Source organism: Somniosus microcephalus, unplaced genomic scaffold (assembly GCF_052327205.1).
Source record: "Somniosus microcephalus isolate GS21.2 unplaced genomic scaffold, FLI_Smic_1.0 unresolved_chr6, whole genome shotgun sequence".
Lineage (NCBI taxonomy): Eukaryota > Metazoa > Chordata > Chondrichthyes > Squaliformes > Somniosidae > Somniosus > Somniosus microcephalus.
The window spans coordinates 50,169,077-50,457,434 of record NW_028225184.1 but is presented as its reverse complement, the minus strand read 5'-3'; the positions used below and the strand labels follow the sequence as shown (position 1 = coordinate 50,457,434).

General features: G+C 47.8%; 1 long non-coding RNA gene across 1 annotated transcript; it reads left to right on the top strand.

Moving 5' to 3' along the window:
* The first annotated feature begins 188,622 nt into the window (after positions 1-188,622).
* LOC147087288 (uncharacterized) lies at positions 188,623-192,246 on the top strand. Its single transcript, XR_015075608.1, has 2 exons — positions 188,623-189,860; positions 189,907-192,246. It is a non-coding gene; the product is annotated as an uncharacterized LOC147087288 (long non-coding RNA).
* The last annotated feature ends 96,112 nt before the right edge of the window (positions 192,247-288,358 follow it).

Here is a 288,358-nt window from a genome sequence, read left to right as displayed (position 1 = left end):
TTAGTGTAGCTTTGGTGATTTAGCGGGCCCCATACTTCACTACCGTACAGTGCAATGGGCAGGATTATGCTGTCAAAAATTTTGAGCCAGATTTTGATTGGGATTTGGATGTTGTAGAATTTTCTTTTTATTGCATATAGGGCTCTTCGGGCTTTTTCTTTTAGTGCATTCACTGCTATGCTGAAGCTCCCTGATGCTGTAATAGTTAGACCAAGGTAGGTGTAGCTCATAGTGTGTCCTATAGTGGTATCACTGAGGGTAAACTGGTATTTGTTTTCCTGACATCTGGGTCTTTTCTGTCTCTGTCTGACAATCCGACAGCATCTTTTCTCTCCCTGTCTGCCAATCCGACAGCATCTTTTCTCACTCTGTCTGACATTCCGACAGCATCTTTTCTCTCTGTCTGCCAATCCGACAGCATCTTTTCTCACTCTGTCTGCCAATCCGACAGCAACTTTTCTCTGTCTGCCAATCTGACAGCGTATTTTCTCTCACTGTCTGCCAATCCGACAGCATCTTTTCTCACTCTGTCTGCCAATCCGACAGCATCTATTCTCTCTGTCTGCCAATCCGACAGCATCTTTTCTCTCTGTCTGCCAATCCGACAGCATCTTTTCTCACTCTGTCTGCCAATCCGACAGCAGCTTTACTCTCTCTGTCTGCCAATCCGACAGCATCTTTTCTCTCACTCTCTTCCAATCCGACAGCATCTTTTCTCAATCTGTCTGCCAATCCGACAGCATCCTTAGTCTCTCTGACTGCCAATCCGACAGCATTTTTTCTCTCTCTGTCTGCCAATCCGACAGCATCTTTTCTCACTCTGTCTGCCAATCCGACAGTATATTTTCTCTGTCTGCCAATCCGACAGCATCTTTTCTCTCTCTGTCTGCCAATCCGACAGCATCTTATCTCTCTCTGTCTGCCAAACCGACAGCAATTTTTTCTCTCTCTGTCTGACAATCCGACAGCATCTTTTCTCTCTCTACTGCCAATCCGACAGCATCTTTTCTCTCTCTGTCTGCCAATCCGACAGCATCTTTTCTCTCTCAGTCTGCCAATCCGACAGCGTCTTTTCTCTCACCGTCTGCCAATCCGACAGCATCTTTTCTCTCTCTGTCTGCAAATCCGACAGCATCTTTTCTCACACTGTCTGCCAAACCGACAGCATCTTTTCTCTCTCTGTCTGACAATCCGACAGTACCTTTTCTCTCTCTGTCTGCCAATCCGACAGCATCTTTTATCTCTCTGTCTGCCAATCCGACAGCATCTTTTCTCACCTTGTCTGCCAATCCGACAGCATCTTTTCTCTCTCTCTCTGCCAATCCGACAGCATCATTTCTCTCTCTACCTGCCAATCCGACAGCATCATTTCTATCTCTGTCTGCCAATCCGACAGCATCTTTTCTCTCTCTGTCTGCCAATCCGACAGCGTATTTTCTCTCACTGTCTGCCAATCCGACAGCATCTTTTCTCACTCTGTCTGCCAATCGGACAGCATCTTTTCTCTCCCTGTCTGCCAATCCGACAGCATCTTTTCTCTCTGTAAGCCAATGCGACAGCATCATTTCTCTCTCTATCTGCCAATCCGACAGCATCTTTTCTCTGTCTGCCAATCCGACAGCATCTTTTCTATCTCTGTCTGCCTATCCGACAGCATCTTTTCTCTCTCTGTCTGCCAATCCGACAGCACATTTTCTCACTGTCTGCCAATCCGACAGCAACTTTTCTCTCTCTGTCTGCCTATCCGACAGCATCTTTTCTCTCTCTTTCTGACTATCCGACAGCATCTTTTCTCTCCCTGTCTGCCAATCTGACAGCATCTTTTCTCTCTCTGTCTGACAATCCGACAGCATTTTTTCTCTCTCTGTCTGCCAATCCGACAGCATCTTTTCTCTGTCTGCCAATCCGAGAGTATCTTTTCTCTCTCTGTCTACCAATCCGACAGCATCTTTTCCCTCCCTGTCTGCCAATCCAACAGCATCTTTTCTCTCTGTCTGCCAATCCGACAGTACCTTTTCTCTCTCTGTCTGACATTCCGACAGCATCGTTTCTCTCTCTGTCTGCCAATCCGACAGCATCATTTCTCTCTCTATCTGCCTATCCGACAGCATCTTTTCTATCTCTGTCTGCCAATCCGGCAGCATCTTTTATTTTACTTTCTGCCAATCCGACAGCATCTTATCTCTCCCTGTCTGCCAATTCGACAGCATCTTTTCTCTCTGTCTGCCAACCCGGCAGCATTTTTCTCTCTCTGTCTGCCAATCCGACAGCATCTTTTCTACCTCTGCCTGCCAATCCGACAGCATCTTTTCTCTCTGTCTGCCAATCCGACAGCATCTTTTCTCTCACTCTCTGCCAATCCGGCAGCATCTTTTCTCCCTCTGTCTGACAATCCGACAGCATCTTTGCGCTCTCTACTGCCAATCCGACAGCATCTTTTCTCTGTCTGCCAATCCGACAGCATCTTTTCTCTCTGTCTGCAAATCCGACAGCATCTTTTCTCTCTGTCTGCCAATCCGACAGCATCTTTTCTCTGTCTGCCAATCCGAGAGTATCTTTTCTCTCTCTGTCTACCAATCCGACAGCATCTTTTCCCTCCCTGTCTGCCAATCCAACAGCATCTTTTCTCTCTGTCTGCCAATCCGACAGTACCTTTTCTCTCTCTGTCTGACATTCCGACAGCATCGTTTCTCTCTCTGTCTGCCAACCCGACAGCATTTTTCTCTCTCAGTCTGCCAATCCGACAGCATCTTTTCTCTCTCTGTCTGCCAATCCGACAGCATCATTTCTCTCTCTATCTGCCTATCCGACAGCATCTTTTCTATCTCTGTCTGCCAATCCGGCAGCATCTTTTATTTTACTTTCTGCCAATCCGACAGCATCTTATCTCTCCCTGTCTGCCAATTCGACAGCATCTTTTCTCTCTGTCTGCCAACCCGGCAGCATTTTTCTCTCTCTGTCTGCCAATCCGACAGCATCTTTTCTACCTCTGTCTGACAATCCGACAGCATCTTTTCTCTCTGTCTGCCAATCCGACAGCATCTTTTCTCTCACTCTCTGCCAATCCGGCAGCATCTTTTCTCCCTCTGTCTGACAATCCGACAGCATCTTTGCTCTCTCTACTGCCAATCCGACAGCATCTTTTCTCTTTCTGCCAATCCGACAGCATCTTTTCTCTCTGTCTGCCAATCCGACAGCATCTTTTCTCTCTGTCTGCCAATCCGACAGCATCTTTTCTCTCTCTGTCTGCCAATCCGACAGCATCTTTTCTCTCTGTCTGCCAATCCAACAGTATCTTTTCTCTCTCTGTCTGCCAATCCGAAAGCTTCATTTCTCTCCCTGTCTGCTAAACCGACAGCATCTTTTCTCTCTCTGTCTGCCAATCCGACAGCATTTTTCTCTCTGTCTGACAATCCGACAGCATCTTTTCTCTCTGTCTGCCAATCCGACAGCATCTTTTCTCTCACTCTCTGCCAATCCGGCAGCATCTTTTCTCCCTCTGTCTGACAATCCGACAGCATCTTTGCTCTCTCTACTGCCAAACCGACAGCATCTTTTCTCTGTCTGTCAATCCGACAGCATCTTTTATTTTCCTTTCTGCCAATCCGACAGCATCTTTTCCCTCCCTGTCTGCCAATCCGACAGCATCTTTTTTCTCTCTGTCTGCCAATCCGACAGCATCTTTTCTCTCTGTCTGCCAATCTGACAGCATCTTTTCTCTCCCTGTCTGCCAATACGACAGCACCTTTTCTCTCTCTGTCTGCCAATTCGACAGCATCTTTTCTCTCTCTGTCTGCCAATCCGACAGCATTTTTCTCGCCCTGTCTGCCAATCCAACAGCATCTTTTCTCTGTCTGCCAATCCGACAGCATTTTTCTCTCTCTGTCTGCCAATCCGACTGCATCTTTTCTCTCTGTCTGCCAATCCGACAGCATCGTTTCTCTCTCTATCTGCCAATCCGACAGCATCTTTTCTATCTCTGTCTGCTAATCCGACAGCATCTTTTCTCTGTGTGCCAATCCAACATCATCTTTTCCCTCTGTCTGCCAATCCGACAGCATCTTTTCTCTCTCCGCCTGCCAATCCGACAGCATCTTTTCTCTCTCTGTCTGCCAATCCGACAGCATCTTTTCTCTGTCTGCCAATTCGACAGCATCTTTTCTCACTCTGTCTGCCAATCCGACAGCAACTTTTCTCTCTCTGTCAGACAATCCGACAGCATCTTTTCTCTGTCTGTCTGCCATACCGACAGCATCTTTTCTCTCTCTGTCTGCCAATCCACAGCATCTTTTCTCTCTCTGTCTGCAAATCCGACAGCATCTTTTCTCTCTCTGTCTGCCAATAGGACAGCATCTTTTCTCACTCTGTCTGCCAATCCGACAGCATCTTTTCTCTCTCTGTCTGCCAATCCGACAGCATCTTTTTTCTCTCTGTCTTCCAATCCGACATCATCTTTTCTCTCTCTGTCTGCCAATCCGACAGCATTTTTCTCTGTCTGCCAATCCGACAGCATCTTTTCTCTCTGTCTGCCAATCCGACAGCTTCTTCTCTCTCTCTGTCTGCCAATCCGACATCATCTTTTCTCTCTCTGACTGCTTATCAGACAGCATCTTTTCTCTCTTTGTCTGCCAATCCGACAGCAACTTTTCTCTCTCTCTGCCAATCCGACAGCATCTTTTCTCTCTCTGTCTGCCAATCCGACAGCATCTTCTCTCTCTGTCTGCAAATCCGACAGCATCTTTTCTCTCTCTGTCTACCAATCCGACTGCATCTTTTCTCTCTCTGTCTACCAATTCGACAGCATCTTCTCTCTCTCTGTCTGCCAATCCGACATCATCTTTTCTCTCTCTGACTGCCTATCCGACAGCGTCTTGTCTCTCTCTGTCTGCCAATCCGACAGCAACTTTTCTCTCTGTCTGCCAATCCGATAGCATCTTTTCTCTCTCTGTCTGCCAATCCGACAGCATCTTCTCTCTCTGTCTGCAAATCCGACCGCATCTTTTCTCTCTCTGTCTACCAATCCGACTGCATCTTTTCTCTCTCTGTATGCCAATCCGACAGCATCATTTCTCTCTCTATCTGCCAATCCGACAGCATCTTTTCTACCTCTGTCTGCCAATCCGACCGCATCTTTTCTCTCTCTGTCTGACAATCCGACAGCATCTTTTCTCTCCCTGTCTGCCAATCCGACAGCATCTTTTCTCTCTGTCTGCCAATCCGACAGCATCTTCCCTCTCTGTCTGCCAATCCGACAGCAACTTTATTCTCTCTGTCTGCCAATCCGACAGCATCTTTTCTCTCTCTGTCTGCCTATCCGACAGCATCTTTTCTCTCTCTGTCGGCCAATCCGAAAGCATCTTTTCTCTCTCTGTCTGCCAATCCGACAGCATCTTTTCTCTCTCTGTCTGCCAATCCGACAGCATCTTTTCTCTCTCTGTCTGCCTATCCGACAGCATCTTTTCTCTCTCTGTCTTCCAATCCGACATCATCTTTTCTCTCACTGTCTGCCAATCCGACAGTATCTTTTCTCCCCCTGTCTGCCAATCCGACAGCATTTTTTCTCACTCTGTCTGCCAATCCGACAGCATCTTTTCTCTCTCTGTCTGCCAATCCGACAGCCTCATTTCTCTCTGTCTGCCAATCCGACAGCATCTTTTCTCTCTCTGTCTGTCAATCCGACAGCATCTTTTCTCTCTCTCTCTGACAATCCGACAGCATCTTTTCTCTCTCTACTGCCAATCCGAAAGCATCATTTCTCTCTGTCTGCCAATCCGACAGCATCTTTTCTCTCTCTGTCTGCAAATCCGACAGCATCTTTTCTGACTCTGTCTGCCAATCCGACAGCATCTTTTCTCTCTCTGTCTGCCAATCCGACAGCATCATTTCTCTCTCCCTCTGACAATCCGACAGCATCTTTTCTCTCTCTACTGCCAATCCGAAAGCATCATTTCTCTCTGTCTGCCAATCCGACAGCATCTTTTCTCTCTCTGTCTGCAAATCCGACAGCATCTTTTCTGACTCTGTCTGCCAATCCGACAGCATCTTTTCTCTCTCTGTCTGCCAATCCGACAGCATCATTTCTCTCTCCCTCTGACAATCCGACAGCATCTTTTCTCTCTCTACTGCCAATCCGACATCATCTTTTCTCTCTCTGTCTGCCAATCCGACAGCATCTTTTCTCTCTGTCTGCCAATCCGACAGCATCTTTTCTCTCTCTGTCTGCCAATCCGACAGCATCTTTTCTCTCTCTGTCTGCCAATCCGACAGCATCTTTTCTCTCTGTCTGCCAATCCGACAGCATCTTTTCTCTCACTCTCTGCCAATCCGACAGCATCTTTTCTCACTCTGTCTGCCAATCCGACAGCATCTTTAATCTCTGACTACCAATCCGACAGCATTTTTTCTCTCTCTGTCTGACAATCCGATAGTACCTTATCTCTCTCTGTCCGCCAATTCGACAGCATCTTTTCTCTGTCTGCCAATCCGACAGCATTTTTCTCGCCCTGTCTGCCAATCCAACAGCATCTTTTCTCTGTCTGCCAATCCGACAGCATTTTTCTCTCTCTGTCTGCCAATCCGACTGCATCTTTTCTCTCTGTCTGCCAATCCGACAGCATCGTTTCTCTCTCTATCTGCCAATCCGACAGCATCTTTTCTATCTCTGTCTGCCAATCCGACAGCATCTTTTCTCTGTGTGCCAATCCAACATCATCTTTTCCCTCTGTCTGCCAATCCGACAGCATCTTTTCTCTCTCCGCCTGCCAATCCGACAGCATCTTTTCTCTCTCTGTCTGCCAATCCGACAGCATCTTTTCTCTGTCTGCCAATTCGACAGCATCTTTTCTCACTCTGTCTGCCAATCCGACAGCAACTTTTCTCTCTCTGTCTGACAATCCGACAGCATCTTTTCTCTCTGTGTCTGCCATACCGACAGCATCTTTTCTCTCTCTGTCTGCCAATCCACAGCATCTTTTCTCTCTCTGTCTGCAAATCCGACAGGATCTTTTCTCTCTCTGTCTGCCAATCGGACAGCATCTTTTCTCACTCTGTCTGCCAATCCGACAGCATCTTTTCTCTCTCTGTCTGCCAATCCAACAGCATCTTTTCTCTCTCTGTCTGCCAATCCGACATCATCTTTTCTCTCTCTGTCTGCCAATCCGACAGCATTTTTCTCTGTCTGCCAATCCGACAGCATCTTTTCTCTCTGTCTGCCAATCCGACAGCATCTTCTCTCTCTCTGTCTGCCAATCCGACATCATCTTTTCTCTCTCTGACTGCTTATCAGACAGCATCTTTTCTCTCTTTGTCTGCCAATCCGACAGCAACTTTTCTCTCTCTCTGCCAATCCGACAGCATCTTTTCTCTCTCTGTCTGCCTATCCGACAGCATCTTCTCTCTCTGTCTGCAAATCCGACAGCATCTTTTCTCTCTCTGTCTACCAATCCGACTGCATCTTTTCTCTCTCTGTCTACCAATTCGACAGCATCTTCTCTCTCTCTGTCTGCCAATCCGACATCATCTTTTCTCTCTCTGACTGCCTATCCGACAGCGTCTTGTCTCTCTCTGTCTGCCAATCCGACAGCAACTTTTCTCTCTCTCTGCCAATCCGATAGCATCTTTTCTCTCTCTGTCTGCCAATCCGACAGCATCTTCTCTCTCTGTCTGCAAATCCGACCGCATCTTTTCTCTCTCTGTCTACCAATCCGACTGCATCTTTTCTCTCTCTGTATGCCAATCCGACAGCATCATTTCTCTCTCTATCTGCCAATCCGACAGCATCTTTTCTCCCTCTGTCTGCCAATCCGACCGCATCTTTTCTCTCTCTGTCTGACAATCCGACAGCATCTTTTCTCTCCCTGTCTGCCAATCCGACAGCATCTTTTCTCTCTGTCTGCCAATCCGACAGCATCTTCCCTCTCTGTCTGCCAATCCGACAGCAACTTTACTCTCTCTGTCTGCCAATCCGACAGTATCTTTTCTCCCCCTGTCTGCCAATCCGACAGCATTTTTTCTCACTCTGTCTGCCAATCCGACAGCATCTTTTCTCTCTCTGTCTGCCAATCCGACAGCCTCATTTCTCTCTGTCTGCCAATCCGACAGCATCTTTTCTCTCTCTGTCTGTCAATCCGACAGCATCTTTTCTCTCTCTCTCTGACAATCCGACAGCATCTTTTCTCTCTCTACTGCCAATCCGAAAGCATCATTTCTCTCTGTCTGCCAATCCGACAGCATCTTTTCTCTCTCTGTCTGCAAATCCGACAGCATCTTTTCTGACTCTGTCTGCCAATCCGACAGCATCTTTTCTCTCTCTGTCTGCCAATCCGACAGCATCATTTCTCTCTCCCTCTGACAATCCGACAGCATCTTTTCTCTCTCTACTGCCAATCCGACATCATCTTTTCTCTCTCTGTCTGCCAATCCGACAGCATCTTTTCTCTCTGTCTGCCAATCCGACAGCATATTTTCTCACTCTGTCTGCCAATCCGACAGCGTCTTTTCCCTCTCTGTCTGTGAATCCGACAGCATCTTTTCTCTCTCTGTCTGCCAATCCGACAGCATCTTTTGTCTCTCTGTCTGCCAATCCGACAGCATCTTTTCTCTCTGTCTGCCAATCCGACAGCATCTTTTCTCTCACTCTCTGCCAATCCGACAGCATCTTTTCTCACTCTGTCTGCCAATCCGACAGCATCTTTAATCTCTGACTACCAATCCGACAGCATTTTTTCTCTCTCTGTCTGACAATCCGATAGTACCTTATCTCTCTCTGTCTGCCAATTCGACAGCATATTTTCTCTGTCTGCCAATCCGACAGCATTTTTCTCGCCCTGTCTGCCAATCCGACAGCATCTTTTCTCTGTCTGCCAATCCGACAGCATTTTTCTCTCTCTGTCTGCCAATCCGACTGCATCTTTTCTCTCTGTCTGCCAATCCGACAGCATCATTTCTCTCTCTATCTGCCAATCCGACAGCATCTTTTCTATCTCTGTCTGCCAATCCGACAGCATCTTTTCTCTGTCTGCCAATCCAACATCATCTTTTCCCTCTGTCTGCCAATCCGACAGCATCTTTTCTCTCTCCGCCTGCCAATCCGACAGCATCTTTTCTCTCTCTGTCTGCCAATCCGACAGCATCTTTTCTTTGTCTGCCAATTCGACAGCATCTTTTCTCACTGTGTCTGCCAATCCGACAGCAAATTTTCTCTCTCTGTCTGACAATCCGACAGCATCTTTTCTCTCTCTGTCTGCCATACCGACAGCATCTTTTCTCTCTCTGTCTGCCAATCCACAGCATCTTTTCTCTCTCTGTCTGCAAATCCGACAGCATCTTTTCACTCTCTGTCTGCCAATCCGACATCATCTTTTCTCTCTCTGTCAGCCAATCCGACAGCATTTTTCTCTGTCTGCCAATCCGACAGCATCTTTTCTATCTGTCTGCCAATCCGACAGCATCTTCTCTCTCTCTGTCTGCCAATACGACATCATCTTTTCTCTCTCTGACTGCCTATCCGACAGCATCTTTTCTCTCTCTGTCTGCCAATCCGACAGCAACTTTTCTCTCTGTCTGCCAATCCGACAGCATCTTCTCTCTCTGTCTGCAAATCCGACAGCATCTTTTCTCTCTCTGTCTACCAATCCGACAGTATCTTTTCTCTGTCTGCCAATCCAACAGTATCTTTTCTCTCTTTGTCTGCCAATCCGAAAGCATCTTTTCCCTCTCTGTCTGTCAATCCGACAGCATCTTTTATTTTCCTTTCTGCCAATCCGAAAGCATCTTTTCTCTCCCTGTCCGCCAATCAGACAGCATCTTTTCTCTCCGTCTGCCAAACCGAGAGCATCTTTTCTCTCTCTCTCTGCCAATCCGACAGCATCTTTTCTCACCCTGTCTGCCAATCCGACAGCATCTTTTCCCTCCCTGTCTGCCAATCCGACAGCATCTTTTCTCTCTGTCTGCCAATCCGACAGCATCTTTTCTCTCTCTGTCTGCCAATTCGACAGCATCTTTTCTCTCTGTCTGCCAATCCGACAGCATTTTTCTCACCCTGTCTGCCAATCCGACAGCATCTTTTCTCTCTCTGTCTGCCAATCTGACAGCATTTTTCTCCCTCTGTCTGCCAATCCGACTGCATCTTTTCTCTCTCTGTATGCCAATCCGACAGCATCATTTCTCTCTCTATCTGCCAATCCGACAGCATCTTTTCTCCCTCTGTCTGCCAATCCGACAGCATCTTTTCTCTCTCTGTCTGCCAATCTGACAGCATTTTTTCTCTCTCTGTCTGCCAATCCGACAGCATCTTTTCTCTCTCTGTCTGCCAATCCGACAGCATCTTATCTCTCTGTCTGCCAATCCGACAGTATCTTTTCTCTGTCTGCCAATCCAACAGTATCTTTTCTCTCTTTGTCTGCCAATCCGAAAGCATCTTTTCCCTCCCTGTCTTCCAATCCGACAGCATCTTTTCTCTCTGTCTGCCAATCCGACAGCGTCTTTTCCCTCTCTGTCTGTCAATCCGACAGCATCTTTTATTTTCCTTTCTGCCAATCCGAAAGCATCTTTTCTCTCCCTGTCCGCCAATCAGACAGCATCTTTTCTCTCCGTCTGCCAAACCGAGAGCATCTTTTCTCTCTCTGTCTGCCAATCCGACAGCATCTTTTCTCACCCTGTCTGCCAATCCGACAGCATCTTTTCCCTCCCTGTCTGCCAATCCGACAGCATCTTTTCTCTCTGTCTGCCAATCCGACAGCATCTTTTCTCTCTCTGTCTGCCAATTCGACAGCATCTTTTCTCTCTGTCTGCCAATCCGACAGCATTTTTCTCACCCTGTCTGCCAATCCGACAGCATCTTTTCTCTCTCTGTCTGCCAATCTGACAGCATTTTTCTCCCTCTGTCTGCCAATCCGACTGCATCTTTTCTCTCTCTGTATGCCAATCCGACAGCATCATTTCTCTCTCTATCTGCCAATCCGACAGCATCTTTTCTACCTCTGTCTGCCAATCCGACCGCATCTTTTCTCTCTCTGTCTGACAATCCGACAGCATCTTTTCTCTCCCTGTCTGCCAATCCGACAGCATCTTTTCTCTCTGTCTGCCAATCCGACAGCATCTTCTCTCTCTGTCTGCCAATCCGACAGCAGCTTTAATCTCTGACTACCAATCCGACAGCATTTTTTCTCTCTCTGTCTGACAATCCGATAGTACCTTATCTCTCTCTGTCTGCCAATTCGACAGCATCTTTTCTCTGTCTGCCAATCCGACAGCATTTTTCTCGCCCTGTCTGCCAATCCGACAGCATCTTTTCTCTGTCTGCCAATCCGACAGCATTTTTCTCTCTCTGTCTGCCAATCCGACTGCATCTTTTCTCTCTGTCTGCCAATCCGACAGCATCATTTCTCTCTCTATCTGCCAATCCGACAGCATCTTTTCTATCTCTGTCTGCCAATCCGACAGCATCTTTTCTCTGTCTGCCAATCCAACATCATCTTTTCCCTCTGTCTGCCAATCCGACAGCATCTTTTCTCTCTCCGCCTGCCAATCCGACAGCATCTTTTCTCTCTCTGTCTGCCAATCCGACAGCATCTTTTCTCTGTCTGCCAATTCGACAGCATCTTTTCTCACTGTGTCTGCCAATCCGACAGCAAATTTTCTCTCTCTGTCTGACAATCCGACAGCATCTTTTCTCTCTCTGTCTGCCATAACGACAGCATCTTTTCTCTCTCTGTCTGCCAATCCACAGCATCTTTTCTCTCTCTGTCTGCAAATCCGACATCATCTTTTCTCTCTCTGTCTGCCAATCCGACATCATCTTTTCTCTCTCTGACTGCCTATCCGACAGCATCTTTTCTCTCTCTGTCTGCCAATCCGACAGCAACTTTTCTCTCTGTCTGCCAATCCGACAGCATCTTTTCTCTCTCTGTCTGCCAATCCGACAGCATCTTCTCTCTCTGTCTGCAAATCCGACAGCATCTTTTCTCTCTCTGTCTACCAATCCGACTGCATCTTTTCTCTCTCTGTCTACCAATTCGACAGCATCTTTTCTCACCCTGTCTGCCAATCCGACAGCATCTTTTCTCCCTCTGTCTGCCAATCCGACAGCATCTTTTCTCTCTCTGTCTGCCAATCCGACAGCATTTTTCTCTCTCTGTCTGCCAATCCGACAGCATCTTTTCTCTCTCTGTCTGCCAATCCGACAGCATCTTATCTCTCTTTCTTCCAATCCGACAGTATCTTTTCTCTGTCTGCCAATCCAACAGTATCTTTTCTCTCTTTGTCTGCCAATCCGAAAGCATCTTTTCCCTCTCTGTCTGTCAATCCGACAGCATCTTTTATTTTCCTTTCTGCCAATCCGAAAGCATCTTTTCTCTCCCTGTCCGCCAATCAGACAGCATCTTTTCTCTCCGTCTGCCAAACCGAGAGCATCTTTTCTCTCTCTGTCTGCCAATCCGACAGCATCTTTTCTCACCCTGTCTGCCAATCCGACAGCATCTTTTCCCTCCCTGTCTGCCAATCCGACAGCATCTTTTCTCTCTGTCTGCCAATCCGACAGCATTTTTCTCACCCTGTCTGCCAATCCGACAGCATCTTTTCCCTCCCTGTCTGCCAATTCGACAGCATCTTTTCTCTCTGTCTGCCAATCCGACAGCATTTTTCTCACCCTGTCTGCCAATTCGACAGCATCTTTTCTCTCTGTCTGCCAATCCGACAGCATTATTCTCACCCTGTCTGCCAATCCGACAGCATCTTTTCTCTCTCTGTCTGCCAATCTGACAGCATTTTTCTCCCTCTGTCTGCCAATCCGACTGCATCTTTTCTCTCTCTGTATGCCAATCCGACAGCATCATTTCTCTCTCTATCTGCCAATCCGACAGCATCTTTTCTACCTCTGTCTGCCAATCCGACCGCATCTTTTCTCTCTCTGTCTGACAATCCGACAGCATCTTTTCTCTCCCTGTCTGCCAATCCGACAGCATCTTTTCTCTCTGTCTGCCAATCCGACAGCATCTTCTCTCTCTGTCTGCCAATCCGACAGCATCATTTCTCTCTCCCTCTGACAATCCGACAGCATCTTTTCTCTCTCTACTGCCAATCCGACATCATCTTTTCTCTCTCTGTCTGCCAATCCGACAGCATCTTTTCTCTCTGTCTGCCAATCCGACAGCATCTTTTCTCTCTCTGTCTGCCAATCCGACAGCATCTTTTGTCTCTCTGTCTGCCAATCCGACAGCATCTTTTCTCTCTGTCTGCCAATCCGACAGCATCTTTTCTCTCACTCTCTGCCAATCCGACAGCATCTTTTCTCACTCTGTCTGCCAATCCGACAGCATCTTTAATCTCTGACTACCAATCCGACAGCATTTTTTCTCTCTCTGTCTGACAATCCGATAGTACCTTATCTCTCTCTGTCTGCCAATTCGACAGCATCTTTTCTCTGTCTGCCAATCCGACAGCATTTTTCTCGCCCTGTCTGCCAATCCGACAGCATCTTTTCTCTGTCTGCCAATCCGACAGCATTTTTCTCTCTCTGTCTGCCAATCCGACTGCATCTTTTCCTCCCTGTCTGCCAATTCGACAGCATCTTTTCTCTCTGTCTGCCAATCCGACAGCATTTTTCTCACCCTGTCTGCCAATTCGACAGCATCTTTTCTCTCTGTCTGCCAATCCGACAGCATTTTTCTCACCCTGTCTGCCAATCCGACAGCATCTTTTCTCTCTCTGTCTGCCAATCTGACAGCATTTTTCTCCCTCTGTCTGCCAATCCGACTGCATCTTTTCTCTCTCTGTATGCCAATCCGACAGCATCATTTCTCTCTCTATCTGCCAATCCGACAGCATCTTTTCTACCTCTGTCTGCCAATCCGACCGCATCTTTTCTCTCTCTGTCTGACAATCCGACAGCATCTTTTCTCTCCCTGTCTGCCAATCCGACAGCATCTTTTCTCTCTGTCTGCCAATCCGACAGCATCTTCTCTCTCTGTCTGCCAATCCGACAGCATCATTTCTCTCTCCCTCTGACAATCCGACAGCATCTTTTCTCTCTCTACTGCCAATCCGACATCATCTTTTCTCTCTCTGTCTGCCAATCCGACAGCATCTTTTCTCTCTGTCTGCCAATCCGACAGCATATTTTCTCACTCTGTCTGCCAATCCGACAGCGTCTTTTCCCTCTCTGTCTGTGAATCCGACAGCATCTTTTCTCTCTCTGTCTGCCAATCCGACAGCATCTTTTGTCTCTCTGTCTGCCAATCCGACAGCATCTTTTCTCTCTGTCTGCCAATCCGACAGCATCTTTTCTCTCACTCTCTGCCAATCCGACAGCATCTTTTCTCACTCTGTCTGCCAATCCGACAGCATCTTTAATCTCTGACTACCAATCCGACAGCATTTTTTCTCTCTCTGTCTGACAATCCGATAGTACCTTATCTCTCTCTGTCTGCCAATTCGACAGCATCTTTTCTCTGTCTGCCAATCCGACAGCATTTTTCTCGCCCTGTCTGCCAATCCGACAGCATCTTTTCTCTGTCTGCCAATCCGACAGCATTTTTCTCTCTCTGTCTGCCAATCCGACTGCATCTTTTCTCTCTGTCTGCCAATCCGACAGCATCATTTCTCTCTCTATCTGCCAATCCGATAGCATCTTTTCTATCTCTGTCTGCCAATCCGACAGCATCTTTTCTCTGTCTGCCAATCCAACAGCATCTTTTCCCTCTGTCTGCCAATCCGACAGCATCTTTTCTCTCTCCGCCTGCCAATCCGACAGCATCTTTGCTCTCTCTCTCTGCCAATCCGACAGCATCTTTTCTCTGTCTGCCAATTCGACAGCATCTTTTCTCACTGTGTCTGCCAATCCGACAGCAAATTTTCTCTCTCTGTCTGACAATCCGACAGCATCTTTTCTCTCTCTGTCTGCCAATCCACAGCATCTTTTCTCTCTCTGTCTGCCAATCCACAGCATCTTTTCTCTCTCTGTCTGCAAATCCGACAGCATCTTTTCTCTCTCTGTCTGCCAATCCGACATCATCTTTTATCTCTCTGTCAGCCAATCCGACAGCATTTTTCTCTGTCTGCCAATCCGACAGCATCTTTTCTATCTGTCTGCCAATCCGACAGCATCTTCTCTCTCTCTGTCTGCCAATCCGACATCATCTTTTCTCTCTCTGACTGCCTATCCGACAGCATCTTTTGTCTCTCTGTCTGCCAATCCGATAGCAACTTTTCTCTCTGTCTGCCAATCCGACAGCATCTTTTCTCTCTCTGTCTGCCAATCCGACAGCATCTTCTCTCTCTGTCTGCAAATCCGACAGCATCTTTTCTCTCTCTGTCTACCAATCCGACTGCATCTTTTCTCTCTCTGTCTACCAATTCGACAGCATCTTTTCTCACCCTGTCTGCCAATCCGACAGCATCTTTTCTCCCTCTGTCTGCCAATCCGACAGCATCTTTTCTCTCTCTGTCTGCCAATCTGACAGCATTTTTTCTCTCTCTGTCTGCCAATCCGACAGCATCTTTTCTCTCTCTGTCTGCCAATCCGACAGCATCTTATCTCTGTCTGCCAATCCAACAGTATCTTTTCTCTCTTTGTCTGCCAATACGAAAGCATCTTTTCCCTCTCTGTCTGTCAATCCGACAGCATCTTTTATTTTCCTTTCTGCCAATCCGAAAGCATCTTTTCTCTCCCTGTCCGCCAATCAGACAGCATCTTTTCTCTCCGTCTGCCAAACCGAGAGCATCTTTTCTCTCTCTGTCTGCCAATCCGACAGCATCTTTTCTCACCCTGTCTGCCAATCCGACAGCATCTTTTCCCTCCCTGTCTGCCAATCCGACAGCATCTTTTCTCTCTGTCAGCCAATCCGACAGCATCTTTTCTCTCTCTGTCTGCCAATTCGACAGCATCTTTTCTCTCTGTCTGCCAATCCGACAGCATTTTTCTCACCCTGTCTGCCAATCCGACAGCATCTTTTCTCTCTCTGTCTGCCAATCTGACAGCATTTTTCTCCCTCTGTCTGCCAATCCGACTGCATCTTTTCTCTCTCTGTATGCCAATCCGACAGCATCATTTCTCTCTCTATCTGCCAATCCGACAGCATCTTTTCTACCTCTGTCTGCCAATCCGACCGCATCTTTTCTCTCTCTCTCTGACAATCCGACAGCATCTTTTCTCTCCCTGTCTGCCAATCCGACAGCATCTTTTCTCTCTGTCTGCCAATCCGACAGCATCTTCTCTCTCTGTCTGCCAATCCGACAGCAGCTTTACTCTCTCTGTCTGCCAATCCGACAGCATCTTTTCTCTCTCTGTCTGCCTATCCGACAGCATCTTTTCTCTCTCTGTCGGCCAATCCGAAAGCATCTTTTCTCTCTCTGTCTGCCAATCCGACAGCATCTTTTCTCTCTCTGTCTGCCAATCCGACAGCATCTTTTCTCTCTCTGTCTGCCTATCCGACAGCATCTTTTCTCTCTCTGTCTGCCAATCCGACATCATCTTTTCTCTCACTGTCTGCCAATCCGACAGTATCTTTTCTCCCCCTGTCTGCCAATCCGACAGCATCTTTTCTCTCTCTGTCTGCCAATCCGACATCATCTTTTCTCTCACTGTCTGCCAATCCGACAGTATCTTTTCTCCCCCTGTCTGCCAATCCGACAGCATTTTTTCTCACTCTGTCTGCCAATCCGACAGTATTTTTTCTCTCTCTGTCTGCCAATCCGACAGCCTCATTTCTCTCTGTCTGCCAATCCGACAGCATCTTTTCTCTCTCTGTCTGTCAATCCGACAGCATCTTTTCTCTCTCTCTCTGACAATCCGACAGCATCTTTTCTCTCTCTACTGCCAATCCGAAAGCATCATTTCTCTCTGTCTGCCAATCCGACAGCATCTTTTCTCTCTCTGTCTGCAAATCCGACAGCATCTTTTCTGACTCTGTCTGCCAATCCGACAGCATCTTTTCTCTCTCTGTCTGCCAATCCGACAGCATCATTTCTCTCTCCCTCTGACAATCCGACAGCATCTTTTCTCTCTCTACTGCCAATCCGACATCATCTTTTCTCTCTCTGTCTGCCAATCCGACAGCATCTTTTCTCTCTGTCTGCCAATCCGACAGCATATTTTCTCACTCTTTCTGCCAATCCGACAGCGTCTTTTCCCTCTCTGTCTGTGAATCCGACAGCATCTTTTCTCTCTCTGTCTGCCAATCCGACAGCATCTTTTCTCTCTCTGTCTGCCAATCCGACAGCATCTTTTCTCTCTGTCTGCCAATCCGACAGCTTCTTTTCTCTCACTCTCTGCCAATCCGACAGCATCTTTTCTCACTCTGTCTGCCAATCCGACAGCATCTTTAATCTCTGACTACCAATCCGACAGCATTTTTTCTCTCTCTGTCTGACAATCCGATAGTACCTTATCTCTCTCTGTCTGCCAATCCGACAGCATTTTTCTCGCCCTGTCTGCCAATCCGACAGCATCTTTTCTCTGTCTGCCAATCCGACAGCATTTTTCTCTCTCTGTCTGCCAATCCGACTGCATCTTTTCTCTCTGTCTGCCAATCCGACAGCATCATTTCTCTCTCTATCTGCCAATCCGACAGCATCTTTTCTATCTCTGTCTGCCAATCCGACAACATCTTTTCTCTCTCTGTCTGCCAATCCGACAGCATCTTTTCTCTGTCTGCCAATTCGACAGCATCTTTTCTCACTCTGTCTGCCAATCCGACAGCAACTTTTCTCTCTCTGTCTGACAATCCGACAGCATCTTTTCTCTCTCTGTCTGCCATACCGACAGCATCTTTTCTCTCTCTGTCTGCCAATCCACAGCATCTTTTCTCTCTCTGTCTGCAAATCCGACAGCTTCTTTTCTCTCTCTGTCTGCCAATCCGACATCATCTTTTCTCTCTCTGTCAGCCAATCCGACAGCATTTTTCTCTGTCTGCCAATCCGACAGCATCTTTTCTATCTGTCTGCCAATCCGACAGCATCTTCTCTCTCTCTGTCTGCCAATCCGACATCATCTTTTCTCTCTCTGACTGCCTATCCGACAGCATCTTTTCTCTCTCTGTCTGCCAATCCGACAGCAACTTTTCTCTCTGTCGGCCAATCCGACAGCATCTTTTCTCTCTCTGTCTGCCAATCCGACAGCATCTTCTCTCTCTGTCTGCAAATCCGACAGCATCTTTTCTCTCTCTTTCTACCAATCCGACTGCATCTTTTCTCTCTCTGTCTACCAATTCGACAGCACCTTTTCTCACCCTGTCTGCCAATCCGACAGCATCTTTTCTCCCTCTGTCTGCCAATCCGACAGCACCTTTTCTCTCTCTGTCTGCCAATCTGACAGCATTTTTTCTCTCTCTGTCGGCAAATCCGACAGCATCTTTTCTCTCTCTGTCTGCCAATCCGACAGCATCTTATCTCTCTGTCTTCCAATCCGACAGTATATTTTCTCTGTCTGCCAATCCAACAGTATCTTTTCTCTCTTTGTCTGCCAATCCGAAAGCATCTTTTCCCTCCCTGTCTTCCAATCCGACAGCATCTTTTCTCTCTGTCTGCCAATCCGACAGCATCTTTACCCTCTCTGTCTGTCAATCCGACAGCATCTTTTATTTTCCTTTCTGCCAATCCGAAAGCATCTTTTCTCTCCCTGTCCGCCAATCAGACAGCATCTTTTCTCTCCGTCTGCCAAACCGAGAGCATCTTTTCTCTCTCTGTCTGCCAATCCGACAGGATCTTTTCTCACCCTGTCTGCCAATCCGACAGCATCTTTTCCCTCCCTGTCTGCCAATCCGACAGCATCTTTTCTCTCTGTCTGCCAATCCGACAGCATCTTTTCTCTCTCTGTCTGCCAATTCGACAGCATCTTTTCTCTCTGTCTGCCAATCCGACAGCATTTTTCTCACCCTGTCTGCCAATCCGACAGCATCTTTTCTCTCTCTGTCTGCCAATCTGACAGCATTTTTCTCCCTCTGTCTGCCAATCCGACTGCATCTTTTCTCTCTCTGTATGCCAATCCGACAGCATCATTTCTCTCTCTATCTGCCAATCCGACAGCATCTTTTCTACCTCTGTCTGCCAATCCGACCGCATCTTTTCTCTCTCTGTCTGACAATCCGACAGCATCTTTTCTCTCCCTGTCTGCCAATCCGACAGCATCTTTTCTCTCTGTCTGCCAATCCGACAGCATCTTCTCTCTCTGTCTGCCAATCCGACAGCAGCTTTACTCTCTCTGTCTGCCAATCCGACAGCATCTTTTCTCTCTCTGTCTGCCTATCCGACAGCATCTTTTCTCTCTCTGTCGGCCAATCCGAAAGCATCTTTTCTCTCTCTGTCTGCCAATCCGACAGCATCTTTTCTCTCTCTGTCTGCCAATCCGACAGCATCTTTTCTCTCTCTGTCTGCCTATCCGACAGCATCTTTTCTCTCTCTGTCTGCCAATCCGACATCATCTTTTCTCTCACTGTCTGCCAATCCGACAGTATCTTTTCTCCCCCTGTCTGCCAAACCGACAGCATCTTTTCTCTCGCTGTCTGCCAATCCGACAGCATCTTTTCTCACTCTGTCTCCCAATCCGACAGCATCTTTTCTCTCTCTGTCTGCCAATCCGACAGCCTCATTTCTCTCTGTCTGCCAATCCGACAGCATCTTTTCTCTCTCTGTCTGTCAATCCGACAGCATCTTTTCTCTCTCTCTCTGACAATCCGACAGCATCTTTTCTCTCTCTACTGCCAATCCGAAAGCATCATTTCTCTCTGTCTGCCAATCCGACAGCATCTTTTCTCTCTCTGTCTGCCATTCCGACAGCATCTTTTCTCACTCTGTCTGCCAATCCGACAGCATCTTTTCTCTCTCTGTCTGCCAATCCGACAGCATCATTTCTCTCTCCCTCTGACAATCCGACAGCATCTTTTCTCTCTCTACTGCCAATCCGACATCATCTTTTCTCTCTCTGTCTGCCAATCCGACAGCATCTTTTCTCTCTGTCTGCCAATCCGACAGCATATTTTCTCACTCTGTCTGCCAATCCGACAGCGTCTTTTCCCTCTCTGTCTGTGAATCCGACAGCATCTTTTCTCTCTCTGTCTGCCAATCCGACAGCATCTTTTCTCTCTCTGTCTGCCAATCCGACAGCATCTTTTCTCTCTGTCTGCCAATCCGACAGCATCTTTTCTCTCACTCTCTGCCAATCTGACAGCATCTTTCTCACTCTGTCTGCCAATCCGACAGCATCTTTAATCTCTGACTACCAATCCGACAGCATTTTTTCTCTCTCTGTCTGACAATCCGATAGTACCTTATCTCTCTCTGTCTGCCAATTCGACAGCATCTTTTCTCTGTCTGCCAATCCGACAGCATATTTCTCGCCCTGTCTGCCAATCCGACAGCATCTTTTCTCTGTCTGCCAATCCGACAGCATTTTTCTCTCTCTGTCTGCCAATCCGACTGCATCTTTTCTCTCTGTCTGCCAATCCGACAGCATCATTTCTCTCTCTATCTGCCAATCCGACAGCATCTTTTCTACCTCTGTCTGCCAATCCGACCGCATCTTTTCTCTCTCTGTCTGACAATCCGACAGCATCTTTTCTCTCCCTGTCTGCCAATCCGACAGCGTCTTTTCTCTCTGTCTGCCAATCCGACAGCATCTTCTCTCTCTGTCTGCCAATCCGACAGCAGCTTTACTCTCTCTGTCTGCCAATCCGACAGCATCTTTTCTCTCTCTGTCTGCCTATCCGACAGCATCTTTTCTCTCTCTGTCGGCCAATCCGAAAGCATCTTTTCTCTCTCTGTCTGCCAATCCGACAGCATCTTTTCTCTCTCTGTCTGCCAATCCGACAGCATCTTTTCTCTCTCTGTCTGCCTATCCGACAGCATCTTTTCTCTCTCTGTCTGCCAATCCGACATCATCTTTTCTCTCACTGTCTGCCAATCCGACAGTATTTTTTCTCCCCCTGTCTGCCAATCCGACAGCATCTTTTCTCTCTCTGTCTGCCAATCCGACATCATCTTTTCTCTCACTGTCTGCCAATCCGACAGTATCTTTTCTCCCCCTGTCTGCCAATCCGACAGCATTTTTTCTCACTCTGTCTGCCAATCCGACAGCATCTTTTCTCTCTCTGTCTGCCAATCCGACAGCCTCATTTCTCTCTGTCTGCCAATCCGACAACATCTTTTCTCTCTCTGTCTGTCAATCCGACAGCATCTTTTATCTCTCTCTCTGACAATCCGACAGCATCTTTTCTCTCTCTACTGCCAATCCGAAAGCATTATTTCTCTCTGTCTGCCAATCCGACAGCATCTTTTCTCTCTCTGTCTGCAAATCCGACAGCATCTTTTCTGACTCTGTCTGCCAATCCGACAGCATCTTTTCTCTCTCTGTCTGCCAATCCGACAGCATCATTTCTCTCTCCCTCTGACAGTCCGACAGCATCTTTTCTCTCTCTACTGCCAATCCGACATCATCTTTTCTCTCTCTGTCTGCCAATCCGACAGCATCTTTTCCCTCTGTCTGCCAATCCGACAGCATATTTTCTCACTCTGTCTGCCAATCCGACAGCGTCTTTTCCCTCTCTGTCTGTGAATCCGACAGCATCTTTTCTCTCTCTGTCTGCCAATCCGACAGCATCTTTTCTCTCTCTGTCTGCCAATCCGACAGCATCTTTTCTCTCTGTCTGCCAATCCGACAGCATCTTTACTCTCACTCTCTGCCAATCCGACAGCATCTTTTCTCACTCTGTCTGCCAATCCGACAGCATCTTTAATCTCTGACTACCAATCCGACAGCATTTTTTCTCTCTCTGTCTGACAATCCGATAGTACCTTATCTCTCTCTGTCTGCCAATTCGACAGCATCTTTTCTCTGTCTGCCAATCCGACAGCATTTTTCTCGCCCTGTCTGCCAATCCGACAGCATCTTTTCTCTGTCTGCCAATCCAACAGCATTTTTCTCTCTCTGTCTGCCAATCCGACTGCATCTTTTCTCTCTGTCTGCCAATCCGACAGCATCATTTCTCTCTCTATCTGCCAATCCGACAGCATCTTTTCTATCTCTGTCTGCCAATCCGACAGCATCTTTTCTCTCTCCCTCTGACAATCCGACAGCATCTTTTCTCTCTCTACTGCCAATCCGACATCATCTTTTCTCTCTCTGTCTGCCAATCCGACAGCATCTTTTCTCTCTGTCTGCCAATCCGACAGCATATTTTCTCACTCTGTCTGCCAATCCGACAGCGTCTTTTCCCTCTCTGTCTGTGAATCCGACAGCATCTTTTCTCTCTCTGTCTGCCAATCCGACAGCATCTTTTCTCTCTCTGTCTGCCAATCCGACAGCATCTTTTCTCTCTGTCTGCCAATCCGACAGCATCTTTTCTCTCACTCTCTGCCAATCTGACAGCATCTTTCTCACTCTGTCTGCCAATCCGACAGCATCTTTAATCTCTGACTACCAATCCGACAGCATTTTTTCTCTCTCTGTCTGACAATCCGATAGTACCTTATCTCTCTCTGTCTGCCAATTCGACAGCATCTTTTCTCTGTCTGCCAATCCGACAGCATTTTTCTCGCCCTGTCTTCCAATCCGACAGCATCTTTTCTCTGTCTGCCAATCCGACAGCATTTTTCTCTCTCTGTCTGCCAATCCGACTGCATCTTTTCTCTCTGTCTGCCAATCCGACAGCATCATTTCTCTCTCTATCTGCCAATCCGACAGCATCTTTTCTACCTCTGTCTGCCAATCCGACCGCATCTTTTCTCTCTCTGTCTGACAATCCGACAGCATCTTTTCTCTCCCTGTCTGCCAATCCGACAGCATCTTTTCTCTCTGTCTGCCAATCCGACAGCATCTTCTCTCTCTGTCTGCCAATCCGACAGCAGCTTTACTCTCTCTGTCTGCCAATCCGACAGCATCTTTTCTCTCTCTGTCTGCCAATCCGACCGCATCTTTTCTCTCTCTGTCTGACAATCCGACAGCATCTTTTCTCTCCCTGTCTGCCAATCCGACAGCATCTTTTCTCTCTGTCTGCCAATCCGACAGCATCTTCTCTCTCTGTCTGCCAATCCGACAGCAGCTTTACTCTCTCTGTCTGCCAATCCGACAGCATCTTTTCTCTCTCTGTCTGCCTATCCGACAGCATCTTTTCTCTCTCTGTCGGCCAATCCGAAAGCATCTTTTCTCTCTCTGTCTGCCAATCCGACAGCATCTTTTCTCTCTCTGTCTGCCAATCCGACAGCATCTTTTCTCTCTCTGTCTGCCTATCCGACAGCATCTTTTCTCTCTCTGTCTGCCATTCCGACATCATCTTTTCTCTCACTGTCTGCCAATCCGACAGTATCTTTTCTCCCCCTGTCTGCCAATCCGACAGCATCTTTTCTCTCTCTGTCTGCCAATCCGACATCATCTTTTCTCTCACTGTCTGCCAATCCGACAGTATCTTTTCTCCCCCTGTCTGCCAATCCGACAGCATTTTTTCTCACTCTGTCTGCCAATCCGACAGCATCTTTTCTCTCTCTGTCTGCCAATCCGACAGCCTCATTTCTCTCTGTCTGCCAATCCGACAGCATCTTTTCTCTCTCTGTCTGTCAATCCGACAGCATCTTTTCTCCCTCTCTCTGACAATCCGACAGCATCTTTTCTCTCTCTACTGCCAATCCGAAAGCATCATTTCTCTCTGTCTGCCAATCCGACAGCATCTTTTCTCTCTCTGTCTGCAAATCCGACAGCATCTTTTCTGACTCTGTCTGCCAATCCGACAGCATCTTTTCTCTCTCTGTCTGCCAATCCGACAGCATCATTTCTCTCTCCCTCTGACAGTCCGACAGCATCTTTTCTCTCTCTACTGCCAATCCGACATCATCTTTTCTCTCTCTGTCTGCCAATCCGACAGCATCTTTTCCCTCTGTCTGCCAATCCGACAGCATATTTTCTCACTCTGTCTGCCAATCCGACAGCGTCTTTTCCCTCTCTGTCTGTGAATCCGACAGCATCTTTTCTCTCTCTGTCTGCCAATCCGACAGCATCTTTTCTCTCTCTGTCTGCCAATCCGACAGCATCTTTTCTCTCTGTCTGCCAATCCGACAGCATCTTTACTCTCACTCTCTGCCAATCCGACAGCATCTTTTCTCACTCTGTCTGCCAATCCGACAGCATCTTTAATCTCTGACTACCAATCCGACAGCATTTTTTCTCTCTCTGTCTGACAATCCGATACTACCTTATCTCTCTCTGTCTGCCAATTCGACAGCATCTTTTCTCTGTCTGCCAATCCGACAGCATTTTTCTCACCCTGTCTGCCAATCCGACAGCATCTTTTCTCTGTCTGCCAATCCGACAGCATTTTTCTCTCTCTGTCTGCCAATCCGACTGCATCTTTTCTCTCTGTCTGCCAATCCGACAGCATCATTTCTCTCTCTATCTGCCAATCCGACAGCATCTTTTCTATCTCTGTCTGCCAATCCGACAGCATCTTTTCTCTCTCCCTCTGACAATCCGACAGCATCTTTTCTCTCTCTACTGCCAATGCGACATCATCTTTTCTCTCTCTGTCTGCCAATCCGACAGCATCTTTTCTCTCTGTCTGCCAATCCGACAGCATATTTTCTCACTCTGTCTGCCAATCCGACAGCGTCTTTTCCCTCTCTGTCTGTGAATCCGACAGCATCTTTTCTCTCTCTGTCTGCCAATCCGACAGCATCTTTTCTCTCTCTGTCTGCCAATCCGACAGCATCTTTTCTCTCTGTCTGCCAATCCGACAGCATCTTTTCTCTCACTCTCTGCCAATCTGACAGCATCTTTCTCACTCTGTCTGCCAATCCGACAGCATCTTTAATCTCTGACTACCAATCCGACAGCATTTTTTCTCTCTCTGTCTGTCAATCCGATAGTACCTTATCTCTCTCTGTCTGCCAATTCGACAGCATCTTTTCTCTGTCTGCCAATCCGACAGCATTTTTCTCTCCCTGTCTGCCAATCCGACAGCATCTTTTCTCTGTCTGCCAATCCGACAGCATTTTTCTCTCTCTGTCTGCCAATCCGACTGCATCTTTTCTCTCTGTCTGCCAATCCGACAGCATCATTTCTCTCTCTATCTGCCAATCCGACAGCATCTTTTCTCTCTCCCTCTGACAGTCCGACAGCATCTTTTCTCTCTCTACTGCCAATCCGACATCATCTTTTCTCTCTCTGTCTGCCAATCCGACAGCATCTTTTCCCTCTGTCTGCCAATCCGACAGCATATTTTCTCACTCTGTCTGCCAATCCGACAGCGTCTTTTCCCTCTCTGTCTGTGAATCCGACAGCATCTTTTCTCTCTCTGTCTGCCAATCCGACAGCATCTTTTCTCTCTCTGTCTGCCAATCCGACAGCATCTTTTCTCTCTGTCTGCCAATCCGACAGCATCTTTACTCTCACTCTCTGCCAATCCGACAGCATCTTTTCTCACTCTGTCTGCCAATCCGACAGCATCTTTAATCTCTGACTACCAATCCGACAGCATTTTTTCTCTCTCTGTCTGACAATCCGATACTACCTTATCTCTCTCTGTCTGCCAATTCGACAGCATCTTTTCTCTGTCTGCCAATCCGACAGCATTTTTCTCGCCCTGTCTGCCAATCCGACAGCATCTTTTCTCTGTCTGCCAATCCGACAGCATTTTTCTCTCTCTGTCTGCCAATCCGACTGCATCTTTTCTCTCTGTCTGCCAATCCGACAGCATCATTTCTCTCTCTATCTGCCAATCCGACAGCATCTTTTCTATCTCTGTCTGCCAATCCGACAGCATCTTTTCTCTCTCCCTCTGACAATCCGACAGCATCTTTTCTCTCTCTACTGCCAATGCGACATCATCTTTTCTCTCTCTGTCTGCCAATCCGACAGCATCTTTTCTCTCTGTCTGCCAATCCGACAGCATATTTTCTCACTCTGTCTGCCAATCCGACAGCGTCTTTTCCCTCTCTGTCTGTGAATCCGACAGCATCTTTTCTCTCTCTGTCTGCCAATCCGACAGCATCTTTTCTCTCTCTGTCTGCCAATCCGACAGCATCTTTTCTCTCTGTCTGCCAATCCGACAGCATCTTTTCTCTCACTCTCTGCCAATCTGACAGCATCTTTCTCACTCTGTCTGCCAATCCGACAGCATCTTTAATCTCTGACTACCAATCCGACAGCATTTTTTCTCTCTCTGTCTGACAATCCGATAGTACCTTATCTCTCTCTGTCTGCCAATTCGACAGCATCTTTTCTCTGTCTGCCAATCCGACAGCATTTTTCTCGCCCTGTCTGCCAATCCGACAGCATCTTTTCTCTGTCTGCCAATCCGACAGCATTTTTCTCTCTCTGTCTGCCAATCCGACTGCATCTTTTCTCTCTGTCTGCCAATCCGACAGCATCATTTCTCTCTCTATCTGCCAATCCGACAGCATCTTTTCTACCTCTGTCTGCCAATCCGACCGCATCTTTTCTCTCTCTGTCTGACAATCCGACAGCATCTTTTCTCTCCCTGTCTGCCAATCCGACAGCATCTTTTCTCTCTGTCTGCCAATCCGACAGCATCTTCTCTCTCTGTCTGCCAATCCGATAGCAGCTTTACTCTCTCTGTCTGCCAATCCGACAGCATCTTTTCTCTCTCTGTCTGCCTATCCGACAGCATCTTTTCTCTCTCTGTCGGCCAATCCGAAAGCATCTTTTCTCTCTCTGTCTGCCAATCCGACAGCATCTTTTCTCTCTCTGTCTGCCAATCCGACAGCATCTTTTCTCTCTCTGTCTGCCTATCCGACAGCATCTTTTCTCTCTCTGTCTGCCAATCCAACATCATCTTTTCTCTCACTGTCTGCCAATCCGACAGTATCTTTTCTCCCCCTGTCTGCCAATCCGACAGCATCTTTTCTCTCTCTGTCTGCCAATCCGACATCATCTTTTCTCTCACTGTCTGCCAATCCGACAGTATCTTTTCTCCCCCTGTCTGCCAATCCGACAGCATTTTTTCTCACTCTGTCTGCCAATCCGACAGCATCTTTTCTCTCTCTGTCTGCCAATCCGACAGCCTCATTTCTCTCTGTCTGCCAATCCGACAGCATCTTTTCTCTCTCTGTCTGTCAATCCGACAGCATCTTTTCTCTCTCTCTCTGACAATCCGACAGCATCTTTTCTCTCTCTACTGCCAATCCGAAAGCATCATTTCTCTCTGTCTGCCAATCCGACAGCATCTTTTCTCTCTCTGTCTGCAAATCCGACAGCATCTTTTCTGACTCTGTCTGCCAATCCGACAGCATCTTTTCTCTCTCTGTCTGCCAATCCGACAGCATCATTTCTCTCTCCCTCTGACAGTCCGACAGCATCTTTTCTCTCTCTACTGCCAATCCGACATCATCTTTTCTCTCTCTGTCTGCCAATCCGACAGCATCTTTTCTCTCTGTCTGCCAATCCGACAGCATATTTTCTCACTCTGTCTGCCAATCCGACAGCGTCTTTTCCCTCTCTGTCTGTGAATCCGACAGCATCTTTTCTCTCTCTGTCTGCCAATCCGACAGCATCTTTTCTCTCTCTGTCTGCCAATCCGACAGCATCTTTTCTCTCTGTCTGCCAATCCGACAGCATCTTTACTCTCACTCTCTGCCAATCCGACAGCATCCTTTCTCACTCTGTCTGCCAATCCGACAGCATCATTAATCTCTGACTACCAATCCGACAGCATTTTTTCTCTCTCTGTCTGACAATCCGATAGTACCTTATCTCTCTCTGTCTGCCAATTCGACAGCATCTTTTCTCTGTCTGCCAATCCGACAGCATTTTTCTCGCCCTGTCTGCCAATCCGACAGCATCTTTTCTCTGTCTGCCAATCCGACAGCATTTTTCTCTCTCTGTCTGCCAATCCGACAGCATCTTTTCTATCTCTGTCTGCCAATCCGACAGCATCTTTTCTCTGTCTGCCAATCCAACATCATCTTTTCCCTCTGTCTGCCAATCCGACAGCATCTTTTCTCTCTCCGCCTGCCAATCCGACAGCATCTTTTCTCTCTCTGTCTGCCAATCCGACAGCATCTTTTCTCTGTCTGCCAATTCGACAGCATCTTTTCTCACTCTGTCTGCCAATCCGACAGCAACTTTTCTCTCTCTGTCTGACAATCCGACAGCATCTTTTCTCTCTCTGTCTGCCATACCGACAGCATCTTTTCTCTCTCTGTCTGCCAATCCACAGCATCTTTTCTCTCTCTGTCTGCAAATCCGACAGCATCTTTTCTCTCTCTGTCTGCCAATCCGACATCATCTTTTCTCTCTCTGTCAGCCAATCCGACAGCATTTTTCTCTGTCTGCCAATCCGACAGCATCTTTTCTATCTGTCTGCCAATCCGACAGCATCTTCTCTCTCTCTGTCTGCCAATCCGACATCATCTTTTCTTTCTCTGACTGCCTATCCGACAGCATCTTTTCTCTCTCTGTCTGCCAATCCGACAGCAACTTTTCTCTCTGTCTGCCAATCCGACAGCATCTTTTCTCTCTCTGTCTGCCAATCCGACAGCATCTTCTCTCTCTGTCTGCAAATCCGACAGCATCTTTTCTCTCTCTGTCTAACAATCCGACTGCATCTTTTCTCTCTCTGTCTACCAATTCGACAGCATCTTTTCTCACCCTGTCTGCCAATCCGACAGCTTCTTTTCTCCCTCTGTCTGCCAATCCGACAGCATCTTTTCTCTCTCTGTCTGCCAATCTGACAGCATTTTTTCTCTCTCTGTCTGCCAATCCGACAGCATCTTTTCTCTCTCTGTCTGCCAATTCGACAGCATCTTATCTCTCTGTCTTCCAATCCGACAGCATCTTTTCTCTGTCTGCCAATCCAACAGTATCTTTTCTCTCTTTGTCTGCCAATCCGAAAGCATCTTTTCCCTCCCTGTCTTCCAATCCGACAGCATCTTTTCTCTGTCTGCCAATCCAACATCATCTTTTCCCTCTGTCTGCCAATCCGACAGCATCTTTTCTCTCTCCGCCTGCCAATCCGACATCATCTTTTCTCTCTCTGACTGCCTATCCGACAGCATCTTTTCTCTCTCTTTCTGCCAATCCGACAGCAACTTTTCTCTCTGTCTGCCAATCCGACAGCATCTTTTCTCTCTCTGTCTCCCAATCCGACAGCATCTTCTCTCTCTGTCTGCAAATCCGACAGCATCTTTTCTCTCTCTGTCTACCAATCCGACTGCATCTTTTCTCTCTCTGTCTGCCAATCCGACAGCAACTTTTCTCTCTGTCTGCCAATCCGACAGCATCTTTTCTCTCTCTGTCTCCCAATCCGACAGCATCTTCTCTCTCTGTCTGCAAATCCGACAGCATCTTTTCTCTCTCTGTCTACCAATCCGACAGCATCTTTTCTCACCCTGTCTGCCAATCCGACAGCATCTTTTCTCCCTCTGTCTGCCAATCCGACAGCATCTTTTCTCTCTCTGTCTGCCAATCTGACAGCATTTTTTCTCTCTCTGTCTGGCAATCCGACAGCATCTTTTCTCTCTCTGTCTGCCAATCCGACAGCATCTTATCTCTCTGTCTTCCAATCCGACAGTATCTTTTCTCTGTCTGCCAATCCAACAGTATCTTTTCTCTCTTTGTCTGCCAATCCGAAAGCATCTTTTCCCTCCCTGTCTTCCAATCCGACAGCATCTTTTCTCTCTGTCTGCCAATCCGACAGTATCTTTTCCCTCTCTGTCTGTCAATCCGACAGCATCTTTTATTTTCCTTTCTGCCAATCCGAAAGCATCTTTTCTCTCCCTGTCCGCCAATCAGACAGCATCTTTTCTCTCCGTCTGCCAAACCGAGAGCATCTTTTCTCTCTCTGTCTGCCAATCCGACAGCATCTTTTCTCACCCTGTCTGCCAATCCGACAGCATCTTTTCCCTCCCTGTCTGCCAATCCGACAGCATCTTTTCTCTCTGTCTGCCAATCCGACAGCATCTTTTCTCTCTCTGTCTGCCAATTCGACAGCATCTTTTCTCTCTGTCTGCCAATCCGACAGCATCTTTTCTCTCTCTGTCTGCCAATCCGACAGCCTCATTTCTCTCTGTCTGCCAATCCGACAGCATCTTTTCTCTCTCTGTCTGTCAATCCGACAGCATCTTTTCTCTCTCTCTCTGACAATCCGACAGCATCTTTTCTCTCTCTACTGCCAATCCGAAAGCATAATTTCTCTCTGTCTGCCAATCCGACAGCATCTTTTCTCTCTCTGTCTGCCATTCCGACAGCATCTTTTCTCACTCTGTCTGCCAATCCGACAGCATCTTTTCTCTATCTGTCTGCCAATCCGACAGCATCATTTCTCTCTCCCTCTGACAATCCGACAGCATCTTTTCTCTCTGTCTGCCAATCCGACAGCATATTTTCTCACTCTGTCTGCCAATCCGACAGCGTCTTTTCCCTCTCTGTCTGTGAATCCGACAGCATCTTTTCTCTCTCTGTCTGCCAATCCGACAGCATCTTTTCTCTCTCTGTCTGCCAATCCGACAGCATCTTTTCTCTCTGTCTGCCAATCCGACAGCATCTTTTCTCTCACTCTCTGCCAATCTGACAGCATCTTTCTCACTCTGTCTGCCAATCCGACAGCATCTTTAATCTTTGACTACCAATCCGACAGCATTTTTTCTCTCTCTGTCTGACAATCCGATAGTACCTTATCTCTCTCTGTCTGCCAATTCGACAGCATCTTTTCTCTGTCTGCCAATCCGACAGCATATTTCTCGCCCTGTCTGCCAATCCGACAGCATCTTTTCTCTGTCTGCCAATCCGACAGCATTTTTCTCTCTCTGTCTGCCAATCCGACTGCATCTTTTCTCTCTGTCTGCCAATCCGACAGCATCATTTCTCTCTCTATCTGCCAATCCGACAGCATCTTTTCTACCTCTGTCTGCCAATCCGACCGCATCTTTTCTCTCTGTCTGCCAATCCGACAGCATCTTCTCTCTCTGTCTGCCAATCCGACAGCAGCTTTACTCTCTCTGTCTGCCAATCCGACAGCATCTTTTCTCTCTCTGTCTGCCTATCCGACAGCATCTTTTCTCTCTCTGTCGGCCAATCCGAAAGCATCTTTTCTCTCTCTGTCTGCCAATCCGACAGCATCTTTTCTCTCTCTGTCTGCCAATCCGACAGCATCTTTTCTCTCTCTGTCTGCCTATCCGACAGCATCTTTTCTCTCTCTGTCTGCCAATCCGACATCATCTTTTCTCTCACTGTCTGCCAATCCGACAGTATCTTTTCTCCCCCTGTCTGCCAATCCGACAGCATCTTTTCTCTCTCTGTCTGCCAATCCGACATCATCTTTTCTCTCACTGTCTGCCAATCCGACAGTATCTTTTCTCCCCCTGTCTGCCAATCCGACAGCATTTTTTCTCACTCTGTCTGCCAATCCGACAGCATCTTTTCTCTCTCTGTCTGCCAATCCGACAGCCTCATTTCTCTCTGTCTGCCAATCCGACAGCATCTTTTCTCTCTCTGTCTGTCAATCCGACAGCATCTTTTCTCTCTCTCTCTGACAATCCGACAGCATCTTTTCTCTCTCTACTGCCAATCCGAAAGCATCATTTCTCTCTGTCTGCCAATCCGACAGCATCTTTTCTCTCTCTGTCTGTCAATCCGACAGCATCTTTTCTCTCTCTCTCTGACAATCCGACAGCATCTTTTCTCTCTCTACTGCCAATCCGAAAGCATCATTTCTCTCTGTCTGCCAATCCGACAGCATCTTTTCTCTCTCTGTCTGCAAATCCGACAGCATCTTTTCTGACTCTGTCTGCCAATCCGACAGCATCTTTTCTCTCTCTGTCTGCCAATCCGACAGCATCATTTCTCTCTCCCTCTGACAGTCCGACAGCATCTTTTCTCTCTCTACTGCCAATCCGACATCATCTTTTCTCTCTCTGTCTGCCAATCCGACAGCATCTTTTCCCTCTGTCTGCCAATCCGACAGCATATTTTCTCACTCTGTCTGCCAATCCGACAGCGTCTTTTCCCTCTCTGTCTGTGAATCCGACAGCATCTTTTCTCTCTCTGTCTGCCAATCCGACAGCATCTTTTCTCTCTCTGTCTGCCAATCCGACAGCATCTTTTCTCTCTGTCTGCCAATCCGACAGCATCTTTACTCTCACTCTCTGCCAATCCGACAGCATCTTTTCTCACTCTGTCTGCCAATCCGACAGCATCTTTAATCTCTGACTACCAATCCGACAGCATTTTTTCTCTCTCTGTCTGACAATCCGATAGTACCTTATCTCTCTCTGTCTGCCAATTCGACAGCATCTTTTCTCTGTCTGCCAATCCGACAGCATTTTTCTCGCCCTGTCTGCCAATCCGACAGCATCTTTTCTCTGTCTGCCAATCCGACAGCATCTTTTCTCTCTCCCTCTGACAATCCGACAGCATCTTTTCTCTCTCTACTGCCAATCCGACATCATCTTTTCTCTCTCTGTCTGCCAATCCGACAGCATCTTTTCTCTCTGTCTGCCAATCCGACAGCATATTTTCCCACTCTGTCTGCCAATCCGACAGCGTCTTTTCCCTCTCTGTCTGTGAATCCGACAGCATCTTTTCTCTCTCTGTCTGCCAATCCGACAGCATCTTTTCTCTCTCTGTCTGCCAATCCGACAGCATCTTTTCTCTCTGTCTGCCAATCCGACAGCATCTTTTCTCTCACTCTCTGCCAATCTGACAGCATCTTTCTCACTCTGTCTGCCAATTCGACAGCATCTTTTCTCTGTCTGCCAATCCGACAGCATTTTTCTCGCCCTGTCTGCCAATCCGACAGCATCTTTTCTCTGTCTGCCAATCCGACAGCATTTTTCTCTCTCTGTCTGCCAATCCGACTGCATCTTTTCTCTCTGTCTGCCAATCCGACAGCATCATTTCTCTCTCTATCTGCCAATCCGACAGCATCTTTTCTACCTCTGTCTGCCAATCCGACCGCATCTTTTCTCTCTCTGTCTGACAATCCGACAGCATCTTTTCTCTCCCTGTCTGCCAATCCGACAGCATCTTTTCTCTCTCTCTGCCAATCCGACAGCATCTTCTCTCTCTGTCTGCCAATCCGACAGCAGCTTTACTCTCTCTGTCTGCCAATCCGACAGCATCTTTTCTCTCTCTGTCTGCCTATCCGACAGCATCTTTTCTCTCTCTGTCGGCCAATCCGAAAGCATCTTTTCTCTCTCTGTCTGCCAATCCGACAGCATCTTTTCTCTCTCTGTCTGCCAATCCGACAGCATCTTTTCTCTCTCTGTCTGCCTATCCGACAGCATCTTTTCTCTCTCTGTCTGCCAATCCAACATCATCTTTTCTCTCACTGTCTGCCAATCCGACAGTATCTTTTCTCCCCCTGTCTGCCAATCCGACAGCATCTTTTCTCTCTCTGTCTGCCAATCCGACATCATCTTTTCTCTCACTGTCTGCCAATCCGACAGTATCTTTTCTACCCCTGTCTGCCAATCCGACAGCATTTTTTCTCACTCTGTCTGCCAATCCGACAGCATCTTTTCTCTCTCTGTCTGCCAATCCGACAGCCTCATTTCTCTCTGTCTGCCAATCCGACAGCATCTTTTCTCTCTCTGTCTGTCAATCCGACAGCATCTTTTCTCTCTCTCTCTGACAATCCGACAGCATCTTTTCTCTCTCTACTGCCAATCCGAAAGCATCATTTCTCTCTGTCTGCCAATCCGACAGCATCTTTTCTCTCTCTGTCTGCAAATCCGACAGCATCTTTTCTGACTCTGTCTGCCAATCCGACAGCATCTTTTCTCTCTCTGTCTGCCAATCCGACAGCATCATTTCTCTCTCCCTCTGACAGTCCGACAGCATCTTTTCTCTCTCTACTGCCAATCCGACATCATCTTTTCTCTCTCTGTCTGCCAATCCGACAGCATCTTTTCTCTCTGTCTGCCAATCCGACAGCATATTTTCTCACTCTGTCTGCCAATCCGACAGCGTCTTTTCCCTCTCTGTCTGTGAATCCGACAGCATCTTTTCTCTCTCTGTCTGCCAATCCGACAGCATCTTTTCTCTCTCTGTCTGCCAATCCGACAGCATCTTTTCTCTCTGTCTGCCAATCCGACAGCATCTTTACTCTCACTCTCTGCCAATCCGACAGCATCTTTTCTCACTCTGTCTGCCAATCCGACAGCATCTTTAATCTCTGACTACCAATCCGACAGCATTTTTTCTCTCTCTGTCTGACAATCCGATAGTACCTTATCTCTCTCTGTCTGCCAATTCGACAGCATCTTTTCTCTGTCTGCCAATCCGACAGCATTTTTCTCGCCCTGTCTGCCAATCCGACAGCATCTTTTCTCTGTCTGCCAATCCGACAGCATTTTTCTCTCTCTGTCTGCCAATCCGACTGCATCTTTTCTCTCTGTCTGCCAATCCGACAGCATCATTTCTCTCTCTATCTGCCAATCCGACAGCATCTTTTCTATCTCTGTCTGCCAATCCGACAGCATCTTTTCTCTGTCTGCCAATCCAACATCATCCTTTCCCTCTGTCTGCCAATCCGACAGCATCTTTTCTCTCTCCGCCTGCCAATCCGACAGCATCTTTTCTCTCTCTGTCTGCCAATCCGACAGCATCTTTTCTCTGTCTGCCAATTCGACAGCATCTTTTCTCACTCTGTCTGCCAATCCGACAGCAACTTTTCTCTCTCTGTCTGACAATCCGACAGCATCTTTTCTCTCTCTGTCTGCCATACCGACAGCATCTTTTCTCTCTCTGTCTGCCAATCCACAGCATCTTTTCTCTCTCTGTCTGCAAATCCGACAGCATCTTTTCTCTCTCTGTCTGCCAATCCGACATCATCTTTTCTCTCTCTGTCAGCCAATCCGACAGCATTTTTCTCTGTCTGCCAATCCGACAGCATCTTTTCTATCTGTCTGCCAATCCGACAGCATCTTCTCTCTCTCTGTCTGCCAATCCGAAATCATCTTTTCTTTCTCTGACTGCCTATCCGACAGCATCTTTTCTCTCTCTGTCTGCCAATCCGACAGCAACTTTTCTCTCTGTCTGCCAATCCGGCAGCATCTTTTCTCTCTCTGTCTGCCAATCCGACAGCATCTTCTCTCTCTGTCTGCAAATCCGACAGCATCTTTTCTCTCTCTGTCTACCAATCCGACTGCATCTTTTCTCTCTCTGTCTACCAATTCGACAGCATCTTTTCTCACCCTGTCTGCCAATCCGACAGCTTCTTTTCTCCCTCTGTCTGCCAATCCGACAGCATCTTTTCTCTCTCTGTCTGCCAATCTGACAGCATTTTTTCTCTCTCTGTCTGCCAATCCGACAGCATCTTTTCTCTCTCTGTCTGCCAATCCGACAGCATCTTATCTCTCTGTCTTCCAATCCGACAGTATCTTTTCTCTGTCTGCCTATCCAACAGTATCTTTTCTCTCTTTGTCTGCCAATCCGAAAGCATCTTTTCCCTCCCTGTCTTCCAATCCGACAGCATCTTTTCTCTGTCTGCCAATCCAACATCATCTTTTCCCTCTGTCTGCCAATCCGACAGCATCTTTTCTCTCTCCGCCTGCCAATCCGACAGCATCTTTTCTCTCTCTCTCTGCCAATCCGACAGCATCTTTTCTCTGTCTGCCAATTCGACAGCATCTTTTCTCACTCTGTCTGCCAATCCGACAGCAACTTTTCTCTCTCTGTCTGACAATCCGACAGCATCTTTTCTCTCTCTGTCTGCCATACCGACAGCATCTTTTCTCTCTCTGTCTGCCAATCCACAGCATCTTTTCTCTCTCTGTCTGCAAATCCGACAGCATCTTTTCTCTCTCTGTCTGCCAATCCGACATCATCTTTTCTCTCTCTGTCAGCCAATCCGACAGCATTTTTCTCTGTCTGCCAATCCGACAGCATCTTTTCTATCTGTCTGCCAATCCGACAGCATCTTCTCTCTCTCTGTCTGCCAATCCGACATCATCTTTTCTGTCTCTGACTGCCTATCCGACAGCATCTTTTCTCTCTCTTTCTGCCAATCCGACAGCAACTTTTCTCTCTGTCTGCCAATCCGACAGCATCTTTTCTCTCTCTGTCTGCCAATCCGACAGCATCTTCTCTCTCTGTCTGCAAATCCGACAGCATCTTTTCTCTCTCTGTCTACCAATCCGACTGCATCTTTTCTCTCTCTGTCTACCAATTCGACAGCATCTTTTCTCCCCCTGTCTGCCAATCCGACAGCATCTTTTCTCCCTCTGTCTGCCAATCCGACAGCATCTTTTCTCTCTCTGTCTGCCAATCTGACAGCATTTTTTCTCTCTCTGTCTGCCAATCCGACAGCATCTTTTCTCTCTCTGTCTGCCAATCCGACAGCATCTTATCTCTCTGTCTTCCAATCCGACAGTATCTTTTCTCTGTCTGCCAATCCAACAGTATCTTTTCTCTCTTTGTCTGCCAATCCGAAAGCATCTTTTCCCTCCCTGTCTTCCAATCCGACAGCATCTTTTCTCTCTGTCTGCCAATCCGACAGCATCTTTTCCCTCTCTGTCTGTCAATCCGACAGCATCTTTTATTTTCCTTTCTGCCAATCCGAAAGCATCTTTTCTCTCCCTGTCCGCCAATCAGACAGCATCTTTTCTCTCCGTCTGCCAAACCGAGAGCATCTTTTCTCTCTCTGTCTGCCAATCCGACAGCATCTTTTCTCACCCTGTCTGCCAATCCGACAGCATCTTTTCCCTCCCTGTCTGCCAATCCGACAGCATCTTTTCTCTCTGTCTGCCAATCCGACAGCATCTTTTCTCTCTCTGTCTGCCAATTCGACAGCATCTTTTCTCTCTGTCTGCCAATCCGACAGCATTTTTCTCACCCTGTCTGCCAATCCGACAGCATCTTTTCTCTCTCTGTCTGCCAATCTGACAGCATTTTTCTCCCTCTGTCTGCCAATCCGACTGCATCTTTTCTCTCTCTGTATGCCAATCCGACAGCATCATTTCTCTCTCTATCTGCCAATCCGACAGCATCTTTTCTACCTCTGTCTGCCAATCCGACCGCATCTTTTCTCTCTCTGTCTGACAATCCGACAGCATCTTTTCTCTCCCTGTCTGCCAATCCGACAGCAGCTTTACTCTCTCTGTCTGCCAATCCGACAGCATCTTTTCTCTCTCTGTCTGCCTATCCGACAGCATCTTTTCTCTCTCTGTCGGCCAATCCGAAAGCATGTTTTCTCTCTCTGTCTGCCAATCCGACAGCTTCTTTTCTCTCTCTGTCTGCCAGTCCGACAGCATCTTTTCTCTCTCTGTCTGCCTATCCGACAGCATCTTTTCTCTCTCTGTCTGCCAATCCGACATCATCTTTTCTCTCACTGTCTGCCAATCCGACAGTATCTTTTCTCCCCCTGTCTGCCAATCCGACAGCATCTTTTCTCTCGCTGTCTGCCAATCCGACAGCATCTTTTCTCACTCTGTCTGCCAATCCGACAGCATCTTTTCTCTCTCTGTCTGCCAATCCGACAGCCTCATTTCTCTCTGTCTGCCAATCCGACAGCATCTTTTCTCTCTCAGTCTGTCAATCCGACAGCATCTTTTCTCTCTCTCTCTGACAATCCGACAGCATCTTTTCTCTCTCGACTGCCAATCCGAAAGCATCATTTCTCTCTGTCTGCCAATCCGACAGCATCTTTTCTCTCTCTGTCTGCCATTCCGACAGCATCTTTTCTCACTCTGTCTGCCAATCCGACAGCATCTTTTCTCTCTCTGTCTGCCAATCCGACAGCATCATTTCTCTCTCCCTCTGACAATCCGACAGCATCTTTTCTCTCTCTACTGCCAATCCGACATTATCTTTTCTCTCTCTGTCTGCCAATCCGACAGCATCTTTTCTCTCTGTCTGCCAATCCGACAGCATATTTTCTCACTCTGTCTGCCAATCCGACAGCGTCTTTTCCCTCTCTGTCTGTGAATCCGACAGTATCTTTTCTCTCTCTGTCTGCCAATCCGACAGCATCTTTTCTCTCTCTGTCTGCCAATCCGACAGCATCTTTTCTCTCTGTCTGCCAATCCGACAGCATCTTTTCTCTCACTCTCTGCCAATCCGACAGCATCTTTTCTCACTCTGTCTGCCAATCCGACAGCATCTTTAATCTCTGAGTACCAATCCGACAGCATTTTTTCTCTCTCTGTCTGACAATCCGATAGTACCTTATCTCTCTCTGTCTGCCAATTCGACAGCATCTTTTCTCTGTCTGCCAATCCGACAGCATTTTTCTCGCCCTGTCTGCCAATCCGACAGCATCTTTTCTCTGTCTGCCAATCCGACAGCATTTTTCTCTCTCTGTCTGCCAATCCGACTGCATCATTTCTCTCTCTATCTGCCAATCCGACAGCATCTTTTCTACCTCTGTCTGCCAATCCGACCGCATCTTTTCTCTGTCTGTCTGACAATCCGACAGCATCTTTTCGCTCCCTGTCTGCCAATCCGACAGCATCTTTTCTCTCTCTCTGCCAATCCGACAGCATCTTCTCTCTCTGTCTGCCAATCCGACAGCAGCTTTACTCTCTCTGTCTGCCAATCCGACAGCATCTTTTCTCTCTCTGTCTGCCTATCCGATAGCATCTTTTCTCTCTCTGTCGGCCAATCCGAAAGCATCTTTTCTCTCTCTGTCTGCCAATCCGACAGCATCTTTTCTCTCTCCGTCTGCCAATCCGACAGCATCTTTTCTCTCTCTGTCTGCCTATCCGACAGCATCTTTTCTCTCTCTGTCTGCCAATCCGACATCATCTTTTCTCTCACTGTCTGCCAATCCGACAGTATCTTTTCTCCCCCTGTCTGCCAATCCGACAGCATTTTTTCTCACTCTGTCTGCCAATCCGACAGCATCTTTTCTCTCTCTGTCTGCCAATCCGACAGCCTCATTTCTCTCTGTCTGCCAATCCGACAGCATCTTTTCTCTCTCTGTCTGTCAATCCGACAGCATCTTTTCTCTCTCTCTCTGACAATCCGACAGCATCTTTTCTCTCTCTACTGCCAATCCGAAAGCATCATTTCTCTCTGTCTGCCAATCCGACAGCATCTTTTCTCTCTCTGTCTGCTAATCCGACAGCATCTTTTCTGACTCTGTCTGCCAATCCGACAGCATCTTTTCTCTCTCTGTCTGCCAATCCGACAGCATCATTTCTCTCTCCCTCTGACAATCCGACAGCATCTTTTCTCTCTCTACTGCCAATCCGACATCATCTTTTCTCTCTCTGTCTGCCAATCCGACAGCATCTTTTCTCTCTGTCTGCCAATCCGACAGCGTCTTTTCCCTCTCTGTCTGTGAATCCGACAGCATCTTTTCTCTCTCTGTCTGCCAATCCGACAGCATCTTTTCTCTCTCTGTCTGCCAATCCGACAGCATCTTTTCTCTCTGTCTGCCAATCCGACAGCATCTTTACTCTCACTCTCTGCCAATCCGACAGCATCTTTTCTCACTCTGTCTGCCAATCCGACAGCATCTTTAATCTCTGACTACCAATCCGACAGCATTTTTTCTCTCTCTGTCTGACAATCCGATAGTACCTTATCTCTCTCTGTCTGCCAATTCGACAGCATCTTTTCTCTGTCTGCCAATCCGACAGCATTTTTCTCGCCCTGGCTGCCAATCCGACAGCATCTTTTCTCTGTCTGCCAATCCGACAGCATTTTTCTCTCTCTGTCTGCCAATCCGACTGCATCTTTTCTCTCTGTCTGCCAATCCGACAGCATCATTTCTCTCTCTATCTGCCAATCCGACAGCATCTTTTCTATCTCTGTCTGCCAATCCGACAGCATCTTTTCTCTGTCTGCCAATCCAACATCATCTTTTCCCTCTGTCTGCCAATCCGACAGCGTCTTTTCTCTCTCCGCCTGCCAATCCGACAGCATCTTTTCTCTCTCTGTCTGCCAATCCGACAGCATCTTTTCTCTGTCTGCCAATTCGACAGCATCTTTTCTCACTCTTTCTGCCAATCCGACAGCAACTTTTCTCTCTCTGTCTGACAATCCGACAGCATCTTTTCTCTCTCTGTCTGCCATACCGACAGCATCTTTTCTCTCTCTGTCTGCCAATCCACAGAATCTTTTCTCTCTCTGTCTGCAAATCCGACAGCATCTTTTCTCTCTCTGTCTGCCAATCCGACATCATCTTTTCTCTCTCTGTCAGCCAATCCGACAGCATTTTTCTCTGTCTGCCAATCCGACAGCATCTTTTCTATCTGTCTGCCAATCCGACAGCATCTTCTCTCTCTCTGTCTGCCAATCCGACATCATCTTTTCTTTCTCTGACTGCCTATCCGACAGCATCTTTTCTCTCTCTGTCTGCCAATCCGACAGCAACTTTTCTCTCTGTCTGCCAATCCGACAGCATCTTTTCTCTCTCTGTCTGCCAATCCGACAGCATCTTCTCTCTCTGTCTGCAAATCCGACAGCATCTTTTCTCTCTCTGTCTACCAATCCGACTGCATCTTTTCTCTCTCTGTCTACCAATTCGACAGCATCTTTTCTCACCCTGTCTGCCAATCCGACAGCATCTTTTCTCCCTCTGTCTGCCAATCCGACAGCATCTTTTCTCTCTCTGTCTGCCAATCTGACAGCATTTTTTCTCTCTCTGTCTGCCAATCCGACAGCATCTTTTCTCTCTCTGTCTGCCAATCCGACAGCATCTTATCTCTCTGTCTTCCAATCCGACAGTATCTTTTCTCTGTCTGCCAATCCAACAGTATCTTTTCTCTCTTTGTCTGCCAATCCGAAAGCATCTTTTCCCTCCCTGTCTTCCAATCCGACAGCATCTTTTCTCTCTGTCTGCCAATCCGACAGCATCTTTTCCCTCTCTGTCTGTCAATCCGACAGCATCTTTTATTTTCCTTTCTGCCAATCTGAAAGCATCTTTTCTCTCCCTGTCCGCCAATCAGACAGCATCTTTTCTCTCCGTCTGCCAAACCGAGAGCATATTTTCTCTCTCTGTCTGCCAATCCGACAGCATCTTTTCTCACCCTGTCTGCCAATCCGACAGCATCTTTTCCCTCCCTGTCTGCCAATCCGACAGCATCTTTTCTCTCTGTCTGCCAATCCGACAGCATCTTTTCTCTCTCTGTCTGCCAATTCGACAGCATCTTTTCTCTCTGTCTGCCAATCCGACAGCATTTTTCTCACCCTGTCTGCCAATCCGACAGCATCTTTTCTCTCTCTGTCTGCCAATCTGACAGCATTTTTCTCCCTCTGTCTGCCAATCCGACTGCATCTTTTCTCTCTCTGTATGCCAATCCGACAGCATCATTTTCTCTCTCTATCTGCCAATCCGACAGCATCTTTTCTACCTCTGTCTGCCAATCCGACCGCATCTTTTCTCTCTCTGTCTGACAATCCGACAGCATCTTTTCTCTCCCTGTCTGCCAATCCGACAGCATCTTTTCTCTCTGTCTGCCAATCCGACAGCATCTTCTCTCTCTGTCTGCCAATCCGACAGCAGCTTTACTCTCTCTGTCTGCCAATCCGACAGCATCTTTTCTCTCTCTGTCTGCCTATCCGACAGCATCTTTTCTCACCCTGTCTGCCAATCCGACAGCATCTTTTCTCCCTCTGTCTGCCAATCCGACAGCATCTTTTCTCTCTCTGTCTGCCAATCTGACAGCATTTATTCTCTCTCTGTCTGCCAATCCGACAGCATCTTTTCTCTCTCTGTCTGCCAATCCGACATCATCTTTTCTCTCACTGTCTGCCAATTCGACAGTATCTTTTCTCCCCCTGTCTGCCAATCCGACAGCATCTTTTCTCTCGCTGTCTGCCAATCCGACAGCATCTTTTCTCACTCTGTCTGCCAATCCGACAGCATCTTTTCTCTCTCTGTCTGCCAATCCGACAGCCTCATTTCTCTCTGTCTGCCAATCCGACAGCATCTTTTCTCTCTCTGTCTGTCAATCCGACAGCATCTTTTCTCTCTCTCTCTGACAATCCGACAGCATCTTTTCTCTCTCTACTGCCAATCCGAAAGCATCATTTCTCTCTGTCTGCCAATCCGACAGCATCTTTTCTCTCTCTGTCTGCCATTCCGACAGCATCTTTTCTCACTCTGTCTGCCAATCCGACAGCATCTTTTCTCTCTCTGTCTGCCAATCCGACAGCATCATTTCTCTCTCCCTCTGACAATCCGACAGCATCTTTTCTCTCTCTACTGCCAATCCGACATCATCTTTTCTCTCTCTGTCTGCCAATCCGACAGCATCTTTTCTCTCTGTCTGCCAATCCGACAGCATATTTTCTCACTCTGTCTGCCAATCCGACAGCGTCTTTTCCCTCTCTGTCTGTGAATCCGACAGCATCTTTTCTCTCTCTGTCTGCCAATCCGACGGCATCTTTTCTCTCTCTGTCTGCCAATCCGACAGCATCTTTTCTCTCTGTCTGCCAATCCGACAGCATCTTTTCTCTCACTCTCTGCCAATCCGACAGCATCTTTTCTCACTCTGTCTGCCAATCCGACAGCATCTTTAATCTCTGACTACCAATCCGACAGCATCTTTTCTCTCTCTGTCTGACAATCCGACTGCATCTTTTCTCTCTCTGTCTACCAATTCGACAGCATCTTTTCTCACCCTGTCTGCCAATCCGACAGCATCTTTTCTCCCTCTGTCTGCCAATCCGACAGCATCTTATCTCTCTGTCTTCCAATCCGACAGTATCTTTTCTCTGTCTGCCAATCCAACAGTATCTTTTCTCTCTTTGTCTGCCAATCCGAAAGCATTTTTTCCCTCCCTGTCTTCCAATCCGACAGCATCTTTTCTCTCTGTCTGCCAATCCGACAGCATCTTTTCCCTCTCTGTCTGTCAATCCGACAGCATCTTTTATTTTCCTTTCTGCCAATCCGAAAGCATCTTTTCTCTCCCTGTCCGCCAATCAGACAGCATCTTTTCTCTCCGTCTGCCAAACCGAGAGCATATTTTCTCTCTCTGTCTGCCAATCCGACAGCATCTTTTCTCACCCTGTCTGCCAAACCGACAGCATCTTTTCCCTCCCTGTCTGCCAATCCGACAGCATCTTTTCTCTCTGTCTGCCAATCCGACAGCATCTTTTCTCTCTCTGTCTGCCAATTCGACAGCATCTTTTCTCTCTGTCTGCCAATCCGACAGCATTTTTCTCACCCTGTCTGCCAATCCGACACCATCTTTTCTCTCTCTGTCTGCCAATCTGACAGAATTTTTCTCCCTCTGTCTGCCAATCCGACTGCATCTTTTCTCTCTCTGTATGCCAATCCGACAGCATCATTTCTCTCTCTATCTGCCAATCCGACAGCATCTTTTCTACCTCTGTCTGCCAATCCGACCGCATCTTTTCTCTCTCTGTCTGACAATCCGACAGCATCTTTTCTCTCCCTGTCTGCCAATCCGACAGCATCTTTTCTCTCTGTCTGCCAATCCGACAGCATCTTCTCTCTCTGTCTGCCAATCCGACAGCAGCTTTACTCTCTCTGTCTGCCAATCCGACAGCATCTTTTCTCTCTCTGTCTGCCTATCCGACAGCATCTTTTCTCTCTCTGTAGGCCAATCCGAAAGCATCTTTTCTCTCTCTGTCTGCCAATCCGACAGCATCTTTTCTCTCTCTGTCTGCCTATCCGACAGCATCTTTTCCCTCTCTGTCTGCCAATCCGACATCATCTTTTCTCTCACTGTCTGCCAATCCGACAGCATCTTTTCTCTCGCTGTCTGCCAATCCGACAGCATCTTTTCTCACTCTGTCTGCCAATCCGACAGCATCTTTTCTCTCTCTGTCTGCCAATCCGACAGCCTCATTTCTCTCTGTCTGCCAATCCGACAGCATCTTTTCTCTCTCTGTCTGTCAATCCGACAGCATCTTTTCTCTCTCTCTCTGACAATCCGACAGCATCTTTTCTCTCTCTACTGCCAATCCGAAAGCATCATTTCTCTCTGTCTGCCAATCCGACAGCATCTTTTCTCTCTCTGTCTGCCATTCCGACAGCATCTTTTCTCACTCTGTCTGCCAATCCGACAGCATCTTTTCTCTCTCTGTCTGCCAATCCGACAGCATCATTTCTCTCTCCCTCTGACAATCCGACAGCATCTTTTCTCTCTCTACTGCCAATCCGACATCATCTTTTCTCTCTCTGTCTGCCAATCCGACAGCATCTTTTCTCTCTGTCTGCCAATCCGACAGCATATTTTCTCACTCTGTCTGCCAATCCGACAGCGTCTTTTCCCTCTCTGTCTGTGAATCTGACAGCATCTTTTCTCTCTCTGTCTGCCAATCCGACGGCATCTTTTCTCTCTCTGTCTGCCAATCCGACAGCATCTTTTCTCTCTGTCTGCCAATCCGACAGCATCTTTTCTCTCACTCTCTGCCAATCCGACAGCATCTTTTCTCACTCTGTCTGCCAATCCGACAGCATCTTTAATCTATGACTACCAATACGACAGCATTTTTTCTCTCTCTGTCTGACAATCCGATAGTACCTTATCTCTCTCTGTCTGCCAATTCGACAGCATCTTTTCTCTGTCTGCCAATCCGACAGCATTTTTCTCGCCCTGTCTGCCAATCCGACAGCATCTTTTCTCTGTCTGCCAATCCGACAGCATTTTTCTCTCTCTTTCTGCCAATCCGACTGCATCTTTTCTCTCTGTCTGCCAATCCGACAGCATCATTTCTCTCTCTATCTGCCAATCCGACAGCATCTTTTCCCTCTCTGTCTGTCAATCCGACAGCATCTTTTATTTTCCTTTCAGCCAATCCGGCAGCATCTTATCTCTCCCTGTCTGCCAATCCGACAGCATCTTTTCTGTCTCTGTCTGCCAATCCGACAGCATCTTTTCTCTCTCAGTCTGCCAATCCGACAGCATGTTTTCTCTCTCTGTCTGCCAATCCGACAGCATCATTTCTCTCTCTATCTGCCAATCCGACAGCATCTTTTCCCTCTCTGTCTGTCAATCCGACAGCATCTTTTATTTTCCTTTCAGCCAAACCGGCAGCATCTTATCTCTCCCTGTCTGCCAATCCGACAGCATCTTTTCTCTCTCTGTCTGCCAATCCGACAGCATCTTTACTCTCTCAGTCTGCCAATCCGACAGCATCTTTTCTCTCACTGTCTGCCAATCCGACAGCATCTTTTCTCTCTCTGTCTGCAAATCCGACAGCATCTTTTCTCACACTGTCTGCCAAACCGACAGCATCTTTTCTCTCTCTGTCTGACAATCCGAGAGTACCTTTTCTCTCTCTGTCTGCCAATCCGACAGCATCTTTTATCTCTCTGTCTGTCAATCCGACAGCATCTTTTCTCACCTTGTCTGCCAATCCGACAGCATCTTTTCTCTCTCTCTCTGCCAATCCGACAGCATCATTTCTCTCTCTACCTGCCAATCCGACAGCATCATTTCTATCTCTGTCTGCCAATCCGACAGCATCTTTTCTCTCTCTGTCTGCCAATCCGACAGCGTATTTTCTCTCACTGTCTGCCAATCCGACAGCATCTTTTCTCACTCTGTCTGCCAATCGGACAGCATATTTTCTCTCCCTGTCTGCCAATCCGACAGCATCTTTTCTCTCTCTCTGCCAATGCGACAGCATCATTTCTCTCTCTGTCTGCCAATCCGACAGCATCTTTTCTATCTCTGTCTGCCAATCCGACAGCATCTTTTCTCTGTCTGCCAATCCGACAGCATCTTTTCTATCTCTGTCTGCCTGTCCGACAGCATCTTTTCTCTCTCTGTCTGCCAATCCGACAGCACATTTTCTCACTGTCTGCCAATCTGACAGCAACTTTTCTCTCTCTGTCTGCCTATCCGACAGCATCTTTTCTCTCTCTTTCTGACTATCCGACAGCATCTTTTCTCTCCCTGTCTGCCAATCTGACAGCAACTTTTCTCTCTCTGTCTGACAATCCGACAGCATTTTTTTTCTCTCTGTCTGCCAATCCGACAGCATCTTTTCTCTGTCTGCCAATCCGAGAGTATCTTTTCTCTCTCTGTCTACCAATCCGACAGCATCTTTTCCCTCCATGTCTGCCAATCCGTCAGCATCTTTTCTCACTCTGTCTGCCAATCCGACAGCATCTTTTCTCTCTCTGTCTGCCAATCCGACAGCATTTTTTCCCTCCGTGTCTGCCAATCCAACAGCATCTTTTCTCTCTGTCTGCCAATCCGACAGTACCTTTTCTCTCTCTGTCTGACATTCCGACAGCATCGTTTCTCTCTCTGTCTGCCAACCCGACAGCATTTTTCTCTCTCGGTCTGCCAATCCGACAGCATCTTTTCTCTCTCTGTCTGCCAATCCGACAGCATCATTTCTCTCTCTATCTGCCCAACCGACAGCATTTTTCTCTCTCTGTCTGCCAATCCGACAGCATCTTTTCTACCTCTGTCTGACAATCCGACAGCATCTTTTCTCTCTGTCTGCCAATCCGACAGCATCTTTTCTCTCACTCTCTGCCAATCCGGCAGCATCTTTTCTCCCTCTGTCTGACAATCCGACAGCATCTTTGCTCTCTCTACTGCCAATCCGACAGCATCTTTTCTCTGTCTGCCAATCCGACAGCATCTTTTCTCTCTGTCTGCCAATCCGACAGCATCTTTTGTCTCTGTCTGCCAATCCGACAGCATCTTTTCTCTCTCTGTCTGCCAATCCGACAGCATCTTTTCTCTCTGTCTGCCAATCCAACAGTATCTTTTCTCTCTCTGTCTGCCAATCCGAAAGCTTCATTTCCCTCCCTGTCTGCGAAACCGACAGCATCTTTTCCCTCTGTCTGTCAATCCGACAGCATCTTTTATTTTCCTTTCTGCCAATCCGACAGCATCTTTTCCCTCCCTGTCTGCCAATCCGACAGCATCTTTTCTCTCTCTGTCTGCCAATCCGACAGCATCTTTTCTCTCTGTCTGCCAATCCGACAGCATCTTTTCTCTCCCTGTCTGCCAATACGACAGCACCTTTTCTCTCTCTGTCTGCCAATTCGACAGCATCTTTTCTCTCTCTGTCTGCCAATCCGACAGCATTTTTCTCGCCCCGTCTGCCAATCCAACAGCATCTTTTCTCTGTCTGCCAATCCGACAGCATTTTTCTCTCTCTGTCTGCCAATCCGACTGCATCTTTTCTCTCTGTCTGCCAATCCGACAGCATCGTTTCTCTCTCTATCTGCCAATCCGACAGCATCTTTTCTATCTCTGTCTGCCAATCCGACAGCATCTTTTCTCTGTGTGCCAATCCAACATCATATTTTCCCTCTGTCTGCCAATCCGACAGCATCTTTTCTCTCTCCGCCTGCCAATCCGACAGCATCTTTTCTCTCTCTGTCTGGCAATCCGACAGCATCTTTTCTCTGTCTGCCAATTCGACAGCATCTTTTCTCACTCTGTCTGCCAATCCGACAGCAACTTTTCTCTCTCTGTCTGACAATCCGACAGCATCTTTTCTCTCTCTGTCTGCCATACCGACAGCATCTTTTCTCACTCTGTCTACCAATCCGACAGCATCTTTTCTCTCTCTGTCTGCCAATCCGACAGCATCTTTTCTCTCTCTGTCTGCCAATCCGACAGCATTTTTCTCTGTCTGCCAATCCGACAGCATCTTTTCTCTCTGTCTGCCAATCCGACAGCATCTTCTCTCTCTCTGTCTGCTAATCCGACATCATCTTTTCTCTCTCTGACTGCTTATCAGACAGCATCTTTTCTCTCTTTGTCTGCCAATCCGACAGCAACTTTTCTCTCTGTCTGCCAATCCGACAGCATCTTTTCTCTCTCTGTCTGCCAATCCGACAGCATCTTCTCTCTCTGTCTGCAAATCCGACAACATCTTTTCTCTCTCTGTCTCCCAATCCGACTGCATCTTTTCTCTCTCTGCCTACCAATTCGACAGCATCTTCTCTCTCTCTGTCTGCCAATCCGACATCATCTTTTCTCTCTCTGACTGCCTATCCGACAGCGTCTTGTCTCTCTCTGTCTGCCAATCCGACAGCAACTTTTCTCTCTCTCTGCCAATCCGATAGCATCTTTTCTCTCTCTGTCTGCCAATCCGACAGCATCTTCTCTCTCTGTCTGCAAATCCGACAGCATCTTTTCTCTCTCTGTCTCCCAATCCGACTGCATCTTTTCTCTCTCTGTATGCCAATCCGACAGCATCATTTCTCTCTCTATCTGCCAATCCGACAGCATCTTTTCTACCTCTGTCTGCCAATCCGACCGCATCTTTTCTCTCTCTGTCTGACAATCCGACAGCATCTTTTCTCTCCCTGTCTGCCAATCCGACAGCATCTTTTCTCTCTGTCTGCCAATCCGACAGCATCTTACCTCTCTGTCTGCCAATCCGACAGCAACTTTACTCTCTCTGTCTGCCAATCCGACAGCATCTTTTCTCTCTCTGTCTGCCTATCCGACAGCATCTTTTCTCTCTCTGTCGGCCAATCCGAAAGCATCTTTTCTCTCTCTGTCTGCCAATCCGACAGCATCTTTTCTCTCTCTGTCTGCCAATCCGACAGCATCTTTTCTCTCTCTGTCTGCCTATCTGACAGCATCTTTTCTCTCTCTGTCTGCCAATCCGACATCATCTTTTCTCTCACTGTCTGCCAATCCGACAGTATCTTTTCTCCCCCTGTCTGCCAATCCGACAGCATTTTTTCTCACTCTGTCTGCCAATCCGACAGCATCTTTTCTCTCTCTGTCTGCCAATCCGACAGCCTCATTTCTCTCTGTCTGCCAATCCGACAGCATCTTTTCTCTCTCTGTCTGTCAATCCGACAGCAACTTTTCTCTCTCTCTCTGACAATCCGACAGCATCTTTTCTCTCTCCACTGCCAATCCGAAAGCATCATTTCTCTCTGTCTGCCAATCCGACAGCATCTTTTCTCTCTCTGTCTGCAAATCCGACAGCATCTTTTCTGACTCTGTCTGCCAATCCGACAGCATCTTTTCTCTCTCTGTCTGCCAATCCGACAGCATCATTTCTCTCTCCCTCTGACAATCCGACAGCATCTTTTCTCTCTCTACTGCCAATCCGACATCATCTTTTCTCTCTCTGTCTGCCAATCCGACAGCATCTTTTCTCTCTGTCTGCCAATCCGACAGCATATTTTCTCACTCTGTCTGCCAATCCGACAGCGTCTTTTCCCTCTCTGTCTGTGAATCCGACAGCATCTTTTCTCTCTCTGTCTGCCAATCCGACAGCATCTTTTCTCTCTCTGTCTGCCAATCCGACAGCATCATTTCTCTCTCCCTCTGACAATCCGACAGCATCTTTTCTCTCTCTGTCTGCCAATCCGACAGCATCTTTTCTCTCTGTCTGCCAATCCGACAGCATATTTTCTCACTCTGTCTGCCAATCCGACAGCGTCTTTTCCCTCTCTGTCTGTGAATCCGACAGCATCTTTTCTCTCTCTGTCTGCCAATCCGACAGCATCTTTTCTCTGTCTGCCAATCCGACAGCATCTTTTGTCTCTGTCTGCCAATCCGACAGCATCTTTTCTCTCTCTGTCTGCCAATCCGACAGCATCTTTTCTCTCTGTCTGCCAATCCAACAGTATCTTTTCTCTCTCTGTCTGCCAATCCGAAAGCTTCATTTCCCTCCCTGTCTGCGAAACCGACAGCATCTTTTCCCTCTGTCTGTCAATCCGACAGCATCTTTTATTTTCCTTTCTGCCAATCCGACAGCATCTTTTCCCTCCCTGTCTGCCAATCCGACAGCATCTTTTCTCTCTCTGTCTGCCAATCCGACAGCATCTTTTCTCTCTGTCTGGCAATCCGACAGCATCTTTTCTCTCCCTGTCTGCCAATACGACAGCACCTTTTCTCTCTCTGTCTGCCAATTCGACAGCATCTTTTCTCTCTCTGTCTGCCAATCCGACAGCATTTTTCTCGCCCCATCTGCCAATCCAACAGCATCTTTTCTCTGTCTGCCAATCCGACAGCATTTTTCTCTCTCTGTCTGCCAATCCGACTGCATCTTTTCTCTCTGTCTGCCAATCCGACAGCATCGTTTCTCTCTCTATCTGCCAATCCGACAGCATCTTTTCTATCTCTGTCTGCCAATCCGACAGCATCTTTTCTCTGTGTGCCAATCCAACATCATCTTTTCCCTCTGTCTGCCAATCCGACAGCATCTTTTCTCTCTCCGCCTGCCAATCCGACAGCATCTTTTCTCTCTCTGTCTGGCAATCCGACAGCATCTTTTCTCTGTCTGCCAATTCGACAGCATCTTTTCTCACTCTGTCTGCCAATCCGACAGCAACTTTTCTCTCTCTGTCTGACAATCCGACAGCATCTTTTCTCTCTCTGTCTGCCATACCGACAGCATCTTTTCTCACTCTGTCTGCCAATCCGACAGCATCTTTTCTCTCTCTGTCTGCCAATCCGACAGCATCTTTTCTCTCTCTGTCTGCCAATCCGACAGCATTTTTCTCTGTCTGCCAATCCGACAGCATCTTCTCTCTCTCTGTCTGCCAATCCGACATCATCTTTTCTCTCTCTGACTGCTTATCAGACAGCATCTTTTCTCTCTTTGTCTGCCAATCCGACAGCAACTTTTCTCTCTGTCTGCCAATCCGACAGCATCTTTTCTCTCTCTGTCTGCCAATCCGACAGCATCTTCTCTCTCTGTCTGCAAATCCGACAGCATCTTTTCTCTCTCTGTCTACCAATCCGACTGCATCTTTTCTCTCTCTGTCTACCAATTCGACAGCATCTTCTCTCTCTCTGTCTGCCAATCCGACATCATCTTTTCTCTCTCTGACTGCCTATCCGACAGCGTCTTGTCTCTCTCTGTCTGCCAATCCGACAGCAACTTTTCTCTCTGTCTGCCAATCCGATAGCATCTTTTCTCTCTCTGTCTGCCAATCCGACAGCATCTTCTCTCTCTGTCTGCAAATCCGACAGCATCTTTTCTCTCTCTGTCTACCAATCCGACTGCATCTTTTCTCTCTCTGTATGCCAATCCGACAGCATCATTTCTCTCTCTATCTGCCAATCCGACAGCATCTTTTCTACCTCTGTCTGCCAATCCGACCGCATCTTTTCTCTCTCTGTCTGACAATCCGACAGCATCTTTTCTCTCCCTGTCTGCCAATCCGACAGCATCTTTTCTCTCTGTCTGCCAATCCGACAGCATCTTCCCTCTCTGTCTGCCAATCCGACAGCAACTTTACTCTCTCTGTCTGCCAATCCGACAGCATCTTTTCTCTCTCTGTCTGCCTATCCGACAGCATCTTTTCTCTCTCTGTCGGCCAATCCGAAAGCATCTTTTCTCTCTCTGTCTGCCAATCCGACAGCATCTTTTCTCTCTCTGTCTGCCAATCCGACAGCATCTTTTCTCTCTCTGTCTGCCTATCCGACAGCATCTTTTCTCTCTCTGTCTGCCAATCCGACATCATCTTTTCTCTCACTGTCTGCCAATCCGACAGTATCTTTTCTCCCCCTGTCTGCCAATCCGACAGCATTTTTTCTCACTCTGTCTGCCAATCCGACAGCATCTTTTCTCTCTCTGTCTGCCAATCCGACAGCCTCATTTCTCTCTGTCTGCCAATCCGACAGCATCTTTTCTCTCTCTGTCTGTCAATCCAACAGCAACTTTTCTCTCTCTCTCTGAAAATCCGTCATCATCTTTTCTCTCTCCACTGCCAATCCGAAAGCATCATTTCTCTCTGTCTGCCAATCCGACAGCATCTTTTCTCTCTCTGTCTGCAAATCCGACAGCATCTTTTCTGACTCTGTCTGCCAATCCGACAGCATCTTTTCTCTCTCTGTCTGCCAATCCGACAGCATCATTTCTCTCTCCCTCTGACAATCCGACAGCATCTTTTCTCTCTCTACTGCCAATCCGACATCATCTTTTCTCTCTCTGTCTGCCAATCCGACAGCATCTTTTCTCTCTGTCTGCCAATCCGACAGCATATTTTCTCACTCTATCTGCCAATCCGACAGCGTCTTTTCCCTCTCTGTCTGTGAATCCGACAGCATCTTTTCTCTCTCTGTCTGCCAATCCGACAGCATCATTTCTCTCTCCCTCTGACAATCCGACAGCATCTTTTCTCTCTCTGTCTGCCAATCCGACAGCATCTTTTCTCTCTGTCTGCCAATCCGACAGCATATTTTCTCACTCTGTCTGCCAATCCGACAGCGTCTTTTCCCTCTCTGTCTGTGAATCCGACAGCATCTTTTCTCTCTCTGTCTGCCAATCCGACAGCATCTTTTCTCTCTCTGTCTGCCAATCCGACAGCATCTTTTCTCTCTGTCTGCCAATCCGACAGCATCTTTACTCTCACTCTCTGCCAATCCGACAGCATCTTTTCTCACTCTGTCTGCCAATCCGACAGCATCTTTAATCTCTGACTACCAATCCGACAGCATTTTTTCTCTCTCTGTCTGACAATCCGATAGTACCTTATCTCTCTCTGTCTGCCAATTCGACAGCATCTTTTCTCTGTCTGCCAATCCGACAGCATTTTTCTCGCCCTGTCTGCCAAACCGACAGCATCTTTTCTCTGTCTGCCAATCCGACAGCATTTTTCTCTCTCTGTCTGCCAATCCGACTGCATCTTTTCTCTCTGTCTGCCAATCCGACAGCATCATTTCTCTCTCTATCTGCTAATCCGACAGCATCTTTTCTATCTCTGTCTGCCAATCCGACAGCATCTTTTCTCTGTCTGCCAATCCAACATCATCTTTTCCCTCTGTCTGCCAATCCGACAGCATCTTTTCTCTCTCCGCCTGATAATCCGACAGCACCTTTTCTCTCTCTGTCTGCCAATCCGACAGCATCTTTTCTCTGTCTGCCAATTCGACAGCATCTTTTCTCACTCTTTCTGCCAATCCGACAGCAACCTTTCTCTCTCTGTCTGACAATCCGACAGCATCTTTTCTCTCTCTGTCTGCCATACCGACAGCATCTTTTCTCTCTCTGTCTGCCAATCCACAGCATCTTTTCTCTCTCTGTCTGCAAATCCGACAGCATCTTTTCTCTCTCTGTCTGCCAATCCGACATCATCTTTTCTCTCTCTGTCAGCCAATCCGACAGCATTTTTCTCTGTCTGCCAATCCGACAGCATCTTTTCTATCTGTCTGCCAATCCGACATCATCTTTTCTTTCTCTGACTGCCTATCCGACAGCATCTTTTCTCTCTCTGTCTGCCAATCCGACAGCAACTTTTCCCTCTGTCTGCCAATCCGACAGCATCTTTTCTCTCTCTGTCTGCCAATCCGACAGCATCTTCTCTCTCTGTCTGCAAATCCGACAGCATCTTTTCTCTCTCTGTCTACCAATCCGACTGCATCTTTTCTCTCTCTGTCTACCAATTCGACAGCATCTTTTCTCACCCTGTCTGCCAATCCGACAGCATCTTTTCTCCCTCTGTCTGCCAATCCGACAGCATCTTTTCTCTCTCTGTCTGCCAATCTGACAGCATTTTTTCTCTCTCTGTCTGCCAATCCGACAGCATCTTTTCTCTCTCTGTCTGCCAATCCGACAGCATCTTATCTCTCTGTCTTCCAATCCGACAGTATCTTTTCTCTGTCTGCCAATCCAACAGTATCTTTTCTCTCTTTGTCTGCCAATCCGAAAGCATCTTTTCCCTCCCTGTCTTCCAATCCGACAGCATCTTTTCTCTCTGTCTGCCAATCCGACAGCATCTTTTCCCTCTCTGTCTGTCAATCCGACAGCATCTTTTATTTTCCTTTCTGCCAATCCGAAAGCATCTTTTCTCTCCCTGTCCGCCAATCAGACAGCATCTTTTCTCTCCGTCTGCCAAACCGAGAGCATATTTTCTCTCTCTGTCTGCCAATCCGACAGCATCTTTTCTCACCCTGTCTGCCAATCCGACAGCATCTTTTCCCTCCCTGTCTGCCAATCCGACAGCATCTTTTCTCTCTGTCTGCCAATCCGACAGCATCTTTTCTCTCTCTGTCTGCCAATTCGACAGCATCTTTTCTCTCTGTCTGCCAATCCGACAGCATTTTTCTCACCCTGTCTGCCAATCCGACAGCATCTTTTCTCTCTCTGTCTGCCAATTTGACAGCATTTTTCTCCCTCTGTCTGCCAATCCGACTGCATCTTTTCCCTCTCTGTATGCCAATCCGACAGCATCATTTCTCTCTCTATCTGCCAATCCGACAGCATCTTTTCTACCTCTGTCTGCCAATCCGACCGCATCTTTTCTCTCTCTGTCTGACAATCCGACAGCATCTTTTCTCTCCCTGTCTGCCAATCCGACAGCATCTTTTCTCTCTGTCTGCCAATCCGACAGCATCTTCTCTCTCTGTCTGCCAATCCGACAGCAGCTTTACTCTCTCTGTCTGCCAATCCGACAGCATCTTTTCTCTCTCTGTCTGCCTATCCGACAGCATCTTTTCTCACTCTGTCGGCCAATCCGAAAGCATCTTTTCTCTCTCTGTCTGCCAATCCGACAGCATCTTTTCTCTCTCTGTCTGCCAATCCGACAGCATCTTTTCTCTCTCTGTCTGCCTATCCGACAGCATCTTTTCTCTCTCTGTCTGCCAATCCGACATCATCTTTTCTCTCACTGTCTGCCAATCCGACAGTAGCTTTTCTCCTCCTGTCTGCCAATCCGACAGCATCTTTTCTCTCGCTGTCTGCCAATCCGACAGCATCTTTTCTCACTCTGTCTGCCAATCCGACAGCAACTTTTCTCTCTCTGTCTGCCAATCCGACAGCCTCATTTCTCTCTGTCTGCCAATCCGACAGCATCTTTTCTCTCTCTGTCTGTCAATCCGACAGCATCTTTTCTCTCTCTCTCTGACAATCCGACAGCATCTTTTCTCCCTCTACTGCCAATCCGAAAGCATCATTTCTCTCTGTCTGCCAATCCGACAGCATCTTTTCTCTCTCTGTCTGCCATTCCGACAGCATCTTTTCTCACTCTGTCTGCCAATCCGACAGCATCTTTTCTCTCTCTGTCTGCCAATCCGACAGCATCATTTCTCTCTCCCTCTGACAATCCGACAGCAGCTTTACTCTCTCTGTCTGCCAATCCGACAGCATCTTTTCTCTCTCTGTCTGCCAATCCGACAGCATGTTTTCTCACTCTGTCTGCCAATCCGACAGCGTCTTTTCCCTCTCTGTCTGTGAATCCGACAGCATCTTTTCTCTCTCTGTCTGCCAATCCGACGGCATCTTTTCTCTCTCTGTCTGCCAATCCGACAGCATCTTTTCTCTCTGTCTGCCAATCCGACAGCATCTTTTCTCTCACTCTCTGCCAATCCGACAGCATCTTTTCTCACTCTGTCTGCCAATCCGACAGCATCTTTAATCTCTGACTACCAATCCGACAGCATTTTTTCTCTCTCTGTCTGACAATCCGATCGTACCTTATCTCTCTCCGTCTGCCAATTCGACAGCATCTTTTCTCTGTCTGCCAATCCGACAGCATTTTTCTCGCCCTGTCTGCCAATCCGACAGCATCTTTTCTCTGTCTGCCAATCCGACAGCATTTTTCTCTCTCTGTCTGCCAATCCGACTGCATCTTTTCTCTCTGTCTGCCAATCCGACAGCATCATTTCTCTCTCTATCTGCCAATCCGACAGCAACTTTTCCCTCTCTGTCTGTCAATCCGACAGCATCTTTTATTTTCCTTTCAGCCAATCCGGCAGCATCTTATCTCTCCCTGTCTGCCAATCCGACAGCATCTTTTCTCTCTCTGTCTGCCAATCCGACAGCATCTTTTCTCTCTCAGTCTGCCAATCCGACTGCATCTTTTCTCTCTGTCTGCCAATCCGACAGCATCATTTCTCTCTCTATCTGCCAATCCGACAGCATCTTTTCCCTCTCTGTCTGCTAAACCGACAGCATCTTTTCCCTCTGTCTGTCAATCCGAAAGCATCTTTTATTTTCCTTTCTGCCAATCCGACAGCATCTTTTCCCTCCCTGTCTGCCAATCCGACAGCATCTTTTCTCTCTCTTTCTGCCAATCCGACAGCATCTTTTCTCTCTGTCTGCCAATCCGACAGCATCTTTTCTCTCCCTGTCTGCCAATACGACAGCACCTTTTCTCTCTCTGTCTGCCAATTCGACAGCATCTTTTCTCTCTCTGTCTGCCAATCCGACAGCATTTTTCTCGCCCCGTCTGCCAATCCAACAGCATCTTTTCTCTGTCTGCAATCCGACAGCATCTTTTCTCTCTCTGTCGGCCAATCCGAAAGCATCTTTTCTCTCTCTGTCTGCCAATCCGACAGCATCTTTTCTCTCTCTGTCTGCCAATCCGACAGCATCTTTTCTCTCTCTGTCTGCCTATCCGACAGCATCTTTTCTCTCTCTGTCTGCCAATCCGACATCATCTTTTCTCTCACAGTCTGCCAATCCGACAGTATCTTTTCTCCCCCTGTCTGCCAATCCGACAGCATTTTTTCTCACTCTGTCTGCCAATCCGACAGCATCTTTTCTCTCTCTGTCTGCCAATCCGACAGCCTCATTTCTCTCTGTCTGCCAATCCGACAGCATCTTTTCTCTCTCTGTCTGTCAATCCGACAGCAACTTTTCTCTCTCTCTCTGACAATCCGACAGCATCTTTTCTCTCTCCACTGCCAATCCGAAAGCATCATTTCTCTCTGTCTGCCAATCCAACAGCATCTTTTCTCTCTCTGTCTGCCAATCCGACAGCATCTTTTCTCTCTGTCTGCCAATCCGACAGCATATTTTCTCACTCTGTCTGCCAATCCGACAGCGTCTTTTCCCTCTCTGTCTGTGAATCCGACAGCATCTTTTCTCTCTCTGTCTGCCAATCCGACAGCATCATTTCTCTCTCCCTCTGACAATCCGACAGCATCTTTTCTCTCTCTGTCTGCCAATCCGACAGCATCTTTTCTCTCTGTCTGCCAATCCGACAGCATATTTTCTCACTATGTCTGCCAATCCGACATCATCTTTTCTCTCTCTGTTAACCAATCCGACAGCATTTTTCTCTGTCTGCCAATCCGACAGCATCTTTTCTATCTGTCTGCCAATCCGACAGCATCGTCTCTCTCTCTGTCTGCCAATCCGACATCATCTTTTCTTTCTCTGACTGCCTATCCGACAGCATCTTTTCTCTCTCTGTCTGCCAATCCGACAGCAACTTTTCTCTCTGTCTGCCAATCCGACAGCTTCTTTTCTCTCTCTGTCTGCCAATCCGACAGCATCTTCTCTCTCTGTCTGCAAATCCGACAGCATCTTTTCTCTCTCTGTCTACCAATCCGACTGCATCTTTTCTCTCTCTGTCTACCAATTCGACAGCATATTTTCTCACCCTGTCTGCCAATCCGACAGCATCTTTTCTCCCTCTGTCTGCCAATCCGACAGCATCTTTTCTCTCTCTGTCTGCCAATCCGACAGCATTTTTCTCTCTCTGTCTGCCAATCCGACTGCATCTTTTCTCTCTGTCTGCCAATCCGACAGCATCATTTCTCTCTCTATCTGCCAATCCGACAGCAACTTTTCCCTCTCTGTCTGTCAATCCGACAGCATCTTTTATTTTCCTTTCAGCCAATCCGGCAGCATCTTATCTCTCCCTGTCTGCCAATCCGACAGCATCTTTTCTCTCTCTGTCTGCCAATCCGACAGCATCTTTTCTCTCTCAGTCTGCCAATCCGACTGCATCTTTTCTCTCTGTCTGCCAATCCGACAGTATCATTTCTCTCTCTATCTGCCAATCCGACAGCATCTTTTCCCTCTCTGTCTGCTAAACCGACAGCATCTTTTCCCTCTGTCTGTCAATCCGAAAGCATCTTTTCTCTCTCTTTCTGCCAATCCGACAGCATCTTTTCTCTCTGTCTGCCAATCCGACAGCATCTTTTCTCTCCCTGTCTGCCAATACGACAGCACCTTTTCTCTCTCTGTCTGCCAATTCGACAGCATCTTTTCTCTCTCTGTCTGCCAATCCGACAGCATTTTTCTCGCCCCGTCTGCCAATCCAACAGCATCTTTTCTCTGTCTGCAATCCGACAGCATCTTTTCTCTCTCTGTCGGCCAATCCGAAAGCATCTTTTCTCTCTCTGTCTGCCAATCCGACAGCATCTTTTCTCTCTCTGTCTGCCAATCCGACAGCATCTTTTCTCTCTCTGTCTGCCTATCCGACAGCATCTTTTCTCTCTCTGTCTGCCAATCCGACATCATCTTTTCTCTCACAGTCTGCCAATCCGACAGTATCTTTTCTCCCCCTGTCTGCCAATCCGACAGCATTTTTTCTCACTCTGTCTGCCAATCCGACAGCATCTTTTCTCTCTCTGTCTGCCAATCCGACAGCCTCATTTCTCTCTGTCTGCCAATCCGACAGCATCTTTTCTCTCTCTGTCTGTCAATCCGACAGCAACTTTTCTCTCTCTCTCTGACAATCCGACAGCATCTTTTCTCTCTCCACTGCCAATCCGAAAGCATCATTTCTCTCTGTCTGCCAATCCGACAGCATCTTTTCTCTCTCTGTCTGCCAATCCGACAGCATCTTTTCTCTCTGTCTGCCAATCCGACAGCATATTTTCTCACTCTGTCTGCCAATCCGACAGCGTCTTTTCCCTCTCTGTCTGTGAATCCGACAGCATCTTTTCTCTCTCTGTCTGCCAATCCGACAGCATCATTTCTCTCTCCCTCTGACAATCCGACAGCATCTTTTCTCTCTCTGTCTGCCAATCCGACAGCATCTTTTCTCTCTGTCTGCCAATCCGACAGCATATTTTCTCACTATGTCTGCCAATCCGACATCATCTTTTCTCTCTCTGTTAACCAATCCGACAGCATTTTTCTCTGTCTGCCAATCCGACAGCATCTTTTCTATCTGTCTGCCAATCCGACAGCATCGTCTCTCTCTCTGTCTGCCAATCCGACATCATCTTTTCTTTCTCTGACTGCCTATCCGACAGCATCTTTTCTCTCTCTGTCTGCCAATCCGACAGCAACTTTTCTCTCTGTCTGCCAATCCGACAGCTTCTTTTCTCTCTCTGTCTGCCAATCCGACAGCATCTTCTCTCTCTGTCTGCAAATCCGACAGCATCTTTTCTCTCTCTGTCTACCAATCCGACTGCATCTTTTCTCTCTCTGTCTACCAATTCGACAGCATATTTTCTCACCCTGTCTGCCAATCCGACAGCATCTTTTCTCCCTCTGTCTGCCAATCCGACAGCATCTTTTCTCTCTCTGTCTGCCAATCTGACAGCATTTTTTCTCTCTCTGTCTGCCAATCCGACAGCATCTTTTCTCTCTCTGTCTGCCAATCCGACAGCATCTTATCTCTCTGTCTTCCAATCCGACAGTATCTTTTCTCTGTCTGCCAATCCAACAGTATCTTTTCTCTCTTTGTCTGCCAATCCGAAAGCATCTTTTCCCTCCCTGTCTTCCAATCCGACAGCATCTTTTCTCTCTGTCTGCCAATCCGACAGCATCTTTTCCCTCTCTGTCTGTCAATCCGACAGCATCTTTTATTTTCCTTTCTGACAATCCGAAAGCATCTTTTCTCTCCCTGTCCGCCAATCAGACAGCATCTTTTCTCTCCGTCTGCCAAACCGAGACATATTTTCTCTCTCTGTCTGCCAATCCGACAGCATCTTTTCTCACCCTGTCTGCCAATCCGACAGCATCTTTTCTCTCTCTGTCTGCCAATTCGACAGCATCGTTTCTCTCTGTCTGCCAATCCGACAGCATTTTTCTCACCCTGTCTGCCAATCCGACAGCATCTTTTCTCTCTCTGTCTGCCAATTTGACAGCATTTTTCTCCCTCTGTCTGCCAATCCGAATGCATCTTTTCCCTCTCTGTATGCCAATCCGACAGCATCATTTCTCTCTCTATCTGCCAATCCGACAGCATCTTTTCTACCTCTGTCTGCCAATCCGACCGCATCTTTTCTCTCTCTGTCTGACAATCCGACAGCATCTTTTCTCTCCCTGTCTGCCAATCCGACAGCATCTTTTCTCTCTGTCTGCCAATCCGACAGCATCTTCTCTCTCTGTCTGCCAATCCGACAGCAGCTTTACTCTCTCTGTCTGCCAATCCGAGAGCATCTTTTCTCTCTCTGTCTGCCTATCCGACAGCATCTTTTCTCTCTCTGTCGGCCAATCCGAAAGCATCTTTTCTCTCTCTGTCTGCCAATCCGACAGCATCTTTTCTCTCTCTGTCTGCCAATCCGACAGCATCTTTTCTCTCTCTGTCTGCCTATCCGACAGCATCTTTTCTCTCTCTGTCTGCCAATCCGACATCATCTTTTCTCTCACTGTCTGCCAATCCGACAGTATCTTTTCTCCTCCTGTCTGCCAATCCGACAGCATCTTTTCTCTCGCTGTCTGCCAATCCGACAGCATCTTTTCTCACTCTGTCTGCCAATCCGACAGCATCTTTTCTCTCTCTGTCTGCCAATCCGACAGCCTCATTTCTCTCTGTCTGCCAATCCGACAGCATCTTTTCTCTCTCTGTCTGCCAATCCGACAGCCTATTTTCTCACTATGTCTGCCAATCCGACATCATCTTTTCTCTCTCTGTTAACCAATCCGACAGCATTTTTCTCTGTCTGCCAATCCGACAGCATCTTTTCTATCTGTCTGCCAATCCGACAGCATCGTCTCTCTCTCTGTCTGCCAATCCGACATCATCTTTTCTTTCTCTGACTGCCTATCCGACAGCATCTTTTCTCTCTCTGTCTGCCAATCCGACAGCAACTTTTCTCTCTGTCTGCCAATCCGACAGCTTCTTTTCTCTCTCTGTCTGCCAATCCGACAGCATCTTCTCTCTCTGTCTGCAAATCCGACAGCATCTTTTCTCTCTCTGTCTACCAATCCGACTGCATCTTTTCTCTCTCTGTCTACCAATTCGACAGCATCTTTTCTCACCCTGTCTGCCAATCCGAAAGCATCTTTTCCCTCCCTGTCTTCCAATCCGACAGCATATTTTCTCTCTGTCTGCCAATCCGACAGCATCTTTTCCCTCTCTGTCTGTCAATCCGACAGCATCTTTTATTTTCCTTTCTGACAATCCGAAAGCATCTTTTCTCTCCCTGTCCGCCAATCAGACAGCATCTTTTCTCTCCGTCTGCCAAACCGAGAGCATATTTTCTCTCTCTGTCTGCCAATCCGACAGCATCTTTTCTCACCCTGTCTGCCAATCCGACAGCATCTTTTCCCTCCCTGTCTGCCAATCCGACAGCATCTTTTCTCTCTCTGTCTGCCAATTCGACAGCATCTTTTCTCTCTGTCTGCCAATCCGACAGCATTTTTCTCACCCTGTCTGCCAATCCGACAGCATCTTTTCTCTCTCTGTCTGCCAATTTGACAGCATTTTTCTCCCTCTGTCTGCCAATCCGAATGCATCTTTTCCCTCTCTGTATGCCAATCCGACAGCATCATTTCTCTCTCTATCTGCCAATCCGACAGCATCTTTTCTACCTCTGTCTGCCAATCCGACCGCATCTTTTCTCTCTCTGTCTGACAATCCGACAGCATCTTTTCTCTCCCTGTCTGCCAATCCGACAGCATCTTCTCTCTCTGTCTGCCAATCCGACAGCAGCTTTACTCTCTCTGTCTGCCAATCCGAGAGCATCTTTTCTCTCTCTGTCTGCCTATCCGACAGCATCTTTTCTCTCTCTGTCGGCCAATCCGAAAGCATCTTTTCTCTCTCTGTCTGCCAATCCGACAGCATCTTTTCTCTCTCTGTCTGCCAATCCGACAGCATCTTTTCTCTCTCTGTCTGCCTATCCGACAGCATCTTTTCTCTCTCTGTCTGCCAATCCGACATCATCTTTTCTCTCACTGTCTGCCAATCCGACAGTATCTTTTCTCCTCCTGTCTGCCAATCCGACAGCATCTTTTCTCTCGCTGTCTGCCAATCCGACAGCATCTTTTCTCACTCTGTCTGCCAATCCGACAGCATCTTTTCTCTCTCTGTCTGCCAATCCGACAGCCTCATTTCTCTCTGTCTGCCAATCCGACAGCATCTTTTCTCTCTCTGTCTGCCAATCCGACAGCCTCATTTCTCTCTGTCTGCCAATCCGACAGCATCTTTTCTCTCTCTGTCTGTCAATCCGACAGCATCTTTTCTCTCTCTCTCTGACAATCCGACAGCATCTTTTCTCTCTCTACTGCCAATCCGAAAGCATCATTTCTCTCTGTCTGCCAATCCGACAGCATCTTTTCTCTCTCTGTCTGCCATTCCGACAGCATCTTTTCTCACTCTGTCTGCATATCCGACAGCATCTTTTCTCTCTCTGTCTGCCAATCCGACAGCATCATTTCTCTCTCCCTCTGACAATCCGACAGCAGCTTTACTCTCTCTGTCTGCCAATCCGACAGCATCTTTTCTCTCTCTGTCTGCCAATCCGACAGCATATTTTCTCACTCTGTCTGCCAATCCGACAGCGTCTTTTCCCTCTCTGTCTGTGAATCCGACAGCATCTTTTCTCTCTCTGTCTGCCAATCCGACGGCATCTTTTCTCTCTCTGTCTGCCAATCCGACAGCATCTTTTCTCTCTGTCTGCCAATCCGACAGCATCTTTTCTCTCACTCTCTGCCAATCCGACAGCATCTTTTCTCACTCTGTCTGCCAATCCGACAGCATCTTTAATCTCTGACTACCAATCCGACAGCATTTTTTCTCTCTCTGTCTGACAATCCGATCGTACCTTATCTCTCTCCGTCTGCCAATTCGACAGCATCTTTTCTCTGTCTGCCAATCCGACAGCATTTTTCTCGCCCTGTCTGCCAATCCGACAGCATCTTTTCTCTGTCTGCCAATCCGACAGCATTTTTCTCTCTCTGTCTGCCAATCCGACTGCATCTTTTCTCTCTGTCTGCCAATCCGACAGCATCATTTCTCTCTCTATCTGCCAATCCGACAGCAACTTTTCCCTCTCTGTCTATCAATCCGACAGCATCTTTTATTTTCCTTTCAGCCAATCCGGCAGCATCTTATCTCTCCCTGTCTGCCAATCCGACAGCATCTTTTCTCTCTCTGTCTGCCAATCCGACAGCATCTTTTCTCTCTCAGTCTGCCAATCCGACTGCATCTTTTCTCTCTGTCTGCCAATCCGACAGCATCATTTCTCTCTCTATCTGCCAATCCGACAGCATCTTTTCCCTCTCTGTCTGCTAAACCGACAGCATCTTTTCCCTCTGTCTGTCAATCCGACAGCATCTTTTATTTTCCTTTCTGCCAATCCGACAGCATCTTTTCCCTCCCTGTCTGCCAATCCGACAGCATCTTTTCTCTCTCTGTCTGCCAATCCGACAGCATCTTTTCTCTCTGTCTGCCAATCCGACAGCATCTTTTCTCTCCCTGTCTGCCAATACGACAGCACCTTTTCTCTCTCTGTCTGCCAATTCGACAGCATCTTTTCTCTCTCTGTCTGCCAATCCGACAGCATTTTTCTCGCCCCGTCTGCCAATCCAACAGCATCTTTTCTCTGTCTGCCAATCCGACAGCATCTTTTCTCTCTCTGTCGGCCAATCCGAAAGCATCTTTTCTCTCTCTGTCTGCCAATCCGACAGCATCTTTTCTCTCTCTGTCTGCCAATCCGACAGCATCTTTTCTCTCTCTGTCTGCCTATCCGACAGCATCTTTTCTCTCTCTGTCTGCCAATCCGACATCATCTTTTCTCTCACAGTCTGCCAATCCGACAGTATCTTTTCTCCCCCTGTCTGCCAATCCGACAGCAACTTTTCTCTCTCTCTCTGACAATCCGACAGCATCTTTTCTCTCTCCACTGCCAATCCGAAAGCCTCATTTCTCTCTGTCTGCCAATCCGACAGCATCTTTTCTCTCTCTGTCTGTCAATCCGACAGCAACTTTTCTCTCTCTCTCTGACAATCCGACAGCATCTTTTCTCTCTCCACTGCCAATCCGAAAGCATCATTTCTCTCTGTCTGCCAATCCGACAGCATCTTTTCTCTCTCTGTCTGCCAATCCGACAGCATCTTTTCTCTCTGTCTGCCAATCCGACAGCATATTTTCTCACTCTGTCTGCCAATCCGACAGCGTCTTTTCCCTCTCTGTCTGTGAATCCGACAGCATCTTTTATCTCTCTGTCTGCCAATCCGACAGCATCATTTCTCTCTCCCTCTGACAATCCGACAGCATCTTTTCTCTCTCTGTCTGCCAATCCGACAGCATCTTTTCTCTCTGTCTGCCAATCCGACAGCATATTTTCTCACTACGTCTGCCAATCCGACATCATCTTTTCTCTCTCTTTTAACCAATCCGACAGCATTTTTCTCTGTCTGCCAATCCGACAGCATCTTTTCTATCTGTCTGCCAATCCGACAGCATCGTCTCTCTCTCTGTCTGCCAATCCGACATCATCTTTTCTTTCTCTGACTGCCTATCCGACAGCATCTTTTCTCTCTCTGTCTGCCAATCCGACAGCAACTTTTCTCTCTTTCTGCCAATCCGACAGCTTCTTTTCTCTCTCTGTCTGCCAATCCGACAGCATCTTCTCTCTCTGTCTGCAAATCCGACAGCATCTTTTCTCTCTCTGTCTACCAATCCGACTGCATCTTTTCTCTCTCTGTCTACCAATTCGACAGCATCTTTTCTCACCCTGTCTGCCAATCCGACAGCATCTTTTCTCCCTCTGTCTGCCAATCCGACAGCATCTTTTCTCTCTCTGTCTGCCAATCTGACAGCATTTTTTCTCTCTCTGTCTGCCAATCCGACAGCATCTTTTCTCTCTCTGTCTGCCAATCCGACAGCATCTTATCTCTCTGTCTTCCAATCCGACAGTATCTTTTCTCTGTCTGCCAATCCAACAGTATCTTTTCTCTCTTTGTCTGCCAATCCGAAAGCATCTTTTCCCTCCCTGTCTTCCAATCCGACAGCATCTTTTCTCTCTGTCTGCCAATCCGACAGCATCTTTTCCCTCTCTGTCTGTCAATCCGACAGCATCTTTTATTTTCCTTTCTGACAATCCGAAAGCATCTTTTCTCTCCCTGTCCGCCAATCAGACAGCATCTTTTCTCTCCGTCTGCCAAACCGAGAGCATATTTTCTCTCTCTGTCTGCCAATCCGACAGCATCTTTTCTCACCCTGTCTGCCAATCCGACAGCATCTTTTCCCTCCCTGTCTGCCATTCCGACAGCATCTTTTCTCTCTCTGTCTGCCAATTCGACAGCATCTTTTCTCTCTGTCTGCCAATCCGACAGCATTTTTCTCACCCTGTCTGCCAATCCGACAGCATCTTTTCTCTCTCTGTCTGCCAATTTGACAGCATTTTTCTCCCTCTGTCTGCCAATCCGAATGCATCTTTTCCCTCTCTGTATGCCAATCCGACAGCATCATTTCTCTCTCTATCTGCCAATCCGACAGCATCTTTTCTACCTCTGTCTGCCAATCCGACCGCATCTTTTCTCTCTCTGTCTGACAATCCGACAGCATCTTTTCTCTCCCTGTCTGCCAATCCGACAGCATCTTTTCTCTCTGTCTGCCAATCCGACAGCATCTTTTCTCTCTCTGTCGGCCAATCCGAAAGCATCTTTTCTCTCTCTGTCTGCCAATCCGACAGCATCTTTTCTCTCTCTGTCTGCCTATCCGACAGCATCTTTTCTCTCTCTGTCGGCCAATCCGAAAGCATCTTTTCTCTCTCTGTCTGCCAATCCGACAGCATCTTTTCTCTCTCTGTCTGCCAATCCGACAGCATCTTTTCTCTCTCTGTCTGCCTATCCGACAGCATCTTTTCTCTCTCTGTCTGCCAATCCGACATCATCTTTTCTCTCACTGTCTGCCAATCCGACAGTATCTTTTCTCCTCCTGTCTGCCAATCCGACAGCATCTTTTCTCTCGCTGTCTGCCAATCCGACAGAATCTTTTCTCACTCTGTCTGCCAATCCGACAGCATCTTTTCTCTCTCTGTCTGCCAATCCGACAGCCTCATTTCTCTCTGTCTGTCAATCCGACAGCATCTTTTCTCTCTCTGTCTGTCAATCCGACAGCATCTTTTCTCTCTCTCTCTGACAATCCGACAGCATCTTTTCTCTCTCTACTGCCAATCCGAAAGCATAATTTCTCTCTGTCTGCCAATCCGACAGCATCTTTTCTCTCTCTGTCTGCCATTCCGACAGCATCTTTTCTCACTCTGTCTGCCAATCCGACAGCATCTTTTCTCTCTCTGTCTGCCAATCCGACAGCTTCATTTCTCTCTCCCTCTGACAATCCGACAGCATCTTTTCTTTCTCGACTGCCAATCCGACATCATCTTTTCTCTCTCTGTCTGCCAATCCGACAGCATCTTTTCTCTCTGTCTGCCAATCCGACAGCATATTTTCTCACTCTTTCTGCCAATCCGACAGCGTCTTTTCCCTCTCTGTCTGTGAATCCGACAGCATCTTTTCTCTCTCTGTCTGCCAATCCGACGGCATCTTTTCTCTCTCTGTCTGCCAATCCGACAGCATCTTTTCTCTCTGTCTGCCAATCCGACAGCATCTTTAATCTCTGACTACCAATCCGACAGCATTTTTTCTCTCTCTGTCTGACAATCCGGTAGTACCTTATCTCTCTCCGTCTGCCAATTCGACAGCATCTTTATCTGTCTGCCAATCCGACAGCATTTTTCTCGCCCTGTCTGCCAATCCGACAGCATCTTTTCTCTGTCTGCCAATCCGACAGCATTTTTCTCTCTCTGTCTGCCAATCCGACTGCATCTTTTCTCTCTGTCTGCCAATCCGACAGCATCATTTCTCTCTCTATCTGCCAATCCGACAGCAACTTTTCCCTCTCTGTCTGTCAATCCGACAGCATCTTTTATTTTCCTTTCAGCCAATCCGGCAGCATCTTATCTCTCCCTGTCTGCCAATCCGACAGCATCTTTTCTCTCTCTGTCTGCCAATCCGACAGCATCTTTTCTCTCTCAGTCTGCCAATCCGACTGCATCTTTTCTCTCTGTCTGCCAATCCGACAGCATCATTTCTCTCTCTATCTGCCAATCCGACAGCATCTTTTCCCTCTCTGTCTGCTAAACCGACAGCATCTTTTCCCTCTGTCTGTCAATCCGACAGCATCTTTTATTTTCCTTTCTGCCAATCCGACAGCATCTTTTCCCTCCCTGTCTTCCAATCCGACAGCATCTTTTCTCTCTCTGTCTGCCAATCCGACAGCATCTTTTCTCTCTGTCTGCCAATCCGACAGCATCTTTTCTCTCCCTGTCTGCCAATACGACAGCACCTTTTCTCTCTCTGTCTGCCAATCCGACAGCATCTTTTCTCTCTGTCTGCCAATCCGACAGCATCTTTTCCCTCTCTGTCTGTCAATCCGACAGCATCTTTTATTTTCCTTTCTGACAATCCGAAAGCATCTTTTCTCTCCCTGTCCGCCAATCAGACAGCATCTTTTCTCTCCGTCTGCCAAACCGAGAGCATATTTTCTCTCTCTGTCTGCCAATCCGACAGCATCTTTTCTCACCCTGTCTGCCAATCCGACAGCATCTTTTCCCTCCCTGTCTGCCAATCCGACAGCATCTTTTCTCTCTCTGTCTGCCAATTCGACAGCATCTTTTCTCTCTGTCTGCCAATCCGACAGCATTTTTCTCACCCTGTCTGCCAATCCGACAGCATCTTTTCTCTCTCTGTCTGCCAATTTGACAGCATTTTTCTCCCTCTGTCTGCCAATCCGAATGCATCTTTTCCCTCTCTGTATGCCAATCCGACAGCATCATTTCTCTCTCTATCTGCCAATCCGACAGCATCTTTTCTACCTCTGTCTGCCAATCCGACCGCATCTTTTCTCTCTCTGTCTGACAATCCGACAGCATCTTTTCTCTCCCTGTCTGCCAATCCGACAGCATCTTTTCTCTCTGTCTGCCAATCCGACAGCATCTTCTCTCTCTGTCTGCCAATCCGACAGCAGCTTTACTCTCTCTGTCTGCCAATCCGACAGCATCTTTTCTCTCTCTGTCTGCCTATCCGACAGCATCTTTTCTCTCTCTGTCGGCCAATCCGAAAGCATCTTTTCTCTCTCTGTCTGCCAATCCGACAGCATCTTTTCTCTCTCTGTCTGCCAATCCGACAGCATCTTTTCTCTCTCTGTCTGCCTATCCGACAGCATCTTTTCTCTCTCTGTCTGCCAATCCGACATCATCTTTTCTCTCACTGTCTGCCAATCCGACAGTATCTTTTCTCCTCCTGTCTGCCAATCCGACAGCATCTTTTCTCTCGCTGTCTGCCAATCCGACAGCATCTTTTCTCACTCTGTCTGCCAATCCGACAGCATCTTTTCTCTCTCTGTCTGCGAATCCGACAGCCTCATTTCTCTCTGTCTGCCAATCCGACAGCATCTTTTCTCTCTCTGTCTGTCAATCCGACAGCATCTTTTCTCTCTCTCTCTGACAATCCGACAGCATCTTTTCTCTCTCTACTGCCAATCCGAAAGCATCATTTCTCTCTGTCTGCCAATCCGACAGCATCTTTTCTCTCTCTGTCTGCCATTCCGACAGCATCTTTTCTCACTCTGTCTGCCAATCCGACAGCATCTTTTCTCTCTCTGTCTGCCAATCCGACAGCATCATTTCTCTCTCCCTCTGACAATCCGACAGCATCTTTTCTCTCTCGACTGCCAATCCGACATCATCTTTTCTCTCTCTGTCTGCCAATCCGACAGCATCTTTTCTCTCTGTCTGCCAATCCGACAGCATATTTTCTCACTCTGTCTGCCAATCCGACAGCGTCTTTTCCCTCTCTGTCTGTGAATCCGACAGCATCTTTTCTCTCTCTGTCTGCCAATCCGACGGCATCTTTTCTCTCTCTGTCTGCCAATCCGACAGCATCTTTTCTCTCTGTCTGCCAATCGACAGCATCTTTTCTCTCACTCTCTGCCAATCCGACAGCATCTTTTCTCACTCTGTCTGCCAATCCGACAGCATCTTTAATCTCTGACTACCAATCCGACAGCATTTTTTCTCTCTCTGTCTGACAATCCGATAGTACCTTATCTCTCTCCGTCTGCCAATTCGACAGCATCTTTTCTCTGTCTGCCAATCCGACAGCATTTTTCTCGCCCTGTCTGCCAATCCGACAGCATCTTTTCTCTGTCTGCCAATCCGACAGCATTTTTCTCTCTCTGTCTGCCAATCCGACTGCATCTTTTCTCTCTGTCTGCCAATCCGACAGCATCATTTCTCTCTCTATCTGCCAATCCGACAGCAACTTTTCCCTCTCTGTCTGTCAATCCGACAGCATCTTTTATTTTCCTTTCAGCCAATCCGGCAGCATCTTATCTCTCCCTGTCTGCCAATCCGACAGCATCTTTTCTCTCTCTGTCTGCCAATCCGACAGCATCTTTTCTCTCTCAGTCTGCCAATCCGACTGCATCTTTTCTCTCTGTCTGCCAATCCGACAGCATCATTTCTCTCTCTATCTGCCAATCCGACAGCATCTTTTCCCTCTCTGTCTGCTAAACCGACAGCATCTTTTCCCTCTGTCTGTCAATCCGACAGCATCTTTTATTTTCCTTTCTGCCAATCCGACAGCATCTTTTCCCTCCCTGTCTTCCAATCCGACAGCATCTTTTCTCTCTCTGTCTGCCAATCCGACAGCATCTTTTCTCTCTGTCTGCCAATCCGACAGCATCTTTTCTCTCCCTGTCTGCCAATACGACAGCACCTTTTCTCTCTCTGTCTGCCAATCCGACAGCATCTTTTCTCTCTGTCTGCCAATCCGACAGCATCTTTTCCCTCGCTGTCTGTCAATCCGACAGCATCTTTTATTTTCCTTTCTGACAATCCGAAAGCATCTTTTCTCTCCCTGTCCGCCAATCAGACAGCATCTTTTCTCTCTGTCTGCCAAACCGAGAGCATATTTTCTCTCTCTGTCTGCCATCCGACAGCATCTTTTCTCACCCTGTCTGCCAATCCGACAGCATCTTTTCCCTCCCTGTCTGCCAATCCGACAGCATCTTTTCTCTCTCTGTCTGCCAATTCGACAGCATCTTTTCTCTCTGTCTGCCAATCCGACAGCATTTTTCTCACCCTGTCTGCCAATCCGACAGCATCTTTTCTCTCTCTGTCTGCCAATTTGACAGCATTTTTCTCCCTCTGTCTGCCAATCCGAATGCATCTTTTCCCTCTCTGTATGCCAATCCGACAGCATCATTTCTCTCTCTATCTGCCAATCCGACAGCATCTTTTCTACCTCTGTCTGCCAATCCGACCGCATCTTTTCTCTCTCTGTCTGACAATCCGACAGCATCTTTTCTCTCCCTGTCTGCCAATCCGACAGCATCTTTTCTCTCTGTCTGCCAATCCGACAGCATCTTCTCTCTCTGTCTGCCAATCCGACAGCAGCTTTACTCTCTCTGTCTGCCAATCCGACAGCATCTTTTCTCTCTCTGTCTGCCTATCCGACAGCATCTTTTCTCTCTCTGTCGGCCAATCCGAAAGCATCTTTTCTCTCTCTGTCTGCCAATCCGACAGCATCTTTTCTCTCTCTGTCTGCCAATCCGACAGCATCTTTTCTCACTCTGTCTGCCTATCCGACAGCATCTTTTCTCTCTCTGTCTGCCAATCCGACATCATCTTTTCTCTCACTGTCTGCCAATCCGACAGTATCTTTTCTCCTCCTGTCTGCCAATCCGACAGCATCTTTTCTCTCGCTGTCTGCCAATCCGACAGCATCTTTTCTCACTCTGTCTGCCAATCCGACAGCATCTTTTCTCTCTCTGTCTGCCAATCCGACAGCCTCATTTCTCTCTGTCTGCCAATCCGACAGCATCTTTTCTCTCTCTGTCTGTCAATCCGACAGCATCTTTTCTCTCTCTCTCTGACAATCCGACAGCATCTTTTCTCTCTCTACTGCCAATCCGAAAGCATCATTTCTCTCTGTCTGCCAATCCGACAGCATCTTTTCTCTCTCTGTCTGCCATTCCGACAGCATCTTTTCTCACTCTGTCTGCCAATCCGACAGCATCTTTTCTCTCTCTGTCTGCCAATCCGACAGCATCATTTCTCTCTCCCTCTGACAATCCGACAGCATCTTTTCTCTCTCGACTGCCAATCCGACATCATCTTTTCTCTCTCTGTCTGCCAATCCGACAGCATCTTTTCTCTCTGTCTGCCAATCCGACAGCATATTTTCTCACTCTGTCTGCCAATCCGACAGCGTCTTTTCCCTCTCTGTCTGTGAATCCGACAGCATCTTTTCTCTCTCTGTCTGCCAATCCGACGGCATCTTTTCTCTCTCTGTCTGCCAATCCGACAGCATCTTTTCTCTCTGTCTGCCAATCCGACAGCATCTTTTCTCTCACTCTCTGCCAATCCGACAGCATCTTTTCTCACTCTGTCTGCCAATCCGACAGCATCTTTAATCTCTGACTACCAATCCGACAGCATTTTTTCTCTCTCTGTCTGACAATCCGATAGTACCTTATCTCTCTCCGTCTGCCAATTCGACAGCATCTTTTCTCTGTCTGCCAATCCGACAGCATTTTTCTCGCCCTGTCTGCCAATCCGACAGCATCTTTTCTCTGTCTGCCAATCCGACAGCATTTTTCTCTCTCTGTCTGCCAATCCGACTGCATCTTTTCTCTCTGTCTGCCAATCCGACAGCATCATTTCTCTCTCTATCTGCCAATCCGACAGCAACTTTTCCCTCTCTGTCTGTCAATCCGACAGCATCTTTTATTTTCCTTTCAGCCAATCCGGCAGCATCTTATCTCTCCCTGTCTGCCAATCCGACAGCATCTTTTCTCTCTCTGTCTGCCAATCCGACAGCATCTTTTCTCTCTCAGTCTGCCAATCCGACTGCATCTTTTCTCTCTGTCTGCCAATCCGACAGCATCATTTCTCTCTCTATCTGCCAATCCGACAGCATCTTTTCCCTCTCTGTCTGCTAAACCGACAGCATCTTTTCCCTCTGTCTGTCAATCCGACAGCATCTTTTATTTTCCTTTCTGCCAAACCGACAGCATCTTTTCCCTCCCTGTCTTCCAATCCGACAGCATCTTTTCTCTCTCTGTCTGCCAATCCGACAGCATCTTTTCTCTCTGTCTGCAATCCGACAGCATCTTTTCTCTCCCTGTCTGCCAATACGACAGCACCTTTTCTCTCTCTGTCTGCCAATTCGACAGCATCTTTTCTCTCTCTGTCTGCCAATCCGACAGCATTTTTCTCGCCCCGTCTGCCAATCCAACAGCATCTTTTCTCTGTCTGCCAATCCGACAGCATTTTTCTCTCTCTGTCTGCCAATCCGACTGCATCTTTTTTCTCTGTCTGCCAATCCGACAGCATCGTTTCTCTCTCTATCTGCCAATCCGACAGCATCTTTTCTATCTCTGTCTGCCAATCCGACAGCATCTATTCTCTGTGTGCCAATCCAACATCATCTTTTCCCTCTGTCTGCCAATCCGACAGCATCTTTTCTCTCTCCGCCTGCCAATCCGACAGCATCTTTTCTCTCTCTGTCTGCCAATCCGACAGCATCTTTTCTCTGTCTGCCAATTCGACATCATCTTTTCTCACTCTGTCTGCCAATCCGACAGCAACTTTTCTCTCTCTGTCTGACAATCCGACAGCATCTTTTCTCTCTCTGTCTGCCATACCGACAGCATCTTTTCTCTCTCTGTCTGCCAATCCACAGCATCTTTTCTCTCTCTGTCTGCAAATCCGACAGCATCTTTTCTCTCTCTGTCTGCCAATCGGACAGCATCTTTTCTCACTCTGTCTGCCAATCCGACAGCATCTTTTCTCTCTCTGTCTGCCAATCCGACAGCATCTTTTCTCTCTCTGTCTGCCAATCCGACATCATCTTTTCTCTCTCTGTCTGCCAATCCGACAGCATTTTTCTCTGTCTGCCAATCCGACAGCATCTTTTCTCTCTGTCTGCCAATCCGACAGCATCTTCTCTCTCTCTGTCTGCCAATCCGACATCATCTTTTCTCTCTCTGACTGCTTATCAGACAGCATCTTTTCTCTCTTTGTCTGCCAATCCGACAGCAACTTTTCTCTCTGTCTGCCAATCCGACAGCATCTTTTCTCTCTCTGTCTGCCAATCCGACAGCATCTTCTCTCTCTGTCTGCAAATCCGACAGCATATTTTCTCTCTCTGTCTACCAATCCGACTGCATCTTTTCTCTCTCTGTCTACCAATTCGACAGCATCTTCTCTCTCTCTGTCTGCCAATCCGACATCATCTTTTCTCTCTCTGACTGCCTATCCGACAGCGTCTTGTCTCTCTCTGTCTGCCAATCCGACAGCAACTTTTCTCTCTGTCTGCCAATCCGATAGCATCTTTTCTCTCTCTGTCTGCCAATCCGACAGCATCTTCTCTCTCTCTCTGCAAATCCGACAGCATCTTTTCTCTCTCTGTCTACCAATCCGACTGCATCTTTTCTCTCTCTGTATGCCAATCCGACAGCATCATTTCTCTCTCTATCTGCCAATCCGACAGCATCTTTTCTCCCTCTGTCTGCCAATCCGACCGCATCTTTTCTCCCTCTGTCTGCCAATCCGACCGCATCTTTTCTCTCTCTGTCTGACAATCCGACAGCATCTTTTCTCTCCCTGTCTGCCAATCCGACAGCATCTTCCCTCTCTGTCTGCCAATCCGACAGCAACTTTACTCTCTCTGTCTGCCAATCCGACAGCATCTTTTCTCTCTCTGTCTGCCTATCCGACAGCATCTTTTCTCTCTCTGTCTGCCAATCCACAGCATCTTTTCTCTCTCTGTCTGCAAATCCGACAGCATCTTTTCTCTCTCTGTCTGCCAATCGGACAGCATCTTTTCTCACTCTGTCTGCCAATCCGACAGCATCTTTTCTCTCTCTGTCTGCCAATCCGACAGCATCTTTTCTCTCTCTGTCTGCAAATCCGACATCATCTTTTCTCTCTCTGTCTGCCAATCCGACAGCATTTTTCTCTGTCTGCCAATCCGACAGCATCTTTTCTCTCTGTCTGCCAATCCGACAGCATCTCTCTCTCTCTGTCTGCCAATCCGACATCATCTTTTCTCTCTCTGACTGCTTATCAGACAGCATCTTTTCTCTCTTTGTCTGCCAATCCGACAGCAACTTTTCTCTCTGTCTGCCAATCCGACAGCATCTTTTCTCTCTCTGTCTGCCAATCCGACAGCATCTTCTCTCTCTGTCTGCAAATCCGACAGCATCTTTTCTCTCTCTGTCTACCAATCCGACTGCATCTTTTCTCTCTCTGTCTACCAATTCGACAGCATCTTCTCTCTCTCTGTCTGCCAATCCGACAGCGTCTTGTCTCTCTCTGTCTGCCAATCCGACAGCAACTTTTCTCTCTGTCTGCCAATCCGATAGCATCTTTTCTCTCTCTGTCTGCCAATCCGACAGCATCTTCTCTCTCTGTCTGCAAATCCGACAGCATCTTTTCTCTCTCTGTCTACCAATCCGACTGCATCTTTTCTCTCTCTGCATGCCAATCCGATAGCATCATTTCTCTCTCTATCTGCCAATCCGACAGCATCTTTTCTACCTCTGTCTGCCAATCCGACCGCATCTTTTCTCTCTCTGTCTGACAATCCGACAGCATCTTTTCTCTCCCTCTCTGCCAATCCGACAGCATCTTTTCTCTCTGTCTGCCTATCCGACAGCATCTTCCCTCTCTGTCTGCCAATCCGACAGCAACTTTACTCTCTCTGTCTGCCAATCCGACAGCATCTTTTCTCTCTCTGTCTGCCTATCCGACAGCATCTTTTCTCTCTCTGTCGGCCAATCCGAAAGCATCTTTTCTCTCTCTGTCTGCCAATCCGACAGCATCTTTTCTCTCTCTGTCTGCCAATCCGACAGCATCTTTCCTCTCTCTGTCTGCCTATCCGACAGCATCTTTTCTCTCTCTGTCTGCCAATCCGACATCATCTTTTCTCTCACTGTCTGCCAATCCGACAGTATCTTTTCTCCCCCTGTCTGCCAATCCGACAGCATTTTTCTCACTCTGTCTGCCAATCCGACAGCATCTTTTCTCTCTCTGTCTGCCAATCCGACAGCCTCATTTCTCTCTGTCTGCCAATCCGACAGCATCTTTTCTCTCTCTGTCTGTCAATCCGACAGCATCTTTTCTCTCTCTACTGCCAATCCGAAAGTATCATTTCTCTCTGTCTGCCAATCCGACAGCATCTTTTCTCTCTCTGTCTGCAAATCCGACAGCATCTTTTCTGACTCTGTCTGCCAATCCGACAGCATCTTTTCTCTCTCTGTCTGCCAATCCGACAGCATCATTTCTATCTCCCTCTGACAATCCGACAGCATCTTTTCTCTCTCTGACTGCTTATCAGACAGCATCTTTTCTCTCTTTGTCTGCCAATCCGACAGCAACTTTTCTCTCTGTCTGCCAATCCGACAGCATCTTTTCTCTCTCTGTCTGCCAATCCGACAGCATCTTCTCTCTCTGTCTGCAAATCCGACAGCATCTTTTCTCTCTCTGTCTACCAATCCGACTGCATCTTTTCTCTCTCTGTCTACCAATTCGACAGCATCTTCTCTCTCTCTGTCTGCCAATCCGACAGCGTCTTGTCTCTCTCTGTCTGCCAATCCGACAGCAACTTTTCTCTCTGTCTGCCAATCCGATAGCATCTTTTCTCTCTCTGTCTGCCAATCCGACAGCATCTTCTCTCTCTGTCTGCAAATCCGACAGCATCTTTTCTCTCTCTGTCTACCAATCCGACTGCATCTTTTCTCTCTCTGCATGCCAATCCGATAGCATCATTTCTCTCTCTATCTGCCAATCCGACAGCATCTTTTCTACCTCTGTCTGCCAATCCGACCGCATCTTTTCTCTCTCTGTCTGACAATCCGACAGCATCTTTTCTCTCCCTCTCTGCCAATCCGACAGCATCTTTTCTCTCTGTCTGCCTATCCGACAGCATCTTCCCTCTCTGTCTGCCAATCCGACAGCAACTTTACTCTCTCTGTCTGCCAATCCGACAGCATCTTTTCTCTCTCTGTCTGCCTATCCGACAGCATCTTTTCTCTCTCTGTCGGCCAATCCGAAAGCATCTTTTCTCTCTCTGTCTGCCAATCCGACAGCATCTTTTCTCTCTCTGTCTGCCAATCCGACAGCATCTTTCCTCTCTCTGTCTGCCTATCCGACAGCATCTTTTCTCTCTCTGTCTGCCAATCCGACATCATCTTTTCTCTCACTGTCTGCCAATCCGACAGTATCTTTTCTCCCCCTGTCTGCCAATCCGACAGCATTTTTTCTCACTCTGTCTGCCAATCCGACAGCATCTTTTCTCTCTCTGTCTGCCAATCCGACAGCCTCATTTCTCTCTGTCTGCCAATCCGACAGCATCTTTTCTCTCTCTGTCTGTCAATCCGACAGCATCTTTTCTCTCTCTACTGCCAATCCGAAAGTATCATTTCTCTCTGTCTGCCAATCCGACAGCATCTTTTCTCTCTCTGTCTGCAAATCCGACAGCATCTTTTCTGACTCTGTCTGCCAATCCGACAGCATCTTTTCTCTCTCTGTCTGCCAATCCGACAGCATCATTTCTATCTCCCTCTGACAATCCGACAGCATCTTTTCTCTCTCTACTGCCAATCCGGCATCATCTTTTCTCTCTCTGTCTGCCAATCCGACAGCATCTTTTCTCTCTGTCTGCCAATCCGACAGCATATTTTCTCACTCTGTCTGCCAATCCGACAGCGTCTTTTCCCTCTCTGTCTGTGAATCCGACAGCATCTTTTCTCTCTCTGTCTGCCAATCCGACAGCATCTTTTCTCTCTCTGTCTGCCAATCCGACAGCATCTTTTCTCTGTCTGCCAATTCGACAGCATCTTTTCTCACTCTTTCTGCCAATCCGACAGCAACCTTTCTCTCTCTGTCTGACAATCCGACAGCATCTTTTCTCTCTCTGTCTGCCATACCGACAGCATCTTTTCTCTCTCTGTCTGCCAATCCACAGCATCTTTTCTCTCTCTGTCTGCAAATCCGACAGCATCTTTTCTCTCTCTGTCTGCCAATCCGACATCATCTTTTCTCTCTCTGTCAGCCAATCCGACAGCATTTTTCTCTGTCTGCCAATCCGACAGCATCTTTTCTATCTGTCTGCCAATCCGACAGCATCTTTTCTCTCTCTGTCTGCCAATCCGACATCATCTTTTCTTTCTCTGACTGCCTATCCGACAGCATCTTTTCTCCCTCTGTCTGCCAATCCGACAGCAACTTTTCTCTCTGTCTGCCAATCCGACAGCATCTTTTCTCTCTCTGTCTGCCAATCCGACAGCATCTTCTCTCTCTGTCTGCAAATCCGACAGCATCTTTTCTCTCTCTGTCTACCAATCCGACTGCATCTTTTCTCTCTCTGTCTACCAATTCGACAGCATCTTTTCTCACCCTGTCTGCCAATCCGACAGCATCTTTTCTCCCTCTGTCTGCCAATCCGACAGCATCTTCTCTGTCTCTGTCTGCCAATCTGACAGCATTTTTTCTCTCTCTGTCTGCCAATCCGACAGCATCTTTTCTCTCTCTGTCTGCCAATCCGACAGCATCTTATCTCTCTGTCTTCCAATCCGACAGTATCTTTTCTCTGTCTGCCAATCCAACAGTATCTTTTCTCTCTTTGTCTGCCAATCCGAAAGCATCTTTTCCCTCCCTGTCTTCCAATCCGACAGCATCTTTTCTCTCTGTCTGCCAATCCGACAGCATCTTTTCCCTCTCTGTCTGTCAATCCGACAGCATCTTTTATTTTCCTTTCTGCCAATCCGAAAGCATCTTTTCTCTCCCTGTCCGCCAATCAGACAGCATCTTTTCTCTCCGTCTGCCAAACCGAGAGCATATTTTCTCTCTCTGTCTGCCAATCCGACAGCATCTTTTCTCACCCTGTCTGCCAATCCGACAGCATCTTTTCCCTCCCTGTCTGCCTATCCGACAGCATCTTTTCTCTCTGTCTGCCAATCCGACAGCATCTTTTCTCTCTCTGTCTGCCAATTCGACAGCATCTTTTCTCTCTGTCTGCCAATCCGACAGCATTTTTCTCACCCTGTCTGCCAATCCGACAGCATCTTTTCTCTCTCTGTCTGCCAATTTGACAGCATTTTTCTCCCTCTGTCTGCCAATCCGACTGCATCTTTTCCCTCTCTGTATGCCAATCCGACAGCATCATTTCTCTCTCTATCTGCCAATCCGACAGCATCTTTTCTACCTCTGTCTGCCAATCCGACCGCATCTTTTCTCTCTCTGTCTGACAATCCGACAGCATCTTTTCTCTCCCTGTCTGCCAATCCGACAGCATCTTTTCTCTCTGTCTGCCAATCCGACAGCATCTTCTCTCTCTGTCTGCCAATCCGACAGCAGCTTTACTCTCTCTGTCTGCCAATCCGACAGCATCTTTTCTCTCTCTGTCTGCCTATCCGACAGCATCTTTTCTCTCTCTGTCGGCCAATCCGAAAGCATCTTTTCTCTCTCTGTCTGCCAATCCGACAGCATCTTTTCTCTCTCTGTCTGCCAATCCGACAGCATCTTTTCTCTCTCTGTCTGCCTATCCGACAGCATCTTTTCTCTCTCTGTCTGCCAATCCGACATCATCTTTTCTCTCACTGTCTGCCAATCCGACAGTAGCTTTTCTCCTCCTGTCTGCCAATCTGACAGCATCTTTTCTCTCGCTGTCTGCCAATCCGACAGCATCTTTTCTCACTCTGTCTGCCAATCCGACAGCAACTTTTCTCTCTCTGTCTGCCAATCCGACAGCCTCATTTCTCTCTGTCTGCCAATCCGACAGCATCTTTTCTCTCTCTGTCTGTCAATCCGACAGCATCTTTTCTCTCTCTCTCTGACAATCCGACAGCATCTTTTCTCTCTCTACTGCCAATCCGAAAGCATCATTTCTCTCTGTCTGCCAATCCGACAGCATCTTTTCTCTCTCTGTCTGCCATTCCGACAGCATCTTTTCTCACTCTGTCTGCCAATCCGACAGCATCTTTTCTCTCTCTGTCTGCCAATCCGACAGCATCATTTCTCTCTCCCTCTGACAATCCGACAGCAGCTTTACTCTCTCTGTCTGCCAATCCGACAGCATCTTTTCTCTCTCTGTCTGCCAATCCGACAGCATATTTTCTCACTCTGTCTGCTAATCCGACAGCGTCTTTTCCCTCTCTGTCTGTGAATCCGACAGCATCTTTTCTCTCTCTGTCTGCCAATCCGACGGCATCTTTTCTCTCTCTGTCTGCCAATCCGACAGCATCTTTTCTCTCTGTCTGCCAATCCGACAGCATCTTTTCTCTCACTCTCTGCCAATCCGACAGCATCTTTAATCTCTGACTACCAATCCGACAGCATTTTTTCTCTCTCTGTCTGACAATCCGATCGTACCTTATCTCTCTCCGTCTGTCGCCCTGTCTGCCAATCCGACAGCATCTTTTCTCTGTCTGCCAATCCGACAGCATTTTTCTCTCTCTGTCTGCCAATCCGACTGCATCTTTTCTCTCTGTCTGCCAATCCGACAGCATCATTTCTCTCTCTATCTGCCAATCCGACAGCAACTTTTCCCTCTCTGTCTGTCAATCCGACAGCATCTTTTATTTTCCTTTCAGCCAATCCGGCAGCATCTTATCTCTCCCTGTCTGCCAATCCGACAGCATCTTTTCTCTCTCTGTCTGCCAATCCGACAGCATCTTTTCTCTCTCAGTCTGCCAATCCGACTGCATCTTTTCTCTCTGTCTGCCAATCCGACAGCATCATTTCTCTCTCTATCTGCCAATCCGACAGCATCTTTTCCCTCTCTGTCTGCTAAACCGACAGCATCTTTTCCCTCTGTCTGTCAATCCGACAGCATCTTTTATTTTCCTTTCTGCCAATCCGACAGCATCTTTTCCCTCCCTGTCTGCCAATCCGACAGCATCTTTTCTCTCTCTGTCTGCCAATCCGACAGCATCTTTTCTCTCTGTCTGCCAATCCGACAGCATCTTTTCTCTCCCTGTCTGCCAATACGACAGCACCTTTTCTCTCTCTGTCTGCCAATTCGACAGCATCTTTTCTCTCTCTGTCTGCCAATCCGACAGCATTTTTCTCGCCCCGTCTGCCAATCCAACAGCATCTTTTCTCTGTCTGGCAATCCGACAGCATCTTTTCTCTCTCTGTCGGCCAATCCGAAAGCATCTTTTCTCTCTCTGTCTGCCAATCCGACAGCATCTTTTCTCTCTCTGTCTGCCAATCCGACAGCATCTTTTCTCTCTCTGTCTGCCAATCCGACAGCATCTTTTCTCTCTCTGTCTGCCAATCCGACATCATCTTTTCTCTCACTGTCTTCCAATCCGACAGTATCTTTTCTCCCCCTGTCTGCCAATCCGACAGCATTTTTTCTCACTCTGTCTGCCAATCCGACAGCATCTTTTCTCTCTCTGTCTGCCAATCCGACAGCCTCATTTCTCTCTGTCTGCCAATCCGACAGCATCTTTTCTCTCTCTGTCTGTCAATCCGACAGCAACTTTTCTCTCTCTCTCTGACAATCCGACAGCATCCTTTCTCTCTCCACTGCCAATCCGAAAGCATCATTTCTCTCTGTCTGCCAATCCGACAGCATCTTTTCTCTCTCTGTCTGCCAATCCGACAGCATCTTTTCTCTCTGTCTGCCAATCCGACAGTATATTTTCTCACTCTGTCTGCCAATCCGACAGCGTCTTTTCCCTATCTGTCTGTGAATCCGACAGCATCTTTTCTCTCTCTGTCTGCCAATCCGACAGCATCATTTCTCTCTCCCTCTGACAATCCGACAGCATCTTTTCTCTCTCTGTCTGCCAATCCGACAGCATCTTTTCTCTCTGTCTGCCAATCCGACAGCATATTTTCTCACTATGTCTGCCAATCCGACATCATCTTTTCTCTCTCTGTTAACCAATCCGACAGCATTTTTCTCTGTCTGCCAATCCGACAGCATCTTTTCTATCTGTCTGCCAATCCGACAGCATCTTCTCTCTCTCTGTCTGCCAATCCGACATCATCTTTTCTTTCTCTGACTGCCTATCCGACAGCATCTTTTCTCTCTCTGTCTGCCAATCCGACAGCAACTTTTCTCTCTGTCTGCCAATCCGACAGCATCTTTTCTCTCTCTGTCTGCCAATCCGACAGCATCTTCTCTCTCTGTCTGCAAATCCGACAGCATCTTTTCTCTCTCTGTCTACCAATCCGACTGCATCTTTTCTCTCTCTGTCTACCAATTCGACAGCATCTTTTCTCACCCTGTCTGCCAATCCGACAGCATCTTTTCTGCTCTGTCTGCCAATCCGACAGCATCTTTTCTCTCTCTGTCTGCCAATCTGACAGCATTTTTTCTCTCTCTGTCTGCCAATCCGACAGCATCTTTTCTCTCTCTGTCTGCCAATCCGACAGCATCTTATCTCTCTGTCTTCCAATCCGACAGTATCTTTTCTCTGTCTGCCAATCCAACAGTATCTTTTCTCTCTTTGTCTGCCAATCCGAAAGCATCTTTTCCCTCCCTGTCTTCCAATCCGACAGCATCTTTTCTCTCTGTCTGCCAATCCGACAGCATCTTTTCCCTCTCTGTCTGTCAATCCGACAGCATCTTTTATTTTCCTTTCTGCCAATCCGAAAGCATCTTTTCTCTCCCTGTCCGCCAATCAGACAGCATCTTTTCTCTCCGTCTGCCAAACCGAGAGCATATTTTCTCTCTCTGTCTGCCAATCCGACAGCATCTTTTCTCTCTCTGTCTGCCAATTCGACAGCATCTTTTCTCTCTGTCTGCCAATCCGACAGCATTTTTCTCACCCTGTCTGCCAATCCGACAGCATCTTTTCTCTCTCTGTCTGCCAATTTGACAGCATTTTTCTCCCTCTGTCTGCCAATCCGAATGCATCTTTTCCCTCTCTGTATGCCAATCCGACAGCATCATTTCTCTCTCTATCTGCCAATCCGACAGCATCTTTTCTACCTCTGTCTGCCAATCCGACCGCATCTTTTCTCTCTCTGTCTGACAATCCGACAGCATCTTTTCTCTCCCTGTCTGCCAATCCGACAGCATCTTTTCTCTCTGTCTGCCAATCCGACAGCATCTTCTCTCTCTGTCTGCCAATCCGACAGCAGCTTTACTCTCTCTGTCTGCCAATCCGACAGCATCTTTTCTCTCTCTGTCTGCCTATCCGACAGCATCTTTTCTCTCTCTGTCGGCCAATCCGAAAGCATCTTTTCTCTCTCTGTCTGCCAATCCGACAGCATCTTTTCTCTCTCTGTCTGCCAATCCGACAGCATCTTTTCTCTCTCTGTCTGCCTATCCGACAGCATCTTTTCTCTCTCTGTCTGCCAATCCGACATCATCTTTTCTCTCACTGTCTGCCAATCCGACAGTATCTTTTCTCCTGTCTGCCAATCCGACAGCATCTTTTCTCTCGCTGTCTGCCAATCCGACAGCATCTTTTCTCACTCTGTCTGCCAATCCGACAGCATCTTTTCTCTCTCTGTCTGCCAATCCGACAGCCTCATTTCTCTCTGTCTGCCAATCCGACAGCATCTTTTCTCTCTCTGTCTGTCAATCCGACAGCATCTTTTCTCTCTCTCTCTGACAATCCGAAAGCATTTTTTCTCTCTCTACTGCCAATCCGAAAGCATCATTTCACTCTGTCTGCCAATCCGACAGCATCTTTTCTCTCTCTGTCTGCCAATCCGACAGCATCATTTCTCTCTCCCTCTGCCAATCCGACAGCATCTTTTCTCTCTCTGTCTGTCAATCCGACAGCATCTTTTCTCTCTCTCTCTGACAATCCGACAGCATCTTTTCTCTCTCTACTGCCAATCCGAAAGCATCATTTCACTCTGTCTGCCAATCCGGCAGCATCTTATCTCTCCCTGTCTGCCAATCCGACAGCATCTTTTCTCTCTCTGTCTGCCAATCCGACAGCATCTTTTCTCTCTCAGTCTGCCAATCCGACTGCATCTTTTCTCTCTGTCTGCCAATCCGACAGCATCATTTCTCTCTCTATCTGCCAATCCGACAGCATCTTTTCCCTCTCTGTCTGCTAAACCGACAGCATCTTTTCCCTCTGTCTGTCAATCCGACAGCATCTTTTATTTTCCTTTCTGCCAATCCGACAGCATCTTTTCCCTCCCTGTCTTCCAATCCGACAGCATCTTTTCTCTCTCTGTCTGCCAATCCGACAGCATCTTTTCTCTCTGTCTGCCAATCCGACAGCATCTTTTCTCTCCCTGTCTGCCAATACGACAGCACCTTTTCTCTCTCTGTCTGCCAATTCGACAGCATCTTTTCTCTCTCTGTCTGCCAATCCGACAGCATTTTTCTCGCCCCGTCTGCCAATCCAACAGCATCTTTTCTCTGTCTGCCAATCCGACAGCATTTTTCTCTCTCTGTCTGCCAATCCGACTGCATCTTTTCTCCCTGTCTGCCAATCCGACAGCATCGTTTCTCTCTCTATCTGCCAATCCGACAGCATCTTTTCTATCTCTGTCTGCCAATCCGACAGCATCTATTCTCTGTGTGCCAATCCAACATCATCTTTTCCCTCTGTCTGCCAATCCGACAGCATCTTTTCTCTCTCCGCCTGCCAATCCGACAGCATCTTTTCTCTCTCTGTCTGCCAATCCGACAGCATCTTTTCTCTGTCTGCCAATTCGACATCATCTTTTCTCACTCTGTCTGCCAATCCGACAGCAACTTTTCTCTCTCTGTCTGACAATCCGACAGCATCTTTTCTCTCTCTGTCTGCCATACCGACAGCGTCTTTTCTCTCTCTGTCTGCCAATCCACAGCATCTTTTCTCTCTCTGTCTGCAAATCCGACAGCATCTTTTCTCTCTCTGTCTGCCAATCGGACAGCATCTTTTCTCACTCTGTCTGCCAATCCGACAGCATCTTTTCTCTCTTTGTCTGCCAATCCGACAGCATCTTTTCTCACTCTGTCTGCCAATCCGACATCATCTTTTCTCTCTCTGTCTGCCAATCCGACAGCATTTTTCTCTGTCTGCCAATCCGACAGCATCTTTTCTCTCTGTCTGCCAATCCGACAGCATCTTCTCTCTCTCTGTCTGCCAATCCGACATCATCTTTTCTCTCTCTGACTGCTTATCAGACAGCCTCTTTTCTCTCTTTGTCCGCCAATCCGACAGCAACTTTTCTCTCTGTCTGCCAATCCGACAGCATCTTTTCTCTCTCTGTCTGCCAATCCGACAGCATCTTCTCTCTCTGTCTGCAAATCCGACAGCATCTTTTCTCTCTCTGTCTACCAATCCGACTGCATCTTTTCTCTCTCTGTCTACCAATTCGACAGCATCTTCTCTCTCTCTGTCTGCCAATCCGACATCATCTTTTCTCTCTCTGACTGCCTATCCGACAGCGTCTTGTCTCTCTCTGTCTGCCAATCCGACAGCAACTTTTCTCTCTGTCTGCCAATCCGATAGCATCTTTTCTCTCTCTGTCTGCCAATCCGACAGCATCTTCTCTCTCTCTCTGCAAATCCGACAGCATCTTTTCTCTCTCTGTCTACCAATCCGACTGCATCTTTTCTCTCTCTGTATGCCAATCCGACAGCATCATTTCTCTCTCTATCTGCCAATCCGACAGCATCTTTTCTCCCTCTGTCTGCCAATCCGACCGCATCTTTTCTCTCTCTGTCTGACAATCCGACAGCATCTTTTCTCTCCCTGTCTGCCAATCCGACAGCATCTTCTCTCTCTCTCTGCAAATCCGACAGCATCTTTTCTCTCTCTGTCTACCAATCCGACAGCAACTTTACTCTCTCTGTCTGCCAATCCGACAGCATCTTTTCTCTCTCTGTCTGCCTATCCGACAGCATCTTTTCTCTCTCTGTCGGCCAATCCGACAGCAACTTTTCTCTCTCTGTCTGACAATCCGACAGCATATTTTCTCTCTCTGTCTGCCATACCGACAGCATCTTTTCTCTCTCTGTCTCCCAATCCACAGCATCTTTTCTCTCTCTGTCTGCAAATCCGACAGCATCTTTTCTCTCTCTGTCTGCCAATCGGACAGCATCTTTTCTCACTCTGTCTGCCAATCCGACAGCATCTTTTCTCTCTCTGTCTGCCAATCCGACAGCATCTTTTCTCTCTCTGTCTGCCAATCCGACATCATCTTTTCTCTCTCTGTCTGCCAATCCGACAGCATTTTTCTCTGTCTGCCAATCCGACAGCATCTTTTCTCTCTCTGTTAACCTTTCTCTCTCTGTTAACCAATCCGACAGCATTTTTCTCTGTCTGCCAATCCGACAGCATCTTTTCTATCTGTCTGCCAATCCGACAGCATCTTCTCTCTCTCTGTCTGCCAATCCGACATCATCTTTTCTTTCTCTGACTGCCTATCCGACAGCATCTTTTCTCTCTCTGTCTGCCAATCCGACAGCAACTTTTCTCTCTGTCTGCCAATCCGACAGCATCTTTTCTCTCTCTGTCTGCCAATCCGACAGCATCTTCTCTCTCTGTCTGCAAATCCGACAGCATCTTTTCTCTCTCTGTCTACCAATCCGACTGCATCTTTTCTCTCTCTGTCTACCAATTCGACAGCATCTTTTCTCACCCTGTCTGCCAATCCGACAGCATCTTTTCTCTCTCTGTCTGCCAATCTGACAGCATTTTTTCTCTCTCTGTCTGCCAATCCGACAGCATCTTTTCTCTCTCTGTCTGCCAATCCGACAGCATCTTATCTCTCTGTCTTCCAATCCGACAGTATCTTTTCTCTGTCTGCCAATCCAACAGTATCTTTTCTCTCTTTGTCTGCCAATCCGAAAGCATCTTTTCCCTCCCTGTCTTCCAATCCGACAGCATCTTTTCTCTCTGTCTGCCAATCCGACAGCATCTTTTCCCTCTCTGTCTGTCAATCCGACAGCATCTTTTATTTTCCTTTCTGCCAATCCGAAAGCATCTTTTCTCTCCCTGTCCGCCAATCAGACAGCATCTTTTCTCTCCGTCTGCCAAACCGAGAGCATATTTTCTCTCTCTGTCTGCCAATCCGACAGCATCTTTTCTCACCCTGTCTGCCAATCCGACAGCATCTTTTCCCTCCCTGTCTGCCAATCCGACAGCATCTTTTCTCTCTCTGTCTGCCAATTCGACAGCATCTTTTCTCTCTGTCTGCCAATCCGACAGCATTTTTCTCACCCTGTCTGCCAATCCGACAGCATCTTTTCTCTCTCTGTCTGCCAATTTGACAGCATTTTTCTCCCTCTGTCTGCCAATCCGAATGCATCTTTTCCCTCTCTGTATGCCAATCCGACAGCATCATTTCTCTCTCTATCTGCCAATCCGACAGCATCTTTTCTACCTCTGTCTGCCAATCCGACCGCATCTTTTCTCTCTCTGTCTGACAATCCGACAGCATCTTTTCTCTCCCTGTCTGCCAATCCGACAGCATCTTTTCTCTCTGTCTGCCAATCCGACAGCATCTTCTCTCTCTGTCTGCCAATCCGACAGCAGCTTTACTCTCTCTGTCTGCCAATCCGACAGCATCTTTTCTCTCTCTGTCTGCCTATCCGACAGCATCTTTTCTCTCTCTGTCGGCCAATCCGAAAGCATCTTTTCTCTCTCTGTCTGCCAATCCGACAGCATCTTTTCTCTCTCTGTCTGCCAATCCGACAGCATCTTTTCTCTCTCTGTCTGCCTATCCGACAGCATCTTTTCTCTCTCTGTCTGCCAATCCGACATCATCTTTTCTCTCACTGTCTGCCAATCCGACAGTATCTTTTCTCCTCCTGTCTGCCAATCCGACAGCATCTTTTCTCTCACTGTCTGCCAATCCGACAGCATCTTTTCTCACTCTGTCTGCCAATCCGACAGCATCTTTTCTCTCTCTGTCTGCCAATCCGACAGCCTCATTTCTCTCTGTCTGCCAATCCGACAGCATCTTTTCTCTCTCTGTCTGTCAATCCGACAGCATCTTTTCTCTCTCTCTCTGACAATCCGACAGCATCTTTTCTCTCTCTACTGCCAATCCGAAAGCATCATTTCACTCTGTCTGCCAATCCGACAGCATCTTTTCTCTCTCTGTCTGCCAATCCGACAGCATCATTTCTCTCTCCCTCTGACAATCCGACAGCATCTTTTCTCTCTCGACTGCCAATCCGACATCATCTTTTCTCTCTCTGTCTGCCAATCCGACAGCATCTTTTCTCTCTGTCTGCCAATCCGACAGCATATTTTCTCACTCTGTCTGCCAATCCGACAGCGTCTTTTCCCTCTCTGTCTGTGAATCCGACAGCATCTTTTCTCTCTCTGTCTGCCAATCCGACGGCATCTTTTCTCTCTCTGTCTGCCAATCCGACAGCATCTTTTCTCTCTGTCTGCCAATCCGACAGCATCTTTTCTCTCACTCTCTGCCAATCCGACAGCATCTTTTCTCACTCTGTCTGCCAATCCGACAGCATCTTTAATCTCTGACTACCAATCCGACAGCATTTTTTCTCTCTCTGTCTGACAATCCGATAGTACCTTATCTCTCTCCGTCTGCCAATTCGACAGCATCTTTTCTCTGTCTGCCAATCCGACAGCATTTTTCTCGCCCTGTCTGCCAATCCGACAGCATCTTTTCTCTGTCTGCCAATCCGACAGCATTTTTCTCTCTCTGTCTGCCAATCCGACTGCATCTTTTCTCTCTGTCTGCCAATCCGACAGCATCATTTCTCTCTCTATCTGCCAATCCGACAGCAACTTTTCCCTCTCTGTCTGTCAATCGGACAGCATCTTTTATTTTCCTTTCAGCCAATCCGGCAGCATCTTATCTCTCCCTGTCTGCCAATCCGACAGCATCTTTTCTCTCTCTGTCTGCCAATCCGACAGCATCTTTTCTCTCTCAGTCTGCCAATCCGACTGCATCTTTTCTCTCTGTCTGCCAATCCGACAGCATCATTTCTCTCTCTATCTGCCAATCCGACAGCATCTTTTCCCTCTCTGTCTGCTAAACCGACAGCATCTTTTCCCTCTGTCTGTCAATCCGACAGCATCTTTTATTTTCCTTTCTGCCAATCCGACAGCATCTTTTCCCTCCCTGTCTTCCAATCCGACAGCATCTTTTCTTTCTCTGTCTGCCAATCCGACAGCATCTTTTCTCTCTGTCTGCCAATCCGACAGCATCTTTTCTCTCCCTGTCTGCCAATACGACAGCACCTTTTCTCTCTCTGTCTGCCAATTCGACAGCATCTTTTCTCTCTCTGTCTGCCAATCCGACAGCATTTTTCTCGCCCCGTCTGCCAATCCAACAGCATCTTTTCTCTGTCTGCCAATCCGACAGCATTTTTCTCTCTCTGTCTGCCAATCCGACTGCATCTTTTCTCCCTGTCTGCCAATCCGACAGCATCGTTTCTCTCTCTATCTGCCAATCCGGCAGCATCTTTTCTATCTCTGTCTGCCAATCCGACAGCATCTATTCTCTGTGTGCCAATCCAACATCATCTTTTCCCTCTGTCTGCCAATCCGACAGCATCTTTTCTCTCTCCGCCTGCCAATCCGACAGCATCTTTTCTCTCTCTGTCTGCCAATCCGACAGCATCTTTTCTCTGTCTGCCAATTCGACATCATCTTTTCTCACTCTGTCTGCCAATCCGACAGCAACTTTTCTCTCTCTGTCTGACAATCCGACAGCATCTTTTCTCTCTCTGTCTGCCATACCGACAGCGTCTTTTCTCTCTCTGTCTGCCAATCCACAGCATCTTTTCTCTCTCTGTCTGCAAATCCGACAGCATCTTTTCTCTCTCTGTCTGCCAATCGGACAGCATCTTTTCTCACTCTGTCTGCCAATCCGACAGCATCTTTTCTCTCTTTGTCTGCCAATCCGACAGCATCTTTTCTCACTCTGTCTGCCAATCCGACATCATCTTTTCTCTCTCTGTCTGCCAATCCGACAGCATTTTTCTCTGTCTGCCAATCCGACAGCATCTTTTCTCTCTGTCTGCCAATCCGACAGCATCTTCTCTCTCTCTGTCTGCCAATCCGACATCATCTTTTCTCTCTCTGACTGCTTATCAGACAGCATCTTTTCTCTCTTTGTCTGCCAATCCGACAGCAACTTTTCTCTCTGTCTGCCAATCCGACAGCATCTTTTCTCTCTCTGTCTGCCAATCCGACAGCATCTTCTCTCTCTGTCTGCAAATCCGACAGCATCTTTTCTCTCTCTGTCTACCAATCCGACTGCATCTTTTCTCTCTCTGTCTACCAATTCGACAGCATCTTCTCTCTCTCTGTCTGCCAATCCGACATCATCTTTTCTCTCTCTGACTGCCTATCCGACAGCGTCTTGTCTCTCTCTGTCTGCCAATCCGACAGCAACTTTTCTCTCTGTCTGCCAATCCGATAGCATCTTTTCTCTCTCTGTCTGCCAATCCGACAGCATCTTCTCTCTCTCTCTGCAAATCCGACAGCATCTTTTCTCTCTCTGTCTACCAATCCGACTGCATCTTTTCTCTCTCTGTATGCCAATCCGACAGCATCATTTCTCTCTCTATCTGCCAATCCGACAGCATCTTTTCTCCCTCTGTCTGCCAATCCGACCGCATCTTTTCTCTCTCTGTCTGACAATCCGACAGCATCTTTTCTCTCCCTGTCTGCCAATCCGACAGCATCTTCCCTCTCTGTCTGCCAATGCGACAGCAACTTTACTCTCTCTGTCTGCCAATCCGACAGCATCTTTTCTCTCTCTGTCTGCCTATCCGACAGCATCTTTTCTCTCTCTGTCGGCCAATCCGACAGCAACTTTTCTCTCTCTGTCTGACAATCCGACAGCATATTTTCTCTCTCTGTCTGCCATACCGACAGCATCTTTTCTCTCTCTGTCTGCCAATCCACAGCATCTTTTCTCTCTCTGTCTGCAAATCCGACAGCATCTTTTCTCTCTCTGTCTGCCAATCGGACAGCATCTTTTCTCACTCTGTCTGCCAATCCGACAGCATCTTTTCTCTCTCTGTCTGCCAATCCGACAGCATCTTTTCTCTCTCTGTCTGCCAATCCGACATCATCTTTTCTCTCTCTGTCTGCCAATCCGACAGCATTTTTCTCTGTCTGCCAATCCGACAGCATCTTTTCTCTCTGTCTGCCAATCCGACAGCATCTTCTCTCTCTCTGTCTGCCAATCCGACATCATCTTTTCTCTCTCTGACTGCTTATCAGACAGCATCTTTTCTCTCTTTGTCTGCCAATCCGACAGCAACTTTTCTCTCTGTCTGCCAATCCGACAGCATCTTTTCTCTCTCTGTCTGCCAATCCGACAGCATCTTCTCTCTCTGTCTGCAAATCCGACAGCATCTTTTCTCTCTCTGTCTACCAATCCGACTGCATCTTTTCTCTCTCTGTCTACCAATTCGACAGCATCTTCTCTCTCTCTGTCTGCCAATCCGACAGCGTCTTGTCTCTCTCTGTCTGCCAATCCGAAAGCAACTTTTCTCTCTGTCTGCCAATCCGATAGCATCTTTTCTCTCTCTGTCTGCCAATCCGACAGCATCTTCTCTCTCTGTCTGCAAATCCGACAGCATCTTTTCTCTCTCTGCATGCCAATCCGACAGCATCATTTCTCTCTCTATCTGCCAATCCGACAGCATCTTTTGTACCTCTGTCTGCCAATCCGACCGCATCTTTTCTCTCTCTGTCTGACAATCCGACATCATCTTTTCTCTCCCTGTCTGCCAATCCGACAGCATCTTTTCTCTCTGTCTGCCTATCCGACAGCATCTTCCCTCTCTGTCTGCCAATCCGACAGCAACTTTACTCTCTCTGTCTGCCAATCCGACAGCATCTTTTCTCTCTCTGTCTGCCTGTCCGACAGCATCTTTTCTCTCTCTGTCGGCCAATCCGAAAGCATCTTTTCTCTCTCTGTCTGCCAATCCGACAGCATCTTTTCTCTCTCTGTCTGCCAATCCGACAGCATCTTTTCTCTCTCTGTCTGCCTATCCGACAGCATCTTTTCTCTCTCTGTCTGCCAATCCGACATCATCTTTTCTCTCACTGTCTGCCAATCCGACAGTATCTTTTCTCCCCCTGTCTGCCAATCCGACAGCATTTTTTCTCACTCTGTCTGCCAATCCGACAGCATCTTTTCTCTCTCTGTCTGCCAATCCGACAGCCTCATTTCTCTCTGTCTGCCAATCCGACAGCATCTTTTCTCTCTCTGTCTGTCAATCCGACAGCATCTTTTCTCTCTCTCTCTGACAATCCGACAGCATCTTTTCTCTCTCTACTGCCAATCCGAAAGTATCATTTCTCTCTGTCTGCCAATCCGACAGCATCTTTTCTCTCTCTGTCTGCAAATCCGACAGCATCTTTTCTGACTCTGTCTGCTAATCCGACAGCATCTTTTCTCTCTCTGTCTGCCAATCCGACAGCATCATTTCTATCTCCCTCTGACAATCCGACAGCATCTTTTCTCTCTCTACTGCCAATCCGGCATCATCTTTTCTCTCTCTGTCTGCCAATCCGACAGCATCTTTTCTCTCTGTCTGCCAATCCGACAGCATATTTTCTCACTCTGTCTGCCAATCCGACAGCGTCTTTTCCCTCTCTGTCTGTGAATCCGACAGCATCTTTTCTCTCTCTGTCTGCCAATCCGACAGCATCTTTTCTCTCTCTGTCTGCCAATCCGACAGCATCTTTTCTCTCTGTCTGCCAATCCGACAGCATCTTTTCTCTCACTCTCTGCCAATCCGACAGCATCTTTTCTCACTCTGTCTGCCAATCCGACAGCATCTTTAATCTCTGACTACCAATCCGACAGCATTTTTTCTCTCTCTGTCTGACAATCCGTTAGTACCTTATCTCTCTCTGTCTGCCAATTCGACAGCATCTTTTCTCTGTCTGCCAATCCGACAGCATTTTTCTCGCCCTGTCTGCCAATCCGACAGCATCTTTTCTCTGTCTGCCAATCCGACAGCATTTTTCTCTCACTGTCTGCCAATCCGACTGCATCTTTTCTCTCTCTATCTGCCAATCCGACAGCATCTTTTGTATCTCTGTCTGCCAATCCGACAGCATCTTTTCTCTGTCTGCCAATCCAACATCATCTTTTCCCTCTGTCTGCCAATCCGACAGCATCTTTTCTCTCTCCGCCTGCCAATCCGACAGCATCTTTTCTCTCTCTGTCTGCCAATCCGACAGCATCTTTTCTCTGTCTGCCAATTCGACAGCATCTTTTCTCACTCTGTCTGCAAATCCGACAGCAAATTTTCTCTCTCTGTCTGACAATCCGACAGCATCTTTTCTCTCTCTGTCTGCCATACCGACAGCATCTTTTCTCTCTCTGTCTGCCAATCCACAGCATCTTTTCTCTCTCTGTCTGCCAATCCGACAGCATCTTTTCTATCTGTCTGCTATTCCGACAGCATCTTCTCTCTCTCTGTCTGCCAATCCGACATCATCTTTTCTCTCTCTGACTGCCTATCCGACAGCATCTTTTCTCTCTCTGTCTGCCAATCCGACAGCAACTTTTCTCTCTGTCTGCCAATCCGACAGCATCTTTTCTCTCTCTGTCTGCCAATCCGACAGCATCTTCTCTCTCTGTCTGCAAATCCGACAGCATCTTTTCTCTCTCTGTCTACCAATCCGACTGCATCTTTTCTCTCTCTGTCTACCAATTCGACAGCATATTTTCTCACCCTGTCTGCCAATCCGACAGCATCTTTTCTCCCTCTGTCTGCCAATCCGACAGCATCGTTTCTCTCTCTGCCTGCCAATCTGACAGCATTTTTTCTCTCTCTGTCTGCCAATCCGACAGCATCTTTTCTCTCTCTGTCTGCCTATCCGACAGCATCTTATCTCTCTGTCTGCCAATCCGACAGTATCTTTTCACTGTCTGCCAATCCAGCAGTATCTTTTCTCTCTTTGTCTGCCAATCCGAAAGCATCTTTTCCCTCCCTGTCTTCCAATCCGACAGCATCTTTTCTCTCTGTCTGCCAATCCGACAGCATCTTTTCCCTCTCTGTCTGTCAATCCGACAGCATCTTTTATTTTCCTTTCTGCCAATCCGAAAGCATCTTTTCTCTCCCTGTCCGCCAATCAGACAGCATCTTTTCTCTCCGTCTGCCAAACCGAGAGCATCTTTTCTCTCTCTGTCTGCCAATCCGACAGCATCTTTTCTCACCCTGTCTGCCAATCCGACAGCATCTTTTCCCTCCCTGTCTGCCAATCCGACAGCATCTTTTCTCTCTGTCTGCCAATCCGACAGCATCTTTTCTCTCTGTCTGCCAATCCGTCAGCATATTTTCTCACTCTGTCTGCCAATCCGACAGCGTCTTTTCCCTCTCTGTCTGTGAATCCGACAGCATCTTTTCTCTCTCTGTCTGCCAATCTGACAGCATTTTTCTCCCTCTGTCTGCCAATCCGACTGCATCTTTTCTCTCTCTGTATGCCAATCCGACAGCATCTTTACTCTCACTCTCTGCCAATCCGACAGCATCTTTTCTCACTCTGTCTGCCAATCCGACCGCATCTTTAACCTCTGACTACCAATCCGACAGCATTTTTTCTCTCTCTGTCTGACAATCCGATAGTACCTTATCTCTCTCTGTCTGCCAATTCGACAGCATCTTTTCTCTGTCTGCCAATCCGACAGCATTTTTCTCGCCCTGTCTGCCAATCCGACAGCATCTTTTCTCTGTCTGCCAATCCGACAGCATTTTTCTCTCTTTGTCTGCCAATCCGACTGCATCTTTTCTCTCTGTCTGCCAATCCGACAGCATCATTTCTCTCTCTATCTGCTAATCCGACAGCATCTTTTCTATCTCTGTCTGCCAATCCGACAGCATCTTTTCTCTGTCTGCCAATCCAACATCATCTTTTCCCTCTGTCTGCCAAACCGACAGCATCTTTTCTCTCTCCGCGTGCCAATCCGACAGCATCTTTTCTCTCTCTGTCTGCCAATCCGACAGCATCTTTTCTCTGTCTGCCAATTCGACAGCATCTTTTCTCACTCTTTCTGCCAATCCGACAGCATCTTTTCTACCTCTGTCTGCCAATCCGACCGCATCTTTTCTCTCTCTGTCTGACAATCCGACAGCATCTTTTCTCTCCCTGTCTGCCAATCCGACAGCATCTTTTCTCTCTGTCTGCCAATCCGACAACATCTTCTCTCTCTGTCTGCCAATCCGACAGCAGCTTTTCTCTCTCTGTCTGCCTATCCGACAGCATCTTTTCTCTCTCTGTCGGCCAATCCGAAAGCATCTTTTCTCTCTCTGTCTGCCAATCCGACAGCATCTTTTCTCTCTCTGTCTGCCAATCCGACAGCATCTTTTCTCTCTCTGTCTGCCTATCCGACAGCATCTTTTCTCTCTCTGTCTGCCAATCCGACATCATCTTTTCTCTCACCGTCTGCCAATCCGACAGTATCTTTTCTCTCTCCGCCTGCCAATCCGACAGCATCTTTTCTCTCGCTGTCTGCCAATCCGACAGCATCTTTTCTCTGTCTGCCAATCCGACAGCATCATTTCTCTCTCTGCCTGTCAATCCGACAGCATCTTTTATTTTCCTTTCTGCCAAACCGACAGCATCTTTTCTCTCCCTGTCCGCCAATCAGACAGCATCTTTTCTCTCCGTCTGCCAAACCGAGAGCATCTTTTCTCTCTCTGTCTGCCAATCCGACAGCATCTTTTCTCACCCTGTCTGCCAATCCGACAGCATCTTTTCCCTCCCTGTCTGCCAATCCGACAGCATCTTTTCTCTCTGTCTGCCAATCCGACAGCATCTTTTCTCTCTCTGTCTGCCAATTCGACAGCATCTTTTCTCTCTGTCTGCCAATCCGACAGCATTTTTCTCACCGTCTGCCAATCCGACAGCATCTTTTCTCTCTCTGTCTGCCAATCCGACAGCATTTTTCTCCCTCTGTCTGCCAATCCGACTGCATCTTTTCTCTCTCTGTATGCCAATCCGACAGCATCATTTCTCTCTCTATCTGCCAATCCGACAGCATCTTTTCTACCTCTGTCTGCCAATTCGACCGCATCTTTTCTCTCTCTGTCTGACAATCCGACAGCATCTTTTCTCTCCCTGTCTGCCAATCCGACAGCAACTTTTCTCTCTGTCTGCCAATCCGACAGCATCTTCTCTCTCTGTCTGCCAATCCGACAGCAGCTTTACTCTCTCTGTCTGCCAATCCGACAGCATTTTTTCTCTCTCTGTCTGCCTATCCGACAGCATCTTTTCTCTCTCTGTCGGCCAATCCGAAAGCATCTTTTCTCTCTCTGTCTGCCAATCCGACAGCATCTTTTCTCTCTCTGTCTGCCAATCCGACAGCATCTTTTCTCTCTCTGTCTGCCTATCCGACAGCATCTTTTCTCTCTCTGTCTGCCAATCCGACATCATCATTTCTCTCACTGTCTGCCAATCCGACAGTATCTTTTCTCCCCCTGTCTGCCAATCCGACAGCGTCTTTTCTCTCTCTGTCTGCCAATCCGACATCATCATTTCTCTCACTGTCTGCCAATCCGACAGTATCTTTTCTCCCCCTGTCTGCCTATCCGACAGCATCTTTTCTCTCTCTGTCGGCCAATCCGAAAGCATCTTTTCTCTCTCTGTCTGCCAATCCGACAGCATCTTTTCTCTCTCTGTCTGCCAATCCGATAGCCTCATTTCTCCTGTCTGCCAATCCGACAGCATCTTTTCTCTCTCTGTCTGTCAATCCGACAGCATCTTTTCTCTCTCTCTCTGACAATCCGACAGCATCTTTTCTCTCTCTACTGCCAATCCGAAAGCATCATTTCTCTCTGTCTGCAAATCCGACAGCATCTTTTCTCTCTCTGTCTGCCAATCCGACAGCATCTTTTCTCACTCTGTCTGCCAATCCGACAGCATCTTTTCTCTCTCTGTCTGCCAATCCGACAGCATCATTTTTCTCTCTCTCTGACAATCCGACAGCATCTTTTCTCTCTCTGTCTGCCAATCCGACAGCATCTTTTCTCTCCGTCTGCCAATCCGACAGCATATTTTCTCACTCTGTCTGCCAATCCGACAGCGTCTTTTCCCTCGCTGTCTGTGAATCCGACAGCATCTTTTCTCTCTCTGTCTGCCAATCCGACAGCATCTTTTCTCTCACTCACTGCCAATCCGACAGCATCTTTTCTCACTCTGTCTGCCAATCCGACAGCATCTTTAATTTCTGACTACCAATCCGACAGCATTTTTTCTCTCTCTGTCTGACAATCCGATAGTACCTTATCTCTCTCTGTCTGCCAATTCGACAGCATCTTTTCTCTGTCTGCCAATCCGACAGCATTGTTCTCGCCCTGTCTGCCAATCCGACAGCATCTTTTGTCTCTGTCTGCCAATCCGACAGCATTTTTCTCTCTCTCTCTGCCAATCCGACAGCATCATTTCTCTCTCTATCTGCCATTCCGACAGCATCTTTTCTATCTGTCTGCCAATCCGACAGCATCTTTTCTCTCTGTCTGACAATCCGACAGCATCTTTTCCCTCTGTCTGCCAATCCGACAGCACCTTTTCTCTCTCCGCCTGCCAATCCGACAGCATCTTTTCTCTCTCTGTCTGCCAATCCGACAGCATCTTTTCTCTATGTCTGCCAATCCGACAGCAGCTTTACTCTCTCTGTCTGCCAATCCGACAGCATTTTTTTTCTCTGTCTGCCAATCCGACAGCATCTTTTCTCTCTCTGTCTGCCAATCCGACATCATCTTTTCTCTCTCTGTCTGCCAATCCGACAGCTTCTTTTCTCTCTCTGTCTGTCAATCCGACAGCATCTTTTCACTCTCTGTCTGCCAATCCGACAGCATCTTCTCTCTCTCTGTCTGCAAATCCGACAGCATCTTTTCTCTCTCTGTCTACCAATCCGATTGCATCTTTTCTCTCTCTGTCTACCAATCCGACAGCATCTTTTCTGTCTCTGTCTACCAATTCGACAGCATCTTTTCTCACCCTGTCTGCCAATCCGACAGCATCTTTTCTCCATCTGTCTGCCAATCCGACAGCATATTTTCTCTCTCTGTCAGCGAATCCGACAGCATTTTTTCTCTCTCTCTGCCAATCCGACAGCATCTTTTCTCGCTCTGTCTGCCAATCCGAAAGCAGCTTTACTCTCTCTCTCTGCCAATCCAACAGAATCTTTTCCCTCTCTGTCGGCCAATCCAAAAGCATCTTTTCTCTCTCTCTCTGCCAATCCGTCAGCATCTTTTCTCTCTCTGACTGCCAATCCGACAGCATCTTTTCTCACTCTGTCTGCCAATCCGACAGCATCTTTTCTCACTCTGTCTGCCAATCCGACAGCATCTTTTCTCTCTCTGTCTGCCAATCCGACAGCATCATTTTTCTCTCTCTCTGACAATCCGACAGCATCTTTTCTCTCTCTGTCTGCCAATCCGACAGCATCTTTTCTCTCTGTCTGCCAATCCGACAGCATATTTTCTCACTCTGTCTGCCAATCCGACAGCGTCTTTTCACTCTCTGTCTGTGAATCTGACAGCATCTTTTCTCTCTCTGTCTGCCAATCCGACAGCATCTTTTCTCTCACTCTCTGCCAATCCGACAGCATCTTTTCTCACTCTGTCTGCCAATCCGACAGCATCTTTAATCTCTGACTACCAATCCGACAGCATTTTTTCTCTCTCTGTCTGACAATCCAATAGTACCTTATCTCTCTCTGTCTGCCAATTCGACAGCATCTTTTCTCTGTCTGCCAATCCGACAGCCTTTTTCTCGCCCTGTCTGCCAATCCGACAGCATCTTTTGTCTCTGTCTGCCAATCCGACAGCATTTTTCTCTCTCTCTCTGCCAATCCGACAGCATCATTTCTCTCTCTATCTGCCATTCCGACAGCATCTTTTCTATCTGTCTGCCAATCCGACAGCATCTTTTCTCTCTGTCTGACAATCCGACAGCATCTTTTCCCTCTGTCTGCCAATCCGACAGCATCTTTTCTCTCTCCGCCTGCCAATCCGACAGCATATTTTCTCTCTCTGTCTGTCAATCCGACAGCATCTTCTCTCTATGTCTGCCAATCCGACAGCAGCTTTACTCTCTCTCTCTGCCAATCCGGCAGCATTTTTTTCTCTGTCTGCCAATCCGACAGCATCTTTTCTCTCTCTGTCTGCCAATCCGACATCATCTTTTCTCTCTCTGTCTGCCAATCCGACAGCATCTTTTCTCTCTCTGTCTGCCAATCCGACAGCATCTTTTCACTCTCTGTCTGCCAATCCGACAGCATCTTCTCTCTCTCTGTCTGCAAATCCGACAGCATCTTTTCTCTCTCTGTCTACCAATCCGACTGCATCTTTTCTCTCTCTGTCTACCAATCCGACAGCATCTTTTCTGTCTCTGTCTACCAATTCGACAGCATCTTTTATCACCCTGTCTGCCAATCCGACAGCATCTTTTCTCCATCTGTCTGCCAATCCGACAGCATATTTTCTCTCTCTGTCAGCGAATCCGAAAGCATTTTTTCTCTCTCTGTCTGCCAATCCGACAGCATCTTTTCTCTCTCTGTCTGCTAATCCGAAAGCAGCTTTACTCTCTCTCTCTGCCAATCCAACAGAATCTTTTCCCTCTCTGTCTGCCAATCCGACAGCATCTTTTCTCTCTGTCGGCCAATCCAAAAGCATATTTTCTCTCTCTGTCTGCAAATCCGTCAGCATCATTTCTCTCTCTGTCTGCCAATCCGACAGCATTTTTCTCACTCTGTCTGCCAATCCGACAGCATCTTTTCTCTCTGTCTGCCAATCCGACAGCATCTTTTCTCTCTGTCTACCAATTCGACAGCATCTTTTCTCACCCTGTCTGCCAATCCGACAGCATCTTTTCTCTCTCTGTCTGCCAATCCGACAGCATCTTTTCTCACTCTGTCTGCCAATCCGACAGCATCTTCTCTCTCTGTCTGCAAATCCGACAGCATCTTTTCTCTCTCTGTCTACCAATCCGACTGCATCTTTTCTCTCTCTGTCTACCAATTCGACAGCATCTTTTCTCACCCTGTCTGCCAATCCGACAGCATCTTTTCTCCCTCTGTCTGCCAATCCGACAGCATCTTTTCTCTCTCTGTCTGCCAATCTGACAGCATTTTTTCTCTCTCTGTCTGCCAATCCGACAGCATCTTTTCTCTCTCTGTCTGCCAATCCGACAGCATCTTTTCTCTGTCTGCCAATCCAACAGTATCTTTTCTCTCTTTGTCTGCCAATCCGAAAGCATCTTTTCCCTCCCTGTCTTCCAATACGACAGCATATTTTCTCTCTGTCTGCCAATCCGACAGTATCTTTTCTCTGTCTGCCAATCCAACAGTATCTTTTCTCTCTTTGTCTGCCAATCCGAAAGCATCTTTTCCCTCCCTGTCTTCCAATCCGACAGCATCTTTTCTCTCTGTCTGCCAATCCGACAGCATCTTTTCCCTCTCTGCCTGTCAATCCGACAGCATCTTTTATTTTCCTTTCTGCCAATCCGACAGCATCTTTTCCCTCCCTGTCTGCCAATCCGACAGCATCTTTTCTCTCTGTCTGCCAATCCGACAGCATCTTTTCTCTCTCTGTCTGCCAATTCGACAGCATCTTTTCTCTCTGTCTGACAATCCGACAGCATTTTTCTCACCCTGTCTGCCAATCCGACAGCATCTTTTCTCTCTCTGTCTGCCAATCCGAAAGCATTTTTCTCCCTCTGTCTGCCAATCCGACTGCATCTTTTCTCTCTCTGTATGCCAATCCGACAGCATCATTTCTCTCTCTATCTGCCAATCCGACAGCATCTTTTCTACCGCTGTCTGCCATTTCGTCCGCATCTTTTCTCTCTCTGTCTGACAATCCGACAGCATCTTTTCTCTCCCTGTCTGCCAATCCGACAGCATCTTTTCTCTCTGTCTGCCAATCCGACAGCATCTTCTCTCTCTGTCTGCCAATCCGACAGCAGCTTTACTCTCTCTGTCTGCCAATCCGACAGCATCTTTTCTCTCTCTGTCTGCTTATCCGACAGCATCTTTTCTCTCTCTGTTGGCCATTCCGAAAGCAGCTTTTCTCTCTCTGTCTGCCAATCCGACAGCATCTTTTCTCTCTCTGTCTGCCAATCCGACAGCATCTTTTCTCTCTCTGTCTGCCAATCCGACATCATCTTTTCTCTCACTGTCTGCCAATCCGACAGTATCTTTTCTTCCCCTGTCTGCCATTCCGACAGCATCTTTTCTCTCGCTGTCTGCCAATCCGACAGCATCTTTTCTCACTCTGTCTGCCAAACCGACAGCATCTTTTCTCTCTCTGTCTGCCAATCCGATAGCCTCATTTCTCTCTGTCTGCCAATCCGACAGCATCTTTTCTCTCTCTGTCTGTCAATCCGACAGCATCTTTTCTCTCTCTCTCTGACAAACCGACAGCATCTTTTCTCTCTCTCTCTGACAATCCGACAGCATCTTTTCTCTCTCTCTCTGACAATCCGACAGCATCTTTTCTCTCTCTACTGCCAATCCGAAAGCATCATTTCTCTCTGTCTGCAAATCCGACAGCATCTTTTCTCTCTCTGTCTGCCAATCCGACAGCATCTTTTCTCACTCTGTCTGCCAATCCGACAGCATCTTTTCTCTCTCTGTCTGCCAATCCGACAGCATCTTTTCTCTCTGTCTGCCAATCCGACAGCATATTTTCTCAATCTGTCTGCCAATCCGACAGCGTCTTTTCCCTCTCTGTCTGTGAATCCGACAGCATCTTTTCTCTCTCTGTCTGCCAATCCGACAGCATCTTTTCTCTCACTCTCTGCCAATCCGACAGCATTTTTCTCACTCTGTCTGCCAATCCGACAGCATCTTTAATTTCTGACTACCAATCCGACAGCATTTTTTCTCTCTCTGTCTGACAATCCGATAGTACCTTATCTCTCTCTGTCTGCCAATTCGACAGCATCTTTTCTCTGTCTGCCAATCCGACAGCATTTTTCTCGCCCTGTCTGCCAATCCGACAGCATCTTTTGTCTCTGTCTGCCAATCCGACAGCATTTTTCTCTCTCTCTCTGCCAATCCGACAGCATCATTTCTCTCTCTATCTGCCATTCCGACAGCATCTTTTCTATCTGTCTGCCAATCCGACAGCATCTTTTCTCTCTGTCTGACAATCCGACAGCATCTTTTTCCTCTGTCTGCCAATCCGACAGCACCTTTTCTCTCTCCGCCTGCCAATCCGACAGCATCTTTTCTCTCTCTGTCTGCCAATCCGACAGCATCTTTTCTCTCTCTGTCTGCCAATCCGACAGCAGCTTTACTCTCTCTCTCTGCCAATTCGACAGCATTTTTTTCTCTGTCTGCCAATCCGACAGCATCTTTTCTCTCTCTGTCTGCCAATCCGACATCCTCTTTTCTCTCTCTGTCTGCCAATCCGACAGCATCTTTTCTCTCTCTGTTTGCCAATCCGACAGCATCTTTTCACTCTCTGTCTGCCAATCCGACAGCATCTTCTCTCTCTCTGTCTGCAAATCCGACAGCATCTTTTCTCTCTCTGTCTACCAATCCGACTGCAACTTTTCTCTCTCTGTCTACCAATCCGACAGCATCTTTTCTGTCTCTGTCTACCAATTCGACAGCATCTTTTCTCACCCTGTCTGCCAATCCGACAGCATCTTTTCTCCATCTGTCTGCCAATCCGACAGCATATTTTCTCTCTCTGTCAGCGAATCCGACAGCATTTTTTCTCTCTCTGTCTGCCAATCCGACAGCATCTTTTCTCTCTCTGTCTGCCAATCCGAAAGCAGCTTTACTCTCTCTCTCTGCCAATCCAACAGAATCTTTTCCCTCTCTGTCTGCCAATCCGACAGCATCTTTTCTCTCTGTCGGCCAATCCAAAAGCATCTTTTCTCTCTCTGTCTGCCAATCCGTCAGCATCTTTTCTCTCTCTGACTGCCAATTCGAAAGCATCTTTTCTCACTCTGTCTGCCAATCCGACAGCATCTTTTCTCTCTGTCTGCCAATCCGACAGCATCTTTTCTCTCTGTCTACCAATTCGACAGCATCTTTTCTCACCCTGTCTGCCAATCCGACAGCATCTTTTCTCTCTCTGTCTGCCAATCCGACAGCATCTTTTCTCACTCTGTCTGCCAATCCGACAGCATCTTTTCTCTCTGTCTGACAATCCGACAGCATCTTTTCCCTCTGTCTGCCAATCCGACAGCACCTTTTCTCTCTCCGCCTGCCAATCCGACAGCATCTTTTCTCTCTCTGTCTGCCAATCCGACAGCATCTTTTCTCTATGTCTGCCAATCCGACAGCAGCTTTACTCTCTCTGTCTGCCAATCCGACAGCATTTTTTTTCTCTGTCTGCCAATCCGACAGCATCTTTTCTCTCTCTGTCTGCCAATCCGACATCATCTTTTCTCTCTCTGTCTGCCAATCCGACAGCATCTTTTCTCTCTCTGTCTGTCAATCCGACAGCATCTTTTCACTCTCTGTCTGCCAATCCGACAGCATCTTCTCTCTCTCTGTCTGCAAATCCGACAGCATCTTTTCTCTCTCTGTCTACCAATCCGATTGCATCTTTTCTCTCTCTGTCTACCAATCCGACAGCATCTTTTCTGTCTCTGTCTACCAATTCGACAGCATCTTTTCTCACCCTGTCTGCCAATCCGACAGCATCTTTTCTCCATCTGTCTGCCAATCCGACAGCATATTTTCTCTCTCTGTCAGCGAATCCGACAGCATTTTTTCTCTCTCTCTGCCAATCCGACAGCATCTTTTCTCGCTCTGTCTGCCAATCCGAAAGCAGCTTTACTCTCTCTCTCTGCCAATCCAACAGAATCTTTTCCCTCTCTGTCGGCCAATCCAAAAGCATCTTTTCTCTCTCTCTCTGCCAATCCGTCAGCATCTTTTCTCTCTCTGACTGCCAATCCGACAGCATCTTTTCTCACTCTGTCTGCCAATCCGACAGCATCTTTTCTCACTCTGTCTGCCAATCCGACAGCATCTTTTCTCTCTCTGTCTGCCAATCCGACAGCATCATTTTTCTCTCTCTCTGACAATCCGACAGCATCTTTTCTCTCTCTGTCTGCCAATCCGACAGCATCTTTTCTCTCTGTCTGCCAATCCGACAGCATATTTTCTCACTCTGTCTGCCAATCCGACAGCGTCTTTTCACTCTCTGTCTGTGAATCTGACAGCATCTTTTCTCTCTCTGTCTGCCAATCCGACAGCATCTTTTCTCTCACTCTCTGCCAATCCGACAGCATCTTTTCTCACTCTGTCTGCCAATCCGACAGCATCTTTAATCTCTGACTACCAATCCGACAGCATTTTTTCTCTCTCTGTCTGACAATCCAATAGTACCTTATCTCTCTCTGTCTGCCAATTCGACAGCATCTTTTCTCTGTCTGCCAATCCGACAGCCTTTTTCTCGCCCTGTCTGCCAATCCGACAGCATCTTTTGTCTCTGTCTGCCAATCCGACAGCATTTTTCTCTCTCTCTCTGCCAATCCGACAGCATCATTTCTCTCTCTATCTGCCATTCCGACAGCATCTTTTCTATCTGTCTGCCAATCCGACAGCATCTTTTCTCTCTGTCTGACAATCCGACAGCATCTTTTCCCTCTGTCTGCCAATCCGACAGCATCTTTTCTCTCTCCGCCTGCCAATCCGACAGCATATTTTCTCTCTCTGTCTGTCAATCCGACAGCATCTTCTCTCTATGTCTGCCAATCCGACAGCAGTTTTACTCTCTCTCTCTGCCAATCCGGCAGCATTTTTTTCTCTGTCTGCCAATCCGACAGCATCTTTTCTCTCTCTGTCTGCCAATCCGACATCATCTTTTCTCTCTCTGTCTGCCAATCCGACAGCATCTTTTCTCTCTCTGTCTGCCAATCCGACAGCATCTTTTCACTCTCTGTCTGCCAATCCGACAGCATCTTCTCTCTCTCTGTCTGCAAATCCGACAGCATCTTTTCTCTCTCTGTCTACTAATCCGACTGCATCTTTTCTCTCTCTGTCTACCAATCCGACAGCATCTTTTCTGTCTCTGTCTACCAATTCGACAGCATCTTTTATCACCCTGTCTGCCAATCCGACAGCATCTTTTCTCCATCTGTCTGCCAATCCGACAGCATATTTTCTCTCTCTGTCAGCGAATCCGACAGCATTTTTTCTCTCTCTGTCTGCCAATCCGACAGCATCTTTTCTCTCTCTGTCTGCTAATCCGAAAGCAGCTTTACTCTCTCTCTCTGCCAATCCAACAGAATCTTTTCCCTCTCTGTCTGCCAATCCGACAGCATCTTTTCTCTCTGTCGGCCAATCCAAAAGCATATTTTCTCTCTCTGTCTGCAAATCCGTCAGCATCATTTCTCTCTCTGTCTGCCAATCCGACAGCATTTTTCTCACTCTGTCTGCCAATCCGACAGCATCTTTTCTCTCTGTCTGCCAATCCGACAGCATCTTTTCTCTCTGTCTACCAATTCGACAGCATTTTTTCTCACCCTGTCTGCCAATCCGACAGCATCTTTTCTCTCTCTGTCTGCCAATCCGACAGCATCTTTTCTCACTCTGTCTGCCAATCCGACAGCATCTTCTCTCTCTGTCTGCAAATCCGACAGCATCTTTTCTCTCTCTGTCTACCAATCCGACTGCATCTTTTCTCTCTCTGTCTACCAATTCGACAGCATCTTTTCTCACCCTGTCTGCCAATCCGACAGCATCTTTTCTCCCTCTGTCTGCCAATCCGACAGCATCTTTTCTCTCTCTGTCTGCCAATCTGACAGCATTTTTTCTCTCTCTGTCTGCCAATCCGACAGCATCTTTTCTCTCTCTGTCTGCCAATCCGACAGCATCTTTTCTCTGTCTGCCAATCCAACAGTATCTTTTCTCTCTTTGTCTGCCAATCCGAAAGCATCTTTTCCCTCCCTGTCTTCCAATCCGACAGCATATTTTCTCTCTGTCTGCCAATCCGACAGTATCTTTTCTCTGTCTGCCAATCCAACAGTATCTTTTCTCTCTTTGTCTGCCAATCCGAAAGCATCTTTTCCCGCCCTTTCTTCCAATCCGACAGCATCTTTTCTCTCTGTCTGCCAATCCGACAGCATCTTTTCCCTCTCTGCCTGTCAATCCGACAGCATCTTTTATTTTCCTTTCTGCCAATCCGACAGCATCTTTTCCCTCCCTGTCTGCCAATCCGACAGCATCTTTTCTCTCTGTCTGCCAATCCGACAGCATCTTTTCTCTCTCTGTCTGCCAATTCGACAGCATCTTTTCTCTCTGTCTGACAATCCGACAGCATTTTTCTCACCCTGTCTGCCAATCCGACAGCATCTTTTCTCTCTCTGTCTGCCAATCCGAAAGCATTTTTCTCCCTCTGTCTGCCAATCCGACTGCATCTTTTCTCTCTCTGTATGCCAATCCGACAGCATCATTTCTCTCTCTATCTGCCAATCCGACAGCATCTTTTCTACCGCTGTCTGCCATTTCGACCGCATCTTTTCTCTCTCTGTCTGACAATCCGACAGCATCTTTTCTCTCCCTGTCTGCCAATCCGACAGCATCTTTTCTCTCTGTCTGCCAATCCGACAGCATCTTCTCTCTCTGTCTGCCAATCCGACAGCAGCTTTACTCTCTCTGTCTGCCAATCCGACAGCATCTTTTCTCTCTCTGTCTGCTTATCCGACAGCATCTTTTCTCTCTCTGTTGGCCATTCCGAAAGCAGCTTTTCTCTCTCTGTCTGCCAATCCGACAGCATCTTTTCTCTCTCTGTCTGCCAATCCGACAGCATCTTTTCTCTCTCTGTCTGCCAATCCGACATCATCTTTTCTCTCACTGTCTGCCAATCCGACAGTATCTTTTCTTCCCCTGTCTGCCATTCCGACAGCATCTTTTCTCTCGCTGTCTGCCAATCCGACAGCATCTTTTCTCACTCTGTCTGCCAAACCGACAGCACCTTTTCTCTCTCTGTCTGCCAATCCGATAGCCTCATTTCTCTCTGTCTGCCAATCCGACAGCATCTTTTCTCTCTCTGTCTGTCAATCCGACAGCATCTTTTCTCTCTCTCTCTGACAATCCGACAGCATCTTTTCTCTCTCTCTCTGACAATCCGACAGCATCTTTTCTCTCTCTCTCTGACAATCCGACAGCATCTTTTCTCTCTCTACTGCCAATCCGAAAGCATCATTTCTCTCTGTCTGCAAATCCGACAGCATCTTTTCTCTCTCTGTCAGCCAATCCGACAGCATCTTTTCTCACTCTGTCTGCCAATCCGACAGCATCTTTTCTCTCTCTGTCTGCCAATCCGACAGCATCATTTTTCTCTCTCTCTGACAATCCGACAGCATCATTTCTCTCTCTGTCTGCCAATCCGACAGCATCTTTTCTCTCTGTCTGCCAATCCGACAGCATATTTTCTCAATCTGTCTGCCAATCCGACAGCGTCTTTTCCCTCTCTGTCTGTGAATCCGACAGCATCTTTTCTCTCTCTGTCTGCCAATCCGACAGCATCTTTTCTCTCACTCTCTGCCAATCCGACAGCATTTTTCTCACTCTGTCTGCCAATCCGACAGCATCTTTAATTTCTGACTACCAATCCGACAGCATTTTTTCTCTCTCTGTCTGACAATCCGATAGTACCTTATCTCTCTCTGTCTGCCAATTCGACAGTATCTTTTCTCTGTCTGCCAATCCAACAGTATCTTTTCTCTCTTTGTCTGCCAATCCGAAAGCATCTTTTCCCGCCCTTTCTTCCAATCCGACAGCATCTTTTCTCTCTGTCTGCCAATCCGACAGCATCTTTTCCCTCTCTGCCTGTCAATCCGACAGCATCTTTTATTTTCCTTTCTGCCAATCCGACAGCATCTTTTCCCTCCCTGTCTGCCAATCCGACAGCATCTTTTCTCTCTGTCTGCCAATCCGACAGCATCTTTTCTCTCTCTGTCTGCCAATTCGACAGCATCTTTTCTCTCTGTCTGACAATCCGACAGCATTTTTCTCACCCTGTCTGCCAATCCGACAGCATCTTTTCTCTCTCTGTCTGCCAATCCGAAAGCATTTTTCTCCCTCTGTCTGCCAATCCGACTGCATCTTTTCTCTCTCTGTATGCCAATCCGACAGCATCATTTCTCTCTCTATCTGCCAATCCGACAGCATCTTTTCTACCGCTGTCTGCCATTTCGACCGCATCTTTTCTCTCTCTGTCTGACAATCCGACAGCATCTTTTCTCTCCCTGTCTGCCAATCCGACAGCATCTTTTCTCTCTGTCTGCCAATCCGACAGCATCTTCTCTCTCTGTCTGCCAATCCGACAGCAGCTTTACTCTCTCTGTCTGCCAATCCGACAGCATCTTTTCTCTCTCTGTCTGCTTATCCGACAGCATCTTTTCTCTCTCTGTTGGCCATTCCGAAAGCAGCTTTTCTCTCTCTGTCTGCCAATCCGACAGCATCTTTTCTCTCTCTGTCTGCCAATCCGACAGCATCTTTTCTCTCTCTGTCTGCCAATCCGACATCATCTTTTCTCTCACTGTCTGCCAATCCGACAGTATCTTTTCTTCCCCTGTCTGCCATTCCGACAGCATCTTTTCTCTCGCTGTCTGCCAATCCGACAGCATCTTTTCTCACTCTGTCTGCCAAACCGACAGCACCTTTTCTCTCTCTGTCTGCCAATCCGATAGCCTCATTTCTCTCTGTCTGCCAATCCGACAGCATCTTTTCTCTCTCTGTCTGTCAATCCGACAGCATCTTTTCTCTCTCTCTCTGACAATCCGACAGCATCTTTTCTCTCTCTCTCTGACAATCCGACAGCATCTTTTCTCTCTCTCTCTGACAATCCGACAGCATCTTTTCTCTCTCTACTGCCAATCCGAAAGCATCATTTCTCTCTGTCTGCAAATCCGACAGCATCTTTTCTCTCTCTGTCTGCCAATCCGACAGCATCTTTTCTCACTCTGTCTGCCAATCCGACAGCATCTTTTCTCTCTCTGTCTGCCAATCCGACAGCATCATTTTTCTCTCTCTCTGACAATCCGACAGCATCATTTCTCTCTCTGTCTGCCAATCCGACAGCATCTTTTCTCTCTGTCTGCCAATCCGACAGCATATTTTCTCAATCTGTCTGCCAATCCGACAGCGTCTTTTCCCTCTCTGTCTGTGAATCCGACAGCATCTTTTCTCTCTCTGTCTGCCAATCCGACAGCATCTTTTCTCTCACTGTCTGCCAATCCGACAGTATCTTTTCTTCCCCTGTCTGCCATTCCGACAGCATCTTTTCTCTCGCTGTCTGCCAATCCGACAGCATCTTTTCTCACTCTGTCTGCCAAACCGACAGCACCTTTTCTCTCTCTCTCTGCCAATCCGACAGCATCATTTCTCTCTCTATCTGCCATTCCGACAGCATCTTTTCTATCTGTCTGCCAATCCGACAGCATCTTTTCTCTCTGTCTGACAATCCGACAGCATCTTTTTCCTCTGTCTGCCAATCCGACAGCACCTTTTCTCTCTCCGCCTGCCAATCCGACAGCATCTTTTCTCTCTCTGTCTGCCAATCCGACAGCATCTTTTCTCTCTCTGTCTGCCAATCCGACAGCAGCTTTACTCTCTCTCTCTGCCAATTCGACAGCATTTTTTTCTCTGTCTGCCAATCCGACAGCATCTTTTCTCTCTCTGTCTGCCAATCCGACATCCTCTTTTCTCTCTCTGTCTGCCAATCCGACAGCATCTTTTCTCTCTCTGTTTGCCAATCCGACAGCATCTTTTCACTCTCTGTCTGCCAATCCGACAGCATCTTCTCTCTCTCTGTCTGCAAATCCGACAGCATCTTTTCTCTCTCTGTCTACCAATCCGACTGCAACTTTTCTCTCTCTGTCTACCAATCCGACAGCATCTTTTCTGTCTCTGTCTACCAATTCGACAGCATCTTTTCTCACCCTGTCTGCCAATCCGACAGCATCTTTTCTCCATCTGTCTGCCAATCCGACAGCATATTTTCTCTCTCTGTCAGCGAATCCGACAGCATTTTTTCTCTCTCTGTCTGCCAATCCGACAGCATCTTTTATCTCTCTGTCTGCCAATCCGAAAGCAGCTTTACTCTCTCTCTCTGCCAATCCAACAGAATCTTTTCCCTCTCTGTCTGCCAATCCGACAGCATCTTTTCTCTCTGTCGGCCAATCCAAAAGCATCTTTTCTCTCTCTGTCTGCCAATCCGTCAGCATCTTTTCTCTCTCTGACTGCCAATTCGAAAGCATCTTTTCTCACTCTGTCTGCCAATCCGACAGCATCTTTTCTCTCTGTCTGCCAATCCGACAGCATCTTTTCTCTCTGTCTACCAATTCGACAGCATCTTTTCTCACCCTGTCTGCCAATCCGACAGCATCTTTTCTCTCTCTGTCTGCCAATCCGACAGCATCTTTTCTCACTCTGTCTGCCAATCCGACAGCATCTTTTCTCTCTGTCTGACAATCCGACAGCATCTTTTCCCTCTGTCTGCCAATCCGACAGCACCTTTTCTCTCTCCGCCTGCCAATCCGACAGCATCTTTTCTCTCTCTGTCTGCCAATCCGACAGCATCTTTTCTCTATGTCTGCCAATCCGACAGCAGCTTTACTCTCTCTGTCTGCCAATCCGACAGCATTTTTTTTCTCTGTCTGCCAATCCGACAGCATCTTTTCTCTCTCTGTCTGCCAATCCGACATCATCTTTTCTCTCTCTGTCTGCCAATCCGACAGCATCTTTTCTCTCTCTGTCTGTCAATCCGACAGCATCTTTTCACTCTCTGTCTGCCAATCCGACAGCATCTTCTCTCTCTCTGTCTGCAAATCCGACAGCATCTTTTCTCTCTCTGTCTACCAATCCGATTGCATCTTTTCTCTCTCTGTCTACCAATCCGACAGCATCTTTTCTGTCTCTGTCTACCAATTCGACAGCATCTTTTCTCACCCTGTCTGCCAATCCGACAGCATCTTTTCTCCATCTGTCTGCCAATCCGACAGCATATTTTCTCTCTCTGTCAGCGAATCCGACAGCATTTTTTCTCTCTCTCTGCCAATCCGACAGCATCTTTTCTCGCTCTGTCTGCCAATCCGAAAGCAGCTTTACTCTCTCTCTCTGCCAATCCAACAGAATCTTTTCCCTCTCTGTCGGCCAATCCAAAAGCATCTTTTCTCTCTCTCTCTGCCAATCCGTCAGCATCTTTTCTCTCTCTGACTGCCAATCCGACAGCATCTTTTCTCACTCTGTCTGCCAATCCGACAGCATCTTTTCTCACTCTGTCTGCCAATCCGACAGCATCTTTTCTCTCTCTGTCTGCCAATCCGACAGCATCATTTTTCTCTCTCTCTGACAATCCGACAGCATCTTTTCTCTCTCTGTCTGCCAATCCGACAGCATCTTTTCTCTCTGTCTGCCAATCCGACAGCATATTTTCTCACTCTGTCTGCCAATCCGACAGCGTCTTTTCACTCTCTGTCTGTGAATCTGACAGCATCTTTTCTCTCTCTGTCTGCCAATCCGACAGCATCTTTTCTCTCACTCTCTGCCAATCCGACAGCATCTTTTCTCACTCTGTCTGCCAATCCGACAGCATCTTTAATCTCTGACTACCAATCCGACAGCATTTTTTCTCTCTCTGTCTGACAATCCAATAGTACCTTATCTCTCTCTGTCTGCCAATTCGACAGCATCTTTTCTCTGTCTGCCAATCCGACAGCCTTTTTCTCGCCCTGTCTGCCAATCCGACAGCATCTTTTGTCTCTGTCTGCCAATCCGACAGCATTTTTCTCTCTCTCTCTGCCAATCCGACAGCATCATTTCTCTCTCTATCTGCCATTCCGACAGCATCTTTTCTATCTGTCTGCCAATCCGACAGCATCTTTTCTCTCTGTCTGACAATCCGACAGCATCTTTTCCCTCTGTCTGCCAATCCGACAGCATCTTTTCTCTCTCCGCCTGCCAATCCGACAGCATATTTTCTCTCTCTGTCTGTCAATCCGACAGCATCTTCTCTCTATGTCTGCCAATCCGACAGCAGTTTTACTCTCTCTCTCTGCCAATCCGGCAGCATTTTTTTCTCTGTCTGCCAATCCGACAGCATCTTTTCTCTCTCTGTCTGCCAATCCGACATCATCTTTTCTCTCTCTGTCTGCCAATCCGACAGCATCTTTTCTCTCTCTGTCTGCCAATCCGACAGCATCTTTTCACTCTCTGTCTGCCAATCCGACAGCATCTTCTCTCTCTCTGTCTGCAAATCCGACAGCATCTTTTCTCTCTCTGTCTACTAATCCGACTGCATCTTTTCTCTCTCTGTCTACCAATCCGACAGCATCTTTTCTGTCTCTGTCTACCAATTCGACAGCATCTTTTATCACCCTGTCTGCCAATCCGACAGCATCTTTTCTCCATCTGTCTGCCAATCCGACAGCATATTTTCTCTCTCTGTCAGCGAATCCGACAGCATTTTTTCTCTCTCTGTCTGCCAATCCGACAGCATCTTTTCTCTCTCTGTCTGCTAATCCGAAAGCAGCTTTACTCTCTCTCTCTGCCAATCCAACAGAATCTTTTCCCTCTCTGTCTGCCAATCCGACAGCATCTTTTCTCTCTGTCGGCCAATCCAAAAGCATATTTTCTCTCTCTGTCTGCAAATCCGTCAGCATCATTTCTCTCTCTGTCTGCCAATCCGACAGCATTTTTCTCACTCTGTCTGCCAATCCGACAGCATCTTTTCTCTCTGTCTGCCAATCCGACAGCATCTTTTCTCTCTGTCTACCAATTCGACAGCATTTTTTCTCACCCTGTCTGCCAATCCGACAGCATCTTTTCTCTCTCTGTCTGCCAATCCGACAGCATCTTTTCTCACTCTGTCTGCCAATCCGACAGCATCTTCTCTCTCTGTCTGCAAATCCGACAGCATCTTTTCTCTCTCTGTCTACCAATCCGACTGCATCTTTTCTCTCTCTGTCTACCAATTCGACAGCATCTTTTCTCACCCTGTCTGCCAATCCGACAGCATCTTTTCTCCCTCTGTCTGCCAATCCGACAGCATCTTTTCTCTCTCTGTCTGCCAATCTGACAGCATTTTTTCTCTCTCTGTCTGCCAATCCGACAGCATCTTTTCTCTCTCTGTCTGCCAATCCGACAGCATCTTTTCTCTGTCTGCCAATCCAACAGTATCTTTTCTCTCTTTGTCTGCCAATCCGAAAGCATCTTTTCCCTCCCTGTCTTCCAATCCGACAGCATATTTTCTCTCTGTCTGCCAATCCGACAGTATCTTTTCTCTGTCTGCCAATCCAACAGTATCTTTTCTCTCTTTGTCTGCCAATCCGAAAGCATCTTTTCCCGCCCTTTCTTCCAATCCGACAGCATCTTTTCTCTCTGTCTGCCAATCCGACAGCATCTTTTCCCTCTCTGCCTGTCAATCCGACAGCATCTTTTATTTTCCTTTCTGCCAATCCGACAGCATCTTTTCCCTCCCTGTCTGCCAATCCGACAGCATCTTTTCTCTCTGTCTGCCAATCCGACAGCATCTTTTCTCTCTCTGTCTGCCAATTCGACAGCATCTTTTCTCTCTGTCTGACAATCCGACAGCATTTTTCTCACCCTGTCTGCCAATCCGACAGCATCTTTTCTCTCTCTGTCTGCCAATCCGAAAGCATTTTTCTCCCTCTGTCTGCCAATCCGACTGCATCTTTTCTCTCTCTGTATGCCAATCCGACAGCATCATTTCTCTCTCTATCTGCCAATCCGACAGCATCTTTTCTACCGCTGTCTGCCATTTCGACCGCATCTTTTCTCTCTCTGTCTGACAATCCGACAGCATCTTTTCTCTCCCTGTCTGCCAATCCGACAGCATCTTTTCTCTCTGTCTGCCAATCCGACAGCATCTTCTCTCTCTGTCTGCCAATCCGACAGCAGCTTTACTCTCTCTGTCTGCCAATCCGACAGCATCTTTTCTCTCTCTGTCTGCTTATCCGACAGCATCTTTTCTCTCTCTGTTGGCCATTCCGAAAGCAGCTTTTCTCTCTCTGTCTGCCAATCCGACAGCATCTTTTCTCTCTCTGTCTGCCAATCCGACAGCATCTTTTCTCTCTCTGTCTGCCAATCCGACATCATCTTTTCTCTCACTGTCTGCCAATCCGACAGTATCTTTTCTTCCCCTGTCTGCCATTCCGACAGCATCTTTTCTCTCGCTGTCTGCCAATCCGACAGCATCTTTTCTCACTCTGTCTGCCAAACCGACAGCACCTTTTCTCTCTCTGTCTGCCAATCCGATAGCCTCATTTCTCTCTGTCTGCCAATCCGACAGCATCTTTTCTCTCTCTGTCTGTCAATCCGACAGCATCTTTTCTCTCTCTCTCTGACAATCCGACAGCATCTTTTCTCTCTCTCTCTGACAATCCGACAGCATCTTTTCTCTCTCTCTCTGACAATCCGACAGCATCTTTTCTCTCTCTACTGCCAATCCGAAAGCATCATTTCTCTCTGTCTGCAAATCCGACAGCATCTTTTCTCTCTCTGTCAGCCAATCCGACAGCATCTTTTCTCACTCTGTCTGCCAATCCGACAGCATCTTTTCTCTCTCTGTCTGCCAATCCGACAGCATCATTTTTCTCTCTCTCTGACAATCCGACAGCATCATTTCTCTCTCTGTCTGCCAATCCGACAGCATCTTTTCTCTCTGTCTGCCAATCCGACAGCATATTTTCTCAATCTGTCTGCCAATCCGACAGCGTCTTTTCCCTCTCTGTCTGTGAATCCGACAGCATCTTTTCTCTCTCTGTCTGCCAATCCGACAGCATCTTTTCTCTCACTCTCTGCCAATCCGACAGCATTTTTCTCACTCTGTCTGCCAATCCGACAGCATCTTTAATTTCTGACTACCAATCCGACAGCATTTTTTCTCTCTCTGTCTGACAATCCGATAGTACCTTATCTCTCTCTGTCTGCCAATTCGACAGTATCTTTTCTCTGTCTGCCAATCCAACAGTATCTTTTCTCTCTTTGTCTGCCAATCCGAAAGCATCTTTTCCCGCCCTTTCTTCCAATCCGACAGCATCTTTTCTCTCTGTCTGCCAATCCGACAGCATCTTTTCCCTCTCTGCCTGTCAATCCGACAGCATCTTTTATTTTCCTTTCTGCCAATCCGACAGCATCTTTTCCCTCCCTGTCTGCCAATCCGACAGCATCTTTTCTCTCTGTCTGCCAATCCGACAGCATCTTTTCTCTCTCTGTCTGCCAATTCGACAGCATCTTTTCTCTCTGTCTGACAATCCGACAGCATTTTTCTCACCCTGTCTGCCAATCCGACAGCATCTTTTCTCTCTCTGTCTGCCAATCCGAAAGCATTTTTCTCCCTCTGTCTGCCAATCCGACTGCATCTTTTCTCTCTCTGTATGCCAATCCGACAGCATCATTTCTCTCTCTATCTGCCAATCCGACAGCATCTTTTCTACCGCTGTCTGCCATTTCGACCGCATCTTTTCTCTCTCTGTCTGACAATCCGACAGCATCTTTTCTCTCCCTGTCTGCCAATCCGACAGCATCTTTTCTCTCTGTCTGCCAATCCGACAGCATCTTCTCTCTCTGTCTGCCAATCCGACAGCAGCTTTACTCTCTCTGTCTGCCAATCCGACAGCATCTTTTCTCTCTCTGTCTGCTTATCCGACAGCATCTTTTCTCTCTCTGTTGGCCATTCCGAAAGCAGCTTTTCTCTCTCTGTCTGCCAATCCGACAGCATCTTTTCTCTCTCTGTCTGCCAATCCGACAGCATCTTTTCTCTCTCTGTCTGCCAATCCGACATCATCTTTTCTCTCACTGTCTGCCAATCCGACAGTATCTTTTCTTCCCCTGTCTGCCATTCCGACAGCATCTTTTCTCTCGCTGTCTGCCAATCCGACAGCATCTTTTCTCACTCTGTCTGCCAAACCGACAGCACCTTTTCTCTCTCTGTCTGCCAATCCGATAGCCTCATTTCTCTCTGTCTGCCAATCCGACAGCATCTTTTCTCTCTCTGTCTGTCAATCCGACAGCATCTTTTCTCTCTCTCTCTGACAATCCGACAGCATCTTTTCTCTCTCTCTCTGACAATCCGACAGCATCTTTTCTCTCTCTCTCTGACAATCCGACAGCATCTTTTCTCTCTCTACTGCCAATCCGAAAGCATCATTTCTCTCTGTCTGCAAATCCGACAGCATCTTTTCTCTCTCTGTCTGCCAATCCGACAGCATCTTTTCTCACTCTGTCTGCCAATCCGACAGCATCTTTTCTCTCTCTGTCTGCCAATCCGACAGCATCATTTTTCTCTCTCTCTGACAATCCGACAGCATCATTTCTCTCTCTGTCTGCCAATCCGACAGCATCTTTTCTCTCTGTCTGCCAATCCGACAGCATATTTTCTCAATCTGTCTGCCAATCCGACAGCGTCTTTTCCCTCTCTGTCTGTGAATCCGACAGCATCTTTTCTCTCTCTGTCTGCCAATCCGACAGCATCTTTTCTCTCACTGTCTGCCAATCCGACAGTATCTTTTCTTCCCCTGTCTGCCATTCCGACAGCATCTTTTCTCTCGCTGTCTGCCAATCCGACAGCATCTTTTCTCACTCTGTCTGCCAAACCGACAGCACCTTTTCTCTCTCTGTCTGCCAATCCGATAGCCTCATTTCTCTCTGTCTGCCAATCCGACAGCATCTTTTCTCTCTCTGTCTGTCAATCCGACAGCATCTTTTCTCTCTCTCTCTGACAATCCGACAGCATCTTTTCTCTCTCTCTCTGACAATCCGACAGCATCTTTTCTCTCTCTCTCTGACAATCCGACAGCATCTTTTCTCTCTCTACTGCCAATCCGAAAGCATCATTTCTCTCTGTCTGCAAATCCGACAGCATCTTTTCTCTCTCTGTCTGCCAATCCGACAGCATCTTTTCTCACTCTGTCTGCCAATCCGACAGCATCTTTTCTCTCTCTGTCTGCCAATCCGACAGCATCATTTTTCTCTCTCTCTGACAATCCGACAGCATCATTTCTCTCTCTGTCTGCCAATCCGACAGCATCTTTTCTCTCTGTCTGCCAATCCGACAGCATATTTTCTCAATCTGTCTGCCAATCCGACAGCGTCTTTTCCCTCTCTGTCTGTGAATCCGACAGCATCTTTTCTCTCTCTGTCTGCCAATCCGACAGCATCTTTTCTCTCACTCTCTGCCAATCCGACAGCATTTTTCTCACTCTGTCTGCCAATCCGACAGCATCTTTAATTTCTGACTACCAATCCGACAGCATTTTTTCTCTCTCTGTCTGACAATCCGATAGTACCTTATCTCTCTCTGTCTGCCAATTCGACAGCATCTTTTCTCTGTCTGCCAATCCGACAGCATTTTTCTCGCCCTGTCTGCAATTCCGACAGCATCTTTTGTCTCTGTCTGCCAATCCGACAGCATTTTTCTCTCTCTCTCTGCCAATCCGACAGCATCATTTCTCTCTCTATCTGCCATTCCGACAGCATCTTTTCTATCTGTCTGCCAATCCGACAGCATCTTTTCTCTCTGTCTGACAATCCGACAGCATCTTTTTCCTCTGTCTGCCAATCCGACAGCACCTTTTCTCTCTCCGCCTGCCAATCCGACAGCATCTTTTCTCTCTCTGTCTGCCAATCCGACAGCATCTTTTCTCTCTCTGTCTGCCAATCCGACAGCAGCTTTACTCTCTCTCTCTGCCAATTCGACAGCATTTTTTTCTCTGTCTGCCAATCCGACAGCATCTTTTCTCTCTCTGTCTGCCAATCCGACATCCTCTTTTCTCTCTCTGTCTGCCAATCCGACAGCATCTTTTCTCTCTCTGTCTACCAATCCGACAGCATCTTTTCACTCTCTGTCTGCCAATCCGACAGCATCTTCTCTCTCTCTGTCTGCAAATCCGACAGCATCTTTTCTCTCTCTGTCTACCAATCCGACTGCAACTTTTCTCTCTCTGTCTACCAATCCGACAGCATCTTTTCTGTCTCTGTCTACCAATTCGACAGCATCTTTTCTCACCCTGTCTGCCAATCCGACAGCATCTTTTCTCCATCTGTCTGCCAATCCGACAGCATATTTTCTCTCTCTGTCAGCGAATCCGACAGCATTTTTTCTCTCTCTGTCTGCCAATCCGACAGCATCTTTTCTCTCTCTGTCTGCCAATCCGAAAGCAGCTTTACTCTCTCTCTCTGCCAATCCAACAGAATCTTTTCCCTCTCTGTCTGCCAATCCGACAGCATCTTTTCTCTCTGTCGGCCAATCCAAAAGCATCTTTTCTCTCTCTGTCTGCCAATCCGTCAGCATCTTTTCTCTCTCTGACTGCCAATTCGAAAGCATCTTTTCTCACTCTGTCTGCCAATCCGACAGCATCTTTTCTCTCTGTCTGCCAATCCGACAGCATCTTTTCTCTCTGTCTACCAATTCGACAGCATCTTTTCTCACCCTGTCTGCCAATCCGACAGCATCTTTTCTCTCTCTGTCTGCCAATCCGACAGCATCTTTTCTCACTCTGTCTGCCAATCCGACAGCATCTTTTCTCTCTCTGTCTGCCAATCCGACAGCATCATTTTTCTCTCTCTCTGACAATCCGACAGCATCTTTTCTCTCTCTGTCTGCCAATCCGACAGCATCTTTTCTCTCTGTCTGCCAATTCGACAGCATATTTTCTCACTCTGTCTGCCAATCCGACAGCGTCTTTTCACTCTCTGTCTGTGAATCCGACAGCATCTTTTCTCTCTCTGTCTGCCAATCCGACAGCATCTTTTCTCTCACTCTCTGCCAATCCGACAGCATCTTTTCTCAATCTGTCTGCCAATCCGACAGCATCTTTAATCTCTGACTACCAATCCGACAGCATTTTTTCTCTCTCTGTCTGACAATCCAATAGTACCTTATCTCTCTCTGTCTGCCAATCCGACAGCATCTTTTCTCTGTCTGCCAATCCGACAGCATTTTTCTCGCCCTGTCTGCCAATCCGACAGCATCTTTTGTCTCTGTCTGCCAATCCGACAGCATTTTTCTCTCTCTCTCTGCCAATCCGACAGCATCATTTCTCTCTCTATCTGCCATTCCGACAGCATCTTTTCTATCTGTCTGCCAATCCAACAGCATCTTTTCTCTCTGTCTGACAATCCGACAGCATCTTTTCCCTCTGTCTGCCAATCCGACAGCATCTTTTCTCTCTCCGCCTGCCAATCCGACAGCATCTTTTCTCTCTCTGTCTGCCAATCCGACAGTATCTTCTCTCTATGTCTGCCAATCCGACAGCAGCTTTACTCTCTCTCTCTGACAATCCGACAGCATTTTTTTCTCTGTCTGCCAATCCGACAGCATCTTTTCTCTCTCTGTCTGCCAATCCGACATCATCTTTTCTCTCTCTGTCTGCCAATCCGACAGCATCTTTTCTCTCTCTGTCTGCCAATCCGACAGCATCTTTTCACTCTCTGTCTGCCAATCCGACAGCATCTTCTCTCTCTCTGTCTGCAAATCCGACAGCATCTTTTCTCTCTCTGTCTACCAATCCGACTGCATCTTTTCTCTCTCTGTCTACCAATCCGACAGCATCTTTTCTGTCTCTGTCTACCAATTCGACAGCTTCTTTTCTCACCCTGTCTGCCAATCCGACAGCATCTTTTCTCCATCTGTCTGCCAATCCGACAGCATATTTTCTCTCTCTGTCAGCGAATCCGACAGCATTTTTTCTCTCTATGTCTATGAATCCGACAGCATCTTTTCTCTCTCTGTCTGCTAATCCGAAAGCAGCTTTACTCTCTCTCTCTGCCAATCCAACAGAATCTTTTCCCTCTCTGTCTGCCAATCCGACAGCATCTTTTCTCTCTGTCGGCCAATCCAAAAGCATCTTTTCTCACTCTGTCTGCAAATCCGTCAGCATCTTTTCTCTCTCTGTCTGCCAATCCGACAGCATCTTTTCTCTCTGTCTGCCAATCCGACAGCATCTTTTCTCTCTGTCTACCAATTCGACAGCATCTTTTCTCACCCTGTCTGCCAATCCGACAGCATCTTTTCTCTCTCTGTCTGCCAATCCGACAGCATCTTTTCTCTCTCTGTCTGCCAATCCGACAGCATCATTTTTCTCTCTCTCTGACAATCCGACAGCATCTTTTCTCTCTCTGTCTGCCAATCCGACAGCATCTTTTCTCTCTGTCTGCCAATCCGACAGCATATTTACTCACTCTGTCTGCCAATCCGACAGCGTCTTTTCCCTCTCTGTCTGTGAATCCGACAGCATCATTTTTCTCTCTCTCTGACAATCCGACAGCATCTTTTCTCTCTCTGTCTGCCAATCCGACAGCATCTTTTGTCTCTGTCTGCCAATCCGACAGCATCTTTTCCCTCTGTCTGACAATCCGACAGCATCTTTTCCCTCTGTCTGCCAATCCGACAGCATCTTTTCTCTCTCCGCCTGCCAATCCGACAGCATCTTTTCTCTCTCTGTCTGCCAATCCGACAGCATCTTCTCTCTATATCTGCCAATCCGACAGGAGCTTTACTCTTTCTCTCTGCCAATCCGACAGCATTTTTTTCTCTGTCTGCCAATCCGACAGCATCTTTTCTCTCTCTGTCTGCCAATCCGACATCATCTTTTCTCTCTCTGTCTGCCAATCCGACAGCATCTTTTCTCTCTCTGTCTGCCAATCCGACAGCATCTTTTCACTCTCTGTCTGCCAATCCGACAGCATCTTCTCTCTCTCTGTCTGCAAATCCGACAGCATCTTTTCTCTCTCTGTCTACCAATCCGACTGCTTCTTTTCTCTCTCTGTCTACCAATCCAACAGCATCTTTTCTGTCTCTGTCTACCAATTCGACAGCATCTTTTCTCACCCTGTCTGCCAATCCGACAGCATCTTTTCTCTCTCTGTCTGCCAATCCGAAAGCATTTTTCTCCCTCTGTCTGCCAATCCGACTGCATCTTTTCTCTCTCTGTATGCCAATCCGACAGCATCATTTCTCTCTCTATCTGCCAATCCGACAGCATCTTTTCTACCGCTGTCTGCCATTTCGACCGCATCTTTTCTCTCTCTGTCTGACAATCCGACAGCATCTTTTCTCTCCCTGTCTGCCAATCCGACAGCATCTTTTCTCTCTGTCTGCCAATCCGACAGCATCTTCTCTCTCTGTCTGCCAATCCGACAGCAGCTTTACTCTCTCTGTCTGCCAATCCGACAGCATCTTTTCTCTCTCTGTCTGCTTATCCGACAGCATCTTTTCTCTCTCTGTTGGCCATTCCGAAAGCAGCTTTTCTCTCTCTGTCTGCCAATCCGACAGCATCTTTTCTCTCTCTGTCTGCCAATCCGACAGCATCTTTTCTCTCTCTGTCTGCCAATCCGACATCATCTTTTCTCTCACTGTCTGCCAATCCGACAGTATCTTTTCTTCCCCTGTCTGCCATTCCGACAGCATCTTTTCTCTCGCTGTCTGCCAATCCGACAGCATCTTTTCTCACTCTGTCTGCCAAACCGACAGCACCTTTTCTCTCTCTGTCTGCCAATCCGATAGCCTCATTTCTCTCTGTCTGCCAATCCGACAGCATCTTTTCTCTCTCTGTCTGTCAATCCGACAGCATCTTTTCTCTCTCTCTCTGACAATCCGACAGCATCTTTTCTCTCTCTCTCTGACAATCCGACAGCATCTTTTCTCTCTCTCTCTGACAATCCGACAGCATCTTTTCTCTCTCTACTGCCAATCCGAAAGCATCATTTCTCTCTGTCTGCAAATCCGACAGCATCTTTTCTCTCTCTGTCTGCCAATCCGACAGCATCTTTTCTCACTCTGTCTGCCAATCCGACAGCATCTTTTCTCTCTCTGTCTGCCAATCCGACAGCATCATTTTTCTCTCTCTCTGACAATCCGACAGCATCATTTCTCTCTCTGTCTGCCAATCCGACAGCATCTTTTCTCTCTGTCTGCCAATCCGACAGCATATTTTCTCAATCTGTCTGCCAATCCGACAGCGTCTTTTCCCTCTCTGTCTGTGAATCCGACAGCATCTTTTCTCTCTCTGTCTGCCAATCCGACAGCATCTTTTCTCTCACTCTCTGCCAATCCGACAGCATTTTTCTCACTCTGTCTGCCAATCCGACAGCATCTTTAATTTCTGACTACCAATCCGACAGCATTTTTTCTCTCTCTGTCTGACAATCCGATAGTACCTTATCTCTCTCTGTCTGCCAATTCGACAGCATCTTTTCTCTGTCTGCCAATCCGACAGCATTTTTCTCGCCCTGTCTGCCAATCCGACAGCATCTTTTGTCTCTGTCTGCCAATCCGACAGCATTTTTCTCTCTCTCTCTGCCAATCCGACAGCATCATTTCTCTCTCTATCTGCCATTCCGACAGCATCTTTTCTATCTGTCTGCCAATCCGACAGCATCTTTTCTCTCTGTCTGACAATCCGACAGCATCTTTTTCCTCTGTCTGCCAATCCGACAGCACCTTTTCTCTCTCCGCCTGCCAATCCGACAGCATCTTTTCTCTCTCTGTCTGCCAATCCGACAGCATCTTTTCTCTCTCTGTCTGCCAATCCGACAGCAGCTTTACTCTCTCTCTCTGCCAATTCGACAGCATTTTTTTCTCTGTCTGCCAATCCGACAGCATCTTTTCTCTCTCTGTCTGCCAATCCGACATCCTCTTTTCTCTCTCTGTCTGCCAATCCGACAGCATCTTTTCTCTCTCTGTCTACCAATCCGACAGCATCTTTTCACTCTCTGTCTGCCAATCCGACAGCATCTTCTCTCTCTCTGTCTGCAAATCCGACAGCATCTTTTCTCTCTCTGTCTACCAATCCGACTGCAACTTTTCTCTCTCTGTCTACCAATCCGACAGCATCTTTTCTGTCTCTGTCTACCAATTCGACAGCATCTTTTCTCACCCTGTCTGCCAATCCGACAGCATCTTTTCTCCATCTGTCTGCCAATCCGACAGCATATTTTCTCTCTCTGTCAGCGAATCCGACAGCATTTTTTCTCTCTCTGTCTGCCAATCCGACAGCATCTTTTCTCTCTCTGTCTGCCAATCCGAAAGCAGCTTTACTCTCTCTCTCTGCCAATCCAACAGAATCTTTTCCCTCTCTGTCTGCCAATCCGACAGCATCTTTTCTCTCTGTCGGCCAATCCAAAAGCATCTTTTCTCTCTCTGTCTGCCAATCCGTCAGCATCTTTTCTCTCTCTGACTGCCAATTCGAAAGCATCTTTTCTCACTCTGTCTGCCAATCCGACAGCATCTTTTCTCTCTGTCTGCCAATCCGACAGCATCTTTTCTCTCTGTCTACCAATTCGACAGCATCTTTTCTCACCCTGTCTGCCAATCCGACAGCATCTTTTCCCTCTCTGTCTGCCAATCCGACAGCATCTTTTCTCACTCTGTCTGCCAATCCGACAGCATCTTTTCTCTCTCTGTCTGCCAATCCGACAGCATCATTTTTCTCTCTCTCTGACAATCCGACAGCATCTTTTCTCTCTCTGTCTGCCAATCCGACAGCATCTTTTCTCTCTGTCTGCCAATTCGACAGCATATTTTCTCACTCTGTCTGCCAATCCGACAGCGTCTTTTCACTCTCTGTCTGTGAATCCGACAGCATCTTTTCTCTCTCTGTCTGCCAATCCGACAGCATCTTTTCTCTCACTCTCTGCCAATCCGACAGCATCTTTTCTCAATCTGTCTGCCAATCCGACAGCATCTTTAATCTCTGACTACCAATCCGACAGCATTTTTTCTCTCTCTGTCTGACAATCCAATAGTACCTTATCTCTCTCTGTCTGCCAATCCGACAGCATCTTTTCTCTGTCTGCCAATCCGACAGCATTTTTCTCGCCCTGTCTGCCAATCCGACAGCATCTTTTGTCTCTGTCTGCCAATCCGACAGCATTTTTCTCTCTCTCTCTGCCAATCCGACAGCATCATTTCTCTCTCTATCTGCCATTCCGACAGCATCTTTTCTATCTGTCTGCCAATCCAACAGCATCTTTTCTCTCTGTCTGACAATCCGACAGCATCTTTTCCCTCTGTCTGCCAATCCGACAGCATCTTTTCTCTCTCCGCCTGCCAATCCGACAGCATCTTTTCTCTCTCTGTCTGCCAATCCGACAGTATCTTCTCTCTATGTCTGCCAATCCGACAGCAGCTTTACTCTCTCTCTCTGACAATCCGACAGCATTTTTTTCTCTGTCTGCCAATCCGACAGCATCTTTTCTCTCTCTGTCTGCCAATCCGACATCATCTTTTCTCTCTCTGTCTGCCAATCCGACAGCATCTTTTCTCTCTCTGTCTGCCAATCCGACAGCATCTTTTCACTCTCTGTCTGCCAATCCGACAGCATCTTCTCTCTCTCTGTCTGCAAATCCGACAGCATCTTTTCTCTCTCTGTCTACCAATCCGACTGCATCTTTTCTCTCTCTGTCTACCAATCCGACAGCATCTTTTCTGTCTCTGTCTACCAATTCGACAGCTTCTTTTCTCACCCTGTCTGCCAATCCGACAGCATCTTTTCTCCATCTGTCTGCCAATCCGACAGCATATTTTCTCTCTCTGTCAGCGAATCCGACAGCATTTTTTCTCTCTATGTCTATGAATCCGACAGCATCTTTTCTCTCTCTGTCTGCTAATCCGAAAGCAGCTTTACTCTCTCTCTCTGCCAATCCAACAGAATCTTTTCCCTCTCTGTCTGCCAATCCGACAGCATCTTTTCTCTCTGTCGGCCAATCCAAAAGCATCTTTTCTCACTCTGTCTGCAAATCCGTCAGCATCTTTTCTCTCTCTGTCTGCCAATCCGACAGCATCTTTTCTCTCTGTCTGCCAATCCGACAGCATCTTTTCTCTCTGTCTACCAATTCGACAGCATCTTTTCTCACCCTGTCTGCCAATCCGACAGCATCTTTTCTCTCTCTGTCTGCCAATCCGACAGCATCTTTTCTCTCTCTGTCTGCCAATCCGACAGCATCATTTTTCTCTCTCTCTGACAATCCGACAGCATCTTTTCTCTCTCTGTCTGCCAATCCGACAGCATCTTTTCTCTCTGTCTGCCAATCCGACAGCATATTTACTCACTCTGTCTGCCAATCCGACAGCGTCTTTTCCCTCTCTGTCTGTGAATCCGACAGCATCATTTTTCTCTCTCTCTGACAATCCGACAGCATCTTTTCTCTCTCTGTCTGCCAATCCGACAGCATCTTTTGTCTCTGTCTGCCAATCCGACAGCATCTTTTCCCTCTGTCTGACAATCCGACAGCATCTTTTCCCTCTGTCTGCCAATCCGACAGCATCTTTTCTCTCTCCGCCTGCCAATCCGACAGCATCTTTTCTCTCTCTGTCTGCCAATCCGACAGCATCTTCTCTCTATATCTGCCAATCCGACAGGAGCTTTACTCTTTCTCTCTGCCAATCCGACAGCATTTTTTTCTCTGTCTGCCAATCCGACAGCATCTTTTCTCTCTCTGTCTGCCAATCCGACATCATCTTTTCTCTCTCTGTCTGCCAATCCGACAGCATCTTTTCTCTCTCTGTCTGCCAATCCGACAGCATCTTTTCACTCTCTGTCTGCCAATCCGACAGCATCTTCTCTCTCTCTGTCTGCAAATCCGACAGCATCTTTTCTCTCTCTGTCTACCAATCCGACTGCTTCTTTTCTCTCTCTGTCTACCAATCCAACAGCATCTTTTCTGTCTCTGTCTACCAATTCGACAGCATCTTTTCTCACCCTGTCTGCCAATCCGACAGCATCTTTTCTCCATCTGTCTGCCAATCCGACAGCATCTTTTCTCTCTCTGTCAGCGAATCCGACAGCATTTTTTCTCTCTCTGTCTGCCAATCCGACAGCATCTTTTCTCTCTCTGTCTGCCAATCCGAAAGCAGCTTTACTCTCTCTCTCTGCCAATCCAACAGAATCTTTTCCCTCTTTGTCTGCCAATCCGACAGCATCTTTTCTCTCTGTCGGCCAATCCAAAAGCATCTTTTCTCTCTCTGTCTGCCAATCCGTCAGCATCTTTTCTCTCTCTCTCTGCCAATCCGACAGCATCTTTTCTCACTCTGTCTGCCAATCCGACAGCATCTTTTCTCTCTGTCTGCCAATCCGACAGCATCTTTTCTCTCCCTGTCTGCCAATCCGACAGCATCTTTTCTCTCCCTGTCTGCCAATCCGACAGCATCTTTTCTCTCTCTGTCTGCCAATCCGACAGCGTCTTTTCTCTCTGTCTGCCAATCCGACAGCATCTTTTCTCTCTGCCTACCAATTCGACAGCATCTTTTCTCACCCTGTCTGCCAATCCGACAGCATCTTTTCTCCCTCTGACTGCCAATCTGGCAGCATTTTTTCTCTCTCTGTCTGCCAATCTGACAGCATTTTTTCTCTCTGTCTGCCAGTCCGACAGCATCTTTTATTTTCCTTTCTGCCAATCCAACAGCATCTTTTCTCTCCCTGTCTGACAATCAGACAGCATCTTTTCTCTCCCTGTCTGCCAAACCGAGAACATCTTTTCTCTCTCTGTCTGCCAGTCCGACAGCATCTTTTCTCACCCTGTCTGCCAATCCGACAGCATTTTTTCCCTCCCTGTCTGCCAATCCGACAGCATCTTTTCTCTCTCTGTCTACCAATCCGACAGCATCTTTTCTCTCTCTGTCTGCCAATCCGACAGCATCTTTTCGCTCTCTTTCTGCCAATTCGACAGCATCTTTTCTCTCTCTGTCTGCCAATTCGACAGCATCTTTTCTCTCTCTGTCTGCAAATCCGACAGCAACTTTTCTCTCTCTGTCTGCCAATCTGACAGCAGCTTTACTCTCTCTCTCTGCCAATCCGACAGAATCTCTTCCCTCTGTCTGCCAATCCGACAACATCTTTTCTCTCTGTCGGCCAATCCGAAAGCATCCTTTCTCTCTGTCTGCCAATCCGACAGCATCTTCTCTCTATATCTGCCAATCCGACAGGAGCTTTACTCTTTCTCTCTGCCAATCCGACAGCATTTTTTTCTCTGTCTGCCAATCCGACAGCATCTTTTCTCTCTCTGTCTGCCAATCCGACATCATCTTTTCTCTCTCTGTCTGCCAATCCGACAGCATCTTTTCTCTCTCTGTCTGCCAATCCGACAGCATCTTTTCACTCTCTGTCTGCCAATCCGACAGCATCTTCTCTCTCTCTGTCTGCAAATCCGACAGCATCTTTTCTCTCTCTGTCTACCAATCCGACTGCTTCTTTTCTCTCTCTGTCTACCAATCCAACAGCATCTTTTCTGTCTCTGTCTACCAATTCGACAGCATCTTTTCTCACCCTGTCTGCCAATCCGACAGCATCTTTTCTCCATCTGTCTGCCAATCCGACAGCATCTTTTCTCTCTCTGTCAGCGAATCCGACAGCATTTTTTCTCTCTCTGTCTGCCAATCCGACAGCATCTTTTCTCTCTCTGTCTGCCAATCCGAAAGCAGCTTTACTCTCTCTCTCTGCCAATCCAACAGAATCTTTTCCCTCTCTGTCTGCCAATCCGACAGCATCTTTTCTCTCTGTCGGCCAATCCAAAAGCATCTTTTCTCTCTCTGTCTGCCAATCCGTCAGCATCTTTTCTCTCTCTCTCTGCCAATCCGACAGCATCTTTTCTCACTCTGTCTGCCAATCCGACAGCATCTTTTCTCTCTGTCTGCCAATCCGACAGCATCTTTTCTCTCCCTGTCTGCCAATCCGACAGCATCTTTTCTCTCCCTGTCTGCCAATCCGACAGCATCTTTTCTCTCTCTGTCTGCCAATCCGACAGCGTCTTTTCTCTCTGTCTGCCAATCCGACAGCATCTTTTCTCTCTGCCTACCAATTCGACAGCATCTTTTCTCACCCTGTCTGCCAATCCGACAGCATCTTTTCTCCCTCTGACTGCCAATCTGGCAGCATTTTTTCTCTCTCTGTCTGCCAATCTGACAGCATTTTTTCTCTCTGTCTGCCAGTCCGACAGCATCTTTTATTTTCCTTTCTGCCAATCCAACAGCATCTTTTCTCTCCCTGTCTGACAATCAGACAGCATCTTTTCTCTCCCTGTCTGCCAAACCGAGAACATCTTTTCTCTCTCTGTCTGCCAGTCCGACAGCATCTTTTCTCACCCTGTCTGCCAATCCGACAGCATTTTTTCCCTCCCTGTCTGCCAATCCGACAGCATCTTTTCTCTCTCTGTCTACCAATCCGACAGCATCTTTTCTCTCTCTGTCTGCCAATCCGACAGCATCTTTTCGCTCTCTTTCTGCCAATTCGACAGCATCTTTTCTCTCTCTGTCTGCCAATTCGACAGCATCTTTTCTCTCTCTGTCTGCAAATCCGACAGCAACTTTTCTCTCTCTGTCTGCCAATCTGACAGCAGCTTTACTCTCTCTCTCTGCCAATCCGACAGAATCTCTTCCCTCTGTCTGCCAATCCGACAACATCTTTTCTCTCTGTCGGCCAATCCGAAAGCATCCTTTCTCTCTGTCTGCCAATCCGACAGCATCTTTTCTCTCTGTCTGCCAATCCGACAGCATCTTTTCTCTCTCTCTGACAATCCGACAGCATCTTTTCCCTCTCTACTGCCAATCCGACAGCATCTTTTCTCTCTGTCTGCCAATCCGACATCATCTTTTCTCTCTGTCTGCCAATCCGACAGCATCTTTCTCTCTCTCTCTGACAATCCGACAGCATCTTTTCCCTCTCTACTGCCAATCCGACAGCATCTTTTCTCTCTGTCTGCCAATCCGACATCATCTTTTCTCTCTGTCTGCCAATCCGACAGCATGTTTCTCTCTGTCTGCCAATCCGACAGCATATTTTCTCTCTCTATCATGAAAAGCAGTGGTCCTAGTACCGACCCCCTGGGGAACACCTCCAGTCAGAAGAACAGCTATTCACCACTATTCTCTGCTTCATGTCACTTTGCCAAATTTGTATCCTTGTTGCCGCTGTCCCTTTTAGCCCATGGGCTTCAAATTTGCTGCCAAGCCTATTATGTGGCACCTTATCAAAATCCATGTACACCACGTCAACCGCATTGCCCTCATCAACCCTGTCTTTTACTTCATCAGAAAATTCAAACACATTGGTTTAGCAAGATTTGTCTTTAAAAAATCCGTGCTGGCTTCCCTTAATTAATCTACACTTGTCCAAGTGACTGTTCATTATATTCCTGTTTATTGTTCCTAAAAGCTTCCCCACTACCGAGATTAAACTGACATGCCTTTAATTGCTGGGTTTACACTTGCACCCTTTATCAAAGCCTTTAGGAAATCCACGTACACCACGTCAACTGCATTGCCCTCATCATCCTTGTCTGTTAATTAATCAGAAATTTCAATCAAGTTGGTTAAACACAAAATGTTTTTAACAAATCCGTGCTGGCTTCCCTTAATTAATCCACACTTGTGAAAGTAATTGTTCATTTTATCCCTGTTTACTGTTTCTGAAATCTTTCCCACTACCGGGATTAAACTGACTGGCCTGTAGTTGCTGCTTTATCCTTACACCCTTTTTTGAACACGGGTGTAACATTTGCAAATCTCCAGCCGTCTGGCACCACCCATGTATCCCAGGAGGATTGAAAGATTATGGCCACAGTACCTCCGCAATTTCCACCTTTATTTCCCTCAGCTTCCTATAATGTGTCCCCTCCAGTCCTGGTGACTTATCTGCTTTAAGTACAGTCAGCCTTCCTAGTAGCTCCGGTTTGGCAATTTTTATCCCATCCAATATCTCAACTATCTCCTCCTTCACTATGACAATAGGGAGAGTGAGATAGAGAATGGGAGAGAGAGGCAGCCGGGGTGAGAAAAGAGAAAATACGCAGTGTGCGAGACATAGATAAAGTAATAGATAAAGAGCGATAGAGGAATAAAGAGTTGGACTGAGAGAGTGAAGGAGACAGGGAGAGAGAGGTAGAGAGGTGAACAGAGCCAGACTGATATGGGGAGAGACAGGGGAGGTTGAGAGAAAGAGAGGATGGGGGAGCGAAAGATCGAGATAAAGAGAGACAGAGAAGGAGAGACATAGAGATGGGAAGACAAGGAGAGATGGGGAGATACCGACCGAGATACAGGTGGAAAGAGACAGAGGGAAAGAGAGACGCATAATGAGAGTGAAAACCGGAGAGTGACATAGACAGACTGTAAGAGAGAGGAATAGAAATAGTGTTAGAGGTAGGCAGAGCTAAAGAGGACTGGGCAGACAAGATCGAGCGACACAGAGCTGCTGAGAGAGCCAGAATCCGAGACAAGAATGAAAGAGTGAGATGGAGAGACAAAACGAGACAGATACAGACATATAAACAGAGATTATGTGCTGAGGAATAGCCTGCCAGAGACAGAGAGGGACAGAGGGAGAGAGAGAGAGATAGCGATAGAGAGAGATAGTCAGAGAGACCGATAGTCAGATGGACAGAGAGAGAGAGCTAAAGAAAGAGAGACAAAGAGAGAAAGACCCAGAGAGACAGAGAGAGAGGGAGAAGCAGAGAAAGAGGCAGCGACAGAGAGAGGAAGAGACAGTGAGAGAGACGGAGAGAAACAGAAAGTTAGAGAGACAGACAGAGAGTTAGAATCAAAGAGTCTGAGAAAGAGTAATAGAGACTGAGAGAGAGACAGACAACAGAGAGAGAGGGCACAACAGAGAGAGAGAGGCTGCGACAGAAAGAGTGAGCAAGAGGGACAGATTGACAGAAACAGAGAGAGATATATGGAGAGACAGAGAGGAGAGATTATTAGATATAGAAAGAGAGAAATAGGTTGACAGAGATAGAGGAGAGATAGATGGTGATAGAGAGCGGAGAGATCCTGGGATGAGAGGGCTGTTCTATGACGAGAGATTGTGTAGAATGGGCCGATATTCTCTGGAGTGTAGAAGAATGAGAGGTGATCTCATTGAAATATAGAGGATTCTGAAAGGAATGACAGGGTTAGGCGCTGAGACGTTGCATCCCCTGGCTGGAGTGTCTAGAAGTAGCGGGCATAGTCTCAGGATAAGGGGCAGACCATTTACGATCGAGATGAGGAGGAATATCTCACTCAGAGGGTTGTGAATCTTTGGAATGTTCTGCCCCAGTGGGCTGATGCTGGGCCTCTGAGTATATTCAAGGCTGAGATAGTTTGATTTTTAAATACTAGCGGAATCAATGGACATGAAGATCGGGCGGTAGAGTGGAGTTGAGGTCGATGATCTGCCATGACCTTATTGAATGATGAAGAAGGCTCGACTGGCCGTATGGCCTACTCCTCCTCTTATTTTGTATGTCCTTATGTTCTTATAATCTTACTAGATAGGGAGAGAGATCGGTTGACAGATATAGAGGAGCGATGGATGGTGATCGAGAGAGGAGAGATTATTAGATATAGATAAGTAGAAGTGTGATAGGGATAGAGGAGATATAGATAGGTCTAGAGAGAAGAAATATCATTAGATATAGATAGGAAGAGAGAGGGATGACAGATATAGAGGAGAGACGGATGCTGATCGAGAGAGGAGAGATTATTAGATACAGATAGGGCGAGAGGGAGGGTTATAGGGATAGAAGAGAGATAGATGGAAATAGAGAGATAGGCACGTTTATTAGATATAGATAGGGAGAGAGAGGGGGTGACAGAGATAGTGAAGAAAGAGATGATAGCAGACAAACAAGAGTGCGTAGCAGATTATAGACAGAGGGAGATGTGACTCTCTCTTTGTTCTGTAAATTCCGATGTGCTGTGGTCATTTGAGCAGTTAATTATCCTTTGACAGAATGTGCTTAAATACTGGGTGTGATCACACTTTTTTTTATCTCCAATAATAGCACAGAGCTGAGCTGTTGACAGCAAAACGGAAGCCATTTGTTGGAAAATCAAATGAGTTGTTCCAGGAAGAAAATTGATTACTTTAAATACACTGGGACGACAGAAACAGGAATTGATATCTCAACACTGATCCATATCAGAGACTTGAGCAGAGCATCCCAGGGAGCGGCTTCACTGAGAGAGGGGATGCAGTGACCATTGGGAAAGGCACAGGCTCCGTCCCCGTTCTGTGCTGAGTTTACCTGATCACACACCCGGTGTGGTATTGAGCCCCACACACAGAGTAGGAAAAGCCCATGCCCCATCCCCGGCCTGCTGTGTTACCCGACCTCATATCGGCAGTGGTACTGAGCCCCACTCAGAGGATGGGACAGTGTCGAGGGAGCAATACTCTGTATCTAACCCGTGCTGTACCTGCCCTGGGAGTGTTTGATGGGACAGTGTAGAGGGAGCAAACTCTGTATCTAACCCGTGCTGTACCTGCCCTGGGAGCGTTTGATGGGACAGTGTAGAGGGAGCTTTACTCTGTATCTAACCCGTGCTGTACCTGCCCTGGGAGTGTTTGATGGGAGAGTGTAGAGCGAGTTTTACTCTCTATCTAATCTGTGCATTACCTACGCTGGGAGTGCTTGATGGGAGAGTGTAGAGGGAGCATTACATTGTATCTAATCTGTGCTGTACCTGCCCTGGGAGCTTTTGATAGGACAGTGTACTGTAGGTTTTACTCTGTATCTAACATGTGCTGTACCCGCCCTGGGAGTGTTTGATGGGACAGTGTAGTGGGAGCTTTAATCTGTATCTAACATGTGCTGTACCCGCCCTGGGAGTGTTTGATGGGACAGTTTAATGGGAGCTTTAATCTGTATCTAACCCGTGCTGTACCTGCCCTGGGAGTGTTTGATGGGACAGTGTAGTGGGAGCTTTACTCTGTATCTAACCTGTGCTGTACCCGCCCTGGGAGTGTTTGATGGGAGTGTGGAGAGGGAGATTTTCTCTGTATCCAATCTATGCAGTACCTGTGCTGGGAGTGTTTGATGGGACAGTGTGGAGGGAAATTTACTCTGTATCTAACCTGTGCTGTACCTGCCCTGTGGGTGTTTGATGGGACAGTGTAGAGGAAGCTTTACTCTGTATCTAACCCGTGTTGTACCTGCCTTGGGAGTGTTTGACGGGACATTGTAGTGGCAGCTTTACACTGCATCTATCGCGTGCTGTACCTGCCCTGTGAGTATTTGTTGGGACAGTGTAGATGGAACTTATTCTGTATCTAATCGTGCTGTAACTGCCGGGGCAGCTGTTTAAACTTAAATGGTTGCCATTCTCCACGCTTCACATTCTTAAGATTTAAACCCAGATACACTGTTTGGTTTTATCAATCCTGTTATTAATATTCTCTGTCTGTTTACACCGGAATGTTGTGTGTCTCGCTGCTCTCTGGGTTCCTCAGGCAGTTCCTTCACGGGTCAGTGCTGTGTGTTGCTATTGAACCGTGGGAGGCGCCATGGCAAGTCTCCATCGTGACCAGAATTGAACACAATACTCCAGCCGGGGCCTAACCAGTGATTTATAAAGATTCAGCATAACTTTGTTGGTATTGTTGTCTGCCTCGGTTTAGAATACTAAGGAGCCAATGCGCTTTATTAAAAACGTATCACCTTGTCCTGCCATCTTCTAAGGCTTGTGTATGTAAACTTCCATGTCTCTCTTTTCCTGCACCCCCTTTAAAATTGTACAGTTTAGTTTATATTGCCTCTCCTAATTTTCCCCCCAGGTTTATCTTTCTCACTCCTCTACATTAATTTTAATCAGCCTTCTGACATTTTTAAATTATTTTAAATCCTTCATGGGATGTGGCCACCGCTGGCATGGCCAGAATTGATTGCCTATCCCTCTTTGCCATTTGGAAGCTTGTGGTGAGCAGCATTCTTGAACAGCTCCAGTCCATGAAGGTACTCCCACAGTGCTGTTAGAGGGATTTGCAGAATTCTGACCGAGCGATGATGAAGAAACGGCAATATTTTTCCAAGTCAAGATGGCATGTGCGTTGGAGGGGAACTTGTAGTTGCTGGGGTTCATATGCGACTCCTGCCCTTGTCCTTCTAGGTGGAAGAGTTCACGGATTTGTGAAGTGCTGGGAAGAAACCTGAGCGAGTTGCTGCAGTGCTTATTTTAGATGGTAAACACTGCAGCCACGATAGGCTGGTGGCGGAGGGAGTGGACGTTTAAGGTGGTGGATGGGGTGCCGAGGAAGTGGGCTGCTTTGTCCTGAATGGCATCGAGCTTCTTGAGTGTTGTTGGAGCTGATCTCTTTCAGGCAAGTGGTGGGTTCAGAGCTTCATGAGGACCGTTCATTTAAAGGAGGTTATTGCAGAGCTGGAGAGGCACGCAAAAATTGTTAATGATTTGATACGGGAGGACAGGAACACCTCGGATAGTCTGCACAGAATGAGGTGTGTGTGTTGTATGGAGCATGATTGCTGGGCGAGGGCCGCAGTAACCTGGAGAACCTGAGGCAAGGTTGCATCCCTTCATAGGTGAACAAGAAGCATCTCGCCGCGCTGCACCCGTATAGCAAGTTATTGATCCCGTGCCAGCTTCGTTTAGCCTCTGATGCCTACCATATCACTATAGATTGCAGGCGGTCCAAGCATAAAATGAAGGGAATTGTAGTAAGGATGCCAAAATGGGCGGGTCATCCCAGTCAGCACCGATATACAGGGCTGAGAATATCAGGGTCTTTAGTGGCAGAGTGCATGTTCATTTTAATGCAGTCCTGCCGTATGTCATAAAGTGGGAGCACGCTATGACAGTCACTGACCGCTCCAGATGCCAGAACCGGGGTGCACACATAATACTGTGTCTCCAGCAATTGAATGCTTTTGCCCGACCAGAATGTGGCTTTGCTTCTGCAGGTGCGGAACATATCAATTGCCCCATGGAAGTGATGGCACCAGATCACGTACCTCCACAGGTAGCATACGTAGGGAGTGGGACAGACTGTGTCACCACAAGTGGGCTCCACTACTGGTACAGCCAGGACATGTGGTGTCTGGTGAGTGAGAGCAGTTTTTGGTTCAAACCCAAGGCTGAGGTTCAAGTGGCACAAGAGCGAATTATTCCCATCCCCGAACAATCGACCATTCACCTCACTGTGAACAACACCTTCACGCATCTCCCGGACTATGTGGAGCATTTCGGGTACCCGATTCCTTTTCTGCCGGAACACCTCACTGAGTTAATAAAGAGCGTTGAGCTCTCGCAGAAATATTTTTACACTTTAGAGCAAAAGACAGTAGAAGTGGGGGAGGAGATGAAAGGGATTCTCTCGCCACCATGGTGGGACATCGGTCTGAGTATAGCGATTCCTCCCAGGATCTGCATCTGTTCCCATGCATTAGTTATCATACATTTGTTGCTTGTAAGCTATTGTTTTACACCAGCTGCACATGACGGAGCCAGGTGCTCCAAGCGCGCTGGCAAGGGGTGTAGCTCGATCCAGGAACGTGTAATTCGATTTATGTTGATGATGGTTTCTCCCTGCAAGACTTGTAATGTACCAAAGTTCTGTAAGCAAGTGTATTGTATTCTGGTTATAGTTTTACACACTGTATTGCACAATGTGAGCTGTTGCATTTTTGTAACGTGTTACCACCTCTCATTGCTGTACTGTGTGATGTGCGCGGTTACATTTTGGTAAAGTACTGTGGATTTTATTAATGTTCTTTATTTTGACTTGAAGTTTGTCGGTGGGTTTTGGAACCCAGCCGTTTGAATGTGTTAAGAAGCCATTTCGCTGATGTTTTGACTCGGTATAAGGGATCTATGACACGCATTAAGGGGTATAGTTCTGGGGGCTTAAACATAAAATCAGGGAAACAGCATCACTTGTGGGAGATTTTGGCCTTTGCTCTCTTGTCGAGTGATGCTTTGTGGAAAGAAAGCATCAAATGGGGGACTGAAGAGATTGCAAATTCTCTGAAGAATTGACTCAGTCGGGAATATTTTTGTGGACTTTATGGGATTTTCCTGAGGGTATTTTCCCTGTTATGAGATCGCCCTGTGCAGATACATGAAAGACTTGTTGGTTAAAACTCCAGAGAACGCATCACAGTTGGCTGTGACAAAAGAACTGTCAGTCATCCAGAATGTTTGGGTTTGCCCGACAGTCCTGGAAAAAGGAAGGGGGCCATTGAATTTGATTAAAAGGCCACTCTAATATGCAAAAGCACTTCTCATCTCCATCTCAGAAGAGCAGCAGAACAATGAACCCACTGGCCTCAGCCAGACTAAATGGAGCCAGTTTTTCTTCCCAACACAAAGACCAAAAGAAATGTCCCAGACTTAGAGCCATTAATCCAATACGCAAGGGTCCAAGGATGAAACGTCACTGATTAAGCACCGGAGAGCTCAGAAGCAAATGGATTTTAAAGATTGGCGAGAAGGGATAGGGACTACGATAAAGATAGACTATTTTCCACCATTCTCTCTCTGTCTCTCGCTCCCTGCTTCTACAAGATCGAACTAATAAGATGTACCAGAGAAGCTGACGAGTGGAGCGATCAAAACTGACCACGTCTGGGGGTAAGCACAGTCTCTCAGAAGTGAAGTTTTTGGGCTATTCCGAGGGTGGGAGCTTCGCTTGGTTCAGCCAGGCGAAGGGGTTTATGAGACTGGGTAATTCATTGATAGGGTGGAATTATAGCCCACCATAGCAACAGGGGAATTACTGCTTGTTATAGTCCCCAGTTTGGTCTGTATGTAAGTTGATTGTAACCTGGATTTTCTTCTCCACAGGGATAGTGATTTCGTTTAGGAGTGCATGTTTTAGACAGTTTATGTTAGACCAAATAAATATACGTTTGATTTTTCACCGAAGCATTCCTGTCCGTGACTTTTTCCAGTTAAACTCTGAATAATAATTCCCGGGTATGGAACCTTCGTAAGGCGGGGGTGATTCGAACCGTCCATCTAACAATTGGGTAGGATTAAAAACCACGTACATCTCTTGGCGACTGAGGCATGACCTGGTTTTAAGGAGTGTAAAAACTGCCTGCATCTCTGGGTGACTGCAGCAGGACCTGGGTTAAAGGAATGTAAAAACCACTTACATCTCTGTGTGACTGCGGCAGGGCCTGGGTTAAAGGAATGTAAAAACCACCTGCATCTCTTGGTGAATGCGGCAGGGCCTGGGTTAAAGCAATGTAAAAACCACCTGCATCTCTTTGTGAATGCGGCAGGACCTGGGTTAAAGCAATGTAAAAACCATCTGCATCTCTGTGTGACTGCGGCAGGACCTGGGTTAAAGGAATGTAAAAACCACCTGCATCTCTTTGTGAATGCGGCAGGACCTGGGTTAAAGGAATGTAAAAACCACCTGCGTCTCTGTGTGACTGCGGCAGGGCCTGGGTTAAAGGAATGTAAAAACCACTTACATCTCTTGGTGAATGCGGCAGGACCTGGGTTAAAGGAATGTAAAAACCACTTACATCTCTTGGTGACTGCGGCAGGGCCTGGGTTAAAGGAATGTAAAAACCACTTACATCTCTTGGCGACTGCGGCAGGACCTGGGTTAAAGGAATGTAAAAACCACCTGCATCTCTTGGTGACTGCGGCAGGGCCTGGGTTAAAGGAATGTAAAAACCACCTGCATCTCTTGGTGAATGCGGCAGAACCTGGTTTTAAGGAATGTAAAAACCACCTGCGTCTCTTGGTGACTGCGGCAGGGCCTGGGTTAAAGGAATGTAAAAACCACTTACATCTCTTGGTGACTGCGGCAGGGCCTGGGTTAAAGGAATGTAAAAACCAATTACATCTCTTGGTGACTGCGGCAGGGCCTGGGTTAAAGGAATGTAAAAACCACTTACATCTCTTGGCGACTGCGGCAGGACCTGGGTTAAAGGAATGTAAAAACCACCTGCGTCTCTTGGTGACTGCGGCAGGGCCTGGGTTAAAGGAATGTAAAAACCATCTGCATCTCTTGGTGAATGCGGCAGGGCCTGGGTTAAAGGAATGAAAAAACCACCTGCGTCTCTTGGTGACTGCGGCAGGGCCTGGGTTAAAGGAATGTAAAAACCACTTACATCTCTTGGCGACTGAGGCATGAACTGGTTTTAAGGAGTGTAAAAACTGTCTGCATCTCTGTGTGACTGCGGCAGGACCTGGGTTAAAGGAATGTAAAAACCACCTGCATCTCTTGGTGAATGCGGCAGGGCCTGGGTTAAAGGAATGTAAAAACCACCTGCATCTCTTGGTGAATGCGGCAGGGCCTGGGTTAAAGGAATGTAAAAACCGCCTGCGTCTCTTGGTGACTGCGGCAGAACCTGGTTTTAAGGAGTATAAAATGCACCTGCATCTCTTGGCGACTGCGGCAGGACCTGGGTTAAAGGAGTTTAAAAACCGCCTGCATCTCTTGGTGACTGCTGCAGGACCTGGGTTAAAGAAGTGAAAAACCGCCTACATAATATCTTCAGCTCCTCCCCACCTCACCTAATATCTTCAGCTCCTCACCACCAATGTTCCATCGAATCTTTTTCTACTGAGCGGCCACAAACTCCTTTGAGCGCGATCTTTTCATCCGTGAGCAAATTTTACAGCAATTAATTTTAGAGCAACTTTTACAACAACAACAACCAGTTAGAATCATATATACAGTAATGAGATATTGCCACACCACCGTCTGAAATCATGAGACAATCAGACAAGGTTCTGCAAGTTTAACATAACGTCCCTGCTTTTGAAATCTAATCCGCTAGAAATGAACCTCTGCTTTATCTGCACATTTATGGCTTTTTAACCTGTGTTGATACTTCTGATGATTTGTGAATCAATACCCCGAGATCCCTTTGCACCTCTTCCCCATTCAAATCCTTATTTTCCGAGGAACAGCTGGGGTCCTTTTTCCTGCCACCAAAATGTATCACCTTACAATTACCCATATTGAAATTCATTTGTCACTTAAATGCCCATTCTGCAAGTTTGTTTATGGTAGAATGAATTAAAAGCTTGTAGTTCGTCATGTACCAACTCTATTTAAATAAAATCTTGTCACAAATAACTAGGATATAAAGGAAATGCAGAATGATAAAGTAACACTTCAGAAAGTTCACTCAGTTACACAGCGACAAACAATCCAAAAGCACAAGGTGAGCTGAATGAGGCATATCTATTCGTGCATTTTATATTAATTTTAAGGTCTTCAACGTATTACCCCTTCCCGCATGTCACTAGAGCAAAGGCTACACAAGCAGCAGGTGCAGCAGCTTTCCTATAGCGCTGAAGTTCTGTACGTCCAGATATGTAATCAGAATATTAATCACAATGCAACCAGGCAACCAACAAATATAAAGTGCTGTAGTTCTTTAGTTCACAGTATTAGAAAGAATTGAACAGAAACGGGTATCCATATTTCCAACTTCAATCTCTTCCATTAATAAACGTGGTCTTGTTGAACCAGCACACCACCCATGTAACATGTCAGAAATGCAGCACTTATTCACAAGTGCAGAAAAACACATGCACAATTTGTGTCACTGATTTAAAAACCAAAAGCAGGAAAAGCTATGATTTATCACAAATAAATATTCATAATTCTTCCTGGACAAGAGAATCAATCAGACTGACTTGGAAATGTTTACTAATATGTTGATGTAAAGATGTTAATTTAGCAATTTCGCTTCCAATGTTTTTCTCTCAAACAAAGTGTTGAATTATTTTAGGTACTTTCCAATTAAACAGGAGGAAACAAACTTCATTGTGCTCTCAATTTTCAATCTCCTAATTCGAACATTTATACCAAATAGAAATTGTACACTACCAGTTTAAACAAAGTATTTTGTGTGTCTTTCTCTATAATGAAATACTGATTACATCTAAAGTAGCTTCTTGCATTTTTCATACATCAGTACAGAGTTATTGTTTCTATTAACACTCCACTAAACATGTAAGGGAAAAGAGGCCAGGTTTAACCACACCTGTCTTCCACCATATCACAGACCATCCCTTGTGTTCCTTGCTCCCCTCCCGCCCTTCCCTGCCTCAGCTCCGGGTTCAATTATTTTACATCTCTAGCATTTTCCAGTTCTGACGAAAGGTCACATTCCTGAAACGTTAAATCTGTTTATCTCTCTCTCCACAGATGCTGGCTGGCCTGCTGAGAATTTCCAGCATTTTCTGTTTTGATATTATACAAAATAAAATGGTTTGTGTTCTTCCCCGTTTTTTGGTTCACTTCCTAAACGTCTTAATGATATTTTTTAGAACGTCAATAAAAAGTAGTATGTAACTCCTCCAAATCCTCCCCTGCCCTGCCCTACTTCAACAGCATGGTTGCATATTGTGTGAAGCTACTCACTTCAGTCAATTGTTCAAAATCAAATATTGAGAATTTTAAATTTTTAAACGTTTTAAGCAATTCAGAGCCTCCTTAAAAGTGTTCGGACTTCACGATCCGTTTGAAGCTTGTTTAAGAACATAAGAACGTAAGAAATAGAAGCAGGAGTAGGAGTAGGCCCATTGGCCCCTCGAGCCTGCTCCGCCATTCAATAAGATCATGGCTGATCTGATCCTAACCGCCAATCCACTATGACAGGACTATCTCCTGAATCGAACAGCATTAGACACACGAAAACAGGAGCAGGATCAGGCTACACGGCCCCTGGGCCCGCTCCGCTACCCACAGGGCCATGACCTATCCGAACCCAGACTCATGTCCAAATTCCTGCCCGCTCCCCGTAACCCTTAATTCCCTTTTCTACTAGGAAACTGTCTATTTCTGTTTTAAATTTATGTAATGATGTAGCTTCGACAGCTTTTTGGGGCAGCATATTCCATGGACCTACCACCCTCTGAGTGACGTAGTTCCTCCTCATCTCAGTTTTGAAAGAGCAGCCCCTTATTCTAAGACTATGCCCCCTAGATCTAGTTTCACCCATCATCTGGAACATCCTCACCGCATCCACCCGATCCAACCCCTTCATAATCTTATATGTTTCAATAAGATCGCCTCTCATTCTTCTGAACTCCAATGAGTAGAGTCCCAATCTACTCAACCTCTCCTCATATGTCCATCCCCTCATCCCCGGGATTAATCGAGTGAACCTTCTTTGTACTGACTCGAGAGCAAGTATGTCCTTTCTTAAGTATGGACACCAAAACTGTATGCAGTATTCCAGGTGCGGTCTCACCAATACTTTGTACAACTGAAGCAATACCTCCCTATTTTTATATTCTATCCCCCTAGCAATGAAAGCCAACATTCCATTGGCCTTCTTAATCACTTGCTGCACCTGCATACTAACCTTTTGAGTTTCGTGCACCAGGACCCCCAGATCCCTTTGTACTTCAGTACTTTCAAGTTTCTTGCCATTAAGATAATAACTTGCTCTACGATTTTTTCTGCCAAAGTGCATAACCTCACACTTTCCAGTATTGTATTCCATCTGCCAAATCTCTGCCCACTTACTTAGCCTGTCTATGTCCCCTTGCAGGATTTTTATGTCCTCCTCACTCACTACTTTCCCTCCCATCTAAGTATCATCTGCAAACTTTGATGTGTTACACTCGGTCCCCTCCTCCAAATCGTTAATATAGATTGTAAAGAGTTGGGGACCCAGCACTGACCCCTGCGGAACACCACTGGTTACTGATTGCCAGTCTGAATATGAACCATTTATCCCAACTCTCTGCCTTCTGTTAGATAGCCAATCCTCTATCCATGCCAGAATATTACCCCCAATCCCGTGATTTTTTATCTTAAGCAATAATCTTTTGTGTGGCACCTTCCAAATGCCTTTTGGAAGTCTAAATACACTACGTCCACTGGTTCACCTTTATCCACCCTATATGTTACTTCCTCAAAGAACTCCAGCAAATTTGTCAAACATGACTTCCCCTTCATAAAACCATGCTGACTTTGTCTTATTAAATTATGAAATTAAATTATGATTATCCCTTAGACAAGGGGAACTTTTATAGATCCTTATACAATAGCAAAATACTGCGGATGCTGGAAATCTGAAGTAACAACAGAAAATGCTGGAAAAACTCAGCAGCCAGGCAGCATCCGTGGAGAGAGAAACAGAGTTAAGGTGAAGTCCTGATGAAGGGTCCCAGACCTGAAATGTTAAATCTGCTTCTCCCTCCACGGATGCTGCCTGGACTGCTGAGTATTTCCAGCATTTTCTGTTGTTATTATTGATTTATCCTTGTTTCTTCCAAAATCAAACCAGAAAATTAGGTTGAATTTTTTTTTTTAATGTTCATTTTTTGTGAAAAGTTCATTAAAAATCTTTAAATTCTTTCTAGTCTCATTGCAGCTTTGACAAAAGAAGTTGCTCCAAATTTCTCTTTCCATCTTCAATGCAGTCGCTAAACATGCAACAATAAAATAAAATAACTCTAACCCCAAAACGGAGCTCAAATCAGAAAGTGAATAAACTGCTTAAACTTCCCAAGAAGGCGGTGAGGTTATCTCTCCCCAGTACAATAGCAAAATACTGCGGATACTGGAAATCTGATATAAGAACAGAAAATGCAGGAAATACTCAGCAGGCCAGGCAACATCTGTGGAGAGAGAAACAGAGTTAACGTTTCAGGTCTGGTACCCTTCGTCAGAACTGGTAAAAGTTGGAGATGTAACAGGTTTTAAGCAGGAGCAGAGGCAGGGACAGTGGGGGAGGGGAGGAAGGAACTAAAGGTACGGTTTGTGCTCGGATTAGGAAGGCAAATGGTAGGCTGGCCTTCATTACAAGAGGATTTGAGTATCGGAGTAAAGAAGTCTTACTCCAATTATACAGGGTCTTGGTGAGACCACACCTGGAGTACTGTGTACAGTTTTGTCTCCTTACCTAAGAAAGGATAAACCTGCCATAGAGGGAGTGCAAGGAAGGTTCACGAGATTGATTCCTGGGATGGTGGGACTGTTGTATGAGAAGAGATTGAGTAAACTAAGCCTGTATTCTCTTGAATTCAGAAGAGTGAGAGGGGATCTCATTGATGCATTCAAAATGATTCCAGGGCTTGATAGGGTGGGTGCTGGGAGAATGTTTTCCTTGTCTGGGGAGTCTAGAACCAGGCGCCACAGACTCAGGATAAAGGGTAGGCCATTCAGGACTGAGGTGAGAAGAAATTTCTTCACACAGAGGGTGGTGAATCTTTGGATTTCTCTACACCAGAGGGCTGTGGAGGCTCATTCATTGGGTATATTCAAAACAGAAGCCGATAGTAAGGGCATCAATGGATATGGTGATAGGGCCGGTGAATGGAGCTGAAGCAGAAGATCAGCCATGATCTCATTGAATGGTGGAGCAGGCTCGAAGGGCAGAATAGCAAACTCCTGCTCCTATTTCTAATGTTCTTATGTCCATATGATGGAAGGCAGGAGAGATTAAATGTTGCAAATGGGGATGGCAGATGCCACCTGAAAACATAGGAGCAGTGGTTATAGTCTGACATTGTTGACCTCAATGTTGAGTCCAGAAGTCTGTAAAGCGCCTAAAAGAAAGTTGCGGTGCTGTTCCTCAAGCTTATGCTGAGCTTCATTGGAACACTTTAAGGGCCGAGGATGGTGAGGTCAGAGTGGGAGTGGAGCAGACAATTAAAGTGGCAGGCGGCCAGAAGCTCGGGGTCACCCTTACGGACTGAATGAAGGCGTTCCGCAAAGTGGTCATCCAATCTGCGTTTGGTCTCCCCAATGTAGAGGAGACCACATCGTGAGCAGCGAATACAGTATACCAAATTAAAAAAGTACAAGTAAATCGCTGTTTCACCTGGAAGGGGTGTTTGGGGCCCTGGACAGTGGGCAGGGAGGAGGTGAAAGTGCAGGTGTTGCAACTCCTGCGCTTGCACGGGAAGGCGCCGAGCGAAGGAGAAGGGGAGTTGTGTGTGATAGAGGAGTGGACCAGGGTGTCGCGGCGGGAGCAGTCCCTACGGAATGCTGAAAAGGGAGGTGCAGGGACGATGCATTTGGTGGTGGGATCACGTTAGAGGTAGCGGAAATGGCGGAGGATGATCCGTTGAATGTGGAGGCTGGTGGGGTGAAAGGTGAGGACAAGGGGAGCTCTATCGTGGTTACAGGAGGGAGGGACAGGAGTGCGGGAGAAAAACGGACACGGTCGAGGGCTGTGTCAACCACGGTAGAGGGGAATCCCCGGTGGTGGAAAAGGAAAACATGTCAGAAGCACTGTTATGGAAGGTGGCATTGTCGGAGCAGATGCGGCGGAGATGGAGAAACTGGGAGAATGGAATATAGTCCTTACAGGAGGCGGGGTGGGAGGAACTGTAGTCCAGGTATCTGTGGGAGTCATTGGGCTTGTAGTGAATGTTTGTCAATAACCTATCACCAGAGATGCAGATGGAGGAGTTGCGGAAGTGAAGGGAAGAGTCAGAGATGGACCATGTGAAGGTGAGGGAATGGTGGAAATTGGAAGCAAAGTGATTCCAATTTTCTAGTTTAGGTCGAGAGCAGGAGATGGAAATGATACAGTCATCAGTGTACCGGAAAAAGAGGTGAGGGAGGGGACCCGAGTAGGACTGGAACAAAGAACTTTGCACATATCCCAAGAACAGGCAGGCATAGCTAGGGACCATGCCGGTACCCATAGCAACACCTTTGTTTTGGAGAAATGAGTGGAGTGAAAGGAGTAGTTGTTCATTGTGAGAACAATTTCAGCCAGGCGGAGGGGGGTGGTGGATGGGGACAGGTCGGGCCTCTGTTCAAGGAAGAAGCAGAGCGCGCTCAAGCCATCCTGGTGGGTGTTGGAGGTGTAGAGGGATTGTACGTACATTGTGAAAAGGAGGCGGTTGCGGCCGGGAAACTGGAAACTGTTAAAGTGGTGGAGGGCGTCGGAAGAGTCGCGGATGTGGGTGGGAAGAAGCTGGACAAGGGGAACAATAGGGTCGAGATAGGAAGAGATAAGTTCCATGGGGCAAGAACAGGCTGAAACGATGGGTCTACCAGGGTAGCCCTGTCTGTGGATCTTGGGAAGGAGGTAGAAGCGGGCTGTGCGGGGTTGGGAAACTATGAGGTTGGCGGCCGTGGGAGGAAGATCTCCAGTGGAGATGAGGTCAGTGAGAGTCTTGGAAATGGTGGCTTGATGTTCGGTAGTGGGTTCATGTTCCAGGTGGAGGTAGGAGGAGGTGTCGGAGAGTTGGCGTACAGCTTCCGCTAGTTAGAGGTCGTTTCGCCAAACAACAACAGCACTACCCTTGTCAGCAGGTTTAATGACAATGTCGGTGTTGGATCTGAGAGAATTGAGTGCTGCAAGTTCAGAGGGAGGTAGGTCGGAGTGAGTGAGGGGAGCAGAGAAATGGAGACGGCTGATGTCACGGCGCCAGTTAGCAATGAAAAGATCTAGAGAGGGTAACAGGCCAGAAACAGGGGTGTAGGTCGAATGAGAATTCTGAAAGCGGGAGAAAGGTTCCGCTGTGCAGAGGGAAGACTCCTGGCCAAAGAAGGGGGCACGGAGGCGAAGGCAGCGGAAAAAGAGCTCAGCATCGTGCCGAGCTCGAAATTCATTGAGGTGGGGGCGTAAGGGGATGAAGCTCAGGCCTTTGCTGAGGACTGATCGTTTGGGGTCAGAGAGGGAATGGTCAGGAGGGATAGTGAAAACACGGCAGGGGGTGAGATTTGGAGAAGGGGTTCAGAGGAAAGTGAAGGGGAAGAAGGTTCTGGAGGGGCGTTGGTGTCCACGAGTTGATGAAGCTTGCGATCCTTGACATCGGAAAGGAAGAACAACATTTTTTGATGGAGCGTTGGATGAGCCGAAGGATGAAATGTAATTATGGTCGATAGGCACTCTACAGCCCTCTGGGCTCAACATAGAGTTTAACAATTTCAGATAATAACCTTGGCCCCTATCACATATAGATATTTTCTTCTACTTTTTTATGCACCATTTTTGTTTGTCCCCCTTTTTACTTCTTCTCTCCCACATGGCCGCTGTCCTTCATTCTGCCAGCGCAATTCACACACCATTTAGAGCCATCCTTAGTTCATTAACCTGTTCTATTGCCACCTCCTCTCACCTTGAATATCTCTTAATGTCTCTCAATGTCTCTTAATCGCTCTTGCTTTCTATCCTATCACTGACCTTCCCTTTTGTTCTTTCATTCCCTCCCCCTTTTCCCAGCCCCTAAACCTGCTTTATATTTCCTGCTTTTTTCCAGTTCTGATGAAAGGTCATCGGCCTGAAACGTTAACTCTGTTTCTCTCTCCACGGATGCTACTTTGGCCTGCTGAGTTTTTCCAGCGTTTTCTGTTGTTACTCTGTATTACTAGTCTAGTAACTTAACCACTATGATACCATTGCTGAACGCATGGTCAGTTTGCCGTGATTAGAGAGGGGTCAAAGTGAAGCGGCAACATTGAATTTGCCAGATATTGCGTCAAATCAGCGTTTACAATCATTGACAGTACGATCTGCATGATGTACCTATCTGGAGCGAGTGCAGGCAGTGGCAGCACTACCGACCTTCCCAAAATGTTGGCGGCCGCCATTTTTTCAACACAAACTGGCCTTAACGGCCAGCGCTAGACCTCCGGATTTTGTTGCTACATTGTTCAATATTTTTCACAGTTGGTGGGGGGAGGAATTCTAGTGAGGGATTTGCATCAGACAGGTTCTGGTGTGAGAATGCCGCCACAGCTGGGGGCAGGGGGTGGCCGAGATTTAATATATAGTTGCAGAGGGTGGGGAGACTGATTTGGCCTCATCAGTGTGAAAGGATTTTTGTCTGTGTGGAGAGTGTGATTTTTCTCTCAGCACTGAGACTATCAGCTGTGGGGAAGGTGCTGTGAACGTTGATACACCGTTGGCCTCTGTGGGGTGAATTGCCACTGTTTCCTCTGTGGTGGTGTTTGGTGTGTTTCAGTCAGATTGAGGAATGTTTACTTTCTCGCTTCCTGATGGTGGTGAATCATGTTCAGGTAGTTCCGTAGCTGCTGCCAGCCCTACAAGGAACACACCCAGTAATCCAATCTTCATTTGTGAACATTTCAATGTGTTGACAGGCTAGTTGAACACAAGAGACTTCACAGCAAAGATTAATTCTGTCTTCACTCGCTGTCTACTTAACAGTAGGACTCACTGATTAGCAACCAGGAATGGGAAGCTTGGATAATTTATAGAAAATAAATTCCAATAAGCCAGAGACACCCCCACCCCATGGGCCCCGCCAGAGACGCCCCCCACTATATGGGCCCCGCCCACCCTGAACCTACAAATTGCTGCATCAGCCAAGCCCAAGAGCAAGTCCAGGAGATGATCTGCTGCCTCACTCACACCACTCTGCACCAGGCGGCCAAAGATTAGGACACTGGGGCTAAAGTGTATCCAAAAGCTGAGGAGCTTCCACTTCAGGTAACGATACACAGGCTGCAACCTCTCACACTGCAAATACATATCGTCCATGGACTCCTCAGAGCCTTATAAACCACAGCCGGTGTTGTGCCTACCTGCGCAGTGGCAATGGCATGTTCTGAGCGCACTGCTGAAAATGATTTTAGGTTAATAGGGCATATTGAGCTCACCCAGAGCTTTACTCAGGCCAATTAGTCGGGACTGGTCTGTTGATGTCATCGATGATGCGTTTTCAGCCATGATCGTTAAAGGGGCCATAGCCACATTGGATTTGAATGCCAATGTAACATAATACTGTCAGCGCACGACAGAATTGGAGTGCTGCTAGCACTGAGAAGGACGGCACAGAGGCAGAGGGCTGCACCCAGATTGTCCGATGGCTCCTTCCATAAGCTTATGAAGGGAGTCAAACCATTCAGGGTGGTCCTGTTCTCTTCCAAAGGTCAGAAGGGACCTCTCCAGGAAAACAAGACATCCTGGTTGGAGATTACAGAGGGGGTCACCAGCAGCGATTTTGTCAGCAAGACCTGGATGCAATACCACAAACATTTCAATGATCTCATTAGATCAGAAAACGTGTGTACAAAGCTGCACTCACCTTTATCTTGCTGTGCCTCTCATCACATCCCCATCACTCTGCCTTCCCAACCATACCCCTGCACATTCTTAATTACAACAACATACCTTGCACGTCCACCCGTCCCTCTCTTTCTATTTACATTATCACATCCCCATCTCACTAGCCTCCCCTCACACTCACCCTCACCCCAGTGCAATCATACCAAATAACAACACACAAGGAGGCCACTTTTCTTTGAAAACCCACCCCATCATAGTCTCCCTCTAAATATCTACCCCATCCATCCCTTACACCCATTCCATCACTCTCACTCAAACTTCTCTTCCTTTCCCTCCTTGCAGGAAAAGAGAGCCCACAAAAAGAGGGAGAAGGGGTGAACCGGTGGTGGCACTCCCTCATTTGCAAACCTTACAACAGCAGGCTGCTTTATAAATATCTGGAGTTGCCGAGCAGCTGGAGGTGGGAGACGGAGAGATTGGGACATCTCAGCAACCTGGTGTCAGCATTACATATCATAAAGCTACGTGGCATACATCCGTGACTCATATGGACACTGATCTCGCTGAATGGTCATCATGTGCATAATGGTATCTGTACCCATTCTTCATATGATATATCTAACTCATATCTTCACTCTCCCACAGGTCCATCAAGAGCTCCCCCCTCCACTGTCCAGGAGGAAGATGAAGATGACTCCTCAGAGGAGCCACCAGCCTCTGAGTGTGCACAATCACCAGACATAAACACACCCAGCACAAGGGCAGACAAACACACCTCCGTGGGTCCCACACGAGATAGAGTAGTGTTGTCACCTGGTGTTTCACAACTCACACGTGTGCCGGAGCAGATATTGGAGAGAGGGAGAGCAGTGGAGACTCCTTGCTGGAGGGCGCAGGATGCTCCCAGCTCTGCTCAGCTGCATGCAGATGCTGAGCCAGGGGGCCATCCAGAAAGAGGGCAACCCTGGAGGTGCAGCAAAATGTGTTGGGGGGCTCTGACAAGTTTTGCGAGCGCAATGTCTGCAAATGTTCAGAGAATGGAAGAGTCCATCTCCAACATGACCATCAGCGGGTCACAGCCGATGGTGACTGTAGGTTCCTCCATGGATAGCAAGGGGAGCGACATCGAGCAGCTAATGCGCCGCTCAGGGGAGCACATGATCTTTATTGAGGATAGATGGTTATGTATAGAGAATAGATGGCAGAGGCCCATAGACCTCCTCCCTAGGAGGGATGTCAACATAGACATGGGTCAACATGGCCTCACTGCGGTTCAGCAAGGTGCTCTCCACCTCCTTGGCAGAAGGGAAGTGAGCAGACTGCCTCTACCTCTGCTGAATCCACAGGGCTAGCACCTGGTAGATACATGCAGAAGACAAAGATGACTGACAAGTGTAAGATCTTTATGATCTCTCAGAGTTCTTGGACAAGACACCAATAGGCAGCAGCCAGTATGTTTGAGCAACAGATCACGATTTATTAAGCTTACAGTCTAATATACTTAACAGCAGGCAATAGTTTAACGAATAGCTCGGGAACCTCTCGGACACAGGTGATGTCGTATTCAGTCTGTTCCTTTGTTCCTGCAGTAGGTCTGTGTAAAGTTGTTTTTCGAGTTTTCAGGTTTTAACCCATTTCTTATCAAAAGTTCGTTTGGGCATTGTACCTATACGGTCTTTAACAAAATCATCTATTTTAATTGGTTCTAATGGACAAAACACCATTGTCACTCATGCTAAGTTTAGTATATTGGCTTCACCTTTCCAGTATTTTTCCTACAACTTTACCCTGTTCATCGCTATCTTGTTTATAATTCTTCACCCCATTGGAATTTACCTTATCTCTCCCATTTCCAGCTTCCGTGGTGCAGGCAGCACAAGGCTTCATAAGCTGCATAAGCTGCGATACTCTCCGTTATCATGGCCAATCTTGACTAGTCCTGGCTGTCTTTGCAGTTACATTTTGAGCAAGCCGTAGCAATTTATGCACAAGTCATTAAAGGTCACACTGAATATAGATATTTGGTTAATGTGAAGTTCACTATTCTACAATCACACTTATACAAGTTATTACTAAAAACATCCAAGTATCAGTCTTTCGTACACAAGTATAATTCACCACTGCAACCGCTTGGGTGTTTTATCGAATGTTTATGTAAAGTTCCCGTTAATGTTCTGTCAAACATCAAAATTCATATTTTCAACACTTGGACGGATCTGTGTGCACCTTTGCAAGGGGATTAATCAGTTGCAGTGAATGGTGAGACATAACGGTACCTCCAGCAATGGAGGAATGTGAGTGTGAAAGGAATGGCTTGGTAATAGCAGGGATGCTTTCCGGTGTTGCTGTGGGGCGGTGCCAACCTGGAGCATCATGTGGCAGCTGTAAAGGCATAGAGCATCAAGTGAAGTAAATCTGGCCATGGTGAGGCCAGCCCTATCCTGCCAGACAGCAATGTGCCCGTGTGTTGATTTGCTCTGTCCTCTGCAGCATCAATGATTGCGGAGTAAGTTGGTGGTATTGTTGTTGGTACTGCTAGTGTGCCTGGGGCTGCTGGTGTTGGGGACCATCGTGGTCAGATTCTGAGGAGCAAGTTGAGACAGTATACATGGTATCCATGCTGATGGAATGGACGGCAGGTGAAGTAGAGATGACAGAAGCAATCTGTCAATGGTGAGAGAGGTACTTCCACTGGGGTGACACTGGATGGAGACTTTGCTGGAAAGACTGCAGCCTGCAGAATCTGTGCTGGGAATGCAGTGAGAAACAGCTTCTGCTGAGGAAAGTGATCATCTCTCAGGTGGGATTTCCGACTGTACATTTGGTGCTGTCAAGTTATCAGCTGGAGCATTGGCCACTGAACTCCCGCCTCTGGTTGACAGACATGATTCCCGAGCACCGTGTTTCCCGTGGCCATCCAGTTAAAATTATAAGCTAAGATTAAATCCACTCTTAAAGGTTTGACAGCTGCCTACTAATAATTCAAATTGGGTCGGCCGCCTCTGCCAGTCAGGTCAGGTCTGCGCTGATAGACGAGCCTACGGGAAAGGTGTATGGGAGCGGACTGAGAGTGGGTTCCCGCACCGCTCCCAAAAATAACAACTTTCCCACCCGACCCACCTCCAATCAATCCCGCTAATACCAGAAGAAATTCCGGTCGTGGCCTTGCAGTCCGGAAAGGCGCTTACAAACTGTTGCACATGACAGCTCCGTGCAACATTCTCCACCCCAGGTCCCCAGTGGTGCAGGGAAGGACTCCCACGGAGAGAGCCCTCCATTGGGGACCACAGCCTCCGCCGGATAGCAAGATAACATGCCAGTTCGATTACGATTGGGCAATAAACTAAATTAATAAATAAATCGTACAGGAGCCTGAGTACCCAGGTCCTCAGCACTGGTGTGAAGCACTCTGGCCACCACGTTTCCGTTACTAACTCGCACCTCAGGCCCCTGTGTTTTCTAACTCGCGTTCAGGGCTGTCATTCTGAGGGTAACTTACGAGGCCTCATACTTTTGTGTGTCCTGACTGAGAGGCTGTTACTGGCTTTAATAAGCAGGCAACAGGAAATTTTTAAAGGTAGAAAGAGGTGAAAAACACCGCTAGGATGCCTCAACAACATGGGACAGAGAAATCCACTTCACCAGCCCCCCTACCACAGGTCTCAATATCCAGCCCCTCCAGCGCTGGTGCACTGTGTCTGCAGTATGTGAGGTCTTACAAGGTGACCAAAGTAAGTCCGTGTGGAGTCAAAGGCCAGGTCACAGATTGAATGGAAAGATGGCTGCAAACTTCCCTTAACTACAACCCTCTGATTTCTGTTTCGTAACCGTCTTTCCATCCATTCTGCTGCCTGGCCCTTCACTCCACACGACCTGACCGTGGTCATCTTGTAGATTGGACATACTGTTATGGAAAACAAACTGGTTACAAAACAGAAAACAGGGAGTAGCTACTCAGTCTGGCAAAAGGTGGGAAGAGGTGTTCCACAAGGATCGGTGCTGGGACCACTGCTGTTCACAATTAACATAAACGATTTGGACTCGGGAATCGGAAGCACAATTTCCATATTTGTCGATGACACCAGTTTTGACAGTAGAGTTAATACTGAGGAATACTGCGACAAAATGCAAGAAGACACCGATAAGCTTGTAGAATGGGAGTGTAATTGGTGAATGAATTTCAATACAGGTAAGTGTGAGGTGGCGCATTTTGGTAAGACGAATAAGGAAGCCACATAGTCCTGGGATAATAAGAGTGTAAATGGGGTAGAGGTGCAAATGGATCTAGGGATACAGATACACAAATCACTAAAAGTAGTAATGGAGGTTAATAGGACCATTATAAACAAACAAAGCACTGAATCTGATGAAACATAGAAACATACAAACATAGAAGATAGGAGCAGGAGTCGGCCATTCGGTCCTACGAGCCTGCTCCGCCATTCAATGAGATCATGGCTGATCATCCTAATTCAGTACCCTGTCCCTGCCTTCTCCCCATATCCCTTGATGCTTTTAGACTCAAGAAATATATCCAACTCTTTCTTGAATATATTTAATAAACTGGCCTCCACCGCCCTCTGTGGCAGAGAATTCCACAGGTTCACCCCTCGCTGGGTGAAGAAGTTCCTCCTCATTTCATTCCTAAATGGTTTACCCCTTATCCTTAGACTATGACCCCTGGTTCCGGACTCCCCGGCCATCCGAAACATCCTTCCTGCATCTAGTCTGTCCAGGCGTGACAGAATTTTATAGGTTTCGATGAGAATCCCTCTCAATCTTCTAAACTCCAGTGAGTATAAGCCCAATCGACACAATCTCTCTTCATACGTCATTCCTGCCTTCCCAGGTAACAGCCTGGTGAGTCTTCGCTGCACTCCCTCCATGGCAAGACCGTCCTTCCTCAGGTAAGGTGACCAAAACTGCACACAATACTCAAGGTGTGGTCTCACCAAGGCCCTGAACAGCTGTAGCAAGACATCCTTGTTCCTGTACTTGAACCCCTCTTGCTACGAAAGCCAGCAAACCATTTGCCTTCTTAACCACCCGCTGCACCTGCATGCTTACCTTCAGCGACTGGTGCACAATAACACCCAGGTCTCTTTGCACTTCCCCTTCTCCCAATCTATTGCCATTCAGATAATAATCTGCCTTCCTGTTTTTGCCACCAAAGTGGATAACCTCACATTTATCCAAATTTTATTGCATTTGCCATGTTTCTGCCCAATCACCCAACCTGTCCAAATGGTACTGGAGGGTCATCGGCCTGAAACGTTAACTCTGTTTCTCTCTCCACAGATGCTGCCTGACCTGCTGAGTATTTCCAGCATTTTCTCTTCTTCTTTCAGATTTCCAGCATCCGTGGTATTTTGCTGTTGTGTTTCCACCTTGATCTGAACTGTAAGACAGTTCATGGAGTCAGGAATCATTCAACCCTGGACCTACACTGGCAGGTAAAGCCCCAGACGTTGTATTTTGCTGTTGTGTTTCCATCTTGATCTGAACTGTAAGACAGTTCGTGGAGTCAGGAAACTTTCAATCCCGGACATACACTGGCAGGTAAAGCTCCAGGCGTTGTATTTTGCTGTTGTGTTTCCATCTTGATCTGAACTGTAAGACAGTTCGTGGAGTCAGGAATCATTCAACCCTGGACGTACACTGGCAGGTAAAGCTCCAGACGTTGTATTTTGCTGTTGTGTTTCCATCTTGATCTGAACTGTAAGACAGTTCGTGGAGTCAGGAATCATTCAACCCTGGACCTACACTGGCAGGTAAAGCTCCAGACGTTGTATTTTGCTGTTGTGTTTCCATCTTGATCTGAACTGTAAGACAGTTCGTGGAGTCAGGAATCATTCAACCCTGGACCTACACTGGCAGGTAAAGCTCCAGACGTTGTATTTTGCTGTTGTGTTTCCATCTTGATCTGAACTGTAAGACAGTTCGTGGAGTCAGGAATCATTCAACCCTGGACGTACACTGGCAGGTAAAGCTCCAGACGTTGTATTTTGCTGTTGTGTTTCCATCTTGATCTGAACTGTAAGACAGTTTGTGGAGTCAGGAATCATTCAACCCTGGACCTACACTGGCAGGTAAAGCTCCAGACGTTGTATTTTGCTGTTGTGTTTCCATCTTGATCTGAACTGTAAGACAGTTCGGGGAGTCAGGAATCATTCAACCCTGGACCTACACTGGCAGGTAAAGCTCCAGACGTAGTATTTTGCTGTTGTGTTTCCGTCTTGATCTGAACTGTAAGACAGTTCGTGGAGTCAGGAATCATTCAATCCCGGACATACACTGGCAGGTAAAGCTCCAGGCGTTGTATTTTGCTGTTGTGTTTCCATCTTGATCTGAACTGTAAGATAGTTCGTGGAGTCAGTAATCATTCAAACCTGGACCTACACTGGCAGGGAAAGCTCCAGACGTTGTATTTTGCTGTTGTGTTTCCCTCTTGATCTGAACTGTAAGACAGTTCGTGGAGTCATAGAGTCATAGAGTAAAACAGCACGGATAGAGGCCCTTCGGCCCATCGTGTCCGTGCCGGCCATCAAGCCCTGTCTAATCTAATCCCATATTCCAGCATTTGGTCCGTAGCCTTGTATGCTATGGCATTTCAAGTGCTCATCCAAATGCTTCTTAAATGTTGTGAGGGTTCCTGCCTCCACAACCCTTTCAGGCAGTGAGTTCCAGACTCCAACCACCCTCTGGGTGAAAAAGTTCTTTCTCAAATCCCCTCTAAACCTCCCGCCCGTTACCTTGAATCTATGCCCCCTAGTTATTGACCCCTCTACTAAGGGAAAAAGCTCCTCAGCATCCATCCTATCTATGCCCCTCATAATTTTGTGCACCTCAATCATGCCCCCCCTCAGCCTCCTCTGCTCCAAGGAAAACAAACCCAATCTGCCCAGTCTCTCTTCATAGCTGAAGTGCTCCAGTCCTGGTAACATCCTGGTGAACCTCCTCTGCACCCTCTCTAACGCGATCACATCCTTCCTGTAGTGTGGCGACCAGAACTGCACACAGTATTCCAGCTGTGGCCTAACCAGTGTTTTATACAGCTCCATCATAACCTCCTTGCTCTTATATTCAATGCCTCGGCTAAAGAAGGCAGGAATCATTCAACCCTAGACGTATATTGGCAGGTAAAGCTCCAGACGTGTAAGAATAAAAATATATGTTTTGTATGTGTGATGGACTTGAGGCTATTAATATAAGATGTATGTAATAAAGATGAATTTGATGTGCATGGATCTCCCTGCTCAAGGCAATGGCGTGAAAATTAACAAAGGAAACTTGCATAACAGGATAACCCCCCAGAGACAAACCATCGAAACTCAAGAACCATTAAGAGGTGTTAACAAGCAATTAACTTAAGCAAGAAACGGCACCAACCAATGCAGGCAGATACATGTTCAAAGGAAATCCAATCAAGAACTGCCATGAAACTAAGACACAATCCTGGGATCTTAGCAATTTAGACGAGAGAACTTAAAATCTAAAAAACAAGGAACCCAAATGCTCTCTCTCTCTCTCTCGCTCTCTCTCTCTGGATGACCACGCAGAAAAGCAAGAAGCCCTCCCTCTACAGACCGGACAAATAAGCAAGGAAAAAGGCCGCGTGTATTGCTTGACTCAGGGAAGTACAAGTCTGTGTAAATCTAACCCATTACCTTACGTGTTGTAATCGAGTAGAGTCCATATGTACCAGTAGGCTATTGTTTTGATGTGCATGAGTGTGTGTGTTTAATAAACTTATTCCAAATTGTTTCAAAAGAATTGTTCTTGCTGTCAATTTAATGCCAGTCGAAATAAAAAGCTTACAGACTGCTCCTTAGTGAGGATTTCTCTGGTTCCTCGTCATATATTTGTCAGGATATCAAACCCCAGCTTTCTTACAGCCCACTCCTCGAGGCCCCACTCTCTGAGCCTACAACCTTCAGCAGGGTCAGTGGTGGAGTTCCACAGTGGCAGTAATCCCAGATTAACTGTGGGGATCGCACCCCCGTGGATGTTCCGTGTCGTGTATGTTTAATAATAATCCTAGTGTCTAACATGCACACATCAATAAAACAGGGAATTCCTGGAAATATGCTGCAGGTCACTTTTTATCGGGAGAACAAATGTCTATCATATAATTGTACCAGCAGCTAACATGCTCCTGTGAACTCTTCCACCTGCTAGCTTAATGCAGTCTTTAATCAAATTATTTTAAACAGCTTATTTTAAATACATTAATGCCTGCCTTAAAATGGTAGACCCAGGACTGTCACACTAACTCGGTAAATCTTCACTGAATAATTACCAGTCATTTATAGACTGGAAACTTAAACCTGCCGTTTCACATTCAGTCAGGAGCAGATCGCAGTTTTGCACCAATCTCTGATTTGACAGCACGTTCCCAGCATTCACCGTTGTTCTTCCTGACTCTAAACAGAGCTGTAAAGGAGCCTTCTGTTCCGTGCCTAGGAGCTCTGAACTCTGGAAGAGAGCGGCTGGGACACATTACTTACACAGCTCAAGATTAACCTGCACGGGGACTTCGCTGTCAGTGAAGAGAGGTGAGAAAGACCAAAGTGCCGTTTGCCCCTCTCAGTTTGTCCCCCTGAAGGACTGTGTCCAGGCTGAACTCCTGTTCCCGATGGACGATTCTCCCCCCAGATTGTCCTTTCTGAGCTCCAGCCAGGTGATGCTAAACACCCAGGTGGGAAAGATGAAAATCTACAACAATGTGTTTAAAACAAAGCTGATTTATTTGACGAATATCCAGAATATTAAACTCCAGCCCAGTTACAAAAGTTAGAAACATGAGCAGAAACAAACCCCGACTGTCAGAGTGAACATATTTTAGTCCTGGGTGTGATTAACAGCAGTAGAATCATAGAATCATAGAATGGTTACAGCATGAAAGAAGGCCATTCGGCCTGTCGAGACCGTGCCGGTTCTCTGCAAGAGCATTTCAGCAAGTCCCACTCCCCCTGTCCTTTCACCGTAGCCCTGCAATTGTTTGTCCTTCAGGTACTTATCCAATTCTCTTTTGAAAACCACGGTTGAGTCTGCCTCCAACACCCGTTCAGGCAGTGCATTCCAGATCCTAACCACTCGCTGAGTAAAAAAGTTTCTCCTCATGTCGCCATTGGTTGTTCTGCCAATCACCTTAAATCTGTGTTCTCTGGTTCTTCGCCCTTCTGCCAATGGGAACAGTTTCTCTCTATCTACTCTGTCCCAACCCCTCATGATTTTGAACACCTCTATCAAATCTCATCTCAATCTTTTCTACTCCAAGAACAACCTCAGCTTCTCCAGTCTATCCACATAACTGAAGACGCTCATCCCCGGATTCATTCTCATAAATCTGTTCTGCACCCTATCTAAGGCCTTCACATCTTTCCTAAAGTGCGGTGCCCAGAATTGGACACAATACTCCAATTGAGGCCGAAGCAGTGTTTTAGAAAAGTTCATCATAACTTCCTTGCTTTTGTACTCTATGCCTCTATTTATGAAGTCCAGGATCCTGTATGCCTTTTTAACCTCTTTCTCAACCTGCCCTGCCACCTTCAATGAATGTGCGCATATACCCCCAGGTCCCTCTGTCCATGCACCCCCTTTGGAATTGTATCCTTTAGTTAATATTTCCTCTCTTCATTCTTTCTACCAAAATGTATCACTTCGCACTTTTCTGCATTAAATTTCATCCGCCACGTGTCTACCCATTCCATCAGCCTCTCTATGTCCTCTTGAAGTCTATCACTATTCTCCTCACTGTTCACTCTACTTCCACGTTGTGTGTCACCTGCAAATTTCGAAATTATGCCCTGTACATCCACATCGAAGTCATTAATATATATCAAGAAAAGCAGCGGTCCTAGAACCGACCACTGGGGAATACCACTGTATACATTCCTCCAATCCAACACCTGCAGTCACTTGTGAACAGCCTCTCCCCAGTGTGAACTCTCTGGTGTAGAGTGAGGGTGGTTGACCGAGTGAATCCCTTCCCACACACGGAGCAGGTGAACGGTCTCTCCCCATTGTGAACCCGCTGGTGTGTCAGCAGGATGGATGACCGAGTGTCTCCTTTCCCACAGAAGGAGCAGGTGAACGGCCTGTCCCCAGTTTGACTGTTCTTGTGTTGCGACAGGCTATATGATTGGCAGAAGCGCTGTCCACACAGTGAACCCCTGTACGGTTCCTCCCCACTGTGAATGGTGCATTTTGCTTCCATGTTCAAAGGCTGGTGATATTCAGGTCCCGATGAATCGAGTGACTCTGTCAGATCTTGACTTGATATTTAGTTTGAGCTCCCTGTCTGGGAATTATCTCCTTTTAATACCCTGTAAAATGAATTTAAAACAGGAAAAATGGAGCGTGAGAGAGAACTCACAAAAACACAAAGGCAGGTTGTGAGATTGAGCTTAATGAGTCTGGTAATTAGTGGGGCCGACACTAGAAAAACATGATCATGAAAGCTGCCGATTGTCATAAAAACCCAATGAGCTCACTGATGTCCTTCAGGCAAGGGAACCCGTCACCCGGTCTGGGCCAACACAAGACTCCGGCCTTTATGTGAGCAGAGAGAGAGAGAGGTGGGAAGGGATGAAGGAGAGGGACGTTGTACATCTGCTACTCGACGAGAACTCTTACAAAACCTCCACAAACTGCGACAAGGGCAGCGAGTACATGGGATAACAATCACCTGCACCTTCCCCTCCAAGTCACACACCATCCTGACTTGGAAGTATATCGCCGATCCTTCATTGTCGCTGGGTCAAAATCCTGGAACTCCATCCCTAACAGCACTGTGGGAGTTCCTTCACCACACGGACTGCAGCAGTTCAAGAAGGTGGTTCACCACCACCTTCTGAAGGGCATCTAGGGATGGACAATAAATACTGGCCTTGCCAGCGAGGCACAAATCCCAAGAATTAATTTCAAAATCTGTACATGTAACATAGATTAAAATCCTCTACAGGAATACTTGTTCCTGAAACAATATGCTTCCAAATTGTATTGACAGTGTCTGTTTAGCAACCAAATCTCCCCTGGAATCTGCCTCCCTTGACACTTACACATCAGAAATTGTTGGGCCCTACTGGCCTCAAATGTACTCGGTGTTAAACCCAGCAGCTTCTCCTCAAGCTCAATCTGATGCAACGGAAAAGATCTACACAGGAAGCCAGAGACCGTCTTCTACATCCAAGGCCCAGCCTGATGCAAAGCAGCTCTTCATTGGTCAGCCTGTGATTCCAGACTCGGTTCTGTGAGCAACACCTGCAATTAAACTAAAGCAAATACTGTGGATGTGGGCAATCTGAAATAGAAAGAGAAACTGCTGGAAATACTCAGCAGGTCAGGCAGCATCTGTGGAGAGAAAGAAACAGAGTTAATGCCCTGAATTCGAATACATTGGCGGGTTGGGGATGAAGAGATCGCAAAGTCTCTGTTTGAAGAATGGACTCAGTCGAGAAGATTTTTGTGGACTTTATGGGCTGAGGGTGTTTACCCTGTGGTGGGATCGCCCTGTGCAAATGCGTGGGGGACTGGTATATTAAAACTCCAGAGAACACCTGGCAGCTGGCTGTGACAAACGAACTGCCAGTCATCCAGAATGTATGGGTTCGCCCTACAGTCCTGGAAAAAGGAAGGGGGCCATTGAAGTTGAACTTATTAGAAAGCCACTCTAATATGCAAAAGCACTTCTCACCTCCATCTCAGAAGAGAAGCAGAACAATGAACCCACGAGCCTCAGCCAGCCGAAGAGGAGCCAGTTGTTCCCAACACAAAGACCGAAAGATATGTCCCAGACTTAGGACGATTAATCCAATCACGGAATACTCATGGGTCCGATGATGACCGATCAATGATTAAGCACCGGAGTGCTTAGAAACAAAAAGGTCATAAAGATTGGCGGGAGAGATGGGGTAGCTATACTTCTATATAGATCCTTTTCCACCATTCTCTCGCTCTCTCGCCCCACCAAGATCGACCTAACAAGAAGTACCAGAGGAAGAAGCCACTGTGCAAAGCGATTCAGACTGACCCTGTGTGGTGGTAATCATAGTCTCGAGAGTCCCAAGCCAGTATCCAGATATTCCAGGCGAGCTGGGTGAGGTGTAAGGGGCTCAGGGTTTTTCTCAGACGTGAAGCTTTTGCGCAATTCTGGGAGGAAGCTTTGTTTGGTTCAGCCAGGCAAAGGGGCTTATGCAACTAGGTAATACGTTGGTACGGGTGGAATTAGAGTCCACCATAGCAACAAGAGAATTTCTGCTTGTTATAGTCCCCAGTTGTGTACTGTATGTATGTTGTTTGTAACCTGGATTTTATTCTCCTCAGAGACAGTGATTTCGTTTATTAGTGCATGTTTTAGCCAGTGTGTGTTGGACCAAATAAATCTATGTACGATTTTTGACCAAAGCATTCCTGTCAGTGACTTATTCCATTTACACTCCGAATAATAATACCCGGGTATACAACTTTCATAAGGTGGGGGCAATTCGAACCGTCCATCTAGCAATTGGGCTAGGATCAAAAACCATTTACATCTCTTGGCAACCGCGGCAGGACCTGAGTTACAGGAGTGTAGGTCAGTCATGGACAGCGCATTTGGCGAAAGGTCCCAAATGGAGGAAAGGATTTCTTCATATGTGTTTAAGAAGTGGGTGCTAGGCTTGTTGCATGCTGAGCGTCCGGTGGACACAGCGGCAGAATGGACGGAGGGCAAGGAGCATTGGTGCAGCATTGGAAATGCGATATGGCTCGTCTGTCTACAAAGTCAAGTGCAACTGCTAGATACTAAACGACACTAAACTAGGAGGAGGGGTGGGCTCTGATGAGGATGTCAGGAGGCTACAGTGCGATTTGGACAGGTTGGGGGAATGGGCGGATACGTGGCAGATGCACTATAATGTGGATAAATGCGAGGTTATCCACTTTGGGGGTAAAAACAGGAGGGTAGATTATTATCTAAATGGCAATAGATTGGGAGATGGGGAAGTGCAGAGGGACCTGGGTGTTCTTGTGCACCAGTCACTGAAGGAGAGCATGCAGGTGCAACAGGCGATTAAGAAGGCAAATGGTATGTTGGCCTTCATATCAAGGGGGTTCGAGTATAGGAATAGGGATACCTTACTACAGCTGTACAAGGTGCTGGTGAGACCGCATCTGGAGTATTGTGTACAGTTTTGGTCGCCCCATCTGCGGAAGGATGTTCTTGCCATGGAAAGAGTGCAGCGGCGATTCACCAGGCTGATACCTGGAATGGCGGGAATGACCTACGAGGAGAGATTGAATAGTTTGGGCTTGTACTCACTGGAGTTTAGAAGATTGAGAGGGGATCTCGTCGAAACATATAAAATTATGGCAGGCCTGGACTGGCTGAATTCAGAGAGAATGTTTCCAATGGCAGGGGAGCACAGAACCAGGGGCCACAGTCTAAAAATAGCGGGCAAATCATTTAAAACAGAGATGAGGAAGAATTTCTTCACTCAAAGAGTGGTGAGCCTGTGGAATTCCCTGCCACAGAGGGCTGTGAAGGCTAATTCAATAAATATTTTCAAGAGAGAATTGGATATATTTCTGAAGGCTAAGGGGATTAAGGGTTACGGAGAAAAGGCGGGGACGGGGTACTGAACTGGTAAGATCAGCTAAGATCTCAGACGAAGATCAGCCATGATCTCATTGAATGGCGGAGCAGGCTCGATGGGCCGAATGGCCTACTCCTGTTCCTATCTCTATGTTTCTATGTTTCTATAAGCAGGTTGCTAAGTTAGAGGCAGAGCTCAGGAAGTCCGAGGCACAGTCAGATGCAAGGGCTGTAGTATGGAGCAGGTTATGCACGGAGCTAACTGATGAGAAGTAGGGAAGTATAGGCCAGGAGGAAACCTTCCGTAAGCATAAGGAGTTCCTGCAATGCCAGGTAAATGAGGAAAAGGGGAACGAGAGGGTGGTTAGGGGGAAGCATGCTCACCTGTCGAGTGAGGTAAAGGTGCTGGGAGAGCAGTTAAAGGATATTCAGGTGGCATACAGAGTCGCCAGCACTGGAGTGTTTGATGAGGGTAATCATGGTCCTTGCCAGGAGCAGATCCGGAATTTGACCGATGCTCTATTAAGGCACAAGGGATGGTTAGATTGGTAGCTCGGGGCGTGGCCCATGTAGATGAGGAAGATCTGGAGGGCGATAAGGAGGACTGCGAGTCACAGGAGAGTGCTCGACCACTGCCCAAAGTGCCAGGACCAGGACCCATGTGGCCTGTCCGGCAGTGGAACTACGGTGCGCCCGTAGATGGTCAAGAGCAAGGAGCACTGCAGAGTTACTTTGTGGTCCCATATACAAACCCCCAGCTGCAGGCAATGGTCTCTAACCTGACCAAACTGACCAGCACAGGGGAACCGTCTGTCCATTTTACAGATGTGGAGCAGGTGGGGGGGGATCAATAATTGAGACGAAGCTGAGACAGCCAAATTACTTTTATTTTCCCTGTATAGTAGGTTGCACCAGTCGCTATCAGCGGGTCGCAAGAGGGGGCAGGGCATTTTGAGGGATAAAGGATGACATCCTAGAGACAATGGGCCTCAATGATGGTAGTCCCTTCTCCCGAGTGGAAAGGACCCTGCAGTCAGCTGGGGAGGCACCGCAGCCTTTCACGGAAAGGCTTTGGCCCGTCTACCGGAGTGCCTGTGTGGGGAGCTCGACCGGGCGCAGCTGCAGGCGGAGCCTAAGGTTCATTGGCTGAGGACCCTGGTGGCGAACAGCCGGCCCAGGATCAAGACAAAAGCAGAGGGATGGTTCGAGTCCAGTGATCCCCAGACCACAGAAGAGAGTGTGGTGCGGCAGTTAACTCTCTCTTTTAAGAATGGTAGGGCTGAGGATGACAAACCAAAGGGCAGATTACACGAGTTAAAGTCTGGTGGTGGCACCGTTAGAAGAGAGTGGCGCCAGGAAGGGGGTAGCTCAGTGAAGAAGCAGGGTTTTTATGGGTGCGGGAGTAAAGGGCACTGGAGGAAAGACTGCCTGTCTCTGACAATAGGAGCGGGAAAGGGGATCCTCCAGCGCCAGTGCATAAAGCCCCAGCTGTGGCAGGCAGCAGCACTGATCCATTTGTGGTATTAGTTGCTGCTCTCCGCACAGTCTTTCCGGCAGGGCAGGGTAGGTTGGACGCAGCAGCGTGCAGCGTACTCCTATCCACCCTGAACAATCCTGACCCATGACTAGGGGCTTCTCAGCCTGTTTACCCAGCTATGATGCTTGTAAGGGACCGTACATGAAGATGGGGGTGGAGAAGGTGCAAGGGACCTATCTGCTGGACACTGGAGCTACAAGCATCATTGTTTATGCGGATAACCTGACCACATCACCTCTATCGAGGGGTCCCATATAACTTGGTAGGGTTCACTGGGAACGAACAGGCTGGGTCTGTCTCCATCCCACTAGACATCGATCTGGGCACACTCCATACGGAGTGGAAATGTGTGCTGATGCGGTGGGAGCGGGAGGGAATAGGAATTATGGGGGCAGACTACATACTGGTCCACAAGATTTTCATGGATTTGCGGAATCACTGTCTTTGGGGGGCAGTATGCATGGGAAAGGAGAAGGATGTGGTAATTATACCAGGGAAGCAAGGCAAGGGAACCGTGTATACAATACAGCCCAAGGGTAGTCATGACCTTGAACTTTTGGTCACTTCTACCCCGGTGGAGTAAATAGCGGAAGTGCGAGTCAACCTCGCGGCATTCGCTACACACAAGTACGACTGTGGGAGGGTAATAGGGGTGGATGTCAGAGTAGAAGGAGACCGCATGGCCCGACTACAGAAACAGTACAGCCTCCCCAGAGAGGCAGAGGCGGATTTAGAGTCGGCATTGCAATCATTGGTTGAGCAGGGTGTGTTGAGACCCATAGCGACCCATGTGAACTCTCCGTTTTGGCCGGTTAGGAAACTGGACAATTCGTGAAGAGCCACTATGGACTATTGCGTTCTGAACAAGAACATCCAAGCCTGTGCCCCCACCATTGCAGCCGTAGCCGACCTGATCGGAAGCATCCCAGCATCCGCGAAAACATTCACAGTGCTGGACATTTCAAACGGATTCTGCTCTGTCCCTCTCAAAATGGAGGACCAGTATAAGTTTGCATTCACTTTCAAGGGTCAGCAGTACACATGGACCTGCCTTCCCTAAGGGTTTCATAACAGTCCTTCTATTTTCCACCAATGTACGGCCAGCTGTTTATAAGGGTTCAGCAGACCGCAGCTGCTTGTGCAGTACGTGGACCACCTGCTCTTGTGCTCCAACGAGGGGGAGGAGCACGGCCCACTGCTGGCTGGACTGCTGAGTGTGTTAAAGGAAGCTGGGTTCAAGGTAAATCCCAAGAAAGCACGGATCGGCCAGCAGGAAGTAAAATTTCTCGGGTTGATCTTGCGTGCTCGGGAGAGGGCCATCGATGAGGCGAGGAGGAAGGCAGTACAGGAGCTACCTGCCCCGACCACGGTAACGGGGTAAGATCCTTCCTGGGACTCACAGGGCAATGCAGGGATTTCATGGAGGACTCTGCTGCTATGGCAGCTCCTCTACTCCATCTCCCCCACAAGTGAGTGGGCTGGGAGTGGGATGAAGACTGCATGGCCGCTTTTAGTCGTCTGAAGAGTGATCTGCAGACCGCACCTGCTTTAGGAGCGATTGATGGGGGAAAGGAGTTCTTTTTGGAGGTAGCTGCCACAGGGGACAGTTTGAGCGCAGTGCTGCTCCAGGAGCGGCATGGCAAGCTGAGTCCTGTGGTCTACTCATCAAGAATCCTCACAGATATAGAGAGGGGGTACTGCAATTGTGAGAGGCACCTGCTTGCCACACATTGGGCCATGAGGAAATCTCAAATCTTCACGGGGGCATCCCCGATTACTCTCTTACCAATCATACGCCCACTAAGGTGCTTCTGGGTGGGAAGATAAAGGACAGCACGGTGAGCAGTGCACGCATTACTCGCTGGAATTTATTACCCCCTCAGACGAATTTGAGTGTGAAAGGCCTCTGTGTCACATTTGTCACTTTTCAAATTTCAGTTACTGAGTTGCCACATTGGTTACTCATTTGTCCCTCTGACGTTTGGTTAACCATTTGTCACTTTTCAAATTTCACTTAATGAGTTCCCAGGTTGTTTAATCATGTGTCCCTCTGAATTTTGGTTAACCATTTGTCACTTTTCAAATTTCAGTTAATGAGTTCCCACTTTTGACACTTCAGTTAATCATTTGTCCCTCTGACTTTTACTTAACAACTTGTCACTTTTCAAAATTCAGGTACATATTCCCACTTTTGCCACTTTGGTTATTCATTTGTTGCTCTGACTTTTGATTAACCATTTGTCACTTTTCAAAATTCAGTTAGTGATTCCTACTTGTCATATTTTGGTTACCCATTTGTCCCTTTGACTTTTGGTTGACCATTTGTCCATTTTCACATTTCTGTTAATGAGTTCCCACTTTTGACACTTTGGTTAGCCATTTGTCCCGCTGACATTTGGTTAACTATTTGTCCCTTTGAAATTTCACTTAATGAGTTCACTTTGTCTCTCTCAGTGTGTGTGCGTCTGTGTGTGGGGGAGTGTCTCTCTGGGTGTGTGTGAGTGTCTCTCTCTCTCTCCCTGTGAGTGTCTGTGTGTGTGTCATTTGTCCCTTGGACATTTGGTTAACCGTTTGTCCCTTTGAAATTTCAATTAATGAGTTCAGTTTGTCTCTATCAGTGTGTGTGTGTCTGTGTGTGGGAGTGTCTCTGGGTGTGTGTGAGTGTCTCTCTCTCTCTCCCTGTGAGTGTCTGTGTGTGTGTCATTTGTCCCGCTGACATTTGGTTAACCGTTTGTCCCTTTGAAATTTCACTTAATGAGTTCACTTTGTCTCTCTCAATGTGTGTGCGTCTGTGTGTGGGGGAGTGTCTCTCTGGGTGTGTGTGTCTCTCTCTCTCTCCCTGTGAGTGTCTGTGTGTGTGTCATTTGTCCCTTGGACATTTAGTTAACCGTTTGTCCCTTTGAAATTTCACTTAATGAGTTCACTTTGTCTCTCTCAGTGTGTGTGCGTCTGTGTGTGGGGGAGTGTCTCTCTGGGTGTGTGTGTGTCTCTCTCTCTCCCTGTGAGTGTCTGTGTGTGTGTGTGTGTGTGTGTCATTTGTCCCTTGGACATTTGGTTAACCGTTTGTCCACATTATTACGCCTGCCTTTAGTCATCCATTTGTCACTTTCGGACTTGCTCCTCTGTGTCTGTGTGTGCGTGCCTGCCAATTTTGGCCGAATTTTCGTTCATTTTGACGAATTTGTTTTAACATTTCACCGCTTTTCAGATGACCGTTTCCCACTCGGCTGGTGCTGCCTGAGTGCTATTTTCGACATTTGGCTGCAGCATTTCAGCTTTTCCAGCGGGCTCCCGCTCCCATGTTTCGGCGACTCCTGACACGCTGCACGGTGGGCCACCGCTCTGGTTCTGCAACCGGCCGATGCCACTTGTTCTTGGCTTCCGCAAATGGCACCCGCAAGCAGATCGGTGGCCGACCCGCCGGTTTAGTAGTCGGAAAGCAATCTGCAGCCTGACTGCAGTCACTCAGCCGTGCAAAGGCCCAGCTAACACAAGCCCAGTACTGGTCTATGTAACCCCGCGACCCCGTCCAGGAGCCGTTGACCTGGTCCGGATTCGACGTTCCTGCCCGAAGTTATACCCGACGAGCAGCCCGGTGACTGATGGCCCAGCAGGCGTTTTGGGATTTCCACACTTTCTCGAACTCACCCCAGGCCAGTGCAGGAATATAGTGTGCGGCAGTGCCGGGGCTTTCCACCGAGCCATCCCCGACCATAATCAGACACGGGAGTCCGGAAAGAAAGGAGTTTGACTGCCGCCCTGCCAACTCAGGGCAAAAGGTTTACAGAAACCTGTAAGGGGTTTTCCATCGACGAGGTCACTATCTCTCGCTCTATAGACCTCTCTCTCTTGCACAGTAATTTACCGAGTGGTTCGACCCACTCACCCCTTAGGTTCTATACACTGGTCTTTGCGGCAGGGACTACAATGCAGACAATAATCTACAGACCAAGTTGAATGAAACAAAATGAAATTTTATTGCATGAAGGAAAAATTGAATGTAAGCCAATAAGGTACATGGGAGGGAAAAACAAAACATAATACACTACTAACCAACATATTTACAGGCATATTACGCTTTACAAGGTTCACCATGAAATAGGGAAGCATACGGAACATCGAGGGACAACAACTCATTGTTAATTATCCCCTAAAATGCCCACACCCTAAGCCTACCTAGATTAGATTATGAGGGGCCACAAAATGCTCACCAACCTCAGTTAGAAAACAGAGGTTTTGAAGTCTGCGTGTTGGTCCTCTCAGGCGACCTGTCTCCACGTGGTCAGCGGAACGCAGCGGGCTGCGACACACTCTTCTCTCCCTCGAGGTGGTGGACTCGGACAGGCTGGATGTTAGCAGGGCTAGACATCGGTGTGGAGGGAGGCCATCTGTTTGACCATTTTCATATAGGTTTCTTCTCGTCTCGTCAGCGTCCCGGGGTTGGTCGATGATCTGCCGACAGTTACCTGTGGCTGGATGTTGACTTGATCTCCCCTCTCAAACTTCTCTCCAATCTAGAATCTCGATCCTCTGAACCCGATCCTCTCCTCGGTCGTCTCCACTCGAACTCTGCACCAATGAAGCTGATGCTCCTCAATGGCTACCGAAAACCCGATGGTCTCCGATCCCAATTCTCTCTCTCAACGCTATCCCAGGACTGTGTAACGAACCTTTCTCAACGCTACCCCAGGACTCCAGTTATAGTTTTCCATGGAGGCCATTATCTCCTGTCAAGTCAAGGTTAGTCTTTGTTTAACTTTTGGCGGGTGTGTCGCACAGCGGGGTAGTCTTTGTTTTTAAAGTATCTTTGGGATGGCCGGTAACTGCCATCTCTGGTCTGGAATGACCTTGTATTGTCTTTAATGTCCCTCTTTGAACTTGAATCTGTTCCCCTTTGTCTGGGTAAACATTTTGATGGCCTTTTTCTACAGGCCGATTGAAATGAAGAGTAGATTGCCTTTCAAAGCTAGGCTTTATTAACCTTAAAAACCAGCAGTACAGCAGTACATCCTAAGCTCCCAGACTCAACCAAGCTGTGGAGAAATGAATTTAAGATGGCCACCACAGGTCACATGCCATCAACTAACCAATAGGTTTACAGCATATATCTCAAGGTAGGAAAAGAGGCAACCAATTACAATGCTTCTTATAAAACAAGAATAATCACCACATTCACCCCTCCTTTTAAAATATACATCAACCCAGGTAGTCTTTACAGTTTACAATTACTTATCTATGACTAGAACAATACATGTATAATGACTTCAACAATTTAAAAATTTTTACTATCAGATTATTTTAAAAGTCCATTTTTAATCGGTCGACCGGACATCTTGTTCATGTCGACCTTCTTAGCCTTAATGAAGTTCCTTGCCCTCCCACACCAGGAGACACAAAAATATATTCTGCAGGGAGACTATCAATATCCCGATTATCAACGGTTTCCAGATTGGAAGTCCCATTAGAAGGTAGACTGGAAGGATCATAAACATTCATCGAAGGCAGACTAAGAGAATTGTAAGTGTCTGCAATAGGATTGGAAATATTCGTAGTATCTGTGACGACATCAACACAATCTGAATCATGGCTATTGTTAATGTCCTCAGAAGAGGGCTGGCCACCACAAGGATCTAAATCTTCAACTGAAACCGTACTTTCTTTCCCATCTTGGAATCGAATATAAGCATGATGGGAATTTGCCTCCAATAGCTCCACCTCCTCCACTAAAGGATCATACTTTGACAGTCAAACATGACGTCGGAGCAGCACAGGTCCTTGCATAGTAAGCCATGAAGGTACCGAATATCCCGTAGTGGATCTCCACGGATAGTAGAAGAGCCTTTCATGCGGAGTCACGTTAGTAGCCGTTGAAAGCAATGATCTAATGGAATGCAAGGCATTAGGCAATATCATTTCCCACTGTGTATTCTCAAGGTTCCGAGATGTCAAAGCCAACATAACTGCCTTCCAGATCACCCCATTGTATTGTTCACACTGTCCATTACCCTGGGCATTATACGGGGTAGTTCTACTAATAGGAATTCCCCGACTCTGGAGGTACTCCTTCAACTGGGAAGACATAAAAGAACTTCCCTGATCTGAATGGATATACACAGGCATCCCAAAGATGACAAAAAGTTGAGTCAGACATTTGATAACTGTAACAGCTGATACATCTGCACAAGGAAAAGCAAAAGGGAACCTTGAAAACTCATCCACCACAGTAAATATATATCGATTCTGAGTCGTTGAAGGAAGGGGCCCCTTAAAATCAATACTCAGGCGTTCAAAGGGGAAAGTAGCTTTTATAAGATGAGCTCGTTGAAGCTTAGAGAAATTTGGTTTACACCGGGCACAGACAGAGCATGACAAAGTCATCCACTTGACGTCTTCAACTGAAAAGGGAAAATTCTTACTACGTACAAAGTGTATCATCCTCGTAACACCAGGATGGCACAAAGCATTATGAAGATTAATAAATTATTTATCCTGACTGCTATACCTTCTTGACTTGATAGCAATTGGCTTACAGTCCGGCATCAAATTAAAAAAAGGTGGTAATGGAGAAATGGATAAAGAAGTTAATTCACAAATGACAAAGGTGGCTTTGTTACCCCGAAAGAAAGACTGATGGACTCATGTAATTGAAGCACATCATGACCAATCAAAATATCCGCACAGAGATTAGGCAGAACAAATAGGTGTATATCAGTATACGTATTACCTAAGAGAATTAATTTCACAAGGCAACAACCAGCTACTTGTGAGGTGAGAGTCGTCTGAGCCATACACACCTGATAGGAAACAGGCGAAATTTTCAAACGCTTCTCCCTCACAAACTGAAGACTTATAAAACTCTCAGTACTGCCCGTATCTATAAGGGCCTTCACTTCTAATCCATTAACTTGGGCCATAACTATAGCTTTGTTTAGGCCATGGGAAAAGGCGGCAGAAACTGATGAAATAAACGCCCTATCTAAAGGCTGAATGGTCGTAGAGGAGGCAACCGATTTACAAACACATGCATAATGACCTCCCTTGCCACATTTACTACACACAGCCTCCCGGGTAGGGCACTTCAAACGGGGGTGCCGAGTGTTCCCGCAGAAATAACACTTCTGAATCTTAGAGGCGACAGGTGCCGAAGTAGAAACTATTTCAGAATCTGGTAAACCACTCCTATTAAATCCACATAATTCCCTTTCATCCGGAACTGCTGAAACCACGGCCGCAGGCCAAACAGAAAGAGCATAAGAATCCGAACTTCTCTGAGCCAAATCCAATGTAAAGGCTTGCTCAAAAGCGCTCTTAAGATCCAAAGTCTTATTTTCTAATAATCGCTGACGAATTGATCCAGACAGTAATCCATTAATAAATGCATCCCGTACCGATTCTTCCCTATATTCTTCTGCGGACACGGCCCTATAATTACAGTCAGCACCAAGGCGCCGGAGTGCCTGTAAATAGGCATCCAAAGATTCTCCCGCCTGCTGCCTACGGGCAGATAAATGGTGACGTGCAAATACCTCATTTTTGGGTTTAACAAAAATCTTTTCCAACGTAGCAATAGCCAATTCATACGTTTCACAGTCCAAAATATACTTGTACACATCCGGAGCAATGTAGTTGATTAGTAAATCCAACTTCAAAGATTGCTGGTCCAACACACCCAAAACGTTTTTAAATGTACGATACCAATGTTTCCATTGATCATCCACTCCTGCAGAATTAGGGTCAGCATTAAATCGTTCCGGTTGAAGAAATCGAAGATATTGTTCCATTATAGCTTTAAAGGTTAATAAATTGAAATGAGGAGTGGATTGCCTTTCAAAGCTAGGCTTTATTAACCTTAAAAACCAGCAGTACAGCAGTACATCCTAAGCTCCCAGGCTCAACCAAGCTGTGGAGAACTGAATTTAAGATGGGCACAACAGGTCACATGCCATCAACTAACCAATAGGTTTACAGCATGTATCTCAAGGTAGGAAAACAGGCAACCAATTACAATGCTTCTTATAAAACAAGAACAATCACCACACCGATCTGATCGGATCTGCATCCAATCTGTATGTATGGGGCTCTGTCTGGTTTCGTTTTCCCCGAAACTGCCTTCCAGAACTTACTGTGGGCTGAATCCACAAAAGCTGTCTGGGGACTGCAGCAACCATTTTAAAATGTCCCAAAAAGCGTGTCACGGGGTATGTAGGCCATTTTGTGTGCCCCTTTTTCTGGGCTTCTTTTGAAAAAGTCTTTTAAAATTAAGGCATTTTCTGCCAATAGACTCTTATAGGACAATGTTCAATATTGCGAATTCGACAAACCTAAAACCTGCAATTGGATGATTCCACCGCCAGAGGGCAGCACTCCTTCCCATCGTTTTAAATGGGGCAAAACCAAGGCTCTGGAAGCCCCTTGCCCCTGGCTTGCCCTGGCAGCTCGCGCCTAAAGGCCGGCCCCCACGGTCTGCAGCCTGACAGCAGTCACTCAGCGGTGCAAAGGTGCAGCTACACAAGGCTGCTGTTGGTCTGTGCACACCCGCAAGCCCATTCAGTCGCCGTTGACCCGGACCAGATCCGACGTTGCTGCCGGAAGTTGTGCCCGATTACCGGCCCGGTGGCCGGCGGCCCGGCAGGCGATAGGGGATTCCAACACTGTCCCAACTCGCCTGAAGCCAGAGCAGCAACATAGTGTGCGCCAGCGCCAAAACTTTCCAACGAGCCATCCCCGACAGAAATCGGACACGGGAGTGCGAATGAAAGGCATTTGACTGCCGCCCTGCCAACCGAGGCAAATGGATAACTGAAAATTAAAACCTGCAACGGGAGTATTCCACCACCGGAGGGCAGCGCTCAATCCCGTCGTTTTAAACAGGAAAAATCCAGGCTCGCTTCGGAGTGAGCGGCACCCTGCTTCCCGGTGTCGGACAGACTCTGTTCTAGGACCGTTGGATGCCCCTTGCCACTACAGGTGGCCAGCGCATGAAGGTCGGCCCCTGCACAGCTGACTCAGCTGTGGGAAAGCGGACTGCAGCCAACTGCTATCGCTTGGCTGGGCAAAGGCGCAGCTACACAAGTTTGATGCTGGACTGTGAAGCCCCGCGACCCCATTCAGGTCCTGTTGACCCGGTCCGGATCCGACATTCCCTCCCGAAGTTATACCCGATAAGCGGCCCAGTGACCGATGGCCCGGCAGCCGGTATGGGGTTCCAACACTTTCCCTCACTCCCCCGGGAGCAGAGGGCGGTGTTTTCCAACGAGCCATCCCGGACCACAATCGGACACGGGAGTCCGGAATGAAAGGCGTTTGACTGCTGCCCTGCCAACCGGGGCAAATGGTTAACTGAATATTAAAACCTGAAACGGGAGAATTCCACCGCCAGTGGGCAGCACTCATTACCGTCGTTTTAAACGTGAAAACCCAGGCTCGGACCAGAGCGAGCGGCACCCGGCTTCCCGATGTCAGACTGACTCCGTTCTGGTACCGCTGGATGCCCCTTGCCCCTGGCTTGCCCTGGCGGATCGTGCTTGAATGTGGTTGGCAGTGCCGCCGACTCAGCAGCCGGAAAGCGGTCTGAAGCCCGACTGCTGTCCCTCGGCCGGGCAAAGGTGCAGCTACACAAGGCTGCTGTTGGCGAATGCAGCCACACAAGTCAATGCACCCGCCATTGAGCCGGACCGGATCCGTCTTTCCCTACCAAAGTTACCCCGATAAGCTGCCTGCAGACCGATGGCCCGGCAGGCGGGAGGGGATTCCAACACTTTCCCTCACTGGCCCGGGAGCAGAGCGGCTACTTGCTGTGCGGCAGCGCCGTGGCTTTCCAACGAGCCATCCGAGACCAGAATCGCACACGGGAGTCTAGAATGAAAGGCGTTTGACTGCCGCCCTGCCAACCCGGGGCAAATGGATAACTGAAGATTTAAACCTGCAACGGGAGGATTCCACCGCCAGAGGGCAGCGCTCATTCCCGTCGTTTTAAACAGGAAAACCCAGGCACGGTTCGGAGTGAGCGGCACCCGGCTTGCCTGTGTGGGACCGCTGGAAGCCTCTTGCCCCGGGCTTGCCCTGGCCTTTTGTGCATGGAGGTGGGTGGCCGGCCTGCCGACTCAGCAGTCGGAAAGCGTCCTGCAGCCTGACTGCTGTCCCTCGGCCGAGCAAAGCCCAGCTACACAAGGCTGCTGTTGGCCAGTGCAGCCCCGGAAGCCCATTCACCCGCCATTAAATTGGACCGGATCCGACGTTCCCTCTCGATGTTATACCCGATAAGCGGCCTAGTGAACGATGGCTTGGCAGGCAGGAGGGGATTCCGACACTCTGGCTAACTCAGCCGGGGCCAGTGCAGCAGCATAGTATGTGCCCGCGCCGGTGTATTCCAACGAGACATCCCTGACCAAAATCGGACACAGGCGTCCGGAACAAAAGGCGCTTGACTGTAGCCCTTCCACCGGGGCAAATGGTTAACTGAAACCTAAAACCTGCAAAGGGAGGATGCCACCGCCGGAGGGCAGCACTCATCCCCGTCGATTTGAAAGGGAAAAACCCAGGCTTGCTTCGGAGTGACTGGCACCCGGCTTTGCGGTGTCGGACCGACTCCTTTCCAATACGGCTGGACACCTCTTGCCCCTGCCTTGCACTGGCGTCCCGCCCGGGAAGGTCGGTGACAAACCCGCCGACTCAACTGTCGGAAAGCGGTCTGCAGTTCGATTGCAGTCTCTCAGCCGGGCAAAGGCGTAGCTACACAAGGCTGCTTTTGCTCTGTGCAGCCCCCCGAGCCCATTCAGTCGCCATTGACCAGGACCAGAGGTGACATTGCTGGCAGAAGTTGTGCCCGACTACTGGCCCAGTGGCCGATGGCATGGCAGGCGGTAGGGGATTCCAACACTTTTCCTAACTCGCCCGAAGCCAGTGCAGGAATATAGTGTGCACCAGAGTCGGGGTTTTTCAACGAGCTATGTGCGACTGTAATCAGACACGGAAGTCCGGAATGAAAGGCGTTTGACTGCTGCCCTGCCAACCTGGGGCAAACTCCCGTCTTTTTAAAAAGGAAAAACACATGCTCGCTTCCTGGTGCCGGACCAACTCCGTTCTAGTATCGCTGGATGCCCCTTTGCCCCTGGCTTCTGATAGTCATTCACGCAAGAAGGTGGGTGGCCGCGCCGCTGACTCAGCTGTCGGAAAGCGGAAAGCAGCCAACTGCTGTCCATCGGCCGGGCAAAGGCGCAGCAATACAAGCCCAGTACTGGTCTGTGCAGCCCCGCGACCCCACTCAGGTGCCATTGACCTGGACTGGATCCGACATCCCCTTCCAAAGTTATACCCAATAAGCGGCCCGTCAGCCGGTATGTGATTCCAATACTTTACCTCACTTGCCCGGGAGCAGTGCGGCAACATAGTGTGCGCCAGTGCCGGGGCTTTCCAACGAGCCATCCCCGACAGAAATCGGACGGGGAAATCCGGAATGAAAGGCGTTTGACTGCCGCCCTGCCAGCCTGGGGCAAATGTTTGACTGAAAATTAAAACCTGCAATGGGAAAATTCCACCGCCAGAGGGCAGCGCCCATTCCCGTCGTTATAAACAGAAAAAACCCAGGCTCGTTTCAGAGCGACGGGCACCCGGCTTCCTGGTGTTGGAACGATTCTGTTCCAGAACCGTTGGATGCCTCTTGCCTCTGGTTTGCGCAGTCAGCCCGCCCGTGAAGGTTGGCCCCCGCAGCGCTGACTTAGCAGTCAGAAAGCGGTCTGCAGCCAACTGCTATCCCTTGGCTGGTCAAAGGCACAACTACAGAGGCTCGGTACTGCTCTGTGTCGCCCAGCAAGCCCATTCAGATGCCGTTGATCCGGTCCAGATCCGACATTCCCTCCCGAAGTTATACCCAATAAGCTGCCAGGTGACCGATGGCACGACAGCCGGTACGGGATTCCAACACATTCCATCACTCATCCGGGATCAGAGAGGAAAACTTAGGTGCGCCAGCGCTGCGTCTATCCAACTAGCCATCCCCGACCAATCGCACACTGGAGTGAAGAATGAAAGGCGTTTGACTGCCGCCCTGCAAACCCGGGGCAAATGGTTAACTGAAAATTAAAACCTGCAATGGGAGATTTCCACCACCACCAGAGGGCAGCACTCATTCCCGTCGTTTTAAACGGGAAAAACCCGGGTTCGCTTCGGAGTGAGCGGCACACGGCTTCCTGGTGTCAGACCGACTCTGTTCTGGTACAGTTGGAAGCCCCTTGCCCCAGGGTTGCCCTGGTGGCTCACGTGTCAAGGTCGGCTGCCGCAGTCTGCAGCCTGACAGCAGTTACTCGGCCGACAAAAGGCGCAGATACGCAAGTCACAGCTACACAAGATTGCTTTTGGCTTTTGCAACCCCGCAAGCCCATTCAGTCGCCTTTGACCCGGTCCAGATCTGACGTTCCCTCCCAAAGTTATACCCGATAAGCGGCCCGTGACCGACGGCCCGGCAGGCGCTAGGGGATACCAACACTTTCCCTCACTCATCTGGGAGCAGAGCGGCAGCCTACTGTGCGCCGGCGCCGGGGCTTTCCAATGAACCATCCGCGGACCAGGTCGGACACTGGAGTCCGGAACAAAAGGTGCTTACCTGCTGCCCGGCCAACCCGGGGCAAATGGTTAACTGAAAAATCAAACCTGCAATGGGAGAATTCCACCGCCAGAGGGCAGCGCTCATTTCCGTCGTTTTAAATGGGAATATCCAGGCTCGCCTCTGAGAGACCGGCACCCGGCTTGCCGGTGTCGGACCGACTCCGTTCCAGTACCGCTAAATGCCCCTTGCCCCTGGCTTGCCTTGGCGGCTCGCGCGTTCACTTCGGCCCCAGCACCGCCAACGCAGCTGTTGGAAAGCGGACTGCAACCAACTGCTATCCCTCGACTGGGCAAAGGCGCAGCTACACAAGCCCGGTACTCGTCTGTGCAAATCAGCGACCCTATTCAGATGCCGTTGACCAGGACAGGATCAGACATTCCCTCCCGAAGTTATACCCAATAAGCGGCCCATGACCGATGGCCCGGCAGTCAGTACGGGGTTCCAACACTTTCCCTCACGCGTTCTGAACTAATGCGGGAACATACTCTGCGCCAGCGCCTGAGCTTTCCAGCGAGCCATCCTTGACAGAAATCGGATATAGGAGTCTGGAAGGTAAGGCATTTGACTGCCGCCCTGCCAACCCGGGGCAAATTTTTAACTGAAAATTAAAACCTGCAATGGGAGAATTTCAACGCCAGAGGGCAGCGCTCATTCCCGTCGTTTTAAACGGGAAAAACCCGGGCACGCTTCGGAGCGACAGGCACCCGGCTTCCCGGTGTCGGACCGACTCTGATCTGGTACCATTGGATGCACTTTTGCCCCTGGCTTGCGCTGGTGACTCGCGTGTGAAGGTCGGTGACCGGCCCGCTGACTCAGCTGTCGGAAAGCGGTCTGCAGCCAACTGCTGTCCCTCGGCCAGGCAAAGGCGAAGCTACACAAGCCCGGGACTGGTCTGTGCAGCCCCGCCACACCGTCCGGGGCAGTTGGCCCGGTCCAGATCCGATGTACCTGCTGGAGGTTATCCCCGATAAGTGCCCTGGTGACCGATGGCCTGGCAGGCGGTAGGGGATTCCGACAGTTTACAGAACTCACCTGGGGCCAGTGCGGGAATATAACATGCGCTATGTTGCTGCACTGGTACCAGGAGAGTGAGGGAAAGTGTGGAAATCCCCAACCGCCTGCCGGGCCAATGCGGCAAGTGCATGCAGCGGTACCAGAACAGAATCGGTCCAACACCAGGAAGCCAGGTGCCGGTCGCTCAGAAGCGAGCCTGGGTTTCCTCATTTATAACGACGCGTGTTTGCCCCGGTTGGCAGGGCGGCCGTATAACGCCTCTCATTCCGGACTCCACTGTCCAATTTTGGGCGGGGATGGCTCGTTGGAAAGCCCCGGTGCTGGCGCACACTATGTTGCCGAACTGGTCCCAGGCAAGTGAGGGAAAATGGTGGAATCCCGCACCGGCTGGTGGGCAGTCAGTCACGGGCCGCTTATCGGGTATAACTTCGGGAGGGAACGTCGGATCCGGTCCGCGTTACCGGCTCCTGAATGGGGTGGTGGTGCAGCACAGACCAGTCCCCAGCTTGTGTAGCTGCGCCTTTGCTCGGCCAAGTGACAGCAGTTGGCTGCAGACCACTTTCCGTCAGCTGAGTCGGCGGGCCGGCCACCGACCTTCTTGCGCGAGTCGCCAGCGCAAGCCAGGGGCAAGGGGCATCCAGCGGTACCGGGACAGCGTCGGTCCGACACATGGAAGGCAGCTGCCAGTCGCTCCGATGCGAGCCTGGGTTTTTCCCGTTTAAAAGGGCGGTGGTTTGCCTCGGTTGGCAGGGCGGCAGTCGATCGCCTTTCGTTCTGGACTCCCGTGTCCGATTTCGGTCTGGGGTGGCTCGTTGGAAAGCCCCGGCGCTGGCGCACACTGTGTTGCTACACTGCTCCCGGCCTAGTTAGGGAAATTGTTGGAATCCCCTACCGCCTGCCACCGGGGGTCTAGTCGGGCATTACTTCCGGCAGCAACGTCAGATCCAGTCCGGGTCAATGGCGGTTGAATGGGCTTGCGGGGCTGCACAGGCCAACAGCAGCCTTGTGTAGCTGCGCCTTAGCCCTGCCGGGGGACAGCAGTTGGATGCAGACTGCTTTACGACAGCTGAGTCAAATTCGTCAAAATGAACGTAAATTCGGCCAAAAGTGGCAGGCACGCGCACACACACACAGAGGAGCAAGTCCGAAAGTGAAAATGTTTAACCAAAGGCAGACGTAATAATGTGGACAAATGGTTAATCAAATATCAAAGGGACAAATGACACTCACACACACACACACACACACCCAGAGAGACTCACAGAGAGAGAGAGAGAGAGACTCATAGAGAGAGAGAGACTCACACACAGAGAGAGACCACACACAGAGAGAGACTCACACAGAGAGAGAGAGACCACACACAGAGACACACACACACCGAGAGAGAGACACACAGAGAGACTCACACACAGAGACTCACACACAGAGAGAGAGAGACTCACAGAGACTGACACACACTGAGAGAGAGACTCACACAGAGAGAGAGACCACACACAGCGAGAGACTCACACACACAGAGAGAGAGACTCACACACAGAGACTCACACACAGAGACTCGAACACACTGAGAGAGAGACTCACACACTGAGACTAACACACAGAGAGAGAGACTCAGACAGAGAGACTCACACACACTGAGAGAGAGACTCACACACAGAGACTCACACACAGAGAATCACACACACTGAGAGAGAGACTCACACACTGAGAGAGACTCACACACACTGAGAGAGAGACTCACACACAGAGACTCACACACTGAGAGACTCACAGACAGAGACTCACCCACACTGAGAGAGAGACTCACACACAGAGACTCACACACTGAGAGACTCACAGACAGAGACTCACCCACACTGAGAGAGAGACTCACACACAGAGACTCACACACTGAGAGAGAGACTCACACAGAGACTCACACACACTGAGAGAGAGACACACACTGAGAGAGACAAAGTGAACTCATTAACTGAAATTTCAAAGGGACAAATGGTTAACCAAATGTCAGAGGGACAAATGGTTCACAATATATATAAATGATCTGGATCAGGGAATTGGATGCAATATTTCCAAATTCGCTGACGACACTAAACTAGGAGGAGGGGTGGGCTCTGATGAGGATGTCAGGAGGCTACAATGCGATTTGGACAGGTTGGGGGAATGGGCGGATAAGTGGCAGATGCACTATAATGTGGATAAATGCGAGGTTATCCACTTTGGGGGTAAAAACAGGAGGGTAGATTATTATCTAAATGGCAATAGATTGGGAGATGGGGAAGTGCAGAGGGACCTCGGTGTTCTTGTGCACCAGTCACTGAAGGAGAGCATGCAGGTGCAACAGGCGATTAAGAAGGCAAATGGTATGTTGGCCTTCATATCAAGGGGGTTCGAGTATAGGAATAGGGATAACTTACTACAGCTGTACAAGGTGCTGGTGAGACCGCATCTGGAGTATTGTGTACAGTTTTGGTCGCCCCATCTGCGGAAGGATGTTCTTCCCATGGAAAGAGTGCAGCGGCGATTCACCAGGCTGATACCTGGAATGGCGGGAATGACCTACGAGGAGAGATTGAATAGTTTGGGCTTGTACTCACTGGAGTTTAGAAGATTGAGAGGGGATCTCATCGAAACATATAAAATTATGGCAGGCCTGGACAGGCTGAATTCAGAGAGAATGTTTCCAATGGCAGGGGAGCACAGAACCAGGGGCCACAGTCTAAAAATAGAGGGCAAATCATTTAAAACAGAGATGAGGAAGAATTTCTTCACTCAAAGAGTGGTGAGCCTGTGGAATTCCCTGCCACAGAGGGCTGTGAAGGCTAATTCAATAAATATTTTCAAGAGAGAATTGGATATATTTCTGAAGGCTAAGGGGATTAAGGGTTACGGAGAAAAGGCAGGGACGGGGTACTGAACTGGTAAGATCAGCTAAGATCTCAGACGAAGATCAGCCATGATCTCATTGAATGGCGGAGCAGGCTCGAAGGGCCGAATGGCCTACTCCTGTTCCTATCTCTATGTTTCTATGTTTCTATGTTTCTAAACCAAAGTGTCAAAAGTGGGAACTCATGAACAGAAATGTGAAATGGACAAATGGTATATCAAATGTCAATGGGACAAATTATTAACCAAATTTCGAAGTGATAAACGATAAAAGAAAATTTATAAGTGACAAATTTTTAACCAAATGTCAATGGGACCAATGGTTAACCAAAATATGACAAGTGGAAATCATTAACTGAAATGTTAAAAGCGACAAATGGTTAACTAAAAGTCAAAGGTACACATGATTATCCAAAGTGACAAAAGTGGGAACTAAAGTAACTGAAATTTGAAAAGTGACACATGGTTAACCAAAGGCTCACGTAATAAACGAGGATAAATAGTTAACCAAATGTCAAAGGGACAAATGACACTGACACACTGAGACACACACACTGAGAGAGGCTAACTGAACACATTAACTGAAATGTCAGAGGGACAAATGGTGAACCAAAGTGTCAAAGGTGGGAACTCATGAACAGAAATGTGAAAATGGACAGCGGGTAACTAAATGCCAATGGGACAAATGGTTAGCCAAATGCCAAAGTGACAAATGATGTATCCAAATTTAAAAGTGACAAATGGATAAACAAATGTCAAATGGGCAAATGGTTAACCAAAGATTCAAAAGTGGCAACTCATTAACTGAAAATTGAAAAGTGACAAATTGCTAAACAAAAGTCAGCGGGACAATGATTAACCAAAGTGGGAACTCATTACTTAAATTCGAAAAGTGACAAATTGTTAACCAAAAGTCAGAGGGACAAATGATTAACCAAAGTGGCAACTAATTAACCGAAATTTGAAAAGTGACAAATTGTTAACCAAAAGCCAGACGGAAAATGATTAACCAAAGTGGGAACTCATTAACTGAGATGTGAAAAGTGACAAATTGTTAACATAGAAATATAGAAGATATGAGCAGCAGTAGGCCATTCGGCCCCTCGAGCCTGCTCCGCCATTCAATGAGGTCATGGCTGATCATCCAAATTCGCTACCCACTCGCTGCCTTCTCCCCATATCCCTTGATCCCTTTATCCTTAAGAAATATATCTCACTCCTTCTTGAATATATTTAATGTATTGGCCTCCACTGCCTTCTGTGGTAGAGAATTCCACAGGTTCACCACTCTCTGGGTGAAGAAATTCCTCCTCATCTCTGTCGTAAATGGCTTATCACTTATCCTTAGTCTGTGACAACTGGCTCTGGACACCCCAGCCATCGGGAACATCCTTCCTGCATCAAGTTTGTCTACTCCTGTTAGAATTTTATAATTTTCAACGAGATCCCCTCTCATTCTTCTAAACTCCAGCGAGTATAAGCACAAACCTCCCAATCTCTCCTGATATGTCATTCCTGCCATCCCAGGTATCAGCCTGGTGAATCTTCGCTTCACTCCCTCCATGGCAAGAACATCCTTCCTCAGATAAGGCGATCAAAACTGCACACTATACTCAAGATGTGGTCTCACCAAGGCCCTGTACAACCGCAGCAAGTCATCCTTGTTCCTGTACTCAATGCCTCTCGCTATGAAGGCCAACATACCATTTGCCGTCTTAACCTCCTGCTGCACCTGCATGCTTGCATTCAGCGACTTGTGCACAAGGACACCCAGTTCTCATTGCACTTCCCCTTCTCCCAATCTATTGCCGTTCAGATAATAATCTGCCTTCCTGTTTTTGCACAAAAGTGGATAACCTCGCATTTATCCACATTATAATGCATCTGCCATGCTACTGCCCAATGAACCAACCTGACCAAATCATACTGGAATTTCTCGGCATCCTGCTCACAGCACACATGCCCACCCAGCTTTGTGTCGTCTGCAAACTTGGAGGTATTACATCTAGTTCCCTCGTCTAGATTATTTATATATATTGTGAATAGCTGGTGTCCTAGGACAGATCCCTGCAGTACCCCACTAGCCATGGCCCGCCACTCGGAAAAAGAACCGTTTATTCCAACTCTTTGCTTCCTGTCTGCCAACCAGTTCTCTATCCAATTCAGTACCTTGCCCACAATCCCATGTGCCTTAACTTTACACGCTAATCTCTTATGCGGGACCTTATCAAAAGCCTGCTGAAAGTCCAAATACACCACATCCACTGGTTCTCCCTCATCTATTCTACAGTTACATCCTCAAAAAATTCCAGTAGATTAGTCAAGCACGATTTAACTTTTGTAAATCCATGCTGACTTTTTCCGATCCTGTCACTGTTTTCCAAGTGCTCTGCTATTACATCTTATATAATGGACTCTAGCATTTTCCCCACTACCGATGTCAGGCTTACCGGTCTATAATTCTCCGATTTCTCTCTACCACCTTTTTTGAATAGTGGGGGTACATTAGCTACTCTCCAATCCATGGGAACTGTTCCAGAGTCTATAGAATTTTGGAAATGACCAGCAATGCATCTACTCGTTCTAGGGCCACTTCCTTAATTACCCTAGGATGTAGATTATCAGGCCTTGGGGATTTATCGGCCTGCAATCCCGTCAATTTCCCTAACACCATTTCCCTGCAAATAGTGATTTCTTTCAGTTCCTCACTCTCTTTAGACTGTATGTTTCCCAACATCTCTGGGAGGTTGCTTGTGTCCTCCTTTGTGAAGACAGGACCAAAGTATGTATTTAATTGGTTCGCCTTTTCTTTGTTCCCCATTATAAATTCCTCTGATTCTGACTGCAAGGGACCTATGCCTGACTTCACCAATCTTTTTCTCTTCACGTATCTATAAAAGTCAGAGGGTCAAAGGATTAACCAAAGTGGCAACTCAATAACTGAAATTTGAAAAGTTACACAGTGTTAACCAAAAATCAGAGGGACAAATTATTAACGAAAGCGGCAACTCAGTAACTGAAATGTAAATGTGACCAATTGTTAAATAAAATACAGAGGGACAAATGATTAACCAAATTTTTTGAAAGTGGGAAACATTTACTGAATTTTGAAAAGCGACAAGCGGTTAACCAAATGTCAATGGGACAAACGGTTAAACAAAAATATGACAAGTGGAAATCGGTAACTGAAATGTGAAATGTGACAAACGGCTAACCAAAAGTCAATGGGACAAATGGTTCAACAAAATATGACAACTGGGAACTCATTAACCAAGTCTTTTAAGGTGTCGTTTTTGTAAATATTAACCAAAAAGTCCCAAATAACACGGTGGGGGTTAATGTCCGAGGTGGGCAACTGGTTAAGCCGTTCGGGGAAGGCATTCAGTCAATTAGAAAAAAATTCCCCGAAGTCTGCCGAATATTAAAAAAATGACTTGGCCACCGGCCGGGGCAGCATTCAACTGGGCACGGCAAGCTGCGTCTAATGGTATCAAACCGCTCGGCTCCGACACATGAGTGTGGAGATATGGGCATTGCAAGTTGTACCAGTAGTCTGACAGGACCGGCTTCGATGCCGTACATGGGCGTCGGGAGATGCTTTCCCACTTGGAGAAGTGAGTTGCTCTCGGCAATTGGTCATGTGCATTTTCTGTAACACTGGTTAATGAGTTAAAAGGTGGGAAATCATTAACCAATTCGGAAATCCAGATGGGGAAATAAAAAATGGCCATTTGCAGTTATTTGGGTGCTCATAGTCGGACGGAGGTGGCCGATTGAACCGTCGATTTCACACTTGTCCTTTCTGTAGGGCGGGGGAGGTGGGCTACCTCCAGAATGTAAACGGTCAAAATGTGCACACGGATCGCTAGAATTTGCACCCGAAATCAACTGTATGATGTAAGCCACGACTTCGAACAAAACACTTTATATAAGGCAGGGGATCTTAGCAAGCGGGGAGCATTCATCCCAGGATGGGTGACACCCCTGTAGACTGGTAAAATAAAGTTGATTTACTGAAAGAACCTCCGGACTCTGAGTGATTGATTGGGAAAAAGATGGACGTCGACCCTTTATATCAGAGGGTCCATCTCGGGGAGAAGAAGCTCTCCCGGTTTACCCTTACCGTGTGTGGGAGTCTGAATGGGCTTCTGGTCTCTGATCTACCAGTGTGTGTGTGGGAGTCTGATGGGCATCTAGTCTCTGATCGAACAGTGAGTGCGTGGGAGACTGAATGAGCTCCTGGTCTCTGACATACCAGTGTGCGTGTGGGAGTCTGAATGGGCTCCTGGTCTCTGATCTAACAGTTTATGTGTGCGAATTTGAATGGGCTCCTGGACAATGATCTAACAGTTCTTGTGTGGGAGCCTGAATGGGCTCCTGATCTATGACCTACCAGTGTATGTGTGGGAGTCTGAATGAACTCCTGGTGTCTGACCTAACAGTGTGTATGTGGGAGTCTGTATGCGCTCCTGGTGTCTGAACTAACAGTGTGTGTGTGGGAGTCAGAATGAGCTCATGGTCTCTGATCTTACAGTGTGTTTGGGAGTCTGAATGCGCTCCTCATCTCTGATCAAACAGTGTGTGTGGGGGGGAGTCTGAATGCGCTCCTGGTGTCTGACCTAACAGTGTGTGTGTGGGAGTCTGAATGAGCACCTGGTCTCTGATCTAACAGTGTGTGTGTTTGAGTCTGAATGTGCACCTGGTCTCTGATCTAACAGTGTGTGTGTGGGAGTCTGGATGAGCTCCTGGTTTCTGATCTAACAGTGTGTGTGTGGGAGTCTGAATGAACTCCTGGTCTCTGATCTAACAGTGTTTGTGTTGGTGTCTGAATGAGCTCCTGTTATCTGATCAAATAGTGTGTGAGTGGGAGTCTGAATGGGCTCCTGGAGTCTGAGCTAACAGTGTGTGTGTGGAAGTCTGAATGAACTCCTGGTCTCTGATCTAACAGTGTGTGTGTGGGAGTCTGAATGAGCTCCTGGCCTGTGATCTAACAGTTTGTGTCGGAGTTTGAATGAGCTCCTGGTCTCTGATCTAACAGTGAGTGTGGTGCAATCTGAATGAACTCCTGGTCTCTGATCTAACAGTGTCTGTGTGGGAGCCTGAACCATCTCTTGGGCTCTGATCTAACAGTGTGTGTGTGTGGGAGTCTGACTGGGCTTCTGGTCACTGATCTAACATTTTGTTTGTGAGGGTCTGAATGTGCTCCGGGTCTCTGATCTAACAGTGTATGTGTGGGAGTCTGAATGAGCAACTGGGTTCTGAAATAACAGTGTGTTTGTGGGAGTCTGAATTGGCTCCTATTCTGTGATCTAACAGTACGTGTGTGGGAGTCTGAATGAGCTCATGGTCTCTGATCTAAAAGTGTGTGTTGGGCAGTCTGAATGGGCTCCTGGTCTGTGATCTATCAGTGTGTGTGTGGGAGTCTGAATGGGCACCTGGTCTCTGATCTAACAGTTTGTATGTGGGCGCCTGAATAATCTCTTTCTCTCAGCCAACAGTTAGTATGTGGGAGTCTCAATGCTCTCTGGTCTCTGACCTACCCGTGTGTGCGTGGGAGTCTGGATGGGCTTCTGGTCTCTGATCTAACATTTTGGGTGTGAGAGTCTGAATGTGCTCTGGGTCTCTGATCTAACAGTTGGTGTGCGGGAGTCTGAATGAGCTCCTCATCCCTGATCCAACAGCGCATGCGTGGGAGTCTGAATGGACTCCTGGTCTCTGATCTAACAGTGTGATTTGGAGTCTGAATTTCTCCTGGTCTCTGATTTAGCAGTTTGTGTGTGAGTATCTGAATGGGCTTCTTGTCTCTGATCTAACAGTGCGTGTGTGGGAGTCAGAATGAACTCTTGGTCGCTGATCTAGCAGTGTGTGTGTGGGAATCAGAATTGGCTCCTGTCCTCTGATCGAACAGTGTGTGTGGGAGTCTGAATGAGCTCCTAGTCTCAGATCTAACAGTGTGGGTGTGGGAGTCTGAATGGGCTCCTGGGCTCTGAATTAACAGTTGGTGTGGAGGAGTCAGAAATTCCTCCTGTTGTCTGATCTAACTGTGTGTGTGTGGGATTCTGATTGAGCTCCTGTCTCTGATATAACAGTGTTCTTGTGGGATTCTGAACGAGCTCCTGGTCTCTGATCTAACAGTGTGTGTGTTTGGGTCTGAATGGGCTCCGGGTCTCTGATCTAACAGTGTGTGTGTGGGAGCCCGAATGATGTCCTGGTCTCTGATCTAACAGTGTGTGTGTGTGAGCCTGAATGGGCTCCTGGTCTCTGATCTAACAGTGTGTGTGTGGGAGTCTGAATGGGCACCTGGTCTCTGATCTAACAGTGTGTGTGTGGGAGTCTGAATGAGCTCCTGGTCTCTGATCTAACAGTGTGTGTGCGGGAGTCTGAATGGGCTCCTGATCTGTGATCTAACAGTGTGTGAGTAGGAGTCTGAATGAGCTCCTGGTCTCTGATCTTTCAGTGCGTGTGTGTGGGCGTCTGAATGAACTCCTTGTCTCTGAACTATCAGTGCGTGTGTGGGAGTCTGAATGAGTTCTGTCACGGGGCCGTGCATTCACGGGGCCGTTTTGCTAGGGTTTCGGTAGTGACCCAAGTGCAGGTAACCTATCCAAGGACTCGAGACCGGGTAGAACTTGAAAGATGCTTCCTTGAGACTCGAGAACATAGAAACAGGGTAGCACTCGAAAGGAGATTCTGTAGAGACTCGAAAACACAGAGCGACTTGAGAATGCCAGAGACACAGCAAGAGCTGTTACTTGCAGGCAGGCGAACCCAGGACTGAGCAAAGAGGACAGGAAACAGGAAGCTTAAATACAGGCCAGAATGGTCACGTGACATAATTATTCAAATGAGACAGGAGAAAAATACTTTAACAACACACAGGTGAGGCCAGAGGCACAGACACCAGACAAGGACAAACCTCACAGCTTTATTCATTCTCTGCCTTGCTCGCTGTGCTGCTGGTTCACCCAAAGGAGAGTTGAAACTGGTGGTCTCCTTGACCAGGGAGTGGAGGAGAAGGAGAAACTACAGACCACCACTACCACCATCATCATCAACTACAACTGAGTTGCCTGGAGTGAGAGGACAGAGGAGAGGGGAGGGGAAAAGGAGGCCAACACCTACCAGAGGAGAGGCTTTTCCACCACTGCCTTCCCAAATTGGCCTCCATTCCAGGAGAGGGAGAGAGGGGAGAGAAGCAGCAATCAGCACCCACCATCAACTGCTTGGAAGGAGGGAAAGATAACATCTTATACTGAACATCTGCAGGTGGGTGTCCTGTGGTGCAAACTCCAAAAGACTTTGTATTGTAGGTGGGGGGAGGAAGGAAGACAGGCCGGAACACCAAGGGGTGTCTGTGTGTGTGTGTGGCTCTTGTAGAACACTAGGCCACACACACCACTAATAAGCACCCCTTCTATTGCCTGGCCTGGGTCAGCTGGAGCTGCCTAGGTGAAGTCTTTAAATCAATTAATACATCGTTATGACCTGGTGTAGGACTCAGCCTGGGCATTCTCCAGCTTTCTGAGGCGAAGACATCTTCTCCCCCTGCCAGAAGAACACCATTCAGAGACTGTGTTTTTCCATCAGAGAGTGCACCCCTGCCGACACCCACCCACCCACTATCCTGAATGGCAACCCTGCCCTTGAGGCCTCCCTCCTTACCACCTCCCCTCTCTCTCTTTGTCTCTCTCTCTCTGCTCTCTCTCTCAAGAGGCACCTCCATTCATCTTTTTGTTGATTGCCACTTGAGCAGAGGGGAGAAGGCCCCTCTCCGAATTCCAATCACTAAGGGGCGAGGTGTGCCTTTAATTTAACAGCTCCCTCTGCTCAAGGAGCACTTTATAATTAAAACCGGAGGCCATTAACACCTTAAGGCCTGTGACTTGGGGTGAGTGTAGCTCTTTTTAAAAAACCCACCCCATAATGGCGTCTATTTCTTCACCGGTGGTGGGGCCGGCAAGGTCATGTGCGGCGGTGGCAGCCACAGCCACGGCTGCTCCCGCTGCTTCTGTCGCCCCGTCACCTTTCTCTTTTGTAACGAAAAAGCTTGGGGTGAAGAACTACACCCACCCCACAATGACAATTGAGGCATCTGTAAAGGCCATGGCTGGGGTTGTCGGCCCTTCAGCCATCCTCGCCTCCTCAAAAATGTACGAGAAGTCTGCGTTCTTCCTGAGGTCGGAGCGGGCGGTGTCCCTGGCCATCACCAAGGGGCTCACCGTGGGTGGGACCTTTCTGCCGGTGGACATCCTCGTGGCCACCGCACAGAGGGTGGTTATTTCCAACCTCCCGCCCTTTGTTCCGGGTGAGCTCCTCCTCCCCCACTTATGCCAACTCGGGGAGGTGAGGTCGGGGATTACGCCCATCCCGCTCGGCATCCGGGAGGCCAGCCTTCGCCACGTTTTCTCCTTCCGGCGCCAGCTTTTTATCCAGCTGGTGCGGGAGGAGGACCCCGACGGGCTTTCGTCATCCTGCACGAGTGGACCGCCTATCGCATCTTCTGGACGTTGGACGGTGTGTGGTGACACGCCTGTAAGGAGGTGGGGCACATTAGGAAAAACTGCACCGCCTCCAAGGCCGCCAGGTCATTCAGTGCAGCCGAGGCTGGCGCCACCGCCGCTCCACCCCCCGGATCTGTCCACACGACGGGAGCCACTGATGCGCGGCCGACGTCGGAGGCCGATGCCACCAAGGCCTCCGGCGGGTGGGAGGGAGCACGTCCAGGTGGAAGGAAGGCGTGGCAAAAGACAAAACACCTCAGAGTGGGTCCCCCCGCGGAGGGACGGCCCTTAAACTTGGAGCCGCTGACAACCGCACTCCTCACGGAGTTGGTTGGGGCAGACGAGGGCTGGAGGGGCCTCATGCCCGAACCTGTGGCCGCAATCGCTGTAGCGGAAATGCCAATAACTGCGGCCGGGCTCGGGCCTGACGAACCCGACAAACCTGCTCTGCCGGAGGGAGCAGAGGAGGAGGCCCCTGCAGACATGGAAGTCTCCCTCGCTCCCTCCTTGCTAAAAAGAAGGCGCGACCCCCTGGAAGAGGAGGAGGACCGGGAGGAGTAAGGTCCCACCGAGCAGTGGGAGTCGTTGCCCGCCGCGGGTACTTCGCCCCCACCCCCGCTGTCACCATCACCAGCGATCGGCAGGGGTCACCTGTCCCTCGGGAGGCTGAGGCAGATGTGTCTGTCTAGCACGTGGCTCCCGGGGATGGGGATGAGACACTGCCCTTGGGGGGGGTCGCAGATCAACCCGTGGTGGAAGTAGATATACTTTCTGTGCCATTACCCGTCGCCGGGTCGGGCGGCCTGGGGTCTGTGTCGGGCAAGTTCGGGGAAAATGAGCTCGCCCAATACGACCCGGACTTTTCCCAGGAGTTGCTCGACCTGGTCGAGGCTTTAGTTGAAAAGACCCAATCTGCTGTGTCGGAGGCCGGTGGCGGGGAAGGGGGCGGCCCTCTGATTGTGTCTCCGGCGCTGGACGACATGGAGGAATTCGGATTTGTTATCTCTCCGATTTCTCCGGTCGTTCTGGCGTCTGGGGCGGAGGGGGACTCCGGACCGCCGCCGTCTCCTGGCCCGGCAACCCCGGAGGAGCCCAGGGAGGAATCATCTGCGGCCGATCCTGGGGGTGGGATCCGGGCAGAGGCAGGGCCGGCCGGTGCGGCCGAGCTCTTCGCTGCGCACTGCGCGACGGATGGGTCGGCAGCTGGTGGCGACATCCCAGAGGAGGACGGGGACTCGGTGATGGGCGCGGAGGACGTTTCGGATTCCATCGCTGATGAGGCGATGGATGACCTCATGACCCTCGTCGAGTCTCCCCTCATCCCCGTCAGGGAAATCCGGGATTTGATGGCTGCGTGCTAGGGTGGTCAAAATAGGACCCGGCTGGCCCTCGACAGGTGGTCGGAGCTGGCGCTGCTCATCGGGTCGGTCCGCGCCGCTGTCAAAATCATGGGCGCCGACCAGGACGTGAGCCCGCTCGAGCTGCGTCGGCTCAGGTCATTCCTCACTGGGCTTCTGAGGGAGTGGCGGTCGACTAGCGGCTGCGCTCCCTCCCCCCGTTAGGTGTAGGTAGAGGTTGCACTATGCTTCTGATATGAAGATAACCATAGCCAGCCTCAACATCAATGGCAGCAGGGAGGCTCGCTGCAGATTTAATAACCTTTCGGTCCTTCGGGACGGGAATTATATGGTGTGCTTACTGCAAGAAACCAACACTGTTCCGGGAGACGAGGCCACGTGGCTCCTGGAGTGGCACGGAGGGGTCAGCATGAGTCACCTCTCCAACGTTTCCAGCGGGGTGGCTATCTTGCTGGCCCCGCATTTTCAGCCGGAGATCTTGGGTGTCAAGGAGCACGTGCCGGGCCGCTTGCTCCAGGTCACTGTTCACCTGGGGGGCATGACGCTCCATCTAGTGAATGTGTACGCCCCTCAGGCCGGTGCACAGCAAGTGCGCTTCTTTGAAGAAGTTTCCGCTCTTCCGGGCTCCATCGACACGGGCGAGTGCATCATCCTCGGGGGGGATTTTAACTGCACCCACGAGGCGAGGGACCGTTCGGCCCCCCAGCGATGCCCGGCGGCGCTGGAGAAGTTGAGGGACCTGGTCGGATGCTTCGACTTGGTGGATGTCTGGCGACATCTCCACCCCAACTCCAGTGCCTTCACTAGCGTGAGGTCTGGAGGAGGAGGGTCCAGAATCGACCACCTCTACATGTGAGGGTGCCAGTCAGTTCCTTTTGTAACCTTTAGATGGCACCTTCACTGTTCCTTTTGTTAATTGTTTCTCGTTCTCTGGTGTTAATTGTTCCTAACCTTGTGTTAGTTTTTAATCAGCCTGTTAGCTGTTTATGGGTGGCACCTGGTTTTCTTGGTATATAAGTTCTGTTGTTGTTTCACTCAGTGCTCAGTCCTCACTAGGGTGTTAGTCTTGACAATGTTCCTTGTCTTGACTAGGTTCTCTGTGTGACTAGCCTTTCCTCTATGGCAGCTTGCCTTCACAAGCTGGCTGCCATAGTTCTCTTGAGCTATATATCTAAGTCTGTGTTCTCGTTCTCTCGAGTTATGTATCTAAGTCTGTGCCATAGTTCTCTCGAGTTATGTATCTAAGTCTGTGTTCTAGTTCTCTCGAGCTATGTACCTAAATCTGTGTTCTAGTTCTCTCGAGCTATGTATCTAAGTCTGTGTTCTTGTCTCTGGATTTAAGATGTATTTAAGTCTTGTTCTGTTGAGCTGCTTGTCTTGGTAAGGTGCTGTTTGGACTAGCGTGTTGCTATGTGGGAGCCGTTGGGATCTTGTCTTGAGCTTTGCATTGGTAAGCCGATTTACCCTTGGGGTAGCTTGTCTGGAGTTGTGCCTCGGCAAGCCGGTTGCTCCTTGTGGTAGCTTGTCGCAAGCTCAGTATAGACAAGTGGGCTTCCTCATGGAAGCTGTCCTGAGTTCCTATCTTGACTAGCCGTCTTGTAACTTGTCTCTAGTTCTCTTGTCTCTAGTTCTTATGTATATTGCTGTGTCCCTTGTGTTAATCTGGTTATGTGTAAATCTAGTAAAGTTCAAACAAAGTATTGTATATTTGTCTCTTGTCTGGTTTCTGCACTTGGGTCCAGAACCTACCTTTGCCTGGAGAGCACGGCCTCGTATTTATACGGCCCCGTGGCTCCCCAACCCTGACAGTAGGACTGAGCCATACATGGACCCAGCGGAAACCAACCGGCTAAGGTTTGAAACTCTCGAGTTAAAATTTCAAGTTCTCTTAGGCGATATAAATTCTCGAGTTAAATTTTCTAGTTTTCCTGGGCAAGTTTTGAGTCTCCTAGGAGTAAGACTCCACTGTGTTAAAATTTCAAGTCTCCTGTGTTTAAATTTTTGTGTGAACTTTCGAGTCTCCTGGGCCTTCATAGTGTTAAATTTTCAAGTAAAATTTGAGTCTCCTGGGCTGTTACTGTATTTAGACCCCCAGGTGAACTCTTAAGTCTCCTGGGCCTCTATTGTGTTAGACCCCCCAGGTGAACTCTCAAGTCTCTTGGACCTTCATTGTGTTAGAATTTCGAGCAAACTTTCAAGTTTTCTGGGCCTTTGTTATATTTTCAAGTCGACCTCTCAAGTTTCTTGGGCCTCTACTGTTAGACCCCCAGGTAAAGCTCTCAAGCTTCCTGGGCCTCTACTGTGTTAAACCCCAAGTAAATTTTCAAGTCTCTTGGGCCTCTACTGTTAGACCCCCAAGTAAATTCTCAAGCTTCCTGGGCCTTTTGTGTTAAATCCCAAGTAAATTTTCAAGCTTCCTGAGTCTTTACTGTGTTAGAATTTTTGAGAACTTTCAGGTCTCCTATGTTAAATTCAAGTGAACTTTCAGGGCTACTGGACCATTACTGTGTTAAACTTTCAAGCTCTTCCTGGGCCTTCTGCGTTAAATCCCAAGTAAATTCTCAAGCTTCCTGGGCAAATTAAGTTTTCAGGCTCTCTGGGGCAAATGACTCCCCCCTGTGTTTTTGTGTTTAATTCTCGAGTTCCCTAGGAAGAAGACTCTGTTGTGTTTTGTTATTCTCCTGGACAAATGAAACTTGAGCTCTGCTGGATAAGACATTCTCGAGTTCTCCTGGACAATTGAATTCTCAAGCTCTCTTGGACAAGTTAAATTCTCGAGTTTTTGCCTTTCTTGCATCCCTTCGGAATATAATTCATTGAGCGTGCTAACTCTGGAGAATGATGACTTCGTTGTTTATAAAGATTTTGGTCATATGATTGCCATGATATGTCCATGCCGCTAGTGGATGAAGAGGATGATTTCGTCTCGTGATTTCTGAACATCTGCAGTTCGTGAAAAGTTGGAATGGGAGATATCATTGTTTGAGAAGCTAAGAAGATTCGCCATGTGTACTAAAACAGACTCTTTCAGTTTTTTGATTTGGTTCTAAATGCCCTGGAGGGTGTGTGGTTGCCTCTGTTTTACACGTGTGACTTCGGATTGATCTAGCTTAAGCCTTTAAGTCTTTTCCCCACTTGGTTATCCATACCACTAATTCAGAAGTTTAGAGAATTTAAGTATTTTCTCTATTCATTTAAATCAGCGCCCAGTGTCTTAGCGCCCAGTGTCTTAGCGCCCAGTGTCTTAGCGCCCGGTGTCTTAGCGCCCGGTGTCTTAGCGCCCAGTGTCTTAGCGCCCGGTGTCTTAGCGCCCGGTGTCTTAGCGCCCGGTGTCTTAGCGCCCGGTGTCTTAGCGCCCGGTGTCTTAGCGCCCGGTGTCTTAGCGCCCGGTGTCTTAGCGCCCAGTGTCTTAGCGCCCAGTGTCTTAGCGCCCAGTGTCTTAGCGCCCAGTGTCTTAGCGCCCAGTGTCTTAGCGCCCAGAGTCTTAGCGCCCAGTGTCTTAGCGCCCAGTGTCTTAGCGCCCAGTGTCTTAGCGCCCAGTGTCTTAGCGCCCAGTGTCTTTCGAGCCCTGTTTGTCTCAAGCCCTGTGTTTGGAACGTCAGGAGCCGTTCCTTGGGGAGGGGGTCCTGTGAGGGTGCCAGTCAGTTCCTTTTGTAACCTTTAGATGGCACCTTCACTGTTCCTTTTGTTAATTGTTTCTCGTTCTCTGGTGTTAATTGTTCCTAACCTTGTGTTAGTTTTTAATCAGCCTGTTAGCTGTTTATGGGTGGCACCTGGTTTTCTTGGTATATAAGTTCTGTTGTTGTTTCACTCAGTGCTCAGTCCTCACTAGGGTGTTAGTCTTGACAATGTTCCTTGTCTTGACTAGGTTCTCTGTGTGACTAGCCTTTCCTCTATGGCAGCTTGCCTTCACAAGCTGGCTGCCATAGTTCTCTTGAGCTATGTATCTAAGTCTGTGTTCTCGTTCTCTCGAGTTATGTATCTAAGTCTGTGCCATAGTTCTCTCGAGTTATGTATCTAAGTCTGTGTTCTAGTTCTCTCGAGCTATGTCCCTAAATCTGTGTTCTAGTTCTCTCGAGCTATGTATCTAAGTCTGTGTTCTTGTCTCTGGATTTAAGATGTATTTAAGTCTTGTTCTGTTGAGCTGCTTGTCTTGGTAAGGTGCTGTTTGGACTAGCGTGTTGCTATGTGGGAGCCGTTGGGATCTTGTCTTGAGCTTTGCATTGGTAAGCCGATTTACCCTTGGGGTAGCTTGTCTGGAGTTGTGCCTCGGCAAGCCGGTTGCTCCTTGTGGTAGCTTGTCGCAAGCTCAGTATAGACAAGTGGGCTTCCTCATGGAAGCTGTCCTGAGTTCCTATCTTGACTAGCCGTCTTGTAACTTGTCTCTAGTTCTCTTGTCTCTAGTTCTTATGTATATTGCTGTGTCCCTTGTGTTAATCTGGTTATGTGTAAATCTAGTAAAGTTCAAACAAAGTATTGTATATTTGTCTCTTGTCTGGTTTCTGCACTTGGGTCCAGAACCTACCTTTGCCTGGAGAGCACGGCCTCGTATTTATACGGCCCCGTGGCTCCCCAACCCTGACACTACATTTCCCGGGCGTACATCTCCTGCATTCTGGTGGCTTCCATATGGCTGGTGCCGTGCATGGACCACCACCTGGTGTGGGCGGAGCTTGTTCCACTGCGTGCGCAGTGGGGGTGTCCGTGTACTGGCACTTTAACAACCTGCTTCTGGAGGACGCGCGGTACCGGGATTCATTTCATCGGTTCTGGGCCGACTGGTGAAGGAAGCAGGGGGCTTCCCCTCCTTGAGGCTATGGTGGGACGTGGGCAAGTCTCAGGTCCGTCTCTTCTGTCAGGAGTACGCAAAGGGGTCGACCAAGAGGCGGGAAGCCCGGGTCGGGCGGTTGGAGAAGGAGGTGCTTATCCTGGAATCCCATCTCGGTCAAGTCGTCGAAGGCCCGGCCCTGCGGAAGGTGTACGAAGAGAAGAAGGGTGCGCTGAAGGACCTGCAGCTCGTCAGGTCCCGAGGCGCATACGTGAGGTCGCGGATCCAGTTCCTGCGGGACCTGGACCGCGTCCCCTTCTTCTACTCGCTGGAATAAAGACTGGGGGTCTGTAAGCAACTCTTGGGGCTGCTGGCCAACGACGGATCTCTGGCCTCGGATCCAGAGGGAATCAGCGTGGAGACCCGCGCCTATTATGGGGCTCTGTTCTCTCCGGATCCATCCAGCGAGGATGCACGCAGAGTTTTGTGGGAGGACCTGCCGAAGGTCGGCCTGGAGGGCCCTCCGCCAGCTCTCCAGGGGAAAGTCTGACGCACTGTCAATCAGTGGTTTTCCACAAAGTCCCCGGGGCTGGACGGGCTGACCGTGGAGTTCCACAGGGCGTTCTCGGACGTCTTGGGGGGTGACTACGCGCAGGTCCTGGGGGAACGTTTGGCGACCGGGGTGATGCCCCTCTCTTGGCGCAGGGTGGTTAATGTCTAGCTGCCTTAGAGTGGTGAACTCCGCCTCCTTAAGAACTGGCGCCCGGTCTCCCTCCTCAGCATGGACTATAACATTTTTGCCAGGGCCATGTCTGCTCGCCTTGGCGCCATGCTGGCCCACATGATCCATCCCGACCAGTCCTACACGGTCGCGGGCCGGACTATCCACGATAACATCCATCTGGTCCGGGACCTGTTCCAGCATTCCCAGAGGGCTGGTCTGTCGGTCGCCTTCCTTTCCCTGGATCAGGAGAAGGTGTTCGACAGGGTGGATCATGAGTATCTCTTTGGGACTCGGCGTGCATTCGGGATCGGGACGCATTTTGTCGCCCGGATCCGACTTCTGTATGCTGCCGCAGAGTGTCTGATTTAAGTTAACGGATCCTTGACGGCCGCCCCTTCGCTTCGGGACGGGGTGCGTCAGGGATGCCCCATGTCCGGTCAGTCATGCGCCATTTGCGTAGAGCCTTTCCTGCGGCTCTTGCGGAAGAGATTGACGGAACTGGTTCTGCAAGGGATGGGCATGGAGGTGGTCCTCTTGGCTTACACCGATGACGTGCTCCTCACGGTCACGGATCCCGCTGACTTGCGGAGGATGCGGGAATGCCAGCAGATTTACTCGGACGAATCCTCCGCCAAGATCAACTGGGAGAAATGTTCCAGATTCCTGTTGTGTCACTGGCGGGTGGACTCCCTGCCGGAGGAGTTCAGGCCCTTCGCCTGGAGCACCACGCACCTCCTCTACTTGGGAGTCTACCTCAGCCCTGCCGAGGACGCCTGGCCGGTGAACTGGCAAGATGTGGAGGCCAAAGTCACCACTCGCTTAGAAAGCTGGACAGGAATGCTCCGAAGGTTGTCCTACAGGGGTCGAGCGTTGGTCATAAACCAACTGGTGGCCGCCATGTTGTGGTACCGTTTGGTCACTCTGATCCCTCCCCCTGCGTTTGTCACCAAGATACAGAAGAAGCTCATCGACTTCTTCTGGGGCAAAAGGATGCACTGGGTCTCTGCCGAATTTCTGAGTCTCCCGCTTAGGGATGGTGGTCAGGCGCTGGTGTGCCTTCGCACCCAGGCTGCGAATTTCCATCTTCAGGCGCTGCAGAATTACCTGTACGTCGAGAATCCTCCGAGATGGTGTGCGCTGGCAACGTATTTTTTCTGCCAGCTGCACTGCCTCAATTACGACATGCAGCTCCTGTTTGTGAAAGTGGGCGGCATGCGTGCCAGCCTGCGGGAGCTGCCAGTCTTCTGCAAGGAACTGCTATGGGTTTGGAACTAAGTCGCTTCCAGGTGGAGCTCTCCCCCACCAGGAATGGCGGCTGTCCTTCGGGAGCCGCTGTTCAGGAATCCGCACCTCCACGTTCGCGGGTTTAGTTGGCTGGTGGAATGCAGGGCTGTGCCTGGCAAGGTGACTAGATTCGGGGACCTGCTCGATGGTGGAGGAATGGGCTGGATGGCGCGGGAGGAGTTGGCGTGGTGCATGTCTTGGGTCAACGTCCGGCTCGCGGTCAAAGGCATCGGGTCGATGAATGCGAAATTGCGCCCCATTGCCACAAGGTGTATCGAGGCGGCTCAAGCGCGTGGGGCGATCCCGTTCGAGTTTTCCCCTGTTCGGACGGAATTCCTTATTGGCGCCCAGCCCCGAAACTGCCCTCGGGAACCAACGCCTCACAACTTGAACCGTCTTGAGGAAATACCATCCGTGACTTTTCATTCCACACGGAGGTGTTTCCTGTACGGGCTGCTCCTGCGCACTTTCCACTTTGTCAGCTTCGCCTGCCGTCCGGAAACATCGTGGCATGCCGTCTTGCATTCCGGCGAAGGTGGTGGTCCTCAATGGAGGGAACTCTATGCGGGAGTCCTCCCTTGTTCTATCGGGGACTTGGCCTGGAGGGTGTTGCACGGGGCAGTCCCGTGCAATATATTTTTAAGTATGTTCACGGACTGCCAGGCCGCCTGTTTGTTCTGCGGCCTGGAGGAGTCCGTTTGTCACATTTACACGGAGTGTGAGAGGTTGCAGCCCCTCTTCCATTATTTGAAGGGGCTGCTCCTCGATTTTTGGTTGCACTTCAGTCCCACGCTCTTGATCGACGGTCACCCGGTGCGGAGGGGAGCGGGCAGGTTGGAGGACCTGCTCGTGGGTCTGCTCGTGGGCCTGGCTAAGAAAGCCATCAATTGGTCCAGGCAGCGGGCGGTCGAGGGGGTCGTCCAGCCAGATTGCCTCCCTCTCTTCCGTGGCCATGTTCGCGCCCAGGTGGCCCTGGAGATGGAGCACGCGGTGTCTGCCGGCAGGCTCGAGGACTCCCGTGACCAGTGGCCGCCGCGGGGACTGGAGTGCATAATTGATTTGGATAATCAAATTCTAATTTGTTTTGTTAACATTTATTTAAAGTTCTATTAGTTACAGTTTATTTGTTTATTTTTGATTGGTCCTACCAAAAGAGGCACAGCTTTATTCATTCCCTGCCTTGCTATCTGTGCTGCTGGTTCACCCAAAGGAGAGTGGAAAGTGGTGGTCTCCTTGACCAGGGATTGGAGGAGAAGGAGAAACAACAGACCACCACTACCACCTTCGTCATCAACTACAACTGAGGTGCCTGGAGCGAGAGGACAGAGGAGAGGAGAGGGGAAAAGGAGGCCAACACCTACCAGAGGAGAGGCCGTTCACCACTGCCTCCTCAAATTGGCCTCCATTCCAGGAGGGGGAGAGAGGGGAGAGAAGCAGCAACCAACACCCACCATCAACTGCTTGGAAGGAGGGAAGGATCACATCCTCTTCTGAACATCTGCAGGTGGGTGTCATTTGGTGCATTCTCCAAAAGATTTGTATTGTAGGTGGCGGGAGGAAAGAAGAACGGCCGGAACCCCAAGGGATGTCTGTGTGTATGTGTGTGACTCTTGTAGAATACTAGGTCACACACACCACTAATAAGCACCCCTTCTATTGCCTGGCCTGGGACAGATGGAGCTGCCTCGGTGAAGTCTTTAAATCAATTAATACATCGTTAAGACCTGGTGTAGGACTGAGACTGGGCATTCTCCAGCTTTCCCAGGCGAAGACATCTTCTCCCCCTGCCAGAAGAGGACCTTCAGAGATTTTATTTTTCCATCGGAGAGTGCACCCCTGCCGACACCCACGCACCCACCATCCTGAGTGGCAAACCTGCCCTTGCGACCTCACTTCTTCCCACCCCCTCTCTCTCTCTTTGTCTCTCTCTGCTCTCTCTCTCTCAAGAGGCACCACCATTAATCATTTTATTAATTGCCACTTGTGCAGAGGGGAGAAGACCCCTCTCCCTATTTCAATCAATAAGGGGAGAGGTGTGCCTTAAATTTAACAGCTCCATCTGCTCAAGGGAGGACTTTAAAAAAAAAACGGCGGCCATTAACATCTTAAGGCCTGTGACTTGGGGTGAGTGTAGCCCTTTTTAAAAAACCATCCCATAATGGCGTCTATTTCTTCACCGGTGGCGGGGCCGGCTAAGTCGTATGCAGCGGTGGCAGCCACAGCCACGGCTGCTCCTGCTGCTTCTGTCCCCCCGTCACTTTTCTGTTTATAACGAAAAAACTTGTGGTGAAGAGCTGCACCCAACCCACAATGACAATTGAGGCGTATGTAAAGCCCATGGCTGGGGTTGTCGGCACTTCAGCCATCCTCGCCGCCTCAAAAATGTACGGGACGGCTGTGTTCTATATGAGGTCGGAGCGGGTGGTGTCCCTGGCCGTCACCAAGGGGCTCACCATGGGCGGGACTTTTCTGCTGGTGGACTCCCTCGAGTCCACCGTGCAGCGGGTGGCTATTTCCAACCTCCCGCCCTTTGATTCCTGTTAAGCTCCTCCTCCCCCACTTATGCCAACTCGGGGAGGTGAGGTCGGGGATTACGCCCATCCCGCTCGGCTTCCGAGAGGCCAGCCTTCACCATGTTTTCTCCTTCCGGCGCCAGGTTTTATCCAGCTGGCGCGGGAGGAGGACACCGATGGGGCTTTCGTCGTCCTCCACGAGGGGACCGCCTTTTGCATCTTCTGTAAGGAGGTGGGGCACATTAGGAAAAACTGCCCCGCCTCCAAGGTCATCTAGTGTGGCCGAGGCTGGCGCTGCCGCTGCTGTTCCCCCCAGATCTGTCCGCACGTCGGGAGCCACTGATGCGTGGTCGACGTCGGAGTCCGATGCCACCAAGGAAGGATGTCGTGGCAAAAGACAAAACACCTCAGGGTGGGTCCCCCCACGGAGGGCCTGCCCTTTAACTTGGAGCCCCTGACACCCGCGCTCCTCACGGAGTTGTTCAGGGCAGACGAGGGTGGGAGGGGCCTCGTGCCCGAGGCTGTGGCCGCAAACGCCTTAGTGGAAACGCCAATACCTGCAGCTGGGCTCGGGCCAGAGGAACCCGACAAACCTGCTCCACCGGAGGGAGCAGAGGAGGAGGCCCCTGCAGACATGGAGGTCTCCCTCGCTCCCTCCATGCTAAAAAGAAGGAGCGACCCCCCGGTAGAGGAGGTGGACTGGAAGGAGGAAGGTGTCTCCGAGCAGGGGGAGTAGTCGCCCGCCGCGTGTACTGCGCCCCCCCCCGCTGTCATCATCACCAGCGATCGGCAGGGGTCACCTGTCCCTCGGGAGGCTGAGGCAGATGTGTCTTTCCAGCAACTGCCTCCCGGGGATTGTGACGAGACCTTGCCCGTGGGGGGGTCACAGAACAACCCGCGGTGGAAATAGATATACTTTCTGTGCCGTGTCCCCTCGCCAGTTCGGGCGGCCTGGGGTCTGGGTCGGGTGTGTTCGGGGAAAATGAGCTCGCCCAATATGACCCGGATTTTTCCCAGTGGCTGCTCGACCTGGTCGAGGTTTTAGTTGAAAACACCCCATCTGCTGTGTCAGAGGCTGGTGGCAGGGAAGGGGGAGGCCCTCTGATTGTGTCTCCGGCGCCAGACGACCTGGAGGAATTCGGAATTGTTTTCTCTCCGATTTCTCCAGTCGTTCTGGCGTCTGGGGCGGAGGGGGACTCTGGACCGCTGCCATCTCCTGGCCCGGCGCCCCTGGAGGATCCCAGGGAGGAATCATCTGCCGCCAATCCTGGGGGTGGGATCCGGGCAGAGGCAGGGCCAGCCGGTGCGGCCGAGCCGTTCGCTGCGCACTGCATGACGGATGGGTCGGCCGCTGGTGGTGACTCCCCGGAGGAGGATGGGGACTCGGTGATGGGCGCGGAGGACGATTCGGACTCCATCGCCGATGAGGCGATGGATGACCTCGTGCCCCTCGTCGAACCTCCCCTCAACCTCGTCAGGGAATTCTGGGATTTTATGGCTGTGTGCCAGGGTCGTCAAAATAAGACCCGGCTGGCCCTCGACAGGTGGTCAGAGCTGCCGCTGCTCATCGGGTCGCTCCGCGCTGCCATCAAAATTATGGGCACGGATCAGGACGTGAGCCCGCTCGAATTACGTCGGCTTAGGTCATTCCTCACTGGGCTGCTGAGGGAGTGGCGGTCGACTAGCGGCTGCGCTCCCTCAACCCGTTAGGTGTAGGTAGAGGTTGCACTATGCTTCTGATATGAAGATAACCATAGCCAGCCTCAACATCAACGGCAGCAGGGAGGCTCGCTGCAGATTTAATAACCTTTCGGTCCTTCGGGATGGGAAGTATGCGGTGTGCTTCCTGCAAGAAACCCACACTGTTCCGGGAGATGAGGCCACGTGTCTCCTGGAGTGGCAAGGAGGGGTCAGCATGAGTCACCTCTCCAACGTTTCCAGCGGGGTGGCTATGTTGCTGACCCCGCATTTTCAGCCGGAGATCTTGGGGGTCAAGTAGCACGTGCCGGGCCACTTGCTCCAAGTCACTGTTCACTGGGGGGGTGCCGCTCCATCTAGTGAACGTGTACACCCCTCATGCCGGTGTGCAGCAAGTGCACTTCTTTGAAGAAGTGTCCACTCTTCTGGGCTCCATCGACGCGGGCGAGTGCGTCATCGTCGGGGGGGATTTTTACTGCACCCTCGAGGCGAGGGACTGTTCGGCCCACCAGCGCTGCCCGGCAGTGATGGAGAAGTTGAGGAACCTGGTCGGGTCCTTCGACTTGGTGGACGTCTGGTGACATCACCATCCCGACTCCAGCGCCTTCACTAGCATGACTAGAATCGACCGCCTTTATATTTCCTGGGCGTATGTGTCCTGCATTCCGGCAGCTTCCATGAGGCCGGTGCCGTGCACAGACCACCACCTGGTGTGGGCGGAGCTCGTTCCGCTGCGCTTGTGGGGGGGTCTGCGTACTGGCATTTTAACAACCTGCTGCTGGAGGACGTGCGGTTCCAGGATTCGTTTCGTCGTTTCTGGGCCGACTGGAGAAGGAAGCGGGGGGGCTTCCCCTCCTTGAGGCTATGGTGGATTGTGGGCAAGGCTCACATCCATCTCTTCTGTCAGGAGTACGCAAAGGGGTCGAACAAGAGGCGGGAGGCCCGGGTCGGGCGATTGGACAAGGAGGTGCTCGACCTGGAGTCCCGTCTCGGTCAAGTTGTCGAGGAAGCGGCCCTGCGGAAGGTGTATGAAGAGAAGAAGGGCGCGCTGAAGGACCTGCAGCTCGTCGGGTCTCGAGGTGCATACATAAGGTTGCGAATCCAGTTCCTGCGGGACCTGGACCGTGGCTCTCCCTTCTTCTACTCGCTGGAAAAATGACGGGGTGTCCGTAAGCAGCTCTTGGGGCTGCTGGTCGATGACGGATCTCTGGCCTCGGATCTGGAGGGAATCAACGCCAATTATGCAGCTCTGTTCTCTCCGGATCCGTCCAGTGAGGATGCGTGCAGGGTTTTGTGGGAGGACCTGCCAAAGGTCGGCCTGGAGGGCGCCGAAAAATTGGACGCTCCTCTGAGTCTGGAGGAGCTGACCGGCGCCCTCCGCCAGCTCTCCAGGGGAAAGTCCCCGGGGCTGGACGTGCTGACCGTGGAGTTCCTCAGGGCGTTCTGGGACGTCTTGGGGGGCGACTATGCACGGGTCCTGGGGGAAAGTTTGGCGACCGAGGAGATGCCCCTCTCTTGGCGCAGGGTGGTGATTGTCCTGCTGCCTAAGAAGGGTGATCTCCGCCTCCTTAAGAACTGGCGCCCGGTCTCCCTCCTCAGCATGGATTACAAAATTTTTGCCAGGGCCTTGTCTGCCCGCCTTGCCGCCGTGCTGGCCCACATGATCCATCCCGACCAGTCCTACATGGTCCCGGGCCGGACCATCCATGATAACATCCATCTGGCCCGGGACCTGGTCCACCATTCCCAGAGGGCTGGTCTGTCGGTCGCCATCCTTTCCCTTGATCAGGAGAAGGCGTTCAACAGGGTAGATCACGAGTATCTCTTCGGGACTCTGCGTGCATTCGTTTTCGGGACGCATTTTGTTGCCTGGATCCGACTTCTGTACGCTGCCGCAGAGTTTCTGATTAAAGTTAACGGGTCCTTGATGGCGCCCCTTCGCTTCGGGAGGGAGGTGCATCAGGGATGCCCCATGTCCGGCCAGTTATACGCCATTTGCGTAGAGCCTTGCCTGCGCCTCTTGCAGAAGAGGTTGATGGGACTGGCTCTGCAAGGGCCGGGTTTGGAGGTGATCCTCTCGGCTTACGCCGATGACGTGCTCCTCATGGTCACGGATCCTGCTGACTTGCGGAGGATGCGGGAATGCCAGCAGATTTACTCGGACGCATCCTCCGCCAAGATCAACTGGGAGAAATGTTCCGGATTCCTGTTGGGTCAGTGGCGGGTGGACTCCCTGCCAGAGGATTTGAGGCCCTTCGCCTGGAGCACCACGCACCTCCACTACTTGGGAGTCTACCTTAGCACTGCCGAGGATGCCTGGCCAGCGAACTGGCAAGAGTTCGAGGCCAAAATCACCACTCGCTTAGGACGCTGGACAGGACTGCTCCGAGTGTTGTCCTACAAGCGTCGAGCGATGGTCATAAACCAACTGGTGGCCGCCATGTTGTGGTACCGGTTCGTCATTTTGATCCCTCCCCCTGCGTTTGTTGCCAAGATACAGAAGATGCTCGTCGACTTCTTCTGGGACAAAAGGAAGCACTGGGTCTCTGCCACGGTTCTGAATCTCCCGCTTTGGGAGGACGGTCAAGCTCTGGTGTGCCTCCGCACCCAGGCTGCGACTTTCCATCTTCAGACGCTGCAGAGATACCTGTACGTCAAGAATCCTCCGAGAAGGTTTCCGCTGGCGACGTATTTTTTCCGCCAGCTACACGGCCTCAATTATGACATGCATCTCCTGTTTTTCGAAGTGGGCGATATGCATGCCAGCCTGTGGGAGTTGCCTGTCTTCTACCGGGAACTGCTATGGGTTTGGATCTACGTCGCTTCCAGGCGGAGCTCTTCCCCATCAGGAATGGCGGTTGTCCTTCGGGAGCCGCTGTTCAGGAATCCGCACCTCCACGTCCACGGGTTCGGGTGGGTGGCGGAGTGCAGTGCTGTGCCTGGCAAGGTGACTAGAGTCAGGGACCTGCTCTATGGTGGAGGAGCGGGCTGGATGGCGCTGGAGGAGTTGGCGCAGCGCATGTCGTGGGCCATCTTCCAGCTCGCGTTCAATGCCATCGAGTCGATGAAAGCAACGCTGCGCCCCGGCACCACAAGGTGTATCGAGGCGGCTCAAGCGCGTGAGGTTATCCCGTCCGAGATTTCCCCCGTTCGGCGCCCAGCCCCGAAACTCCCCTCGGGAACCGGCGCCTCACAACATGAGCCGTCTTGAGGAAATACCCTCCGTGCCTTTTCTTTACGCGTGGAGGGGTCTCCTGTACGGGCTGCTCCTGCACACTCTCCAATTTGCCATCTTCGCCTGCCATCCGGACACGCCTTGGCGTGCCTTATTGCCTTCCGGCGGAGGTGGAGGTCCCCAATGGAGGGCTCCCTATGCTGGAGTCCTCCCCTGTTCTATTGGGGACTTGGTGCAATGTATTTTTAAGTAGGTTCACGGACTCCCAGGCCGCCTGTTTTTTCTGCAGCCTGGAGGTGTCCGTTTTTCATATATATGCAGAATGTGAGAGGTTGCAGCCCCTCTTCCATTATTTGAAGGGGCTGCTCCTCGATTTTTGGTTGCACTTCAGTCCCACGCTCTTGATCTACTGTCACCCGGTGCGGAGGGGAGCGGGCAGGTTGGAGGACCTCCTCGTGGGTCTGCTCCTGGGCCTGTTTAAAAAAGCCATCAATTGGTCCAGGCAGCGGGCGGTCGAGGGGGTCATCCAGCCAGATTGCCTCCCTCTGTTCCGCGGCCATGTTCATGCCCGGGTGGCCCTGGAGATGGAGCACACGCTGTCCACCGGCGCCCTCGAATATTCCGTGACTGGTGCGCGCCGCGGGGACTGGTGTGCATAATTGATTTGGACAACCAAATTTTAATTTAATTTGCTAAGGTTTATTTAAAGTTTTACAGTTTTAATTACAGTCTATTTGTTTAATTTTCTTGGTCCAATCAAAAGAGGACAAAACCGAACAACTTTATTAACTAGCCTGATTACTCTGATGAGATCAATTACTCGAGAAACAGGTGAGGAGAGGGGCCCAAAAGGCACGGCAGCAGTGCACCGAGGCCTCAAAAACAGCCCTCAGGCGGCGAGCAGTGGGAAGTGCTGCTGCAGCCGTTACAGAGTTCCTTGTCTCTGATCTAACAGTGTGTGTGTGGGAGTTTGAATGGGCTGCTGGTATCTGATCTAACAGTGTGTGTGTGGGAGACTGAATGAGCTCCTGGTGTCTGATCTTACAGTGTGTGTGCGGGAGTCTGACTGGGCTTCTGCTGTCTGATCTAACCGTGTGTGTGTGTGGGAGTCTGAAAGAGCTCTTGGTGTCTGATCTAACAGTGTGTGTGTGTGATTCTGAATGAGCTACTGGTCTCGGATCTACCAGTATTTTTGCAGGAGTCTGCATGAAATCCTGGACTCTGAACTAGCTGTGTGTGTATGCGAGTCTGAATGAGCTCCTGGTCTCTGAGCTAACAGTGTGTGGATGAGTCTGAATACGCTCCCAGTCTTTGATCTAATGGTGTGTGTGTGGGAATCAGAATGGGCTCCTGGTCTCCGAATTAACAGTTGCAGTGCGAGAGTCTGAATTTGTACCTCGTGTCTGAACTATCAGTGTGTGGGTTTCTGAAATGGCTCCTGGCTTCTGATATAACAGTGTTCCTGTGGGATTCTGAAGGAGTTCCTGTTCTCTGACCAACAGTGTGTGTGGGAGTCTGAATGGTCTCCTGGTCTCTGATCTAACAGTTTGTGTATGGGAGTCTGAATGGTCTCCTGGTCTCTGATCTAACAGTGTGTGTGTGGGAGTCTGAATGAGCTCCTGGTCTCTGATCTAACAGTGTGAGTGTTGGAGTTTGTATGAGCTCCTTGTCTCTGATCTAACAGTCTGTGTGTGGGAGGCTGAATCTTTTCCTGCTCCCTGATCTAACAGTGTGAGTGTGTGAGTCTGATTGAACTCCTGGTCTCTGATCTAACAGTGTGTGTGTGGGAGTCTGAATGAGCTCCTAGTCTCTGATCAAACAGTGCGTCTGTGGGAGTCTGAATGGGCTCCTGATCTATGATCTAACAGTGTGTGTGCATGAGTCTGACTAGGCTCCTGGTGTCTGATCTAACAGTGTGTGTCTTTGAGTCTGAATGAACTCCTGGTCTCTGATAACTCAGTGTGTGTGTGAGTCTGAATGAACACCTGGTCTCTGATCTGACAGTGTGTGTGTGTGAGTCTCAATGGGCTCCTGGTGTCTGGGTTAACAGTGTGTGTGGGAGTTTCAATGAGCTCCTTGTCTCTGATCTAACAGTGTTTCTGTGTGGCTGTCTGAATGAGCTCCTAGACTCTGATCTACCAGTACTTTTGTAGGAGTCTGCATGAACTCCTGGACTCTGAACTAGCCGTGTGCGTATGGGAGTCTCAATGCGCTCCTGGTCTCTGACCTAACAGTGTGTGTGTGGGAGACTGAATGAGCTCCTTTTCTCTGATCTACCGGTATTTCTGTAGGAGTCTGCATGAACTCCAGGTCTCTGAAATATCAGTGTGTGTGTGTGGGAGTCTGGATATGCTCCATCTCTGAATTAACAGTGTGCGGATGTGTCTGAATGAGCTCCTGGTCTTTGATCTAATAGTGTGTGTGTGGGAGACTGAATGGTCTCCAGGTCTCAGAATTAAAAGCTGTTGTGGGGGAGTCTGAATTTACTCCTGGTGCCTGATCTCTCAGTGTGTGGGAGTCTGAAAGGACTCCTGGTCTCTGATAAAACAGTGTGTGTGGGGGAGTCTAAATGGGCTCCTGGTCTTTGATCTAACAGTGTGTGTGCGGCAGTCTGAATGAGCTCCTTGTCTCCGATCTAACAATGTGTGTGTGGGAGTCTGAATGAGCTCCTGGTCTCTGATTTAACAGTGTGTGTGTGGGAATCTGAGTGGGCTCCTGGACTATGATCTAACAGTGTGTGTGCGTGAGTCTGACTAGGCTCCTGGTTTCTGATCTCACAGTGTGTGTGTGGAAGTCTGAATGGGCTCCTGGTCCCTGATCAAACAGTGTTTGTGTTTGAGTCTGAATGAACTCCTGGTCTCTGATCTATCAGTGAGGGTGTGTGAGTCTGGATGAACACCTGGTCTCTGATCTGACAGTGTGTGTGTGAGTCTCAATGGGCTCCTGGTGTCTGGGCTAACAGTCTGTGTGGGAGCTTGAATGAGCTCCTGGTCTCTGATCTAACAGTGTGTGTGTGGGAGTCTGAATGAGCTCCTGGTCTCTGATCTACAAGTACTTTTGTAGGAGTCTGCATGAACTACTGGATTCTGAACTAGCCATGCGTGTAAGGGAGTCTGAATGAGCTCCTGGTCTCTGAGCTAACAGTGTGTGGATGAGTCTGAATGCGCTCCTGCTCTTTGATCTAATGGTGTGTGAGTGGGAGTCTGAATGGGCCCCTGGTCTCCAAATTAACAGTTGCTGTGCGAGAGTCTGAATTTACTCCTCGTGTCTGATCCAGCAGTGTGTGGGATTCTGAAAGGCCTCCTGGCTTCTGATATAACAATGTTCCTGTGGGATTCTGAAGGTGTTCCCGTTCTCTGACCAACAGTGTGTGTAGGAGTCTGAATGGACTCCTGGTCTCTGATCTAACAGTGTGTGTGTGGGAGCCTGAATGAGCTCCTTGGCTCTGATCTAACAGTGTGTGTGTGGGAGGCTGAATCGTTTCCTGCTCCCTGATCTAACTGTGTGTGTGTGTGAGTCTGAATGAACTCCTGGTCTCTGACCTGACAGTGTGTGCGTGGGTGTCTGAATGGGCTACTGGTATCTGGGCTAACAGTATGTGTGGGAGTCTGAATGAGCTACTGGTCTCTGATCTAACAGTGTGTGTGTGGGAGGCTGAATGAGCTCCCGGTCTCTGATCTACCAGTATTTTTGTAGGAGTCTGCATGAACTCCAGGTCTCTGAACTAACAGTGTGTGTGTGTGGGAGTCTGAATGGGCTCCTGGTGTCATGTCAAACACTTTGGGTGCGTGTGTGTGTCTGAATGGGGTCATGGTCTCTGATCTAACAGTGTGTGTGTGGGAGTCTGAATGGGCTCCTGGTCCCTGATCAAACAGTGCGTGTGTTTGAGTCTGAATGAATTCCTGGTCTCTGATCTATCAGTGTGTGAGTGTGAGTCTGAATGAACACCTGGTCTCTGATCTGACAGTGTGTGTGTGGGTCTCAATGGGCTCCTGGTGTCTGGGCTAACAGTGTGTGTGGGAGTTTGAATGAGCTCCTTGTCTCTGATAAAACAGTGTGTCTGTGTGTGAGTCTGAATGGGCTCCTGGTCTCTGATCTAACAGTGAGTGTGTGGCACTCTGAAATTACTCCTGGTCTCTGATCTAACAGTGTTTGTGTGGGTGTCTGAATTGTATTGATTTCTTTGTGGGCTCAATGATGAGACATTTATGAAAGAGAATGAGTTTTAATCTAAAGTCTGCTCAACTCTTTATACAGCATTCAGGAGACACCATTATGCTACTGATGCATCTAGAACGAAACTGAAACTAAACTAACTGCCTTGCTTTTCTCGGTCATATGCCCTCTGCTGGTCAGGCACAAGCAATCAATCAGTCAACTATGCTGGTAAGACATGATAATCAAACAGGCAAATAACAGCACTATTTGCTGATATCATAACATTGTGGTGACACGCCACCACTGGACATAATCCGCTCACGGCGGCACAGACAGTCTAAGCAGAAGCCCCCAGCCGGGGGCCCTTTCCTCCAGCAACTTGTTTCCCGCAGGGACAGGCTGCCGGGAGCACTTCCTGTATGGAAAGTATTTAAGTGGATGTGCGGGCTTTTCTAGTTCCTGTTTGTCATGTGGTTGGAATAAAGCAGTTGTGTTTTCAATAGCTCTGGTTTCGACTCCCACGTTTGCCGCGGTACCTCAACACTGGTGACCCCAACGCTCAGGACGAATCCTAAGCTAGCATGGCAGATACAAACGCAGTCACGGTTAAATTACCAGACTTTTGGGAGAACCTCGCCGAAAACCTGGTTCGTTCAAGCTGATTCCAGATTACGGCTGAAAGGCATTACAGTCGACGCCACGAAGTACGACTGCCTCGTCGCCTCGCTCACCTACGCTACAGTCCCCAAGGTTTGGGCAGCGCTGCAGAACCCATCAACGGAGGGCAAGTACGAACATCTGAAGGCTGCGCTACTTAAAAAATTTCAAACGTCCTCTTACCAGCGCCACTGCCAACTCCTGGACCTCCCCGGCCTTGGTGATGCTTCACCATCAGACCTGCTTTCTCACATGCTGTCCCTCTCAGACGGCAAAAATCCCAGCGCCCTTTTTCGCAAGCTTTTCATTTGGCAGCTCCCCGCCAGCATCCGCCCACTCATTGTGGAGTCTGACTCCACGGACCTGAATGATATAGCCGAAAAGGCCGACCGGCTGCTCTCTGCGCAGGCCGCTCGCGACGTCGCGCCCGACCTCACGGCAACGACCACGCGGTCTTCCCGGGTCGTTAGGTCCGACCGCCCTACCACTCCAGGTCACTGCTACTACCACACCCGTTTTGGCGCTAGGGCTCAACGCTGCACGCCACCGTGTTCCTTCAAACACCCCCCCGCACCGGCCCCCACGATGGCCGTGGGGCAGAAGGAGCCCCTACTGTACGTCACTGACGACAGAACCAACCGACGATTTCTGTGCGACACAGGGGCCCAGCACAGCATCACCCCCGCCTCCGCCCACGAGATCCAACGCGGCACACGGGGTATCACACTGGAAGCAGCCAATGGCTCTGAAATCCGCACATATGGCACCCGCATGGTCACGCTCGACCTCGCGGGCCGCCGCTACCGCTGGGAGTTCCTCACAGCCAAGGTCCTCTGCCCACTCATCGGCGCCGACTTCCTACGCGCCCACGGCCTCCTTGTCGACATTCTGAGGCACCGCCTCGTCGACATCAACACTATGGCCCCCATCCCCGGCGCCTTTACCTCGGCCCGTTCGGCCGGCCTGACGACCTACTGCCTCGCCAGAGCCACGGACGTCTACTCGGCACTCCTAGCTGAGTTTCCCGCCCTCACTAACACGATCTTTTCGGCCAAAGCCGCCAAGCATGGTGTGGAACACTATATCCCCACCACCGGCCCCCCAGTTTCTGCCCACGCCCGCAGACTCAACCCGGCCAAGCTGGAAATCGCGCGGGCCGAGTTCACCAACATGGAACAACTCGGCATCATCCGCCGCTCCAGCAGCCCTTGGGCCTCGCCCCTCCACATCGCCCCCAAGCCCGGCGGAGGCTGGCGCCCTTGCGGGGACTACCGCCGCCTCAATGATGCCACCACCCCCGATCGATACCCGGTGCCACACATCCAGGACTTCTCGGCCCGACTGTCCGGACGAACCGTCTTCTCCAAAGTCGACCTGGTGCGCGGTTACCACCAAGTCCCCGTACATCCCGCGGACATCCCCAAAACGGCCGTCATCACCCCATTCGGCCTGTTCGAGTTCCTGAGGATGCCCATCGGCCTCAAGAATGCAGCCCAGGCTTTCCAGCGCCTTATGCACTCAGTCCTCCGGGACCTGAACTTCCTATTCGTCTATCTAGACGACATTCTCGTGGCCAGCTCCTCCAAACAGGAACACCTCAAACACCTTCGCATCCTGTTCGGGCGCCTAGCCCAACACGGGCTCATCCTCAGCCCGGCGAAGTGCCAATTCGGCCTAACCGAGATCGATTTTCTCGGTCACCACATCACCCCTGCTGGGGCCGTCCCCCTGCCCAACAAGGTGCAGGCCGTCCAGAAATTCCCCCGCCCCACAACCATCAAGTCCTTTCAGGAGTTCCTCGGGATGGTGAACTTCTACAACAGGTTCATCCCCAGAGCCGCAGCCCTCATGAAGCCCCTATACGACTCCCTCCGAGGAAAATACGGCAAGATGGACGTAGTCTGGACCACTGACACGGCAGCCGCCTTCGACGCCACCAAAAACGCGCTCGCCGATGCCACTCTGCTCGCGCACCCGAGGGCTGATGCCCGGGTCGCGCTCACCACCGACGCCTCCGACCATGCGGTCGGGGCCGTGTTCGAGCAGTGGGTCAATGGCGCGTGGCAGCCACTTGCCTTCTACAGCCGCCAACTGCGCCCCACGGAGGTCAAATACTCCACTTTCGACCGCGAGCTTCTCGCACTCCACCTGTCGGTCCGCCATTTCAGGTTCCTCCTGGAAGGCCGCCCCTTCGCCGCGTATGTGGACCACAAGCCACTCACATACACGATGGCCAAGCACACCGAACCCTGGTCTGCCAGGCAGCAACGCCAGCTCGCGGCCATCTCCGAGTTTACTACGGACATTCAGCACGCCTCCGGTAGAGACAACGTGGTCGCTGACTGCCTTTCCCGTCCCAACGTCTGTGCGAATCACCTCGCGGTCGACTACGCACAACTAGCAGTGGCCCAGCTCACGGACCCAGACCTCCTCTCGACGGCTACCAGCCTGCCAGGGCTACGCCTAGCCAAGGTCGCGCTCGTGCCCGAAGCCACGGCAATCACGTGCGACGTCTCACTCGGCCAACCCAGGCCGGTCGTCCCTGAGACCTGGCACCGGTGCATCTTTGACGCACTCCACGGGCTCTCTCACCCGGGTTCCCATGCATCCATCAAACTCCTCTCCAAGCGATTCGTCTGGCTCGGCCTCAGCAGAGATGTTCGGACTTGGGCCACCTCCTGCCTCGCCTGCCAATGGGCTGAGGTACAGCTGCACACCAAAGCACCCCTGGGAGACTTCGAGGTACCCAGCCGCCGCTTCGACCACGTACACGTCAACATCGTCGGTCCCCTGCCGCCATCGCCAGGCCAAACTTATCTCCTCACGATGGTCGACCACTACACACGCTGGCCTGAGGCAGTGCCGCTGACCTCCACCACCACAGCCGACATCGCCAGGGCGTTCGTTGACACCTGGGTTGCGAGGATCGGCGTAGCGGCCGACATAACCTCCGACGGAGGCGCCCAGTTCACCTCCGAACTCTGGTCGGCCACAGCACGCAAACTCGGGGTGACGCTCCACCGCACCACGGTGTACCACCCGCAGGCCAACGGACTTTTCGAACGCTTCCACAGGGCACTCAAGGCCTCACTCTGCGCCAGCCTGCAGGACAGTACCTGGACTGACCGCCTACCGTGGGTGCTACTCGGCCTACGCACCACGGTCAAGGAAGACCTCCAGTCCTCGGCAGCGGAGTTAGTCTACGGACAACCGCTGCGCGTCCCAGGCGAATTCCTTCTGGAACCTACCAAGCCTTGGTCGGCCGAGCAACAGCGGCTCGACTCTTTCTCCTCCGCTCAGCGGTTCGCCCCACTTCTGGTCAACCGACACGGTGAACTCGCACCTCACGTCCCGCCAAATTTACAGCAGGCGCGCTTCGTCTTTGTGTGACACGACGCGCACCGCGGGCCCCTGTGTCCCCCGTACGACGGTCTGTATGAGGTACTACAAACCGGGGACAAGGTCTTCAAGCTGCGACTCGGCGACAGGGTCGAGACAGTCTCCATCGACCGGCTCAAACCAGCACTCACAGAACCAGGGGAACAGGTCCCCGTGGCCCAGCCTCCAACTAGAGGCCGTCCCCCCGGCAAGCCAGCACAGCCGGCGGCGAACCGCCCGACCCAACCAACCAGACCGGTGACCACTCAGAGCTGCTGTGGCAGAAACATTAGACCACCGTCACGACTCGTCCACCCCTCCTAAGCGGATTCTGTGGGGAGCTCTGTGGCGACACGCCACCACTGGACATAATCCGCTCACGGCGTCACAGACAGTCTAAGCCGAAGCCCCCAGCCGGGGGCCCCTTCCTCCAGCAACTTGTTTCCCACAGGGACAGGCTGCCGGGAGCACTTCCTGTCTGGAAAGTATTTAAGTGGATGTGCGGGCTTTTCTAGTTCCTGTTTGTCATGTGGTTGGAATAAAGCAGTTGTGTTTTCAATAGCTCTGTTCACGACTCCCACGTTTGCCGCGGTATCTGAACAACATCTCCTTTGCTTAAAACAAAAGTATTTTACTTTTAACTAACAACATGTTTTCTTTGTATTAATCTGCATTTTAACTGTAACAATTAATGAACTTACATTATCATTATCATGATCAAGGTTTTTTAAACTTGCTTTGTGCGTTCACATGAAATATGTCAATACACTAGTACTTGAAGAAAGAATAAGATAACATTACTTCCTTCTCTAACAATAGTCCTTAAATTTGCTCAATGAGTCTCTCAGGAGACTTCACGTGTCTTGAGGATTTTCTGATTGATTGTCCTTGAATATGAGTTGTTGCCTCAGATGATTGGTTCTCAGCTGTGTGATCAGGTTGTTCAACAGTATCAGTCTCTTGACCTGCTGTGGCTGGTCCCATGAGAAGATCTCGACGATTTCCTCTCAGAACAGCACCCTCATCTGTCTGAATGGTGTATGATCTTGGTTGAACTTCATTCAGGACAGTTCCCTTCTGAGTCCATGTGTTTGTTTTGTCTTTCAACCTTACTTGGTCACCAGTGTGGAGTTCAGGTAGGTTTTGTGTTCCTCTGTCATAGTAGCACTTTTGCTTTTCTTCCTGTTGTCCTTTGAACTTCCTCACTTTCTACCCCTCTTTTTTTTCAGGAGGTTCTCCGGGATGGGTAGGTTTGACCTTAGCCGACGTCCCATCAGGAGTTGGGCTGATGACACACCACACTCGAGCGGCGTTGTGCGGTATACAAGCATGCTCTGGTAGAAGTCAGTTCCACTGTCTTTTGCCTTGTACATCAGTCTTTTCACTGTCTGGACCGATTTATCCACTAGTCCATTGGACTGTGGAAAGTGAGGACTTGACGTTGTGTGGAAAAAGTCTCACTCTTTGGCAAAGTGTCGGAAACTTGCATTGTAAAACTGAGGTCCATTGTCTGTGAAGACCTCGCTTGCCACGCCATGTCTGGAGAATATGGCTTTCATACATGTTATCACAGCATCTGCAGTGGTGGTGTGCAGTCTACAAACCTCTGGGTACAGGGAGTAATAGTCTGTGACTACAATATAGTCCTTCCCTTGACATACAAATAGGTCAGCGCCTACCTTCTGGTAAGGTCTGTCTGGTGCTGGGTGTGGATTTAGTGTTTCTACCGGATTGCTTGCTCGATATTTCAGGCATATTGTGCAATTTGACACCTCATTTGTCACATCTTGGTTGATTCGTGGCCAGTTCATCACCTCTCGTGCTCTTTTCTTACACTTTTCGATTCCCAGATGTCCTCCATGGATCTTTTTTAGCATCTCTCTTCTCAGACTCTTTGGGATAACTATTTTACTTCCTTTGTAGATGATGTCTTCGACCACTGATAGTTCCGCCCTGCAGTTCCAGTACTCTGCTATATCAGGTGAGCTATCTTGCTTCATGATGGGCCATCCATTCAAGATGCTTTTTCTGAGTCGTCTCATTGTTTCAACTTTGTTTGTCACAGTCTGTATGAGCTCCATTTTTGCATTTGCTATGGGCAGTGCACTTGTGATCATGTCCACGTAGGCGTTCACTTTGTCATCCATTGTGGTGTTTGCGGGCTCACTTGGGTCTACAGCTCTGGACAACGTGTCTGCTGTATACATCAGCTTACCCGGTATGTACGCAACATTCAGTGTATAGCGTTGCAGCCTGATCATCATTCTTTGTATTCTAAGCGGACAGCTATTTCGTGGCTTTTGGAACAATGCAATCAAGGGCTTATGATCAGTCTCTACACTGATTGCTTGTACTGCCACAAACTGGTGAAATCTTTCACAGGTGTATGTGATGCTGAGCAGCTCCTTTTCTATTTGAGCATATCACGTCTCCGCGTCTGACATTGAGTGCGATGCATATGCAATAGGTTGCCTGTAGTCATATTGTTGCAGAAGAACGGCACCGAGCCCACTCTCTGATGCATCTGATGATATCTTGATGGGTCTCGCTGGGTCATAAAACTGGTTCCTCTGTGAGTAGTTTCTTTAGATCGCTCCGTGACTTCTCATGCTCATGATTCCATTTCCATTCTATGTTCTTTTCAGTTAGTCTTCTCAGTGGCGCCATCTTTTCTGAGAGGTTGGATATGAATTTCCCCATGTAGTTGATCATTCCATTAAACCTCTGCACGACCTTTTTGCATTGTGGCTTTGGCATATTCTTAATGGCGGACACCTTTCTGGGATGTGATCTGATGCCCTCACTGCTAAGGATATCTCCCACGAATGTCAGTTCTGTCACCCCGAGCTGGCATTTCTCTCTATTCAGCTTCAGGTTTGTTTTCCTTGTTGCTTCCAGCACTTTTTTCAGCCTCTCGTCATGCTCAGTTCTCGTGGTTCCCCATACTATGATGTCATCCATTGATGTATCAACTCACTCCAGGTGCTCATAGATCATATGGATAGTCTTGTGATACACTTCAGGAGCTGAGGCAATGCCAAATGATAACCTTAGGAATCTGTATCTGCCAATTAAACTGTTGAACGTGCACAGTCTTGAACTTGCTTCGTCCAGCTTCATCTGCCAAAATCCTGATGATGCATCTAACTTGCTGAAATATTTTGCATTTGCAAACTGTGCCATGATTTCCTCACGTGTAGGAAGCTTGAAGTGCTCTCTCTTTATTGCTCTGTTTAGATCGCTTGGATCCAGGCAAATGCTGAGCTTTCCATTATTTTTGTCCACTACGACGAGGGAACTCACCCACTCAGTTGGCTCATCCATCTTCTGAATCACGTTCAGCCTTTCCATCCTGTCCAACTCTGCCTTCAGTTGCTTTTGAAGAGCAAACGGAACTTTTCTGCATGGATGTATGACCGGTGTCATACTTTTATCTACTCTGATCGTGTGTTCTCCTGGAATGCAGCCTAGACCATTAAATAGGTCGTTGTACTCTTTCATGAGTTCATCATAGACTGTCTCTCCTTCGCTTTCCAGAACGAGGACTCTCTTTACCAGGTTCAGTCTCTCACAGGCTTTTAAACCTAGTATGGCTTGCACAACCTTTGGCACCACGATTAATGCTAGCATGTGCTCTCTGTCCTTGTGTGTTACTTTGACAATGCATCTTCCTTTAATTGGTATATCAGTACCTGAGTATCCTGTCACTTTCACTTTTATTCCATGTATCTTTGGTCTGTGTCTAATTTTCTTAAAATCAGTCTCTGATATCACATTAACTTGTGCTCCAGTATCCGATTTAAATGGAATGTGTATATCATTCAATTTTAGTGTCAACATCCAGTCTCTTTTTTCTTTTTTGTTTTCAGACACAACATCTACATAGAACTCCTCTATGTCGCTTTCATCGACTGCATGGACCTTGCTTTGTTGCGCTTGGTTCTTACAGCAACGGGCATAATGGTTGTTTTTGTTGCAACTATTGCATTATTTAACATATGCTGGACACTTTTTTGGTGGATGCTGTGTACCGCATCGACTACATGACTTTCGTTTGTCCCTTTCATTTTCGTTCGGTGGCCACGCCTCTTTTTTCACATTGTCGCTCTTTTTGTTAAACGGTTTGTGTCCGTTCATACTCAGTACATCCACGTTGCAGCTACTGTCACTGAACAGCTCCTTTGCCTGCAACTTCACAGTCTCTGTAGCCCTACACAGTGCTATGGCTTTTCCCAGGTCTACACCTTGCTCTCTTAGCAGTCTTTCCCTTAGACCATTATCTGGAATACCACACACCAGTCTGTCTTTGATCAGCGAGTCTGTCAGTCCCCCAAATTCACACGATTTGCTTCTGTTTCTCAGTTCAGTCATATACTGATCAATAGTCTCACCCGTTTTCTGTACACATATGAAAAATCTGTGCCTCACAAACGTCACGTTACGTTTAGGTATGCAGTAGGCCTCAAACCATTCCATTATTTTATCTAGTTTCATTTTGTCTCCATCAACAGCGAATGTGAAGTTATTATACACCTCCAGTGCTTCATCACCCACGACATGTAAGAACAGTGACGATTTCCTTTCATTACTTTTCTCGTCACCTCCGATTGCTGATAAATACAACCCCAAACGTTGTTTGAACCTCCTCCAATTTTCAGCCACATTACCTGTCAACTGAAGCATCGCCGGTGGGTGTAAACCTTCCATTTTTCACTTCGTTAGCTATCCTCCAATGGTAAGCAACGATGTTCTCTTTTGGCTTGCTAATTTGTGGAGAGCTGATTTAACTTCAGATTTTTTCTCTTCATTTCTTTCAATCACTTCTGACACCATGTATTGATTTCTTTGTGGGTTCAATGATGAGACATTTATGAAAGAGAATGAGTTTTAATCTAAAGTCTGTTCAACTCTTGATACAGCATTCAGGAGACACCATTATGCTAGTGATGCATCTAGAACGAAACTGAAACTAAACTAACTGCCTTGCTTCTCTCGGTCACATGCCCTCTGCTGGTCAAGCACAAGCAATCAATCAGGCAACTATGCTGGTAAGACATGATAATCAAATAGGCAAAATACATCACTATTTGCTGATATCATTACATCTCCTTTTCTTAAAACAAAATTATTTTACTTTTAAATAACAACATGTTTTCTTTGTATTAATCTGCATTTTAACTGTAACATTTAATGAACTTACATTATCATTATCATGATCAAGGTTTTTTAACCTTGATTTGTGTGTTCACATGAAATATGTCAATACACTAGAACTTGAAGCAAGAATAAGATAACGTTACTTCCTTCTGTAACAATAGTCCTTAAATTTGCTCAATGAGTCTCTCAGGAGGCTTCACGTGTCTTGAGGATTTTCTGATTGATTGTCCTTGAATCTGAGTTGTTGCCTCAGATGATTGGTTCTCAGCTGTGTGATCAGGTTGTTCAACAGTATCAATCTCTTGACCTGCTGTGGCTGGTCTCATGGGAAGATCTCGACGATTTCTTCTCAGAACAGCACCCTCATCTTCTGAATGGTATATGATCTTGGTTGAACTTCACTCAGGACAGTTCCCTTCTGAGTCCATGTGTTTGTTTTGTCCTTCAACCTTACTTGGTCACCAGTCTGGAGTTCAGGTAGGTTTTGTGTTCCTCTGTCATAGTAGTACTTTTGCTTTTCTTTCTGTTATTCTTTGAACTTCCTCACTTTCTCCCCCTCTTTTGTTTTCAGGAGGTTCTCCGGGATGGGTAGCTTTGACCTTAGCCGACGTCCCATCAGGAGTTGGGCTGCTGACATACCACACTCGAGCGTCGTTGTGCGGTATACAAGCATGCTCTGGTAGAAGTCAGTTCCACTGTCTTTTGCCTTGTACATCAGTCTTTTCACTTTCTGGACCGATTTTTCCACTAGTCCATTGGACTGTGGAAAGTGAGGACTTGACGTTGTGTGGACAAAGTCCCACTCTTTGGCAAAGTGTCAGAAACATGCATTGTAAAATTGAGTTCCATTGTCTGTGAAGACCTTGCTTGCCACGCCATGTCTGGAGAATATGGCTTTCATACATATTATCACAGCATCTGCAGTGGTGGTGTGCAGTCTACAAACCTCTGGATACAGGGAGTAATAGTCTGTGGCTACAAGATATTCCTTCCCTTGACCTACAAATAGGTCAGCGCCTACCTTCTGGTAAGGTCTGTCTGGTGCTGGTTGTGGCTTTAGTGGTTCTACCGGATTGCTTGCTCGATATTTCAGGCATAATATGCAGTTTGACACCTCATTTGTCACATCTTGGTTGATTCGTGGCCAGTACATCACCTCTCGTGCTCTTTTCTTACACTTTTCGATTCCCAGATGTCCTCCATGGATCTTTTTTAGCATCTCTCTTCTCAGACTCTTTGGGATAACTATTTTACTTCCTTTGTAGATGATGTCTTCGAACACTGATAGTTCCACCCTGCAGTTCCAGTACTCTGCTATATCAGGTGAGCAGTCTTGCTTCATGTTGGCCATCCATCCAAGATGCTTTTTCACAGTCATCTCATTGTTTCATCTTTATTTGTCTCAGTCTTTATTAGCTCCATTTTTGCATCTGCTATGGGCAGTGCACTTGTGATCATGTCCACGTAGGCGTTCACTTTGTCATCCATTGTGGTGTTTGCGGGCTCACTTGGGTCTACAGATCTGGACAACGTGTCTGCTGTATACATCAGCTTATCCGGTGTGCACACAACATTCAGTGTATAGCGTTGCTGCCTGATCATCATTCTTTGTATTCTAAGGAGACAGCTATTTAGTGGCTTTTGGAACAATGCAATCAAGGGCTTATGGTCAGTCTCTACACTGATTGCTTGTCCTGCCACAAACTGGTGAAATCTTTCACAGGCGTATGTGATGCTGAGCAGCTCCTTTTCTACTTGAGCATATCGCGTCTCCGCATCTGTCATTGAGCGTGATGCATATGCAATAGGTTGCCAGTAGTCATATTGTTGCAGAAGAACGGCACCGAGCCCACTCTGTGATGCATCTGATGATATCTTGATGGGTCTCGCTGGGTCATAAAACCTCAGAACTGGTTCCTCTGTGAGCAGTTTCTTTAGATCGCTCCATGACTTCTCATGCTCATGATTCCATTCCCATTCTATGTTCTTTTCAGTTATTTTTCTCAGTGGCACCATCTTTTCTGAGAGGTTGGATATGAATTTCCCCATGCAGTTGATCATTCCATTAAACCTCTGCACGTCGTTTTTGCATTGTGGCTTCGGCATATTCTCAATGGCGGACACCTTTCTGGGATCTGGTCTGATGCCCTCACTGGTAAGGATATCTCCCACGAATGTTAGTTCTGTCACCCCGAGCTGGCATTTCTCTCTATTCAGCTTCAGGTTTGTTTTCCTTGTTGCTTCCAGCACTTTTTTCAGTCTCTCATCATGCTCAGTTCTCGTGGTTCCCCATACTATGATATCATCCTTTGATGTATCAACTCCCTCCAGGTGCTCATAGATCATATGGATAGTCTTGTGATACACTTCAGGAGCTGAGGCAATGCCAAATGATAACCTTAGGAATCTGTATCTGCCAAATCAACTGTTGAAAGTGCACAGTCTTGAACTTGCTTCGTCCAGCTTCATCTGCCAAAATCCTGATGATGCATCTAACTTGCTGAAATATTTTGCATTTGCAAACTGTGCCATGATTTCCTCACGTGTAGGAAGCTTGAAGTGCTCTCTCTTTATTGCTCTGTTTAGATCTCTTGGATCCAGGCAAATGCTGAGCTTTCCATTCTTTTTGTCCACTACGACGAGGGAACTCACCCACTCAGTTGGCTCATCTATCTTCTGAATCACGTTCAGGCTTTCCATCCTGTCCAACTCTGCCTTCAGTTGCTTTTGAAGAGCAAACGGATCTTTTCTGCAAGGATGTATGACCGGTGTCATACTTTTATCTACACTGATCGTGTGTTCTCCTGGAATGCAGCCTAGAGCCTTAAATAGGTAGTTGTACTCTTTCATGAGTTCATCATAGACTGTCTCTCCTTCGCTTTCCACAACGAGGACTCACTTTACCAGGTTCAGTCTCTCACAGGCTTTTAATCCTAGTATGGCTTGCACATCCTTTCGCACCACAATTAATGCTAGCATGTGCTCTCTGTCCTTGTGTGTTACTTTGACAATGCATCATCCTTTCACTGGTATATCAGTACCTGAGTATCCTGTCACTTTCACTTTTATTCCATGTATCTTTGGTCTGGGTCTAATTTTCTTAAAATCAGTCTCTGATATCACATTAACTTGTGCTCCAGTATCCAATTTAAATGGATGTATATGTCATTCACTTTTAGTGTCAACATCCAGTTTCTTTCTTCTATTTTTTTTCAGACACAACATCTACATAGAACTCCTCTATGTCGCTTTCATCTACTGCATGGACCTTGCTTTGTTGCGCTTGGTTCTTACAGCAACGGGCATAATGGTTCTTTTTGTTGCAACTATTGCATTTTTTACCACATGCTGGACACTTTTTTGGTGGATGCTGTGTACCGCATCGACTACATGACTTTCGATTGTCCCTTTCATTTTCGTTCGCTGGCCACGCCTCTTTTTTCACATTGTCGCTCTTTTTGTTAAACTGTTTGTGTCCGTTCTTACTCACTGCATCCACGTTGCAGCTACTGTCACTGAAAAGCTCCTTTGCCTGCAACTTCACAGTCTCTGTAGCCCTGCACAGTGCCATGGCTTTTCCCAGATCTACATCTTGCTCTCTTAGCAGTCTTTCCCTTAGACCATTATCTGGAATACCACACACCAGTCTGCCTTTTATCAGCGAGTCTGCCAGTCCTCCAAACTCACACGATTTGCTTCTGTTTCTCAGTTCAGTCATATACTGATCAATAGTCTCGCCCGTTTTCTGCACACATGTGAAAAATCTGTGCCTCTCAAACGTCACGTTATGTTATGGTATGCAGTAGGCCTCAAACCGTTCCATTATTTTATCTAGTTTCATTTTGTCTCCATCAACAGCGAATGTGAAGTTATTATACACCTCCAGTGCTTCATCACCCACGAGATGTAAGAACAGTGACGATTTCCTTTCATTACTTTTCTCGTCAGCTCCGATTGCTGATAAATACAACCCCAAACGTTGATTGAACCTCCTCCAATTTTCAGCCACATTACCTGTCAACTGAAGCGTCGCCGGTGGGTGTAAACCTTCCATTTTTCACTTCGTTAGCTATTCTCCAATGGTAAGCAACGATGATCTCTGTTGGCTTGCTAATTTGTGGAGAGCTGATTTAACTTCAGATTTTTTCTCTTCATTTCTTTCAGTCACTTCTGACACCATGTATTGATTTCTTTGTGGGTTCAATGATGAGATATTTATGAAAGAGAATGAGTTTTAATCTAAAGTCTGTTCAACTCTTGATACAGCATTCAGGAGATACCATTATGCTAGTGATGCATCTAGAGCGAAACTGAAACTAAACTAACTGCCTTGCTTCTCTCGGTCACATGCCCTCTGCTGGTCAGGCACAAGCAATCAATCAGGCAACTATGCTGGTAAGACATGATAATCAAACAGGCAAATAACATCACTATTTGCTGATATCATTACATGATTGAGCTCCTTGTCTCTGATCTAACAGTGTGTGTGTGGTAGTCTGAATGAGCTCCTGGTCTCTGATTTAACAGTGTCTGTGCGGGAGTCTGAATTTACTCCTGGTGTCTGATCTATCTGTGTGTGTTGGAGTCTGAATGGGCTCCTGGTCTCTGATCTAACAGTGTGTGTGTGGTTGTCTGAATGGGCTCCTGGTCTCTGATTTAACAGTGTGTTTGTGGGTTTCCGAGTGTGCTCCTGACTCTGATCTAACAGTGTGTGTGTGGGAGTCAGAATTGGCTCCTGGTCTCTGATCTAACAGTGTGTGTGGGGGAGCCTGAATGAACTGCTGGTGTCTAATATAACAACATGTGTGTGGGAGTCTCAATGGGCTCCTGGTCTCTGAATTAACAGTTGGTGTGTGGAATCTGAATGGGGTCCGGATCTCTGATCTAACAGTATGTGTGTGGGAGTCTGAATGGGCTCCTGGTCTCTGATCTAACAGTGTGTGTGCGGGAGTCGGAATGAGCTCCGAGTCTCTGATCAAACAGTGTGTGTGTTTGAGTCTGGATGAACTCCTGTCCTCTGATCTATCAGTGTGTGTGTGAGTCTGAATGAACACCTGGCCTCTGATCTGACAGTGTGTGTGTGGGAGTCTGAATGGGCTCCTGGTGTCTGTGCTAAAAGTTCGTGTGGGAGTTTGAATGAGCTCCTGGTCTCTGATCTAACAGTGTGTGTGTGGGAGTCTGAATGGGCTCCTGGTCCCTGATCAAACAGAGTGTGTGTTTGAATCTGGATGAACTCCTGTTCCCTGATCTATGATTGTGTGTGTGTGATTCTGAATGAGCTACTGGTCTCTGATCTACCAGTATTTTTGCAGGAGTCTGCATGAAATCCTGGACTCTGAACTAGCTGTGTGTATGGGAGTCTGAATGAGCTCCTGGACTCTGAGCTAACAGTGTGTGGATGAGTCTGAGTACGCTCCTTGTCTTTGATCTAATGGTGTGTGTGTGGGAGTCAGAATGGGCTCCTGGTCTCCGAATTAACAGTTGCTGTGCGAGAGTCTGAATTTATGCCTCGTGTCTGATCTACAAGTGTGTGGGATTCTGAAATGGCTCCTGGCTTCTGATATAACAGTGTTCCTGTGGGATTCTGAAGGAGTTCCTTTCTCTGACCAACAGTGTGTGTAGGAGTCTGAATGGTCTCCTGGTCTCTGATCTAACAATGTGTCTGTGGGAGGCTGAATGGTCTCCTGGTCTCTGATCTAACAGTGTGTGTGGGAGGCTGAATGGTCTCCTGGTCGCTGATCTAACAGTGTGAGTTTGAGTCTGAATGAACTCCTGGTCTCTGATCTATCAGTGTGCGTGTGTGAGTCTGAATGAACACCTGGTCTCTGATCTGACAGTGTGTGTGTGTGTGAGTCTCAATGGGCTCCTGGTGTCTGGGCTAACAGTGTGTGTGGGAGTCTGAATGAGCTCCTGGACTCTGACCTACCAGTATTTTTGTAGGAGTCTGCATGAACTCCTGGACTCTGAACTAGCCGTGTCCGTATGGGAGTCTGAATGGGATCCTGGTCTCTGATCTAACAGTGTGCGGATGTGTCTGAATGAGCTCCTGGTCTTTGATCTAATAGTGTGTGTGTGGGAGACTGAATGGTCTCCAGGTCTCTCAATTAAAAGTTGTTGTGGGGGAGTCTGAATTTACTCCTGGTGCCTGATCTAGCAGTGTGTTGGAGTCTGAAAGGACTCCTGGTCTCTGATAAAAAAGTGTGTGTGGGGGAGTCTGAATGAGCTCCTGGTCTCTGATCTAACAATGTGTGTGTGGCAGTCTGAATGCGCTCCTGGTCTCTGATCTAACAGTGTGTGTGTGGGAGTCTGAATGGGCTCCTTGTCTTTGATCTAACAGTGTGTGTGGGGTTCTGAATGAGCTCCTGGCCTCTGATTTAACAGTGTGTGTGTGGGGGTCTGAATGAGCTCCTGGTCTATGATCTATCAGTTTGTGTGTGGGAGTCTGAATGAGCTCCTGGTCTCTGATCTAACCGTGTGTGTGTGGGAGTCTGAATGGGCTCCTGGTCTCTGATCTAACAGTGTGTGTGTGGGAGTCTGAATGAACTCCTGGTCTCTGATAAAATATTGCTTGTGTAGGAGACTGAATAGGCTCCTGGTGTCGGATCTAACAGTCTGTCTGTGGGAGTCAGAATGATCTCCTGGTCTGTGATCTATCAGTGCGTGTGTGGGAGTCTGAATGTGCTCCTGGTCTAGGATCATACAGTGTGTGTGTGGGAGTCTGAATGATCTCTTGGTCTCTGATCATTCAATGTCTGTGTGGGAGCCTGAATGGGCTACTGGTCTCTGATCTAACAGTGTGACTGTGGGAGTCTGAATGATCTCCTGGTCTCTGATCTAACAGTGCTTGTGTGGGAGTCTGAATGAGCTCTTGGTCTCTGATCTAACAATGTTTGTGATGGAGTCTGAATGGGCTACTGGTCTCTGATCTAACAGTGTGTATGTGTGAGTCTGAATGAGCTCCTGGTCTCTGATCTATCAGTATCTGTGTGTGAGTCTCAATGAACTCCTGGTCTCCGATCTGACAGTGTTTGTGTGGAATTCTGAATGTGCTCCTGGTGTCTGAGCTAATAGTGTGTGTGGGTGTCTGAATGAGCTCCTGGTCTCTGATCTAACAGTCTGTGTGTGCGAGCCTGCTTGAACCCTGGTCTCTGAACTAACAGTGTGTGAGTGTGGGAGTCTGAATAAGCTCCTGGTGTCTGATCAATTAGTGTATGGTAGTCTGAATGGGCTCCTGGTCTCTGACTTAACAGTGTGTGTGTGTGGGACTCTGAATGATATCCTGGTCTCTGATCTAACAGTTTGTGTTTGAGTCTGAATGAACTCCTGGTCTCTGATCTAACAGTGTGTGTGGGAGTCTGAAAGGGCACCTGATCTGTGACACTAACTCTTTGTGTGTGGGAGTATGCATTGGATCCTGGTCTTTGGTCTAACAGTCTGTGTGGGAGTCTGAATGGGCTCTTGGTGTCTGATCTAACAGTTTGTGTGTCAGAGTCTGAATGGACTCCTGGTCTCTGCTCTAACAGTGTGTGTGGGAGCCTGAATTGCCTCTTGGTGTCTGATCTAACAGTGTGTGTGGGAGTCTGAATGGGCTCTTGGTGTCTGATCTAACAGTGTGTGTGTGGGATTCTGAATGAACTTCTGGTCTCTGATCTAACTGTGTGTGTGTGGGAGTTTGAATGGGATCCTGGTTTCTGATCTAAGAGTGTCAGCGTGGGCATCGGAATGAACTCCTGGTCTCTGATCTAACAGAATGTGTGAGCGAGTCTGAATGGGCTCCTGGTCTGTGACCTAAGGGTGTGTGTGTGGGAGCCTAAATGAGCTCCTGCTGTCTGATCTAACAGTCTGTGTCTGGGAGTCTGAATGAGCTCCTGTTCTCTGATGTCCCACTATTTTTGTGGGAGTCTGCATGAGCTCCTGCTCTCTGATCTAACAGTGTGTGTGTGTGAGTCTGAATTAGCTCCTGGTGTCTAATCTATCAGTGTGTGTATCTGAGTATGAATGAGCTCCTGGACTCTGATCTAACATTGTGTGTGTGGAATCTGAATGGAATCCTGATCTCTGTTCTAAGAGTGTGTTTGAGGAAGTCTGAATGGGCTCCTGGTCTGTGATCTAACTGTGTGTGTGTGGGAGTTTGAATGAGCTCATGTTATCTGATCTATCAATGTGTGGGTGGGAGTCTGAATGGGATCCTGGTCGCTGTTCTAAGAGTGTGTGTGAGGGAGTCTGAATGAGCCCCTGGTGTCTGAGCTACCAGTATTTTTGTGGGAGTCTGAATGGACTCTTTGTCTCTGATCAAACAGTGAATGTGTGGGAGTCTGAAAGGGCTCCTGGTCTCTGATATAACAGTTGGTGTTCGGGCGTCTGAATTAGCGCCTGGTGTCTGATCTAACAGTGTTTCTGTGGGAGTCTGCATGGGCACCTGTTCTCTGAATTAATATTTTGTGTGTGGGAGTCTGAATGGGCTGCTGTTCTTTGATCTAATTGTGTGTGTGTGTGTGGGAGTCGGAATGGGCTCCTGCTCTCTGATCTAACATTGTGTGTGTGGTTCTCTGAATGAGCTCCTGGTCTCTAATCCTACAGTGGGTGTTTGGGAGTCTTAATGTGCTCCTGGTCTCTGATCTAATTGTGTGTTTGTGGGAGTCTGAATGAGCTCCTGGTCTCTGATCTAACTGTGTGTGTGTGGGAGCCTGAATGGGATCCTGGTGTCTGTTCTAAGATTGTGTGTGAGGAAGTCTGAATGAGCTCCTGGTGTCTGATCTTACAGTGTGTGTATGGGAGACTGAATGGGCTCCTGGTCTGTGATCTAACAGTGTGTGCGTGGGAGTCTGAATGGGATCCTGGTCTCTGTTTTAAGAGCATGTGTGGGAGTCTGAATGAGCTCCTGGTCTCTGAGCTACCAGTATTTTTGTGGGAGTCTGAATGGACACTTTGTTTCTGATCTAACAGTGAATGTGTGGGATTCTGAATGAGCTCCTGGTCTCTGATCTAACAGTGTATGTATGGGACTCTGAAGGAGCTCCTTGTCTCTGATCTAACAGTGAGTGTGTGTGAGTCTGTATGACCTCCTTGTGTCTGATCTAAGAGTGTGTATCAGAATTTATTTGTGAACTGACCTGCTCTATCGTTCAGGGACGGTGCCTGTGTTTATCTGCTCTGGGTGAATTGGATAACCACTGAAATGACAGGATTTTAATTTATCACCGAAATTACCAGAAATCTGTCACTGAAAAGCTGCTGTGACTTCCGGCCAGTAGGTCAGACTGTGGGGTTCTTAAACTCTGAACTTCCGAATAGCGAGTGAAATAATATTCAGCTCTTGGGAAGTTCACCTTACAGACGGGCAACACTTGTTCAATTTTAATATAGATATAAAATTATATACTTTCTATTTGTTATATGAAGTGCCGGACTAGAATGGGTTAATTTCAGCCGTTCAGTGCCTGTAATTGATGCCAGTCTCCATGGGAACTAATTGCCTCTGCTTGTTATTAATTCCAGTCAGTTGAACACATCAGGTCTGAGATCATTTCTTCCAATTTTTATTATAATGGAATTTATTTAAAATATATCACAGATCTGCAATTTGCTCACATCAATACATCAATTCCTATCATTTAATCATTAAATGCTCTCACTGTACAAAACTAATAGATGTTCATCTCACTGTGCGAAGTTGGACTGTGGAAATCGGGTTCACTCTGCAGGATTGAAAATGTAGACTGCTGGGTGGACCGGTGCTAATAATATCAGGACTTTCAAAATACTGCACCAGATTTTCCCCAGTGTGAGCAGCACCATTCAGGGATTCACTATTCCTCTTTCTGTGTTCAGTCTACACAGCATCAGTGTGAATATCCCCAACTGTCCTAATGAGGCAGAAAAATGCAACACGGACGGTCCCTCATTGCAGGGGATGGTGATTTAACTGAAGGTTTTGTCTGCACTGCTGAGAATCTGTTCATATATTTTAATGTTGTGGTACTGAGCTGACTCTGTCCAACACAGGATCCCTCTGAAATGTCCACCAGTAACAGTGAACCTGTATCCCAGCATTAAACAAGGCAGGTTATATTCCCGGCCGTGATTACATCTCTTACATCATTCAATCAGTGAATTTAATGATTGTATTGTTGGGAGCGAATTGTTTATTTGAGCTGAGAGTTAGTTTGGGGAATCATTTAAAATACATTCTGTGATCTCAGAACTGATAATGGGAGACTTGTGTAAGTCTGTTGTGCTCAGCTTACTGTAACTAATCAGAAACAGAGACAAGTAGGTTCCAGTTCAGTGATGTATCAGGAAGGGTAGAGAATATTTAAGTGAGATCAGTGACTGAACAATTCAGGCCAGTAATGTCTCGGAATGGGTAGTGGCAGTACAATGGATGTCAGAGATATTCCTAGAGTTGTAATGACAGTACAATATCTGTCAGTAATGCAGCTCGGTTTGTATTGACAGTACAAGTGAGGTCAGTAATGTACCTGGATGTGGATCGATGGTGCAAGTGAGGTTCATGGACTACAGAATGGATATTGACAGTACAAGTGAGGTCAGTAATGTATCTGGATGTGGATCGATGGTGCAAGTGAGGTTCCTGGACTACAGAATGGATATTGACAGTATAAGTGAGGTCAGTAATGTACCTGGATGTGGATCAATGGTGCAAGTGAGGTTCGTGGACTACAGAATGGTTATTGACAGTGCAAGTGAGGTCAGTAATGTACCTGGATGTGGATCGATGGTGCAAGTGAGGTTCCTGGACGACAGAATGGATATTGACAGTATAAGTGAGGCCAGTGACATATCGGAATGGGTAGTAACAGTAGGTGTGAAGTCCGTGACATTTCTAAATAACTATCAAATCTTCCCGCATGTTCTGTGAGAAGCGATGACTTATGTTGCTTGTGTTGAAACCGGCAGTGAGACTGTCAACTCAGAGGGTCTATTAGTGATAGTCAGTTGGTCACAGCAGCATCAGACATTGTTCCGCTCATGTTTATTACAGAACTGAAAATATCTAAATAAAGATATCGAGGAGGGGCAATCAGGACAATTCACTTCTCCCAAAGATCAGCTTCTGAACACTCCAGATTTGCTGAATCAAACTGATCATCAGGTCGAACAGGACCAGAGAACTATAGTTGTGAACTGACATGCTCCATGGTTCAGGGACAGTATCTGAGGGTACACTGACCGGGAGAATTGGATAGACACTCGCTGAAATGACTGGATTAGAATTTATCACCGAAATTATTTGGAATCTATAACTAAATCTCTGCTCTCAATGCAATGCTATCGGACTGTGGGGCTCATATTTTCTGTTATTCCTAATTCTAGTGAAATAATATTCAGTTATTTGGGGAGTTCAGTTTGCAGATGGGCAATATCTGTCTAATATTAATATAGATATAAAATAATATACTTTATATTTGTTATTTGATGTGCCAGACCAGAACAGGTTAATTTCAGCCTTTCAGTGACTGTAATTAATGCCAGTCTCCATGGGAACTAATTGTCTCTGCTTGTTATTACTTCCAGTAAGTTGAACACAGAAGGACATAGTGTATTCTTTCCAATGTTTATTATAATGGATATAATTAAAATATATCACAGATCTGCATTTTGCTCACGTCAATAAAACTATTCCTATCATTTAATCATTAAACACCCTGACAGTAAAAAACCAAGAGATGTTCATCTCACTGAGCCAGGTTGGACTGTGGGAATCGCGTTCACTCTGCAGGATTGAAAATGTAGACTGCTGGGTGGACGGGTGGTAAAATATATCAGGACTTTCAAAATATCGTAGCAAATTCTCACCATTGTGAGCAGCACCTTTCAGCGATTCAATATTCCTCTTTATAAGTTCAGTCTATACAGCATCGGTGTGAAAATTCGCATCCCCCTAATAACGCAGAACCCAGACTACATCGAATGTCCCTCATTGCGGGTGATGGAGATTTATCTGAAAGTTTTGTCTGCTCTGGTTAGAATCTGGTTCATATATTTCAATGAGTTCTGGTACTGAGCTGACACTGGCCAACACAGGATCCCTTTGAAATTTCCACCAGTAACAGTGAACCTGAATCCCAGCATTAACAAGACGGGTTATATTCCAGGCCGTGGTTACACCTCTTACTTCATTCAATCAGTGAATGTAATGATTGAATTGATAGGGAGTTAATTTTTATTTGAGCTTAGCGTCAGTTTGGGGAATCTTTTAAAATATATGCTGTGATCTCAGAAATGATAATGGGAGACGTGTGTAAATCTGTTGTCAGCTTACTGTAACTAATAAGAAACAGACATGTAGGTTCCAGAGTGAGTGACATGAATTCAAGTCATTGAATAGCAGCAGTTTCCCTTTTCACTCTAAGACTCTTTACACAACAATATACTTTAAAACAGGTATTGGGCAGATGTATAATAAAAACCACACAAACCATAGAATAGGTTCATTTTAATAACGATTGGCAATAACAGATGATGCAAATCGCTCGGTCTGACAGGAATGATGGGAAATGAGAGCCGATTCATTTAAAGCTGTCAAATAATTTCCATGATCCATTGTAATCATGTAATTCCATAAAATTTCTATCCAATTCTCACACATAGAAACTGAAACATTTCACTGGTCAAACTCCAAAATAAATCAGGAATGGGGAAGTCAGCAGATTGTATTTCTATTATAATTCACTTCATGGTTCGTCACCTGTGATATTTCAAACAATCTAAAATAGGTTCTATGTCCTGTATTTAATTATATGAATGTATAAATCTACTGTAATTTTGAACTTATCGTTCATATTGAACAGTGCTGCCCTAGATCCATCAGATATCAGGAGTAATGATAGAGAGAGCCATGTATCTGGATGGGTAGTGACAGTATGAGTGAGGTCAGTGATAAATCTGGATGGGTAGTGACAATATCAGTGAGGTCAGTGATAAATCTGGATGGGTAGTGACAGTATGAATGAGGTCAGTGATAAATCTGGATGGGTAGTGACAGTATGAGTGAGGTCAGTGATAAATCTGGATGGGTAGTGACAGTATCAGTGAGGTCAGTGATAAATCTGGATGGGTAGTGAAAGTATGAGTGAGGTCAGTGATAAATCTCGAAAGGAACTGAGAGTATGAGTGAGGTCAGTGATAAACCTGGATGGGTAGTGACAGTATGAGTGAGGTCAGTGATAAACCAATTGAGATCCTACATGCAGAATTCTGTAAAAGTATCCTCTGGACTCAAAGGAAAACCGTAAACACTGCATGCAGGGTAGAACTAGGCCAATATCCATTAATAATCATTATCCAAAAAAGAGCCACTAAATTTTGGAAACACCTAGAAATGAGCAACCCCCAATGCTATCATTACGAAGCCCTGAAATGCCAAGAGAGGACCATAAAGAAGAATACCCTCAGTCAACTAGTCCTGTGACTCAGTGAAGTAGTTACTAACACTACTAATAATAACCAGCCCCAGGACAGTGACAGCGTAACACAAATAATTCGACCCAACACAATCGTCGCTAAGCAAAAGGAAACATATCTGTCATATTGGACAGAAACAACAAAAACCGAAAGCAAACTCAATTGCCACTTGGCCCGAAACAGACAATATAACATGGCTGATTACCTGACCATGGTAAAGGATAGCAAACTGAGAAAAACCTTGACAATGTACAGACTTAGGGAACATAGCCTGTCGATCGAAAAAGGTAGACACAGGCAGACCCGGCTACCAAGAGATGACAGGATATGCTCTCACTGCAGTCAGGGAGTGGTGGAGACAGAGATGCACTTCCTCACAGCTTGTAGAATATATCAGGTCATAAGGGAGAATTTCTACCCAAAATTCACAAAAATATGCCCGGAATTCAGAAATTTGAATGACAACCAAAAACTCCCATACCTACTAGGGGAAGAGAGAAATTGTGTAACCTTAGCGGCACACTATGTTACAGCTTGCCATAAACAGAGGGACAACCACTAAATATAGGAAAAGAGTATATACAAATTATATGAATGTATATTTATACACTCAGGGATATATCTGTTTATACACTGTATGGATAGATCTGAATTTTTGTGTACAACCATGAATGTTCTTCGATGCTTTGGTAACATAAGATGTACTTTGTCATGCCAATAAAGCGATTTGAATTTAATTGAATTGATAAACCTGGCTGCATAGTGTCATTATGAGTGAGCTCAGTGATTTAGCTGGATGGGCATTGATAACACAGGTCAGTTCAGTGATGTATCAGGAAGGGTAGTGAATATTAGCGTAAGATCAGTGACTGAACAATTGAGGTAAGTAATGTCTCGGAATGTGTAATGGCAGTACAATGTATGTCAGAGATATTTCTAGAGCTGTAATGACAGTACAATATCTGTCAGTAATGCAGCTCGGTTTGTATTGACAGTACAAGTGTGGTCAGTAATGTGCCTGGATGTGGAATGATGGTGCAAGTGAGGTTCGTGGACTACAGAATGGATAGTGACAGTATAAGTGATGCCAGTGACATATCAGAATGGGTAGTGACAGTAGATGTGAAGTCAGTGACATTTCTAAATAACTATCAAATCTTCCCACATGTTCTGTGAGAAGCGATGATTTCTGTTGCTTGTGTTGAAACCGACAGTGAGACTCGCAGCTTACAGGGTCATAGTAGTACCAGTCAGTTGGTCACAGCAGCATCAGACATTATTGCCGTTCATGATTATTACAGAACTGAAAATATCTAAATAAAGATATCGAGGAGGGGCAATCAGGACAATCCACGTCTCCCAAAGATCAGTTTTCAACACTCCAGATTTGCTGAATCAAACTGATCATTAGGTTGACCTGCACCAGAGAATTTGATGTGAACTACTCTGTACCTAAATCTCAGCTCTCAATGCAATGCTATCGGACTGTGGGGCTCATATTTTCTATTATTCCCAATGCTAGTGAAATAATATTCAGTTCTTTGGGGAGTTCACCTTACAGACGGGCAACACATGTCTAATATTAATATAGATATAAAATAATCTCCTTTCTATTTGATATATAATGTGCCGGGCTAGAATGGGTTAATTTCAGTGGTTCAGTGACTGTAATTGACACCAGTCTCCATGGGAACTATTTGTCTCTGCTTGTTATTAATTCCAGTCAGTTGGACACAGCAGGTCAGAGAATATTCTTTCCAATGTTAATTATAATAGAATATATTTAAAATATATCACAGATCTGTATGTTTCTCCCATCAATAAATCAACTCCTATCATTTAATCATTAAAGCTCTGACTGTACAAAACTACTAGATGTTCATCTCACTGAGCGAGGTTGGACTGTGGGAATCGGGTTCACTCTGCAGGATTGAAAATGTAGACTGCTGGGTGGACCGGTGCTAATAATATCAGGGCTTTCAAAATACGGCAACAGATTCTCGCCATTGTGAGCAGCACCATTCAGGGATTCACTATTCCTCTTTATAAGTTCAGTCTATGCAGAATCACTGTGAAAAACCCTATCACCCCTAATACCGCAGAACCCAGACAACATCGACTGTCCCTCATTGTGGGGGATGGAGATTTATCTGAATGTTTTGCCTACACTGTTAGAATCTAGATTATATAGTTTAATGTTCTGGCACTGAGCTGACTCTGTCCAACACAGGATCCCATTGAAATTTCCACCAGTAACAGTGAACCAGAATCCCAGTGTTAAACAAGACAGGTTTCATTTCCAGCTGTGGTTATATCTTACTTCAATCAATCAGTTAATGATTGAATTGAAAGGGAGCGAATTGTCGAATTGAGCTTAGTGTTAGTTTGGGGAATCTTTTAAAATTTGTTCTGTGATCTCAGAAATGATAATGGGAGACTTGTGTAAATCTGTTGGGCTCAGCTCACTGTAATTAATAAAAAGCAGAGACATGTCGGTTCCAGGGTGAGTCACATTAACAACAGTCACTGAACAGCAGCATGTTTCCAATTTCACTGTAAGACTCTTTAGACAACAATATAGTGGGGGATTTCAACTTCCCCAATATAAATTGGGACAGTCAGAGTGTGAAAGGCTTAGAGGGTGCAGAATTCTTAAAGTGCATCCAGGAGAGCTTTTTGAGCCAACATGCAGAAAGTCCTACAAGAGAGGGGGCGGTACCGGACCTAATTCTGGGGAATGTAGCCGGGCAAGTGGTGGAAGTGTCAGTAGGAGAGCATTTTGGCGACAGTGACCATAATTCGGTGAGATTTAAGGTGGTCATGGAAAAAGAAAAAGACGGCCCGGAAATAAGGGTTCTAAATTGGGGGAAGGCCGATTTTAATATGATAAGGCAGGATCTGGCCAAAGTGGACTGGGAGCAGCTGCTTATAGGAAAATCCACATCAAAACTGTGGGAGACTTTCAGAAGGGAAATAGAGAGAGTACAACGCCAACATGTTCCTGTAAAGGTCAAGGGTGGGACCAACAAGCAAAGGGAACCTTGGATGACAAGGGATATACAAAAATGCATTAGAAATAAAAGGGTGGCTTTTGGCAGTTACAAAAGACTAAAGACAGAAGAAGCCCTAGAGGAGTATAAAAAGTGCAGGGGCATACTTAAAAAAGAAATTAGGAGGGCGAGGAGGGGCCATGAAATAACACTGGCGAGCAAAATAAAGGAAAATCCTAAGATGTTTTATAAGTATATGAAGGGCAAGAGGATAACCAGGGAAAGGGTAGGGCCCATTAGGGACCAAAGTGGCAATCTGTGTGTAGAGCCAGAGGATGTAGGCGGGGTTTTAAATGAATTTTTTGCATCTGTGTTCACTATGGAGAAAGACGATGCAGACATAGAAATCGGGCAAGGGGACTGTGACATACTCGAACATATTAGCATCGAGAGGGAGGAGGTGCTAGCGGTTTTGGCGGGCCAAAAAGTGGATAAATCCCCAGGCCCGGACGAGATGTATCCCAGGCTGCTGTGGGAGGCAAGGGAGGAGATTGCAGGGGCTCTGACACTAATTTTCAGAACCTCTCTGGCCACAGGGGATGTACCAGAGGACTGGAGAACAGCTAACGTAGTACCATTATTCAAGAAGGGTAGCAGGGATAAACCAGGGAATTACAGGCCAGTGAGTCTAACATCTGTGGTGGGGAAATTATTGGAAAAAATTCTGAGGGACAAAATTAATCTCCACTTGGAGAGGCAAGGATTAATCGGGGATAGTCAGCATGGCTTTGTCAAGGGTAAATCATGTCTAACAAATCTGATCGAATTTTTCGAGGTGGTGACCAGTGGGGTGGATGAGGGAAATGCTGTGGATGTGGTTTACATGGACTTCAGTAAAGCTTTTGACAAAGTCCCGCATAGGAGACTGGTCAAGAAGGTAAGAGCCCATGGGGTCCAGGGTGCCTTGGCGCGTTGGATCCTAAACTGGCTGAGTGGCAGGAGGCAGAGGGTGATGGTCGAAGGTTGCTTTTGTGACTGGAAGCCTGTGTCCAGTGGGGTACCTCAGGGATCGGTGCTGGGTCCCTTATTGTTTGTGATCTACATAAATGATTTGGATGAGAATGTAAAAGGTATGATCAGTAAGTTCGCAGATGACACGAAAATTGGTGGGGTGGTAAATTGCGAGGAGGAAAGCCTCCGGCTACAGGACGATATAAACGGGTTGGTCAGATGGGCGGAAAAGTGGCAAATGGAATTTAACCCTGAAAAGTGCGAGGTGATGCATTTTGGACGGACAAATAAGGCAAGGGAATACACAATGAGTGGTAGGACCCTAGGAAGTACAGAGGGTCAGAGGGACCTTGGTGTACATGTACATAGATCCCTGAAGGCAGCGGAGCAGGTAGATAAGGTGGTTAAAAAGGCATATGGGATACTTGCCTTCATTAGCCGAGGCATAGAATATAAGAGCAGGGAGGTTATGATAGAGCTGTACAAAACGCTGGTGAGGCCACAGCTGGAGTACTGTGTGCAGTTCTGGTCGCCTCACTATAGGAAGGATGTGATTGCTTTGGAGAGGGTGCAGAGAAGATTCACCAGGATGTTACCTGGGATGGAGCGCCTCAGCTATGAAGAGAGGCTGGACAGGCTGGAGTTGTTTTCCTTGGAGCAGAGAAGGCTGAGGGGGGGACCTGATTGAGGTGTACAAAATAATGAGGGGCATAGATAGGGTAGATAAAGAGGAACTTTTCCCCTTAGTGGGGGGGTCAATAACAAGGGGGCATAGATTCAGGGTAAGGGGCAGGAGATTTAGAGGGGATTTGAGGAGGAACTTTTTCACCCAGAGGGTGGTTGGAATGTGGAACTCAATGCCTGAAAGGGTGGTGGAGGCAGGAACCCTCACAACATTCAAGAAGCATTTGGATGAGCACTTGAAATGCCATTGCATACAAGGCTATGGACCAAATGCTGGAAAATGGGATTAGACTGGACAGGGATGGATGGGCGGCGCAGACACGATGGGCCGAAGGGCCTCTTTCTGTGCTGTAAAACTCTATGACTCTATGACTCTATGACTTTACACCAGATATTGCACAGATGTATATTAAAAACCCCACAAACCATAGAATAGCATCATTTTAATAAGTTTTGGGAATAACAGATGATGCAAATTGGTCGTTCTGACAATAATAATGAGAAGTGGGAGCCGATTCATTTACACATTTCAAATCACTACCCAGTCTGGGCCTACACCTGACTTCAGTCCCTCACTACCTGGCCTGAACCTACACCTGACACCAATCCCTGACTACCCGGTCTGCGCTTACACCTGACTCCAGACCTTCACTACACGGTCTGGGCCAACACCTGACTCCAGCCCCTCACTACCCGGTCTGGGCCAACACCTGACCCCAGCCCCTCACTACCCAGTCTGTACATACACCTGACTCCAGCCCCTCACTACCCGGTCTGGGCCAACACCTGAGTCCAGCCCTTCACTACCCGGTCTGTGCCCGCACCTGACTCTAGCCCTCACTACGCGGTCTGGGCCCACACCTGACTCCAGTCCCTCACTACACGATCTGTGCCCACACCTGACTCCAGTCCCTCACTACACGGTCTGGACCTACACCTGACTCCAGTCCCTCACTACACGGTCTGTGCCCACACCTGACTCCAGTCCCTCACTGCACGGTCTGGACCTACATCTGACTCCAGTCCCTCACTACACGGTCTGTGCCCACACCTGACTCCAGTCCCTCGCTACCCGGTCTGGGCCCACACCTGACTCCAGTCCCTCACTACACGGTCTGGACCTACATCTGAATCCAGTCCCTCACTACACGGTCTGTGCCCGCACCTGACTCTAGCCCCTCGCTACCCGGTCTGGGCCCACACCTGACTCCAGTCCCTCACTACACGGTCTGTGCCCAGATCTGACTCCAGTCCCTCACTACACGGTCTGGACCTACACCTGACTCCAGTCCCTCACTACACAGTCTGTGCCCACACCTCACTCCAGCCCCTCACTACACGGTCTGGGCCCACACCTGACTCCAGCCCCTCACTACACGGTCTGGACCTACACCTGACTTCAGTCCCTCACTACACGGTCTGTGCCCACACCTGACTCCAGTCCCTCACTACATGGTCTGTGCCCACACCTGACTCCAGTCCCTCACTACCCGGCCTGGGCCTACACCTGACACCAGTCCCTCACTACACGGTCTGTGCCCACACCTGACACCAGTCCCTCACTACCCAGTCTGGGCCTACACCTGACCCCAGCCCCTCACTACCCGGTCTGTGCCCACACCTGACTCTAGCCCCTCACTACCCGGTCTGTGCCCACACCTGACTCTAGCCCCTCACTACACAATCTGGGCCTACACCTGACTCAAGTCCCTCACTACACGGCCTGAACCTACACCTGATTCCAGTCCCTCACTACCCAGTCTGGGCCAACACCTGACTCCAGTCCCTCACTACCCGGTCTGGGCCTACACCTGACTCCAGTCCCTCACTACACAGCCTCGGCAAAACCTGACTCCAGTCCTTCACTACCGGGTCTGGGCCCACACCTGACTCCAGTCCCTCACTACCCGGTCTGGGCCAACACCTGACTCCAGTCACTCACTATCCGGTCTGGGCCAACACCTGACTCAAGCCCCTCACTACCCGGCCTGAAGCTACACCTGGCTCCAGTCCCTCACTACCCGATCCGGGCCTACACCTGACTCTAGCCCCTCACTACACGGTCTGGACCTACACCTTATTCAAGTCCCTCACTACCGGGTCTGGACATACACCTGACTCCATTCCCTCACTACCCAGTCTGGGCCTACACCTGACTCCAGTCCCTCACTACCCGGTCTGTGCCCACACCTGACTCCAGTCCCTCACTACTCGGTCTGTGCCCACACCTGACTCCAATCCCTCACTACCCAGTCTGGGCTCACCCCTGACTCCAGTCCCTCACTACCCGGACTGGGCGCTCAACTGACTCCAGTCCCTCACTACCCGGTCTGGGCGCACAACTGACTCCAGTCCCTCACTACCCGGTCTGGGCCCACACCTGACTCCAGTCCCTCACTACCCGGTCTGGGTGCACAACTGACTCCAGTCCCTCACTACCCAGTCTGGGCCCACACCTGACTCCAGTCCCTTACTACCCAGTCTGGGCCCACACCTGATTCCAGTCCCTCACAACCCAGTCTGTGCCCACACCTGACTCCAGTCCCTCACTACCCGGTCTGGGCCCACACAGGACTCCAGTCCCTCACTACCCAGTCAATGACTACACCTGACTCCAGTCCCTCACTACCCAGTGTTGGCCTACACCTGACTCCAGTCCCTCACTACCCAGTCTTGGACTTCACCTGACTCCAGTCCCTCATGAGCTGGTCTAGGCCTACAACTGACTCCAGTCCCTCACTACCCAGTCTGGGCCCACACCTTACTCTAGTCCCTCACTACCCAGTCTGTGCCCACACCTGATTCCAGTCCCTTACTACCCAGTCTGGGCCCACACCTTACTCTAGTCCCTCACTACCCAGTCTGTGCCCACACCTGACTCCAGTCCCTCACTACCCAGTGTTGACCTACACCTGACTCCAGTCCCTCACTACCCAGTCTGTGCCCACACCTGATTCCAGTCCCTCACAACCCAGTCTGTGCCCACACCTGATTCCAGTCCCTCACAACCCAGTCTGTGCCCACACCTGATTCCAGTCCCTCACAACCCAGTCTGTGCCCACACCTGATTCCAGTCCCTCACTACCCAGTCTGGGCCCACACCTGATTCCAGTCCCTCACTACCCAGTCTGGGCCCACACCTTACTCTAGTCCCTCACTACCCAGTCTGGGCCCACACCTGACTCCAGTCCCTCACTACCCAGTCTGGGCCCACACCTGACTCCAGTCCCTTACTACCCAGTCTGGGCCCACACCTGATTCCAGTCCCTCACTACCCAGTCTGGGCCCACACCTGACTCCAGTCCCTTACTACCCAGTCTGGGCCCAAACCTGATTCCAGTCCCTCACTACCCGATCTGGGACAAAACCTGACTCCAGTCCCTTACTACCCGGTCTGGGCACACACCTGACTCCAGTCCCTCACAACCCAGTCTGGGCCCACAGCTGACTCCAGTCCCTCACTACCCAGTCTAGGCGTACACCTGACTCCAGTCCCTCACTAGCCTGTCTGGACCTACACCTGACTCCAGTCCCTCACTACCCAGTCTAGGCCAACACCAGACTCCAGTCCCTCAATACCCAGTCTCGGCCCACAACTGACTCCAGCCCCTCACTACCCGTAACTAGGCCTACACCTGTCTCCAGTCCCTCACTACCCGGTCTGGGCCCACACAGGACTCCAGTCCCTCACTACCCAGTCTAGGCGTACACCTGACTCCAGTCCCTCACTACCCAGCCTGGGCCAACACCTGACTCCAGCCCCTCACTACCCAGTCTGGGCGCACACCTGTGTCCAGCCCCTCACTACCCAGCCTGGGCCAACACCAGACTCCAGTCCCTCACTACCCGGTCTGGGCCTACAACTGACTCCAGTCCCTCTTTACCCAGTCTGGGCCTACACCTGACTCCAGTCCCTCATTACCCGGTCTGGGCCCACACCATACACCAGTCCCTTGATACCGGGTCAGGGCCTGCACCTGACTCAAGTCCCTCCCTACCTGGTCCGGGTCTACACCTGATTCCAGTCCCTCAATACCATGTCTGGGACTGCACATGACTCCAGTCCCTCAATACCTGGTCTGGACTCCTGCCAGAGGTGTCACTGCAGCAGCTGGGATTATATAGGATATACATCACAGAAAGAGGCCATCTGGCCCAACCATTCCATGCCAGAGTTTATGCTCCACTCGCGCCTCCTCCCGTCTTTCCTCATCTATCTCTAATAGAGTGACCCTCTATTGCCTTTTCCCTTATCTGCTAATCTAGCCTCCCATTAAATGCACCAATGCTGTTTACTTCAATCACGCCCTGTGGAAGCGAGTTCCATATTCTCACTACTCTCGGTAAAGAAGTTTCTTCTGAATTCCCTATTTGATTTCTTGGTGACTATCTTATATTGATGGCCTGTAGTCTTGCTCTTCCCCACCAGGGGTAACATTCTCTCTGTATCTACTCCATCAACATTTTTCATATTTTTCGCCCCTCAGCTTTCCCAGCCTGTTTATCCTTTTCTGATAGGTTCACCATCGCATTTCTGGGATCATCCTTGTAAATCTTCTCCGCCTCTATATCCTTTTTTTAATATGGGAACCACACCTGTATGCAGTAGTCTAAGTCTGGTCTAACCAGGGTTCGAATCAGGTTTGGCATAACTTAACTACTTATCAATTCTACCCCCTAGAAATAAACCCTAGTGCCTTGGTTTGCTTTTTACGGCCTCATTAACCGATGTCGGTACTTTCAGTGATTTGTGTGTTTGTGCTCCGAGATTATTTTGCTCCTCCATTTAGATTCTTATCTTCCAAGTGTTATGTGGCCTCCTTATTTTTCTTACCAAAGTGTAATACTTCACAGTTATCTGTGTAACATTTCATTTCCCAATTGTACACCCATTATAGATCTGTTATAAATGCATAATAAATAACATCATTCAATGATGCAAATAGATGAATATCTATAATATTTGTATCTCCCCATCTGCTCTCTCCCTCACTACCTCATCCTCCCCCTCTGTGTCCCTGTCCCTCCCTCACTCCCTCCGCTTTCTCTCTCCCTCTCCCTCAAAATTATAAAATATCTCTTCGCTGATACACATAGGGTACACGGCACTGAAACAAGCCATTCAGCCCAAACAGTCCATGCCTGATTGCAAGTCTCCAAGCCACTGCGATCTGCTACAGAGTTGAGGAGGACAAACATGGTTGTTGTGTCTGGGAGGGGCAGTTCATGGGCACCCATCATTGCTGATGTCTAATTGCTGACTCTCTCTCTCTTACAGTTTGTCTCGGAGTTCCTGACTGCTGCGCTGCTGCCCCATGGACCACAGACGTCCAAGATGGACGACCTGCTGGCTGAGATGCAGGAGATTGAGAATTCGAGCCTTCGACATGCTCCACAGCGAGGTAAGATCACCTCTGGAAGCAAAGGGTAGAGCAGGGTGTCAAATCAGCTCAGAACAGGGATGGAGCCAGTGCCTTTCCAGCTCTGTGTGTGTGGGGCTCAGTCCCACACCAGATGTGCGAACAGGTAAACTGAACACAGGCCGAGGATAGAGCTTGAGCTTTTCCTGCCCAGATTCGGGCCCTAATCTCTGGTGTTTTTCCTCCTCCATCCTCCGTTGTGGCAGACTTGGCAATGTCGGGAACCTGGGCCAAGTAGAATCTGGCCACAGAGCAGATCGTGGGCACATCACAGGCAGATTGGTCAATGGTTTCATCGCCGAGGTAGCTGGAACGGAAACGGGACAGACTGCAAGGGGGATGGGCCATGAGGCATTGTGGTACAGGTTCACTGACCCTGGCAATTGTAGTTACAGGTTCACTGAAACTGGGCATTGTGAGAAACGTTTCATTGACTGTGCGCATTGTGGGTACAGGGTCACTGACCCTGGGCATTGTTCTATCCGCGCCCCTGACCCTGGGCTTTGTTATTACAGGGTCACTGACACTGGGCATTATCAGTACAGGGTCCCTGACACTGGGCAATGTGACTAAAGTGTCATTGGCACTGGGCATTATGGGTACAGGGTCACTAACACTGGATATTGAGATTACAGCATCACTAACACTGCATTGTGGGTACAGGGTCACTGACACTGGGCATTGTGATTACAGGGCTACTGACACTGCATTGTGGGTACAGGGTCGCTGGCACTGGGAATTATGGGTACAGGGTCACTAACACTGGATATTGAGATTACAGCATCACTAACACTGCATTGTGGGTACAGGGTCACTGAAACTGGGCATTGTGATTACAGGGCTACTGACACTGCGTTGTGGGTACAGGGTCACTGACACTGGGCATTGTGATTACAGGGCTACTAACACTGCATTGTGGGTACAGGGTCGCTGGCATTGGGAATTATGGGTAAAGGGCCACTGACACTGGGCATTGTGATTACAGGGGTACTGACACTGTGCATTGGGGGTACAGGGACACTGGCACTGGGCATTATGGGTACAGGATCACTGACACTGGGCATTGTGATTTGTGGGTCACTGACACTGTGCATTGTGAGTACAGGGTCACTGACACTGGGCACTGTGATTACAGGGCTACTGACTCTGTGCATTGAGGGTACAGGGACACTGGCACTGGGCATTATGGGTACAGGGTCACTGATACTGGGCATTGTGATTACAGGGCTACTGACACTGTGCATTGTGGGTACTGGGTAAGTGACCCAAGGGCATTGTGGGAACTGGGTCACTGACCCTGGGCATTGTGGGTGCAGGTCGCTGATCCTGAGCATTGTGGGTGCAGGTCACTGACACTGGGCATTGTGGGTAGAGAGTCACTGACCCTGGGCATTGTGGGTAGAGAGTCACTGACCCTGGGCATTGTGGTACTGGGTCACTGATTTTGGGCATTGTGGGTCCAGCATCACTGACCCTGGACATTGTGGATATAGAGCCACTGACCCTGGGCATTGTGGCTACAGAGTCACTGACCCTGGGCTAAGTGAGTAGAGGTTCAGACAGCCCGTGCATTGCGGGTACCATGGCACTTACAATGGGCATTGTGGGTGCTGGTCCTCTCACCCTCGGCATTGTGGGTAAAGATCACACAGCTCATGCATTGTGTGTGCAGGGTCAATTACAATGGGCGTTGTGGGTACAGGATCACTGTCTCTGAGCATTGTGGGTAAAACACACTACCCCTGGGAATTGTGGGTAATGGTTGACTGACCATGTGCATTGTGGTTACAGTTACTCACCCTGGACCTTGTGGGTACTGGGTCGCTGACCCTGGGCATTGTGGCAAATTCCTGAGGGTGATTACTGTGCCCTCTGGGCGTATATCATTAAATGATTTTTGACCACTGACCCTTCCTGTCCCCCCGCAGAGCCTGCTGTGTCCTGCCCAGTGTAGTGGGCCATGGAATACCTGGAACAGATGGAAGAGAAAATGTAGCTGGGGGAACATGAGCTGGAGCACAGTCTGGAACAGAATTGTCACAGAGCTCGGTGGGTGAGTTAGAAATATTGTTAATATCAGGTTAAAATAGATGGAGCTCTTTATTGTAGCTGACCCGGGAGCGCCCGATGCTGACACTGGGTATAAATTGGGGGGACACTGTCAGGGTAATGCAGAGGAAGCTCTTTACTGTACCTGCCCTGGGATTGCTCGATGCAGATTCTGGGCATAAAGTGTCGGAGTAATTTAGAATGAGCACTATATTGTACCTGCCCCGGGAATACTTGATGCTGACACTGGGTGTAAGGTTGGGGATACTGTCAGGGTAATGTAGAGGGAGCTCTGTATTGTACCTGTCCCGGGAGCACTCCATGTTTACACTGGGTATAAAGTGGGGGTACACTGGCAGGTTAATGTAGAGGGAGCTCTGTATTGTACCTGCCCCGGGAACACTCGATATTGACACTGGGTATAAAGTGGGGGTACACTGTCAGAGTAATGTAGAGGGAGATCTGTATTTTACCTGCCCCGGGAAAACTCGATACTGACACTGTGTATAAAGTGGGGGTACACTGTTAGGGTAATGTAGAGGGAGCTCTGTATTGTACCTGCCCTGGGTGCACTCGATGCTGACACTGGGTATCAATTTGGGGGACCCTTTCAGGGTAATGTAGAGGAAGCTCCTTACTGTACCTGCACTGGGAGCGCTCGATGCAGGTTCTGGGTATAAAGTGGGGGTACACGGTCGGAGTAATATAGCGGGAGGTCTGCATTGTACCAGCCCCGGGAGTGCTTGAAGCTGACATTGGGTATAAAGTTGGGGGAGACTGTTAGGGCAATGTAACGCGAGCTCCTTATTATATCTTGCTGGGAGTGCATGATGCTGACACTGGGAATAAAATGGGGAGACACTGTCAGGTCAATGTAACGAGAGCTGCTTATTATACCCTGCTGGGTGTGATCGATGCTTACACTGGGTTAAAGTGGGTGTACACGGTCAGAGGAATGTAGAGGTAGCTCTGTATTGTACCTGCACTAGAAGCACTTGATGCTGACACAGGGTATAAAGAGGGAGTACACTGTCAGGATAATATAGCGGGATCTATTTATTGTACCTGCACTGGGAGTGCTCGATGCTCATACTGTCTATAAAGTGCGGATACACTGTCGGAGTAATGTAGAGCGATCTATTAATTGTACGTGCACTGGGAGTGCTCGATGCTAATACTGGGTATAAAGTGGGGTTACACTGTCAGGGTAATGTAGAGGGAGCTCTGTATTGTACCTGGGCTGGGAGTGCTCGATGCTAATATTGGGTATAAAGTGGTGTTACACTGTCAGGGTAATGTAGAGGGAGCTCTGTATTGTACCTGGGCTGGGAGTGCTTGATTTGACACTGGGTATATAGTGGAGGTACACTGTTGGAGTAATGCAGAGGGAGCTCTGTATTGTACCTGACCTGGGAGTGGGTGCGGCTCCGGCTACTTTGTGATATAATTGCTGCCTGCTGTATGATTGGCTCCCGGTTCATTTGTGATTTCACCTGGAGTCAGGGCCCCACCCCTGGTTAAGGCCCATCACTGGGATGTCAGTGTGGGAGGAGCTGACACTGTCAGTGTGTTGCTCCCGCTATAAAGGGCAAAGGAGAGAATAGAACAATTTAATATTATCTACAGTCATTCAAACACTCATTAATTGCGAATATCTTCATAATAGATGCAATCACCGTAACAAAAACTGTCCCACTGTAGAGATTGTGTGATTAGCGTAATCATTTCTCTATTGACAGTCTCTGGGAGGGAGGAATGTCTCAGGAAGTTGGAGAGATCGAAGTCGAATCATCGCCACACTCACTGGGACTGTAGAAATGTCACTGGGTTCAAAAGCAGATCTGGTGTGACCGAGACCCCCATTGTCAAACACGGGGTAAAACGGAAAGCTTCAACAATGATTGGAAAGGTGAGCAACTTTACTGAGAACCCCATCAGTCCAGCATTTTGCTGAGGTGAGAGTCTAACCAAACAATGGGAGCTGTTCAACATCTGCCAACAGGCTCAGCCTTTGATGAGACAAGTTGAGCGGAGATTAACTCGTAGCTAAACCTTGCCAGTACTTCACCTGGGAACGTTTGACACCTTCCTGTAGAGGGAACTTTATTCTGTATTCACCCCATGCTGTACCCAAGCTGGTTGAGTTGAGCAATCACATTGGAGGGAGCTTTACTCTGCACCTAACCCGTGATGTCCCTGTCCTGGGATTGTTTGGTGGGGCAGCGTAGAGGGAGATTTACTTTGTATCTAACCCACTGTGTCTGCCTTATAGTTATTTGATGAGAGCTTTACTCTGTAACAGTGGATTACATGGGATATACAGCACAGAACCAGGCCATTCAGCCCAACCAGTCCATGCCAGCATTTATGCTCCACTCGATCCTCCTCCCATCTTACCTCATCTAATTCTATCAACATAACCCTCTATTCCCCTCTCCCTCATATGCTTATCAACTGCCCCTTAACTGCATCTATACTGTTCGCTTCAACCACTCCCTGTGGTAGCGAGTCTCACCACTCTCTGGGTAAAGCAGTTTCTTCTGAATTCGCTATTAGATTTTTTGTACTGATGGTCGCTAATTTTGCTCTACCACACAAGTGGAAACACTCTCTCTTTATCTTCTCTATCAAAACATTTCCTCATTTTAACGACCACTAGTAGGTCACCCCTCAGCCTTCAACCGCAAGGAAACCCAGCCTGTTCATCAGTTATAGATATGTATACCCTAGTTTTTCTGGTATCATCCTTGTAAATCTTATCTGCACCCTCTCCAGTGCCTCTAAACCCTTTTTAGAATATAGCGACCAGAACTATACGCAGTACTCCAGTGTGGTCTTGCCAATGTTCGATACAGGTTTAGCATAACTTCATACTTTTCAATTCTACCCATCCAAAAAAAACCCTAGTCCTTGGTTTCCTTTTTCTTATTGCCTTATTAACCTGTGTTGCTGCTTCCAGTGATTTGTGTGTTTGTACTCCGAGATCCCTTTGCTCCTCTACCCCATTTAGATTCTTATTTTCCAAGTAATATGTGACCTCCCTACTTTTCTTACCAAAATGTGATACCTCAGATTTTTCTGTTAAATTTCATTTGCCAGTTATATGCCCATTAAACAGCTATTAGAAATAAATAATAAATAATATCAATCAGTAATGCGAATGTGTGACTATAAATATAATATTTATGTCTCCACCTCCTCTCTCTCTCTCTCTCTCTCTCCCTCGTTCTCTACACCTCTCCCTCTCTCTCCCTCCCTCAGAATTATAAAATGTCTCTCTGCCGATAACAGGTCATTCGGCCTATCCAGTCCATGCCATATTCCAGGTCTCCAAGCCACTGGGATCTACCTCAGAGTTGCAGGTTAGGAGAACCCACATGGTTATTGCATCAGCCTGTAATCCAGGCTCCATTCACCGGGTGCGGATCAGGCTAACTCAGCACAGGCCGGGAATGGAGCCTGGGCATTTCCTGCTCTCTGTGTGGGGTGTCACAATAACCACTCCAGGAGGGGCATTTCAGGGGTGGGGCACCAATCATTGTGTGCTTCTAATTGCCACCTCTCCCTCTATCTCTTGCAGTTAGTCTCAGAATTGTTGAGTGAGCAGAATGGCCCGCTGCTACCCCGTGCACCCCACACGTTCAAGATAGACAATGGCGGAGATGCAGGAGATTGAGAACTCAAGTCATTCACATGCTCAGCAGCGAGGTAAGATCATCCTTGTGAGCAGAGGGTAGAGCAGGGTGTCGACTCTGTAAAGATCAGTAACATGTCATTCTAGAATGGTACACTAGGTGGAGCTGTATGTATATAAGTGTGGGGCTACCGATAAGGCAGGAGTCAAGATGGATGCTGTAAAGAAGTCCATATGGCTGAATAAGTGACTAGCACAAGCTAGCTGTTCATAATGAAAACGTCTATTTATTTATGAACATAACATGGTACCAGAAGTGGTAAAATCTGCTGAATATTATGAAGCGCAACATGGAGAATTTGAAGCCACTGGAGGGTTTGAAACTCACAGGGAATGTCGACTGCAATTGGCTGAATTTCAAACAATAATTCGAACTCTACATTGCTGCCATCGGGTTCGGTACGAAGCCAGGCGCAAGGAACATAGCGTTGCTGCTCACGGTTGCAGGCCCGCAGGCGATAGAGTTATTTAATACATTTGTATTTGATCAAGAGGAGGACAGAGAATAAATGGACGATGTGCTAAAGAAATTTGATGCACATTGTTCTCCCTAAAAGAACGAGACCAATGAGAGGTACGTGTTCCATTCACGGACACAGCAGCAAAATGAGACTTTTGATAGCTTTGTGACCAATCTGAAACTGAAAGCGCAGACATGCAATTTCTCTGTATTGAAATCAGCCATGATTCATGACCAGATTGGGTTTGGTATTCATGATAAAAAAGTCAGGGAATGTTTGTGGAGAGAAACCGAACTAACATTGGAGGATGCTGTGAAAATATGCTATGCCAGTGAGCTAGCTCAGCAGCACGCAAAGACTTTCAGTGAAATTAATAATAATTCGACTCTAGTGAATGACAGTGCTGCTATCAGTGCTATTTCCAACAAGGGGAAGATACGTGGGCAGAACAGGAATGCAAAGCAATCAGAGGATGGCATTTTTAATTGTAAATGCTGTGGTTACAAACTCCAGTCACGACAATGCCCAGCGTTTGGGAAAATGTGCACAAAATGTAGTGGAAAGAATCACTTTGCCAAACAATGCTTTTCAAAAGTAAATACAAAGAAAGGACAACAAGTCAATGTGATTGAGGACGCTGATTTAATTGAGACATTTTTGTAGGAATGGTGTCATGTGACAATATAGAAAATGGTACAGAAAATGTGCAGCCTTCAGGAATGGACAATGCTGAACATAAAGTTAATGCAGTAAAAGAATGTTTGGAAAGGTGAGGAACTTTACTGTTAATACCATCGGTCCAGTATTTTGTCGATGTGAGTGTCTAACCAGATACCGGGAGCTGTTCAACATCTACTATCAGGCTCAGCCTTTGATGCGGCAAGTTGAGTGAAGCTTAACTCGTAGATAAAATTGCCCGTACCTCACCTGGGAGTGTTTGACGCTTATACACGGAGGGATCTTTATTCTGTATTCACCCCATGCTGTACCAGAGCTGGTTGTGCTTCATTGGATCATGTAAAGGGAGCTGTACGCTGCATTGAGCATGTGCTATATCTGAAATGATTGTGTTTTATGAACCAATTTAGTGGGAGCTTTACTCTGTATGTCACCCGTGCTCTGACTGCCCAGAGAGTGTTTTGGGTTGTCACTGTAGGGAAGCTTTGCTTTGTATCTCTCTATCATACCCGTGCTGTACCTTCCTTTGGAATGTTTGATTGGTCAGTGTAACGGGAGCTTTAAGAACATAAAAAATAGGAGCAGGAGTGTAATAATATCAGCAAATAGTGATGTTATTTGCCTGTTTGATTATGATGCTTTAGCAGCATGATTGCAGGTATTGATTACTTATGCCTGACCAGCAGAGGTCATGTGACCGAGACAAGCATGGCAGTTGAGTTTGGTTTCAGTTTCGTTCTAGCTGCATCACTAGCATAATGGTGTCTCCTGAATGCTGTATAAAGAGTTGAACAGACTTTAGATTAAAATTCATTCTCTTTCATAAATGTCTCATCATTGAACCCACAAAGAAATTAATACATGGTGTCAGAAGTGATTGAAAGAGATGAAGAGAAAAAAAAATCTGAAGTTAAATCAGCTCTCCACAAATTAGCAAGCCAAAAGAGAACATCGTTGCTTACCATTGGAGAATAGCAAACGAAGTGAAAAAATGGAAGGATTACACCCACCGGCGACGCTTCAGTTAAGAGGTAATGTGGCTGAAAATTGGAGGAGATTCAAAAAACGTGTGGGGTTGTATTTAGCGGCAATCGGAGCAGACGAGAAAAGTAATGATAGGAAATCGTCACTGTTGTTACATGTCGTGGGTGATGAAGCACTGGAGGTGTATAATAACTTCACATTCGCTGCTAATGGAGTCAAAATGAAGCTAGATAAAATAATGGAACAGTTTCAGGTCTATTGCATACCTAAGCGTAACGTGACGTTTGAGAGGCACAGATTTTTCACATGTGTACATAAAACAGGTGAGACTATTGATCAGTATGTGCCTGAACTGAGAAACAGAAGCAAATCGTGTGAATTTGGGGGACTGACAGACTCGCTGATAAAAGACAGACAGGTGTGTGGTATTCCAGATAATGGTCTAAGGGAAAGACTGCTAAGAGAGCAAGATCAAGACCTGGGAAAAGCCATAGCTCTGTGTCGGGCTACAGAGACTGTGAAGTTGCAGGCAAAGGAGCTGTTCAGTGATAGTAGCTGCAACGTGGATGCAGTGAGTATGAATGGACACAAACCGTTTAACAAAAAGTGCGCCAATGTGAAAAAAGAGGCGTGGCCAGCGAACGAAAATGAAAGGGACAATCGAAAGTCATGTAGTCGATGCGGTACACAGCATACACCAAAAAAGTGTCCAGCATATGGTAAAAAATGCAATAGTTGCAACAAGAACAACCATTATGCCCGTTGCTGCAAGAACCAAGTGCAACAAAGCAAGGTCCATGCAGTAGATGAAAGCGACATAGAGGAGTTCTATGTAGATGTTGTGTCTGAAAACAAACAAGAAGAAAGAGACTGGATGTTGACACTAAAAGTGAATGACATACACATTCCATTTAAATTGGATACTGGAGCACAAGTTAATATGATATCAGAGACTGATTTTAAGAAAATTAGACCCAGACCAAAGATACATGGAATCAAAGTGAAAGTGACAGGATACTCAGGTACTGATATACCAGTGAAAGGAAGATGCATTGTCAAAGTAACACACAAGGATAGAGAGCACACGCTAGCATTAATTGTGGTGCCAAAGGATGTGCAAGCCATACTAGGTTTAAAAGCCTGTGAGACACTGAACCTGGTAAAGAGAGTCCTCGTTGTGGAAAGCGAAGGAGAGACAGTCTATGATGAACTGAATGTTGCGTACACACCGGGTAAGCTGATGTATACAGCAGACACGTTGTCCAGAGCTGTTGACCCAGGAGAGCCCGCAAACACAGTGAAAAGACTGAAGTACAAGGCAAAATACAGTGGAACTGACTTCTACCAAAGCATGCTTGTATACAGCACAACGCCGCTCAAGTGTGGTAAGTCACCAGCCCAACTCCTGATGGGGCGTCGGCTAAGGTCCAACCTACCCATCACGGAGAACCTCCTGAAAGCAAAAGAGGGGGAGAAAGTGAGGAAGTTCAAAGAGCAACAGGAAGAAAAGCAAAAGTATTACTATGACAGAGGAACACAAAACCTACCTGAACTCCACACTGGTGACCAAGTAAGGTTCAAAGACAAAACAAACACATGGGCTCAGAAGGGAACTGTCCTGAGTGAAGTTCAACCAAGATCATACACAATTCAGACAAATGAGGGTGCTGTTCTGAGAAGAAATCGTCGAGATCTTCTCATGGGACCAGCCACAGCAGGTCAAGAGACTGATACTGTTGAACAACCTGATCACACAGCTGAGAACACATCATCTGAGGCAACAACTCAGACTCAAGGACAATCAATCAGAAAATCCTCAAGACACGTGAAGCCTCCTGAGAGACTCATTGAGCAAATTTAAGGACTACTGTTATAGAAGGAAGTAATGTTATCTTATTCTTTCATCAAGTTCTAGTGTATTGACATATTTCATGTGAACACAGAAAGCAAGGTTAAAAAACCTTGATCATGATAATGATAATGTAAGTTCATTAAGTGTTACAGGTAAAATGCAGATTAATACAAAGAAAACATGTTGTTAGTTAAAAGTAAAATACTTTTGTTTTAAGTAAAGGAGATGTAATGATATCAGCAAATAGTGATGTTATTTGTCTGTTTGATTATGATGCCTTAGCCGCATGATTGCAGGTATTGATTACTTATGCCTGACCAGCAGAGGTCATGTGACCGAGACAAGCAAGGCAGTTGAGTTTGGTTTCAGTTTCATTCTAGATGCATCACTAGCATAATGTTGTCTCCTGAATGCTGTATAAAGAGTTGAACAGACTTTAGATTAAAATTCATTCTCTTTCATAAATGTCTCATCATTGAACCAACAAAGAAATCAATACAGTTTGATTGGTCAGTGTAACGGGAGCTTTAACAACATAAGAAATAGGAGCAGGAGCAGGCCATTTTTATTCGCTTATGGGATCTGGGCATCGCTGGCAGAGCCAGCATTTGTTGCCCATCCCTACTTGCCCTTGAGAAGGTGGTGTTGAGCCGCCTTCTTGAACCGCTGCAGTCCGTGTGGAGAAGGTACTCCCACAGTGCTATTAGGTGGGGAGTTTCAGGATTTTGAGCCAGCGACAATGAAGGATCGGTGATATACTCCTAAGTCAGGATTGTATGTGACTTGGAGGGGAACTTGGAGGTGGTGCTGTTCCCATGCACCTGCTGCCCTTGTCCTTCTCGGTGGAAGAGGTCACGGCTTTAGGAACTGCTGCCGAAGAAGCCTTGGCGAGTTGCTGCAGTGCATCTTGTAGATGGTACACACTGCAGCCACGGCACGCCGGTGGTGGAGGGAGTGAATGTTTAAGGTGGTGGATGGGGTGCCAATCATGTGGGCTACTTTGCCCTGGATGGTGTCGAACTTTAGTGTTGATGGAGCTGCACTAATCCAGGGAAGGGGAGTGTATTCCATCACACTCCTTACTTTTGCCTTATAGATGGTGGAAAGGCTTTGGGGAGTCAGGAGGTGAGACCTGCTCTTGTTGCCACAGTATTTATACGGCTGGTCCAGTTAAGTTTCTGGTTAATGGTGACCTCACAAGATGTTGACAGAGGGGGGATTTGGAGATGGTAATGCAATTGAATGTCAAGTGGAGGTGGTTAGAATTTCGCTTCTTGTAGGAAGTCATTGAATGTCACTTCGGCGACGAGAATGTTACCTGCCCCTTATCAGCCCAAGCCTGAACGTCGTCCACGTCTTGTTGCATGTAAGCATGGACTGCTTCATTTTCTGAGGAGTTGTGAATGGCTGAACACTGTGCAGTCCCCAGTGAACATCCACATTTCTGACCTTATGTTGGAGGGAATTTCATTGACGAAGCAGCTGAAGATGGTTAGGCCAAGGAGAATGCCCTGAGGAACAACTGCAGCGATGTCCTGGGGCTGTGATGATTGACCTTCAACCACCACAACCACCTTCCTTTGTGCTATGTATGATTCCAATCAGTGGAGCATTTTCCCCCTGATTCCCATTGACTTCAGTTTCCATAGGACTCCTTGATGCCACAAGCTGTCAAATGCTGCTTTGATGTCGAGGGCAGTCACTCTCTCCTCACCTCTGGAATTCAGCTCCTTTGTCCTTGTGTGGACCAAGGCTGTAATGAGGTCGGGTGTCTTGGCAGAACCCAAACTGGGCATCAGTGAGCAAGTTATTGGTGACTAAATGCCTCTTGATAGCACTGTCAATGACACCTTCCATCACTTTGCTGATGATTGAGAGTAGACTGATGGCGCAGTAATTGGCCGGTTTGTCCCTTCGAGCCTGCTCCCAATTCAATAAGATCATGGCTGACCTTCTACCTCATCTCCACTTTCCTGAACTAGCCCCATATCCCTTGATTCCCTTAATATTCAAAAGTTTTTTGCGTCTTCTTTCATGAGGACAAACACAAAGTATTTGTTTACTTTCTCTGCCAGTTCCTTTTTCCCCATTAGAATTTCTCCTGTCTCAGCCTGTAAGGGACCCACAATTGCTTTTGCTAATCTTCCCCTTTTTACATACCTATAGAAGCTTTTACAGTCTGTTTTTATTTCTCTCGCTTGTTTACTCTCATTTTATTTTCTCTTACCTTATCAATCTTTCGGCCCTCCTTTGCTCAATTCTAAAATCCTCCCAATCCTTAGGCTTACTATTCTGTTCGGCAGCCTTATAAGACTATTCCTTTGATCCAGTACTACCTTTAACTTCTCTTGTTAGCCACGGTTGGAACACTTTTGCTTTGGGGTTTTGGTGCTTAAAGGAATGTATATTTGTTGTAAATGATATATTCATTCTTTAAATGCTAGCCATTTCTCGCACACTCTCATATTTTTAATGTAGTTTCCCAAACTACCATAGACTACTCGCTCCTCATACTTACGTAGTGTGCTTTGTTTACATTTAGGACCCTAGCTTCGAATTTATCTAAGCCAATTTCAAACTCAATATTAAATTCTAGCATATTATGGTCACTCTTCCCTAAATGCCACTTTACTACAATTTTATTAATTAACACTTTCTCGTTACACAATACTAGATCTAAAATAACCTGATCTCTAGTTGGTTCCTCAACATACTGATCTAGAAAACTATTGTGTATACATTCCATGAATTCGTCCTCCACACTATTATTGCAAATTAGGTTTGCCCAGTCGATATGTAGATTAAAGTCTCCCAATGAATACTGTATTGCCCTTGTTACATGCACCTCTAATGTCCTGATGTATACTCTGCCCGACATGTTTGGGGGCCGATAAACAACGCTCACCAATGCTTTCTGTTCATTGCTGTTTTTTTAGCTCCACCCAAACTGATTCTACTGCTTCAATTATCAGAGCCATGATCCTTTCCCTCTACTGTAGTTATCCCATTCTCTACTATCAGGGCTACCCGGCCTCCATTTCCATTTTGCCTATCCCTTCTAAAAGTTATGTAGCCTGGAATATTTGGTTCACAACCTTGGCCACTTTGCAACCACATCTCCGTTATGGCTATTAGATCAAACCTGTTAATTTCTATCTGTGCTATTAATTCATCTTCGTTTATTACAAATGCTTCGCACATTCAGATGTAGTGTCTTTAGTTTTGACTTATTACTCTTTATCACTGATGTCACCTTAGTCACTGATGCCTTACTATCTTTGCTACACTCTCTGTCCCTTCCTGGCACATTCTGTTTATTTTTTCACAAAAATCTACTCTACTCCAGAGCCTTGACATTTTTCTTGCAGCTTTTAAATTTACACTTTCCTGAATCGCCCCCTTCATTCGTTTACTGCCCAGCAATTCGATTCGCCACGACACTGGTCCCAGCCCAGTTTAAGTGGAGCCCATCCCAACGGAAATGTGTCCTCTTTCCCCGTACTCGTGCCAGTGCCCCATGAAATGAAACCCCTTCTTCCCACACCACTCTTTGAGCCACACATTTAATCCTCTAATCTATTTGTCCATATGCCAACGTGCACGTGGCTCAGGTAACAATCCAAAGATTACTGCCTTTAAGGGTCTGCTTTTGGATTCTAATTTGGATCCTAGCTCCTCAAATTCCCTCAGCAGAACATCATTCCTAGTTCTACCTATGCCGTTCATTTCTTATGAACCATGACAACTGGATCCCCCGCTCCCACACCAAATTCTGTGTATAATGCATACTATATGCAGGAAGATATCACTGGTGGGCAAAAAAGTGGCAAATGGAATTCAATCGGAGAAGTGTGTGGTAATGCATTGGGGGAGGGCTATAAAGGCAAGGGATCCCACACACACACAGTACCAGAGACTGAATAATACAGAATGACTCCCACACTCACACACAGTACCAGAGAATGGCTTATACAGAATGAATCCCACACTCACACACAGTACCAGAGACTGACAGATACAGAATGAATACTGCACTCACACACAGTACCAGAGACTGAAAATTACAGAATGAATCCGACACTGATCGAAACTGTCAGATAGGCATTGAATCTTGCACTCATACAGTTGCACAGACGCACAGATACAGAATGAGACTGTCACATGCGGTACCACAGACCAACAGATACTGAATGAATCCCACACTCACATACAGTACCAGAGACTGACAGATAACGAATGAATCCCACACTCACACACAGTACCAGAGACTGACAGATACAGAATGAATCCCAAACTCACACACAGTACCAGAGACTGACAGATACCGAATGAATCCCACACTGACACACAGTACCAGAGACTGAGAGATACAGAATGAATCCCACACTGACACACAGTACCAGAGGCTGAGAGATACAGAATGAATCCCACACTCACACACAGAACCAGGGACTGGCGGATATAGAATGAATACTACACTCACACACAGTACCAGAGACTGAAAATTACAGAAAGTATCCGACACTGATCGAGACTGTCAGATAGGCATTGAATCTTGCACTCATACAGTTGCACAGACCGACAGATACAGAATGAGACTGTCACATGCGGTTACCACAGACCAAAAGATACAGAATGAATCCCACACTCACATACAGTACCAGAGACACACAGAAAGGGAATGAATTTCACTCACACATAGAAGATAACAGGCTGACTGATATTGCCCAACATTACAACCAGTGTTTGTTCTAACAAAATGCAATAACAGCTCGTCTCCCCTCCTATTATTTCTGAATCCCTCCAGTCCAATATAATGTGAGCAATTATTGTCTGTTGTGTCCCCCTCAGATCTGTAAAATTCGCTGTACCAGAGATTGGGGACATCTACTGGCTCGAAACAGAACTGCAACAGAGCGGCAGAAATTCACTTAATCTGACAGGGTTAAAGAGACATTGCAATGTGAGGAATTAGTGAAGCGGTTTGATAGGATAGACGTCGGGGTTTATCCACTTGTGTAGGCGCCAGAAGCAAGGTTCAGAAATATAAAATAGCCACTAATAAAACCAGTAACTAATTCATGATAAACGTCTCCACACAGAGTGGTTCCAATCAGGAACATGGAGCAGTTGAAGCGAACAGCATCGATGTATTTAAGGGAGAGCTGGATCAGTCTCTGAGGGAGAAACAAATTGAGGGATACACATACAGCGTTATATGAAGTGGGGTGGCTGGAGGCTCGTTTGGAGCAGTTTGGGCAGTCTCACTGCAGGGGCTGCATTGTGTGTGGATGTAAACACCCAGAACACTTGGTGTTGAGAAGCTGAGAGCTGCAGTGGAGTCAGACACTGGCACTGTGTGTATCATTGGTATTCATTGCGGCTGTTCAACGGATGTGTAGATAATGTAGTTAAGAAGGCATATGGGATACTTGTCTTCATTAGCCGAGGCATATAATATAACAGCAGGGATATTATGATGGAGCTGTAAAAAGCGCTAGTAAGTCCACAGCTGGAATACTGTGTGCAGTTCTGGTCGCCACACTATAGGAAGGATATGATTGCATTAGAGAGGGTGCAGAGGAGATTCACCAGGTTGGTACCTGGGCTGGAGTGTTTCAGCTATGAAGAGAGACTGGATAGGCTGGGGTTGTTTTCCTTAGAGCAGAGAAGGCTGAGGGAGGACCTCATTGAGGTGTACAAAATTATGAGGGGCATAGATAAGGTAGATAGAAATGAACTTTTCCCATTAGTAGAGGGGTCAATAACCAGGGGGCATAGTTTCAAGATAAGGGGCAGGAGGTTTAGAGCGGATTTGATGAAAACTTTTTCAGCCAGAGGGTGGTTGGAATCTGGAACTTACTGCCTGAAAGGATGGTAGAGGCAGGACCCCTCACAACGTTCGAGAAGCATTTATGAGCACTTGAAACACATAGCATACAAGGCTATGGACCAAGTGCTGGAAAATGGGATTATAATAGATCGGGTTTGATGGCTGGCGCAGACACAATGGACCAAAGGGCCTCTTTCTGTGCTGTACAACTCTATGAATCTATGACAGAATATAACAGTAAGAGGTGTGGGGCACATCAGAGTGTTACAGTGAGGGGTGCGGGGTATATCAGAGTGTTACAGTAAGGGGTGTGGGGTATATCAGAGTGTTACAGTGAGGGGTGTGGGGTATATCAGAGTGTTACAGTGAGAGGTGTGAAGTATTCAGAGTGTTACAGTGAGGAGTGTGAGGTATTACAGAGTGTTACAGTGAGAGGTGTGGGGTATATCAGAGTGTTACAGTGAGCGGCGTGGGGTATATCAGTGTGTGACAGTGAGGGGTGTGGGATATATCAGTGTTTACAGTGAGGAGTGTGGGGTATTACAGAGTGTTACAGTGAGGGGTGTGGGGTATATCAGAGTGTTACAGTGAGCGGTGTGGTGTATATCAGAGTGTTACAGTGAGGGTTGTGCGGTTTATCAGTGTGTTACAGGGAGGGTTGTGAAGTATTCAGAGAGTTACAGTGAGGAGTGTGAGTTATATCAGTGTGTTACAGTGAAGGGTGTGGGGTATATCAGAGTGTTACAGTGAGGGGTGTGGGGCTTATCAGTGTGTTAGAGTGAGGGGTGGTGGGTATATCAGAGTATTACAGTGAGGGGTGTGCGGTTTATCAGTGTGTTACAGGGAGGGTTGTGAAGTATTCAGAGAGTTACAGTGAGGAGTGTGAGTTATATCAGTGTGTTACAGTGAAGGGTGTGGAGTTTATCAGAGTGTTACAGTGAGGGGTGTGGGGCTTATCAGTGTGTTACAGTGAGGGGTGGTGGGTATATCAGAGTATTACAGTGAGGGGTGTGGGTATATCAGTGAGTTACAGTGAGGGGTGTGGGGTATATCAGTGTTTACAGTGAGGGATGTGGGGTATATCAGAGTGTTACAGTGAGGGGTGTGGGGTATATCAGAGTGTTACAGTGAGGGGTGTGGGGTATATCAGAGTGTTACAGTGAGGGGTGTGGGGTATATCAGTGAGTTACAGTGAGGGGTGTGGGGTATATCAGTGTTTACAGTGAGGGGTGTGGGGTATATCAGTGAGTTACAGTGAGGGGTGTGGGGTATATCAGTGTTTACAGTGAGGGGTGTGGGGTATATCAGAGTGTTACAGTGAGGGGTGTGGGGTATATCAGAGTGTTACAGTGAGGGGTGTGAGGCTTATCAGTGTGTTACAGTGAGGGGTGGTGGGTATATCAGTGTTTACAGTGAGGGGTGTGGGTATATCAGTGAGTTACAGTGAGGGGTGTGGGGTATATCAGTGAGTTACAGTGAGGGGTGTGGGGTATATCAGTGTTTACAGTGAGGGGTGTGGGGTATATCAGAGTGTTACAGTGAGGGGTGTGGGGTATATCAGTGTGTTACAGTGAGGGGTGTGGGGTATATCAGATTGTTAAAGTGAGGGGTGTGGGGTATATCAGTGTTTTACAGTGAGGGATGTGGGGTATATCAGTGTTACAGTGAGGGGTGTGGGGTATATCAGTGTTTTACAGTGAGGGATGTGGGGTATATCAGTGTTTACAGTGAGAGGTGTGGGGCATAACAGAGTGTTACAGTGAGGGGTGTGGGGTATATCAGTGTATTACAGTGAGGGGTGTGGGGTATATCAGTGTTACAGTGAGGGGTGTGGGGTATATCAGAGTGTTACATTGAGGGGTGTGCGGTATGTCAGAGTGTTACAGTGAGAGCTGTGGTGTATATCATGGTATTTCAGTAAGAGGTGTGTATATGACAGTGTTATAGAGAGGATTTTGGGCTACATCAGAGAGTATTACATTGAGTCATGTGGGGTGTATCAGCGTTAAAGTCATTGGTCTGGAGTACACAAGAGCGTTATACTGAGTGGTGTGAAGCATATCAGACTGTTACATGAAGTGTGTGGTGTGTATCAGTGTGTTACCGGGAGGGGAATGAGGTGTATCAGTGTTTTACAGTGATGGGTGTGTTGTATCAAAGTGTGTTACCGTGAGGGATATGGGTTATCTCAGAGTGTTATGTTTAGGTGACTGACCAGAGCTCAGAGTGTCAGAGCATGAGGAGCAGCTGGAGTCACTGCAAAACATCAGGGAGGCTTAGCGTTTCATGGACGTACGTTCCAGGCAGTGGCCACCCCACAGGCAGGAGGAGTTAAGGATAGTAATGTGTGGGCAGCTGGAAGATTAGGAAGAGTCAGGAAGTACAGGAGTCTTCCGATTGTGTGTCACTCTCAGACCGGTATGCAGCATTGGAGTCTGCTGGGAGTGACGACACCTTGATGGAGTGCAGTCCAGACCATGGCACCAATCGGCAAGGGACTGCACAGTGGGAACAGCAAAGTGTAGAAATGCAGTCGTTATAGGATATTTCATAGTTTGGATGACAGAAAGGCGTTTCTTAAACCATCACCGTGAGTCCCGCATGATGAGTGGACTCCCTGGTGCCAGTTTAAAGGATATCATGGAGAGGGTGCAGAATATTCTGCAGGGAGATGGGATGGAACCAGACGTCGTGTTACACGTTGGTACGAACAACATAGAGAGGGCAGGTATTGAGGTCCTGCAATCAGACTTTCAGGAGCTATGGAGGATGTTAATATGCAGGACCTCAAAGGTGGCAATCTCTGGATTACTCCCAGTGCCAATCTCTAGATTACTCCAAGTGCCACGCGCCAATGAAAGTAGAAAAGGCTTGAGGCTTGGTGCATGAGGAAGGGCTTCAGATTCTTGGGGCACTGGGACCAGTTCTGGGGCAGGAGGCACCGATTCAAAAGGGACGAGTTGCACCTCAACAGGACTGGGACCAATGTCCTCGCGGGGTGGTTCACTAGTTTGTTTGTGGAGGGTTTAAACTAAATTGGCTGGGGGGTGGGCACCAGCATATAGAAGTAGAAAAGAGGAATTAGGTGCAAAAAGGAGGGAGAGTGTTGGAGAGTACTAGAGAATGATGTAGTGCCATGCTAGATAGGAGCAGACTAAGAAGGATTACGAGGAATGCAAAGACAGGTTTTGGAATGCATGTACGTAAATGCACAAAGTGTGGTGAATAAGGTTGGTGAGCTACAAGCACAATTAACTGTGTGCTAATATGATGTAGTGGTAATAAATGAAACGTGGCTTAAAATGGTGAGGACTGGACTCTTAATATTCACGGATACAATGTGTTCAGAAAAGATAGGGAAGGAAAAAACGGAGGTGGGTTGGGGAGTACTGATTGGGGAAGACATTTGTAGTTTTGGAAAGAGAGGATGTCCTTGAGGGGGCAAGGACAGCTTCCATTTGTTTACAGTTGAGAACCAAAAAGGGTATGATCACGCTATTGGGGTTATTCTATAGACCTCCAAATAGTGAGAAAGAGATAAAGGAGCAAATATGTAAGGAAATCACAGAGAAGTGCAAGAACGACAGAGTCGTGATATTGGGGGACTTTAATTAGTCAAACATCGATTGGGATAATGCGAGTGTAAAGGGAGAGGAGATGGAAGAATGTCTTAAATGTTTTCAGTAGAACCTCCTTGACCCATATGTTCTCAGCCCAACTAGGAAGGAAGCATTGCTGGATCTGGTGTTGGGGAATGAGGTGGGTCAAGTGGACCAAGTGTCTGTGGGAGAACACTTGGGTAAGAGTGATCATCATATCATAAGGTTTAAATTAGTAATGGAGAAGAGCAAGGAACAAACTAAAGTCGAACTTCTAAATTTAAAGATGGCTAACTTCAATGTGATGAGAGGGGATCTAGTCAGGGTAAAATGGTACCAATGATTGACAGGAAAAATTGTAACAGAACAATGGCTGATCTTTAAGGAGGAAATGTTGCAGGTACAAGTTAAGTACATTCCAACAAGAAGGCAATTTAGGGGAACCAAAGCCTTGGATGACGAGGGAGAGACAGAATATGATGAAACAGAAAATGGTGTATGACGCATGTGAGAACCAGACCAAATACAATAAGTTGAGAGGGGAAGTGAAGAGGAAAATAAGACTTACAAAGAGACAATATGAGAATAGAATGGCAGTTATCATAAAAGGGAACCTAAATATCTTCTGCCTGAATGTATATAGTAAGCGGGTTGTAAGAGGCGGGGTGGGGTCTATTGGGGACAAAGAAGGTGATGTACGCTTAGATGCACAGGGCAAGGCTAAAATGCTTAATCCTTACAGGAAACTTTCGATTAACCGGCCCCTAAATATCCAGAAATGTCGGTTAACTGGCAAAATTCAGGAGTCGGTTCCGGTAACTTTTACTACTGGCACAGCAACAAATGGAGGAAGGCAAGGGTTTGGCTGCAGCTGTTGCTAAGCTACAGAGACGCTTGCAACTTGTGGACGTTGTTCTGAAGCTGTTGCTAAGCAACAGGGTTGTTGCTTTATACGGAGCTCTAAGGTCCGTATCTTTTAATATAGCGTTTGGTTATCCTGAATTGTTGATGAACCGGCACCATGTCGGTTCCGTCCGTGCCGGATACAAGAAAGTTTCCTGTACTTTGTTTCGGTGTTTACTAAGGAAGAGGATGCTGACAAAATATCGGAGATGGTAGAGGTAATGGATGGGGTGAAAATTGATAGTCACAACGTACAGGAAAGGCTGGATATGCTTAGAGTGGATAAGTTGCCTGGTCAGATGGCTTGCATCCAGGTTGCTCAGGGAAGTGAGGGTGGAGATAGCGATAGGGATTGCCATAATCTTCCAAACTTCCCCAGATGCGGGGGAGGTGCTAGATGATTGTAAAGTGGCAAATTTGACACCATTGTTGAAGAAAGAGTGTAAGGACAGTCTTGTAACTACAGGCCGTTCAGTTTAAAATCAGTGGTGGGTAAGATTTTAGCAACAATAATCAGGGGAATAAAAACAAGCACTTGGAGAAGTTTAAGCTACTTAAGGAGAGCCAACACGGGTTTGTAAAAGACAGATGTTGTTTGCCTAATCTAATTCCATCTTTTGATTAATTAACAGAGTAGGTTGATGAAGGGAATGCAGTGGATGTTGTCTCTATGGATTTTAAATAGGGTTTGACACAGTACTACATAAAAGGCTGGATAACAAAATTGAGGCTCATGGAATAGTTGGGTCAATGTCAGCTTGGATAAGAAATTGTCCTAACGATAGAAAACCGTGATTTGTGGTAAATGGCTGTTTTTCAGACTGGAGGATGGTGTACAGTTGTGTTCGCCAAGGGTCAGTGCTAGGCCAAAAGCACAAGTTTGCAGATATCTGCAAATTTTGAAATTTTACTCTCTATTCCAATATTCAAGTCATATTCATATATGGTTTTGCCGGAGTGTTTCAACCATGTCTATGGGTATATCAGAGTTTTACAGTGATTGTGTGAGGTAACAAAAGTGTTAAAATGATGGGTGTATAGTTTATCAGTGCTTTAAATATAGATATGAGGTTTTTATAAGCTTGTTACAGTGAGAGTTATGGGGTATATCAGAGCATTACAGTGAGGGGTGTGAGGTATATCAGAGCCCTACAGTGAGGGGAGTGGGGTATATCAGAGCCCTTCAGTGAGGGATGTGGGGTATATCAGATCGTTACAGTGAGGGGTGTGGGGTATATCAGAGCCTTAAAGTGAGGGGTGTGGTGTATATCAGAGCGTTAGAGTGAGGGGTGTGGGGTATATCAGAGCCTTACAATGAGGGGTGTGGGGTATATCAGAGCGTTGCAGTGAGGGGTGTGAGGTATATCAAAGCGATACAGTGAGAGTTTGGGCATTTCGTTGTGTTGTCCTGGGTTTCACATATGTCCAGGTGTTATTGAGGCGTATGGAGTATATTAAAGTGTTACAGTGAGGGGCTTGGGGTATGCCAGAGTCTTAATGAGGATCTTGGGGATTATAAGATAATTTTACATTGAGTGATGTGGGATATATCAGCCTGTTAGTGAGGGGAATGGTCTTTATGAGTGTTTTAAAGTGATGGGTGTGCTGTATCAAAGTGTGTTACCATGAGGGTTATGGATTATCTCCGAGCGTTATGGTTAGATGTTGTGGGATATATCAGAATCCTACTATTAGTAATGTGGACTATATCAGAGAGTATAACAGTGAGGTGTGCGGGGTATATCATTGTTGTAGTGAGGGTTGTGGTTGTGTGATTTACAGTGTTTTATGTGAGAGGAGTGCAGTTTTTTTATCGATTTACTGTAAGCCGTGTGGGGTATGCCGGAGTGTTACAATCATGTATATGTTGTATATCAGATTCTTACAGTGAGTGTGTGAGGTATCATTAAGGGTTAAGATCATGGGTGTGTAGTGTACCAATGCTTTACATTGAGGAATGAGGTTTATATCAGTGTGTTATAGTGATAGATGTGAGGTATATCAGAGTGTTACACTGATGGATTTGGTGTATGTCCAGGTGTTACAGTGAGAGCTGGGTGGGGTCTACCAGATTGTAACAGTAAGAGGTGTGGATATATCAGTGTGTCACGGTGATGGTGTGTTGTATATTAGAGTGTCACAGTGAGGATTTGGGTTATATAGGAGAGTGTTATATTGAGGGATTTGTGATATATTAGAGTGTTACAGTACTTCGTGAGGAATATATCAGAGTGTTATAATGACGGCTGTGGGGTATATCCGGGTGATATGTGAGTGTGTAAGTTCTAAATGTGTTAAAGTGATAAGTGTGAATTAGATCAGTACTTTGCATTGAAGGTGAGGTTTATATCTGTGTTACATTGTGGGTTATGTGGTATATCAGAGTGTGTTACTGTGAGAGGTTTGGGGAATATAAGTGAGAGTTACAATGAGGGATTTTGGCTATATGTGAGTGTTACAATGAGAGATGTGGGGATATCAGTGTTACAGTGAAGGGTGTGGGGCATTCAGAGTGTTTCTGTGAAGGGTGTGGTGTATATCAGGGTGTTTCATTGCGGGCTGTGGGGCATATCAGTGTTAGTGAGGAGTGAAAGATATATCAGAGTGCTACAATGAGGGGTGTGGTGTATATCAGTTTTACAGTGAGGGGTGTGGGCTATATCAGTGTTACAGTGAGTGTTGTGGGCTATATCAAAGCATTACAGTAATGGGCTTGGGGTATATCAGTGTTACAGTGAAGGGTGTGGGGTATATCAGTGTGTTCCAATGATGGTATTGGGCTATGTCCAGTTTGTGTCCAGATATTTCGGAGAGGGGCTGTGGCATATCAGATTGTTACAGTGAGGGGTGTGGGGTTTATCAGTGTTGCAGTGAGGGGTATGGGTTTTATCAGATTGTTACAGTGAGGGCTGTGGGGTATATCAGATTGTTACAATGAGTGATGTGGGGTATACCAGTGTTTTACAGTGAGGGGTGTGGTGTGGATCAGTGTGTTACAGTGAGTGGTGTGGTGTATCTCAGTGTGTTACCGTGAGGGGTGTGGGGTATATAAGATTATTACAGTGAATGGTGTGTGGTATATCAAATTGTTACAGTGAGGGTAGTGGGATATATCCGAGTGTGACAGTGAGTTGTGTGCGGTATACCAGATTGTTATACTGAGGGGTGTGGTGTATATCAGTGATACGGTGAGGGGTGTGGGATATATCAGTGTGTTACAGTGACAGGTGTAGTGCATATCAGTGTGATACCGTGAGGGCTGTAGTATAGGTCAGAGAGTTAGATGAGGGGAATGATGAGTATCAGTGTTTCAGTGATGGATGTGTTGTATCAAAGTGTGTTTCCATGACGTTATGGTTTATCTCAGAGCGTTAGGGTTTGGTGTGTCGGACATATCAGAATTCTACAGTTAATGATGTGGACTATATCAGAGTGTGTTACAGAGAGGTGTGCGGGGTATATCATTGATCCAGTGAGGGTGATACTTATGGGATATATCAGCATTTTAAGTGAGGGTTGTGTAGATTATCTATGTAGGATTGTGGGGTATATCAGAGTGTTACATTGAGCGGTGTGTGACATATCAGTGCTTTAGATTGAGTGGTGACGTTTATATCAATGTGTTACAGTGAAGGGTATGGGATATATCAGTGTCTTACAGTCAGAGAGTGTGGTATATTGTGTGTTACAATGAGGGATGTTGAATATGTCAGTGTTACATTGAGGTATGTGGGTTATATCAAATTGTGAGTGAGGGTTTTGAGTTATAGCAGCGTTGCAGTGAGGGGTGTGGGGTATATAAGTGTTACAGTGAGGGTGTGTTGTATATCAGAGTGTTACAGTGAGAGTTGTGTGTTATATCAGTGTTACAGTGAGGGTGTGGGTTATATCAGAGAGTTACAGTGAGAGTTATGCGTTATATCAGTGTTTTAGTAAGGGTGTGGGTTTAATCAGTGATACAGTGAAGGGTGTGGGTTATACCAGACTGTTACATTGATGGGTTTGGTTTACGTCCAGTTTGTGTCCAGATATTTCGGAGAGGGGCTGAGGCATATCAGATTGTTACAGTGAAGGGTGTGGTTTATATCACAGTGTAACAATGATGTGTATGGTCTATGTTCAGTTGTTTGTGTCCAGATATTTCGGAGAGAGGCTGGGGCATATTTTTACAGATTGTTACAGTGAGGGGTGTTGGGTTGATCAGAATGTTAAAGTGATTGTGTAGATCAGAATGTTACTGTGATGTGGGGTGTTTTAGAGTGGTGCTGTGAGTTTCACTCATGCCCTTTAGTGAAGGAAATCTTCCCTCTTTACCTGGTCTGACTTATATATGACTCCAGACCCACAGCAAATGGATGACTCTTAACTGTACTCTGAAATGTTGTAACAATCCACTCAGTTGCAAGAAACCACTATGAGAAACAATAATAAGAATAAACCCAACGGACCACCTGGTATCAAACAAGGCACTGGCTTCTGTTACGAAAACATCACTCCAAGCCCAGTCGAAGCTGCAAAGTCCTCCTCGCTAACATATGGGGACTTGTGCCAAAATTGCAGAATTGACCCACAGAATAGTCAAGCAACATCCTGACATAGTCATACTCACATAACCATAACTTTCAGCCAATGTCCCAGATTGATACCAATGAAATATGAAGAAAGAGGGATGAGGTCCTGCAGGTAGATTTAAGTAGCTGGGAAAGTGATTGAAATCAGGACCTCAAAGGCAGTGATCACTGGATTACTCCCGGTGTCACGAGCTACTGAGTATAGAAATAGAAGGATAGAGCAGATGAATGTGTGGCTGGAGAGATGGTGCAGGAGGCAGGGCTTCAGAAACCTGAGATATTGGGACAGGTCCTGCGTGAGGTGGTACCTGTACAGGCCGGATGGACTGCACCTCAATGGAGCTGGAACCAATACCGTCACGTGGAAGTTTGCTAGTGCTGTTGAGGAGGGTTTAAACTAATTTGGCAGGGGGATTGGCACCAGGATGTAGCATAAGAAAGGGGAAATAAAGTGCTCAAAGGATTGGGAGAGACAGATAGCACTAGAGTTAGGAATAATAATTAGGTGGGGTCAGATTAAGTGAGAATACATGATTGCATAAGGTGGGTTTAGAGTATGTGAATGCACAAGGCGTAGTAAACAAGGTACGTGAGCTGCAGGCACAAATAGCTACATGGAAATATGATGTTGTGGCGGAACCACCAGAGAATTACGGACAATTGTATATAATTCCTTTTGCAGCAATGTAGTACAGCTGGGGGCTGCAACTTTAATGTATCTGTTAACTTTACTAGGGCGTGTTGACAGCAACAAGGAAGCACCGCAACACAATCTTTCCTCCTCAGATCACTTTCACACCAGGCAAACCTTTCGTACAAGATGACATTTTTCAGGCGAGATCACAAAGGACATGTTCGCCAAAGCACAGCACCAAGTGCAGGTAGGCAGCCACTTGACATCTATCTCCTTCTGTGCTTTTCTCAGAGACAGAGACATACAGTCAGAGAGAAGCCGTCGGGGTATTGAATACTCACCACTATAATATCAAGGACAATGCAGAGGAAATGGTTCTGCAGTGCTTGAGACAAAGACTCAAACACACACAAAATACCCGTGTGTGCTCTCTTTGTGTGAGTATGTCTCAGATATCCATCTGTGTGTCATAGATTCATGGCGGCCTGCAACACAGCGGGAGGCCATTCGGCCAATCGTGCCAGTGCTGTCTCTTTGAAAGAGCAGTTGTGCATGGTCCCGCACCACCGCTTTTTCTGCGTATACCTGTTATTCCATTTTCTCTGTCCTCTCTCCCTCCTCAGTGCCCCACATAAAAGGGAAAGAGAAGGAGAACTCTATACTAACGAGGAATTGGTGCAGCGAGTTGTTATTTAGTTCTTCATATGCCAGTACGTCTTTTAAAATTATTTTAGTTTATATTTTTATGTTCAACTTTTCCAAAGAGCATTTTAAGGAGCTGCTCACAGGTTTAAATTGAGGATGTTAAAAGTCCTCGTCATCGGGTAATTGAACCCTGGCCACCCGCGGGGATACTCACGACTATACTAATGCGGAATTGAGAGATACAGATGCTGGCAGAGCAAGAATCGACATGTGAGCAGAGGGATAAAGAGGCAGAGGGGACAGTAATAAGAATAAGAGCAGAAGATGTAGGAGCAGGAGTAGGCCATCCACCCCTCGAGCCTTCCCCGCCATTCAATATGGTCGTAGCTGATCAGATCTTCGACTCAACGCCACTTTTCCGCCCACTCCCCGTAACTTTTGACTCCACTGCAGCTCAAATTTACGTCTATCTCCACATTGAATATAATCAATAACTCCACCTCCAGAGCTCTCTGGGGTAGAGGATTCCAAAGTTTCACGACCCTCTGAGAGAAGAAATTCCTCCTCATCTCCGTTTTAAATGGGCGACCCCTTATCCTGAAGTTTTGCCCCCTTGTTCTAGATTCACCCAGGAGGGGAAACATCCTCCCTGCGTCTACCCTGTGAAGCCCCTTCAGAATCATATACAGAGACAAAGAGGGAGACAGAGACAAAGATAGACAAAGAGAGCAAGAGCCTCAGTTTGACGTCTTACAGAATAGGAATAAGGTACTTCTGTTATGTTGAGAGTCTGGAGAAGCTGGGATTGTTTTGCTCAGAAGGTAAAGAGGAACTTTAATAGTGTGTTTCAAATTTACAAGGGGTTTTGATAGAGGAAATATGGAGAAATGCTTTCCAGTGGCAGGAGGGATGGTAACTGTCTTGTTTTGCACACTTTGTAGAAAAGTAATAAATTGCAGGACAACGGAGTACTTCAGTTTAAACTCTTTTAATGAAGCATCAGGTCAGTCTGACTCACAACAGTACAGCACCGTGTGGACAAGTTGGTGTCAGGACACTGGGACTTCCCATACAATAGCAGTCCTTACAGATGCCTGCAGGCCAACGACAACTCAGCATGTGATCACATGTGAATATAATAGGAATTCCTTACAGATGCCTGCGGGCCAATGATAAATCAATATGCAAATGTTTCATCCCCTTTCTTTCAAAAGAAAACTGTGATGCATTACTTTTGAACTTTTCTTCTACATAATGTTCTCAGTAGCATCAACATATAAGTAAACTCAACATTTAACTAACACTGAAAACATCTCAACGTTTCATAACGATGTACAGATTTTTTTTTCGGGCAGCTATCCGCCTACACGATTTGACAGTTCACAAGTGAAGGATAACTCTAGGCTTGACCTCTCGTCCCGACCTTGTGTGGAATGCAACTGAGCATGCTCCAGAATCGGTGAACAATTATGGTTAAGGTTTAGGTTCAGGTAAGTATAATGTGTTTTTATATTGCTCTGTTCATCACACTCTGTTGAACTGACCCTCTCATCGGAATGACTGTGTTGTTTCTTGGTGTCCAGGAGGTGCCTGCAATTGCGGCGGTTCACCTGTCCTTCTGGGTTGCAGATATGATACGATCGCTCAGTGTCAGCTGACTGGATGATGACTGCTGGCATCCAATAGTCATGCTCTTGGATTCTGATGGATTCTCCATTGTGCAGTGGCGGCAGTAGTCTAGCTGACCTGTCATAGTTCTCTTTTGGTGTTGCTGTGTCTGTACACGTTTTGCATGCACTTGCTTGCAGCTGACAACCTGCCAGGGCCTGTCTGGGATACGGTGAGCTATCATGGGCTCTTTGACATTTGATGGGCGGCGTTCAAGACAAATGGAACATTTTCCGACAATGTCCTCAATGTGTTTGCACATTCCGGGCCAAAACATAATGTCACGTGCTCTTTGTTTGCACTTTTCCATGCCCATATGTCCAGCAAGAATTTTTGTCAACATCTCTTCTCTGAGACTGGTAGGAATGATGATTTTCTCCCCTTTGAAAACGACTCCATTGATTTGTGACAGTTCATCTCTGTGGTTCCAGAATCCAGATATGCCCTGAGGTCATTTCCTCCTTTCCTCAGGCCATCCTTCATGTATGACTTTGCTCAGCAGTGTAAGTTGTGCATCTTTCTCTGTTGCTGCTCGGATCTCCTTCAGTTTTGAGTCACTCACAGTTAAGCTGTTGTAAACCATGTGCACCTGCACATCCATGCCTTCACTGAGGCTGCTTTCCTGGTAGCTAACAGACCTTCTGGAGAGCGTGTCTGCGACAGGAATGTCTTTGCCTGGACGGTGAATGATTGTGAAGTCATACTTCTGTAGCTGATGGATCATTCTCTGTAGCCTTGGTGGGGTTGCGGCTCGTGGATTCCTCATGATTGACTCGAGGGGCTTGTGGTCGGATTCCACAAGGACTTGTCGGTCATAGACATACTGATGGAAACGCTTACATCCGAACAGAATTGCATAAAGCTCTTTCTCGAATTGAGCATAGTTGATTTCACTGTCTGTGAGGGATCTGGAAGCGTAGCCGATGGGCTTTCCTTCTTGCAGTAATACTGTGCCTAGTCCGTACTTTGATGTGTCCACTTGTAGACTGATCTCTTTGTTGCGGTCGAAGTAGGCAAGAACAGATCCTGGTTCTCTGGTGATTAGGTCTTTCATTTTCTGAAATGCTGTGTCATGTTGTTTGTCCCGCAGGAACTCAAAGGATTGTTTGAGCAACTGACGCACGGGTGCATTGATTTCGGAGAGGCTCGGAGCAAACTTGGCTAAGTAGTTAACCGTGCCTAGTACTGTCTCTCACTCTGCGCGGTGCTTTGGCCGCTTCATCTTCTTGATGGCAGAGATTTTCTCTGGATCCGACTTAAAGCTGATGTCGGAAATAACTGATCTCGGTGGATCCGATTATGCTTTTCTCCGGGTTGAGCCGGATGACTTTCTCACATGATCTTTGTAGCATCGCACGGAGGTTCCTGTCATGTTCCTCTCTATTCCTGCCATAGATGAGGATGTAATCTAAGATTGTGACTACTCCATCGAGGCCTTCATAGGTTTCATCGATCTTCCGGTGGAATTCATCCTGAGCTGAGACAAGACCAAATGGTAAACGCAGAAATCGGTAGCGTCCAAATGGTGTGTTGAACATTGTTAGCTTAGATGACTCTTCCATGAGCTTGATAGTCCAGTATCCTGATTGTGCGTCCATTACACTGAAGTAACGTGCTCCCACTAGCTTGGGTGTGATGTCATCTAGCGTTGGTAGAGGGTAGTGATGGCGTTTGATAGCTTTGTTCGAATCTCTGGGGTCGAGGCAGACTCTGAGCTTTCCTATGCGTGGTTTGTCAACCATTACTTCCGCGTTGACCCACTCTGCCGGTTCTGTTTCCCGGACGATGATTTCTGTATTCTCCATGCTCTGCAGCTCCTCCTTCAGGCGACTACGTAGAGCAAGGCGTATCCTTCTCGTTGGGCAAACCACAGGGGTTGCTGCTGGGTCAAGGTGAATAGTGTATTCAGCAGGGAATAGTCCGATTCCTTTGAAAACGTCAGCAAACTCCTCCACGACTGTCTTCTTCTCAACTGGTGCTGTCAATGATAGCATTAGCTTGACGAGATCCATGTCTAAACATATCTTTAGACCTAGCACTGGAGGAGCTTATGTGTCAAAAATGTAAATGTTCAACATCATGTCGCTTTCTTTGTACTTGCATTTCATCATGCATGTGCCTTTTACATTGAGCTGCTCACCCCGCTAGCCGGTCAGTCTGCATGAGGTGGGCTGTAGCTCAAACTCATCCTTCAAGCTGTGATACTCACTCAGAGGAATTACATTAACCTGAGATGCAGTGTCTCGTTTAAAATTACACTCTTTGCCCTGTTTTCCTATCTCAATATCGGCAAAAGCTCGCTCAGTCTATGAAATCTGTTTTTTCTGTGACACAAAATCAATAAACAGATCGTCTGCATTTGGCTCTCTATCTGGCATTTGGCTGTCACTCACTGTGTCTACCATTTTTCCTAAAACCGTCCTGCAAACTTTGGCAAAGTGGTTCCGTTTACCACATTTAGTACATTGTCTTCCTTTGGCAGGGCAGTACTCCTTTTCTCCATGGCAGTTGTTCCCACAATATCCACAGTCTTTGAAGCGTTTTATGTCTGTGTCGCCCATTTTTAGAACTCTCGCTGTTCTTTTGAAGAAGCATCAGGTCTGTCTGACTCACAACAGCACAGCACCATGTGGACAAGATGGAGTCTGGACACTAGGTGTTCCCAAACAATAGCAGTCCTTACAGATGCCTGCAGGCTAAAGACAACTCAGCATGTGATCACATGTGAATATAATAGGTATTCCTTACAGATTCCTGCGGGCCAATGATACATCAAGATGCAAGTGTTACAGTAACCAGAGGAAACCGAGTGAAGATAACCAGCAAAAGAAACAGAGGGGAGATGAGGTTAATTGTCTTACGCAGCAAGGGCTCAGGCCTAATGAATATCTTAATGCTCAGGATAAGTTATCACTGCCCACGGCCCAGGCACTCTCTCATTCCAGTCAAGGACACTTAGATAAGATTCAAGGGTTGCATTTTTCTCACTGGCAATGAATTGTTTGAAAGCCATGCTGTGAGATGCTAAGGCTGTTTGGGAGATGCAGTTCAAGAAGATGCCTGGAAGACTAATGATATGCTGACTGTTCTGTCATTGTGAGCTGGAGTTAAATGCGGGCATGTAAACATTTAGATTGTCTAGTTCCAAATGTAATTTCCTGCTGACTTCAGGCATTTTACAGAAGTGTATATTGTACCTCTGGACCGAATGATGTGCTGCTGGTTGTTGAGGCAGTCGCAGCGAAGTGGAAAGTTGAAAGTTTTCTCAGGAGCGAGCATTGCTTCACGGGGGTCTGCAGAAGGTGACCATTCGGCACAGCATTTCCGTAGTGGATTGGTCAGCACGGTCGCCTAACATGTGAAAATTTCCCATTTCGAGACCGAGTGGAAACATTTTGAAATCATATTCAATTAAATAGTAGAAAAATGGAAAATTTCTCATTCTTGGTTCAATGTTTAAAGCCCTGTTACATTTGTTGTTTCTCTGTGCAGTCTTCTACACATTCAAAGTCTACAGTGTTTCTCACTCCCTCCCCTTTCCAGCCCTGATCTTGCAGAAAGCCCCTCTCAATGCTGCATATTCCGGCTGCTTTCAGTTGATTTGTGAGAGATTATTAAAGGATCCTGCAGCATTGCCTCGGTTCACAACAGCAGATCTAAGCCGCGTTTCTGCAAACTACTGGCCATGTTCTCCAGAATTCCAAGGTGTATAAGGAAATCAAGCCTCAAAATCCCTTTCATTAGCCACAGGTGTTCAGACAATATTCTGAACGCAAAGCGTGTTAGTCCTTGCCAATATTTCTTGTCCATTTCCCAGTGTTTCCCAATTCTGCCTGTCTCTCTGTTTCTGTTTATTGTGTGTGTGGCCACTTGTGCATTGATTTTGAACGAATACCTGCGTTTTTGTCTGCTTGCTGCTTTAAACAAATGAGGGCATCAGGCGCTTCTGTGCATGATTCTGGGGAATGATCTAAACAGGCCTTAGAGCAATGTCTGGTTCCTCTATCCCCATTCTCAATGTTAATGGAGCTGAGCACTTGAGTGCAAATGCCAAGGCTGAAGCGCATAAAGCCACCTTTAGCCAGAAGTGCAGAGGATGATCCATCTCGGCCTCTTCCTGAGGTCCCCACCATCACAGAAGCCATTCTCAAGCTAATTCGATTCACTCCATGTGATAGCAAGTAACGACGGAGCAAACTGGAAAAAGCAAACGCTAATGGGACCCTACATCATCCTGGCTGTCATGCTGAAGACATGTGCTCCAGAATTAGCCACGTCTCTAGCCAAGCTGATCCAGTACAGCTACAGCACTGGCATTTATCTGACAATGTGGAAAACTGCTCAGGTATGTCCTGTCCACAAAAAGCATGATAAATCCAATCCGGACAATTACTGCACATTTAATCTACTGTCAATCATCAGCAAAGTGATGGACGGTATCATCAACATTGCTATCAAGCAGTACTTATTCGGCAATAACCTGCTTACCAATGCTCAGTTTTGGTTCTGCCAGGACGACACAGTTCCAGACCTCATTACAGCCTTGGTCCAAACATGGAAAAAAGAGCTGAAATCCAGAGATCAATTCAGAATGACTTCCCTTGACATCAAGTCTGCACTTAACCGAGTGTGGCATCATGGAGCCCTCGTAAAATTGCAGTCAATGGGAGACGTGGGGGTTGTGGGGCTGTCGGGGGGAAACTCTCCACTGGCTGGAGCCATAACTAGCACAAGGGAAGGTGGTTGTCGTTGATGGAGGTCAATCATCTCAGCCCCTGGATATCGCTGTACGAGTTTCTCAGGGGAGTGTCCTAGGCCAAATCATCTTCAGCTGCTTCATCAATGACATTCCCTCCTTCATAAGGTCAGAAGTGGGGATGTTCGCTGATGATTGCGCAGAGTTCAGTTCCATTCGCAACTCCTCATATAATGAAAATTTCCATGCCCGCATGCAACAAGACATGTATGACATTCAGGCTTAGGCTGTTAGGTGGCAAGTTACATTTGTGCCACACAAGTGCCAGGCAATGACTGTCTCCAACAAGTGAGAGTCTAACCATCGCCCTTTGACATTCAATGGAACAAGCATCACTGAATCTCTGGCCATCAGCATTGCAACAATGCGATGCACCTTTATTATATCCAGCTAGTTCAGTCGGTAGTGCGGTGCGATTTTTAATTTCAGTCACGTGGTTCGAGACCCACGTGAGACTTATGATTGATTTAAAGTTTTAGGTTGCTTACACGGGAAAGCAACATTAATTAACTGATAACCTTCTTTTGCAGGACGAAGGTAATGCTAACTGAGGGAGAGTCACTACTTCAATAATCTGTTAACTGTTAAACCATATCCCATGTTATACACTGAATTTAGAATCATTGAATCACAGCAATGGCTACAGCACAGTGGAGGCCATCCGGCCCATCGAGTCCATGCCTCCTCTCTGCAAGAACACTTCAGCTAGTCCTACTCCCCCGCCCTTTCCCCGTAGCCCTGCAATCTTTTATCCATCAGGTACTTATCCAATTGCATTTCGAAAGGCACGATTGAATCTGCGTTCACCATGCTTTCAGGCAGTGCATTCCAGATCCTAACCAATCGCTGCATAACTTTTTTCCTCAAATACGCCTTTGGACCTTCTGCGAATCAGCTTAAATCTGTGTCCTCTGGTTCTCGACCCTTCCACAAATAGCATCAGCTTCTCTCTATCTACTCTGTCTAGAGCCCTCACGATTTTGAACACCTCTATCAACTCTCCTCACAATCTTCTCTGCTCCAAGGAGAACAAATCCAGCTTCTCCAGTCTATCCACGAAACTAAAGTCTGTCATCCCTAGATCCATTCTTGTAAATCTCTCCAGCACACTCTCTAACGCCTTCACATTCTTCCTAAAATGTTCTGCCCAGAATCCTCCCTCTGAGACCTAACCAGTGATTTATAAAGGCTTTGCATTACCTCCTCGGTGGTGTACTCTATATCTCTATTAATAAAGCCAAGGATCCCGTAACATTTTTCAGAGCCTTCTCAACTTGTCCCGCCATCGTCAAAGATAGATAAATACACCCGAGGTCTCTCTGTTCCTGCATCCCAATTAAAATTATTGCATTTAGTTTATATTGCCTCTCCTCATTCTTCCTATCAAAATGGATCACTTCACACATCTCCGTGTTAAATTACACCTGCTATGTGTCTGACCATTTCACCACTCTATATATGTCCTCATGAGGTCTGTTACTTTCCGTCCTTCAGCAGTGTTTGAAATTATGCCTAGTATACCCAAGCCCAGGTCATTAATATATATCAAAATGAGCAGTGGTCCTAATACCGACCCCTGGGTGATACCACTGTATACTTCCCTCCAGTCTGAAAAACAACCGTTCACCACTATTTACAACTGACACCCACATTGTTATAAGCACCACACACATATACACAACGACAAACAAACTTGCATTTATATAGCGTCTTAAAAGTAGTAAAACATCGCAACACGCTTCACAGGAGCGACTTTCAGACAGAGCTTGACACCGAGCCACATAAGGAGATATTAGAACAGATGACCAAAAGCTTCTTCAAAGTGGTAGAATTTAAGCAGCGTTTTAAAGGTGGAAAGAGAGGCGGAGCCTTTTTGGGAGGTAATTCCAGAGGTTAGGGCTTGGCTCACAAACCCACGGCTTATATTTTTACAGAGCCTTGATTTTAGATCTGAATATAGAAACATAGAGTCATAGAAACATAGAAAATAGGAGCAGGAGTAGGCCATTCTGCCCTTCAAGACTGCTCCGCCATTCAATGAGACCATGGCTGATCATCAAAATTCAGTTCCGGGTCCCTGCTTTCTCCCCATATCCCTTGACCCCTTTAGCCTTAAGAAATATATCTAACGATTTCTTGAATATATTTAATTATTTGTTTGGAACTGCTTTCTCTGGTAGAGAATTCCACAGGTTCACCACTCTCCAGGTGAAGAGATTCCTCCTAATCTCAGTCCTAAATGGCTTAAACCTCATTCTTAGAGTGTGACCTCTGGTTCTGGACTCCCCCGCCATCGAGAACAGCCTTCCTGCATCTAATCTGTCTAGTCCTGTTAGAATTTTATAACTTTCAATGTGATCCCCCCTCATTCTTCCAAACTCGAGCGAATATAATCCTAATCGACCCAATCACTCTTCATACGTCATTCCTGCCATCCCAGGTATCAGCCTGGTGAATCTTTGCTGAACTCTTTCCATGGCAAGAACATCCTTCCTCAGATAAGGCGACCAAAACTGCACACAATACTCAAGGTGTGGTCTCACGAAGGCCCTGTACAAGTGCAGCAAGACATCCTTGCTCCTGTACTCGAATCTTCTCGCTATGAAGGCCAGAATACCATTTGCCTTCTTAACCAACTGCTGTACCTACATGCTTACCTTCAGCGACTGGTGCACAAGGACACCCAGGTCTCGTTGCAATTACCCTTTTCCCAATCTATTGCCGTTCAGATAATAATCTGCCTTCCTGTTTTTGCCACCAAAGTGGATTAACTCGCATTTATCCACATTATACTGCATCTGCCATGATTCTGCCCAATCACCCAACCTGTCCAAATCATACTGGAGTTTCCCTGCATCCTCCTCACAGCACACATGCCCACCCAGCTTTGTGACGTCTGCAAACTTGGAGATATTATATCTAGTTCCCTCGTCTAGATCATTTATATATTTTGTGAATGGCTGCTTTCCTAGGACCGATCCCTGCAGTACCCCACTAGTCACTGCCTGCCACATGGAAAAAGACACGTTTATTCCAACTCTTTGCTCCTGTCTGTTAAACAGTTCTCGATCCAATCAATACCTTGCCTCCAATCCAATGTGCTTTAACTTTACATGCTACTCTCTTAGGCGAGACCTTATCGAAAGCCTTCCAAAAGACCAAATGCACCATATCCACTGGTTCTCCCTTATATATTCTACCAGTTCCATCCTCAAAAATATGCTGTAGATTTGTCAAGCATGATTTACCTTTAGTAAATCCATGTTGGCTTTGTCCGATCCTGTGACTCTTTTCCAAGTGCTCTGCTATTACATATTTTATAATTGCCTGTAGCACTTTCCCTACTACTGATGTCAGGCTAACTGGTCTATATTGCCCTGTTTTCTCTCAAATACCTTTATTAAAGAGTGGGGTAACATTAGCTACTCTCCAATCCATGGCAACTGGTCCAGAATCTATAGAATTTTGGAAGATGACCGGCAATGCGTCTACTATTTCTAAGACCACTTCTTTAAATACAATGGGATGTAGATTATCAGGCCCTGGGGATTTATCGGCCCTCAATTCTGGCAATTTCCCTAACACCATTTCACTACAAATACCGATTTCATTCAGTTCCTCCCTCTCATTAGACCTTATTTTCCCCGACCTCTCTGGGAGGTTATTTGTGTCCTCCTTTGTGAAGACCTAATCAACGTATGTATTTCATTGCTCAGCCATTTCTTTGTTCCCCGTTAAAAATTCCCCTGATTCTGACTGCAAGGGACCTATGCACCACTTCACTAATTTTTTTGTCTTCACATATCTATAGATGCTTTTACAGTCAGCTTTTACCTTCCGTGCAAGCTTACTCTCATACTTTACTTTCCCCCACTTAATTAACCCCTTGGTCATCCCTTCCTGACTCCAAAACTGCTCACAATCCTCTGGTTTTCTGCTTTTTCTGGCCAATTTATATGTCAGCTCCTTGGATCTTATGCTATGCCTAATTCCCCTTGTTAGCCCCGGTTGAGCCATCTTTCCTGTTTGATTTTTATGCCAGACAGGGATGAACAAATTCTGTAGTTCATCCATGTGATCTTTAAATATTTGCCATTGCCAAACCACCATCAACCATTTAAGTAATGTTCCCCAATCCATCCTAGCCAACTCATGCCTCATACCATCGTAGATTCCTTTATTTAATTTCATGACCCTAGTGTCTGCGTCAACTACATCATTCTCCATCTTATTGAATAATTCTATCATGTTATGATCGCTCTTCCCCAAGGGACTTCATACAACGAGATTGCTAATGAATCATTTCTCATGTCATAATAACCATTAAAAGATGGCCTGATCTACATTTGGTTGTTCGACATATTGGTCCAGGAAACCATCCTGTATACACTCTAGGAATTCCTCCTGCACACTATTCTTATTAATTTGGTTAGCCCAATCTATATGCAGATAAAAGTCACCCATGATAACTGTTGTGCCCTTATTGCACGATTCTCTATTTTCCTTTTTAATGCCATCCCCAACCTCACCACCATTGTTTTGGTGTCTGTATACCACTCCCACTAACGTTTTCTTCCCCTTGGAATTTCGCAACTCTACCCATACAGATTCCACATCATCAGATGTAATATTCTTCCTTACTATTGTGTTAATCTCCTCTTTAACCAGCAACAATACCATATTTCCTTTCCCTTTTGGACTTTCATTTCTGAATATTGAATACCCCTGGATGTTGAGTTCCCAGCCTTGATCACCCTGGAGCCATGTCTCCGTAATCCCAATCATATCATACCTGTTTACATCTATTTGCACAGCTAATTCATGCACCTTATTATGAATGCTCCTCGCATTAAGACACAAAGCCTTAAGGCTTGTTTTTTTAACACTCTAATTCCTTTTAGAATTGTTTTTTACTGTAGCCCTGCTTGCTTTAAACCCTTGATTTCTCTGTCTGCCTCTTTTGCTTTTCTCCTTCCTCTATGTTGCTTCTATCCGTGCTTTCCTTTCCTCTGTCTCCCAGCACTTGTTCCCAAACCCCTGCCATGATAGTTTAAACCCTCCCCCAGAGCACTACCAAAAACTCCCCCTAGGACATCGGTCCCGATCCTGCCCAGATGCAATACCGTCCAGACTGTACTGGTCCTAGCTCCCCCAGAACCGGTTTCATTGTCTCAGGAATTTGAATCTCTCCCCCAAGCCCCATTCTTCTAGCCACATTCTCACCTGAAATATCCTTCTATTTCTACACTGACTAACTCGTGGAAATTGTAGCAATCTTACCCTTTAATTAACTTAAATTAAATTACATCAAATCATGGATCACTAACTACGCTACAATTAAATGGTATTAGTTACTCAAGGGCCATTGTTTACTGGTGTTCCCCGCTATACAACAGAGACGTTAGAAACGATAAACGACAAAATAAAGACTTTCTAAACCTTATACACTATTAAACGTAACTGTCAAACTATAGAGTAGTATAAATACTCACCTGGCCATACTCACCCAATCAGCTGCTTCTTCTTGACTGCGTCACTTTTTGAATCATGACGTGGCTCTGGAATGCCACCGCTCATCTGTGAGATTGGTTCACCTCTGAAAAAACCTGCGAAACTGAGTATAAATACTCACTGGCTGCAACCGAAACTGGGCCTCTGAAAAAACCCACAAAACTGTGTATAAATACTCGCAATCTTTGTTTCCATCCCACAATTTGGGGGCCTATAGTAAAGACCCAGAAATGTAACAGCTCATTTTCTGTTCCTTAACGCTACCCAAATAGATTCAATCTTTGAATCTTTAGCATATCTTCCCTCTGTAAAATGTTATATTATTCTTGATAAGTACTGCCAACAACTACGCCCCCTCCATCTTTTGCCCAAACCCATCCCTCCAGAATGCATTGTAGCCAGGAATGTTTGGTCACGATTCCAGCCCATGTTTCAGTCAGGTCTGTTCTACAGCCGCTATACCTTAAACCCATGTGGCAACGAGCGCCTGCAATTAAATGTACCTTACATAAGAACGTAAGAAGCAGGAGCAGGAGTAGGCCATACGGCCCCTCGGGCCTGCTCCGCCATTCAATAGGATCATGGCTGATCCGAACCTAGGTACTATTATTTATCAGGCCTCTCTGCTGCTGCGTCCTGTGGGTGATTTTTGACAGCTTATTTTGTTCTTCTGTTTTGTTTGCCACTCTTTCTTGCCCCCTTTGACTTTGTGAAGCAGCAGGAGAAGGTGCTATCAATTACATCTCCAGCTTTTTTCAGTTCTGATGCAGGGTCTCAGACCTGAAACTTTAACTCTGTTTCTCTCTCCACGGATGCTGCCTGGCCTGATGACTGATTCCAGTGTCTTATAGTGAATGATTGTCAATACTCAGAGATGGAGATAGAGAAGTCGAGGAAGAGAAAGGAAGAGTTATAGATGGACCATGTGAAGGTAAGGGAAGGTTGGAAATTTGAAGCAAAGTGAATGAAATGTTCTAGTTCAGGGCGAGAGCAGAAAACGGCAATGATACTGCCAAAATAACAATAGAAAATGCTGGAAAATCTCAGCAGGTCAGGCAACATCCGTGGAGAGAAATTGGAGTTGACGTTTTGGGTCGAACCCTTCTTCAAAACTGGAGAGAAAAGAAAATAGATCGAAGGCAGGGCTGTGATCGGACAAAAGAAGTGAAAGAAACAAAAGATCTAGACGAGATGGTAATAGGCTGAGATTAGGTGTAAAGTGTACTGGCAGGGCAAGAGATAGCTGCCAGGTGTGAGAGAGAAACAAAAGGAAAGGGGGGGAGAAAGGAGTGGAAAAATTACAAGAAAAAATGTGTAATAGTGGCCGAGGTTATGATCTGCAATTGTTGAACTCGATATTGAGTCCGAAAGGCTGCAGAGTGCCTAATCGGAAGATGAGGTGCTGTTCCTCGAGTTTACATTGAGCTTCCGTGGAACAATACAAGAGGCCAAGGATGGTGAGGTCCGAGTGGGAATGGAGTGGTGAATTAAAATGACAGGCGACCGGAAGCTCGGGTCACCCTTATGGACTGAACGGAGGTGTTCTGCAAAGCGGTCACCCAATCTGCGTTTGGTCACCCCAATGTAGAGGAAACCGCATCATGAGCAGCGAATACAGCATTATAGATTGCGGGAAGTAGAAGTAAATCGCTGTTTCACCTGGAAGAGGTGTTTGGGGCCCTGGACATTGGGACAGGTGTTGCATCTCACCCGCTTGCACGGGAAGGTGCCAGGCGAAGTGGAAGGGCTGTTTGGAGTGATAGAGGAGTGGACTAGGGTGTCTCGGAGGGAGCGGTCCCTACAGAATGCTGAAAGGGGAGAGGAGGGATGATACGTTCGGTGGTGGGATCACTTTGGAGGTAGCGGAAATGCCAGAGGATGATCCGTTGAATGTGGAGGCTGGTGGGGTGCAAGGTGAGGACAAGGTGACCCCTATCATGGTTCCGGGAGGGAGGGGCAGTGGTGAGGGCAGAATTGCGGGAGATAGAACCGACACGGTCGAGGACAGTGTCAACCATCGTAGAGGGGAACCCTCGGTTGTGGAAAAAGGAAGACAGGTCTGAAGCATTGGTGTGGAAGGTGGCATCGTCGGAGCAGATACGGCGGAGACAGAGAGACTGGGAGAATGGAATAGAGTCCTTACAGGAAGCGGGGTGGGAGGAAGTGTAGTCCAGGTAGCTGTGGGAGTCAGTGGGCTTGTAGTGAATATTGGTCGATAACCTATCCCCAGAGATGGAGATGGAGAAGTCGAGGAAGGGAAGGGAAGAGTCAGAGATGGAAATTGGAGGAAAAGTAAATGAAATTGTCAAGTTCGGGGCGAGAGCAGGAAACGGCACCGCTAGAGTCATCAATGTATCGGAAAAAGAGTTGAGGGAGGAGACCAGAGTAGGACTGGAACAAAGATTGTTCCACATAGCCCACGAAAAGGCAGGCATAGCTAGGACCCATGCGGGTACCCATGGCAACACCTTTGATTTGGAGGAAATGAGTCGAGTTGAAGGAGAAGTTGTTCAATGTGAGAACTAGTTCAGCCAGGTGGAGGAGGGTGGTGGTGGATGGGGACTGGTCGTGCCTCTGTTCAAGGAAGAAGCGGAGCGCCCTCAGGCCATCCGGGTGGTGGATGGGTGTGTAGAGGGATTGTACGTCCATGGTGAAAAGGAAGAGGTTGGGGCCAGGAAACTGGAAACTGTTAAAGTGGTGGAGGGCATCCGAAAAGTCGCGGATGTAGGTGGGAAGAGACTGGACAAGGGGACAAAAGATAGAGTCAAGATAGGAAGAGATAATTACTGTGGGGCAAGAACAGGCTGAAACGATGGGTCTACCAGGGCTGTCCTGTTTGTGAATCTTGGGAAGGAGGTAGAAGCGGGCTGTGCGGGGTTGGGGAACTATGAGGTTGGTGGCAGCGGGGGTAGATCTCCAGAGGACATGAGGTCAGTGACAGTCTTGGAAATGGTAGTGTGATGTTTGGTAGTGGGGTCATGGTCCAGGTGGACGTAGGAGGATGTGTCGGAGAGTTGGCATTCAGCTTCCGCTAGGTAGAGGTCAGTACGCCAAACAACAACAGCATCACCATTGTCAGCGGTTTTAATGACAATGTCAGGGTTGGATCTAAGAGAATGGAGTGCTGCAAGTTCAGAGGGAGGTAGGTTGGAGTGAGTGAAGGGAGCAGAGAAATGGAGACGGCCGATGTCACGGCGGCAGTTAGCGATGAAAAGATCTAGAGAGGGTAAGAGGCCAGGGGGAGTGGTCCAGGTAGAACAGGAATGTAGTTCAGGCCTTTGCTGAGGACTAATCTGTTCCTATTTACATACGTATTGGAGATTTAACAGTCTGTTTTTATTTCTCTCACGAATTTACTCTCATATTCTACTTTCGCTTTCTTTATCAATTCCTAGGTTCTCCTTTGCTGACTTCTAAAATCCTCCCAATACGCAGGCTCACTGCTCTTTTTGACAGCATTATAAGCCTCTTCCTCTGATCTAATACTATCTTTAACTTCTCTGGTTATCCACGGTTAGACCACATTTCCTGTGGGTTTTATGTGCCTCAAAGGAATGTATATTTGTTGTAAACTATGTATTAATTCTTTAAATGCTAGCCATTGCTAGTCTATCGTCAACACTTTAAAATGTACTTCCCCAATCTAACATAAAATCGCACCTCCCATACCTGAGACCTGGTCCGGGGGGAGCAGCTCGCCACAATATCTGTCACAGGGAGCCCAGTGTAGACAATGTGTGAGTGAGTGTGTGAATGTCCCCGAGCACCGGCCCCACGACCCGGGGTAGATTGACTCACCATAATATCAGGCCCAGGGAGCCCAGTGTGGAGAGTGTGCGAGTGTGTATAAATGTCCCTGATTATTGGCCCTGCGGCCAGGGAGAGAGCGGCTCACCACAATATCAGACCCAGTGAGCACAGAGTAGACAGCATGTGAGTGAGTGAGTGAATGTCCCCGATCTCCAGCCCCGTGGCCCGGGGGAGAGTGGCTCACCTCAATATCAGGCCCAGGGAACCCAGTGTAGAGAGTGTGTGAGTGAGTGTGTGAATGTCCCCGATCACTGGCCCCGTGGACCGGGGGAGCCGAGTGTAAACAGTGTGTGAGTGAATGAGTGAATGTCACTGATCACTGGTCCTGCAGCCCAGCGGAGCGTGGCTCACCACAGTATCAAACCCAGGGAGCCAAGTGTAGAGAGTGTGTGAGTGAGTGTGTGAATGTCCCCGATCACCAGCCACTCGGACGGCCCAGGGGAGAGCGGCTCACCAGAATATCAGACCCAGTGAGCCCAGTGTATACAGTGTGTGAGTCAGTGTGTGAATATCCCCGATCACCGGCCCCGCGGGCCGGTGGAGAGCGGCTCACCACAATATCAGGCCCAGGGAGCCTGGTGCAGTCAGTGTGTGAGTGAGTGTGTGAATGTCCCTGATCACCGGCCCCGTGGCCCGGGGGAGAGCGGTTCACCACAATATCAGGCCCTGGGAGCCCAGTGTAGACAGTTTGTGAGTGAGTGTGTGAATGTCCCCAATCACCAGCCCCGCGGCCCTGGGGAGAGTGGCTCACCACAATATCAGATGCAAGGAGCCCAGTGTAGACAGTGTGTGAGTGAATGTGTGAATGTCCCTGATCACTGGCCCCGTGGCCCGGGGGAGAGCGGTTCACCACAATATGAGGCCCAGGAACCCCAGTGTAGAGAGTGTGTGAGTGACTGTTTGAATGTGCCTGATCACCGGCCCGGGGTAGAGCAGCTCACCACAACATTAGGTCCAGGGAGCCCAGTGTAGACAGTGTGTGAGTGAGTGTGTGAATCACCCTGGTAACCAAAATGACTGCGCAGGGGAGAGCGGCTCTTCAGAACATCAGGCACAGGGAGCCGAGTGTAAACAGTGTGTGAGTGAACGAGTGAATGTCACTTATCACCGGTCCTGCAGCACAGGGGAGCGTGGCTCACCACAGTATCCGGCCCAGGGAGCCAAGTGTAGAGAGTGTGTGAGTGAGTGTGTGAATATCCCCGATCACCAGCCACTCGGACGGCCCAGGGGAGAGCGGCTCACCAGAATATCAGACCAAGTGAGCCCAGTGTATAAAGTCTGTGAGTCAGTGTGTGAATGTCCCCGATCTCCAGCCCCGCGGGCGGTCCAGGGGAGACCAGCTTGCCACAATATCAGGCCTAGGGACCCCAGAGTAGGCAGTGTGTGAGTGAGTGTTTGAATGTCCCCGATCACCGGCCCTGTGGCCAGGGAACAGCGGCTCACCACAATATCAGACCCAGGGAACCAAGTGTAGACAATGTGTGAGTGAGTGTGTGAACGTCCCCGATCACCAGCCCGGCCCGGGAGAGAGCGGCTCACCACAATATCAGGCCCAGGGAGCACAGTGTAGACAGTGTGTGAGTGAGTGTGTGAATATCCCCGATCACCGGCCCACGGCCCAGGGGAGAGCGACTCGAAACAAGATCAGGCCCAGGGAGCCCAGTGTAGATAGTGTGTGAGTGAGTGTGTGAATATCCCCGATCACCGGCACCGTGACTGGGGGAGAGAGGCTCACCAGAATATCAGACACAGGGAGCCCAGTGTAGAGAGTGAGTGAGTGAGTGAGTGAATGTCTGCGAACAGCGTCCCGGCCCAGGGGAGAGCGGCTCTCCACAATATCAGACCCAGGAAGCCCAGTGTAGAGAGTGTGTGACTGTGTGTGTGAATGTCCGCGAACACCGTCCCAGCCCGGGGGAGTGCGGCTCTCCACAATATCAGACACAGGGAGCCCAGTTTAGACAGTGTGTGAGTGTGCATGTCAATGACCCCGATCACCAGCCCTGTAGCCCGGGGGAGAGCGGCTCACCACAATATCAGGCCCAGGAAGCCCAGTGCTGACAGTGTGTGAGTGAGTGTGTGAATGTCCCCGATCACCGGCCCCTCGGCCAGGGGGAGAGCGTCTCACCACAATATCACGCCCAGCGAGCCCAGTGTAGACACTGTGTGAGTGGGTGTGTGAATGTCTGAGTGTGTGAATGTCGCTAATCACAGGCCCCACGACTCGAGGAATAGCGGCTCACCACAATATCAGGCCCAGGGAGCCCAGTGTATGCAGTGTGTGAGTGAGTGTGTGAATGTCCCCGAACACCAGCCCCGCGGGCGGTCCAGGGGAGACCGGCTCACCACAATATGAGACCCAGGGAGCCCAGTTTAGACAGTGTGTGAGTGAGTGTATGAATGTCCCCGATCTCCAGCCCCGCGGCCTGGGGGAGTGCAGCTCACCACAATATCAGGCCCAGGGAGCCCAGTGTAGACAGTGTGTGAGTGAGTGTGTGAATGTCCCCGATCACCAGCCACTCGGACGGCCCAGGGGAGAGTAGCTCACCAGAATATCAGACCCAGTGAGCCCAGTGTATACAATGTGTGAGTCAGTGTGTGAATGTCCCCGATCTCCAGCCCCGCGGGCGGTCCAGGGGAGATCGGCTCGCCACAATATCAGGCCTAGGGACCCCAGAGTAGAGAGTGTGAGAGTGAGTGTGTGAATGTCCCCGATCACCGGCCCCGTGGCCAGGGAACAGCGGCTCACCAGAATATCAGGCCCAGGGAATCCAGTGTAGACAGTGTGTGAGTGAGTGTGTGAATGTCCCCGATCACAAGCTCGGCCCGGGAGAGAGCGGATCACCACAATATCAGGCCCAGGGAGCCCAGTGTAGAGAATGTCTGAGTGAGTGTGTGAATGTCCCCGATCACTGGCCCACAGCCCGGGGGAGAGCGACTCGAAACAATATCAGTCCCAGGGAGCCCAGTGTAGATAGTGTGTGAGTGAGTGTGTGAATGTCCCCGATCACCGGCACCATGAACGGGGGAGAGAGGCTCACCAGAATATCAGACCCAGGGAGCCCAGTGTAGAGAGTGTGTGAGTGAGTTAGTGAATGTCTGCGAACACCGTCCCGCCCCGGGGGAGTGCGGCTCTCCACAATATCAGACCCAGGGAGCCCAGTGTAGAGAGTGTGTGAGTGTGTGTGAGAATGTCCGCGAACACCATCCTAGCCCGGGGGAGAGCGGCTCTCCACAATATCAGGCACAGGAAGCCCAGTGCTGAAAGTGTATGAGTGAGTGTGTGAATGTCCCCGATCACCGGCCCCTCGGCCAGGGGGAGAGCGTCTCACCACAATATCAGGCCCAGGGAGCCCACTGTAGAGAATGTGTGACAGAGTGTGTGAATGTCCCTGATCACCAGCCCGGGGGAGAGCGGCTCACCACAATAGCACGCCCAGGGAGCCCAGTGTAGACACTGTGTGAGTGGGTGTGCGAATGTCTGAGTGTGTGAATGTCCCTAATCACAGGCCCCACGACTCGAGGAATAGCGGCTCACCACAATATCAGGCCCAGTGTAGAGAATGTGTGAGAGAGTCATAGAGTCATAGAGTCATAGAGTTTTACAGCACAGAAAGAGGCCCTTCGGCCCATCGTGTCTGCGCCGCCCATCCATCCCTGTCCAGTCTAATCCCATTTTCCAGCATTTGGTCCATAGCCTTGTATGCAATGGCATTTCAATTGCTCATCCAAATGCTTCTTGAATGTTGTGAGGGTTCCTGCCTCTACCACCCTTTCAGGCATTGAGTTCCACATTCCAACCACCCTCTGGGTGAAAAAGTTCCTCCTCAAATCCCCTGTAAATCTCCTGCCCCTTACCCTGAATCTATGCCCCCTTGTTATTGACCCCCCTACTAAGGGGAAAAGTTCCTCTTTGTCTACCCTATCTATGCCCCTCATCATTTTGTACACCTCAATCAGGTCCCCCCTCAGCCTTCTTTGCTCCAAGGAAAACAACCCCAGCCTGTCCAGCCTCTCTTCATAGCTGAGGCGCTCCATCCCAGGTAACATCCTGGTGAATCTTCTCTGCACCCTCTCCAAAGCAATCACATCCTTCCTATAGTGAGGCGACCAGAACTGCACACAGTACTCCAGCTGTGGCCTCACCAGCGTTTTGTACAGTTCCATCATAACCTCCCTGCTCTTATATTCTATGCCTCGGCTAATGAAGGCAAGTATCCCATATGCCTTTTTAACCACATTATCTACCTGTTCCGCTGCCTTCAGGGATCTATGTACATGTACACCAAGGTCCCTCTGACCCTCTGTACTTCCTAGGGTCCTACCACTCATTGTGTATTCCCTTGCCTTATTTGACCGTCCAAAATGCATCACCTCGCACTTTTCAGGGTTAAATTCCATTTGCCACTTTTCCGCCCATCTGACCAACCCGTTTATATCGTCCTGTAGCCTGAGGCTTTCCTCCTCACAATTTACCACCCCACCAATTATCGTGTCATCTGCGAACTTACTGATCATACCTTTTACATTCTCATCCAAATCATTTATGTAGATCACAAACAACAAGGGACCCAGCACCGATCCCTGAGGTACCCCACTGGACACAGGCTTCCAGTCACAAAAGCAACCTTCGACCATCACCCTCTGCCTCCTGCCACTCAGCCAGTTTAGGATCCAACGCGCCAAGGCACCCTGGATCCCATGGGCTCTTACCTTCTTGACCAGTCTCCTATGCGGGACTTTGTCAAAAGCTTTACTGAAGTCCATGTAAACCACATCCACAGCATTTCCCTCATCCACCCCCCTAGTCACCCCCTCGAAAAATTCAATCAGATTTGTCAGACATGATTTACCCTTGACAAAGCCATGCTGACTATCCCCGATTAATCCTTGCCTCTCCAAGTGGAGACTAATTTTGTCCCTCAGAATTTTTTCCAATAATTTCCCTACCACAGATGTTAGGCTCACTGGCCTGTAATTCCCTGGTTTATCCCTGCTACCCTTCTTGAATAATGGTACTACGTTAGCTGTTCTCCAGTCCTCTGGTACATCCCCTGTGGCCAGAGAGGTTCTGAAAATTTGTGTCAGAGCCCCTGCAATCTCCTCCTTTGCCTCCCACAGCAGCCTGGGATACATCTCGTCCGGGCCTGGGGATTTATCCACTTTTTGGCCTGCTAAAACCGCTAGCACCTCCTCCCTCTCGATGCTAATATGTTCAAGTATGTCACAGCCCTCTTGCCCGATTTCTATGTCTGCATCGTCTTTCTCCATAGTGAACACAGATGCAAAAAATTCATTTAAAACCCCGCCTACATCATCTGGCTCTACACACAGATTGCCACTTTGGTCCCTAATGGGCCCTACCCTTTCCCTGGTTATCCTCTTGCCCTTAATATACTTATAAAACATCTTAGGATTTTCCTTTATTTTGCTCGCCAGTGTTATTTCATGGCCCCTCCTCGCCCTCCTAATTTCTTTTTTAAGTATGCCCCTGCATTTTTTATACTCCTCTAGGGCTTCTTCCGTCTTTAGTCTTTTGTAACTGCCAAAAGCCCCCCTTTTATTTCTAATGCATTTTTGTATATCCCTTGTCATCCAAGGTTCCCTTTGCTTGTTGGTCCCACCCTTGACCTTTACAGGAACATGTTGGCGTTGTACTCTCTCTATTTCCCTTCTGAAAGTCTCCCACTGTTTTGATGCAGATTTTCCTATAAGTAGCTGCTCCCAGTCCAATTTGGCCAGATCCTGCCTTATCATATTAAAATCGGCCTTCCCCCAATTTAGAACCCTTATTTCCGGGCCGTCTTTGTCTTTTTCCATGACCACCTTAAATCTCACCGAATTGTGGTCACTGTCGCCAAAATGCTCTCCTAGTGACACTTCCACCACTTGCCCGGCTACATTCCCCAGAATTAGGTCCAGTATCGCCCCCTCTCTTGTAGGACTTTCCACATGTTGGCTCAAAAAGCTCTCCTGGATGCACTTTAAGAATTTTGCACCCTCTAAGCCTTTCACACTCTGACTATCCCAATTTATATTGGGGAAGTTGAAATCCCCCACTATTATTACCCTATAATTTTCGCACTTTTCTGAGATTTGCCTACATATCTGTTCCTCTATCTCCCCCTGACTGTTTGGGGGCCTATAGTACAGTCCCAGCAAAGTGCTTGCCCCCTTTTTGTTTTTAAGTTCTACCCATATGGCCTCATTAGAGGAACCCGCTAATATATCATCCCTCCTTACAGCAGTAATTGACTCCTTAATTAATATTGCAACACCCCCTCCCCTTTTACACCCCCCTCTGTCTCGCCTGAAGATTCCATACCCCGGAATATTGATCTGCCAGTCCTGACCCTCCCTCAACCATGTCTACGTGCTAGCAACAATATCGCACTCCCATGTGTTCAACAACAACTTCAGTTCATCCACCTTATTTGCAGGACTCCTTGCATTAAAATAAATGCCTTCCAGCCCTGCCATATTCTCTTTTGCCTTCACATATTTGCTTTGCCTTCCCAGCTGACTTGTTTTTCCCTCTGTATTTGGCTGTAAATCACCCCCTACTATAGCTCCACTCTGTACCCCATCCCCCTGCCAAGTTAGTTTAAACCCCCCCCAGCAGTGCTAGCAAACCTCCCCGCAAGGATATTGGTTCCCCTCTGGTTCAGGTGTAAACCGTCCGACTTGTACAAGTCCCACCTTTCCCAGAAGCAGACCCAGTGATCCAGGAAACTAAAGCCCTCCCCCCTGCACCATCCCTTTAGCCATGCATTCATCTGTTCTATCTTCCTATTTCTATACTTACTAGCACGTGGCACCGGGCGTAATCCAGAGATTACAACCCTTGAGGTCCTGCTCTTTAATCCTTCACCTAGCTCCCTAAATACTTGCTGCAGGACCTCATCCCTCTTTTTACCTATGTCGTTGGTACCAATGTGGACCACGACCACTGGCTGTTCACCCTCCCCCTCCAGAATGCCCTGCAGCCGCTCAGTGACATTCTTGACCCTGGCACCAGGGAGGCAACAAACCATCCTGGATTCACGTCTACGGCCACAGAAACGCCTATCTGTTCCCCTTACTATAGAATCCCCTACCACTATTGCTCTCCCACTCTTTTTCCCCCCTTCCTGGGCAGCAGGAGCACCGCCAGTGCCAGGAAGTTGGCTGCTGCTGCCTTCCCCTGGTGAGTCATCCCCCTCAACAGTATCCAAAGCGGTATACTTGTTTGAAAGGGGGATGTCCGCAGGGGTTCCCTGCACTACCTGCCTGCCTTTGTTGCTCCGCCTGATGGTCACCCCCTGTGCTGCCCTACCCTGAGGCGTGAACAACTCGCTAAACGTGCTATCCACGAGCCTCTCAGCATCGCGTATGCTCCAAAATTCATCCACCCGCAGCTCGAGCGCCACAATGCGGTCTACAAGTAGCTGCAGCTGGATGCATTTCCCGCACACATGGTCGCCAGGGACACTGGCAGCGTCCCTGATTTCCCACATAGAGCAGGAGGAGCAGAACACGGGTCTGAGCTCTCCTGCCATGACTTACTCCTTTAATTAATCTAAAAATGTATTCAATACCCCAGTTACAGGTATACTCTAGGGCGCTTTATTTACCAACTGTCCTCACCACAACAGAGCCCCTAGAAATTTAACACCACAGAATTCAAGCTTGTAATGAAAAGAGAGAAATACTCACCAACCAATCACTTACCTGCTCCCTGGTGACGTCACACCCCGATTACTTTTTACCTCCCTGCAACTACCGAGCTCGCAGACTGGAGATTGGTATGTCTCTCCTGGCCTCGCCGCCGAGTCTCCCACAGGTCCCGCCTCTCGCTGCCTGCCGCCGCTGCTCTGAGGCCTCTCCTGGCCTCGCTGCCGCTTTTATACCTCGCCGCCGAGTC